The sequence below is a fragment of the Trichoplusia ni genome, chromosome 7 (genome assembly GCF_003590095.1).
Source record: "Trichoplusia ni isolate ovarian cell line Hi5 chromosome 7, tn1, whole genome shotgun sequence".
NCBI lineage: Eukaryota > Metazoa > Arthropoda > Insecta > Lepidoptera > Noctuidae > Trichoplusia > Trichoplusia ni.
Window position 1 is genome coordinate 15,237,890 of NC_039484.1, and position 275,742 is coordinate 15,513,631.

At 35.4% G+C, this 275,742-nt stretch overlaps 15 protein-coding genes and 1 long non-coding RNA gene across 26 annotated transcripts; 8 read left to right on the forward strand and 8 right to left on the reverse strand.

The window, feature by feature from the left end:
* The first annotated feature begins 1,359 nt into the window (after nucleotides 1-1,359).
* On the forward strand, nucleotides 1,360-11,617 carry LOC113495555 (ER degradation-enhancing alpha-mannosidase-like protein 3). Its single transcript, XM_026874313.1, has 10 exons — nucleotides 1,360-1,691; nucleotides 4,514-4,660; nucleotides 5,437-5,589; nucleotides 6,458-6,611; nucleotides 7,575-7,744; nucleotides 8,093-8,314; nucleotides 8,953-9,118; nucleotides 9,335-9,723; nucleotides 9,792-9,993; nucleotides 10,069-11,617. Exons 1-10 carry the CDS (start codon nucleotides 1,579-1,581, stop codon nucleotides 11,095-11,097), a joined length of 2,745 nt encoding a protein of 914 aa, XP_026730114.1. The 5' UTR covers nucleotides 1,360-1,578; the 3' UTR covers nucleotides 11,098-11,617.
* Nucleotides 11,618-12,028: 411 nt separating this feature from the next.
* Nucleotides 12,029-16,531, reverse strand: LOC113495556. The gene is made up of 9 exons (XM_026874314.1): nucleotides 16,397-16,531; nucleotides 16,035-16,170; nucleotides 15,634-15,774; nucleotides 14,551-14,687; nucleotides 13,714-13,890; nucleotides 13,346-13,383; nucleotides 13,190-13,258; nucleotides 12,555-12,638; nucleotides 12,029-12,355 (listed from the first exon to the last, which is right to left on the reverse strand). The coding sequence occupies exons 1-9, from the start codon at nucleotides 16,463-16,465 to the stop codon at nucleotides 12,118-12,120; spliced, it is 1,089 nt and encodes a 362-aa protein (XP_026730115.1). The 5' UTR covers nucleotides 16,466-16,531; the 3' UTR covers nucleotides 12,029-12,117.
* A 2,783-nt stretch (nucleotides 16,532-19,314) lies between these two features.
* Nucleotides 19,315-31,750, reverse strand: LOC113495646. Of its 5 annotated transcripts, none has more exons than XM_026874491.1 (11): nucleotides 31,555-31,749; nucleotides 26,523-26,640; nucleotides 25,895-26,068; nucleotides 24,736-24,860; nucleotides 24,224-24,421; nucleotides 23,822-24,141; nucleotides 23,262-23,486; nucleotides 22,290-22,327; nucleotides 21,655-21,809; nucleotides 21,161-21,235; nucleotides 19,315-20,660 (listed from the first exon to the last, which is right to left on the reverse strand). In XM_026874491.1, the coding sequence occupies exons 1-10, from the start codon at nucleotides 31,597-31,599 to the stop codon at nucleotides 21,209-21,211; spliced, it is 1,425 nt and encodes a 474-aa protein (XP_026730292.1). In that variant the 5' UTR covers nucleotides 31,600-31,749; the 3' UTR covers nucleotides 19,315-20,660; nucleotides 21,161-21,208. The 5 variants fall into 5 exon arrangements, with proteins under 5 accessions (XP_026730292.1, XP_026730291.1, XP_026730290.1 ...); XM_026874490.1 differs by having other exon boundaries at nucleotides 19,315-20,663; XM_026874489.1 differs by lacking the exon at nucleotides 22,290-22,327 and having other exon boundaries at nucleotides 19,315-20,663; nucleotides 21,101-21,235; nucleotides 31,555-31,750.
* On the forward strand, nucleotides 26,092-35,156 carry LOC113495648. The gene is made up of 6 exons (XM_026874492.1): nucleotides 26,092-26,387; nucleotides 31,894-32,036; nucleotides 32,297-32,400; nucleotides 33,614-33,694; nucleotides 34,179-34,384; nucleotides 34,831-35,156. The coding sequence occupies exons 2-6, from the start codon at nucleotides 32,025-32,027 to the stop codon at nucleotides 35,115-35,117; spliced, it is 690 nt and encodes a 229-aa protein (XP_026730293.1). The 5' UTR covers nucleotides 26,092-26,387; nucleotides 31,894-32,024; the 3' UTR covers nucleotides 35,118-35,156.
* A 361-nt stretch (nucleotides 35,157-35,517) lies between these two features.
* On the forward strand, nucleotides 35,518-38,707 carry LOC113495649. Its single transcript, XM_026874493.1, has 3 exons — nucleotides 35,518-35,905; nucleotides 36,402-36,536; nucleotides 36,874-38,707. The coding sequence occupies exons 1-3, from the start codon at nucleotides 35,807-35,809 to the stop codon at nucleotides 38,509-38,511; spliced, it is 1,872 nt and encodes a 623-aa protein (XP_026730294.1). The 5' UTR covers nucleotides 35,518-35,806; the 3' UTR covers nucleotides 38,512-38,707.
* Nucleotides 38,708-39,597: 890 nt separating this feature from the next.
* On the forward strand, nucleotides 39,598-48,300 carry LOC113495926 (uncharacterized PE-PGRS family protein PE_PGRS54-like). Its single transcript, XM_026874926.1, has 6 exons — nucleotides 39,598-39,939; nucleotides 40,090-40,251; nucleotides 41,432-41,693; nucleotides 41,919-42,036; nucleotides 42,165-45,805; nucleotides 46,203-48,300. The coding sequence occupies exons 1-6, from the start codon at nucleotides 39,760-39,762 to the stop codon at nucleotides 47,951-47,953; spliced, it is 6,114 nt and encodes a 2,037-aa protein (XP_026730727.1). The 5' UTR covers nucleotides 39,598-39,759; the 3' UTR covers nucleotides 47,954-48,300.
* A 2,444-nt stretch (nucleotides 48,301-50,744) lies between these two features.
* Nucleotides 50,745-56,726, reverse strand: LOC113495650 (ras-GEF domain-containing family member 1B-like). Its single transcript, XM_026874494.1, has 12 exons — nucleotides 56,555-56,726; nucleotides 55,481-55,737; nucleotides 55,086-55,205; nucleotides 54,743-55,000; nucleotides 54,511-54,656; nucleotides 54,110-54,254; nucleotides 52,788-53,048; nucleotides 52,562-52,705; nucleotides 52,179-52,258; nucleotides 51,948-52,049; nucleotides 51,435-51,607; nucleotides 50,745-51,192 (listed from the first exon to the last, which is right to left on the reverse strand). Exons 2-12 carry the CDS (start codon nucleotides 55,652-55,654, stop codon nucleotides 51,107-51,109), a joined length of 1,689 nt encoding a protein of 562 aa, XP_026730295.1. The 5' UTR covers nucleotides 55,655-55,737; nucleotides 56,555-56,726; the 3' UTR covers nucleotides 50,745-51,106.
* A 3,440-nt stretch (nucleotides 56,727-60,166) lies between these two features.
* LOC113495978 (dynein heavy chain 6, axonemal) lies at nucleotides 60,167-119,096 on the forward strand. The gene is made up of 67 exons (XM_026875006.1): nucleotides 60,167-60,359; nucleotides 61,365-61,449; nucleotides 61,879-61,963; nucleotides 62,442-62,655; nucleotides 62,804-62,945; nucleotides 63,025-63,264; nucleotides 63,376-63,593; nucleotides 64,527-64,710; nucleotides 64,826-65,397; nucleotides 65,515-65,747; nucleotides 66,265-66,413; nucleotides 66,830-66,958; nucleotides 67,422-67,528; nucleotides 67,779-67,929; nucleotides 68,008-68,217; nucleotides 68,468-68,680; nucleotides 68,773-68,919; nucleotides 69,103-69,279; nucleotides 69,358-69,612; nucleotides 69,824-69,970; nucleotides 70,130-70,383; nucleotides 70,717-70,835; nucleotides 71,263-71,436; nucleotides 73,429-73,588; nucleotides 75,114-75,259; nucleotides 75,786-75,937; nucleotides 76,279-76,471; nucleotides 76,677-76,816; nucleotides 77,089-77,274; nucleotides 78,145-78,300; nucleotides 79,058-79,285; nucleotides 79,550-79,770; nucleotides 80,068-80,279; nucleotides 80,530-80,642; nucleotides 81,131-81,273; nucleotides 81,367-81,559; nucleotides 82,020-82,243; nucleotides 82,448-82,703; nucleotides 83,099-83,289; nucleotides 85,821-85,993; nucleotides 88,531-88,714; nucleotides 91,406-91,571; nucleotides 92,134-92,295; nucleotides 94,877-95,053; nucleotides 95,365-95,561; nucleotides 96,266-96,428; nucleotides 96,754-96,836; nucleotides 99,642-99,753; nucleotides 100,226-100,351; nucleotides 101,553-101,713; nucleotides 104,202-104,343; nucleotides 104,650-104,835; nucleotides 105,144-105,316; nucleotides 105,561-105,741; nucleotides 106,015-106,194; nucleotides 107,992-108,225; nucleotides 109,547-109,693; nucleotides 110,522-110,712; nucleotides 115,124-115,325; nucleotides 115,411-115,651; nucleotides 115,770-115,970; nucleotides 116,098-116,339; nucleotides 116,418-116,708; nucleotides 116,924-117,076; nucleotides 117,356-117,550; nucleotides 118,061-118,190; nucleotides 118,591-119,096. The coding sequence occupies exons 1-67, from the start codon at nucleotides 60,250-60,252 to the stop codon at nucleotides 118,818-118,820; spliced, it is 12,252 nt and encodes a 4,083-aa protein (XP_026730807.1). The 5' UTR covers nucleotides 60,167-60,249; the 3' UTR covers nucleotides 118,821-119,096.
* Nucleotides 111,260-114,542, reverse strand: LOC113495977 (uncharacterized oxidoreductase YtbE-like). Its single transcript, XM_026875005.1, has 5 exons — nucleotides 114,278-114,542; nucleotides 113,788-113,868; nucleotides 113,608-113,715; nucleotides 113,229-113,515; nucleotides 111,260-113,152 (listed from the first exon to the last, which is right to left on the reverse strand). Exons 1-5 carry the CDS (start codon nucleotides 114,354-114,356, stop codon nucleotides 112,799-112,801), a joined length of 909 nt encoding a protein of 302 aa, XP_026730806.1. The 5' UTR covers nucleotides 114,357-114,542; the 3' UTR covers nucleotides 111,260-112,798.
* Nucleotides 119,097-119,926: 830 nt separating the features above from the next.
* On the reverse strand, nucleotides 119,927-134,261 carry LOC113495976 (WW domain-containing adapter protein with coiled-coil homolog). Of its 2 annotated transcripts, none has more exons than XM_026875003.1 (10): nucleotides 134,059-134,261; nucleotides 133,915-133,948; nucleotides 133,034-133,295; nucleotides 131,382-131,693; nucleotides 123,302-123,463; nucleotides 123,074-123,231; nucleotides 122,724-122,949; nucleotides 122,368-122,513; nucleotides 122,130-122,263; nucleotides 119,927-121,979 (listed from the first exon to the last, which is right to left on the reverse strand). In XM_026875003.1, exons 1-10 carry the CDS (start codon nucleotides 134,097-134,099, stop codon nucleotides 121,904-121,906), a joined length of 1,551 nt encoding a protein of 516 aa, XP_026730804.1. In that variant the 5' UTR covers nucleotides 134,100-134,261; the 3' UTR covers nucleotides 119,927-121,903. The 2 variants fall into 2 exon arrangements, with proteins under 2 accessions (XP_026730804.1, XP_026730805.1); XM_026875004.1 differs by having other exon boundaries at nucleotides 122,130-122,257; nucleotides 134,059-134,260.
* Nucleotides 134,262-135,078: 817 nt separating this feature from the next.
* On the forward strand, nucleotides 135,079-145,664 carry LOC113495975 (microtubule-associated protein futsch-like). Of its 3 annotated transcripts, none has more exons than XM_026875001.1 (10): nucleotides 135,079-135,269; nucleotides 135,566-135,747; nucleotides 135,835-135,960; nucleotides 136,035-136,240; nucleotides 136,548-136,883; nucleotides 138,944-139,111; nucleotides 139,297-139,563; nucleotides 139,638-139,900; nucleotides 140,026-140,223; nucleotides 140,308-145,664. In XM_026875001.1, the coding sequence occupies exons 2-10, from the start codon at nucleotides 135,637-135,639 to the stop codon at nucleotides 144,723-144,725; spliced, it is 6,093 nt and encodes a 2,030-aa protein (XP_026730802.1). In that variant the 5' UTR covers nucleotides 135,079-135,269; nucleotides 135,566-135,636; the 3' UTR covers nucleotides 144,726-145,664. The 3 variants fall into 3 exon arrangements, with proteins under 3 accessions (XP_026730802.1, XP_026730803.1, XP_026730801.1); XM_026875002.1 differs by having other exon boundaries at nucleotides 135,659-135,747; XM_026875000.1 differs by lacking the exon at nucleotides 135,079-135,269 and adding an exon at nucleotides 135,304-135,565 and having other exon boundaries at nucleotides 135,659-135,747.
* Nucleotides 145,665-147,234: 1,570 nt separating this feature from the next.
* On the reverse strand, nucleotides 147,235-147,821 carry LOC113495979 (prefoldin subunit 1). The gene has a single exon (XM_026875008.1). The coding sequence runs from the start codon at nucleotides 147,735-147,737 to the stop codon at nucleotides 147,360-147,362; it is 378 nt and encodes a 125-aa protein (XP_026730809.1). The 5' UTR covers nucleotides 147,738-147,821; the 3' UTR covers nucleotides 147,235-147,359.
* A 747-nt stretch (nucleotides 147,822-148,568) lies between these two features.
* LOC113495587 (ras-specific guanine nucleotide-releasing factor RalGPS2) lies at nucleotides 148,569-177,764 on the forward strand. Its single transcript, XM_026874375.1, has 12 exons — nucleotides 148,569-148,714; nucleotides 149,139-149,215; nucleotides 150,112-150,245; nucleotides 151,222-151,498; nucleotides 151,897-152,060; nucleotides 152,288-152,430; nucleotides 154,506-154,716; nucleotides 156,220-156,429; nucleotides 169,704-169,841; nucleotides 171,790-171,954; nucleotides 172,502-172,639; nucleotides 173,677-177,764. The coding sequence occupies exons 2-12, from the start codon at nucleotides 149,165-149,167 to the stop codon at nucleotides 173,777-173,779; spliced, it is 1,734 nt and encodes a 577-aa protein (XP_026730176.1). The 5' UTR covers nucleotides 148,569-148,714; nucleotides 149,139-149,164; the 3' UTR covers nucleotides 173,780-177,764.
* Nucleotides 177,765-177,843: 79 nt separating this feature from the next.
* LOC113495589 (G-protein coupled receptor 52) lies at nucleotides 177,844-200,507 on the forward strand. Of its 3 annotated transcripts, none has more exons than XM_026874376.1 (5): nucleotides 177,844-178,532; nucleotides 194,410-194,479; nucleotides 195,925-196,104; nucleotides 196,670-196,926; nucleotides 197,319-200,507. In XM_026874376.1, the coding sequence occupies exons 3-5, from the start codon at nucleotides 195,927-195,929 to the stop codon at nucleotides 197,913-197,915; spliced, it is 1,032 nt and encodes a 343-aa protein (XP_026730177.1). In that variant the 5' UTR covers nucleotides 177,844-178,532; nucleotides 194,410-194,479; nucleotides 195,925-195,926; the 3' UTR covers nucleotides 197,916-200,507. The 3 variants fall into 3 exon arrangements, with proteins under 3 accessions (XP_026730177.1, XP_026730179.1, XP_026730178.1); XM_026874378.1 differs by having other exon boundaries at nucleotides 196,670-196,914; XM_026874377.1 differs by lacking the exon at nucleotides 177,844-178,532 and adding an exon at nucleotides 188,437-189,006.
* Nucleotides 200,508-238,412: 37,905 nt separating this feature from the next.
* LOC113496033 lies at nucleotides 238,413-241,960 on the reverse strand. The gene is made up of 3 exons (XR_003400774.1): nucleotides 241,904-241,960; nucleotides 239,195-239,488; nucleotides 238,413-238,841 (listed from the first exon to the last, which is right to left on the reverse strand). It is a non-coding gene; the product is annotated as an uncharacterized LOC113496033 (long non-coding RNA).
* A 3,481-nt stretch (nucleotides 241,961-245,441) lies between these two features.
* Nucleotides 245,442-267,353, reverse strand: LOC113495950. 2 transcript variants are annotated; one of them, XM_026874955.1, is made up of 9 exons: nucleotides 267,095-267,353; nucleotides 261,139-261,317; nucleotides 255,895-256,267; nucleotides 255,307-255,442; nucleotides 253,326-253,418; nucleotides 250,403-250,558; nucleotides 250,165-250,320; nucleotides 249,625-249,727; nucleotides 245,442-248,358 (listed from the first exon to the last, which is right to left on the reverse strand). In XM_026874955.1, exons 1-9 carry the CDS (start codon nucleotides 267,156-267,158, stop codon nucleotides 248,260-248,262), a joined length of 1,359 nt encoding a protein of 452 aa, XP_026730756.1. In that variant the 5' UTR covers nucleotides 267,159-267,353; the 3' UTR covers nucleotides 245,442-248,259. The 2 variants fall into 2 exon arrangements, with proteins under 2 accessions (XP_026730756.1, XP_026730757.1); XM_026874956.1 differs by lacking the exon at nucleotides 253,326-253,418.
* Nucleotides 267,354-275,742: the final 8,389 nt, after the last annotated feature.

Below are 275,742 nucleotides of genomic sequence, written 5' to 3' on the forward strand. Positions count from 1 at the left end.
ATAAGATCATACCGTTTCTACAGAAAAACTGTAACGAATAACTAGATCGACGGATACCTTTTGCGTCACATTAAAGAGCCATTGGGCCAGCTGCGATCCGTAGTAACGTCGAAAAAAATCAGAGTGTACAATGTGCGACCATATGCAGCGAGGAAAAGATAGTCACCATTAAAAGAACACGCGATTCCGACGATCTACATGCTAAGTTCCAAAGACTAAGGACTACGCTTACATAAACCAGGTGTTTACAAGATGGATAGCAGCTGTATAAAAACTGACAAACAAGGAAAAAATCTCCTGCAAATAAATCGTTGGATTAAATTTTACGTCCGCCACTTTTATTAGAGAGCACTGCAAAAGCAAAATATATTACTTTTAACGGAGCTATAAATTGTCAGCTGCATGGTGACCAGTGATTCGAATAAACGGCCTCGGTATTCTACAGTTGTTAACTACCATAATAAGCACACTGTTGTTTAATGAGCAGGTACCTAGTAGGTACCAGAACTGAGGTTAGAAGAAAAAGCAACGCCTTCGTGCATGGAGTTGTGATACCGCCTCTCCATTCTGCCTGCGACTACGGCCATTAGCCATTGTCATTTGGTTTAAAACGTTAAACGATTTAAGGTAGATGCATTCTTATTTCTTGAGATAACACCCAATTGGGTTGGTTACATTTTGCACAATTTAATTTCAACTAAGTTATTTGCCTTAGTTCAAAGCTTTCATTAGCCGTAATTAAAGGGATTTCGTATATTTTTACAGAGAAGCCTTTTAGAATAAAAAATAAACGGCTGAGGGAGTACCTAGACATTCTAAATTAATTTAAGACAGACTTATTTTAATAATTAGAAGTTGGTGACTTTTATTTCTGATCAGCAGACAAAGTTAAGATTTCATATTCTACTGCTATTCGTGGGAAACATAAAAAGTAGCTTAATGTAGTTTCCAGGAGTTAGAGCTATTGACTGAGATTTCAATTTCATTTATTTAATACAAGATATAATATAATAGATACAAGATATAATACAGTACGATACAAGATTATAGTAGGTAGTATTGCGTTTGCGATTACGTGGTGTTTTCCAAAGAGTAGAAAACCACAGTCAAGAGTTGGGAGATAACGATAGCGTTCCATTACTTCATATTTTAAATGATTAAAAAGGTTTTAACTATTGTTCTGTACTTCTGTACAAGACTACTGTATGCGTGATCTTTAATGATTGAATTACATCTATTAAATATATTCAATTACGTTAATACATCTATCAAAATTATATTTTTCATAAATTAGTTCTCTTACTTAGCGCTAAAAATGTCGAGACTTGCTTAAATGTGACCTGGACCGCACATCCCTGACAATTTATTGTCATGGACGATTGTAGACTAAAGTAGTAGCTCCTTACAAAGATTACAATTGTTTTTCCTTTTTTAATTTAAAACCTTAAATTAATTAGTATGTTCTACAGTTCTTTCCCTGACAATACAATTGTGTTTATGCTCGTACTTTAATACTGTTACTTAGGTACTTTAATATTAGTTAAATAAGAGTACTAGTCATTTGAAAATATTGTGATTATGGTGATAATGGCATATCGTGTTTTATTAGTTTTTATTTTAGCAATAATATGTGTAAAAACAGAAGATGAAGCTGCATCGCGTATGTCAAGATCAGAAAGGCTGAGTTTAAGGTAAATAAAATAAATTATAACAGCTGGCGCAGGTACCATCTATTACATTAAATTCTACTGATTGATATTGCCATGAAAAGAAAACGAATTTATTCAAAACAATCTTGAATGATGTTGAAAGTGTATCTACATACTAAAATACAGTTTCCCCAATGCCTTATTCGAAACTAATTGGATGGATCGAAAAAGCTGGTGGAATTTTACTTATCAAGATAATAATAAGGCCAGTTTATTATGTCATCTAGCATTTAATTTCACTTTCATATCGTGTTTATAATTGCCTGAAAAGCCATAATATTGAGTGGGTTATTTTTCGTGTTGCTTATAGTTATTAGAGGGAAGGGCTAAACAGAGACCAATGATGATAAACCAGTGAGGTTGATTGACACACTTTAGTAAACTATTTGTTTTATTGTTATAATCATTACATTTGTCATCGCCCTTTTTTATCCCACAGCTGGGCATTGTCTGCTTTGTTTTGTGTTCGGTAGATATTTATTATTGACAAATATACACTTGTTTGTTCACAAAAAAGTTTGAAGGAATACATTTTCTTCATCTGAGTTCATTGATGTAATGTTGGCATGATCAATTAAATGTCCTGCAAGCAAGTGTTTGTTCTAGCTCGTTAATGATTAAGAAACCCAATGGAACTTGGATTAAAACTTGCATAGGTGGCATGCACTACATGTGATTGTTGACATCGGTATAGGCGTTTCCAAGGTGGTCAATTATATCTTTAGTACAACAAGGCTAGGCTAACTAGGCTTAAGTGCTAGGTGGTATATAATTATCATAGTAGCTTCTAGCTTATGATATATTAGATGTGCTGTCATTCGGAGCATACACATGCAATCCCGTGGTCCAGGCAGATAGTAACCTGGATGTTTTAGTTGCTGCTGCATACTGATAAAAAAGGGTTGTGATTAAAAAGGACTTTATGTACCAGTCATTCAAATTTTATTTTATTTTTTTACCAGTTTATTGATTGATACTTTTCTAACAGCAAGATTGAATGGTACATATTAGAGTCAAACTTCCCCGTGCCTCTCCGCCTTTCTTAATTGACCAGTTGCTTTTCCATTAAGCTATTGAATCCATATTATGTATTAATAACTAGTTTGATGTCTCTTTCATATCAATGTCCAGATCATTGTGCTTTACAAAATTAGTTCAGCTCATCTATGCATGTTGTATTACTATTGACAGCAATTGCTTATTTTGGAAGCTTAATTTGTTCCTTTCCTGTGGCAGTAACACACAGATAAAAGCTGTACATATATATAATGTTGTACATGATTGTACAATGGGACCCACACATGATACACACAAAACTTCACTGTTTGATGTGATAGTTTCTTTTTAGCTCAATTAATGTTGTGCTATGAAACAAAGTGTTATATGAATAATTACCTTTTTGTTTACTCAAATGGTTTATGCCTGTTTATGCATACATTTACAACAAATTTCCATTGAACATTCAGTGTCATGTACTTTATTTGTATTATGAAATGACCAAATAATGTTTATAATAGAATTGTAGCAAGGGCACTGTGTTAAAAGTAAAACTGTAGTTAGCATTTGTAATAGATTTATGTAATTATCCAGGTTGGTTACATTGATTGCTTTATTGGACTAGGTCAAATAGGGTAGTAAATCTTTTGTGTAACTAAGTGCATGTTCATGATACTTTTTATCAGTATTATTGTTTAATGAAATTAAACAATTGTAAAGCAATGCTTTTTTTAAGTAAAGGTACACCTGCATGGGTTATGCATGCTAAAAACATAGTTTAAATCCGGAAAAAGAAGAAGAAATTTCTTAGGCTCATTTTCATAAAACTATAACATACCTGACTTTTATTAGACAATGGATTTAAGGAAGACAATAAATTGAGGGCAACATAAAGTAATCTATTTATTCAAACTGAAAAAGTAACATGAAATATCTTTCTGACTTAGATAATGTTATATTCTTGTGTTGTCATCCAGATGCTAAGCATAAAGATAATACTCAGATAACAAAATATATATTTTGAATCGGGTGTTCTTTGCTGGTGTATTATGTATATCTATCAAACATATATTATATGTATGTTTTACTTATGATACTAGACCACTTATGATAAATACTGCCCATGAATCAGTCATTAATAAGATAAGAACAATAATGAGTTTGGATAGTGAAAAGTATACATAAAATATTCATGAAGGCAGCTTGATGTTGATGTGGCACTAATCTGCCACATCTTATACCTTCTAATATATAAAATTCCCGTGTCACGATGTTAGTTACCGTACTCTTCCGAAACAGCTTAATCGATTTTTATATGCGTATTCAGTAGGTCTGAGAATCGACTAACATCTATTTTTCATACCCCTAACTTTTAAGGGTTGCCTACACTAAAAAAAAAAAAAAATTTTTTTGGACGAAATTTTTGAAATGAAAAAAAATATCTACAACTAGAAAAAATATTTTTTCGGCAAAACAACGTTTGCTGGGTCAACTAGTTATTATATAAATTTGTTGATTTGAAAATCTCTTGATTGTTGTTAAGAGATTCTGTTGAAGGTTCCTCTCTCTCGTATTAGGGGAGATGACTGTTAGGAGGCAGGTCATTATTTTAAAGTCAATATTGTGGGGTCAAAACCAAAATTCATTGTTAAGTTTATAATTGACAATAATTAGTTTAAGGTTACAGAGTATATTTTTGATTCTGCCTATTATTGTGAATTAAAAAGGCAACTTCGAATTTTCAAGTCTCAAAGAGTTAGAAACTGTACAAATTTCAGTCTTTGTTAACTATTTGTGTGACTTTTTAGGGAGGAGGCACGCAAAATGTTTTATCACGCGTACAACGCGTATATGGACAATGCGTATCCTGCCGATGAACTGATGCCACTGAGTTGTAAGGGCCGATGGAAAGGCATTACGCCGAGCCGCGGTGACATGGACGACGCCCTCGGAAAGTAAGTGATCATTTGTCTTTGCTGCGCTTACTGTGCGAAGTGCCAAGTGATACTGTAGGTTGTACTTTTAGGAGCGAATATGTATGCAATCAATACATTGGGCTTTATAATGTGAGTGAGCGTCTTAGTTTAAAAAATTGGCATGTGCGATATTTTTCTGATTGGACAATAATTTCAGTTATTAATTGTATTCAAAATAGTTTCTTGCACATTGACAATAGATTGATTAAATTATAAAATTAAAAGTATAATTACTGTAAAAACTTTCCATGTTTATGATAAGAAAGCAAAATAAATATTTCTAACATTCTTTTAACGTTTTATGGTTTGTTAAATATTCGTTTACATAAAAAACAATTTTTTAAGCAGCGGTTTTAAACGTACATAACAGAAATACTTTAAAATGCAAAGCATAATATGAGTTTTGATATCGATTTTCTCAAGGCCAAAGTAATCGCGACTGACAGAAAACGTATTGATTTCCTTCAATTATGTAAGACAAGGAAAGGAAATTATGCAGACAGACAACAAAATCAATAATCAATATAATTTCTATTCAATTTTTTTTTACTATCAAGCAGAGAAGCATGAAACGTCGTTTACCAAGGCGAATTGAAAAAAAAATATAATTGCTAAACCAGCAAAAAGCTAAAGCAAAAAAAACTATTATCCAAGCAATGTTTTAAATACTTAATACTCATGAACCAGCAGAGTTCCTATCAACCAAGCGTTTTCCTGCTGTTACATAGTTATACTAACAGTAGTATGTTTTGCAGCTTCTCCCTAACCCTAGTGGACAGTTTGGACACGCTGGCGGTCATGGGAGACTTCTCCGAGTTCAGCCGGGCCATCAAACTTGTCATACAGGATGTCACCTTCGACCATGACATCGTCGTCTCGGTGTTCGAGACCAATATAAGAATGCTCGGGTAAGACTTTTTGGACATAATGAGTATTTTCCCACTTCTTTATATACTCACTTTTCTTGTTTGTTTGTCGTTCCGGTTGTGTTTTTGCAACTCAATTTTGAGGCATTTCCCGATAAACTAGCAGGCAGCCTTTCCAGGGTGACATTGCAATTTTGATAAAATTTAAATTAAGTGACATGTAAAAACGTGGGAATGTGTTTTAGATATTTTAAATCTATTAATTTTACCAATATTAGTCACATGCTCGCCATCGCCCGCGTAAGTGTCAGTTCTAATTAAAAAAGAATTATATGTATTTGTTACCCTATTTAGTTAGTTAGTTAACCTATTTGTTAATCCAGCGTTTCAGCTACGTTTATCAAAATTAGTCTAGCCGTGCAAATCTGGACAGGCCCCCAATTCTGCTATTTATAATGGCCGATGAATGAATGGCATTGTGAATAGCAGAATCGGGACCCAGGTAACAAACACTATTATTATATTTTTTTTACTGCAATCAGATTATTAATCCGAATAATTCGTAGCGTGTAATTGTAATATAAGGTTATTTATTATTGCTAAAATGTACAATTATTATTACTTGTTCTTGCTTGCGTTTACGTGGAGTTTGGTTACATTAACTTATGAAACGATTTTTTAGACATACAATTTTAATTTGTTACTTAGGTAAATACATTGAATTCCGATTTTATAAATTAAGATTAACGAGATTAGAACGTATAGTTAAAAAAATATTCTTAAATCGTAAAAATAGGTACTTAAACTTACAAAAGCTATAAGATAGGGAATTTAGGGATGACATCACACAACCCGTACCGCAATAGGGTTTCTCAATTTTGCAAGTATTATAAATGAGTGTTTCTTGCAGAGGACTATTATCGGCGCACGTTTTGGCGTCAACTCTGAAGCATGAGGTGCCGTGCCTCCACTGGTATAACGGCGAACTGCTCGCAATGGCCGAGGATCTAGGAAAGAGGCTGTTACCATCGTTCAACACCTCCACAGGGATACCACATGGAAAAGTAAGATTAAGTCATATACATTAGTACTAATCATAGGACAATCAGAAATAAAAGTCGGTTCATTCAGACTTTTGAAACATATTTATATTTGTGTTTTACATTTATTTTAGGTAGCAAAATATTTGTAAGAACTATAAGGTATTGCTAAAAAATTGCTTGTAACATCAATTTCATACTCACACTGAGGAATTTGTTCATCTGGTTAATTTACTTTTATTGATAACTACACACTACCTTTCAATAATTACTCTATAGTTTTGGCACGAAGCAACTTTACTAAAACTTTTTAGAGGAGGAAAATTGCCTATTTGAATTAAAAGTTTTGATTACGACATTTCTGGTTAATTTTGCGATTACATACTACATTTTGATGACTTTATAGGTTATTAATTAATAATTATATTTGCATAACAGTTTTGTATATTCACAGTTACATGACTTGACTGCGACTTGGTTTTATATGTTCTTAATGTACTTATCACTCGAGAGTTCGTTGCATAAATATGAAACTTATGTATTTTCCTCTTGAGTCAATGTGTCATTCATATTTTTGTACTTACCTACTTAGACATAAGACAATGTCTATGACGGTTTTCGTCATGTCTAATTAGTTACCTAATTACCTTATTGATTTTGTACATATTACCTACTTTTCTGCTTACAGCGCAGTGGCAATGCAAATGCAAATACAGAGCCAATGTCTCGTTTTCTAGGATTAACCATCTTTTTTCGACTCGATCGCAAATTCTTGCCACAATTTTTTTTAATATTGAATTGAAAAATTGTTGATAGATTTTCCATCGATGACGCAAATTGTGTTTGCCATAGTAAAGGAAACAGACAATAACCGCCAACTTTTTCTTACAATATCTTTCCTCTCATATAACTTTGTGCCTTAACATATTTAAACTAAGACCATTTCAATAAACAACTAATGTACCTACTTTCCACTTAACTCTTCAGATAAACTTACGACACGGCATGCGCGGGATGTCGGAGTCCCGTGAGACGTGTACAGCCTGCGCCGGCACAATGATACTCGAGATGGCAGCACTGTCACGCTTGACCGGCAACCCCGTGTACGAGCAGAAGGCGCACAAGGCCATGGATAGGCTTTGGAAGATTAGACATAGGTAAATAATCTTTTTGACTTAGAGAAGGACATATTTTTTAAAATTAACTTGCTGTCAGAAGAGCATAAAGCAAATGGGGACGAATTTCTCCAAGGAGTCAAACGGCTAAGAGTTATTAGAAAAGTCTTTTTTCGTAGTGTTATCAAGGAAACCTTACAGCATGTGCTGTGAAAATATTCAAGTTATAATAACAGGTTTTTTTTACACTTAACTAAATGTGACTTTCTGATTTGATGGATATCCCATTCTCTTCGTCTTGCTTACTTTAACTTATACCCTCTTTTTGTAAACATGCATTACATAATTAATATATAGATTTGTTATAAATTACATTTCATGTTGTTCTAGAACATCCGACTTAATGGGCACAGTTATAAATATACATTCCGGCGACTGGGTGCGCAAGGATGCCAGTGTCGGCGCTGGCATCGATTCCTACTACGAGTACTGCCTCAAAGCTTACATCCTCCTCGGCGACGAGAAGTACTTGGCCAGGTTCAACAGACACTACAACGCCGTCATGAAGTACATAAGCAGAGGTCCAGTCATGTTAGCCGTTCATATGCACAGGTAAGTTTATAAACTGATCACTTAATGTTTACGAACCACATTCTTTTACGCTTCCGTCAGTTCTGCGGTATCTGTTTTTAATAATAACCGCTGTTATTTAATTGCAAATACAGTTCCTGGCGTTCATGTTTACGTTAATTGCTATTTAAAGTAGTTTGTTTTACGTCCTTCGTGTACACTTTTTCTTTTTTCGGGTACACAAAAAGCGGTTTATTAAATAAAGTATAGATCAAAGTTACGCAGTACAACAAATGGTAACGACCAATGAAAATGAAAAACGTTCGAGCCCAAGCTTACTTAGATGTAATTACTTATTTTTTATTTGTATAGTTTGCGATAATATTTTTTGTTACTCACTGACGCATTACACACACATTCGGACTTAAATAAGTATAAGTATAAAAGATTAAAAAAAAACTTAATATTGGCTGTTTTACCAATTTTTAATAAAAAATACACTTTAAAGTTAAGAAAGTGGTGAAACAAGAAGAAAGAAAAAAAAAATATTTAAAAATATCCAGTCGGCCAGGGCCAAATAAATTAGGGCTGAGTAAGTAGCAGATGACCCACCTATCCACCATTTTCGTATGTTCAACGTTCTGCCAAACACCCTGTAGAATTATGTTTTTCTATTTTAGGCCGCATTTGCAATCCCGCAATTTCATGGACGCCTTGTTGGCGTTCTGGCCCGGGCTTCAAGTGTTGCTGGGCGATGTTCGGCCGGCGGTTGAGACTCACGAAATGCTTTACCAAGTCATGCAGAGGCATACGTTCATTCCAGAGGCTTTCACATCTGATTTCCAGGTGAGGATTTTTTATTTAACATCGTATCTGTAATTGATTCTATGATCAATAGTGCTGCCAATGTAACTTGCCATGTTGGAAAAGTGCCACAAAATACCGCCAACTCATGTACAACACATTTCCAAACCGCAACGTGACATCTGCCGTACCGTAATGTGTAGATTGTAAACAAAAATATGAACTACTTTTTTGTGTTACTATCATTTTTGTTCGTAGGTACACTGGGGTCAGCATCCACTTAGGCCAGAGTTCTTAGAATCTACTTATTTCTTACATCGCGCAACTGAAGACGATCACTACCTCCAAGTAGGCAAAACAGTACTTAAAGCATTGCAGCAGTACACTAAAGTACCCTGCGGCTATGCTGCCGTCAACGACGTCCGGACACGCATACACGAGGACAGGATGGACTCGTTCGTCCTCGCCGAGACCTTCAAGTACCTGTACATGCTCTTCGGTGAAGATAAGGATGTTCCTGTCAAGCTAGAAGACTACGTGTTAACAACCGAAGCGCATTTCTTGCCACTCTCTTTGGCTACAGACGGCAAGAACACCACATACTTCAGTCTCAAAATTGACGATGAAGACGAAGATAAATACAGAAAGTAAGTATTTAGCTAATCGTAACATTCATAGTAGTTGCGGGGTCTAATCGTTATGTTTTCGATTTTAGGACATGCCCGAACACAGCGTCCTTGGAAGCGGAGAAAGTTCGGCGGCCGATGCGACAGCTGTTGGGGACGACGGCGGCCAGACCCGCGGCCCGCCTGCGCCCGCTCAACGACCCGCGCCAGATACACGCGCTCTCGGACATGGGCATATCAGTACTGACGCTCCCTGATGGAAGGGTCCAGCTGCTGTACACTACCTCTACGGTAAGCAATATTATTTAGATTGTATATAAATATATCTTTCGAATACAAGCAATCATTGTTTCTTTTCTTGTTCAGGCGAAATCTGCAAAAGATGCTGCTGAAGGCCTTACATTCATGCGAGAAATGTCAAAATGGAACTCGATGAGCGACATGGAAAACGGTGTGGTTCCCGCCGGCGTCAAGATCAACGATAAGATTTTCCCAGCGGGCCCGGGACACTTCGGCAAGGAGATCTCTTCCCAAGACCATTATGTCAACAATGTGGCTTACGTCACTCCTATTGACGCTTGCTCGCCGATAGAAAACAAGAATGAAGTCGAAGGCAAGTTCGGAATAGCAAAACGTGGTCAGTGCACCTTTGCCCAAAAAGTTCGCAACATGCAAACTGCTGGAGTTACTTTAGCGATCATACTCGACAATGTGCCAGACTCCACACACGAAAGTACGGCCTTGTTTGCGATGTCCGGCGACGGAAAGGATGAAATTGACATTCCCGCTGTATTCCTGTTTTCACAAGAGGGTCGTTACTTAACAGAGGCTTATGAAGAAAAGCCTGATTTGATAGTGACAGTGAGCGAACTAAAAGCTCTTAAATCGAATTATGAGAATAGTTGTGATGATGGTAAATGTGAAACTGTCCTGCAAACTCCAGGTGTAGCTAACGATAAGGAATCATTCGATCATCTTAAGAAGGTACTCAGTCAGTTAGCAGCGCAGTTCGAGTTGTCTCTTTCCAGTGACGATCAGAAAACATGCGGTGAAGAATCTGAAGACGTTTTTTCGAAGACCAAAGACTCTAGTGAGGATAAAAATACAGAAGAAGCTGCAGGTGTATGTGAGACTACTGCTAAACCCAAGGGACCATCGAAAGTTGAAAAAAGCACTGGAAAGGTAACTACAGAGGGGTCCGCAACCCTAGGTCAAGGGGAAACAATAGGGACTGCCATTCCTGTGAATTTAGACACGGAAAGGTTCACAGCGAGTGATCAAGTTATTGCAGAAGACGCCACAGCCCCCGTAGAAGTAATCACGGACACCATTGACGCTGTGGAGCAAGATATAGAAATTATCAAAATGGAAACAGATGTACATGACGGTTTTTGACCAACGCGCGTACGAAGAAGACTGTGACTTAGATTAAATTAAGGACTAGTTTTGAAGATTGAGTGGTAAAAACTTATTGGTACGAAGTGAAACGAACGTAATGGAGGCTTAGACTTGTACTTGTGATTAGACATTGTATTTGAGAAGGCCCGTCAGAACCTAATCGTAAATATTAAAGTCGAAAGTGTTCAACAAATAACTAATGTATTTAAGTGTAGCGAATTACTTAAATAGTCTTAATCGAAAAATTAGAGTCTTACTCTTAAATTTAATGCCAATTGTATACTCCTTTTGGATTAAAACTTATTCTTAATAGGCAAGTAACACTGACTGGCGATTTCGGCAGTACTTTGCACAAGTTACGTACTTGGGCGATGTTGTAAATAATCACAGGAACAAAATAAGACTAAGAATTTAGCCACTGCCACATCAGTAATGACAATGCATGAATGTGTAAATATTTACTGAAATAAACTTGTAAAATAAATTTGAACGTTATTAATGCGTGAACAATTGTAAATAAGGAATAAAATTGTGCTAAATGTATAAAACTCCTGTACATATTGTTTTTAAGATATAAAATAATATGGAAGAATTTTCGTGCCTTTTCAATATCTGCCACAAGTTTTACTTTTTTATGTTTTAGCCTATTTAATATTTTATCTTATGGTGAAAACAAATTTTATATTATAATTTTTTTATTTTAGTTTATCAGATTATTGATTGTTATAAGACGAATAAAATATGACATCAAATTTATTTATAACAGTTTACTTCATTTTTAAAGAGTGTAAATAAATAAATGTTACATAAATCAATATGGTTTTATTTATTCATTGCTATTACATTAGTCTGAGCGACTAGGTAAAGACATTTTTTTGCTGTAACTGCAACACATTTCCAAGTCTGTGGCGAGAAATGAAAGGCATAATATATTTAAAACCGATAATTTATTAAAATATAAAAGTCAACTTACAGTTGTATAAAATGTAGGAAGGTGTATGCTAAATAGCTCGCATTTTACATGTAAGCGGGTTTAAGTGCGGACTTGAGGCGTCGCGCGGCCTGCGGGCTGTAGTCGGGGGCTGGCACGAAGGGCGCGGGCCACTGGTCGCGGTTCCAAGGCTCCACTGAGGGCGAGGCCGGAGGCCTAGAGGGCATCGGGCGCTTCACATCTTCGAGATAAGTGAAGGGTCGAGCAGTTTGCGACGCACTCGGCTGACTATGGTGCCAGGAGTCCGAGCGGTCGTAAGGAGCGCTGGGAATCGAAATGAATAATTAGTTTGATCTCTGCAAGTAGTCACCTACAAGTTTGGGTCGGCTGCCAGCCTGACGCGGATAGACTATTCGGTTACGTACTCGCCAAACCCACTGGAAATCCCATTTTCGTAGGTATCTAGCTACTGTTCAATTGATCCGAGTATTTAATAAATCATATTTAATTTAATTTAACTTACTTGGAGTAATTTCGAGACGGTTCCCGCCGTGGGGTTCGAGGAGGAGAGTCATCATCGTGAATAAATCCAGGATTCATTTGTGAGCTGCAAAAGAAAGTAATTATAATCGCAAACCAAAATAGATGAACTATATTGTATATTGTAAGGTTATCAACTCAGCCTATCGCAATTCACTGTTTAGTGTTTGTCAGAATACATTCCAAAACATATGCTCATGTTCTGTAAAGTATAGTTACTTTCATAAAGCAAATTAATAATTAGGCATTTCTGAATGTGATACTATGGCACGCACCGTGCTCGGCGTCGTTTTTTCGTTTTGAGGTCTGTTGAGTAGGAAACTAGTGGAACGACCGGGAGAATAATTATGTGCGAATGTTTATTCCTAACTAAATTAGTAACCGAGTAGTCAACCAGAATTTTTAATTAGATAACCACCACCATCTTTTTCTGTAATCTAGTCTGTATCTACAGTTCCTAATGCATTTTTCAAAGTCCCTATTTATTGATCCGAAATGTTATCTAAATCTATCCGTAGATATTTTTTTTTAGTTGCGAAAGGAAAGAATTCGCCGAAGATGGCATAAAATAAGGGAGGTGTAGGCCCAGCTGTGGGTGATGATGATTAAGATATTTACCCTCTTGCAAATGGTGATAACATTTCAGGTTGCGGTGGCCAATTATTATCATCCGGTTTCCGTGGCTGGCTGAAATAAAAATAAGTGCTTTAATGAGGACCACGCATAACTACCAAATATTATAAATTGTTCAATAAGGATTTAACGAGTACTTACTCGAACGCTGTCAACGCTCCCAACTTGTGGATTGAATGCTGGAAATAAAATAGCCCATGAAATAGCACAACATAGCACAATTCGAGTCGGAGTCAGGACACCGAGAGTTCCGTACTAGACGATAGACTAAAAGTCACCCATGAAATTTGTAACCGTAACACTTCCCCGATTTTGATATCGATTTGTTTTTTTTTAAGAAACATAATACGTCATCAGCTGTAACTATTTCACCAACTTATTTTCCAGGTTTAATGAGACACTGCTTGGTAATAGATAGAAGGAAGATAAGGACAGACAGCAAAGCTTAGTTAATACCTAAGGTTTTGTTTTACGTAACCTTAACAATGAAACGAAATCCAAAATCTCACCTCATTAATTTTCTGTGCATTTTTATGTTCGGTGATGTAAACGATCAGTAGAATGATCAGTATGATGTTGAGGAGAGGGGCCACGAAGCCCTTCAGAGCTATTGCCATCAGAAGGAAGGCTCCATGACGCAGAACCTCGATCCTGTAGCTAGATGGTGCACCAGCTATCCAGTCATCCTGAGAATTACAAATCATTTGGCTGGTGAAACATTAGGTAGGATTTTCGAATGATGAATCCATAATACCTACTGAAAAACCAAAATAACTGCAAACTATCTTAAGTTTTAAACTTATAAATGTTGTCTCTCTCATAGATAATCGCTTGAACGCTGTTGAGTATAACCGCTAGGTTATTAAAAAAACCTATTAAAAAGTCCATATTTCAGGCAGGAAAAGTGTTGAGCCACAAATATTTTTATTCATTTATTAGGTATATAATAATGCCGATGAATTAATGGAAATTGTATTAAAATAACACTTCGAATTCTACTACAATTAAGCATTTTGTGAACACAGTACCTAATTAGAAATTCAGTACAGAACACTCACGATCCATATAATGAATTTTCCATTCGGCCATTGAACCTAATTAGTGGAATTATGTAGTATGTAAAATACAATATTCTCGTTGATCTTATGAAAATAACAACAAAATAAACATAAAGAAGCAAAGCACTGGAACTTACTGAACAAATAACAACGATTTATTTTAAATTATGGTTCCTCATCAAAAGCATTAGCCCTTAGTACACTCGAGAAACTCGTTACATTTTACGACACATTGTACATGGTGTCCTTATAATGTTATATAGGTATGCTGACAAAAGTTAAACTCACCAGCCTCGCTGATAAATATCCGTGATCAATACCAAAGTGTATCCCGGTAGTCAAGTCCACGACTAGGCCGGCGACGCAGGTGGCGATGTACGCAAATAGAACCAAGTTGATGTACCGAGCCGCGTCGTCTTGTACGGCTGCGATAAACAAACAATGTATTCAGTTATCAATTAATACAATCACTTTTATTGATCGTGATAACATACCGATGTGGCTGTACTCACTAAAGTTAGATTTACCTGTAGATTTATTCGTGTAGAATTTGTTTTGGCGGTGAGTCAGAGGTATTTATTATTTGCTCTACAAGCGAGGTTTCGGGAAGATGTTTTTAATGTTGTTCAGGGGTGTTTTAGAATCAATTTAGGCGAAAATAAAGCAGTACATGCCTCATGGTGATTTTGTTGATCAACATTGATTTTAGTGTTGCATAAAAGACTATCTCAAATTTTGAATTGTAGCCATAAAGACGATTGAAATCGTGTTTTATCTAGTGAGTATCATACAAGCCAGATTCCAACGGTTTTAAGTCAAATTCAAATAAACGTTACAACCACAATAACATACTCAGTGAATCACACATACTTATTACTTATTGCGCAAGTTTTTATCGTCTTGTGCCAATTTAGATTCGCGAAGAACATTCATTCATCGTCACTCGGAATATGGGTTAAGAGGAGTTTTATGCCGCGAAATAAGTGCTAGATGTATTTCTTTTTCATTCATACACGTACGCAGTTGAGTATTGCGCACTTTGTCCGTCTAATCAATAAGGTCAGAGAAGTACGTATGATATTCACTCGTATTATTAGAATAAATCCTCTTTTTATGAAACAGTTACTACCCCTCTAATTATAGCTTCGGAATACGTGCAGGTAATGATACGAACAGAGTAGTAGAACGAGTTGATAACTTTAAAAAGCACCTTTTAAATATGATTGTTTTAACACCTTAGGTAAAAAACCGTTTTAACGATACCATAACAGATCCCGTACCGCCTTGATTAATCGGTGGAGTTGGATTATGCTTTAACGCATATTCCTTACTGAACATACATAGATTAATATAACAATAATTGATATTTACTTGTAATGAGGGCAATAGATGTCACAATGCTCAGGATCGCGATAGTCAACGTGATCGCAGTTAACACGTAAACAGTGTATTCTCCTGTGATATCGTTTTGTAACGTCTCTCGGGCAGACAAAGAAGCTTCGCAGTCGCCCCCTAAAAATAGAACAATTAATTAGCATACGATATATGATAGATACATTATCGCCTTCCGAGAAATATATTTAGGACTGTAGGCCTTTAATTAGGTCGTGGTGTCGTGTGAGTTTCACGCTTAGCTCGTCGGTTCTGAACTAGCGTCAAATCATAACAATTGTATCATTTTAGTATGTAAAACTGTGATAATTATAAAATTGAAAAGCTCTTGATGTAAAAAGACATACGTCACAATATTAAGTAACAAGAAAAATATTTACTTAGTATAAAGGCGCTGAAAACGGTTTTCCAAAAGTAATCCCCTCCTGTTGTCTTTTCTAATATCATTCCATTATCGCAATTGGTTCTTAATATTAGGGTTACTATGGCAAGTAATATGTATATTAAGGAGAGGCCCTGAAAATAATGTTAATTCACTGATTAGAACACAATAGTAAAATAATTAAGCGGAAATTGCACGAAGTTTGACAGATTAGGAAATTCGCAGTGTATTAATTGAAGTCGCAATAGCCAATCAAATATAGTGTGGCATTATGTGGCAAACAGAGGAAAATTGAGCATGAGTCACACGGATTACGCAGGCATCGATCACATTCAACAATAAGCTTTAGGTTGTACTTACAATGGTTAAAGCGCCGGATAAGGTCGCAGTTAGAACTAGGTGCGAGGAGAATTTCGTCTGTTTATGCATTTTTTTTATTTTTGTTTCTATTTATTTATTGAGCACGCGTCATGTCGAGTTAGTGTTCGTTTATGAAGGAACTCGACAAGATATCAGAGTGTTAATCGCGCCATGATAATTGTTATCGGCATTAATACCCGCTATCTACATATGGAGGAGCTCCCTCCGCACTTCTAAATTTGACTAATCGCTCCTACGCCCGTGGACAATGGTCATAGTGAACTAACTGACACGGTCTCAATGAAAGGTCTCGGCGACAGCATTTACAGCTATGTATATAAAATATACATGAAAGAAATTCGTAAACAATAACAATACGGTCACCGATCGAAGCACCTACGACCAGACTATGACGTTAATGTTTGTTCAAAATGTGAATATTATTATTCTCGACATCTTTTCGTGTTGGCGTCAGAACAAAGGTCGAACGTTCTTAACGCCATCCTTTTGTACTAAGACCTTAATAAGGCTAAAAGCTAATGGATTTACGTAATCTGAAAGCATTATTCTCTATAGACTGTCATTTGATGGACACTAAGTATACAGGGACTTTCCATCCAAGAAATAGGTCGGTAGACTCGTAAGGCGCCGGTCGGGTCGGCCTACAGACCAAGTTTCCCACATGCATTATTAAATAGACAGGTCATTTATTCGAATGACATTGTTTCCTACTACTATTCTCGACCTTCTTATTTACTCGATATAATTAAACCTATAAGAACCGAACTGTTTCAGTATTTTGGCAGGATTCAGTGACACCGCTCTGTCAACATTCTAGTCAATAGCCCAGCCTGCCCAAAACCACCCAAATATCTGAGCAAAAATGTAAAGAAACTACATTATGTGAATAAGTGTGCGATTAAAATAACCTTATCCAATACTCTGATGTCGATCTCAGAAGCACAATATGTCGGATTTCGAAAAGATCTTAACCGCTGCGTTCTACCTGTTCTGGACATGGCGCGTGTGTAGTTTCTTTTCTTCTTCTTAGTCGTAGAAGCAGTCAAACAATCTATCCCTAAGATGGTTCTCTGGCACCTGAAAGAATACTCCACACGTCTTCCCCTCAGACCTGATCACTTGCAGACATCTGGGCACACATACTACCCTTCATCAGTCTGAAGAGGTTTTACTCGATGCCTTGTTTCATCCACCAACGGACAAGTCCAAAGTATTTTAAAATACGACAGCCGCAAAGCAGAGAAGGACTCCCCGATGCGTAATTCTTTGAAGATGCCTATGCCCGTGCCTTCACATCAAAACATATTCTAAAGTAAGAAAATATGATAGTAACAGTTCACGTTTAAAATAAACACCGTGAAAACAAAAAGATGTAGAGTTTTAATCATGATTAGTTAAAAAATCTTACGAGCTGAAATTTATGCATCTAATTTAACACGAGATAAAGTTGAAGCATAGACATAACAGTATGCTCGAAGCAACAATAACAGGTCTTCAACACATCAAACATAATAACGTGTACTTATAATAGATGCATTCGTTATATTGAATATAGTAGTTACTAATTAATTTATGTGAATGGTATTGCACCTATATTGCATCTACTTTTACGTGTGGGCGTCAGAACAATTGTCGAATCCTCTTTACGCCATCCTTTTGTACTAAGAACCTATGCATTCTACCGACCCTCACAGTTGAGCAATTATGAGCTAAGGAGTCTCCATACAAACCATCAATATTCATCGGCCTAGCCTTTTCCCAACTATGTTGGGGTCGGCTACCAGTCCAACCGGTTTCAGCTAAGTACCAGTGTTTTACAAGGAGCGACTGCCTATCTGACCTCCTCAACCCAGTTACCTGGGCAACACGATACCCCTTGGTTAGACTGGCTGTCAGACTTTTTTCAGCTTCTGACTATCTGTAACGACTGTCAAAGATGTAGGAATAACAGCCGGGACCCACAATTTAACGTGCCTTCCGAAACACGGAGGAACTCGTTATGACAAAGATGGTCACCCATCCACGGACCAACCGCGTCAAGCATAGCTTAACCTGTGATCGAATCACTTATGCGGTTATAGCTTAGCCACGAGCTCCTCCACCATCAATATTCATGCAAGAATATCGAAACTTCTTCATAGTATTTTAGACCATCAAGTAACGGCAGTTTAGAAGGTTTTTCGACGTACATTGTTAAATGTTTAAAACTACTTTGTTTCCGACTTTTTGGTCCATCATTGTGATATAAATAAAACTTTAAGAACCAAACTGTTTTAACAACACGTTACATGACACCACTCTGTCAATGATGCATCAAAATAAACTGTCAAACAACCAGCCCAAAGCTCATTGAACAAACATTGCAAATTGCTGAGTAAATATGTAGTACAACTTTACATTTAGAAAAAAAACTTCATCCACTTCAACTTCATTCACTGAAGATCACATTTTTTAATATGTTATGTCAGATATTGAAAAATACTTCACAGTAGCCTTCTATCTGTTTTGGACATGGCGTATCTTAAGCTTCTTATACACGACTTACAAAGTGTACGTGAGTGCTACTCCGACGAATACCGGATACAAGGTTCGAAGCTTTATAACGGTGTCTGTGATGCTCCTTCCCTTGTTGGTAAGAGCTCTGCCGTGGCAGAAGTCGCCGCACCTCAGCCTGATTAACACAATATGGAGTATTCCATCGCAGGTGTTTTCCATTCTATTCCTGAACCGGTATATAGCGCGCCCTCTCGACAGCAGACGGATCAATATCCTCGTTTACACAATCTCATTTATATTCGTAATTGAAACTCTGTATCTAATACACGTCGACTTGGCAAGAATGAAGTAGCCAAATAGTAATATAAAGTACAAGTTATGTTTAAAATAAAAATCGTAAATATTCTTGAAATATAAAATTTTATTGTTATAATAATTATTGGTTAAAAAATCTTACGAACTAAGACCAGTAATTGCTGCCTCAAAATTATACAAGTTGCTTGTGTTCATCTTACATTACATGTAGAGGAAAAAGCACTTGACCGAGTCTTCACTTCACTTTATATCAAAGTGCATCCAATTTGACTGAATTGTGATAAAGTTGAGACTTTTAAACAACTCCCGAAGCAACAATTACAGGTTTCCCACTCATCAAATATATTAAATACATTTAGTAAACCTAATACAGTAGTTATTCATTTCCATTAATGTATAAATTGTCTTGCCTTATCTAGAAAATAAATTAGTCAAATTTTAAAGTACTTAAAAATCAAGACCTTACTTAAGGCATCGTTTAGGCTTTATTGAATTAAATGCAGGGAAGGGCTGTACCCGTTGTTCGAGGGAGATAGCTCTAAGCTGTTATATTAGCCCTTCTATATAAATGGTACTCCAAATGTCACATGCAAACAACAAAATCGAATAGAGTAAATAATTTCCTATCCACAAAAGAAATTAATAGTATTTTACAAACGAAACATACATAAGTACAATAAAACTAAATAAATGAACTCACAAACATTGAGAAATGACTTAAATTAATGGTGTTAAAGTAATATACGAGTAGATAGAGCTAAGTTAGGTATCTGATAGTTAAATATGTAAGTGAGAGCGTGACCCGATTTGCACATTATCAGAACATAAAGTAAGATGCAAATAGTAGTTAGCTAAAGCGATGCCGGGCACTGACCTCTGTTATACGGCTATTCTTTGAAAGATGACAGCTATTCTATGTATTATGTAACAAAAGAGATGAGAGCGGAAAGAAAAAGAGAAAAAGAAGTCGGAATTTGAAACCTTTTTACAAAACTGGACTGAAAGACTAGGGTTATAAGAGGAAGTGTAAGAAGTGTGAAGAAAGAGTTTTTCCGCAGTAGTAGGAATAAAAAACTAGGTTGCACCGACATCTAGGTTACCAAGATAGAAAAAACATTATTTTTAATATAAGTTCCGAGTACACTATTCGCTTAGACCACTATCAGCGCTAAAATTTTCGATTTTCCAATGGGGTGAACATTCCGTAATAACTCTTAGCTCATCAAAATAGAGTTCAAAGTTGTCCAAGAATATAATGTACTATCTAGTCCTGATTCAGTTCATATCACATAGAAACGATTGAATTAGTCCAGTTTGCTAACATTGATATGGATACATCACAATGAGATTGTTGTTGCACTGTTGACTGTCTATTTCCGAAAATGTTGTAGCTCTGTCTTATCTTAGTACAAAACGTCGGACTGATTTAACGCTGCTGAAAGAAAACAATATTAATTATTCACGAAAGGGAATTTTCGTATTAAATGTAGGTATGTTCTATTGGAGCTAGTAAATTTTGTAGTTTAATTTTTAGAAATGATTAATTCGATAACATTTAATAAAATACAACAAGCAGTCTAGGGTTGTTCGCCAAAAAATATTTACAGTTCTTTTCATTAACAGATTAAAAAATATATAAAATCCCACTTTTTTAAATGTCACTCCATTAAAATTTTATCAAAATTGATCCAGACTTTTATAGTAGACTTAAAATTGAGTTGCAAAAATCCAACCGGATCGACAAACAACTCGTTTGTTTGAACGTGAGAAGTGAATGTATAAAAACGTGGGCAAAAGTGATAAATTATTAGCAATCGAGTGAATCATAGAAAAATTGTAAATTAAATTTTCTAAATGTGATTTTATGCTTACTTTTCATTTAATTTTATTTGTACTGATCGTGCTAAGCCTTCTTATATGTGTAATACTCACAAGGCACAGATCGTGATGTCACGTAATCTTTTTTTTGGGTCAATGAGCTCAGACTGGATGCGGCTCGATGGACGGCTGAAATAAATGGAATTTTCCTTAAAGAATACTTAAAAAACTCTTTAAGTAGACATTTTATCCTCATCATCATTTTCAGTTCTGTAAAAACCTCCTTTGGGCATGAGCCTCCTTATATTAAGAATAGATATTCACAACTGGCTCTTGTCAATCGTACCATTTAGCAGTAAGTTGTTATGATATTTATGATTATATATATTATATCTTCAGAAGATGAATCTCATAAGCTTGATACAACATACAACGATGTGAGAGAGTTGTTTCTTTTCCTAAGAGTCAGAACGTAGTTCAAGGCTTAGAAAGTGAGGAAAGGAGACTTTTTATGATATTTTTTTCTAGTCACCCGAGAATAATTCGAGAAATGGACATCTAAAACCGGCACTATGCAAAGTTTGTGAATACGGCTGAAGATAACTCACATGCTTTTCTGACGGACTGGAAGGCGGTGTAATCTGGGAGGGGTACCGGTGGAAGATCCTCGTCCGGAGGGAGCTGGTCCCGCATGCGGTGCGCGGGCGCCGGTATATACGCCCAGGGAAGCTGTCCCTGGAGTTCGACCGTTGTTCCACGCCGCCTTAACAAGCAAACCAACTCCATTTACTATCTATACTAAAGGCATACCAGAGTTGGTATGCTCTTAAAGTGAAACTGTAGCAGCAGTGAATCATGCCTTTGCCATGCACTGCATCTTCTTTAAGAGAAAGGCCCTTTATTACCACTCTTTACTAGGTTCACCCAACACACCGGCACCAAATGTAAAAATCGATTTGCATGTGACAGAAACGAACCACGAAGTGTGAATACAGAACTGATTTTGAATACTCGATATTTAGGAATGAGCAATTTAATGCGAAGAAAAAAGCTGTCGAATGACAAATGAAGGTGAGATGAGACTGGGCCACGATCTCCTGAAGTAAGACAGCAGCAGTTGTTAAAAGAGACATCGCTCTACATCGCATACTGCCGTCTCTTTCCACAATTGCATACAGTTTTACTTAAGGAGTTCATATTATGGTAGTCCCCCTGATGTTACTACTAAGTTAAATATTCTTACCAAAGAAGTCTCGAAGCGAGACAGAAGACTCATTGAGACTGAAATGTAATGAACAACCATTGATATACTCATAATTAGAAAAGAAGAATTTTCTACTGTGACCTTATAAACGTTCTTTCATTAAGTACTTAATTTTAACATTTTTATTCGTTAGTATTGTGTGGCCATTCTCCAATCGATAGGATTCATAGAAAACGCTCAAATGTATGGAAATTACAGTTCTAAAGAACTGTAATCTGTAATTAGCCGATACTGTCAACTTTGATTATTTTCTATCGACACTTGGTTCAAAATATGGTAAATGGTAAACAAGGTTTTTAACCACTACGCAAAAAATAAAAAAACTATTTGATTAAAGTTTCAAAATACTGTTCAAACAATACAACCATCTTGCTACTTACAGACGACCAATTAAAATGATAATGCGTAAATAAAACTTTTATATATTGAAATTATCAAAACTACACGTGCATAAATTATAATACAATCAGTCACAAATAATAATAATCTAGATACAGTTAGTCGCTTATAATGTTCGGCATAAATATTTCAAGACCGCCAACGCTACGTCATTTTAATAACCGAAGAATCAAACAGTCTTAAAACCCGTCATTATGCTTTCTCTGTCATTACAAGGCGTGAAGTAGAGACAGGTAGAGTGAAAACTATAGGGTTGAGATTTTACGAAATGACGACAAACTAAGGTATTTTAATAATTAAAATCCATTTGATGAAATGAATACTACTGGACTAGAAGTTGCTAGTAATATTTTGTTCAAAACAATACTGAAGTGCGGCCTATGACAAACGGGAGTTATAAAAGAAAAATTGTTCATGTTTAGATTTACTGGCGGTGAAAAAACACAAGGATATTGATAACTGAAGGTTATGGTAACTGATCATTTAAGAATACTTGGGTCTTGAGGTAGCTTAGGTATTAGCAAATGTATTGAAATTAATTTATCAACTCACCCCTTTGCATCGGTATGAGTGGATGTGGTCGCAAGTTGTGGCATGGACTGTGAGATGCGCGGCGGGCTGGTGCGGCCCGACGTGTCGATGACAGCCCGGTCCAGCCTCCTCTGCTGCTCAGCGATGATGTTCTCCAGCCGCTGCGGCAACGATAGCAGTGTCTCCGGGAAGTTTACTGTCCTTTTCTTATCTGAATCCACGTCGATGCGCTGTGTCCTCGGTGATCTGACAAAATGTACTCTTTAAAAGTTTGTTTAAACGTTCCATTGAAGAAATTAATTTCGGTATAAAAAAACCAGTGCACATCGCAAATGCCTAAATTGAAGTACTAGATGTTGCCACTTCGACCACTACAAATTGAAAATGATCCCATAGTAATATAAATAGGGATAAAATATTTATCTTTATGTTTTATCATACGTATATACGTACCAAGTTTCGTCTTATATCGTTTAGTGTTTTTTTGCGTGAAAGGGGAACAAACATCCATACATAAAATATTTCGTGTTTATTATATTACTTACTAGGGTTCGAGATTCTAAGATAGTAAAGGAAATAACCTTTCAGGTGATGCTTGTATAGATTCACCAATAGATTTATTATGAACATCAGGCGATGGAGTCTTTCTAAACAGGAAAGTTTTCATCCGTCGGAAGGACCGACTTAGTCCAGCGCGTGGTATTCTCGTGGTGATCCTGCTCTCACTGGGCAGGCTGCCGATTTCCTCATCCCTATCGCTTTGGTCTTCGGTATTTACTTCAGGCGGGGGAGGCGGATCTTGGGGAGGTGTTGCCTGAACTGATGTAGATGTTACTTGAACTGGGACCGGAACTTGAGGAACGGCTTCTACTCTTGCAACTGTTGTTGGAGCTTCTAGGTTCTGGAAATAAGCATTCAGTTATTCCCGAGTGCCATAAAACTTTTCAAAAAGGTAAATTTCAGATTATTTCAATGATACTTACATCTATTTCAGTCTTCGGCTCTCTCTTGACGTTACAGTCTACTATCACGATGACCACGAGGAAAACATTGAGCATGAACAAGAGCACGAAGCGAGAGTAGATGATGACCATAACCCACGCCGTCCAGGACGTGTCTAACGGAGTGTTGCTGACGCCACTGACTGTGCCGTCGATGTAGTCCATCATATCACTTATGGACTGGAGAAAGTGTTTTAATACAGTTTTCATTTTTCCCCTCGGCCAGTTTACGGTTTGCCATTGGAAATTTAGGGAAGGAATATACAGAATTTAAATTTAAAAAAATCTAATTAGATTTCATCAGACACAAAGTCAATATTTACACACGCAGAAGAATAGGTGTTGTGGTTATGAAAGATAAACTCTATGCTATGTAGGGCATCGTTTGGCTCTCACAAAATCATTTTTCTTACTTCAAGAGCCTATGATAGGGCTAAAGGTTACAAGCGAGTTTTTATCAGAAAATATGGATCATCACGGAAGGCGGAACTCACCCTCGTGTGGAAGGAGTCGTTGGCATAAGTTACAGTAGCCACCAAGTCCACGCCACAAGCCGCTACGGTAGTCATTATCCATGGCCAACGAATACACTTGGACTGCTTGTCTTTAGCGCCACCCACTGTAAGGACAAAAACTGTGTAGTACAATATGTTTGGCTACATCGCCAGTACGATTTTTAGTTATTCGACCCGATATACTATTTTCTCTCACATTTAATTTAGTTGTAGGTTTATTACTAAACTAGGTGTTGCCCGCCACCTCGTCTGCGGGATTTACAAGATGTGAAAAACTATAAAGTTTAATAATAACGATGAGCTTGCTTTGTTCATTTGGTGGGTTCTGATTTTCGAGCACGTCTGTACTTTGGCTCGCCCTACACCTCAAATTGCTAGACGGATTATGACAGTTCTGGTAGCATTGAAATTTATTAATTTTCGATATATATACTATTATATACTATATACTATTGCTCTGTCAAAAGTCTTAAGATAAATAGTGTGTTGTTTTTTATATAAATTGATGACCGTACTGCCTACTACTAAATGGGTTGAAAATAAACCTCATAATTGTATTATACGATGTTACAGATGGGTCCAAAAATTTAAAACGTTACTGCTCATGGCCACCGTACAGCAGCGTAATGGTTTTTGTATATATTTTGTATCAAGCGTTCGGCAATGTTTATGCAAAATTTGAATAAAATATATTCAGTAGTTCATGAGATAATTTGACATTTGTTTATAGATATGAAAGTCTCCTGCTCATCCCCTGTCATGAATAGCGAGATAATAAGTAAAAAGTATGTTGACTGGACCTCTTGTTGATATTCTCAGAAAATTTGAATCAAATATATCCAGTACTTTCCAAGATCTTTCCGGAAATACATACAGACAAACAGATAAACAGACAAAAATTCTAAAACTCATATTTTCGGCTTCGGTTCGGCCGACAAGTTGACCGTTGAGTTTCGGCTGCGCCTATTATTTAAAAAAATATTCAATGTACAGTTTTCAATTTTATTAAATGTATAGATACAACTACTTAACTAAATTAATTGAAAAAATTAGTCTTTCTTCATTATTTCATGTTTCAACGTTCAACATATTTCATGTTTCCTATTTCGTGCCTTCAGTAATCTTTTCCAGTACTTACTTATAATAATAACGCTGTTTATAATCCATAGCGCACTGAGGCCGAGGCTCGTGGTGTTTACTATAAACGTCCGGAACACGGTGAATGGTTCTCGAGTGAGCAACACGAACGCAGTGTCAGACACTCCATCTATATCTTGTCCAATGTTGACCCTACTCCCGCAACTGTTGGGGTCTGAAACAACCAACCTACAATAATAGATTTCTTATGATCTGTTTCATATTTATTTATTTATTTTGTTATATTTATGTGTCATACATTCTATTATCGAAGAAGGTTCTCAATTAGATGATGTTAGATCGCTGTAGATAATAAAAAAGCATGGAAATGATATTCGCTTTTATATACATTTAGGTTATACAGTTAATGCTTGGTATGTGCTTCACGCTGAACCTGACTAGATATGGCCAAGGATTGGGTAAAGTGGCACTCTCTCCTCTGATACAATATTAGAGGCCAAGACACAATTTGGGTCGCAGAGGCAACGGAGCAGGTAAGTTAATGTATAATAAAACTTGTCTTTAGAAAAGGAACCGAAGATTTAAAAAACATGGACTCAAATGTAATGTTAGCTTTATCGGTTAACAAGTAATTTAAATCAAACGAAAAAGTAAATAGTCAAACTTACTGTGGAAATAAAGGACTTTGATGTAAAGAAGAATTGGCAGTCCCCTCAAGAAGTCGATGACACAGAAATACTGTGCTACTCCAATTGATGTGAAGATCAACTGGCCCGCTGCTTGGAGCTGAAGCAAATTAATTTACATCAGAATAGCGGTTAACTACCATTATTGTAGTTTTGGAAGAGAGACGCCGAATTCTTCTACAACTGTAATTTTAATTTAAGACGCGGCGGTGGACTCCCTAACCCATTAGTCATAGTCATAACTTAATAATTGAAATGGATAGGGAAACAATGACGATAAAGAATTGCAGAAGGTTAATGATTAAAGTGGATGAAATGGTTTTTGCTTTTCTACGCGAATCTACAAGAAAGGCGGTTGTGGTTCTTTAGTGGGACACCTTAGTATTTTGCGTTCATCTATTACAAACAATATTTTAGTCTGTTGAATCAATCAACATTTTAAAATCATCATATTTCAGTGGATGCTAAACGATTCAATATTCATTTTTTATTGAAAGGTGTCTAATTTAAACTAATGTTTAAAAAATAATTCGTCTCTGATCTGCTAAAGAAATATTTCTTAAAACTATCTCAGTGCGTATTTAGGCGTTTGGCTGATAACAGTTGAGGATATCCGCGCTATGCTATGACGACGACGTCGATAAGATATCAAATATCGAAATATTTTTATATCTAATGATATTATTAAGTATGAGTACTTAAATTCGTGGAATGTAGACGATTTGTATAAATTTTTGTCAGATTAATACTGGAATGTTGAATGGCATATGAGAGCAGTTACGGTTGTGGGGTATTAGATAGATTTACAAGCGAAAACACATCAAACCTCCTTGGTAAGATCAGACTGTTCTAGGTTTAATAGGTTATACTAGAAGACGAGGTACCTATTTATTACACGAAGCCACTCACGTATCAGTACGATAATCATTGGATAAACCAATCGTGATAATAGTAGTGAAAATTATCCTTATTAAAATATTATTTAACGCCATTATATAAATTTTATAAATGAGATGGGAACCTTTGAAACGGTGCTGTGATGTTAATAACTTCTATATGAATAATGTTGTACTGCTCCTGATTTCATAAATCTGACTTACGTAGTAGGAAAGGCCAGGGCCCCGTCGCCCCAATAGGGATGACGACAATTTTTTTTTGCAGTTCCGTCTTGTAGTTTTTTGTATAATAATGCATACGTATTTTTTAATTTGTCCCGCAAACATAAATTGACCAAATTACAGTGAATGAAACTTACGCGTGACGTCACGATTGAGTATAAATTTTACTCTATCGTTACGTCACAAGCCCCCTCTCCTAAACTTTAAAGCAGCTAATCTTTGTCAATTCTAGTTTTTCTGAAAAAGGAAAATATACGTGTCTCATACTTTTCAATTATCTTACTGAGGGACTAATGAGATTTTTTCTTTTTATACCCAGTCATCATCCCTATTGTGCTATTTACAACGGCCGATGAATTAATGAAATTTGGCTTAAAATGACAATTTTCGTATTCTCTTAAACAATTTTCTACACAATAATTGTATATTCAGTACCTACAGGACGGTACACTCAAGGTCAGTTGTCAAGCAAAATGCTTAAGAGAATAGGAATAATTTTAAATTTAATCCAATTTCCATTCATTCATCGGCCATTGTAAAATAGCAGAACCGGGGCTCTGGGTCACTGGGTTGTTGTTAATCGAGGGCACTATGACATCCCGAAAACGTGACCTTTGCGTGGGTTTCAGTCATTAGCGTTTCACTCCGTATGAATTAGACGTTTTTCTAACTAAGTATCATAGTTGAAGAATGACGTAAAGGGAAAAAGGGATGGAAAACATTTTATCATATTCAAAAACTACTAATACTTTCATCAATTATTTTTTTATACTTTGAAACCAGCTGCTAACTTTTCTAGATACGATAACTTTATAAAAATATAGGTAGTAGATACTGATAATTACGTCGGATGCCGGTGCATAGCAAGGCGATGATTCAAATTCTTTACGCGTAAAATCTATCAATGTCTATCTGATTTCGAAATACATGATTTCATTTCTTTGTTTACCAACAGTAATAAAATGTACTGCAATCAAAAAAATACGTGGAATGCGTCGTAGTCTTGTGTTGTAAAATTGAAGTTTGCATTTATATTTTACTAGCTTTTCGCCCGCGTCTTCACCCGCGTCGAGGTCGGTTATATCGCAGTCCGGGATAAAAACCATCCTATTTTCTTTCTCAAGGTCAACTCTATCTCTGTACCAAATTTCATTAAAATCAGTTCAGTGGTTTAGACGTGAAAGCGTAACAGACAGACAGAGTTACTTTCGCATTTATAATATTAGTAGGGATTAGAGAGATCTCTTTGTTTTATGAGTAATTTAAATAAGATAATTAGGATCGTCATTAATTCTGGGAATTTATCGATGAACTTAAAACTACATTTTCATAATTTGTTTTACTTAGTTATTGAGGTCGCGTGATAGTGGTATATTCTTGTTGTAATTCAAGATTATAATGTCGTTAAGTTTTAGGTAGCGTATTCTCGTATTATACATAATCAAAATAAATGCGAAAGTTTGCATGTTCTTTAATAGTTCACACTCAAAAGGATTGACCAATTTTAATGAAATTTATAATGTATGGTGTTAACTGACGTCTTTCGACAGGCAACATCTTTACCGACTGCAAAAGTGCGACGATGCTGTCGCTGCTATAGGCAAAATGAAAACTCACGACACGAGCCAAGTCGCGGGAAAAAGGTACCTACTTAGTAATTTATATAACAGAGTAAGGGAGAAATGAAAGAATGGCTATGGGCATGTTTGAGGGGCCAACATGGTTATACCCTTAGTGACTCATAGAAGTAAACATAAAAATATAATCCTGCGTTACGTGAATAAATAATATTGTTTTAGCAACATAAACATAAAAACTTCAAATAAAAAAACTACTGAGCCATTGATGAAATTTGGGACCAAATGACAGCTATTTCACGTTAAATAATTTACGAAATGGATTCATCCAGTCCGAAGTAATGAAGGATCAAGCTAAAAAAAATCCGTCCGTCGAAAAGTGGTTATTCGTTACATAAGTTGCGAAGATGCGTCTGGTTAGCAAATATATAGCGTTCAGGTAACACGTTACTGATACGGCTTATACGTGTATATCAGGTGTATTAGATACCTATTGTATCTTAGATGCAAAGTGGATAATGTCGGTCAAGCGCGATCAGCGTGCATATTATGTATTATCTAAAGGTATGACACGAATGAAGGACGTTTGCTTGCATGTTACGAGTACCTAAGAATTTTTTGAACTGAAACAATTGAACAGTTCTTTGTTTTAATATTTTTCTCCCTTTAGGTTTACATAGAGTTTAGGTGTAGGTGCAGTTTAAGGTGACTATTGTAGTTTGCTTCTTCTCCTTTGTGCTGTTTGTTTGTTTTAGCTTCAGAATTGGGCCGCCGTGCTACGTCATCCGCGTTTTTGTGTCGGTTTATGGCAATGCGTTGCAATCGATACTACTAATATATGTTTTATAATGATGGCCAATCCTATTATAAAGACTTTTATTTTTGATTGTTGATGCATTATGCATATTCATAACATAATAATATACGCGGGGTGCACGTGGCTATCAGTCGCGAAAGACAAAGAGGTTTGGAAGAAAAAGGGTAGACATTGGGCAGCAGTGGGTTTTTATGGACTCTTTAAAATCCATATAATATCCATACAATCTTATTGGATGTGTAGTATATGCAAAGTGTAACAGAATAGGTATACGCTGGAACTCAAAAAGGGTGAATTTTAGTCATCATTATGAGTAACTTTTATAAAAGCGAAAACAAGATTGCCTTTCAGTAAATTATGTCGACTTGTAGAAATGTCAGCGTATACGTAAACATAACAACAATTACAAGTGTAGTATCTGGCAACCGCGGTATCTTTCTCTCATGGCGTCTTGTCGAAATGTATCCTTATCTGACAGACTCTCGACTGATAAACTAACTGATATTCTTACTAACATCTGAAGCTTGTTGCGATGAAATTATACTTGTCCTACTTCCTATTAGAAATGGGAAAGTATTCGAATGTATTTAAAATGGATTCATAAGTTTTTGTACGGATTAAATATTGTGGGATAGAAATAAAGGCTTTATATGCTTTATTTAACTGTTGAAGAATCTCTGATCAAAAAGACAAAATGATGATATATATCATCAAATCAAGTTAAAAGAAGTGCATTTAAAATTATATTTGGAGCTGATTGTTTAGAAAGAAAAAAGCTTCTTAGATGTGACGTATAAAATTAAAAGTATTTTAAAGAATAGCAGTAGCTTTGTGTTCAATTCGGCGCTCCACTGAATCCGGTGAACAAGAAGTCGACCCAAACGGCTAGGCAAGAGATAGGCATTTCCTGATACTATTACCTACACGTACTTGCATCTCAGCTTCTCTCACTAGTAATAAAAACGTGTTAATAACACAATTGACACACTACTTAACGAGAATCTTAATTTGCTGTTCCTAATAAATAAAATGCAGCTTATGTGCAGAAATAGCAGTTGAAAGATGTTGAGTTGTCATACAGGCAAAGCTAGGCAATCATCTGTTGTTAGATATGACTAGGGAGTTAAGAAGAATGAATATATTATACACTAGTAACAATTTTCTTATGTGTTTTAATTAAGTTTTAATGGGTTAGCACACTTTAATAAAATTAATTAGGTGAGATCATCTGGTAAGTAGCGTCTGAATGAAGAAAGTACACATTACTTAAAAGGTGATTGAGAGGTAAAAGTCAGATATTTAAGATCTTTTGACAGGTCTTGCATTATATGCATGATATTTTCTGCTACCCTACAGAGCAGCACTGGAACCAATCGTAGACCCTCTTTAATTTTCATAACATCGCTCAGCTCTTAATGAATTTAAGCTTAGTTTAAAACACGTTCACAGACTACAATATTCCTAAGAAAATCGCCAGCAATTAAAAATAGTGAAAAACTTACCAACGTTGAGATGCCTGCAAAAACCATGATTTTGTTGATTCCCATGGTGAAGGTCCTTAACCAGGTTCTAGACTCTAAGAGTGTGTTGTCTCCGTCGGTATCGACGCCTCACGTACCTCGGTGTTCACCGTGTCGGCCCAGCATCACACTGATAGGCCACAGACTCCGTGCCTTGCCCGCAGATAACGGAAAAACGTATCGTATCTAGATACAAAACATTTCATTGATATAGATTGATGCCACTGACACCAAATATCTGAAATTACACAATAACGAAATACTTTCAAGCGTTCTGATATTTCTATAGGTATGTTTACTTTCAGTTGGATATATTTCCAGGCTCTCGTGTTTCCGCTAATTAAGATTACTATAATTAACACTCAGGCGATCTGGTGTTAATTGGGAGCCGCTATTTATAAAGGATACAATAACGATGTCCAATAGTTATCGTGTTGCATTTCTTGGAGAAAATGGAGAGGCTTGTAAGTAGTTCTTCTATTTCCGTTGAGTCTTTGCGTAGTTTCGTTTTTGTGTGTACTTATTCTGTATAACCGACTTATGTCAGCATAGTCGAGCTATAGAAGAATAAGTTTAAAACCGAGGTTCTCCCTAATCTGGTCGGATACCTGGTAAAATCTAAATTCCACTTCATATAACATTCAAACGGTTCGAAGTGCCATGATGTTTTGCTACTAAGTAAAGCTTTATTGAGAAAGTAAATTATAGTACTAGTATTGTACAGATCCTGATATTATTGCTCGCGCCATGGTTAGCAGTTGCGGCTGGCTTAGAAAATGTTAACGAAACGGACTTGGCAGACAACTCAACGGATCCTAATAAAGACATGTGAGTATGATGCGCACACGCGTGAAATATTGCTGTTGAATATAAATCATTGTTTATAAATATCTTATGTCTAACTATAATACATGTTTTAACGCGACCCTAATTAAATATTTTTTTTTTCTTGAGTGAAATTTCTAAATGAGGACTCTCACCTCTTGCGCTATTTTTCTGGCTAGCTGGTATATTTCCTTTTAATGAATGCGAATGTTTATTTGCATTCACATGCAACAAAGATAATTAAAGAATCAAATATTAGTAAAATAGTTGCAAAATGAGTGCTAGAACTTTTTGGTGGTAAAAGTATTGGCAAGAACGAACGAACGACGAAAAAAAGAGATTTTATACAGCTAAATCTCTGCCGCCATCGCTTGTAACTTAGACAATATCTTTTCTCGCTTTTACGAATATCTAGACGGAAATTTTGCAAAGTTACGACAAAGAAAGATCTTGAGCCTCTTGAGACATAAAGGCGTCTGAGAGTTGCTGGAGAGGCACAGACACCTACTTACATCAAAAAGATCGATCTCATTAGCATGGAATAGGAGCGTGCTCGTTCCATAAAACTTTACTTACTTAAGCACTTCTTATATATTGTGGGGTCTGTATAATAATCGTTATGATTTTCACCGTCACAATTTTTTATTGTATCCTACTGATCCTACTGATATTATATACTTGTATTCCATGCTACATGTTGTAGCATATGTATACTAATAATTATAACCAACTCTTTTAATTGATTTAGCATTGATTTGATGTCTATGTAATTAAGTACAATGTCAACCAAAGTTCGAACTTTGTGGAATAGAGAAAATATCAACTAAAACTTATGTGGTATCACTTCGCGGTCTGTAGTTGCGACTAGAGTAAACTATTGACATTAAATTGCGATTTAATATTCGCGAACATAAGTCCGTTGCGAATACTAAATCGCAATTGATGTTTTCAAGGGAATAAATTAAGTATCAAACGCTTGTAATTTAGATTAGCACTTACTTCATCGAACTTCTAAAAGCAGAGGTTCTCAATTCGATACTCATTGATACATGTATGAACACCGATTACGCCGAGAGTCGTCCGATTTGGTATATTCTTTGTTTTCGATGCGCAATTTGGTCCATTAAAGCATAGTTATACTTGGCACATTTTTTACCCTCAATATAGAACATATGTACACTAATGCTTGTGACTATACATAGTTTACTATTTATAGGTACGTTATACACGCAATGGTATACCAAGTGGGCATAGTAACAAATAGGACTGATAATGAAACAGCCAACTTAAACAGCACGTAAGTAAAGTTGTGTGTTGTTGTATGTATATATGTCTACACGTATATCGTTATATAGGATCACTTGGCTTACTTAAGATATATAAATAGAGCTGAAGGCACGAAGCCACTGAAGTACGACACGCTTGACAATCAAAGGTTTCTAACATTTATATAACACTTGCAGACATTTATTCATTTTTTTATTTAGTAACGAAAATAACCCATATCCATGGTAAGTAATACCAGGTAATAAATTTATTACCTGGGCACAAGTATATTTTCGTATGGGAAGGGTTGAGTACTCGTCATCACACACGATAAAAAAGACATTGATATATTGTAAAATTCCCAATTTATTTCTATTTATCCCTTCAGTTAAATTGCTAAAAATGTGAAAACGGCAGAAATCCTTCTCTAAGTTCCTTTTAACGCACAGGTTATGTGTGTAAAGGTTCAACTAGTTTATAAGAATTTTTCACTTTTATCAGAAACTTATTTACAGGGGCAACCAAGAAGCCGTAACGTTTTATAACACTAACGGCTCACATGTCGATTTGAGTAAGATAGCAAACCCTCTGCTAACTAACGTGACAGCCCAGAGTATGGTCGGGGTGGCGCCGGTACCGGCTGCAGAGGCTGGCCCCAGTCAGCTGCCTTGGGGTACTCTGAACCATCTGGCCAATATAGCCCCTTCGACGGCCTCCAAAGGTAAATTTAACATCAGATTTACAAACATGAATTTAGTTATAAATCGATGCTTTGGTATATTCGCCTCCCTATACACGGCTATTCGGTGGTTTATGCATAAAAATGAATGTGGTTCAAATCATTTCTCTTAAAATATTTTGTTGGAGTAGGTACTATGATTTGATTGTTAGCAATGATGCCATCTACACTTCGTAAATGATCCCACGGGAACATAAAAAAACTATCCCATATGTTAATCCAGGTTATAAATTATCTGGGTACCACAAATTTTGTTTAAATCCGTTCAGTGGTTTTTGCGTGAAACTGTAACAAACATCCATCCACACTTACAAAATTCCGCGTTTAAAATTCTTATTACGAGAACAATAAAAAAAGTACAAAAGTAAGTAGAACAAGAATCGTTCAATGGTAAGCGAAAATATTCATGGAATGTGTGTCGTTTTCAGACTCAAGTCAAATAAAAGCAGCGAAGAGGTCTATTAAAAGCGTCGACGTCTTAGCGCCAGAGATGTTGAATACTTTCTATAGGAGTTTATTCAAAAGGGATGCTCCGGGCACGCCGGTCGCGGTGCACAGCGGTGCCGCGCTGATCCCCGCGGATGCCGGCGTGCAGTCCCTCGCCCTGCCGCCCCTCCTGTCACTCAACCGTAACATGTCAGACATCCCCGTACCCATACCCAACACATCAGTCGTGCATTACGCTAAAATTAACACACTTGTGTCCAAAACCTAGATGATTATGATGAGTCGATAAATATTTATACTTTTAATTGTTGTAAATGAAATTGGAAAAAGATTGACTAATATCTAAGTTCTCTATAAATTCTATTTTTTATATCATAAATCCTATAGTGTTATATTCTCAGTTATCCTATAGTTCATAAAAGGTATAAAAGAAGTAATAGCTACATTGTAAATTCATAGATAGTACCTAGCAATTACAGCACAACCTTGAATTCAAACCCACAACTTTTGTAGCCTTGAGTACAAAAGTATGATATAAATCGTCAAACTTTATGCTTTGTTTCATTCTAACAATACTCATCTTGTATTAAAATATTATTTTTAACTGTTTAACAATTTAATATTAAAATATAGCTTACTTCTAAAAACATGCATAAAGGTTCAGTCCACCATATTATATATTCAATAGGTAAATTGAACGTATTCCATTGAACCCTATGTTTTAAACATGTTTGGTAGGAGCTTAGTAAGGTGTTGTCCTGGCGAAATACGCACGCGCGAATATTACGCATGCGCGGCTATGCGTTAATGATTTGTCGCATCTCAACGAAACACTCCGCCACTAGCTAGGTAAAAGAAAACTTAAATGTTTCATTATGGCTGTTAGGATATGTAAGTTTTTACATTTATAACATAAACGTTGTGAATCCGGAGCCGGGGAGTCAAACGGTCGGAGGCATGAGCTCGCCCAAGTTGAATGAACGATGTCCCAGTACTATGAGCAATGGAAAAAAACTTCTCAACAATGACTCGAAAGAAGATTCCCTAGACAACTCTGTAAGTACTTTACAAATATTAAAGTTTAATATACAGGTACCGATAATAGAAGTCCGTATAGTCGTTTGTTGTGATGAGTAGTAATGCTTTGTGTCAGAATTTAAACAAAGAGATCTTAGTTAGGATTAAAAAAACATACTGCGTTCTTAGTTGAAAAGTGAATATTAAATAAAATTGTGACTTGAACACAATTTATTTTTCGGTGCAAGTGTTAGAGAAAGTTAATATTGAGAAACATATAATAATATTTGTATGTAGAAATGTTTGCTGCTAATATAAGATAATGAGGTGCTAGTTATGATAGATTACGCCACGTGGTTAACGCCCACTGACCAGACCACGTGCAACGGAACTTTCAGAAATAATAAATTGTGAACATTTTGTTCTAAACAACATTGGCCGTATTTTGAAGTCACCTCTAGTGTTCTCATAGTTTTTGTAACTGCTTTAGATGGGTTAAATACTAACTAATTTTGTTTTCCTTTTTAATTTCCAGATTAGGGAATCTATTAAATCGGAGAGGCAAGGAAGCAAAAATGAGGAAGATTGGAGAAGACGTACCATCATAATTGAAAAGAAAAATGGAAGTTACGGGTTCACGTTACAAAGCTACGGCATACATTACAAAAAGGTAACGTATATTCAACTTTTGAGTAATGTTTACTGTATTATCTTATTAATTTTGCAAAAATAAACTTTGGTTATAAATTTAGCTGTGCGAAATTATATTCCGTCAAGTTAAGCAACAGTGATGCGACTTTAAAGATGTTGATCAGCGAAACATTTTTTTCATGTAGAATTAGACAAAAAAACGTCTCTTGCGATTTATACAAGTAGTTTGTTATTGCGTGCGACATAAAATATACTTTATTATAGAAGCTTTAGTAAAGCTTCTATAATAACTAAAAGTAAACTTAGTTGTTAAGGAAGTTCAGAAAACTATACTGAAATTGTTAATAATTTTACAGGAGCAGGAGATTGAAGTGATCACTTACGTGGACCATGTGGAGGGCGACGGGCCGGCAGCTGCAGCGGGCATGAGAGAGGGCGACGTCATCCTGTCCATAAACGGCACAGACGTGGAGCGCGCCGACCACGCCGCCATCGTCGACGCCATCAACTGCTGTGACTCCAGAATGAGAATGGTCGTCATTTTCGAAGACTGCGTGCGCAAAGTCGAACTTCATTTGAAATACATCAACTTGCAACGAGCATTGCAATCTAAGATGAGGGAATTAGAACAACTCACTCTCCGTGAAAGGCAGCTCTTTGATTCGAACTGGAAGACACATAGTTTGCCATCACAAAAGAAGAAAACATCGCCAACAGATGTTAATTCAGATAGCGAGGAGAATATCGTTAGTGATAATATCAATAACACATACTGCAGGCCTACACTTTCGAGTGAAAACGTGACCGCAGCTAAACCTCCGCAACCCAATGTATTTATGTATCAGTATCTAGATCCGCGTTATGGAACCTGTTTGATACAACCCAACTTGCGCACAGGCAGTTTCGTTATAACTGTCGGCTCCCCAAGAAACAGGCGAGAATGTCACCACTACATAGTGAAGACACCGGGCCAGGAGTGCCACAGGGCTTCCGAAAATTACAAAACATCTAGTGGTAAACATAACAAAGTTCATCGGAACAGCCACAGCCACCAAGGATGCACTCCATGTATGCCAGCTTATAACAACCAGGACGCTAACAGTCTGGAGGCCTATGATCTTGCTAGTCCCTGTTGCGATCCTCACTGCGTTCCCAATACAAGAAAGAAAATGCGGCGAAAGAGAGAATGCTCTAAAGAACATAAAAGAAAAGAAAAATGTCAGCAAGTTGACAAATCTACTCAAAAGCCTGACAGTGGATCACATATGCGAACTAAGAAGGTATGCCAGTCAGGGCATTGTTCCAACCGCTATCGATATTTAACAACGGAGTCTACCCAAACCAGTCAGTGTAGCCTCCAGTCTTATGCAACGAGCAATGCTACCGTACCATGTGATAACTCAGCATCTAGCTACAGTACTTCGTTGAGCAGCGATACCCTGTTTTGGGATAATGACAGGGGAGAAAATAAATCTTCGCCGAAAATCCAGTATCAAAGTAGTCACCAACATGTCAAACCAAAGTCATGGGATAACTTAACGACCAAAGCCTTTGGAGGTTATGGATTTGGATACGGGTATTTGGATACTACAACAAAACAATCAAACCGTTCGAAAAGTCATGGACGTAACCATAGCAGTCGCAGTACGCAGAGTCACCACGAATACCAGCATCACGCACAAGAGAAGCATTCGCACCGGCAGAGTGCGCCGCACCACTATTCCGTGTACACCAGGAGCCACAGCCACTGCGCCGCGCCCACTAAGTCCACCGAGAGCCTCATCATGGTGCCCAAGTACCAATTGGAAAGTAGCGGCTCCGAGAGCAGACTAGCCTGCGACTGTGTCGAATCCATTGATTACTATCGCAGAGTCAGTACTAAAAGCCCTGGGGAGAACCACTCGGCTGCTTACTATACTCAACACTTTATTTACCCCACACATTCTTACAAAAAGAAGGACTCTAATATAAGTTCAGAAATAACAAGGCTTTAAGAAAAATGTGAGATTTTAGAAGCAATATCGTATCGTAACCATCACTGCTCAATCATAGGCCTATTATAAACGAAATTAAGAACATCCAATTGTCATTTTATTGTAGACGCTATTTGTATTTTTACCAAATCTGCCATTAATCGCTTTTTACGTAACAATTCTTAGTCTTTTTATAATAAATTGAATACCAACGAAATGCTATTTTCTTTTCTTTCTGTATTTAGAAGAACCCATTTTTGGCATAATAGTTACTCACCCATTATGCATTATAATACGAACTTTGGTACACAGTAACAGTTTTAGTGTCTGTTTATTCTGCAGCTACGTTATTTTGCTGTTCCGAACAGCAAAAAAAAAACAGATTATATATTATTATGTAGACGGTCTCATATCGGAACAGAGAATGAAATAAAACATTTTAGAAGTTTTCGAGTGACTTAAAAATCCATTTGCTACAAAACATTTATAAGATGGTTCAATACTATGTGGCTTCACTGTTTTCTTAATAAGTTGATATTTCTGACTGGCTTTGGAACAGATATAAAATAAAGACTGGTTAACTTTACTTGCTTCAAACTTTAAAGTTTTGTAGCTTATTATAACGTAATTTTGAGGGTTTTAAGATGACATTAAATATGCATGTTACCTATGATTCCTAATGAAATAATTGATCATAAGTCTTCATTAGAGTAACCATGATTACTTAGTTATTTATGTTTAAGTTACGGATACGATCACGTTACAAATTTGTTGTAGTATCCGTTAATTAAGAAGAAGTAACATATTAAGTTTCTACATCATTACAAGAAACTTGTTAGGAATATACAAATAAAACGAGTATAATCATTGACGCTGATTAACTAAATTAATTGCGTCAGAACTGATAAAAAATGTATCCGCAAGTTGAGATTTGTTTCAAGGGGTAAGAAGTACATACCTATATAAGGGAAGATATATGCAACTACAGAAAACGGTATCCACTTTTCAACAAACTTTTTTATTCTTTTGTGGACTAGGTATATCAGATTTCGATACTTGGATAGCACGCACAGAATGTGCGCAAACGTGAAAAAAATGATGTACGCGCTTGATTGTAATTGGGTTGTATAATATCATTATCTCTCTTTCAAGATTCGTACTTCCTCAATGTTGAATTTTAAGTGTGGCAAATCGCTATCGTCAGCTATCGCCGAAATTAGGTGGGTGAACTTATATCTAGTGCGGGTTGTGAGTTGGGGCAAGGGTCAGATGGCGGACAGTGCGCCTGCGACGGCGGCTCAGCGGCAGAGAGTCGGCGCGCACCACCGCATCGGCATGCGTCGAGTCGCGCTGCTAGCCCTACCGCGGCCCGCGGCCGCTACCGCTGTCGTTGCCGCTTTTCTTCTGTTTGCGTTCTTTATTTCAACATCTGCCGCAGTGTCGGCACAAGTAAGATACAATTTTACTTATATTTTACTAACCAGTGTTTTATATCTTATACAATTTTGAAGGCAAAACAACGACCCATAATTTTGACTCTTATTCGTGATTTTTTAAATCTTTAAATTAAGCCATTTTAAAATAAAACGTTTTTTGCAGCAGTACATTGTGTGTAAAGATTTTAAATCCCACCGGTGTCTAATTTTGAAAACTGAGTTCAAAAAAGATGTTGGCGCCGCGAGAAAGCTTAATTTGGATCTTGACAACCGTTGCTTCTTCAGTAGCTCGAAGCCGCATCCAGGAAAGGGGAGGAATATTACGGTAACATATACGCACATTCTATTTATTGGTACTTGTTTCGGTTCATTTCAAATCTAGTTGATATCCTTAACATGCTTTGCGAATATCAATATGCATAAAAATCCCTTTTACATTCGAGTCAACGCTATGCGATATTTCCTTGTTTATTTGCGATCCATTCTTATAATTTTGATGTTTGAATATCTAAAGTATGAGTAGTGTCTGCTCTGTCTGTTTAGATAATAAATCTTATTGTAATTGATGTCATTAATATAAATAATAGCTACAGGCGACGAAAGTGATCGATGCCCCACTGTGACCCAGTTAATATTTAAACGGTGTTTGTTTATATTATAGGAACTGTAACAAACAATTAACTATCTACATATATTCTACCCAAACGGGAAATAATAATTTAGATTAATAAAAGAAGGTTCAATAGGATCAAGGTTCGGTCGTCTGCGTAGCAAAGCGAAATGTAATTTTTCAGACATTCAGGATTTCTACTTTTTACCAAGTTGATTAAATTGATATAGGTCAATAAAATGACAAAAAGCACGGTGATAAGGAATGACAGACCTAAATGACGCTATGTTTGAATTGCGCCCCTGATTCCCGTGTAATAGCTACTTACTACCAAATTAAAAAAGTATGCTCTAGTGCATAATAAAATATGGTATTAGCGTTTAAGCTGATCATTCCGAGAATTAATAGAAGATATTAATATAATTATATTAATATTAATAGAATATAATTATATTAATATTAACCGATATTAATAGAAATTGTAATTTGGTATAACTACCATTTTTTTTGCTGCACGCCGTGAACAATTTCATTGTTTTTAACCCTTGCTCAATAATTCAAATTTAGTATAAAAGGGATGTAGATGGTCGACAATAGTTTTACTAAAAGTGTTTGACTGTAACGTTCAAATTCTTTGCCAGGCTTTATTCTTATTCTCAAGTTAAAATATAGTAAATGATATGACTGTTAATTTATTATTAAAATTAGATTTGTGTTCTCAGTAGGTATTTTTTATCACGCATGTATTAGGAGATAAGTTCTTTTGTCAAGGTTGCCCATGTTTCCTTGGCCTATGTTTCACAATTACATTATCGTAATTGGAACAAAGAAAACGTTATAATATGTCAAGGCAATCTTACATTCAATGAGTTGTAAATATGTTTTTTTTTATCAGGTTACCTCTCTTGGTGACAAATCTAAGAGGAATATATTCTGTAAGTCCCTTAACACGGTGAATGTACGGGCAATAAATGAGACTACACTAGAAAAGATTTTGGAAGGGTTCTATCGTGTGCGTCGCGATGCGTCTTACTCTCCTCGCGGTCGATACAGGGGGCAGACTCAGTCGCAATATTTAGCCATAGACCGTGGAACTGGCAAAGATGAAGGGAAAGCTGAAGCTCATTCCGCTGCCGATTCATCTAGAGCCACCGTTAGTAAGTGAATAATCTTAGATATTTTTTATTTAACTTTAAAGTGCGTGTAACAAAATTGAAACATTAAAATGATATTGTTGATGAGCGAGCCAAATCACTTACTCTCGCATTTCAAATACGTGCCGCTTTCGACCTGTCTCCGTCACCGTGGAAGACTTTTTCTTTTCATGTAGTTTTCCAAGTGGATAACTTAACTTAAGAAATAATGGTTTGATTTATTTTTAGCTGGCAACAGCGGCATGGGACAAGCCCAGAGTCAGTCAATGTATGACCCGAACTGTGACGACTGTCTAGGTCGATCTGATTTAGGAGCAGAAAGCTTAAAACGCCCACCAGGTGCAATGTATGTACTTAAAGAACATTAATATAAATATATGACATTACCGAAAAAAATCTAATCACAACAAATATTGGAAATAAACATCAGAAAGATTTCATTTCATTTTGTTCATCAATTAAAATTCATTTCAGATCGCATCAAGGCGGTTTACCAGGAAGTAATGGTTATTCAAATGTACCGGGTGTAATTGGTGGTGTTGATGGTCCTGGTCAGTTAAACGATAACAAAAATGGAGGCTACGCAGATCCTAACCAGCGAGGGCAAGCTGGAAATGATTACGGTGGTCGTTTTGGCCAACCTGGTGTCAACGGCGTTTATGGACCAGGTAGGGACGGGACTCAAGGAGGTACACAGTTTTCCGTTCCATCGCAAGTTGGAAAAAATGGAGCGACCGGACCCAACGGAATGAGCCCTCCATACAATTATAACCAGTACGGAGGGCCTAATGGTGATAATAAAGGCGGACAAGGAGGCACCAATAACATGGGTGCTTATCCGGGAAATCAAGGAAATGGATACAATTTAGGCCCAGGTGGAACTAACGCAGGCGGTAACGTACCGGGAAATCAAGGAAGTGGATATAATCTAGGCCCAGGGGGAACTAACGGAGGTGGTAACGTACCGGGAAATCAAGGAAGTGGATACAATTTAAGCCCAGGTGGAACCCACGGCGGTGGTAACGTACCGGGAAGTCAAGGAAATGGATACAATTTAGGCCCAGGTGGAACTAACGCAGGCGGTAACGTACCGGGAAGTGGATACAATTTAGGCCCAGGTGGAACCCACGGAGGTGGTAACGTACCGGGAAGTCAAGGAAATGGATACAATTTAGGCCCAGGTGGAACTAACGCAGGCGGTAACGTACCGGGAAGTGGATACAATTTAGGCCCAGGTGGAACCCACGGAGGTGGTAACGTACCGGGAAGTCAAGGAAATGGATACAATATAGGCCCAGGTGGAACCCACGGAGGTGGTAACGTACCGGGAAGTCAAGGAAATGGATACAATTTAGGCCCAGGTGGAACCCACGGAGGTGGTAACGTACCGGGGAGTCAAGGAAATGGATACAATATAGGCCCAGGTGGAACCCACGGAGGTGGTAACGTACCGGGAAGTCAAGGAAATGGATACAATTTAGGCCCGGGTGGAACCCACGGAGGTGGTAAAGTACCAGGAAATCAAGGAAATGGATACAATTTAGGCCCAGGTGGAACTAGCGCAGGCGGTAACGTACCGGGAAATCAAGGAAGTGGATATAATCTAGGCCCAGGGGGAACTAACGGAGGTGGTAACTTACCGGGAAATCAAGGAAGTGGATACAATTTAGGTCCAGGTGGAACCCACGGAGGTGGTAACGTACCGGGAAGTCAAGGAAATGGATACAATTTAGGCCCAGGTGGAACCCACGGAGGTGGTAACGTACCGGGAAATCAAGGAAATGGATACAATTTAGGACCCGGTGGAACTAACGCAGGCGGTAACGTACCGGGAAGTCAAGGAAATGGATATAATCCAAGCCCAGGGGGAACGACTGGTGGCGGCAATATGCCACCTGGTTCTCTAAGACAACCCCAAAATGGAGGAGGGCAGTACGGTGAAAATAGTAATCCTGTAAGCACAGGAATATATCCCAATCAGGGTGGCAATCAATTCGGATTTCCAGGTGGTTCAAATTGGCCTATAATGTCAGGTTCATTTAGAGGAGCTGATGGTCTGAACTACTACTGCTGTGTAGCTAGTCCAACGAATGGTTACAGGCCACCTGGAACGCTAGCAAACCAAAACGTTCCGGGCCATACTGGCAGTTCAGACGCGGGCCAATATGGCCCTGGAGTTGGCGTCCAAGGTCCAGGAACAGGCACTAGTGGTAAATATGGTCCTGGAACATCAGGTGGCCAGGGACCTGGAGGGCAATTTGCTGCCGGAGGAGGAACAGGTGCGAATTATGGCCCCGGACAATCAGGCGGTCAAGGCACAGGAGGGCAATATAGTCCTGGAATTAGTGGTGGTCCCATTACTGGGGTACAATACGGCCCAGGTACAGTAGGAGGCCAGGGCCCTGGAGGACAATACGCTCCCGGAGTTGGAGGCGGACCCGGCGGTTTGGGACAATATGGCCCGGGAACAGACGGTGGTCAAGCACCTGGAGGGCAATATGCGCCTGGTGTTGGAGGCGGGTCAGGCGGTGGAGGTGGAACCGTTCCTAGAGGACAATATAGTCCCGGAGTTGGTGGCGGCCCCGGTTCTGTAGGGCAATTTGTCCCAGGAGTAAGTGGTTCAGGTACCGGAGGACAATATGTACCGGGAGGTGGAGGCGGAACTGGCTCTGGCTCTCAATACGATCCCGGAACAACTGGTGGTCCAGGTTCTGGAGGACAATACGGACCTGGAGGTGGAGGCGGAAGCGGCCCTGGAGGTCAATTTGGTCCTGGAACAACTGGCGGGCACGGCCCAGGAGGACAGTACGGCCCGGGAGTTGGAGAACAATATGGTCCTGGCGGCGTCGTAGGTGGAACTGGCCCCGGAGTCGGGGGCACAACTGGTCCTCGAGTACCCCTCGGTACTGGGGGACAATACGGGCCGGGAACAGTGGGCGGCCAGGGACCCGGAGGACAATATACCCCCGGTGTTGTTGGAGGACCCGGTACTGGCGGGCAATATGGACATGGCGTTGGGGCTGGAGTCGGACCTGGAGCGCAATATGGCCCTGGAGTTGGCGGCGGACCTGGTACTGGCGGGCAATATGGACAACATGGCACTGGAGGTGGGATCGGTCCTGAAGGACAATATGGCTCTGGAGGTGGAGGCGGGACCGGACCTGGGGCTACAGGAGGATTAAGTCCTGGAGCTCAATATGGCCCTGGAGTTGGCGGCGGCCCTGGTACAGGCGGGCCATTTGGAAATGGCGTTGGTGGTGGGACTGGTCCTGGTGGACAATATGGCCCTGGAGGTGGAGGCGGTACTGGTCCTGGAGCTACAGGTGGATCAGGTGTTGGAGGGCAATATGGCCCAGGAACTGGAACCGGACCCGGTACTGGCGGTCAATATGGTGGCCCTGGCGTTGGAGGTGTGGTCGGTCCTGGGGGGCAATATGGCCCTGGAGCCACAGGAGGACAATATGTTCCTGGGGCTAGTGGTGGACCTGGTACAGGCGGACTATATGGCCCCGGAGTAGGTGGTGGGACTGGTCCTGGAGCAACGGGTGGAGCAGGACCTGGAGGGCAATATGGCCCCGGAGTGGGTGGTGGTACCGGCCCTGGAGCAACGGGAGGAGCAGGTCCTGGAGGGCAATATAGCCCCGGAGTTGGAGGTGGAACCGGTCCTGGAGCAACGGGTGGAGCAGGTCCTGGAGGGCAATATGGCCCCGGACTTGGTGGTGGTAGCGGCCCTGGAGCAACGGGAGGAGCAGGTCCTGGAGGACAATATGGCCCCGGAGTTGGAGGTGGAACCGGTCCTGGAACAACGGGAGGAGCAGGTCCTGGAGGGATATATGGCCCCGGAGTTGGAGGTGCAACCGGTCCTGGAGTAACGGGAGGAGCAGGTCCTGGAGGGCAATATGGCCCTGGAGTTGGAGGACAGTATCCTGGCGGAGTAGGCGGGCCCAGTACTGGGGGCCAGGGACCTGGAGGACAGTTTGGTCCAAATCAAGGAATTGGGGCACAGTATCCGAATGGATACAATCCCTATGGTGAACAAATGGGTCCGGGAGGAACGGATAATTTAGCGGTGAGTCTAAGCAGTAGTTTTTACTTATGTAAACCATGTTATACAAGCTAGAACAAGTAATTATCGAAAAAAGTTTTTAGGTGTTGAAAAGAAAAAAACTAGCAAAAACTAAACAAATCATTGTTTTCACGAATAAGGAGAAAAAAAACAAAAACTGATAAGGTTTTCTTTTAAAATTTCAGGGCCCAGGAGGTAATCAGAATGGTAAGTAAGCTCTTATCCCTTCATCACTTAACCTAATGTTTTGAAATTCTTATTTACCCATTTCCCTATTAGAACATAATGAACAAATTTTATTCAATCAAAAACAATGCATAACATGAATCCTCATTCTTCAAGATTCTTTTTGAATTGATCTAAGTTGTTACCCTGTAGGCTGACCGCTTTATCAGACTATTTTCAACAATTATTTTATTCTGACTGCAACCTTAAGTAATGTTTTTTTCTAGGTGTACCCCAAAATGTCATAGATCCTAATTCAATTGCCGATGGCGATGACTCTGAAGCTGAAGCAAGTGTAAACCAAGCTGCTAATGGAACAGTGGCCTCGGCATCATCTAAAGGCGGAAATGACAAAGGTCGTGCTCAAACTCATGTGCACGGAACATACACCGGTAGTGGATCATTTTCAGCGCAGGCTGAAATCACTGGTGAAAACAAAGCAGCAAACAGCGAGGTAACTGGAGACAAAAAAGGCGCGTCTAGTACCGCTCAAGGCAGTGGAAGAAACAACAAATCGCAAGCTAATGTTAAACTGGGCTCAGAGACTGGATCAGTTTTAACAGGATCACAGAGTGAAGGAACCCTACACTCGTCCAATTCACAAGTACAAGGCAGTGTCAAAGGAGGTATGGCTGATGCACAAGCCCGGGGACCTGGGAGCACTTCTTCCCAAGCTCAAATAGGCTTTACACCTTATAAAGAAGGGGATAAATCACATGATTCACAGAAAACTCCATTTGTTGGTGGTGGCGTTGCTTCAGCTCAGTCTAGCGGCCGAACCGGTATGTCACAGTCCCAACTACACGGCACATTTAAATATGGAATAACATACAATGGCGCTGCGCAGGCTGGAGCCAGTTTAGACAAAGATGCAGTATTCCCTAATAGATTATCTTTTGACAAAATCGATGTTTATGATGAAAACAATAAAAATGTAAATGTTGAAGAAGATAATAATTACACTACGGAAAAATTTAATGATTTCCCCGCACTATCTCAAACGGAATCCCCAACGACTGAGGTCCCATTCGAAGCTGACGTTGTGACAGAATTAAACAAAGACGAAACAATTGACGTTCCGTACGGTATTCATAAGCATTCTGATCATCATACAGAAGCAAACGATCCATCATTAGTTCCAACTCGTTCTCCACCTGTAGAAAGTAGGCGGTCATTCCAAACCACATACAACAACAATAACGAAGAATACGAATACGCGACAGACAAAGATGATAACCCACCTGATGATTATGACGTTGACGATGGCTTTGGACCTGAAGGAAATGATCCAACTGAAACCGAGCAAGGCTATATTAATTCGAACTATCATGAATTCTCGCGCGATTCTGAAGCAACCCACCAGTCCCTTCAGAGCCAAAAACGGAAGGGCCTGGAAGTAAGGCAGACCACTGGTGGCAATACACAACATATTGTATTAGGTTCATTGACAGACCACGATGCAGAGATAACCCAAAGAAATTCTGAACGCCCGGATGAAAGTAAAATCTATCAACCTGGAGAACGAGTACCTGGTACAGGTGGCTATACAATTCCAATAGGATTTACTGGCAGTGTTAAATCCGTTGCGTCTAAAGATAAAACATATGTTGTGGGCTCTAAGGAATCACCTTCGCAAGCTCAAACCGTATCGCTTACACCGGGAAGTGGTAGAGTGAAATATAAATATCCCACGTACGGTAGAAACGTAAACCCTAAAAATTTAAGATCTCTGTATAATGCTAAACCCGATGACAATAATAGGTATGTGTCAGTATCCAAGTCGGTCACGCGAGCCCTCGATGGTGAAAATAATATCCGAAAACAATACTCACACACTTATTTCACAAAATCCTCATCTTGTGGTTATTTTACATTTACATGCACTATGGTTAGCAGCGCAGAGGGAAAGAAGAAAGTCTGCAAACCCAAGATGCCGACTAATCCGGATGGAACGCCCATGAGGTGTAATTAGTCATGATAACGAAAATCTGTTAAATACTTTCATTTGTAAACTAATAGTTATAATTGTACAGAAAATGATTGTGTACGACGTTTCCCGATTTCAGGCATAATCAAGTTTTTCCTAGATTTAAAGACTGTTTTATGCTTCGAGGATAGAAATTGAATATGATGGTCTTTAGTTGTAATCGGTTTATGCTGGTAACATGTGAAATCAGTGTGGAGTTTAGTGGTATTGTATGGATGTAACGAATATAGCAACTTATACATAATACATAAATTAATATTAATTTTTTATAGTATTGTACTTTGATAATTAATAATAGACTAATGGAAAATAAACCTGATCAAAGTATCGTAGTCGCTGTTTAAATCATAACCAAAGCAATTTTGGATTAAGCTACCACGGTTGATGGTCCTTACTCCAACCAGTTTCCTTTAAAGATCTAATAATATAAGCTTAACAAGTGGTGAACTTTCCCCTTCACATGTATTGGCACAGATTACTTATGTTTAGGTAAGTGTAATTAAACCACATTGTGCTTTATTACAATGATGACATTTTATTTCTTAAATACTTTTATCTTACGGTTTAATTTATAATTTTAGAATTTGTGACATTTAGATAATTTACGATAGTAACAAGTATATTTTAAACAGATAACTTGAAAACTACATACATTTCTATAAGTATTAAATATTATTAGTATTATAACCTGCTCATACATGTATTTAGTACAAGTATGTATGTGTAGATTACAATGAATCATGTTACGCTGAATATAAATTAAAGGAATGTAAAATACAGGTATGATAAGATCACGTATCACAGGGTAAATATATTTTATGTATTGAATGACAGTTCAAAAATACCAAAAATAGAGATTTACGTAATAACAACAATTTACTATGGGGACAAAAATAAATAACCAGGACAGTTTAAAAACTAACTATGATATAATATAGTTTACCTAAAAAAAAATCAGTTTTACACATGCAGTACTAGAAAAACAAATAGCAGCTCAAAAAAAGGTATATAATAACTAAATAATGCACAATCAGACTTGTCAAAAAGTTGTACTGAGATATTTTCACTATGAGTTTCGATCATGATACTGTTTAAAATAGAAGCTAAAAACATAAAAATGAGCGACACTCAGCGACACTCTATTTGAACTACTTAAAGTGAAAGGCTGTTGCAGCAAACGAACGAAGAAAAATATATGCTTTTGAATCGCTTGAGGAAGAACTTTTGATAAATATTAAATGCCATATTGTTTGCACAATATAATTTTGTTCGTTATAACGTAGTTGTTTTGTTTTGATCGCTGACTGTAAAAATTGGACCGAATGTTGAAGTATAAATATAATTAAAGCAAAAGCCAATACTGATGTTTGATCGCTTCCAAATCACAAAGGTCGATCTAAAAAGGTCATAACATAATTATGCAACCACAGTAAGGTAAAAGTTATTCTAAAGAAAAATAAATAGGAATATTTTAATAAGTTATTTTAAAAAATAGTTTCTTTTTTCCTTAGTAGTGAACGAATTGAATTTATAATCTATTTATTTAGTATATCTATAATCAGTGAAAATTAGAATTAAGTTTGAACTTACGGGTAAAACTTCATGCTATTAAGAAGAATACGCAAAGGGCTGTAAAAAGAATCAAAAGCTAGTTCTAACACTAACATGGCAACTAATGTTTGTACATAATCAAATGCTGAAAAGGTCTAGGAAATACAAATAATATTTTAAATGAGTATTACATAACGATTTAAGTACAAATGTTACTTAAAGGTGTAACCATGAACACATTTGTTTTCATAAATTATAACTAAGGATTATGATTATTGTGTCGTAATACTAATGCTATATATGCGAAATAACACATACATTTAATAAGGTATATATTCACTACATACGTAACACATAGATGCGTAATAGAATATTTTTGTTTCAAATATTTTTATTAGAGCTATACCCTTGCTGACTATATAATTCAGTTAACTTGGGATCAAGACTTTAAGTAGACATTTATTTAATTATAACGGACAAGTAAACATTTATTTATAGTTAAACACCAAAACTAATGCTTTAGAATATAATGTAATTATTATCCTAAATAATCAAGTAAACATAAATAATATGCTACTGTCAGTTTGTTCCTTTATTGATAGACAATAAAAAGGAACAAGTGCAAATACAAAAAAGATCTAATAATGCACAATAAATGCATAGTTCTACGCCATAAATTTAAATATTATCCGTCACACATATACACATTCGAATACACGTTTAAACACTGGAACACAAATTACACACAATATAAATTCAATCACAAATGAGATCAATTTTCAGAATGCAAATAGTAAAAAATAAATATTAAGTACTTACATTACGAGATTCATCATAATGGCGAGATTTAACAGGTAGCTAAATACTGATGCGTAAGGAACTTGGATTTTAATGGCCTCATCAATCAAGATAAAACGTCATGGAAATGATTTGAAAATCACACGTATTTCAATATTTAAAGTCAATAATATAGTAAATTCCATAGTTACATTTACAACATTTTTTCCACGAGTGATATACACTTAATGCATTAACATGAATGACGATTATCCAAACTCGTATAATCACACATAATACACTCAATACAAGTCAGGAATTAATATTAAGAGTTAACCAGAATACTTTCAAGGCAGCTAACCGTAAAATTAAAATGGATTAAAAAAATTGAGCAGTTTGTTGATATGACTATCGTTGGTCGGTTATTTAATAAATAATAATACAAGTCTAAAATGTGTCTTACATATATTAATGTCGCTTAGCTTTAATTAATATTGTTATAGCTGCTACTTTACTGTTTAATTAAACCAGGTTGTGTAAAGACAATCCCGTGTCAATTGTGTGTAGAAAAAGATAAATAATACTTTAGTTGCCTGACTTACTTGTATGCAAAGATTTTAGAGTTGTGTTCTTTAAGTACGTGAAAAAAGGTACAAACCTACCTTGTTCTTCGAGTTTAGAGATTTTGTACAATGCAATTAAAGAGTTTTAGATAAGAACACATCACAACGCCGGATGGGCGTCACCATCACTGGTTAGAATGTAGCGGGGATCTTGAACCGCAGAGACGAGATGGTAGTCGTTTACAATTTAACTTGCGCCTCGCAAACGTTTTAGACGTTCCTTCTCCTGGTGGTCGACGGGAGGTTCTCTTTCAAACGATATGATCTCCAGAGCTGAAAGAATAATTATTTTATTATTGAACTTAATACAAGAAAAATAGATATATTATGTAGAAATAGTATTTTGTTTCAAAAGATCTTCACAATTATTCTAAAAAGTTGGTAAGCACATTGAAAAGGAGCACATTAGTACTTTTTGACATGCCCGGTCGTCTGATTTACTGATTTTGAAGCTTATTTCGAACGTATAAGCTTTGAAATTGAACTGCATATTACTTCATTTGTTGTTTACGTACCGATCTCAGTGAGAGTGGGTCTGTCATTGAGAAACCGCCACACAAGCAGATGCGGCGTCGGGTGGGAGTTAGACGGACTTTCTTCGCTTGTGAGACGGCGACTGGCGAGCTGGTTGCTAACGTGACGACTTAGAAGCGTACATTTCTCGAAATTCACGCGATTTCCCGGTAACCTATAAATACGATAATTATATTTAAAACTATCAGCAATTACCACGTATCATGTAAGAAATAATTACTTTTGTGAGAAAATGTTTTGTGTAAACAGTTTTATTTAGAAATTGTAATTATACAATGACAAGAAATACATGTGAAACAATTATTCAACATCTTCTCTGCTTCATACAACAGCAGATTGAAGTGCACTGATGCGTCTTTTTTCCAATTTACAGGTCGCGCATACGCGAGAGCTTTTTTTATATATCAGAAATATTGAGATGATTATTATATTAAGAAGACTACGACAGCTCCTAATATTTAAAAGTACCTGATATACATTTTTTGTACACTTACTTTGACGGAGAGCCTTGATTGGCGAAGTGAAGATCCCGGCAGGTGACAGAAAGCAATGGTACAGCTGTTTCGGTGGGGGCGGCTGCCAACGCTGCACGGTATCTGCATGCAAAGAGTAATAGATTCATTACAATGATAGATTTATACTTTAATTTAGAGGTAACATCACATATTCAATAAGAAACAACTGTCTATCAAACGAACTTCTTCTGTTAATGAATAACTCTGTACCTTGCATGATTTCCACTTGGTTCTACGCAAAGTTCCAGCTGCCGCAATTGTTGGCCACAGACAGCTGAAGTTCGACTCCACTGCAAAGAGTTAATAATACATGTAATAGTATTAGCACCAGGGTGATTCTCAGGAAAAAAGTAACACAAATTGCGGATGTCATTATCCTCACCACTATTTTAACACTGCAAATTGTTTAATCAAGTCGTCGTAAAGCACGACGGCTATTAATAGATTAAGTAAGAATAAATACAATTAAACACCACAGTTACTTAAATGGTTAACATTTAGTGAGGATAAGAACGTTTTTAACTTATGTTTTTTTTTCCTGAGAATCACCCAACCACAAAACATATTTCTGTCACTTTGCAAATAATATTTACCGTCTTCTTAAGTCTCGACACTGGCGACATGTTCAATGCGCTGATGATAGCCATAAGTGAGTTGAAGTTTCCGAGGTTGAAGCATTCTCTGGCTGTCATCACCCATTGTTCAATGACACGAGCGCGGTATTTGCTTTTCGCAGCCTGTAGAATATACACAAGATATTTGAGAAACCTTGAACATACTTTTATGATATTTTTAAAATAAAAAAATGTCAGACTTTACCTTCAGAATGTCGGTGGCCACTAAATAGCTGAGTCTATTGAACCAATCGGCATATGCTTCCAAATTCCGCGTGCTTTTAGTGTCTATGTGATGTAAATTAATGGAAGGTTTGCCGCAAGATGAGCTTGATTGCTGCGGTTGAGTTGGCGCAAATGTTTGCACAAATTCTTCGGGGCCAACAAACGAAAGTCTATGCAGCTCCACAATAGTCAACTGGTTCGCCAATTCGACAGGCGTTAGACCAAGAGTTAGTATATCTCCCTAAAAACACAAACAAAATTATTATTAACATTGCATTTCATTTTCAAGCAAACAAATTTTTTTAGTTAATAACGGAACAAAGCTACTTTTGTAATTCGTTATCATGCGTATTACAAAAATAAATTCAGTCACGTACTAGAGCAAAGTAAACGGTTTTTTTACACAACAGTAAAACGTGATAGCTAGACGTTTCTTTTTTATTTGTGAAGTCGCTCATGCACAAAACTTATTCTCGCAATGCCTATTTAATGTCACTTATATATCAAAGTCCAATCAAATCGCACAGCATGTCATATTGATCGCCAATCGCTTCAGCTAGGCTAGTCCGACATCGATAGTTTTAACAATTCATCATACATATTCGCATTAGGTGCATAATAACATCAGAATAGAAGTCTCTAGTTGGAAGGTTATGTAGACCTTTTAATCAGCTACTACATTAAATATGTTACGAAAAGAGAACGAAAACGAAAACGAGATTAAAAAGAAAACATCACGCTTTGGCCAAAGTAAGCACAAAAAGGGCTTTAAGGCTTTATTTGCGTTCGCTGCGTAGCGGTTAAAGTTACGCAAAAATCTCTTTCGAAAAAATACTATGGAAGTATCTTAAAAAGTCAAGCAAAAAGTCCGCGTCAGCGGATATAATCAACTATCCTTTATATTTAATTCACTAAAACGTTTTCATGATAACTAATTAATATTGCAATTAGTTATTCGCTAAGTATTTTAAAATTTGATCGCGTCAGTTGTTTAATTTTTTAACAACTTAATTTTAAGTTGCCAATAGTTGCAATTGCCTTTTTCATAAAACCGTTTCAAAGGATGTCTTAAAATTTATCAGTTTTCAAATTAAAACAGAATACTGATAAGGCGGAAGGGGATAGCGATGCAGGGTGGTGTGACACAATTTATATAAATATAGCAGAAACCTCTAAGCTATAATGATATAAAAAAAAATTTGGAGCATTTGCTGATATCCACGCAGGCAGAGTCGCGAGCAATAGCTAGTCATAAATAACAACCAAGAGCTGATAGAAAATAAGTAAAAACATGTCATTTACCTGAGCCAACTGATCCACAGAAGCAACTTGCGGTGGTTCAACCAAAGTCTCCTCATATTGTTCAAGTGCCGTTAGTTTATCAAGTAGTTTCTCTAATGTGGTTGACATTTCAACTCTTACCGAAGCCATGTGGTCTGCAGCACATCTATGGATTACAAGAATTTTTTTTCATCATGTACTGCTTTCAGATTTTATGCTGAACAATAAATTATTTAGAATGCTATTACTAGCTATCTTTTACTCAATTTGTCAGCGATATCTAGAGGTCATGAAGAATAAGATGAAGAAAGAATAGTCAAAGATCAAGTTCACCATTGGCTTATGAGGTATTTAACTAAATGGCAGTAGTGTCTAACTGTAAACTACGTAAATGAACTCTGGAGATGCTGCAACAAGCTTACCTCTGAGTTATACTGCGGACAAGTGCCATGACTCTATCATCACGGAAGTCATATGGAAACATTCCAGTCCACTGACTTAGGACTCTTACTAATGCAACCATGTCATTGAGTTCTTTATCCACTAAATCCTTTACTTCATTTTTCCCCTAAAAAGATAGGTAAAACCAATATCACAACTGATAAAAGTTATAATCTAAGATTTTTTGCATTTCTATGATACACAATCACTTACAATTTTTTCATAGCTTTTGAAGTAGCGTTTGCAGAGCTTGTTCAGTAATTCATGTGGTTTGACAAATAGTCGTGAACACAGTAGGAATGTGAATGTAAATGACTTGCTAGCTCCCGGTCGGAGCATGTCAACCAGCGTTTCCAATGCTGCACTTACTATTTGGCCCTCCCTGTACTCAACATCTGGCTTATCTGTTGTACAGCCTACATACGGAAGACCTGTTATTGTCTTTACTCCAGATGGCAGTACTGTTGAAATCTAAAACATTACACAAAGAGATTTAATGCTATATGGTAAAATATACAATATTATCCATTACAATTACGATGCAGTTAATATATACCTGTGGTCCATCTGTCTTTTGAGATCCAACAAAGTTAATACCACCATTCATCACAATATGTTTGCAGGTGTTTTCAGACATGAACTTGTTACCTCTCACCATTGAATAGTAATCATCATTCTGTAACATAACCATGCATTAACTAAAACAATACTGGAAACCTAGTAATTTTAAAACACAGTTATTAATTATTTTGAAATATTTGTGTCAATTCATTTAAAAATTGACAGAGATTTGTCAAATTAAAATGATCCAAGTACATATATTACTACAAGCAGGCACTATCAAAAATATATGCCTAATATTTAAAGAAAGCTGAAGGCACTATCATCAATTGGATGTGAATGATCTTTAATGAAACCTGAACAATATAACTACAAGGCAATAGAACTTACATCATAATAAGAAAGCCCGGAGCCATGCAGAAGTGCCGGGTCAGGAGGTAGTGGAGCAAGATCGGTGGGTGGCGGTGGCACAGGGGCCGGCTCTTTGGGCGCAGGGGGAACTTTAATGTTACACCCACTACATGAAGCTTCATTCAATTTACTTGCGTAATAATACATAGCCATTCAATTCCTCAATAACAACTAACACTAATGGCTTCAAGTGAAGCTTTCTGGCAGGTTTTATATTAAGGAACCCATTGAACAATCTGTAAATAAAACAAATTTAAAAATAGTTGTCAGTTACTATTGTTACACAATAAATTACAAATTAAGAACAAGGGCTTTGTAGTGCATTACAATGCCTGCAAACCTATGCTTTAATGAAAACCTAGCTATAGTACTTGTGTTTTGATTCATGTACAATACCAGTCTTACGGGTAAATGTCCAATGCGACAATGTTAATAAATATGAGGGATAACAACTATTAAAGATTTAAATTGAAAATAAATTATACATTTGAATGATCTATTCAAATGTTGATGTTGTTTTGTAGTCTTATAAGATCAAATAGAGATTGTATTGTGAGAAACATTATGTAAAAATAACATGTTCAAACAACATAAGTTGAATGTTGACATCTAGAATTTCGTAATATTTATTTTATTTTTTCCAATTAATAGCTACAAATAAAAGCACTTAAAAAAAAACTATTATCATAAATATACTATTCGTACATTTGATGTAGTTGACGTAGTTGTAACAATTTATACACATTTTATGTCATGAACATTAAAATTCAAAATATTATTTTCAATTACGTTAAGATTACCTGCGTTACCCATGTCGTGCAGGTTTATCACCCTAGCAATTCCAATATTTTTATTTTATTGTACGATTTCGGTATAGATAATACTGATTTAAAATCAGAAAATTATAATTATGCATGAGGTTGATCATAATTATATATTATATCAAATGAGGGTTTGGATTCTTCACATCCCATGAAAATCATATCGACAAAATTGACAGCAGCGAAAGGAGAAAGTTGCTTTCTAAACGCTACAAAATAATATGTTACGTACCTTGTTTGAGGCTTCGGTTGCACACAAGACACACTTAATAAACTAGGACCAAGCTAGTACCACATACATGACACAATATATATTGTTTCATTTATTATATTATAAAAGTAAAACGCAAAATAGCGCCAATCACACAATCACAATCAAATCATAGACCAACTGTTTTTTTTTGGTAAATCGAAACGGATGCGATCAAGTCGCGATCACTCGTTTTGTAATATTTTTGGTCGCTTTTAAGTATAATTTAAAATATAATAATTATACATGATTTATTTAAATAAACCAGACACACACTCCTTTGAATCAAAGTAGTGTACCTACAGTAGAAATATAAAAAAGCGGACATAGACTTGAACACTATGGCATACCAAAATCGATAATATCTTCGCGGGCGTTTTTAAAACTGATCACATTTGCTTGAAATCCTGAAATAATAAATATTCTTATGTTACAATGTTACAGAATGTGGTTTTTCTTCAAATGTAACTTTAATGTAAATTGCCGTACTCTTAAATAGGATAGATATAAAAAAAGTACTTGGATTACAATTTTTCGTAAGAGGTTGACAGTTACTGTTGTATAAATTACATTATTGAATGTGCATAAAATATTAATTTTGCTTATGTTACATAAATTGCTTTAAAATAAAGTGCAGTATTTTCGTTTTTTTTGGCAAATGTTTGTGAGATGAGCACAATCATTTGTTGTGTTTCGTGGTGTAATTTATCTGTAAATTTTATGTAGATATTTAGAATTATATAAATAAGTTTATCAGCCTTCTGGTACTTGTAATGAGCTAAGCTATGTTGAGTTTGAAACTAGATGGCGCTGAGTGAAAGTTGTGGAACGTTATAATTTTCTGTAACATAACATACATGTATTTAGATATAGATGTAGACTGTTTATCAATGTATTGTCTGTCTAGTATTCATAAAACAAGTGTTGCTTACTTTGAGGCTAGGTCGTTAGTTGTCGAATATATTATATAGGCTTTATTTTAAGAGCGAATAAACAAATGAAAATTTCATTTGGATATTATAAAAATGCATTTCAAAATGTATTAATGGTATCACACATTCAAGCTTAAGTTTGATTAAAATGAACAATCCTAAACGATCGCTGACATACAGGCAGGGCGCCAGATGAGTAGTACTATCATATCAGTGTCTCATTTTTAAATACCTAATTATAATTAGCCTACCTATATACCTTCTTGAACATCCTACCTCAAATTGAGAAACCCTATTTTTTCGCCAAGCTGAAGTACGTAGAGTCCTTTGATATCAATAAATCAAGTCCTACTTTGTTGATTAATGATAGTTGGCCATTATTTTAATTAACTGTAACTTACTGCCGTATTACAGGATCCTACGTGTTTCCTGAAATAATTAACAATAATGAAAATGGCGCGAACACCATTGTGCGCGCCATTTGCTTTTCTTCGACTGAATTTGAAGGTACCCATAAATAAAATAAAAAAAAACGGTTTATCATTACTTACGTAGACTATGGTTATAATTGTTTTAGTCTTTCGTGGTAGCCTTCGTTTTGGAATACCATTGTAAGTAAATCCTATTTACCAAATGGGTTTTAACTTTTAAGACCACTGACAAGTGATTCACACACTAGTCATTAGACCAACAGGCTAGTCTCTTAGGTTGGGCATAGCATAGCAGTGAGGGCTACCAATCGTAAGACTAGTAGTTAGTTCCCACCCAAGACAAATGTTTGTGTGTTATCACACTAATATTATAAATGAGTGAGCATATGAGTAAGTATGTGTTTATGATTGTTTGTTCATCGCACCCAAACGGATAGAACAATTTCTATGAAAGGTATGGTAGCAGCTGCGCCCTTGATTTATCCTGTTAGGCTAGTTGTATCCGATTTCGTTAAAGGAAAGTAATGATTTTGCAGGTATAACCAACATATAAGACGGGCCTGTTGGTCTAGTGGTTAGTGAACCTGACTGCTATACCAGAGGTCGTGGGTTCGATTCCCGCCCAGGACAAATGTTGTAAATAAATCACTATTTATATAGGCACATCAACAACTTAAACACAAACATAAACATAAACATTACACGAATCTTAAAACTAGTGTTTACATCAATTATAGACGTGTACAACAATTACAAAAAAAAAGTCTTCACAGTATTCACAGGTATAATACTGCTATATAAAAAGGAGTAAAATTAAACAACTTTGAAAAGTAGAAGATATTAAGTAGTAATAATAATAAAAAAAGTACAGTAATAATAATAAACATAATAAAACATCATCGGAAACAATTACTTATCACTATCAAATCATGTAACTTTAGCCAGAGTTGCGCGGGGTGGTCGTGAAAGATATCTAAGTCGAGGTTTCTCCAAATGCCATTGTATGTTGACATCAGCCTTGCTATTGGAGAGTTCAAGTGATGAGCATGATCATTTGTTCTGGTGTCTGGGTGTAATTTATCTATAATATGTATGTATTTAGAAATATATAAGTAAGTTTATCAGTTGTCTGGTTACCATAACATAAGCTCTGCTTAGCTTGGGATCAGATAACCGTGTGTGAGTTGTCCCAGGATATATTATTATATTATCCATGTCTTCAAAGCTGCGAGATGCAGCAACATTAAGTTTTTATTTGTGAAAATTAGGTAACTATTTACTTATAAATATTGTAAGTTTATCAGTTGTTAAATATTGTTCTATTTACGCTGTTTTTGCAGACATTCTTATTAATGTAAAATGCTACTGTAAAATTTTATTTTGAAAAGAGTAACTTATGGAGTTTCTTGCCGGTTATTCTCCATAAGAATGAAACTTTGGAACCGTGCAACTAGAGTCAGTAATATAACTTTTTAAAAGTGCCTGAGATACGGCCTATTTGAAATAAAAACTTTTTGATTTGATTTGATTTATCTTGTACCTACTGGTAATACAAGCTTTGCTTAGTTTGAGACTAGATGGCGTAGTACGTAAGGTTTTGATAAAATCTTTGAATTTTTATATACGCAGATGTTAATGCGTCGACTTCCAGTTCATACTTGACTACAGTATTCATTGCACAAACTGACTTTGTCTGATTATATGACATGCATTTTACATTTCAGCAGTACACGCAAATCTTTAAATCTGCCTACCTCCGTGGTGCCATGGGCTGCCATGCCCAAGCAAAACTGTCATCAAGATAGCACGTGCGGTAGGCGCATAATATGGTATTACCAATATAGAATAACTAAGTAAATAGAGTATTGATTTTATAACACGGGTCAAAACTCATCAAAAGCTTATTTTTTTCATGGTTTTTATCAATACTTGCTCTTTTTTGCGGAATATAACTAAATACTCTTTTCAAAGCATTTTTATTTGTGTCGATACTTATTACATATTGTCACATATATTATTTATGTAACATATTATACTAATCATCCTCCTTTTAACAGATATAAGCCTTTGTATGTTTACTTCCCATTGTTCAGTGACGGAAATAACCTAAAACCTTAACCTTCTCGAATTTCACGAACTTACAGAGGTAACTCTATCCAACCATTTGTCACCGAAAAATAAAAAATCGGTTTCGTTTCCATAGAAATAAACAAAATGTTGACGACCGTTGTTGACTAACGGCACGACGCGGTACGTGCTAAAGTACATTTTAATTAATTTTCTATAAAGAAGTCATATTTTATAGCTTTCAGTCATGGCTGAAATAGATGAGACTTATATGAGGCGTAGAACGGTATCTACAACGTTGGCAGCGATAGAAACGCTGCAGAGAAATACAAAGCCAGTACCCATAAATATTGTAAGGTAATATTCCACATTTTTTTCTCACAATATATTCAAGCAGCTTGTTAACAACGTCTACAGCAAGTTGACTCTTCATAAACATTACAAAAGTAATTACGGGCTAAGCTAATGCAAGCAAATTAATACCTTAATAATTTTTAGATAGGGGTGAGACAGGTAAATCTATTCATCATACAATCATATAACTATAGGTAACCGAGAATGAAAATGTATTGCGTAACGGCACGGCCGCTCATAGACTTGATGAAATGCCGATCATCGTAATGATGTTAATGGTGATTGGCTTTTCAGTTACCGTGGGTATATAGTAATAGAGCTAACAAAGTTTAACGTTAGTCTAAATTCTTAATTATTGGAAGTCTAACAGCCGTTTGAAAGAAGGACGCATTGTTGAACGTCGCGCGTCGGCCTTAAGGGTCCTGCTCTTGATCATGCCAACAGCCAGGAGTAACGTGATGACTCCCAGCCAGCGGAGGCGCGAGCTTACGGACGGTGTGGGGGTGATGGGTAGCTCACTGTCCGATCAGGACCAGGTCTGTGCCAGACAGCATGTCCGACAAGCTCCGTGGAGACCATTAGATTGGGATGTCTACCGGGGCAGCGGGACTGTCCGAAAATTTTGCATTTAAGTCATTAAAAGCCTTACGCTACCCTCCGCTCAACACAAAAAGGAGTCATCCCCACCATCATTCCCATACCAAAGAAAAGAATTTTAGATCGTTACGTTGATAAATATTTCTTAGGCAATGAAATTTAAAGAATTTGAGTTATTATATTTTTCCTGAACATTCTTTCACAATCCGGTCCTTTAGCGATTCGGTAGCTTAGTCGTTTTCGATCGATTGTGATACGTATTAATTCATCGGTTGAATAATAAAAATATCAACGTTGTTAATGTTTTGTATTAAAAGTTGTAACTATAGATTCGTATGTGAATAAAAGAAACGTTTTCACATCACATTAAATAAAGATTCGTAGCTTGAAAAATAATTTTTCCAATTTCAGGAAACAGAAAGACATACCCTTTCATTTACCTCACAAGAAGTTGTTGGAAAAGATTGAATACGTGAAAAAAGAACCGGAACCATTGGTGACTATTTTTACAATAGTATAATACTAAGGAGTAAGGCCATACCGCCATTACTTACAGCCCTAGACATAATTCTGGTTTACCTCGTCTATCGTGCAGTTTCGCGTCCTCAAGCACAACCGTCACTTCTTTACTTTAAGAAGTGGCGGTAGGCCCCTATACTCCTTTGTTTTAATAGTACAACTTAAAAAAGGTAAACGATCTTTGTGAGCCTCTTTATAGAAACAAATACAAAATAAATAAACAGCTGATTTTTAGAGCGTTTTAGTAATGTTGTTATTCTACATCGGTCTTTAGTAGTGATCTATTTTTTAATACATAAAGACACACCGATATTGTTTACCTTTTATTTTAGTACCTACCGAATGGATTATAATTATACTTAGGTACAGAAGTGATCACTTTAATAGTTTGTTTTTATTATTTTAGACTGGTTTTGCTGCTGCTCAAGAAAATAGATTTAAAAAGGAAAGAAAGCCAGGCACCTTAGAGCCCATAGAACAGGAAGTTGTTTGTAAGTTCTTTAGACACTTTTTAGTAAAATACCTTTTCTTACTTCAGGCGAATAATCAATTCAGCTAATGGAGGCCCACTAGAATCTTAAGTTTAGATCCTACTTAAAAAGGTTAATTAGTGAGGTAAAATACGAGCACAGTATTCATTTTTTTTTAATCGGATTATGATTCGGTCGTAATGGTTAGTGTCCCTGACTGTTATATCAGAGGTCGTGGGTCCGATTCCTATAAGACAATCGTTGGGTGATGATTAAGAAGAGTAATGGTATAAGTATGATTATCAGTTGTCTGGTATTCATAACGCAAGTTTTACTAAATTTGAGATTAGAAGGCGATGTGTGAATTATTGCATAAGATCGAAAGATTCCATAGCAAAATATGCTAACTTCTTTGCTCTTCGCTCATCGGAAGGTAGTTCAAGTTTGTGGAAATGTTCTTTATGGAAGAAAACAATCGTATGTCGCTCCTTGTCCCTAGGTCCAAAAAAGAAACGAAAACTTCATATACAAGAGTCTAAAGTAAGCTTGGAAGTCAAAGAGTACGTAACGACAGACCCTCTGAAAATAAAACCAGAGGTAGCATCACAAAAAGATGTAATTAACTCCGTAAGAGCAGACCCATCGTGTGGATTCCTCTACATGATTTATGCTGTCCATCCTCAGAATGTTTATTTCACTCCGTATTATCTCCAGTAAGTATGACATCAATTCTGTTTAATATTATAACCACAGATAACGGTTTTGTAAGTTTTCAGTGGGAAATTAGGTACCATGTAACACAAAAAAAATGACAAATATTTTCCACACATTTTTGAATACACTTCTTCTTATTTTATTTAGAGTCGTACCGTATGAGAACATCGACAAGAGAAACTTTTTCACTATCAGCCCCTGCGGCGTCACTCACTACTCAAACGAAATGGTCTTCACTAAACTTCCAGCTTGGGAACAGGAATACACCATCTTTGTTAAACTAACTGATGTAAGTATACGGCATTTCTCTAAAAAATATATAATTGTCATATTATCTCGACTTAAAAACTGTAAATAATTGTTTCCAGATTAAATTTTTCAAGCTATATAGATATTGGAAAGCTTTTTATGTCTGGAAGAAATCTATAATGTTTAGGAAATACACTAAACTACGTAATAAGCTGGCTAAGAACCTGTTTATTTTGACACCAGTCCTGGGGAAAGCTTTGCTTAGTATGCAGGCGATGTGCTGCGAAATGTACATGAAAACATTTGCCGATCTGAGCCGAGATATGGATACAGCATTCTTTTACTTCATCGAAGTTCAGGTACGCAAAATATTTCTTAAACGAAGATACAGACCCTGTATATCTACGTGTATTAGATATCTAAGGGAGGTTAATGATCTGCCTAAAAAATAAGACATGGGTGTATTTCAGATGAAACGTGTCGAGTATGTAAGGGAGAAACTGATTGAATATCGCACGGTAGTACTTGACGTGATTACCCAAGCTTGTCACAGCGCTCTGTACCAACAAGGCTTTGTGTACGACGACAGGAATATACCACCGTTTCAAATTATTAGAGGTAAACCCACTGGTGGTATGTCTTACACGGAGAAAGCAAACAAGAGGAAGTATTGTGAACGATTGGCGTGGTAAGTTAAACGTGGTCAACAGACTATTTTGTTCTTCAATGAAAAACAAAAGCTTTTCAGAAAATGAGTCATTTTTGGTGTATGTGCTGTCGCGGTGGCCTTGTATTTCTATGTATGTATCTGTATAGACGAGATGCAGGTTCGAACCCAAGTCAGGCAAAGTACATTAGTACATTGCCTATTTTGGGTCACGTTTTCAAAAAAAAATCCTTTTCATTCTCTAAGACACTGATAATCAGTGACATAAACATCGTGAGGAATCCAGAATTCCAAATATTGGCATCTGATACTGAACAAATCCCCCAAAATCTTCGCTTTACGAGAAAACTCCTGTGCCCAACCCTGTGTATAAAATATTTTGCAGTTCAAATTTGTAACGTGTTTTTCCGATCGATACGTGACCAATGAAATAATAATGCCGTTGCTAAGCACCATTACCGCCCTTCGCTCGGCCAAATAAGTAATAGGAAAAAGTTACACTTGACTTACGGATAACAATAATACCAACTGACAACTATCTATTCTAGTTCATCCCACGATAGTCATACCGATTTATGGTGGGAAAAGGGAAGGAAACGTTGAAGATATACATAAAAATATAAATAATATACATATACTTCGCATGTTTAACATTGAAGAAAAAACTAATTTATTATATTGTCAAATGAGTGAATGCAATGAAGAAACATACGTCTCTTTTTTTCTTCCACCTACATGTACATATTTGTATGATAATTTTAACAAAAAAAAGCAGGAATGTCATATGAAAATCACAATATAACAAAATTAGTTAAAAATAAGAGGAAACATGTATTTACTACAACAACGATTACATTATTACATGATTATGATCCGACTATTTTCCTTTGGCCCACATTAACCTCTATATTTTTCTAAAGTCTTAGTTCTTAGTATACTTTACTGAATCCACAGCTTCATCAAACTTGGGGATTATATGACGAACTACATGTTGTATCGATTGACAAAGCGGTCTAACAGTATGATGGCAAACATGCTGCGGATTCACATCGGTTACACTCCTCCCCCTGAAGAGCTCGACGATTCAGTAGTGGATGAGATTCTTGAGCATGTACCGAGACCTATTGACACATGCAAGGTACTAACTTATCCAATTACTTTAATTGATATTGGCACAGTATTTTTTATTCGAAGTCAGTTCTGTTTTTGCCGTATTAAAAATAATAAAACCGAATGTCAATTTTTTACTACAGTGGCCATTATTCCAAGTCGACGTTTACGTTAAGGTATCTGGTCAAATGACACTTAATCCTAGTGAGAAAGTAATATCCAGCTACTTGGAAAAAATAACCAACTATTGGGAGGAGTACGTACGGACATTCCACAACTTCTTGAACGATGAAACGCTACAAATATTTGTGCAGCCTACTATAATGGGCAAACCTGTTGACTGGTCCGCTGGCGTATCGCCAAACCTTTATTTCCTAATGAACCAAGACAAGCAAATGCTAGATGACATAGTATACATACCCTATGCAATCAAATTTGGTTACGAGTCCGTTCGGCGATTCTTGCATCGTTACCAAGACTTTGCTGATAATTTCCGAGATTCCTGTGCGATGGACATAAATCTAATTAAAGATGAACGAGACGTGATTGCTTTTAAGAAGATGTGTGAGACGTTTGTAAAACAAATGGAATCGATTGAAGAAGTCGTGAGCTATCAACCTTTGGGTTTGATGTTCTTGTGCTTGAGTCCATTCCAAGAGATCTTTAGACCGCAACCGAGGAAACTTTTCGATGTCGTGGCTAGTGTTACTCCCGAGTAAGTTTCACACGTTTCAAGTTTCAAGTAGAATATTGATATTATAGTAGAATATGATACTTATAAAAATAATGTCATCCAATGGGTAAATCTAAATTAACATTATCAATTCCGCAGAATCGGACACAACTGTATTGAAGAAATCGTCAACGGAATTGAGAATATTAATGATGATATCGTCAGGGAACCAGAGACGGCCGCTGAACTGGTCGCGTATAATTTCATGATGGACGGGCTCGAGGCCCGAGTGGCGTTCCTTGAGGAGAGATTAGAGTATCTTCGAGAGCTTTATGATCTTATGGGAGAATATAACATCCCGATATCGCCTGACGATATGACTGACTATTTAGGTATGTGGGTACTGGGTAGTAGTGATAGTACCTATGTATTACAGGGGCCCTTGATTTACGTAATCTAAAGTCTAAATTAAGGCGACGTTTTTCACGTATACTGTTGCTAAATGATAACTTTATATAATTTGTACATTTCGTACAAAATGCTTCAAATGATATGGATCAAGGGCTACGAGTATCACCTGCAGGAACTAAGTTTTTACGTTAAACATATTTTATGCTTTTCTTTAAGTTTATACTGCTTTGAATGAGGTTTTATATAAATTTTTAAGAAAATTCATGGATTGCAAAACAGAAAAGGTAAAAATAAATACTGAACTTATGATTGTACCAACTGAAAAATCTAGTTTTGTTAAATTAACTTTACTGAAGTCTCGAGGGTCACAGCCCTTTGCTTTCATAACATTTATTGTTTCGACCTACATTTTTAAGCCAATACAATCTACTTTGTACAATTCTCTACCGTATATTGACCTGAATTGAATTATTGAGTCAACATTTGTCATCCCGCTAGGATTGAGCGTGGCGTTGGGAACTCTACGAACAAATGTCGATGCGAGACTAGAAACGCGAAGCAAACTCGCCGGACTGTTTGCGAGCCAGATTGGCAAAGATATTATGGGACTCATGTTGGATGTCAACAAGCTAAGGGACGAAGTCGCAGTATGTATAATACCTAAGAAACGTTATTCTCAAATATGAAAATGCAACCCTTATGATACCGCAATGGATATTAAGAAAAAAAACTAAATAATATAAGAGAATTTAACATTACAATATGACGTGACTAAAATCGTAGTTGTGTGTATGGGAGACTTCTACATTTTTTTTATACAAATGACGAAATTAAAAAAGTAATCTTTTACAACGCCTAAGGACTAGTCCTCGGCTAATCGAGTCATTTAAATTTTCCCTATTAATATTTAAATTGGTATCGTGATAAACGGTACCTAAACGCTTCATGGAACAAACCTAGTTGTAGTCCAAACTTTTCACACTATCGAAGTAAGAAGAAAACTTAACTTAAAGCTACGTTAATTTAACCTTAAAACTTAATAAAAATATACTTTCGATTTAAGCAACCCTGGCTTTATGATGAAAAGTCGGATATGGACAAAGTATTAGAAGCATTGGCAGAATTGCAGGAGAAACTCCATGCTTGTTCTCTAAGGGAGAAACAAATACGAGAATGGCAGAAAATATTTAAGGTGAGCTTAGATAGATTAAATTTTTGAGGTTAAATACAAGGATGTTTATGCACGATCGTAAGTTCAAGCTTAATAGAGAAAAGTATGAATAAGACTTTTCTCCACCTAATCGTGAAGGAAATCTATTTTTAAACCCAGATTGAGTTATAATCCGAAATTGACATACCGCAAGCAAACGTTCCTCATGATCCCAAAATGTCTCAATATGTGACATTTCAACCTACTTCCAAAAGAACGAGGTCTTTTTTTTTTTTTTTACTTCCGAACTTCGGACTGTATGAACCGATTTTGATGATTCTATTTTCATTTAACGTATTAAAGCTGTAAATTGGTTTCAGCAGTTTTTTGTGTAAGAATAAACATTCGCTCAACAGTTGCACTCCGATACTATTTACTTATGAAGTTGAAATCTGAGCAAGCGAAACTTTGCGACCTACTAAATACCTACTAATACATATTTCAGATACCGCCCGCGAGGCTGGAACAATTGGATGAAGCTGTTAATGATGTGAAACTCAGACAAATGCTTTGGAAATCGTCTAAAGAATGGAGCGATTTATTCCACTCATGGTAATCTGTTTATCATCAAAATTATTGACGCCAACTTCTACTACTACGGCTGTGTTCGCTTCAATGTTTATTATTTATAGGCAAAAGTAGAGCAAGCCTTTTTCTAGGAATAAAAAAAAATACCCAACTATTTTTGTACAGTCCTAATAATAGTAAATCGGGAATTTAGATATGAATAATATCAAAATTAGAAATCATGCATGCACCGTGGTCGTACTAAAACGTCTGTTAAATAAATTATTCGTTCAAGGTTCGAAGCACCCTTCAATACACTGGACGTTGAAGAGATACAGACAACAACTATCAACTATGGCAAGATTTTCAATCAACTTGACAAGGGTATACCTGCCAACAAGATTGTACCCAAATGTAAAGCAACTATCGATATTATTAAAGAAAAGGTAATGAAAATGAAAATCATCTTTCAATATCTAGACAAGGCAAAAATGGTTGTACTGATCACAAGTCTTTGATTTCAGCTACCTGTGATGTCGTATCTTAGGAATCCAGCTTTGAAACCCCGCCACTGGGTTAAGATTGAAGATATACTGCACACGCGGTTCACACCAGAAACTGAGCTGACTTTGCGTGTTTTCGAAGAGCTACATGCATTCCAACATGCTGAGGAGCTGATGGAGGTGGCGGGTCAAGCCAGCTCCGAAGCTGGGCTTGAAGCCTTATTGAAGAAAGTAAGCATGCTTTTGTACTGACTAAGCTTCTAAATTTACGATAAATGCCATCATTTATCAGTTTGATCACTTTACTCAAAATTAGTGAAAGGTGTATGACAGAATAAAGTATTTAGTTTCTCTTTCTTTCCCTATTTTCGAAATAATTATGAAACAAGACGTTTTAGAATATAAAAGGTAAGACCTCAGCTCATTTATGACTTTCTTATACCGCGTTAGCACGATCTACTCATAGTCATCTATTTTTTAGGTTGAGGAAATGTGGGCTTCTCTGGAATTCCCGGTGGTACACCACAAGGATGCAAAGGACGTATACGTGATGGGTGGATTAGATGAAATTCAAACATGTGTCGATGAGAGTAATATACATATTAGCACAATCTTAAGCTCTAGGAATTGTGGACCCATCAAGAGCAGAGTTGAAGAGTGGGCAAAGAACTTGGATCTGTTTTCTAAAACTTTGGTAAATAACATCTTTTATTGTAGATGATATTGATACGATATGTTACGATGTTACAAAATTTTAACAGACTACAAATTTTCTTAATTTTACAGGAAGAATGGCATGCTTGTCAACAAACATGGATATATTTAGAGGTTATTTTCAGTGCACCTGATATTCAGAGGCAATTGCCGAATGAAACTAGACTTTTCTCGATTGTTGACAAGTCTTGGAAGGATATTATGCGCAAATTAGCTAAGGTAAGTTTGCGAATATAAATGATGTTGAAACGATTTCTGAAGATTTCGGTGTTTCAGAAAAAGAAATCTAAGATTGTTATGTTACTTGATATATATGATTGCCGTTGCGTTTGGAACAGTCTTTTCGTTTTTATTCCAAAGCGATGTCGACTAGCTTTCTAATATATAAACTGATCTCGAAAGGTACCTTTGGCAATGCCAGCTGCAACGCAACCGAAATTATACGAGGAGTTTGTAAGAAACAATGAAATGCTTGATCAAATCATGAAGTGTCTTGAAGCTTATTTAGAAACTAAGCGAGTAGCATTCCCACGCTTTTTCTTCTTATCCAATGACGAACTTTTGGAGATCTTGGCCCAGGTATGTAACCAGACACAAATATGGAATAAAAGATTTGATATGATATTGATTATATTCCTTTAATATCTTCAATTTTAGACACGTAATCCTCACGCCGTCCAACCCCACTTGCGCAAATGTTTCGATGCGATTGCAAAATTGGAGTTTGGCGTGAAATTGCCTGAAACTGAAATGGAAATGACTGATGAAGGCTATCTGGTTGAACGGGAGATGTCTTTTCATACGAGAGATATGTTGCAAGCAAAACTGGCGAAGGAGGCGAAGCCAGAGGACTTGACAACGGATATTGTTGCCATGCTGTCACCTGAAGGCGAGAGAGTTAATTTAGGCAAGGTACAATTCACGATGACTTTTTGTACTTGGCATCAATATTTTTTTACCTAAAAGTCCTCACCTCTTAAATAAACCACTTTAGAAATAGGTTTAATTATTAAATCCTCTTATCCGGTAAAACTTTAATTTGTCCGGAAATTTTAAAAGTTCGCCTTTCCTATGTTAGACTTTCGCAGTTTCTAGGTTTAAACTTAAAGCTTAAATTTAACAGGGGCTAAAGGCTCGTGGAAACGTTGAGGACTGGCTCGGGAAAGTGGAGGAAGCCATGTTTGCGTCTGTTAAAAGATGCATGAAACATGCGCTAAAAGACTTTATGGTGCGTCCCAGAGTGGAATGGGTTCAACTGCACCCTAACCAGGTAAGTTTTGAAGAGTTCCACAGTTAAACATGAACCGATTCTTTGGGGCTGTTAGACTTCAAATTAACTTATTACAGCTGGGTTCTATTGAAGTTATCGTAAGCTTACATAATGTAAGCTTTTTTCATCATTTAATTACATTGCTAATGCGATTTACAGATAGTTTTGTCAGTTTCCCAAATAATGTGGGCTAAAGGTGTTCACGAAATATTTGACCTTGGGATACCTCTACGCATTGACACTGGTCTCATGGATTATGAGAAGAAATGTATTTCTGACTTGAATGATCTAGCTGCACTGACTCGGCAAGACCTCAACCCTTTGTTTAGGAAAGTTCTTTGCGCCCTTATCACTGTAGACGTCCACGCTAGAGATACTATTACGCATATGGTGGAAAAGCATGTGCAACGACCGTAAGTAATTATAATAATTTGTAACAACAAGAACATATACAGAAAAGCCCGTAAATAAAAAAAGATTAAAAAAAACCACAAGAACATGCAACTGACATCAAATAAAAATGATTGAGCCAAACTCTATTTTTATGGAACAAAATGACAGCTGTTTATAATAAAGCTAAAAAAGAATCAACAAAATCGATTACGAGTTAGTTCTGAGGTAACAAACATAAAAAGACGAATTGAAAACTTCCTCCTTTGAGCAGACGGTTGACAAAGTCTTTTAATTGGAACTCGAACAGTTGAATTTTCTTTTTGTGATGAATGTAATATTTCCTTTTCTGATAGAAACGACTTTGAATGGTTGAAGATGATTCGTTATTATTGGGAGGAAGATATTGATAACTGCGTAGCGAGGATGTCAAGCGCCTATTACGTGTACGGCCATGAATATTTGGGTGCAGCTGGTAATTATTACACTTTACTAAAACGTTTTATAGACCTAAGAGTAAGTAAATGCTTGAAACATAGTACAATTAATCACTTCACTGGGTACAAATTAATTCAGGAAATTGCTAAAAAGGGCTTATTGGAATTTCTTATTTGGCAAAAACATGAGTCCGTCAGACAGATTTTCATTTCCAAATAATATCAAACACGTTTTTTTTTCTTTTAAAAACAAAAAATTCAGATGATTGTAAAGATGATGATGATCCAAGTTTAACAGACGAGTGACGTTAGTAGCCCCCACTGTCATTCAGTTCACCATCTTCGATTTTTTAAATCTAGTGGATTTAATAATTTGAGTTTAGTAAAAAATCCAAATATTTAAGTAAAGCATTCAATATCCATAGACCATATCCAAAAAGTTCAAGAAGCCAATTTGCCGTATAGGTGTGCTGGTGATAACTCCGCTGACGGACAGATGCTACCTCTGCCTCATGGGTGCGCTGCAGCTGGACCTGGGCGGCGCGCCGGCGGGGCCCGCGGGGACCGGCAAGACCGAGACCACCAAAGACATGGCCAAGTCTCTGGCTATACAGTGCGTCGTGTTTAACTGCTCAGAAGGCATGTATTCACTCTTGTTTAATTAAGGCCCGATTTTTTCAATCGTCAGATAACTTTTATCTGAGGAATTAATATGGCCGTTTGACATATTTTCTATACTAAAGCTGTCAATACGTCAAATATATTCATCGAATAAAGTTATCTGGCGATTGAAAAATCGGCCCTAAATTAAATTAAATTAAAATACATAGTGGTTTCTTAGGTTTACGCGAATGTTAGACATTGAAATGAAACGACTTTTACGGATTTTATCGCGGTTTAATTTTTGGTTTTAGTTCCCGACGTTTCGACACCTTTGCAGGTATCATGGTCACGGGCAGACTGAGATGGTGTTCGTCTTGACAGAAGATGTTGCTCGTTCTACCTTCATATTTTTAATTAATTATTTATGGTCCGACCTACGCAGTATGAGCTCACTGTGTCGTGATGTCTTGCAGCGCTGCTCTTGGGTTTAGCCTTGAGTTTTTGTATTATTGGGTCCCAAGTAGGTGATATCTTCCAGCCATCTTCTCTATTGAAATTAGGGTGTTTTTTTTAATCTCAATAGCCTCGCGAAACATCCTTGGTAGGAATTTGGATTCTTTAGCGAGGATCTGTGGTTGATCAAATCTAATAATTAATTAAAAATATGAAGGTAGAACGAGCAACATCTTCTGTCAAGACGAACACCATCTCAGTCTGCCCGTGACCATGATACCTGCAAAGGTGTCGAAACGTCGGGAACTAAAACCAAAAATTAAACCGCGATAAAATCCGTAAAAGTCGTTTCATTTCAATAAATTAAAATACGTTTATTTTCAGGTATACACAACAACTTTTATAACTAAACTATTTTTATAGATATTTATTTAATGTTTTTAAACACAGTACAGTCTTATAAAGGACTTCTACCAAGGTGTTGTTTAATGTTTATAATCTTTACTTAATATTATAGAGCTGTCTGTGTGAAGTTTCCTCAAAAAATAGTTTTGTGAGGGATAGAGGGAGGCTATAAGATATGTATCGAAATCATCCCGCTATAATTAATAGGAGCAAAACAGTAATGAAATGAGTTTGGAATGGGAAGAAGTTACCGTGAAATCTAAACTCATTTATTTATTTATTTAATAGATAAAAAAAACTAATTTTCCCAAGTTTAAAAAATCATCAGGTTTAAATGAAGGCCCGCAACAGACAGCAATTGATGTGCAAATTCGTAAAATGTTGATATTTTTTATTCTAATGTTTGGTACGATTGGTGAATATTTATTTTCACTTCTAATTGGAAATAGTTTCTACTTTATGAAGATTAGTAAACGAGCTTAGCTCGTAAGTCTTGTATCAAGGGACAAATCTATACCCCCGCGAAGTAATATAGGTTTAGGTTCTATGGAAACTTACATTCAATAACATAACCCAACCATCTCAAACGTCTCATCAATCTCATCAACCACGTCAATCAATACTGTCATGGATCCACTAAGATATTAACTTTTCCGCACTAATGGCCTCCCACACAATTATTTATTACTTACTAACTTGAAGTCGCCACTCCTTTCTCGTATGAAGACAATGAGTAAGAACTCACTCCGTTGTAGTTTCTTAAAGTTCAAAGTAACTCTGTCCGAAGTTTAGAGGAAGACACTCTTTTTCTTATTTTATCGGACTTGATAAATTTTGTTAAAACAAAAAATAAAAGTACCTTCAAATGGTTTACAAACACCTAGTCATGCCTTTTCTTTGCGTCTGAACACTAATAAATCGGTATAGGACTTTTAAAGTTGCCGCTCATTATAATTAGCAAGTGTCATAACCTTTAAAAGTTGCTTGAACTGGTAGCATAGTGCATTTTACAGTACCCTACACTCTGTTAAAGTTCAGTAAGAAATCCTCTAATTTTATTGAAACCAGAGGATGTCGATGTATTTATGTTTTAATTTCGAACAGAAGTGGAATAGAGGGTTTAGTAGCAGTTCAATAAATGTCATTGATTTTAGTTAATGATCTAATCAGGTCTGGACTACAAAATGATGGGCCGTTTCTTCTCCGGCCTGGCGACGTCCGGGGCTTGGTGTTGCTTCGACGAGTTCAACCGTATCGACATCGAAGTGTTGTCTGTCATCGCGCAGCAACTCATCACTATCAGAAACGCTAAGGTCGCCAGACTCAGCAGGTGAACGAAATAAAGACTTTATTAAACTTAGATTTTGACATATTCTTTCTTGGCTTAATAGAACTCCATAAAATGGGGTTGACAGAAAATAAAAAATTACAAAATTTTAAAAATACCTCTGATTCAAAACTATGTACGAATACAAAAAATATTTATTCAATTGCTTTGCCAACCAACCCCAACGAGGTAAGTAACATTTGTTGCAAAAATTGCTAATGTGTTATTTTTAGCTCAGTGCATTATTGCGTGTTTCGTACAATTTTATTTTTTCCGTCAATTTCAAAGAAAGTCCTTTTACTACCGCATCTAAAACCATATCATTGTCACTTAAAATACCCTAGCAAACTGAAGCTATGTTTGTTACTCGTAGATTTGCCTTCGTTTACTCTCTTTAATGGAGTCAGCGTTTAGCAGCAATTCAAATAATACTTATTCCTTTCAGTTATTCTCTATAAAATTCCATTGCTGGGCAAAATAGTCGAACAAAATAGTCACATCTTAATTAAAAGACAAAACTATAATACGTAATGATTATAAAATGTTTTAAATTGCAAAACAAATGGCAACAATTAGAATTGCCACAGTTACTTATATAATGTTGAATCATAACCACAGGACTAAGGCAGCAGGTGCAGGCAAATACTAATTTCCCAGAGTAAGTAATTACTATGGGGATAGAGCACTCGAAAAAATTGGCCATGTACAATTTAGGTTCGAAGGGTTCCGGGTCATCATCTATGGATCGGAAAAAATAATTTCTAGGTATAATTAATACGAATTATAAAACTAAATTTTGCAATTAATAAAAACACTAAAGCTGGACAAGTTTATTTAAGTAACTCTTTACCATTAATATACCTACATATATATTTACGTCAGTTTATCCGCCCGAATATGTATTAATCTTTCTTGCAAATCATCCACACACAAAAACTGTGCAAACAGTTAACAGTAACTAAGAACTAATGTAAACATCCTTAATAAGTCTAAAAATGTGATAAAATCGTACAAAAAAATCTAATGAATTAAATAAAAATTAAAGATGAAAAATAAAATGCTTGCTGCACGGGATCACTTAACGTTTGGTATGTTTCTCTTCTTACTTATTCTCTTATTATCTTCTATTCTTATTTTGAAAATCGCGCTGAAAGGTAATAATTGCAGAAAGTTCTACCGATTGCAAGTTAATGCGTTTATCGTACAAGTTCTACAAGCTTGTTAAACTGACTTAACTGTTGTAAGTGTTACTTAACATATAGTTCAATGATGTAGAAATATTATAACGAGGTGCTTCCTAGAAACTTTAAATACACAAAATTACTTATAAACTGTCTGACTATCAATTTAATGATGTTGATTTGCTCGGTTGGGTTTGACACTTGCCCATACTCCATAGTCACTATTAAACGCCAACGAAGCCGCTGGCTTAGCCAAAATAGCTGACATAGTTACCGTGCCGCCAGATAATAATAGTTATTGATTTCGTTCCAAGTTTTAAGTAACAACAATCATAACATTTTAACAGATTTATGTTTGAGGGCCGAGAAATCAAGTTAGTCCGCAGTTGTGCAGCTTTCATCACCATGAACCCTGGCTACGCGGGGAGGACCGAACTGCCAGATAACCTGAAGGCCTTGTTCCGTCCTATAGCTATGATGGTGCCGGATTACGGTAAGGAGATCAGTTTAGACTGTTTGTCTGGCGGCTAGGCACCCAACTTCCATAACATAGGTCACGGGTTCGACTCCCGCCCAGGACTGATTGTGGGATGAGCACGGATATATTTGTATTGCTTCTTGGTGTAATTTATCTATACTAAGATTATTTTTAAATGCTCGTGTATAAGTATTTTTATCAGTTACTGGTGTATAGTACTCGTAACATGTTTTGCTTAATTTGAGACTATATGGCGTAGTGTGATAGCTGTGGGAATATAAACATTCAGTTGTTTAATAAGGCAAAGATTTAATGTTGAAAGTTGTTTACTATTGTGAACGATATTTGCTTTCAATATGTAACTCCAGGTATATTTTGAATATAGCTTCAACAATTCTGTTGGCTAAAGAAATATTCATAAACTTTCTGTTACTGTACTAAACTTACTATTCTTGTCACATATTCAAATTTTATTGTATTAATGTGTCTTAAGTTAGTGAGAAACACAGTGTCACCTTCATATTGATCAATTGTTTTATAGCTTTGATCGCCGAAGTAATCCTGTATTCGGAAGGATTTGAATCCTCAAAGGGTTTGGCGAAAAAGATGGTACAGATGTACAAGTTATCCAGTGAACAACTGTCCAAACAGGACCACTACGACTTCGGCATGAGAGCCGTGAAGAGCGTGTTGGTATGTAAACTTTTTAATACCTTATGATACTCAAGATAGAACCAAAGTCTCATGATTCAAAGTTGTTCAATGCCTTTTGCTTCCTCTTATTTACGACATAATTGATAATCGTCGGTAGTCTTTTTGGAGATCCTTCAATAGTTGATGCGAAGGTACATGCAATATCTTATGAAAGAACGTCTGCCTGCCTAGAAAATATGTTTGGAATGGTTTTGAAATTGAGAGAGTCTCTATATTTCCAAAACTATTCTCTTTATCTACTTAATTCTCTCCGCACAGAATATAGAAAATATTTTGTACTCTATTCTGAATTCATCTGTCAAAATTGTGAACGTGTTTAGGTGATGGCTGGAGCATTAAAACGCGCAAGTCCTGACCAACACGAAGAGATGACCCTTATGTGCGCTCTCAACGACAGCAACCTTCCAAAGTTCTTAGCAGCGGATGCAATACTGTTTGCTGGGATATTGTCAGATCTGTTCCCAGGTGTTGAACTACCCGAAAGAGACTATGGTGTTATGGAGGAAGTCATCAGTAAGTGACACTATTATGTCAACTTTCATCCCGGCCCTTGAAATGACCAATTACAAAACTTTACTTTTTTTGGCGGCATCCTATTATTGCCTTGACGATGTTACAAAAAGAGCCGAATCGAGAGTAATAGGAAGTAGGGGTGAATGGAAAATATAATATATTTAATTGGGAAAAACTTTTTTTCATACAAAGTATATAATTTTAGGAGTCGTTATCCTAGAGAAGAAACTTCAAATTGAAGAATGTCAAATTCGTAAAGTTATTCAATTACATGAGACTATGATTGTACGGTGGGGTGTCATGCTGGTCGGCCCAACCGGTGGTGGGAAGACCGTCATTTTGCATGTAAGTTAACAACTAAATACTCACTGCACGCATTTTTTTAATAGTTTTCTACGAACATATTTATAAACATACAATATATTTGACTACTCGGATACCCGAGTGGTTCAGTCACCACCCAAACCCACTGAATGCGACATGTTACGTGATTTATCTCCGTGTAGAACAAGCATTTGATTGATCCACAAATCCTTGTCCTAAGTCTGAGTGTACATATTTAACATTAACAACCCATGCTTTGGTTCACCTTACTACATTCTGCAAACCTATTCTAGGTACTAGGAGGCACTTACACGAGGCTCTGGGAGAACGGAGTCCCTGGAGCTCAATATCAGAAAGTACATAAGTACATAATGAACCCCAAGAGTCTTACGATAGGCGAACTGTACGGGGAAGTCAATTTGCAAACACTCGAATGGCACGATGGAATCCTGCCTCTTAGTCTACGTACAGCTGTCCAAGTAAGAATTCACACAATCCTCCGAGGGATTGTTCATATTTTTTAATTCCGTCAGGAGAGACAGATAATGGCTTATAATATTATATCTACTGAGACTTAGATTAATATTACCAATATCTTAGTTTGTCATGCATGCGGTACCTATTACTTTATTTGCCTCTTAAAAAAACGGTGAGTAGATTTCGTTTTACTTTATTTAGAATTACTTTTTCGTATTTTCTGTCGATTATAATGATCATGATGATGTAATAAAAATATTAATCAACTGCTCTACAAGTAGCTTTAAAATTACCTTGAAAATTTTAATCATGATTCATTTTAATAAATATTTATTTAAAAAAAACACTGGAACCTCTAAATTAGTTCAAGTTTCTGAGACTTTTTAAATATTTCAAGAACCAATTTCAAGTTTTAATATTTTTACAATTAAGTACTTACTAGAGAAATAACACGTTTATTACATTGTTTGTGGCTAATACACTTCTGCATGGTATTGTAAATCGAACACGATCAATATAAAATCAGCTTTAAATAGATATGTGTGACACGTATATGGTGTACATTATTAATTGTTGTACACGATACAATGATATCAGTGAAATTAAGAACTTATAATGTAAGGGTACAATGGCGGTCTGATCGCTAACTGCGACATATATGAGATATAAATATATAGGTAGGCAAACAGTGTTTTTTTTTCTCACAATCTTTCACAAAGACTTTTGCTTTTGTTTATAAATAATATCTAAGTAACCAGTAGCTGTCTCTCTAGCCAATTGGATTAACATGGACTTAGAACTTAGTATTTTTTTAAGAAACCCCTTTTACGCAATATTCAGAATGGAAATCTCTAATGCTCTGATTATTTTAGTGTACCAAGCCCGACCACCAGTGGTTGATATGCGACGGCCCCGTCGACGCGGTTTGGATCGAAAACATGAATACTGTATTAGACGACAACAAAATGTTATGTTTATCCAACTCTGAGAGGATCAAACTTACGCCCTACGTTCACATGCTGTTTGAGGTAACGTTATCGAACATACGTAGAGGTACCTATGTCAACATGTCTGGCAACTTTCGTTTACGGATGTCTGCCTAGTATTGATCATAAATGCACACATGTTAAAATGCACGCAGACATGGGGACCGAGGGGGTTTCAATATGAAAATAGACATCACTCAGGGTCGGTGTGAGGGGTGAGAGAGGGGGGGTTAAGGGTGACCGTCCGGGGGTACCAAATTTGGAGGGGGGGTCCAGCCATGGTCTGGGGTGTCCTGTCTCCCATGCTACAGTGCGGTAGGTATGTAGCTTATGCACTATACACCCCGTCAATACTATGTTTTATGGGTATCGTTTGAGTAGGTCCTCGAAAATTGTTTGTAACCGGCTGGATGCTTTCAAATAAAAGCAAGGAGCAACACTTTGTACGGCCATGGTTAGCCATTCGGAAGGCCATGACAAAGGGAGTGTGATTTTTTATTAAAAGAATAGGTTTAGTTATTTTTCAATATGGCTCCGCAACTAATAACATTCACTGAACTGATATTTGACATTCTCAACGGTTAACATACTTCAGAAAAATCTAATTTCACACATTATTGTTGTCATTAGACTAAAAGCCTCAACTAAGCTCAAAATTTGACATGATTTAATCTTGCCAAAGAACCTGTTTGTAAATGTTTAATTCTTTATTTATTTTCATATATTTACTACATAAGTACCTACTGCTATATCTACATAAGTGTATTGAAATTTTTAAATTGATTTCTTTGACTCAAAGGTAGCTGATTTGGCTCAAGCGTCACCGGCTACAGTGTCCCGATGCGGCATGGTATACATCGATCCTAATGAAATGGGCTACTTGCCTTTTGTGCGATCCTGGCTAGACGAGAGCGTTGAAAAGAACCTCTTTACACAGGAAAACTCTGAATTCCTTTACGAACTGTATCAGATGCTCGACGTTGGATTTGGATATGTTAATACTAAATGCAAAGTGGGAATAAAACAGGTACTACATGCTTGGCTTGATTTTTAAACTTCAGTTCTGTTAAGAAATTCCAAATTTTACAAACCTTAGACCATAGATTCAGGCTTTTAATAATTTATCGGCAGTCTTTTGTCTAGACCTTGCCTATACTTTGTTTTAAAAGAAGTATTAAGTAGTTGGTACATTAACTCACGCGGTGGCGTGTTGAGCCAAGTTCAAGTAATAAATAGCGAGCATCACCGTATGTAATATATTACACGACAGAATAAACAATGTTACATATAGGTGGACATCAGCAAGGTATCGGCTCTCTGCTATCTCTTGGGCGCTTTGCTTTCGGAGCCAGGCGAACGTTTCCCGGACAAGGCCGCCATAAAAGTGTACATCGCCCACTGTTTTATATTCTGCTATATTTGGTGCATCGGCGGGAACATTCTCGAAGGGAACAGGAAAACGTACGAAGAGCTAATTAAACGACAGTTCGAACTCTACGAGGAGGCCGAATAGTAAGTTCTTTTTACTATTCATATAGGGGAAATTAACATCAAAAAAATATATTTCAAGTAGGCCGTTTTCCAGGCTATTTGCTACAAATCGAAATTATGCCTCGATATAAAATTACCATAAAAACTATCCTATATGCTACTGCATAAAGCTATGTTCTAAATTCCTTTCACATTCGTTCTGTGACTTTTACGTGAAAAAGTAACAAACATCCGACGTTACTTACAAACTTTGGATTGACAATATTAGTAGGATTCCATTGATGTCTAAATATCTAACGACCCTGATGTTTTATCCAGCATGCCATCTGGCTTCAATTTCTTCGACATGTACATGGATACGAAACAACGCAGACTCAAAGTGTGGGCAGAAATCATTCCTGAGTTTCTGTATGATTGCAACAAACCATTTTTCGAAACTCTCGTGCCCACTATTGATACAGTACGTTATGGATATCTTTTCGAGAAACTTCTTTCTTGTGGAAAACCTGTCATGTTTACTGGGAACACAGGTATTAACGTTTTTCATTATTAATCATAACTTATTTTTTGTGTATTTAGGGATTTCGGTTCGAGATCGAAATTATCAGAATTTCCTTACTCTAATAGTTTAATTTAATATCTTATCTTTTTTGGACCACTATTAGTGTTTAATTTTACTTCTAATTAAATTTTAAAGTAGGGTTGAGAAATAATGTAAGCCTTTATAGTTGCTAAGCAATTTAATTTCTACCTTTTTAAATAGCTTTCGACGTCTTCCAGGTGTGGGTAAGACGGTCATCGCGATTGAGATGCTGAACAAAATGTCTGTAGGGGGCTACTACATACCATGTATCCTTAATTTCTCGGCACAAACCAGCAGTGGTCGAACTCAAGTAAGAGCAATATGTTACATTAGGAATTTGAAACCTGAACCACTTCATCTTTAAGTAAGACTATATCACCCCATGTAGCCAAGTGACATAATAAGTTTTGCTCACGTAAATAATGTATGGAAATTACATTCCGTTTCTATAGCCTATTTTTTAAACGATTCCCGCACTAAGGAATTTAGTCCTTGAGACGTGGGTGTTTTTACAAACTTACAATTCACATGCATAAATGCTTGTCCTACGCGGGGATCGAAACCGCAACACGTCGCGCAAAGTGCGTTTGGTGTGATGACCTCAACCACTCGACTATCCGTGCAGTCATCTTGTGACTTTGACATGTCATTGCCATCCATACGAGCGGTTTCGTTGACAAGGGGCAGTTGTGAAAATGTGATTAACTCCACAACTACAAATCTTACTCGAAGACGTGGTGAAAAGCCCTCTGTTGGTCTGTTCCATCGATCGCTTATTATTTATACGTTTTTGAACAGGAAGTAATTGAATCTCGATTAGACAAAAGACCACGGAAGGCTATTGGAGCTCCTCTAGGAAAGAAAGTCATAATATTCATTGATGATGTCAATATGCCAAAATTAGATGTTTACGGCGCTCAGCCGACTATAGAACTTTTGCGGTAAGTTATTAGCACGGAAGCTTTTGTATTTAGAAATTGATTACAGGTTCTTTAAAATAGAATTACTAACTTGTATTCGATTGTTTTAAACAGACAATTCTTAGACTTTGGTGGTGTTTACGATCGGGATAAGTTGTATTGGAAGGATATTATTGACGTGGTGCTGTCGTGTGCGTGCGCGCCTCCCGGCGGTGGTCGAAACCCACTCACCGGACGATTTGTCAGACATTTCGCTATGTTCTACATATCTGCACCCAACTCTGAAGCTATGAAAACTATATTCAAGGTTTGTCGTCTAATATTTCAAGGTTTAAGAAGATTATTAAATTTACGTTCTTAGGAAATCAGTCTATAGACTGCATTACATGTAAAAACGCCAAAGTGAGTTTTCCAGCCCAAAGAAGGTAACGCGTAAACAAAAAAACGCAACATAAAATAATATTAGGGCATCGTTGTTAATTTGACTTGTACATTATTCCGATTCGATGAAAGACGTTGAAAAATAGACTTAAAAAAAAAAATCATCAACATCATCATTATCATCATCACCTTTACCCTCCCACTGCTGATCATGGGTTTCACCTCAACCAGAGCTATCTATTAAATAAAATAAAATATAATATTAATAAATAAATGTACCATAAATCCATATAATATATAACATGCCAAACATACTTAATTATTCTTGCCAATGGTTTAATATAAAATCCTAGAAGCCTGTAAGTTATAAACTTCTTCATCACCAGGCAATCTTGAGAGGTCACTTGGAGGACTTCGTAGCCGAAGTGTCGATTCTCGGCGGTCCAATAGTTGATGCAGCTGTGGAGCTGTACCTTAAGATATGCGCTGAACTGTTACCGACGCCTGCTAAGTCCCACTACGTGTTCAACTTGCGAGACTTATCGAAGTGCATGCAGGGAGTGTTGCAGGCTGATGCTTCGTATATGAGGGCACCACAAGGAATGCTCAGGTATTAAAATTTGTTGATTCTGTGTTCAAAATTCTAACTTTAACACAATTAGTACCTTAGATTTGATGAAGATACTATAAACTTCCTTCGGTTAACACAACTACAGTGCTCCATCGATCCTCATTATCTGGTACCGAGCAAAAAAGCTTTCGCAGACAACCGCGACAACAATGTACTGAACCTAAACTATGCGAACGTTTTTAGATTATTCTACCACGAGTGTCTACGTGTATTCCACGACCGGTTGATCAATGTCCAAGACAAGAGTTACTTCTACCACTTGATGAGCGTTGTGTGCCAGAAGAACTTCCAAACGGCTATACTAGACGTTCCCGATGATCCGATTATTGAACACCCTCCCTTGTTATTGTTCGGAGACTTTATCAACTCGGCTGTCCCAAAAGAGAACAGAAATTATGCTGAAATACCAGATTTAGCTAAGCTTATGACTGTTCTAAAGGTGAGTGTCTCTTCTATATTATGATGGCATTAGAAAATGTGCTCAAGAGAGAAAAAGATTACAACAGAATATTATATGTATAATGATTGGGTCAGAATTAAACTTAGCCTTATAATATTACTTTTCATAATATAGCGTTTACTTGTGAACATTTGCCAAAGCTAAATACTTTTAATCCTTGCGATTGCCATAATTTATACACAACACTTAACGTAGCACAGAATAACTTAAAAGTATGTTTACAGATTACAATAACTTAAAAGTATGTGACTCATCCCTCACAACGTTATTCAAACCATTTTCTCATCAGTTTTATTTGTCATGAACAGATTTGTAGCTGACAAGTATTTAAATTATGCCGAAATAAAAGTAAAAACTTCTTTATTTTTTTACAGGAATATCTAGAAGAATACAACTCGACGGCTCGTGCCGAGATGCACCTCGTGTTGTTCCAGGATGCTGTAGAGCATATCGTCCGAACTGCCCGAGTGTTGCGAGCTGAGAGGGGCCACTGCCTCATGGTCGGGCCCGGAGGGTCTGGCCGCAGGAGCGTTGCCACTCTCGCCGGACATGTCAACGAATGCAAGTACGTTACGTGAATACATGTTATTCATTACCTCAACTCAGTTTGTTGAAAGGACGAGTAATCAAATGACTATGAGGATACTACAAATTCCCTGATAAATCTGAAATGGTATGCTTTGATTTCTTAAAAAGAATAAAGCCGGATATTTTCCCTTTCTAATTGATGGCAACAAATTTCAAATTATTTGTTCATGAGATCAACTAAAATATGTAGCTTATATGGCTAACTACCACGCCTTAAAATAAAACATTTGAGGAAGATAGACCAACCTACGATGTTTGAGAAAGAAGAAAGAAAAGCAAAGAATTCCAATTACATATTTACATATAAAGGACAAAGTTAGACTCTTCTTGATATCTCCAGTCACTAAAAAACCCATTAGTTGATGTATGTAGAGATACATTATAATTTCGATATTGTATATGAACACAAAAACGTATTGCAAATTGCCTGATTAAAAGTCAAACCCGGCTACAATATTTACAAACATTTTTTCCTCTTCGGAAATATTGAGCGGCCATTGCTGTTAAATTAATTATATCTTTTTCGAAATAGGTCTGTACCAAAATAAACTATTCGCTAAACAGCACTTGCCATCTCATTACCAAAGCAATTACCTGCGACAAAAAGCGCAATCCCTTTGCGATGGTTTGGTCTGCGGCTGCATTATGGCAACGACGTGTAGCAATCAGCTCTCTGTGGTTGGCAAACAACATTTTGGTCGTACAATATAAACACAGGGATTTAATCAAATGGGTAGTTTGTAGGTTCGCTAGTCCATATGTATTTTAGTCCCCTAGGCGTCCGCGTTTCAATTGAAAAACTAATTAAGCTCCCGACTTAGTAAATACCGTTTTTCAAACGTTTCGCTTAAGTTGTATGCAATCTAGTCAGAATTTTGATATTCATACTATGACGGGCAATCATATCGACGATATGGAGCATAAACAATTTTTTTTTCAATACTCGTCCTTAAAACATCAATTTAAAAACACGTTCGATAGTACCTGTGTAGTGTTTCATACCGTGTCTATCGCTTCAGTGCTACGCTATCATAACTACGGTACTAACTAAGGCTTTGATCAATAGTAACTTAATCCGTCTACCTCGCTGCATTGAGCTATCCGCCGTTTATTCCCAGCCGTTCGTGACTGTACGCCTATATATTTGTTAACCGGGTTTGCTTCACAAACTGATACTCTAATCCAACAGACGTGCCTAATCTGATATTCGGGAATTGCCTTGGTGTATGCTCTTGTGTCTGCAGGGTACACGGATATACATACAAGAGGATTAGTATGCCGTCTGATAGTTACAGAATCTTGAATTCTCGACATGGAAGCTTTAGGTTCATGAAGTTTCAGTAAACATCAACCACGTTTAGGGAAAAGGCGATTATTAGATAGACGAAAGTTGCCTGAATTATAAATTCCTCTGTTTTCCCTTTTAAAAAAGCTCTTTTTTTGTACCCTTATAACATTTTTCAGCTGACCCCTCTGAAACAAATATGTAGGGTAAGATGAGCTTGTTTTGATCGCTCATTCTTAATAGTACTCAAGCTAAGTGGCTAATTATATCAATTTTTTTTTTATTCTTAACCCAGAGGAAATAAGGAACTTTTGTAAGATCAGTTTATTATTAGTTTTCGTGTTTCGTCACAGGGATTTGTAGAAATATAAAATTGAAAATTATTCCAAAAAGCGATCTACAGTCTTTCCAATCTATGGGCAATCTATAACCAAAGACGGTCGATTATGACGCATTTTCTTAACCGCACGTATTAAAAACCTTTAGAGCACTTCCTTTAATCTATTATCATTAAAACTGGCCCAAGCTACATCTTGAGCCACAAGTTTCAATAGATAAAATGTAGTGACAATACAAAAAAAGGTATGATATTTCAGTATTTCCTGGGTATTTGTTCCAGCGAGCAGTGGGCAGATGTATAAAATTCCCTAATGATCTTGTTATTGTAATCGGAATCCGACCCTGTTTATTTATAGAGTGTTCAGCGGAAGATCCCAATATTTTCTTTGAAATATTTTTTTTTATTGTTAGAAAGCAATTATATCGTAAATGAGGAGGGTATTGCGTCTTCGTGATATGTTAATAAATTAGCAATTTATATATATTTTTGTGCTATATCATTAATTTTCTTTATCGTGACAATTTTCTTTGTTCGACTGTGCTCCGAAACGTTATTACACGTTTCCGCGTAAAGAACAATACAGCATCACAAGATAAAGGAATTTCAGTTTCAGGAAATTTACTTTTCAACTCCACTTCTTCCTTGCCTTATTGCAAAACATTGTGAAAACATTTTAAATAAGGGTAATTGTAAAAGGTGTTTAATTGCCATGAAAATAGCCTTTTTATAGATTGTTCAGAAAATTAAAATAAGTATCTCGTCTCATAAAAAAATACAATTCATAAAAAGAATATCTCTATCCTCCACGAATATGTATAAACCTATACAACCTCTTTTACCCGGCACGTTAGGAAATATCATTCAATACAATTTTGACATACAGGTGTATGGGGATGGAACTGAAGAGAAACTATGACACACCAGAATTCCACGAGGACCTTCGGAAGATGTATTTGAGAGCTGGACTCCATGTTGAAGATACGGTGTTCCTGTTCACAGACACGCAGATCACAAAAGAAGAATTTCTAGAGGATATCAATAATATGCTCAATTCTGGTAAGTTGTAAGAAGAACATGATTTTCCCACGTTTTCATACATTCACTTTTCGTTAATTATGAGGCACTCTCCGATGATCTAGCTGACTCAAACCCGATGACAATGCAATTTACAGCGACAGAAACGGCTGCACCGATTTTGAAAAAAAAAATAGTTTTTTAAAAGTACGGTTTTTAGATTATTTAAATGTACTACTTATTTATTTAAGCTATTTTCACATTGACTTCAAGAAAAAAAGTAATTGTACGGCAATTGAACTCATATATACGCTCAGCGACATTCCGTCATTCTTTTAACTCTTGCAAAGATACAATAACGTTTTGCAATTAAACATCTTTCATTTATTTGTCACTGACACACAAGCTAAATCTTCTGTAATAAGCAATCTCTGTCAACTGCACTATAACAGAGCCGCGCATACAGGTGAATGAAACTATCTGTAATTAACTTTACAACTAGGAATATTTAGGTATAATTTATATTGTACGGGGTCCAATCTAATGCAAAAGTTTTAGAGACAAGCGACGGTGCGTATCAGACGTAATAATAGAATTTATCAAAAGTAGTAAAAAGAGTTATAAACTTTTAGTTTTTTAGGTAGTCTGTCTACATAACTTTAATATTACTCTTTTACTTAGAAAATATTCCGATATTTTGCAAATATTTGTATAACTAAAAATTTTCATATTCAGGCAGCGCTGTAAAATGAATTCTATGTAAGCATCTAAATGCGATAGGTTTCAAACTTTTAAAAATGATATTAATAGGGGCTAAAGTAATATAAAAATTTAGATAGTTTTTAAGATTTCATTAGTTTTATAACACTCGTAGGTACATCATTTAACAACTTATAATCACTATCATCATATTATAACTTATAATCATATAACTTATAAAACGTCTCATAATAGCTGTAGCCCGGCTCTGCCGGCTACAAATCTAAAATGGGGATTTCACTGTTGATCCAGGTTGAAACTATCTGTGTACTAAATTTCGTCTAATTTCGTCCTGTGGTTTTCACGTAAAAGAGTAGCAAATATCCATCCATACACCAACTTGAACACTTATAACGAACGAGCCTATATAATACCTCAAAAACAACCAAAACTCGCAATCCAAAACTTTCATAGGGGCATTTATGGTACCTCTCAGTCACTACACACCCTCGCGCTCCCTCGTGGACTAACAATATACCAATGAGTATATCTGTAGGTAATAGAGACAGATTCATACACCATTATATGAGTACTAGCTGTTGCTAGCGGGCCCGCTCGCTGCGAATCGAAAATGATCACATGGGAACAAGAAATATGTATTCAAACAATTCTATGTGTTGATTCGGGTTATATATAAAACTTAATCAAGTATCTGTTTATTAAATTTCGTCTCAATCCGTGCTTCTAGTCTTTGAGTGAAAGTGTAACAAACATCCAGAATCCAGACATACAAACTATCGCGTTTATAATATTCCGTTATATACATATATCCTATATCCTTCAGTTAGAGTCTATCAATATTAAGTTACTGATTAACAATCTCCGTGTCTATTGAGTTTGGTTCCTGTTTGTACAGCCGATATATCAATGTGGGGAGCCATGAAAGTTACAAATTGCCGTCTCTAGTTCCGAGACAAATGTGTTCAGCCTGATATGAGGTTCAATATGAAGGAGTTTATACTACCTATAGGTCCTGTATAACTTGATGACGTCACTGATCTAAATCTTAACTAAAACTTAGATTTTCATCATGAGTAGTCAACTAGTAGCATGTTACTTAAGACTCAGTTCAAATCACGACAGTCATGTACCTCTTTTTGCATTCAAATGCGTGTTAAAAAGTCAAGATTTCGTTTACTTATCCGGTTAAGGAAAAGACCGTGATCAAACCAGTACATAAAATAATTTTCCAAAGCCTCGTCAGGGGTCTACGGGCGGTTTAAAAGCTCTGACATCAGGTTGGATATCAACCATACGAAAAGAAAATAAATTATACATATACTCATATATATGCAATAAAATTATAAATAAGTAAAATTATACATATACTCACACTAAACTATAATATATAACTTAAAAAAGTATTCAGTCAAAACAAAATACAGCGGATTATCGAAAGCGGGATTCAAACTAGGTGCTAGTTTGAATCCCGCCTTCCTGCCCTATACTCGTTAGCAACTAGCTAGACGTAGCAACTCAACTGCTACGCCACTCGACTACACTTGAGACAATTGAGACATGCCGTCTAAAGGGTCTGAGTTGCGATCCATTTCCTAAAATGATCTTATTGATACAACGTCGATATATATTAAGCGTAATTTAGAACAACTTTAAACAAAAAATATTGGAGTATAGGGCAATGTCACGTGCTTATTTGTAAACGAGAAAACTTACTTAAAACTTAATCTAATTTATCCGACTACACTAAGAGCACAATTAAAAATATGTTTTTTCAGCTTTTACATAAAATAAATACTTTTAAATACAAGACTTACCTACGTTATTTAATCATACTTTAGAAAAAAAAACATTTTGTCCAGGTGAGGTCCCGAACTTATTTGACGGTGATACCTACGAGGCTGTGCAGAATGGATGCCGCAACGAAGCAGCCAAATTTGGTATCAACCCGGCGGACCGCGACGGAGTCTATTATTTCTTCATAAACCGAGTGCGAGGAAAACTGCACCTTTGTATATGTATGAGTCCCGTTGGAGAAGCATTTAGGTAAGACAACGATTCCCAAACAAAACAGAATTATGGTAACAAGTAAAGGAAAATTTATACTCATATTTTTGGCAAATAAAGTGTCGTCATCCCTATTATAACAGTATTATAACGACGATCGACGATCAAAGTATGTGTCTGAACGTCAGTCTGGGCCAGGGACCGGACAACCCCACTTTAGAGTTAAGCCGTTTGACAGGGTAACCCGTACACGGGGTAACTCATATCGCAGTGTTACCTTTTGTTCGAGTTACATCCTCGAAACCCAGCGAAATGGTTAACACCTTCATTATGGTAACCACGTGAAGGGGTTAACCCCTTCAATAACTTAACCCTTTGAAGTGGTTACCTTCACGAAAGGCTTTTATTCGTGTTACCCTGAATTACCCACTAAACTTGAGCAGCTCAAGTTGAGCTGCATACTTGCACCCTAGCGGCCCCTCATTGCTTTACTAAGACTACAGCTGATTTTCTTCTATCGCCGACGCGTCGCGCCGCGACTCGCGCCTCTCGGACAAACTACCTACGCGCGAAACGTCATATAGGTAACTAGCTGTTGCCCGCAACTTTGTCCGCGTGGTTAGAAGATATAAGTTAGGAATTTTTGAACGAAAGCCCTCGAAGATTAATATTTTTCCCCGTATTTGCCACATTTTCCATTAAATCTTCGCTCCTATTAGTTGCACCTAGCCTAAAACCTTCCTCGATTATTGGTCTATTTAACACAAAATGAGATCAAATTTTTTAGATGAAATTATTTATAATAATTTTAAAAAAAATCGAATACAAGTTTTTTTTCATTTTTTTCATTTTCTGAGAAGATTTGACGGGTGAATTTTCGATTGAAAATTTTTTTTTATATTTTTTTATATTAATTCAAAATAAGGTGAAAAAATAAATATTTTTAATCAAATAAATTACAGCGTATTTGGGACACAAAAAAGTAAGATTTCACCAAATTTCGTTACAAAAACAAATTTTTGTAAAAGATAAAAATAAAAAACCACAATCTTGGTTTTTTGGATTTTTCACATAAATTTTGAGGTTATGTGAAAAAAATGTAAACAAAAGTTTTAGATCTTTTTCTTTTAGAACTTTGCCATTTGACTTTTTTCGATACGAATTTTAGTTTTGCCGGAAATCGATAAAAACCGTTTTTTACTCTTCAAACGTCACTCCCACCCCCTTCCCGACCTCAGATCACCCGTAAATTATTTTTCTTTTCATTTTTATAATATTCCCCTCCTTTTCTAATGGGTTTCATCCTACTATTTTTTTTTTTGGTTTTAAAAATTATCGACCCTGGTCTACAAGTATAGACACGAAAAATATATATCACAACGTTTGAAAAGTGCGACAAGCAAAATTAAACTGTAAGATCATATCCACAATGATTTTTATTCCATGTTTACAAGTCGCTCGGTAAATGCAACAATGGCGCCGCTGGGCGGTAAGATGTCACGTGCGCTCGTGGTTATACTATTTTCAAACTAATGTCTATGATAAACAGTGCATATTGCATTGTCTTAGGTTGGAGTGGGTTACCCTGTTACAGTGTTACAGGGTAGTAAAGGGTAACCTGTTCGGAACAGGGTTACAGTAATCCGTTCGAAGGTGTAACATTTGTCATAGGGTTTTTTCTTGAAGCGCTTAAAAAAACCCCTTCAAAAACCCTTTCAATGAGTATCCGGCCGGTCCCTGGTCTGGGCTGATATAATGTAAAACCAATAATTCAATATTCATATAAAACACGTTACGGGTAACGCTGTTAGTGCATCAACGTTAATATTGTTTCGCATAAGTGCTCGGTACTTTGAGAAGGACGCTGTAGAGCACTTCCCGGCATGATATAATCGTGTTTCCCTGATATCCGTTCTTTTGCATCGCATCAAAGCTAACAGTTTTATTAAAGTAGACTGCTTTGATGCACAAAGCTGACTTTTATAAAGACTGCTACTTTGAAAACGTGTAGCAAGCAATTTAATTTAATTTATCAAGACATGCTTTAGTACTCGCGTAAACAATAAAACAAATTAATTGTACGAGTTCCGTACTCGCTTTAACTGTTCTTTATTGAATACTTTCTTCGCCCCTTTCCTCTTGGCGACCCCTTAACCTTAACCCTGTCCACGTGACTTGGGAGGGTGCCAACTCAAAAGTTCTGGCACGCTCTCGTTTACGGTCAGCGGAAGTTGAATAGTATCGTTATCTATACTTGACGAGAGTAAGTTGAGAAAAGTGAAATTTTTTAAATAATGACAAGGCCTATGATGGCGGTTCCAAATGCAGCCCGGCCATTTTACGAATCGATAGAGCTCGTTACGGGTCAGTTTGCAGGCGGAGCCTACGGCTGCGCCGTGCAACGCACCCCCTTAACCCCATACTCCAACCACCCTATGCAGCTCCCCACACGCACTATATTTATTATGATTGCTATGACGCAAATCAAGACCTCAATATACAAGGTTCTCCTGTATTTATTTACCTCTACGCCATATTCATAAACAATTCAAGGTATTTAAATAAGCGTGTTTGATATCGCTGAAATACCTGATATGAGCTAGATTATTTTTATATTACTTTTGGAATCCTCTATCGACAAGCTACACAAAACCAATGCATAACTCGTTAGGGAATCAGATTGTTTTTACATAGACATAAAATAATCCATCACTTTTTTATGTTCTATAGACGCCGCTGTCGAATGTTCCCGTCATTGGTCAATTGTTGCACAATAGATTGGTTCACTAAATGGCCGCCGGAAGCTTTGCTCTCCGTGGCACAGCAATGCTTACAGCCGCTCGGCAACAAGCATATTATTGAACAGATTTCTTCCATTTGCGTCACCATGCATCAGGTAAAGTGCTCTGAACAAACGTGAAAGAATTAAATTTTCCTCCTGAAAAATGCAAAGACAAACATCTTACGTTCTTAGTACGGCCTTATGAAATCTTCTTGTTAGCCGCCCACTAGCAAAGGTGCATGTTAAAAGCGTCTTCAGAATTCCTTTGAAAGTCTGGAGGTGTACTGACGCCGTTAGCAGACAATACAACCAGGGCAACGTGGGCGACCCATTAGCTGTTATGGTAAAATGATATCTTCCCTAACAAGTCTAAGAAATGAGAAATCAGAAAAATATCTACAAGATAGTCAAAACAAAAACATTAAGAGATCATTTCAGAAAAACAATTTAAATCCTCTTATGTTATTTCTCTTCGTTAATAAAATTTGGAAATAGAAAATCCTGGAAAATCCTCTCTTAAGTGTTTACGTCTTAAGGCTTTTATTCTATGTTTCAACGTATATTGTGTTTTGCAGCTCCGTTTCACATTATAATTTTGCATATTTTATTATATCAGACGGCACGTGTAAATTCGTGTCCATTATACTGTGAACAATTTGTATTTGAATGTTCTTAGGACGTGGATGTCATGACAGATCGACTTTACCAAGAGATGAGGCGATACTTCTACACAACCCCGAGCAGTTACTTGGACTTGTTGAAGCTGTACATGATGTTGTTGGACAAGAAACAGCAACAGATCATCAGGGGCAGAGACAGAATCTCCTGTGGATTACAGGTCAAAAAAAATTTGAACGTAACGTATTATAGTAGTATCGCGTTCTTGAAAAAAAGACAGTTCTCTAAAGGCGTAACCGCACACAATCGCTCGTCGCTCGTTTATAGCGACAAATCCGATCACGTGACCCCATTTTTAAATTTCCCGCGACTCGAAAAGTCGCTGCTTCATGGAGTCGATCGGCGCTCGTTTGCAGCGACAATCTGGTCGAGCGACTCCATTTTAAATTTCCCGAAAAACAAAACATTTATATCTATAATCTACTTGTGAACTGGTTATTATGTAGAAACAAGTGTGATTTAAAAAAAAAAAAAATTTTATTTTATATTTTATTTTTAAAGTTACATAGGTACATGTTAAACTTCATAAAACTGTACAATGAAGAAACAAAATTATGGTTTAAAAATACATTGTGTCCATACTTTACTAATATTTTATGAAATGTCTTAAACTATTTACCTTCTCCGACTCCATTATTTACGGGAATTAATTTAGGGACCGTTTGCAGCACCACTTTTATATAATTTACATCGACTTGTCTCGATCGCTTATTTTTTTCTTTTCTCTATTCTATAGTGTGTTAATTACCTATGATCTTTTTTACCAGCGACAAAGTTGAACATTCTGAGCTTTATCACTACATATCACATTACGAGATTTGTCGCGGCAAACGAGCGACTGCAAAGGCCGTAGCTCAACATTTTCAGCTTTTTCGCTACCATTCCTGCGACCATATTTTGTAGATTTTTCGAGACGCGGGAAATTTAAAAATGGGGTCGCGTGATCAGATCGCGAGCGACGAGCGACCGTGAGGTTACGCCTTAAGACTTTACAATTGGGACATTTTTTAAAGTTACGCGAACGTTTATATTTCCCCAAAATTTGTCTTCAAAATTCATATCATGTAGGTGTAAGTCTCACGTTAACAAAAAACAATAAAAGTCCCATTACAATAGCCTCAACACACATTGCGGGGCTAATAACTACGGAATAATGATTAAGAGGTACGCAAAACATGATCAGAGGAATGTATAACAGAGGGGTTCGTTTTTCAAGGACAAGGGTAAATCGCATGCGGTACGAAATACTACCCTCCTGTTTCGACCTACAAGCTTTCTATATGAGGAAAATAAAAGATACGTTTAGGAAACTTCGACTGAATCATCCTTAGCATTAAGTCGAAATCTCAAAATCACTATTCTGGATTAAACAACCTTTTACTTCTAATATAAAAGTATAAAGGTCGCTTGATACTATCAAATACTGCGGCGAGCTACCATTCATGTATGCAAACTAGATGACAATTGCAGCGGAATTGCAACCGAACAGTAGGCCGTAAATTGTGTATGAATGGAGGCAATTTGAGTTTGAAACTTGTCAGTCGTGTATTCGGTATGTCCCTCGAATTAATAAACGGTAGCAAAGTTTACTTATTATCTTTACGTTCCCTTTTTCCACCACCAATAGTAATTAATACACTCCAAGATATAGGCTCAGCTCTCACTTGTAACAAAACAGTTGTAAGGAAAAAGTAAAGCGATTTTTTTATGTCGGCGCTACATCTGAGATAATGCCTACGTCGTAGCACACAAAACAGTTACGTTTTAGTTGCTACTATTTTGCTGTCAGGAAGCGCCGTTAATTTTAATTTAGCTACTCGTAGATTATGGCGTTTTGTTTTGAGATCTATCTCTGTCTCCAACGATTGATATAATGCTGATAATATAATCGTACTTGTAAACAATAAATAAAATTAAAGATGAAATTAAAGATGAAGCGTGGTTTAGAAAACACCATCGCCAATATATAGATGTTACCCATTATTTAAGAACACATTTTGCTACTACAAAAGGGTTATAGCCCTGTCGCGAACTTTTCTTTTAGTCTTTTTACAAAGAGCAGACGCGCACTACTTAAGCTTTCAAGTGGGGAATTTGCGATATTTTATATTTTCTCCTCATCTTTTCGTCATAGCGAGTTATGACGTTAAGTAGCCTTTGTTCATAGCAAGTACAGTAGATATTAAAAATACTTTTAAACTGTTTATTCGAGATTCAGTACTTAGAGCCAAATAATTCAATACACATAAATAATATAACGTTTTTTCTCTTTATAGTATGCCTGTATGGCCTGTACCTACATAAATGTGCTGACTTGAATTTATCGACTTACGAGTAATAAACATGTGTAGATTTCTTTCACACAAACATTCCTCTTCAGCACCTATTGCTGATTAAATTTATATTCATTGAAAGTTTATTCCACAACTTTGACACAACACCATCCAGTTTCAAACTAAGCATAGCTTGTATTATGAGAAGTACACAATTGATAAACATACATATTTCTAAACACATACATAATTATATGTAGTTAACTTGCACTTAGCCACAGAACAAATGACCTTGCTCAGCACACTTGCATTTATCCAAGGTGGGGACCACAACCCACAGTATAGCAGTTAGAGCCACAAACCACTATACCAATAGGCCCGTCAAGAAGTCTAGGCAAATATACTGACTCTCTCTAATTATTAAAATTTAAATTTAATGACGAAGTGTATTCTTTTCAACATTTGTAGAAACTATACGAAACCTACGACGTAGTGGGAGTAATGGAAAATCAGGTTCGTGAAATGGAGCCAATCCTCGCAAAGAAAGCAGAGGAAGGTCATGCACTGGTCGCAAAACTCAAAGTAGAGCAGAAGGCAGCTGACCAAGTCAAATACGCGGTCATGAAAGACGAAGCGGCCGCGAAGGTATGTACACAAAAACTCCACGATCAATAAAATAATACATAAAAGGTACTCGATACTGATATATTCAGCCTCGTTGTTTCTATGCGATAGAAGGAAAATAACGTCCTAATTTGCCATTAAAAAAATCCATTTGATTTTACGAATTCATTTTTCTCAAGTGTTTTCAAATATTAATCCTCTTGTTCCTATTTTAACATAATTCTTGCCTCGTGCCGTAAAGTGCTACTCGAGCGGATGGCAACAGGAACGTGGGTATGAATTATTATGTCTGCCTGGAAGCAACCGTTCTTAAACTAGATGTTTATCATTAGATCAAAGCAGAGGAAGTTCGGCAAATAGCGGATGAAGCGAAGGCGGACCTGGCACAAGCGATGCCTGCGATGGACGCCGCTCAGGCTGCCCTAAAAGCTCTCAACAAGGCGGATATTAACGAATTGAAAGCCTTTCAGAAGCCGCCCACGCTGGTGCGCTTCGTTATGGAACCCATATGCATATTGTTTAATGTCAAGTTAGTATCCAACAAATCTTTTGTAACGTACTTTAAAACTTGTATGATTTGCTTAGGAAAAGAAAATACATCGTTATTGATGTAAAGTATAAATAATATCACGTTTGTAAGATAACAAGGGCCTAAAATACAAATGTATTTTACTAGCACTTTCATGTTTTCGATCCAAATTGTTAAATCGGGTAAAATTTCGCCAAAATGACGAAACGAAACTCCGGAACACTTGTTCCACCATCTTTAACCTTTAAGGTTTCCGGAAACTCATAAACGCGATTTGTTCATTTTGAATTTCATTGTAAAAAGTTGTAGGAGAAAGGCTTCTTATTAAATTACAACATACCTACTTAAGAGTGTACTCCTTTATTTTTTATACATTTTTCAATAGAAGTCAATGCAACTCATCCATGGGACATCTTGATATAAGAATTTAAAACTTGGAGGACTTGAAATCAATGACTTGTTTTTAAAACAAGCCTTGGTTCTTTGTATTAAAATGGCAAAAGCTCCGACATATGTAGGAATAACGTCAATCAAAAATCTCAATTTCAAAAGGCATTCGAAACAGACGTTTGGACAAATATCTACAATTACAATAAACGCGAAAAAGAATAAAAACTAAAATCTAACATTCTTTTGAACTCAGAACTTTCACTCTATAGCTACATTTAAGACACTGATTGACAAAATATTTATTCTTTTACTAGACCTGATTGGGATTCGACAAAGAAACTTTTAGCAGATGTCAATTTCATCGGAAAACTTGAAGAATATGACAAGGATCACATACCAGACGCGACGCTAAAGAAACTCAAAGTGTACCTCACTCACAAGGATTTCAATCCAGACACTGTCGTTAAAGTTTCAAAGGTAAGGACGATATTCACCTGGGTACATTTTTTAAGCAAAGCAAGATCAATTTGCTTTAGACACATATTTAATTTAAGTATGTTAGTGCCTTCTTTTGATAAGTTGATATGGAACTTTGACTAAGCTAGATAGTAATGCTTTTACTTGTAGATTAGATTCGATAAAAAGGTTTTTTTTAAGTATGTAAGTCGTTATTTGATTTATTTTCAGTTTAGTTTATCGTCTCACGGACGGACCCTTTATGCGATTCGAGTTCATTGAATCTTGAATATACTATATAATCCGCTTTTCTTACATGGTTACTTATATATTATTCGTTCTATAGGTGTGCAGATCGATGGTGCTGTGGGTGCAAGCCATTGACATGTACGCCAAAGTATTCAGGGTTGTAGAACCCAAAATAATAAAGTGAGTTAACTTTTCTTATTAAGTTAATCTGTTATTGTTTGTGTATTATTGGTACCGCTAATGCCATGTTATTTTAATGGACTTTTAAACATGGTTTTAATTATACGGTAGTTTTTACGGTTAAAAATATTAATTTTAGTAGAAATGTTTTTTTTTGTGTCTGCTATAGACGCCTTCTAAGGTGCAGTTTTAAAGGATTTGCGGAGGAAAGCCGTTTCCAGCTTTATGAAACATCATTGTGATTTTATTTATTTTTTATTACATCGATACACATACATTGATGAAGTACTTAATATGCGATTACAATGATTTGAGTGAATGAATGATTGAGAAACCTTAAATACTTAAATACGGAATGATTATAATTATTGATATTATGAATGAATACATTATGATTATATTACTACTAAACAATTAAACATACATTCGATCGGCTCGATCCTACGGGTTAAACATTATAAAGGTATTAATTGTAAGAATCTTACTTACTAGTACACCGAAAATTGTCACACCATACATTTTGATTTGTTTTTACTACATCGAAACACATTCATTTATTACTGAAGCACGCTGTTTACTTGATTATAATGAGTTAGATACTTAAATTGATTACATGATTGGTTAAAATTTGTTTAAATTGATATTATAGCACTAAAACATTAAGACATATTCAATCGGCTGTATCCTAGGTTTTTTTTTTGGTTTTTTTTTTCTTACTGACTAGTACAAGTGATACAAAATACCTTAAATTGATCAGAAACAGGTATTTGGCCTGAATTACACATAAGTTTATAGTTAAATAACGACATCAGTCGCGCCTTATACAATGTTATATTGTCAACCGTCTCATAACATACCTAATAAATACCTTCCCTGATCTTTTCCGTTCCCATACTAGGCCTACTTTAATTCGACCCTGTATCAAATCACATCTTCTCATATGACAATATCATAAATGTTATATAGACATGTAAAGTTTACAAAAACTAAAATACACAGACACTCTAACAGTGTCTATGCATAATAACAGACTTTGGGATCACATTAATACATAGAAAACAGTGTTTACTTGTATGACAGGTTAAGTTAACAGTAAGTGAGTACCCATAAGTATAGAGGTTATATATAATGTAAACAGCAAAATTGTGCGATGTCGGTGTACGAGGTCAGATTTACTGACGACCACCACGTTGTTTCTGAAGCTTGGCAGCGGCGGCTTTTTTCTTAGCGGCAGCACGGGCCTTGCGGTTTTGTTTACGTTTGCGGGCCGCCAACTTCTTGCCGCGCGGCCCTTCCATCAGCCTGGTCTCAATATCAGCTGCTATGTCATCCTCATGGGAGTTTGAAGAGGACCCGGCGTATGTGTAATCATTATCATCGTCTTCATTTTCTACGTCCACTGCGGGACGAGCCAAACGACCAAAAATATCGCCTTCGAAGGCTAAAGCAATGCTTGGCAAGTTAATATCGGCGAGAGTGATTGGTTCTGCGCTGCCAATCATTGTGACGACGGTCGCAGTTGGATTTTCATCAACGCTCTTGGGCGAATGTACAGTGATGAAGATTTTTGTTTCGCCTACTGCGGGCAGGGTGGGCTGCGCGGTAACAAAGTGCAGCTCAGATTTAACAGTCAGCACAGCCACTCCTGAAGTCGATGCCTCGGCTGGCGGGACTGCATCGGCGGACGCCGATTCACCGAATTGTATTGTGTCCTCCGACGATGTAGCTTCTTCGGCGGCCGGTGTAATGACAGAAGGCATTGAGTTATTGGGCGGCACAGCGACAGTCGGCGGTCTGGTTTCGGTGGATGGGCCGGCCTCGGCGTGTGGAGTCTTGACAGCGGCCGCGAAGCCGGATAGGCCCACGAGAGGTGCCAGTGATGACACTAAATCACCTCCCGGAGCGGACGAGCAGATGCTGCAAGGGCAGCGGCGCTTCCTCTGACATCTCATCTCATTATGTAGCTTAGCAATTTCCCTCCTAAGAAAAGACACCTCAGATAAAACTTTTCTTATAATTCGTTGATGGACTATCATTGCGGGTAATTTGCTCCAGTTGTTGGCCACATAAATTGGCAGATCTCCAGAATCATGGTCCCTCAAACAATCTATTATGTTCTGGAGGCTCGATTCGCCTTTTTTGTCCACAATGAAAGGCGGCACATAAGTGTCTATATGGAGATAGTCATACAGAAGGTTCCTTGCGAAAACAATCTCTTCCTTCTTAAAAAACTGAAGACAAACATCAAATATTACATATTCTTCGATTTCGTGAATTTCAGTTTGAATGAACGCTAATAACTCGTTTAGTACGAGTGGCCGATCACTTGCCATATTGAAAATGTAAAGTTACTGTTATGGTCTCACTGTTTATAACCAGAGTTAAGGATATTTATTCGTTCAAGGGCGCACGTCTGTTACCGGCCGCGCGTCGCACTGCACTGTAATACGTACGCCACCACCACGCGTCTGGGGGTCCCACCCTTTCATAAAACGAAATTTAAACTTCATTCGATAAACACCAATACATACGCAGGTTGTTTGGGCAAGTGTGGAGAGGTGTATCCGTATTATTGCGTATAAATATATAAATGTTTGTGTTAAGTAATTATTTTATTGGTACATGTCTTTCGGATTATTTTGTTACATGTTTTAGGTTACTGTTCATATCCGAACTCCTTTCAAGGCACAGATTTTTATTTTTTTAAAGAATATTTGTTAGTAGCACAGACATAGAAGTAAAACTAATTGAAGTTTATTTTAGTGTTTAAGTGAAGTTTAATTTCTTCGTATTGTTATTTGACAGGCACAAAGAAGCTGCGGCGGTATTAAAACATGTAATGCATGTACTCAGAGCAAAGCAAAAGGAAGTAGAAGCCATAGAGGCTCAACTTGCTAAAATGATGGATGAACTAAGAGTATGTAACTTACTAATAAAGTTAAAATAATCTACATAACTACAGAAACACGGGCATCGACCAACATGTGTGCTCTACTCACACATCTAGGGCTTAAACGGAACCAATTACTCAAGTAGCATATGAACACATTGAATAACAACCAATAGAGAGACGACCCATGATCGACAACAGCGTCTGTCTGCTTCACTCAAAGTTTGTCATTTATGCACGAGTGAGATGCAATGCTGCAGTATCTGTACATTTGCACACTCCCGAGATAAACTTACACACTAGCACCGGGCGGGAGGCTTAAATCAATACGGCTCCCATCCTGTCAAGGCTGATATATTAATGTTTGTACACAAATGTAAATGTTACCGGTTACTCAAAGGGCTTTTAATTTTCTAGACTCTGAATGTACTGTACTTGTACGTATTAATTATGCTATGATGAATATTGTATGGATCGTTGTGGTAATTTATTTTACTAGATTGTTGAAGAGGAAAGGACAAGATTGCAGGCTGATGTAGACTTGGCCGCTGCTCGTCTATCGCGAGCTGGAAGGCTGACGCAAGCCTTGGCTGATGAGAAAACACGCTGGGAAGACAGCGTGAAGGTAAATAAAGCTACTGGCAAACTAAAGCACGACTGTAATGCATGAGAAGAATTCTGTATTAAACATTTTTTACTGCACCTCTTACTACCATATCACCATACCACTCGGCGCTCAAGCCACATTGCGCGACGTGTCGCGGGTTCGATCTCCGCGTAGCTCAAGCATAAGTGTGAGTCACACATGAAACCCCCGTGAAATAAATTAATTAGCACGGTAGATTTTTTAAATATAAAAAGGTCCCTGCATATCCTAAACCCTATTTAATACTAATAAGTACAGATACCTACAAATGGCAAGTTATAACGTATTGCTTAACGCTTTTAAATAGACACCGACGCTTTAAAAAGAAAGAGTTAGATCCCAATCGGTTAGGTGACAAATATAATACTGCAACAATTGATACTTAACCGCGATCTTTATTTTAGGTGTTATAACGGAAATAGAAACAAATCATCGGTGAGAATTGAAAGTTTAGCTATCACGGTTCACGAGATACGGCGACGGACGGACAGACCGACAGCGTGCGTTCAAAAAGATAGTTCCGTTTTAACCCTTTTGGGTATGGAACCGTAATTAGTATAGGTTAAAATATTTCATAAGGGCAATTGAATTTGCAGGCTATATCATGCTTATGAAGGCTTCTATAAAAACTTAGAGCGCACTTGAGAATCAGGGGCACTGGGTGATGCCGACCCTCTGATATGACATAAGGGTAGGCTTTATTCCGCCCCTAGGCACTTCAGTGATATAAGCCTAGTTTTATAATTCGAACAAAAATCTTGAGAGAAATCGCACCCACAATCTTAAAAAGGGAAAATTCAAAAATATGTTTTGCATACTTGACATGACAAATTTATTTTTCAGTATGCTTAAAATGGAAACGTACTTTTTCTTTAGTCCCGCAAATAGGTATTTTACGAAACCGTTAGGTCACAAGTTAGTAAACTTTAAAGCAATTTATACAGTCAATTATTGAAATTGATCAAGAATACTCAACTGCTTTAATAACCTAATTAAGGTGCTTAGTCGATTTTTACATAAGAGGTACCCAGTCATCATCCCTAGCAACGCACGGTGCTCGCCATTTCTCTTCTAGAACTTGGCTAGACGTGTCACGTGCAAAGGCATTTTTTTTTAATTATCACTTAGGATACTCTATTTTAATCGTTGTTTAAGTTTGTGTTGTTAATTCTCTCCACAGGCCGCAACGCATCAACTGCATTGTACGACGGGTGATATTATAATTGCCTCCGGATGCATCGCTTACTTCGGCGCTTTTCCCGCGCATTACCGGCGAGAGCTTGAAGTTAAATGGATACAGCAATGTACAGAATTAGAAATTCCGGCCTCCGACACGTTTGAGTATGCATTAGTAATATGTATTTTATCTGATTCTTCTTGAAGCCTATTTTTAGTCCAGACGAAACTTTTTTGTTCCTACGATGGCTTTGCATATTAAATTTTAAAGCAAATTCTCCCTACAAAATTTATCAGTTCTTAATTTATCTGGCTTACGGAAGCCAATAACTTTGAGCTTTTCACATCTGCGTTCCTCGCACTACCTGGTTATGCATACAACGCTACTTCGTCATAATTAAAAACCAATGTACTCCGCGTATCAAATAGCACAAATAATCTGGGGACACGGAAGTACCCCGCCAAGTCAAACGCCTAGCAAACACGGCTGTACTATCATTCACGTGGACCGTTTAGTACAGTTAGGGTTTAATGGAATCTATAAAAACTATTATAATAGATGTTTTACATATACTAGATATCATTACTTTTTAGAGATAAACAAGCTGCGCCATCGAGAGTTGACTAGTTTTTTACAGAATGTTTTTGGTGGGATAAACTTCGACAGTGATAGAAACAGAAATATTAACAAACTAATACTTTCCTTTTACAATATCTCACAAGTAACATTAGACTCACACCAAGAATTGATCAAACAAAATCTCGCCTAATGGCATACAATAAAATATTTAAAATACTTTAAATCAAAACAATTATTTTTCATAATCGGCTTCGAAACAGGAAAATTTCTCCCGTATCCATGCAGAATATAATGAGGGCAGGTTAAGAAAGGTGCTACCATCCTCCAAATGGATTGCTGCCCTAGCAATATACACAGCCTTCAATCATGACATGTACAAAGATGTACATACACTGAAGAATGTGATTTTCACACCATCCAAACAAATTCCAACGTTCAAAACAGCAAAAAATTTAAACGTGGATTCTCATATGCCCGGAGGGCATATTCTCTACTCTCCACTCCCAGTCTAGAGAATTTTAAGGTCGTCGATGACCAAATGTCCTAAATATAAATCTGCTCTACACGATCCAGTGGAATATTACGTCACGGCAGTTGTGTGTGTTTACTGATATCAGTTGATATCTACGCAACACTGCCGCGCTCTCCTGAATATCGCACGTACTGGGTTCTCTTACCGCTTTTCATCACCTATCACCACGTCTGACAGTGTAGCAGTTTCATTTGGAATTTATAATTATTTTGAACTGCCTCGTTTATTTAAATATGAAATTAAAAGGGAAATTAAACATGTCCACATTAAGATAGCGCTGTCATGTCCGACAGATACCTGAATAGGTAGCTACTAGCTAGGTATATTTAATCTGAAGGTTCACAAGTTCCCCTTGATTGTGCACCCTTACGCACACGAATGCCTGTTGCCATGCAACGCTCAGCGCTCTAGTGTTGCACGCGCATGTTGTTTACGATGCCACCCTAAATGCGCATGTGGGAGTGAGCTCGGCCCGGGCCGCGAGCTGCTATAGAGTGCCTATAGTACTTATAGAAAGATCTAGCCGAACACTGAAATATTCACACAAAGCGCCGGTTCCAAAAGCCCGTAATGAACACTGAATTTCGCTCAATCAGGAGCCATTTAAGCGTTTATTACTTCAAACTACCTATTTGATTTTCTGTCTTATGACATCTTCATAATTCCAAGTAATTAAGCGAGAATATTTTATATACCCGCGGCTCCGCCCGCATGGATGTCGGTTACCGCTGCAAAAAGCCTACCCAAGAAAGACACGGTCAGCAAACAAAACGATTCCTAGGTCAATTCACAGACACCGACACTAACATCGACGAAGCAGTCACTATCCGCAGACTGAACAGATTTTCTTTCTGTGGATGTTAGTTGTTGAGTCCCAGAGTGCAACCCTTGGTACTTCGCAACGGGCCGTGCAGCAAAAATCGTAATATTTTAATTTCGCTATAACTTCAGGAAATAACGTCCAATTTTAACCATTCAAAGAACAAATATTATCTACATTAACTGTACTTAGTGATTAAATAACTTATTTTGATAAGGATTAGTAGCATGAGTAAAATAAAAGCGTTTAAATGTAGTCCAAAAAAAAATCAAGATTTTTTAATAAAAAAATGGTGATTGTACCTCACACGACATAGATAGGTATAGTGTGTAGCGGACTTTTTTGTAGATATTTATAAGATCTATAATTACTTAGAACATTTTATGGTTCTATCTTTAACAGTTTAGGCAGGGTACGCAAAATAAGTAACTTTTTTACACCTTGTGTCCGAAAAACTTTAATATCTTACGGAACCCTATTTTTGTTCAAAATTAAATATAGCCTATATTACTCGTGGATAATGTAGCTTTCGAATGGTGAAAGAATTTTTTAAATCGGTCCAGTAGTCTATGAGCCCATTCATTACAATCAAACAAACAAAGTTTTCCTCTTTATAATATTAGTGTAGATTATATTATATTATCTTTCTAACATCTAATTAAGCCTCGTCAAATATGTATTATACTCGTACCTATTCTAATGACTTCTTGCATGTTATTAGCTTGATAACAGTAATGGCCGACTCATATACTATTCGGACTTGGAACTCACAAGGACTACCTCGTGATTCCATATCTTCTGAGAACGGGATTCTGGTGACAAGGGCTGGGCGATGGCCGCTCACTATCGATCCTCAGGAACAGGTCCTTCATGCATTACTATATTTATGATACTCGTACCATACAAATCATACATACTAGTATACTATGCAATTAGAGGAACATACAACTGGAACCTAATGATAATCTGGAGCCGTATGACGTCTAATTGCAATCATGGTTCGATTGAGTAGTTGTGATGCCAATTAAGCTTCATAACTTCATCCCTATCTCGTAACTAGAGTGTAAGGAACATGCTGTATTACAAACATTCAATATAACTTGAAATCCATTTTATTTTAAATTAGGAAATTAAGATGAGTAAAATAAAAAAGTTCTTTTTAAAAACAGGCCAACAGATGGATAATAAATATGGAAAAACAGAATGGCCTAATGATTACAAAATTAAGTGAACCTGGATATTTACGAATACTTGAGAACTGTATTCGTCTGGGATGGCCAATGCTTATTGAAGACCTTGGCGAAACGCTCGATGCTACATTAGCTCCAGTTCTCCTAAAACAAACCTTCTTGCAGGTATATTGACAGTACATATTCAAACTATGAAACTGCCTTATCCACATTCCTTATTATAAGAATTTAGTCTGATAATTTTTAGAAACGTCATATCAAAGTTTGGTTAAAGCTTAATTTAACGATTAATCCAGCGAAATAGTAATCATTTAAAGTAAAAATAATATAACCCTACAAAATGCACTCGTTCCTCATTTTTCGTTTTCTTAATTTACTAGCTATGCTAGCGACTTCGCACCTACTACTGAACTACTACCTAGTGACTTAATCTTGTAGTACGTGTTGATTCTGATTTACAACACACGTTTCAGGCAGGAAGACTACTTATCCACTTGGGCGACAGCGACATAGAGTACGACACGAACTTCCGACTCTACCTCACGACCAAGCTAGCCAACCCACACTATCTGCCCGAAATCTGTATCCAAGTCACCCTCGTGAACTTCACCGTGACTTTGTCCGGCCTTGAGGACCAATTGTTGGCGTTAGTACTCTTTTGTTATCATTCTGAAGTTTATCTATTTATACCGAAAAGGTCTTACAGTAATAGTTCAGTTATTTTGATTAGCACATTTACATTTGACCCTTATAATCGAGACTAGAAGGAATTAAAATTAGAATATGCAAGAGGTATGTCCAATTTTCTGTATCTAGTGTAGTGTGTTATGTTAAGCACATGTTAAAAGAACATAACAACTTAAAACTCATCCTAAATTTACTGTTGTCAGGGATGTCGTGAGATTAGAACGCCCAGATCTAGAAGTTCAACGTACCGAGCTCATAATTCGAATCAACACCGATAAAGGTACTCTACTTGAGATTGAAGACAAGATTCTGCGCCTTTTGTACGCGTCTACAGGGAACATTCTGGATGACGAGGAACTTATCGAGACTCTTAACGAGAGTAAAGTGAGTGATTCAATAGAGTCCATAATTACTTTAATATTGTAGCACATTGCAATGTTGTGGAATCCCCCGCAGTTATAAATTTATTATTTAAAACGCCTGTGATCATTTTCACGATATTTTCTTTGCCTCCCTTTAATTTACACGTCCAATCGAAAAAAAAGTTTTAGCAAAACGAAAGTTCAACTTACGTTAATCAACCGTGGTTTTAAAACCCAATGCGTCGTTATAATAAGCATTATTTGTTTAACGAACACATTGATGTCATGTTAACAGGAAACTTCAGAAATTATAAACGCACGGTTAGAGGAAACCGAAGCAACGGAGATAAGTATATCGGCGGCAAGAGAAAAGTACCGTACTGTGGCGACGCGTGGCGCGGTCTTGTACTTCGCAGTAGCCCAACTGGCAGACATCGACCCCATGTACCAGTTCTCGTTGAAGTACTTCACCCAGGCAAGAAGTCCATTCTAGTAAACCTGTTTATAATTAGAACGGTTGCCAAACAAATTTTCTTACGTCCCGAACCTAACAATAGTCAAAGGTTGGCCAACTTTTACAAGTTTACTTTACAAGGTTTCGTCATTTTCAAGGGGAGAGTCGGCTAAAACGGGTAATAATTAAAAGTTGATTGTTTTTGTGTAGCAGGTACCACTTCCTTGATTCATTTACAGTGTATATAATAAGTGATTAATAATTTGGTCAAACTGCTAGTATTACCCCCACTTTCCAGTTTATAAATTGCTAAATCTAAAAGAAAACCGTAGTAACCGTAAATACCCTGCAGCCTCATTTTCTGCAACCTCTTCATAGCAACTATTTGGGTCAATATTGGCACGTTGGAAAATTAAAGCGGGTCATTTAAATTAAGAAGTGTTACTTTAAGATTCAGATTGTCATGGACCTAATTAATTATTGCGTAATAATAATAAAAGAAATTACTGAAACGTATTTAGCGATCGTGGTGTTAATATCATGAAAGAGTACTAGCGTGACGTTTGTTTTCTCCAGCGTTCTTTGCTGGGAGAATGTCATAAATGTCCTGACACATGAACTGCTGATATATGTATGTTTCTAAAAAGCCAAAGTGGTTATTTTGCTTTGATACTTTTAAGTTAAAACTGAAACGAATCTATCTAATCTATATCTCGTTCGATAAAAACAGCCGTTCCTAACTCTAATATTCCGGTGAGCAAGGCCAACTGGAGGTCTTTGTTAAAATAGAAGGTCTTGTCATGTGTGCATTTTATATATTTTCGTTTGCCTGTCGTATCTACTTTAGTCTATTCCGTCGATGAGATATAAATAATATTGTGAATACGAATTCCGTCACTACCAATTTGCTTTATAATAATTGTAGCGTAACGGATTTTTTACTTTTCTACTGAAAAATACGTTGTCCGCTTTAGGCCGCCTTCCCCCACGTTTTGGTAATACTTTTCTTAATCGAAGTTAGAAGTATTTTGCAATTTGAAATTTTGGTCATCATGTGTTCATTACACTGCTACAGATCGCCGTAGCAATTACTCTACAAAATTCAATTTTAGAGAGTAGGTATTATTAAATTTACTACGTCAAACGGCACAATTGAGAAGATTATAACGTCACCTCAAGCTAAAATACATCAAGATATTGAAATGAAACTACTTTTACGGATTTTATCGCGGTTTAATTTTAGATTTTAGTTCCCGACGTTTCGAAACCTTTGCAGGTATCATGGTCACGGGCAGACTGAGATGGCGTTCGTCTTGACAGGAGATGTTGCTCGTTCTACCTTCATATTTTAATTAATTATTTGTGGTCCGACCTACGCAGTATGAGCTCACTGTGTCTTGATGTCTTGCAGCGCTGCTTTTGGGTTTGGCCTTGAGTTTATTTATTATTGGATCCCAAGTAGGTGATATCTTCCAGCCATCTTCTCTATTGAAATTAGGGTGTTTTTTAATCTCAATAGCCTCGCGAAAAATCCTAGGTAGGAATTTGGATTCTTTAGCGAGGATCTGTGGTTGGTCAAATCTAATATAATGGCTAAACTCTAAAACTACAATCAATCAAACTAAACTCTAGAACTAAAATCTAAAATTAAACCGCGATAAAATCCGTAAAAGTAGTTTCATTTCAATGTCTAATATTCGCGTAAACCTAAGAAACCACTATACATCAAGATATCTAGCATACAAGGAAATAAAGCAATTTACTTACAAAAAAAACCCTCTTTTCGCTGCAGTCAGGTAATAATAACCATGCTTTCAGATTTTCAACCAAGTCATCGACAAAAGTGAAAAGAGTGATGTATTGGAAACAAGACTGGAAATTCTACGACGAGAGATCACGCTATCGGTTTACCGAAACGTTTCGAGAGGACTCTTTGAGAGGCACAAGCTAGTTTTCAGTTTCCTTCTAAACATGGCGGTTTACTTGAATGCTAACCTGGTATCGGCGTCAGAATGGAACTATATTCTACGAGGCTCTGCCGGTACCAAAGTGGTAAGTGAAAAAGAAATACCTCGATCAATACCTTACTTTTTAATTGCTAACTGCTTCTTGCCGCGACCGTTATGAAGATTTATCATCATTAGGCACTTAAAGTCCAAATACTTATAACATTTTGTTCACATACTTTAAAAATCAAAGAACTTTTATAATACCTTTGCACCCCTTTTAACAAATAAGGGATTAATATAAAAAATACACATATCTATTTCACGTCTGTCAATTAAAAACTTTCACACTGAATTTCATTCGAATGACTTAAAAAGGCACACTGGCTAGTGTGCCTTTACGCTAAAGGTAAAGTAACTATTCCCAAAAATAATTAATTATTTCTTATTAAACATAATATCAATCTGCGCAGTATACTTTTAGTGAGCTTTTTCCTGTCTAAGCCATGGCAAATACTTTTAACTTCATAACCTTATTAATAGCTATAGTCCACATCTTTAATTAACATCTCGACATTTAAATCTCAGTGCTGGCTGAGTAAGTTGCAAGCGTAAGTCTTTAAGCAGCTCAAGAAATAATTTCGCAGAAAACAATTCGCGCTCCAAGCGATAACTTGAAAGCTGAAAACTTGATGCCCAGCTGAACATTGCTTTGGCATTTATTAATAAACTTCGCAGTCAAAAGATTTAACTACTAAATGTTTCTGTGAACACTGAAACTATTTATATGCCTAAAATATTAAAAGGACTAGTAGGTACATCTTAGACCTGAATACCTACTTATTTATAGCCAGTGGCAGGTTTTATTTTTCCGACATCTAGGTAATTGAGATATCTTGAATGATAAATATAAAGCTAATAAATAACTTACTTTTTGCAACATGCATATGAATATACGGTATATACACCAAAACAACTTTTTTTTTAAATTATTGTCTTTGAAGTGGCTGGACCGATTTGGACGGGACTTTCATTGGCAGGTAGCTAATGTAATAACTAACCCACTAAGTTACTAGTTATTACATTTAGCTAGGTACTCCTTATTAAAAAAAAACCTAAATAAAATAATAAACTTTATTTTCATTGCCGAAAATTTTATTAGATATAAAATATTTCTAATTTTATTAAATTCCTCGCGGACAATGTCGCAGGTTCAGCTAGTCCATACTAATGTCACCAATACGAAACTATTGGTCTATCTCGCTTTCATGCCCAAAATCACTGAAGTGATTTTAATAAAATTTAGTGCACAGATAGCCTAGAGCCTGAGAAAGGACTTATTTGATTTTGTTCAGTTCTTCTATAATCTGAATCTGTTTTTATTGACTTTTACTGCTAACCGTGCTAACGTATATTCTGTATTGTAGATACCGCCTAAAAAGCCCCATATAGAAGCAATGACGGAGCACATGTGGCTAGCAACCTGTCACTTGGATGAGACGGACCATCGTTTCCATGGGCTAGCAGAAGACTGCTTGAAAAGAATCCCCGTCTCGATAGGAACTTTCGAACTGGTAAGCGGTATTGTTTTTGGTCTAACAATTAACCAATCCTGTAAAAGACGAAATGGCCGCAAAAAGTATTTCTTATAAGTAAGGTATGGAAGAAGAGGACATGGCCATCGTATGGTCGGGCCTGCACGTGGCGGGGAAGGCACCCTGTCACTCAATCAGCTAGCAGGCTATGAAGGAGACGGGCGCGTGGTTCTGCGCACCCGTTCTAATTTAGGAGTGAGGGGTGGCTTTTTACACCTATCCTTTGGGAAGAGTCCAAAGGACTAGAGCCAGCCAGTCGCGCAGAGCATGCGTAAGCGATCCCGTGATTCTGGCTAGAGCTGTAGGAGGAGCGCGGTGTGTTTTAAGTCGGTGGCAGTCGGTGGGTATCCCCACGCCGTGCCCTCGACTTGAGTTTCATTCATTGCAGAAATCTTCAGCAGCCCGGAAAACAAGTTAAAATGAATTACGCAATTTGATATTAGGTAATCACTTTGCTTTAGTTATTAAAGAAAGTGTATTAAGAAATTCTATGTCTGTGACCCATTACCAAGTTCTTTTTATATCTTTCAATAAATTCTTCGATTTCATTATTTTGGCTAATGCATATACATACAAGCATTGTACGAGTACCTATATTATGTAGGTACTTATACATTCTCCCTTTTTTACTGCTATTTTAAAAGGTCTATCTAAAGAAACTGCAATATAAGAACCATCTTACCCCATTTTTATAATAGAATATACATCGTTCAAGAGTCAGAGAAAATAAAATAGGATTTAGCTGAATTCCACGTAACTTTGCATGTACAAAACTATGGAATATTATCCCTTAATAAATATTTACAGATAATACACGTTGACAAACGAAATCTAAATCCACCGAAAGTTAACTGGAATGAGAGGTTAACCCCATTCGAAAAATTAATGCTGATCAAGACTTTGAGGGAGGAAAAATTAGTATTCGCCATTGCGCAGTACGTCAGCACCAGCCTTGGATCCGTATTTATAGAGAGTCCTACCGTGCAACTGAACACGCTGTATGTATACCCTGATACCTTCTGTTGTTATTGACCTCATGAGAAAGGTGGACCGTGACCAGCTTTACGGATCCTCATAGATCATGCTACAACGAGAACTAGCATGACTAGCATGTCTGTACTCCTGTTCACGTACTGAATAACCGAATACCTGATATGTAACATGTCACATTATTCTCGTAAAGTAGGTCAGGGTCCAGCTACAAAAACGCAAAAAAAAGCCTCTACATATTTTTAAATACTTTATTACATTTAGATACACATTTATTTATCCATCTATATAATAACACGATTTAAGATAAATATATATCTGGTAAACCATAGATACATTTAGGACTTTGTAAATACATAATTTCGATACTACCGCCATGTTTTAAACAAGTTACGGTAATTTATCACAATCATCTCAATATAGAAGGACTTGCTGGATAAATTCATATCAAATAGTGGACGAAAAATATCGTTATATACATTACAAAAGAAAGTAATTTCGTAGCCTACAGGTAGATAAATATAACATTTATTATTTTGAGTATATTTTCTTTTCATATATTAGCTAATTTGACGAAGCGATTTAATCAATGCCATTTAAATCTACAGAAATTATTATTATATTAAATAACACCAGTGGCGGCGGATCCAGGTTGGAGATAAACATGTTTTAAAAGTAAGGAAAGTAGGCTTTACTGTAATATCTACCCATAGGACAAGTGTCAAGCTTCCTGTCTCTTTCTAAACCACTCCTGGATGCGCTACACACACATATTTAACATGAATAACATTAATAATACAATTACTTAACTATATAAAGAAAACACAACGCCATGCTTCATCGTTTGCTTTTAAAGACCTTCGCTAACGCAACAATTTGTGCCTTATGTTTTTACATACAACTCTACCGTGAAAATATCGCAACCGACAGCTGAAAACAATTTTACGAATCAGTCCAGTGCTTGAGATACATACCTAATAATCCCCGCACATTTCTCTTAAGCTCGATTGTGGTCCTCCCTCCTAGTATGTACATTAATTTATATGTCATCAAGATTCCTCTACTAAACTTCAACCATGTGTTAACGTTTCAAGCTGTCATCCCATCCTTTAACAGTAAATCTATTAAAATGTATACATATTTTTTTATTATATTACTTCGTAAACTCTTATTTTGTATAACGTAACAATTATTATTATCTCTTTTTAATCTACAGCTTGAATAATAGACATCAAAACTATAACTCTGTGTTTTATCTGACTGCAGGTGCTTCTAGAAAACTTGCCAAATAATATTTGTAGCAACCACTAGAAATGCGTCTAGTGAAAAAGAGTAAATATATTCCTATGTCGATTTATTAATTTTAAATTTTGTTATCAGTAAACCTTTCCAAAAATGCTGTAATCGATATTATCGACAATATTCTGTAGGATTAATTATCAACAGCAGAAGCGAACACGTTACCATTCTCTATGAGATGTAGTTTAGCGCGCGATTTACTGGACCGCCCACAGCCAGATATGACGAATATTAATACTATTACTTGAAGCAATATAAAGGACATTGTTAGTATTGGACTTATAGCTTCTATTCCTTCACTGCCTTAGATATGTACACGAACTTGTAACTCTGACCATACACTAAAAATATCATTAAATAAATTCCATTCTTCAAGATCTTAATAATACAACTACTAACATGAAACATTGTAGGATTCACTGAAATATAATATCATAAACTCTGGAATGTTAACAAGACTCATAATGCATTTTATAATGCAAATGTTATGACTCTAATCAAATTTAGTTTCTTGCCAATAAATTTTGTTTTCATTAAATGTAATCATTTGTAACAAGTACCAAAGTGCTTTCCTAAAGAATCACTGAATTCAAACACTACCACAGTCACCAGTTTCTTAGAGAACATTTATCAATTGGGCTGAAAGAACAAATCAATCAGCAGTTTTTTTTTTATTACACCTCGTCACTAATCATCTTTTATTAACACTACTGAAATGATATATTAGTAGAAAAAATAGTTTTTGAGCACCGACTACTTTTTTCCGGATTTTCGCTTGGTGCGTGAGGCACGAGGTTAGACAACACCAGACGGATCCCACGCGTACTTGATCTTTTGGGATCCCAGGTCATTCAGGATGAGCATATCTTCGCTGGGTATGGTGAAATTCAGAGCGATGTTCTGGCGGATATGCTCTGGTGTGGTAGACTTTGGTATAATAGCAATGTCCTGCTGCAGTGCCCATCCCAACAGGACTTGAGCATTAGATACTTCCAGTTTACGTGCAATTTTTGTTACACACGGGTGTTTCAATAATTCATCACTGTTCATGGATGTACCTCCAAGAGAACAATACGCTTGCAAAACAATATCGTTCTTTTTGCAAAACTCAAGAAGTTCCGTTTGATAGTAAAACGGATGCCACTCCACCTTAGAAAATCAAACTCAATTAGATAAATTTCTTGAATAAATAAAACCTAAAATCATAAAAATAAAATATAAGTACCTGGTTAACAGTAGGAATGACACGATGGTTGGCTTTCATGAGCTGGGTTAAGTGATCAACTGTAAAGTTTGATACCCCAATGGAGTTGACAAGACCATTGTCATAGAGTTCCACAAGACCAGACCAGGTCAGGTGGCGAAGATCAGTATTTCTCTTATCATCATTTGTATGTTTTGGTGCTTTTGGGAAGTGTATTAGATACAAATCAGCATAATCAATGCCTAAATTGTGCAGTGATTGATTGTAAGCTTTTTTGACAGCATCTGGACCTCCATGATCGGCGGGGGCTGTAAAAAAAAATGTTTTAGTCTCTTGAATGTCCTTCCTTTTTGGCCTGAGTAAAGGTAGTAAAAATAGGTCAATAATGTTAACCACTTACAAAGTTTAGTGGTTATGAATATGTCATCACGATCCAATCCATGTTTTGGTAAAAGAGTTGTAAAAGCCTTCTGCAAGTGTCCTTCATTATGGTACACAGCTGCCGTATCTGTAAATAAATAACACTTAGTAAAAACACATTGGTACCATATTTAACTAATAAATAATAAAACTATCATACCAAACAGGCGATACCCGGCAGAGAGAGCTTCATCAACCATTTTCATTATCACCTCGGGTGATCGAACACGGTAGGTGCCCACTAAAACAAGAGGAACCTAACTTCAAACTGTTTCACAATAGACAACAAGCAAAATACATAATACGCAATGCGCAAGCTTTATTTTTATCAAATTCGCGCGCATTGTACAATTTATAGGCAAATATGCGAATGCTATTAATGTAGGTAACGAAAGAAAGTAGAATAAATAACTTATTACTGTTTTAAAATTTAAATGACCATCCATTTCAATAAACAGACCAGATATAAAATTACAGAAATTTAAACACCAATTTTAAATCATGTTATGATTCCCATTAGCATTGTTTAGTTGAACTATCTACCCTCATTTACTATGTATTACTTTCGTGTAGCTAATTAATAATTCGCTTAATGCATCATAACAAAAAACTAGTCAGTAATAATTTGTCTCTGTATTCTCGATACTTACATCCCACTGATGGCATGTTTATGCCATTATTCAATCTGCACGTGGTTGTTGTAACATCTGGATCCAAAGCCTTCGCCATGGTCAACAATTTCACGTAACTAAGATATTTCAAAACACAAAACTTTGATAATTTTAAATAACATTCACTAAAGTAACTATCAACACCGTCGGAGACGTTTGAACCGACCAATGTCTGATCGCTGCGACAAAGCCCGATACAGTGATCTGATCAGCCAGTGAGTGACTTTATGATGTGACTCGTATTGACAATTGACGTCTGTTTGACAGAAGCTAGTTTTGATGTGACAAATGACTTTGACGTATCCAGACCATAGATTAGACGAAGGGTCACGAATTTATCGATTACGAATATCTTACAAACAGTGGCAATAGCTTCATTAAACCCCATAGAATAATATTCTAAAATTAATAGGTGTGAACTATCATTAACATGTCACCACTTAATAGTAGGTCGCAAACAAATGTTTCGGAACGAACGATTTTTACAGAAAAGTTTATCCGTTTTAAGCCGTTCTTAAAAACGGCTGAATCGATCATGTTACACATGTCCAAAAATCATCCTTAACTAGTATTACCACGTGACTCTGCTCAAACTTAATCACTCCTCTTATCTTCGATTACAAGGTCTGGTCATATACATACATGACCAGTCCATATGTTAATGGGCATTATGTGTCCAGAGTATATATTTTGACTATTGTTTTCTGCAAGTCCTAGGTTTCTATTAAATCCTAAATAATAAAATCAAAAAATATAAAATAAAATATTTACTACAAACTCTTTGACCATTGTTCTGAATTTTACTTATATTTTGTTTTTACTTAGATATGCGGACACTGCAGCAGCCATCCCACTGGTGTTCGTTTTAAGCACAGGCTCGGATCCCTTCGGAGCCTTCCAAAGGTTTGCTACCGATATGGGTATGCGTGACCGCGTGCATTCGATCTCATTAGGCCAAGGACAAGGGCCTGTAGCTGAAAAGATGATCATGTCTGCAAAGCCAAAAGGCGACTGGGTCTTCCTTCAAGTACTTATGACCAATTCATTTCGAATAGTTTAATTCTTTCTATTGTACGCATTTGTATTAAACATGCGATTGTTCCTTCTTTTAGAATTGTCACTTAGCCGCCTCGTGGATGTTAAGCTTGGAATTAATAGTCGCCAACCTAAGTAGCGAATCGGGCATGCCAAATCCAGATTTCAGACTGTATCTCAGTTCAATGCCTACTCCCAAATTTCCTGTGTCAGTTTTACAGAATTCAGTAAAGGTTACAAATGAACCACCAAAAGGTTTAAAAGCAAATGTCAAAAGGGCTCTTATTGAAATGGATTTAGATTTCTTTGAAAATCATGGTAGGTTATTAGATCCCATTGCCTACTTTTAGTAGCTGAAACTTTTTACTTTGAACTTGATTTGAGCAGACTTGCTGTATAGCGCTCATGACTTATATGTTTTGAAATTTTATTTTAGTTTTGGGTCAAGATTGGCGCACAATGTTATTTGGCATTTGTATGTTTCATGCCATAATTCAAGAACGTAAAAAGTTCGGCCCTCTAGGATGGAACATAACTTATGAATTTAACAACAGCGACCGAGAATGCGCTATGATGAATCTACAGATGTTTTGTGAAGAAGGATTTATACCTTGGGACGCTTTAGAATATATTACAAGTAAGATATTGTAATCAACCTTAGCCTTAAGATCTATTCAATCATTCAAAATCACAATACTTACCATGGAGGATAATGATACAATAATTACCTACCTAGGTATAAGTTTTTTATTTCATTTGAACAGGTCTAATCACGTACGGAGGTAGAGTGACAGACATGTGGGATCAAAGATGTCTCACAACAATATTGAAGTTGTTCTTCTCGCCGCCCACCCTCGAGGATGGATATGCTTACTCGGAATCAGGCACCTATTACTGTCCCAGATCAGACAAATTAGAAGAATATCGGGACTATGTAGACTCTCTACCGGGCGTTGAAAACCCGGAGGTGTTCGGTATGCACGAGAACGCTAATATAGCATTTGAGGTAACATTCGGGCATATGGATTTTATTGATAAACATAAAACTTTTTGCTGACTCTAATAACCTGTCCGTAATTTTCAGAATAAAGAAACAACAACCTTGATTCAAACAATAGTCGACGTGCAGCCACGCACTAGCGGCGGTGGTGAAGGCGAAACACCTGACCAAATTGTTTGGCGCGTGTGTGACCAGACACGTTCCAAGATATCCCATAAAATCGACAAATCTCTGATCAACCCAGAACTAATGATACCGGATGACATGGGACAGCTTCATTCGTTGACCACTGTATTAATTCATGAAACAGATAGGTTTAATACTCTACTGGGATTAATTCATTTTTCACTTAATGAACTTCAAAAGGCTATTAAAGTAAGCCAGCAATAATCTCTTCAACATCTTTTCTTTGCCTTTTTGAACAGGTCGTAGGGATTATTAAATTAGTTTTACTACGGAACTATCGAATATCTATCTGGTTCTTTCGATGATACAACCAGGCAATTTATAAAGACTTAGTACCTTTACAAATTGCAAATTGATTAAAATCTTGGGAGTGTTGGTCCGGTAATTGAGGATTTTAATTTCAGGGTATAGTTGTGATGTCAGAAGCTTTCGAAGAAGTGTTTACGGCATTCATGAACAACAGAGTTCCTCATATGTGGCACAGAAAAGGATATAACTCTTTAAAGTCTCTTGGTAGTTGGATACATGACCTCACGCTGCGTATTGATTTTATTGAGGTATAAATTAGTATTAGCCTTATTACACATCACTGCACTGTTACTCACTATTCCTTCCTTTTTATTTTTGCTGATATCACTAAAATTGCTAGATTAGATTTGTGATTCATTGGTGAGTGAAAGGCAATCTTCAGTAGTGATCAGCATTACAGGCATGTCATGTTTTTCAACAATAATATATGGTAGTATGGTTGAAAATGTTGAAATTATTTTATTGAAGATAACGTAGCTGGCTTGGGGGCCCTATAAAAGATGTACCTCAAATTCCTTTAATTATAGAAATGGCTGGTGGAGGGAGCGCAGCCGAGTAGTTGGGTGTCAGGGCTCTTCTTCCCGCAAGGCTTGCTCACCGGGTCGCTTCAGTCCTACGCTCGCCGGTACCGTGTACCCATTGATGCACTTATGTTCGACTTCATGCCTTTGCCAATATTTCTATCACAGGACGATGTATACAAGCAAAATAAGAAAAAAAAGGTTTGTCTCAAATTTACTAAGTATAATATTTAATTGGTACCAAAATAATCTCTAATGTTTCACACAATTTATCCTTATTTAGGTACGCACGATCGACCGCCGTTCTTTTATTAACAAAAAGATACACCATCGAAGGGGTAGATTCATTTATTCATGAACTATACCCAAATCAGAAAATTGCTATCTTTTCTTTTACAGAGCGAGATAAAGGGAATTTCAATATTGTTTGTTCATTTAAAGTGATATAAGGGGGATATTAGTAGATATTTTTTTTTAAATGATAGCATGAAATAAATTTTCAATGTTTACCTACTTCCCCTTTGTGAATAATATAGAATAAAGATAGCAAAACTCTAAATTGGTTTAGTCCGTGATTCACAGTTTGGGCACTGTTTCCAAAAGAAACTTAATTAACTTAATAGACATATAGGGATGTGAAAGATGAGGATCTACTACGATTTTATATGGTCAATTTTATTACATACAATGGTTTTTATTTCTGTGTTTTAGGGAGATGCTGTCGCAGCAGATGTTTACGCATTCTTAGAAAAACCTGATGACGGTGTTAACATTCATGGTTTGTTTATTGACGCTGGCCGTTGGGATGTGAGAGAAACCATGCTTGTGGACGCATTGCCTGGTTAGTCATTGTTAATTACACATTTACAAGAAACATTTATGAAGTGACAATACAAATTACAAAGTGCAATGCAAATCGAATGAAAGCAATATTGAAATATGCATACGAGTGAAATTAATCAATCAGTTTCATAACAATTATATTTCCTTATTCTCCTAAAAATAGTTTCTTTAGCATACGTATATATTTTTACAATATTTGCTATTATAATTTACTGCTTCTAACTTAAATGAATTAAAATGCTAAAAGGCTACTTATCTATGAACTAACATATATTTTGGTTTGCATTTGCTGTTTCTTTATCCTATATTTTATTGCTTAGCATCTATCCCTTTAATAGTTATCTACAGAGATCAGATTATAAATACCGATGTGATTACAAAACTATTCGGATTGACAGGTCAAATGAATCCCCCTCTGCCGGTGGTCTGGTTCAAGCCAGTTCAGCAACTGCCTAAACCTGACCCTCGATATGAAGCACCATTGTACAAGACGTCCGAAAGAGCAGGAGTTTTGTCTACTACTGGACACAGCACTAACTTTGTACTACCCGTTTTATTACCATCGCATCGAAATCAAAGCTATTGGATCATTCGTGGCACAGCTCTTCTAACACAAATCACGGATTAAACAGCATTTAATGTATAGTACTTATATACAGCAATGCAAGCAGCATCCACAATCAGATGAAGATCCGGGAGTCATTCATTACATGAGTGGACATACATATTTATATTTCTAAATAGAACTGTAGTCATATATATGTACAGCTACAATCCAATATGACCAAATGCAAACCTATCTTCTAATACATGTAAATCTTATTACTACATGAAAACACAAAATCTAACTTTCCTACCATTGTAACTTATATTATGATAAAATGATTATAATAGTGCTCGCTAATTGTTTTTAATTAATTTCTTTTTTATTATAATTATACTTTTATAGTAGATATTATACCCGATTTTAACAGTATTGTATGTTTTTACAGTAAAATATGTAAATGGTTGTTTACAAGAAACTACATACTTATTATGTGACATTCTATCGTTTTATTTTTACGTTAAAAGGAATTATACATTGGAAATGTTTAGTAATTAATACACAAGATTATCAGAAACTGATTTATTTAATCCGGCTATAAAGTCATATTTTATGAAAAAATAATATTTCACATCATTAGGGCTCGTGAAGACACACGAGAGGCCACGCATGCTGCGGTTCGAGTTACATTCTAAACTCGCTTTTAATTAAGATTTGGAAAACTCGGTACCATGTAACACAGAATGCTTGCCCACCGGTCTGTCCACGCGGGCTCTGACACACCGTGAAAAGAAAATTCTGAAATGCAAGTCCTGCGTGGAGGCGACATACCTAGCCGCATAATATATTAACCTCAAATATTACTATCCTAGTATACGGCGGGCGATTTAACAGGTCCCTTATTAACACTAAAATACAATAAAAGACTTGAATCTGAGAACCTCTAAGTTCTTTTGAAAAATTGTTAGAGACCTGCTTCCAGTGGCCCTAAATTATATAAATTAAGTGATTTATAAACAGCGTGCACCTAATAATTAAAACTCCACGCAGGTCTTATTGAGACTATCCCCAATCAGACTTTCGTCATCCCTTGGCATCTACCACACAGTTGACAATCGGGTTGCTATGTTTAATCGCGATAAGAAATCGCGTGATCAGAATTTTAAAATTTAAATTCTTAGCGTTATGTATTTTGCGCCATTAAAATAACAAATAATATCTTATTGACATTTACTTGTCTACATCTTGTCTTGAGCAACAGGCAGTATTATTACAACTGTGGAAAGTTTTGAGGTTGGTCCTCACTAATAGCCTGTAACATAACTTCACGTTTGTCAACAGAGTTGAAGATATAAGGTTACTATTTGGAAATAATCATGTATATGTAAATTTTATGATCCACTATTATAACATGTGAGAGTGAATTATTATCACAGTATTTTCTTCTTCATTATTTTGATTTATTTATTAATAGTTACATTGGTGATTTATTTTCAGCTGTTCAGTAAATATATATTAGCCCTATAATTATTAGAAAAATAAAAAGACCTAGACCGGAGTTTGTTTTACCTAACTAATGATTCACTAAGTTACTCATGTAAGTGAACAAATTGGTTTCCCTTCACTTCTCTGTGTGTTGCAATTTTAATAAAAGCTTGCATGGTTATAACTCTATAAACATCTTTTCTATTTAAGAGTTCTTTCAATCATACCAACATCTGTACGGATTACTAAATTTTACTTTATTTTTAACAATAAAAATATTAATTGGTTCTTTAACTTTGTATTACGATTGGTCAGAATTGAATCAGCATAGACAAGTTTTCCTGCAGCAGACATATGCAAAAAGACCGATACAATATCGCCAATAGTCACTATATGCGACGTATTAATTACATAATAAACTAGAAATCATGCTTCAAAACATGCAATTACAGTAAACACATTAGAAACCGGCACAGTAAGCTACTCCTCAGAGGTAACGACTAATCACATAAACACACTGTTTAACCTCGTAACACCCATCGAGGCTACTGAAACATATTTGATTAGAATCAGAATTGCATTTAAAGGGATAGTTGAATTTTTCAAGTGTATATACATACAGATTTTAAACCTACAAGTTACAAGTAAATAATATAAATACCGAGATTTGGCGAGAGATTTAACGAATGTTGCTATTACATTATATTCAATCAAAATTGTTAAATCGTCATCATCATCATCATCATCATTTAATTATACAAACCAGTAATAAGATCCAAATTTCTTTTTTTTAATCTATTAACTAAACAAAATTTTACCATTAAGCTATCAAAAGAAAAAGGCTACAGTTAAAGAATAAATTGATATATAAAGCTGGAAGTTAGGTATTGGAATGACTTAATCAACATGATCCTTCTAGAGTATCTGATCTTACGAGGATAATGCAAGCGCCTGTTTAGATTAAATTATTACCGTTGGAGTAGCTTCGACTGTACCTTATATTGTGTGATAATCTAGTTACATCAACAGATAATAGAATACATCAATGTCTAAAATTTTGTTGCTTAAATACCTATATGCGGTTGTTTGTGACATGCGCTGCGCCGGTTTCAGACGTACCCGATTATTCCCAATGATATATTAGGAAGTTTCGAGATTAAAATTAAGCTTCTGTGTTATTTCAGTTAATTGGTTTTTACTCTAAAAAGGGTCAGAGAAATGAAGTTCTGCTGGCCAACAGTAATGAGCAAACGGGACTGTCACTCTCGATGGTCAAGAGAGTTGTAAACTGTCGGGAATAATCGGTCGTACCTACTTAACCTACCTAAATAAAAAGTGTTTCATTGAAACATACTTTTATTCGTTTTACATAATTATATTGATTAATTCACATCTTGACAAAATTGGGATTGAAGCCGAAGAAAATTTTACCTTGATTTTAAACTCCAAATGACGTGAAATTCAAATTGACCAACCCTGGCAAATCTCATGCTTAAATTTAACATCAAATCACACAACACAAGAGTAATCATTCGATCTAAATTACATAGAAAATGAACGGAATGAACAATGTTTAGCATTGACATGTGAAAGTTCCCCCGAGGGGGCGGGAAATGCAGCGCGCGGATGCGGTGGCTACGCGAGGAGGGTGGCGGGGGAACGCAGCGTCCCCGCCACGAACCCTAGTCCTCCGACATGAACGAGTTCTGCGACTTGAGCTCCTCTAGCCGGGAAATTTGCTGGCGCAGGTACATTATTCTGTGGGACGTTACAAAACATTTCTCACTAAGTAGGCTAACAAAAATATTTTATTGAGAGAGTCATTTATGTTAGTGGTTTATACCGATTGTGAAGGAATTTGGGAATAAATAAAAACTAACTACTTCCTATTAAGTACTATTTACTTACTTTTGTTCCTGTAAAGTGGCCCGTATCTCCGTATGGCGGACAAGTGACCGGGAACACTTAAGTTCAGCTGACACCCGCGTACACTGCAGGCATCCCAACTGATATGCTTCTTCCGTGAACTTATTAGCCTGGCACAGAACATAACAAACATTTTGAAAAAACCTTGAATATAAGAACAATGTATTTAAGGAGCAACTCAAAGGGTAAGAACTATTACGTAGAATATTTCTCAGCTTACCTGTTTTTCAAGAATGTCAGCAGGCCATCCTGTAACATGTGATGTCAGGTCTACACGAACATAGTTGACGAGCGAAGGCGTCAGCATCGGAGGTGCGTGATGTAGTGCGCCACCTACTACTTGTGAATAACTGCCCAGACACTCCACTGAAACGAAACAAAATTGTTAGGTTAGAAAGCCAGACACACACTTTCAACCATTCAAGTTGTGTCTTATTTTGTTTTAGACATGCGGTCAAAACACTTATGTTTAATGAAGATGAGCAAACAATATATTTGTCTGAGGCAGGGGAGCTTTTACCTATAGCTTACAGCAGTATGGTTATTTTAATCAAATGGTATTAAGGTTATACTAACTTTTCCTCGGCAGCGCCGTATCTAAGTGTAGTGGCGGTGCATGGGGGTCTGTATTCTCCGAGTGTGTAGGTGTGGGGGGACCAGCGTCTCTGTGCGGGGTGCCCGAGCCACTACCCGTGCCTTCGCCGATGGGCGAGGCGGCCGCGCCATTGTTGGCGGGAGGTATCGTCACCGGCGGCGGAGCTGCCACGATGCGCGGTAGCGCTGCCGCAAGTAACGACCCACTCTGAAACATTAGTCAGGTAATGTTTAAAACAATTATTTAATTCAGGTAATTATGATCATAGAAGTCATAATATGTTGTAAATATCGCAAAACCACAACAAAGGCATGCAAAATGTAATACGTACCGGCTGATTTGAGTTATCAAGTACAACAACAGGCGGAACAGCGTTGTTCTCTGAATGATTGCGTACTGTAGAATTGGTCTCTCTGCCTCCATAGGAATTTTCAGAAAGTGGCGTACTCCTGTCTGGCGAGATGTCCATATCTTGTAACGAATGCCCATCTATAGACAAAAAATAATGTAAGCAATAGTTTTATTTAGAAAATGCCAATTGATTAAAAGCTTTTTTCACCTTTCCCGTCATGCGGAGTCGCTGAATGTTTTGGTCTAGTTCGGTCGTGCACTTCTTCATCTCTACTACTGTTCCAATACCTTTCTGAAGCACTATTCGTTCTTTTACTAGATTTTTCTGTTTCTCTTCTCCCTGATCGGGAACTTGATCTCTTATCTCGACCTAAAGAAAAAATCACCAAACATAAAATACGCAACATAATTTTTTTGAAGAAGCGGAAAATAGGCAATTCTATTTAATTGAATAACTCTAAGTATAAAAGTATCCATCCGACAAAATTATTTATTATAAGATCGAGAACTTCAATTCGACACTATTCTTTAAAATTAACTGAACAAATAAACTTTTGAAAAAAGGGACTAAATTGTTAAAGAACTGAAATAAATAGAAATCATTTTATTGCTCTCAAATGTATCTACAAGAAACCAAATGTGCAGACACGTTTTAGAAGCAATCTGGTTCTTAGCACGAATATTAAAAAGTAACAATGAAATGAGGAAATGATTTGCTTGGTCCTGCTGATCGCACATTTGTCAACATTGACTGCACAATACACAGCACGCACGATGCTGATTATTTCTTTGTTACGTCAATCATGTAGTCTTGAAAATATATATTTTTCCTCTAAGTTTCTAAAACAAATACTTTGTCCAGTGCCATTGGACAGCTACACAAAGTCCGAGTTAAACTTAAGCATGGTTTAGCGATGAGAATAAATAAAATAGTTTTTTTTTTACCGATGCTCTAAATACGTTTTATGTCATAACCAGTCAATATTCACTTAACAATTTTGTTATTTACAGCGCCTGGAGGCAGCGTTGATCGTGCTTGACGATTGATCGGTAGTGATGCGGTGTGGAAGATGTAACTTGTGGCTTGTAGAAGTTCCGCTTGTAGGTGACACCGATGGTATATGTTTATTTTATTTATGCCCTTAATGTTGCGGCAAGTATGATCACGGCAGTGTTCAATTGAACAGAGTGAATGAAAATTCACATAAATGAACTACTTTTTAGATGAATATTTGGAAAGTATATTGCAATAAAGGAAAGTGAATTTATAACCTGTAGATTTAAGCGAGACCTAAAAGAGTAATGGCAATGATGGTCCAGGAGAGTTAATCCCATTACATATTTCAAATTACAATTTAAACTTTAAAGTAGTCAATAACAACTTGAAGAAGTTCGTGTAAATTGTCATCTAGGAATGGAGGCCTCAAAGATCTGTAAGTTCGAGCCTGTTAGAATACTAGACGTTTAAAGTGCGTGCAGTACTGACAAATGTGCGGTATGTAGAAACCATTTACGAAAACTTTCTGTCCACGACTAAAACATGAATGTTTTTCAGTTTTGTACAGGAGGTGGAACAAATTTTAATGAAACAACGAATCGAATTCAAACAAAACAAAGGTCCAACCAACCAAGAGAATAAGCATAAAGTAAGCAGCGCGCAGCAAGCAGCTGAGCGGCGTGATTTCGACAACTTAGTTATAAAAATTGAAATACAAAATATACAAATGATTTAATCAAATAATATTTTTTAGTTTTTGAAACGTAAAGAACTTAACACAATGCCTTGCCCGATAAAACTATTCAACGACATTTAAATTTATTCTTTTAAACCTAGGATATGTTTAAATTCATGACACACGTGTAGCCTTATAATTTAAAAAGAGGGCAGTGAACTAACAATATCTGATTTCGATTAGAATTATATTTACCTTATATCTTGTGTATTTATGATTTGCAATGAAGGAATGATGATGATGATGATGCTGATGCATGATCATGACTGGTACTTGATGAACGCTGAAGCTAGAACACTAGCACTACCACTTACAAGGCACTCTCGAATGCAGTACGCGATATTTCCTTTTAATTATTGAACCAAATAAACTTCAGTACTATTAGATTGAAAAACCGTCCTAAATGTTGAAATGACAATACATGGTTCAAGTCCGTATTACTCCGCGCAATTTCTTAAATTTAGTCTTTAAATCTCAAATACACAACGTTTGGAAAATTTCCACAATACGTTTTACAATCACTTTCATAAAGAAATTCGTTAATTTTTAAGCGCATTTTTTTCTGATAACGTATATCTATACATATTTACACGGCTGTTCGTGAATGTACCATCATTTTCTATGGTTAAAATCATGACACCTATGCAATGTTTACCTCACGTTTTAGGTCACCGTTCTTATATTTATTTATGATGCCTTATAATGCCAGTGAGAAGTATTTTTAGCTAGATCTGGAATACAAACATCTATTTGAATTGCAATCTCGAGAACAGTTACCTAACTAGAACGAATGAATACTGCGTCTATCACTCGAATACATTTATTAAATATTCATTGGTTCAGGGTGGTAAACAACAGATGAAATCACGCGGAATTTATTTTTTCCACCATTGATAACCATTTATTTAAATGGTAACGGTATTCTTACTTAAATATCATCTCGGAAAAACTAGAATCCCCTAAACAACCTCTATGTTTCTTTCATTCATTATTTTTATTCTAGAACTGTTCTAATAACATGCAATATAAAAAAAACGTACGCGATGCTTGAGTATCTGATGAATTTCTGAACTAGTCTAAATACTATCTAAGGCTGGATGATTACCTAAATTTTGATAAATCATTTCTTATGTAGACATAATATGAACTGAAATAAAAATCAGTTCCTTAAAAGTGTTTTAAAATAATCAGGATCTTCATAAAAAATATTATTGTGTGTATTTGATAGTGTTAAAAGAGGCTAAATCCACATCGTCTTTTTGATATCGTTAAAATTTGACGTTTCTGTAGAAAGAAGTAAAAAAAATACGATTTCAAACCATGCTATCATCCCTAGACATGCCAAACCTTTATGCTCAAGCACTTAATCCCTCACTTAAAGCCTCGAAGTATTCTATTCATGTTTGAATTAAAATAGGGGAACAATTGCCTGCAGGTTACAGGGTAAATTTCGGGCATTCTAAAACAATTTAAAGTAACTCTATTTTTTTTCAAATAACTTTAATATTTTTACAATTATTTTTTTGACATGTAAGTAGCAACCATCATTAAGAACTTATGTTTGACGTTTCTGAAATACCTTAAAAAGCTATAAGAGGGACGGACAAACAGCACACATAAAACACATTTACAAGAACATGTGTCTTGCCTTTAGATATGCAATAGTTGTGTCATTACAGCTTTATCCTATTTGAGATTTATAGTCATTTCCCTAAGATTAATTATTTGACCAACATTTTCCACAAAATAAAGGTGGAATCGAATTTCCATTACACAAGTCACAAGGAAAGTTAATTTTATTTGTTTACGTTTCATAAAAACAGGATACGAATACTTTCACAATACCTAGAAGATTTTTTTAATAAATGGTGCAAGGTTGGAAGCTAAATGCGGACAGATCTGTCTAGGTAAACAAAAGGTGGAGTTAACTACATCAGATTTTTCCTCTCATAACAGTGTCATATTGTATAGCACCAATTGTTGCAATCCAATTGGGAGGAAAGGGGTATTGGGACTTTCTACTGTACGAAAACCGTGTTAGGATTAATATTATAAAAAGTTTTCCAAATAAGCTCTTTAAAATCGCGCTTCAGCAAAGCTGCCTATAAACGTCGTGGTTCCAAACTGTTGTTTAAAATTTTGATGTCTCCTTTTTGGCGATCGGTCAAGTAAAGTAATCTATTTTTTTATATTATTCTAATCAAATTCAAAAGTTATGATATGATATTTATGCGATATGATTTAAAGGCCGAACTTGTAAGATGAAGGCGAAGAGCAATATTTTGTTCCATAGCTAAGGCAATACAAGTTTGCGTGATTCAGCAAATTAAAACTACTCGATGCTCGGGATGCATTTGGTGATAATATGAAATTATATATCTTTTAAATTTTTCATGAAAACAAACAAAAATATATTATACATTGTCGAATTTGACCCCTTCATTGCTTTGAGTATCTTTTGCAATTTTTTTTCTAGATTGTTCAACAACGCACACTTGTACGCTTTTCTCTATATTTTATATATTTAAAATTTAGTAGGTGCACCGGAACCAAGTATTGTATCAAGTAAACGAGATATACTCAGGCTAAAATTGAAAAATTGTGGTGTGTGCTCAGTAAAGAGCAACAGATCACAAAATGAAACTAACAAAACCTAAAATTATCGATATTGGATGATAAAGCTAATATTACCAATTGATAGCGGCTAATATTTAAAATTAGTTGTTTTAGATTATCTGCTAAAACTATTATTCAATTACGGCTCTTAATAATTAAGTAATACACCATATTCGTACATTATATGAAAAATTTTAAAAGGTTCTTAAAACAAATATAGTGTAGAGGACCTATTTAGGTTACCAGGACTAAATATTAAAAAAAAACGAATTATATAAACTGACTCCAAAGTCATAGTGATGAATTCAAATTAGAAACTAACGAGAAAATAGGTCAATTGGACAAAAGCTAAAGAAATATTCAAACAACCGTCGTCGTAAATTATGTATGTTTTTCATTTTGTATCGATATAGTTTTAAAAATGTAAATATTTGTTTAGTTTAATTTATTTTATTGTATAACTATCAGAAAGTATTAAATATTCACAATTTGTCTGAATCGAAGTCCTGGTGGCTTTTAATAAAAATATTTTGAGAAAAAAATTATATGGATCTAGTACCGACACATCTTGGACCTCACAAGGTTAGGAATGTAAATTTGATCAATAAACTATGTTTAAAAGAAAAACATTTTTTTCTAGTTTATTCTTAAAAAGGCAGCCCAGGGGCGTGTGCCTTCTAGATAGTAATATAAAACCATTATATAGTCTATAAATTAAATCCTAATAATCAAAACTTTTAGTAACTTCTTCGTCTTATGTTGCTTTTATATTTTCAAGAGAAATTTGGTCACAGGTATAACTTTAATTAGAGTTTCGTTTGAATATACGTGTAAGTATTTCAAACACTCATATTAAGCTTAACTGTAAATTTTTCACATCAGTATAGTCAATCACAAAAGTCTTTGAACCTAATCAGATTACCAACACAAACTGCAAGAAAGGTACAGTGATATCTACTAGATGAGTGTTCAGAACATCTGTCCACAAAAATATTGTATTTGGATTTTGTTGTATAAGAATGTTTTGTATTGCATAGTGTTCAGGGACTTTTGTTGATAACTGTACCTTACAAGACTCATTTCACAGAAAAGGGCAGTGTTTAACGACAGTCAAAATTTATTGAACTAAAGACTTGAGTAGATTAAAAGGGCGGTGCTTAAATTTTGTTGCAATATATTATAATATAATAAAAAATGTATTTAAAAAATAATATTACAATATCACTCTTAAATGAAACCATTAATTTAAATTTCTTGCAATCTTAGTTTTATAATGTTTTTGAACACATTAAAACATACTAACAAGTAACTGTCAAATTGTATTTTATTGTATGTATTTTAAGTAATAATAGGGCAAAGTACACGACTTAGCCCTGCTTTATAATGTAAAGTGAACAAAAGTTTATAAAAAGAATATAAGTATAATAAATATGTATTTTAAAAGTTTCAGTACTTTCTAACGAAAATGCTATAGTTAAATCTTACAAAGCTAAATGTGTTTTTTACTAGATGAAAGGACGAAGATGCATCCCATCAACTAATAAAGCAATGACAACACTAGTTGGCACAGAAGGTCCTCATCGCCAGTCTATCTAGCCAGACTGCAGATTGGACAAAGCAGGTTGCATTATTGTCTAAAACTATAAAGCATATTATTTTGGCATATTATAATGATAATTGCAAAATTATTTTCGTTATATTACCTATGCTTGTAAAAAGTGTTTATAAATTCATATCCCTGCTATGATCTCTAAGCAAACTGCATGTGTTTATCTAATCTATAACATTCAGTTCAATGAATTATGCAGGCATAGGCAGACAATAAACTATTTCTAGTGAACATGTCTTAGTATACCAACAAAATTAAATTATGTGTATATGTAATAACTGTTAGTTCATGATAACTTGATTTTTAAATGGTTATAGTTTGAATTGTAAAGTCGACCTTCTGTACCTTTATTTTTATGTCATAAAGATAATATTCAAATAGATTTTACGTGATTTACAGATATTGCCATACAGTTACATCATTTCATTATTTAAGTTAACAAAATCTTAAAGGTGAGGAGAATTATATACAGAGACAGTAAGAATTTAATTGTATAAAACTTTTCCATTTTTAATACAATATATTCATATATCTTCTTTTAAATATATTATAACATTGAAATTTAATAGATTTAATTAATACAATCTAAAAGGACAATTCAAAACTCTTTCTCCAAGAGAAATTCAAATTAAATAGAACTGCATGAAATGAATAATATGCATTTACATGCAGGTGCTTCATAAAGCAGATTATCTAAAACAAATAAAGCCTCAATTTACTGATGATTTTATTTAATGGCTATTTTAAATGGTCTGTATTTTAGCCAGCATAAGAAACAGTACACCCATAGTGTAGTGTATAGCCCATTTATAGATTAATAAACAAGCTTGTAACAGTTATTGGATAATGGTTGTGTGCATTACATATTTCCTCAAAGGGTTGCCAGTACAGTATGTGCATTGGACAGTTAAAGCTGCATAATAAATAAAATATTTTTGCAAATAATACAAAAAACAATACTATAAACGATTTTTAAGTTAAGGTATATTAATTAACTTGGAGTCTCAATAGTTTTATCGTTGAAGATTTTGTTGACTCTTTAATATCAAATAATATTGAGTAAAATAAATGATTTCAATAGAAAATATATTAGGTTTAGTTTTCAATGTCTTAAAATCTTTATTTGTAATCAGTTTTCATGATGTAAAAATTTAATTAACATGTAAAATAAGTATAAGTATTTTAGTATTGTGGGTGGATGTTGCATGTTTGTGGACCGATTATTAGTAAGGAAATAATTAATTTGATATGTCCATATGAATTAAATGTGTCATCCCATTCTCTGTATGAGATTATCAATGACTAATGGAATCTACATGATGAATGATGAGCTGATTTGTTGGCTTGGAATATTTCAACTCCAGTATTCCACTTGGTTTTAATGTATCTTGTTCTTTAAATTCATAATTAAGACAAAACTACATACAACTACCTATATTCATGCAAGACATAACAACAATGCATTTATTGCATACTACTAATGGTTAGATTTACCTTGCGACGCAAATAATGTTGCTAATTTGTAACAAAAAACTTAAAACTACTAATCTAAGAAAGAGTACCAGGGCAATATACTATAAAACCAGAGGGGAGGGAAATTTGTGTCATACCCCACAAAATAAAGTATAACCTAAGTTTTTAAGGCTTATTAAAGTAAACTAGCTATAACCTACCATGCAATGAGTTGACAGAGCAGCCACCTACAATGCTCTTAAATAAGAAAGATGAGGATTTGGCAGTATCTTGACACCTCATGTAAAGAGATATTTTTCAAGCAAGAATACTGAGAAGAAGACTATTATTGCATCTCAAACGTGAAGGAGAGGAATTTGCCCAAAGCAGGGTATAAAGAGAAATAATAAAATTAACTGAAAAAAATCATACACCTCTTGTGTAGGCTTTTTACATCATTTGGCATCTTATGCATATTACTGTGGTACTGGTATATTAAGTTAGTTTTCTTTAATTAAAATATTTCTTAACAGAATGATTGTCATAATACAACTGGTATATGATACTTAGCAAAAGAGAAATAACTTGAATGATTTACCTGATATGAATCTCAAATCTTAAGCAAACATCTTCCCATTATCTTGATGGAATGGAATACCAAATGAAATTTTATCAATTTAGTCATTACTATAGCTTATTCTCAATATTGATATAATTTCAGTGTAGGCAAATGAATTCTACAATACATTACCTTATGCTCCAATAAATTATTCTCTTAGAACTAGGAAAAGATATGTTGTGATTTAGACTTTGTTAAAATAATGTCATAAAACAGACGAGAAACTAAAAGGAAATCAAAATAAAAATTGTTCACTCACTGCTTCTGGATGAATATGTAGAATCTTTGGATGACGTTCTCCTGGAGTCCCATTCTCTAGGCTTTTCCCACTGTGACACTTCACTGATACAGTTATAATAATACTTCTTCCCTGATGAACTAATATGTTCTGACCATTCACGGCCAGAAGAAACGCTTGCTGAAGGCGCACATCTCTTGTCATATTTACTACTCCTACTAACACTAATGTTCATGCCACTAGTCCTACTTTTTTTGTCAGGTTCATTTCGCTCATGATTACTTCTCTCTCTTTCACTATCTTTGCAACGTTCCTTCGGTGATCTGACACTATCTGGAATTGTTAGAAACAGTATATGTTTATAAATTTTACAAAAAATAGTTTTCAAGGCTAATTAGTCAAGTTATAGTCACATAATGCTTTAATAGACATCGAGAGAAAATAATATTCGCTTAGTAACAAAAGGCTTTTTTCTGAATCAATCGCTGTTGCAATCTAACTATTAGCATTCAGCACAAAATTGTTATTTCCGTTACGAATCTAACTCAGTACACAGTGTGCAATAAAAATCTGCAATATTACTTATGATAAGATTCAATTTCAGATCTCAGCTAGCTTTTATTATCATTAAGGAGAAAGAAATAATTAAAAGTTAGTACATAATTATTTAATCTCAGAGCTCAGCTCAGTCTATATATTATTATGTGCATGCAATAAGTATATGGTTGGTTATGTTCTGTTCCTTCTACTTCTTATTTGATTCAGACTGCAATAATAATCTTAGCAACTGTTCTTTTTAATTGTATGCTATCAATACTTTGCTTTATTTGCATCACTTGTAAAAAACATGTTTGAGGTGTTCCCCCTTCCTGCTTGACCTACAATTTTCAACTCAAAATCGCCTTAAGGAAACGTCGCCATTTCTCAAGTGGCCAATCATGTTCCCCTTCTGTTATGCATGTTTTCTACATGTTGTTGTGTGTCTAAGTCTACACTACACTAGCACACTTGTTTTTCATTTAACATTAAATATTCTTTTGGTTTTTTCTGCCAAACAGTGCAAAGCCTCAAAATAATATGTGTAAATTTATTGGATATTAAATTAAAGAAAAGAAATAGTAACCAAATCATAATTATTAATTTGCTTTTAAAGCTACTAAAGCAACAAAATTATTTGCAAAAAAGAAAAATGCAACATTCTCACATGAATTTTTTTAAAGATAAATGACTAAAAATGATTTTGTGGAGATGTAACCAAAATGTTATGTAATGTACTAAAATGATGTACTGTGAAAGTTAAATTCAATGACATTACCAGTAACTGTTTACATAAACAAACAAACTTCATGAAATCATATGAGCACAGCCTTATAACTCTCATTGAAGCAACAAAACCAAATGAATTTAATAAATGAACATTGAACTATCTTAATCAAATCATAATTATATTTTTATCTTATCTAAAACTTCATAATTTGTAGCTTTACCATAAAATATTGAGTTTATTTAGGTCAACCGTCATGAATACTCTTTCATTAGTCTTACTTGTACTATGGTTTGTGGTTATTTTGAATTGAATTCCCTATAGACAGTAGAGGTTGGATTTGGCTTTCAGTATCAGGATAAGAAATTCGCATGGTAAAATAGATTGAAAGTATTATGTGTAAACATACCTGTATACTTATTTCTAGAGGATTTGTAGTCTCTATCTCTCTCCTTCTCTGAACCCTTTTGTAGGTATGCATTCCTGGATGTTGGATATCCTCTGTCATCGGCCATGTGACTGTAGTGGTGGTGCCCATGGCCCGACTGACTGGAGTGTGTGTTGAGTCCATGAGCTGACACATTACCATTGGGGGATCGAAGAGGAGTGTATCGACTTTCAGAAGAGACATATTCATTTGCTGCCCTTCTTTCACTTTTTGAATTATATTTCTGTTTGCAGAAAAACTTATTTAAAATCTAAAGCATACTAAAACATAAGTGTAAATATTTTAGAGCATGTTATTTGTGGAATGCATTGAAATAAACCAAAATAATTTAGTTACTATATGGGGACCTAAACAGTTAATATTTATAACCTAATTTTGCTGTCATAATTGAGAAAAAGTAAACATTGTCAAGAATCCATGCAAAGCTATTATACATGTGTACATGTTACTAAGTGTTCCATGAATTTGTTGATCAATAATGTTCCCAAGTTTTTATCACTAATGGATAAGTTTATAAACACATTTCCAAATGTTAAGTTAAACATTCTTTGGAAATATTTATAAATGGATAGATCCTGTTTGAAGGATGATTGTAATTTAATTAGTTACTTGATATGTATCAGTATAGAGAAAATACAATAAAACTAAAACACCCAAAGCAATAGTGGCGGTGGCAGCAATTGGAGTGTAGTTGTTCAAAAGCAGGAAAATAGACAGGAACAACCATTACGTAGAGTGGAGTACCTACATAATTCAAGCAAGGCTTAGCCATTATCATAAGAAACGTCCCTGCAAGTGCAGTAACAGTTTTTAGCACGAGAGAGCCTTTTATTTGTTCTTACCTGATACGGATGGGACTGATGCTTCTCAAAGTACCTGAAAACAGAACAAAATATTTATTACATTCACCTAAATTACAGCAAAACTCAAATCGGCGACCGCCATCTACAGACTGTAAAGCCGAAGCATTCAAAACTTTATCATACCCATCACTTATTCGCTGAGGTTTCCTTGCATGCATTACCATCAATGCAAATGTACGATTTATTGCGGCCTCAGTAATAAAATTCAAAAGGAAACTACTGTCATTAAAAACAGTTTTACAGAAGGCCGTGTTATATCTTGATGGACGCCATGTCACATTCAAGACACTCAAGCAAGAAAGAGTCGGTTGATGTGAAACGAGTGAGATAAAAAATATATCGATGATCGACGCTTTGATGATGATAGAATTTATGTGTCTATGGTTACAACACAGAAAGTATGGGTAGAGGGAAAATACCCCACAACGCATTTCAAGTGCAATCTCAAAATCTTGAGCTGTATAATATCACTATAATTTAAATGAGAGATGAGAGCATTGCTATAAACAAACTTATCAGTTTTTAGACCATGGTAACAAGACACCCGAGGGCTGGCAACTTTTACTATTTTGATAAACTGTTTTTAGTACACCAAAAGCATAAATCAAAGCTCTATTTAATTTGGTATGGTTTTCTTATTTTATTGCCTTAATGTTTGCTATAGCTCACTTTAAATTTATAATTGTACATTATATATAATTTATTTTATTTGTTTTTGATTTTCGCCCTCTAAAGATAGAAAGTGGTCAGGAGCAGATTCATAAGTGGATCGATTATGCCACTGGCCGAAGGTGATTAAATATAATGCACTCGAAATTTAACGTTATTTGGAATAGTGGCATCCTCTGTGAACTCTATCTCGTCGAATCACGCCTGTGATGTGTGCATGTGATGTGATTGTTTTTTAATTTATATTATCATATTTTACCACATGAAGGGTTGATAAACAGATAACCATGGGCTGCAAACATCTCTAACCCACGATACTCTTTCGTCTAGTACAATTTTCTTAATGTTTTCACATTTTACTTATCATTTTTTGTCCAATTATATGTTAAAAAATCCTATATCTTAAAATCCATTTTAGTATTGCCATACGGAATAATTCCTAATGGCAAAAAAAAAAAATCTATGCAATAGCAATATTGCTTATTTTTGTTCATCAATAACATCACTGGACTACAATATCAATTATTTCAGTCAAGGAAAGGAGTCAAACCACAGAGTAAAAAACATCAAACTTCCGTTAAACTTGTGAACGTTTTACTTCTATTTATTATAAGCAGTGAATTATGAACCATATTAATTTCAAACGGAAGTGAAGAAAATGGAAGGTAAATAAATACGTCACTAAAAAGCGCTTAGACCCCGGACATTGCCTCAAAAAAATCTTTATTTTATGAGTGATTCACTTGTACGACTTGTAAACTGTTATGGCGTTTGTGTCGCGATATACACAACGCATATTCATATCTCTTGCATACAGTTTGATTTAAAGTATTTTATTAATGAGCAATCATCGTTATATTATGCTTTAAACATTAAAATGAAGTTATTGATAAAATAAAGAAGCAAACAGTGAAAGCGTATCGTTTTTAGGTTATGTTTCCATCTTTTATTGGTATTTTAGGTGGGTTCAGTGAGACGGGATATCAATTGCTTGTATTTTTCGAAGACAGTATCCCTAAAAGTGATGTCTGAATGAATTTCTCACGGTTTTTAGATATTCAGTCATGGTGGGAAGTGCCCAGCATCGCGTACTTTTGTTCTTTATTCAGAACTGCATTCAACCTTTTGGATTTTGACATTGAAGTAAGTTTATAGATTTGTATTGTAAAATTGGATATTTTAGAGCAGTCTATGAACAATTAATGTTAATTTATCCAAATTTCCTCCAAGGAACTCGAAGAAGCCCTGTTAACCGATGGCACCGAAGAATCGGCTAGTTCTCTCCTGACTGAGTTAATCGTTCGTCTTCTCAATGGCTGTTTGGGCAATAATGACATCTCAGCCTTTAATTATCAGGTCAGTATAGGAAAATAGTGTCAATTTCATCACTTAGTTGTACAGATTCATGTAATTATGATTATTTCTTACAGATGTACTTGAGACGGTTGTTTAGGAGAAAATGTCAAGAATCAAGCCGATACAACCCATTCAATACTGACATTGACTTCCAGTTCTTACCCCTACGTACCAAAGTTGAGATTTTGTATGCCCTATGTGATTTTCGGTTAGACGCTGATGATGTTTTTGATTCATTTAAAAACCTTGAAGCTGAAAGTTTAAGAGTAGAGCCGCTTGGGTAAGTGTCTGTTCTTAATTTACAATTTAAAGATATCCCTTTACTGATATTGATTTATTTTACCTCATTATTGTTTTTCAAATAATAAATCAATGAACAAGTAATTCTATAAATTTATCATTTTAACAATGGTTTCATAATATATGCTCAGATTTGAATAGATATTTTTTTTAAAGATTTGTTTAATTATTGTGTTAAATTATGACAAGAAAAAATGAGTAGACGGACTGGTGTCTGTTTCCACATAGTGCAGTTCATAAGATATTCTGATTGGATTACTTACAACATTTGATTATTTTCACTACAGTTGGGATGACAACTATTCTGCATATTGGTACTTCTATGGAACAAGGTTATATCGAGAAGATGTGATAAAAAAGTCAAAAGGAAAGAACAAAAAGAAAAAAAATAAAGAAAGTAAAAAACGTGGCTGGTTTTATGGTGATGATTGGCTTGATGACGAAGAAACTGAGCGGGTTTGGCAAGTGGTATGTTTCACTGAGGAAGATTGGACCCACCTGACAGAGAAGTTTAGCAAGGCGACTAGTAAAGTTGAGAAGGAGTTATACCGTTCCCTGTCTCAAAATTTCCTGCCTGAAATACCAAGGCTCTTTCAAGAAAAGGAACGGCTCCAACGAAAAAGGTATGCTATATCTTTTTTTTTTAATTAAAAATCAATAATACATTGTTAAAATATTGCAATCTTAAGCTTCACCCACCTTTTGTCTAATTTGAAATGAAATGCTATTTAATATCAGTTTTATTGTGATATGCATACATTTACTAGATATAGACTATATTTACTAGAAAGTAAACAAAAAAAATAATTTTATTTTTCCTAAGTTTTGTAATTGAATGTAGCATGATTCTTATTTAGCTGGGCGTTTGTATCATTAATTTACTTAACAGACTAGTATATAATAATAGACAGACTAGATTTATTAAATAATTAAAATTGGCACACATGAACCAGCTGTGCGAAGCTAGCGCTCAAATGAACAAAATATAATTTTCTTTATCAACTGCTAGGAACATTTAACAGATTCTAAGTATAATAAAATTATTGTAATTGTGTTCTTTTATTTATAAATTTGAAAGTGATGCTTAGTTATACAACATCAAATTCTCTGTAAATATTGGATAACCCTATTATGCACAGCAAGATTTCAAAAAAAAATGAAATAATATTGTATAAAAGTTACAGTCTCCCTTTACTTGTCACAATTAAACTACCCAAAGAGCCACTCTCAATAATGGAGTGTGTTAAGTTAATGGCTATCCATACTTATCATTTGATTGTGAGGGATTTAAATGTAAGAAAAATAATTCAAATTATTTTCTCGCGTTTATTAATGATTATTGATGAGTAAATGCATATATGTGTAGAAAATGGCACGAGAAAGGGGAGGCCTATGCACAGCAGTGGGAGGATAAAGGCTGTGGATGATGATGATGAAATGCATATTAGAAGCACTTTTAAATCAAAGCATTTTAAAACTTAAAAAAAACCGTTTATGTGCGAATGTATTGTATTTGATTTTTATCAAATCTGATCAATAGTTTATGATAAATTATTATTTAATTGGACCAAGTTTTTAAATATATTTTAGCATTGGCGATATGAATATTAATTCTTGCGATATGTTACTGCCTAGCTGGATTACCAAAAATTAAAATATTTACTGAGCTAAAGCAACAGAAGTCAAATTTTGTTTACTTCTGCTGTTTGACTAAAACCACAGTTTAAAATAAAACGCGTCTAAAAACCAATGTAAAACAACCATATAGATGAGTAAAAGTTACTTAAAGAAATATTCTGCTGAAATATATCTGTCGTTTTATTTTTATGTATTTGTATAAATAGGCACGTCAGGACTGTTGACCTCTTAAGTACCCTCATATATAGAGCTTTCTTTCTCAATCAACAGCAAAACCAAATTATAGTAATTAGATAGATAGCCAATTATTAAAATAACTCAAAAATACTTTGCACCTGTATCAATAATAAGGAAGACAATTTTGTTTAACCATGTAGATCACTGTATGGCATCGTCAATGTAGCTTTGAGAAACGCTTTTGTGCTATAAATAGGTCTAAATATAATGAGACTCATGAATCTTAGAATTCGCCAGGCATAACGTTAACTACGTTTTGTGGAATTGAAATATATCCTTTTTAAAAATCCATATCAATCTTATCATGAATTCTAATGAGATTTTGTAGTCATTAAAGTCTGTAATATAACCCGGCGTATAATGTACACCTACGTAAGGAGAGAACAAAAACATTGCTCCATTATCTCATGGAGACACATTTGCTAATGCACCTTTTGTTTTTCTGTAACTTGATCTACAAGGCTAGACGGGATTGTTCTTTAATGGCAGGGATCCATATATTCTACAGTTGTGTAGGTGTGTCAGATAGAAAGGGGAAAAGGTCACAGGAAAAGTACTGAACTATTTTTCCTGTGATCTTGTCTGCTAACAAAGAAGCTTTGTTTCGCTGTGCCCTAAATGCGTCAATCTTAAGCAGTACTAAATGAAAGCGAATGAAATACGGCATATATAAGTTTGAAGCCATTGCGAAATTCAAATAAGATTTTAATTATTGTGTACAAAAATTTCATCTTTATTTATTGTATCTTATTAATTATCAAAAATGGTAATGTTTCTATACTAATTTAATATTTATTAAATCTTTAAGGTTGTTAGAACTAGCGCCGCGACGAACATCCAGCAGAGTATTGCAAAAGATAAAACAGAAGGAAGAGGAAACAAAACAAACCACGCATGACGCTAAAGAAGAAGAGGAAAGGAAGGAATCACCTGATCTTGCTCGGGAAAATCGAGCAAAACGGCGAAATCTATTAAGGTATATATACCCTTCTTATTAGTAAAATATGTAAAATTCCTCCATGGCTTGACAATCTAATTATAATCTAATACTGCAGAACTCATACGTTGTTATTTTCTCCAGCAGGTTTTATTTTGAGCTTTTTTAAAGATAATTTAGACACTGATTTAAACGTATAATTTAACAATAAAACATTGTTTCAGATCCAAATCGGTTTCGTCAGATTCATCAGCAAGTTCATCGAGTGATAAAGAAGAGATGCCTCAAAAAGTAGCGAAGCCGTCAAAAAGCCACGACAAGCGGTCAAAAAACTCGTCGTCTACACAAAAAGGCGAACCTCCTCCAGAACCTCTAATAAAAACAGGTAGAAAGACGAACAACTCTCTGGCGTCGGCTACAGGACAGATCCTTATACCGGAACATGACGAACCCGTCAGCAGCACAAGGAAAAAACTAAAGACATCACAAATGTATGTATCTTTATACTTTTCTTATTTACATGAACAGAGTTCCTTATACTTATTAATATGTATGCCATTTGCAGATTTAGTCAGACAGATGAAGACATACAAACTGATATGTATAAAGTACTGAAACAACTGACTACTCACGATGATGCTTGGCCCTTCATGGACCCCGTGGAAGAGGAATATGCTCCTAATTACTACGCCGTCATACGACGACCGATGGATTTACGAAAAATGGAAGAACGTCTCGACAGTGGCTATTATACTGACTTTTCTATGTTTAAAGCGGATTTCAAGCTTATAGTTAACAACTGCCGTTTATACAACGGTCAGGATAATGGTCTGTATACTAACAAATTTATTATGCTCTGAATAATATGTTTAATATGAGAAACAATAATTTCTAGTTCCGAAATCACAAAATAAGTCATGTCTCATGTTAATCAGATGTTTTTTTCTTTCCAGAGTATACTATGATGGTAGATAACTTACAGACTGCGTTTGATCGATTGACTGAAAGATATATACATAGACTATCATCGTCTGATGAAGAAATTGCTGTTGAATATCAGTTACCTACACCATCAAGGAAACATAAACTGAAATCTAGTGAATCTCTAAGCCATCACAAGAGAAAAAAGCGAAAGTCTCATTCTGAAACAGGTAAAATATTTTTTAATAACTCTGTATAATTTAAACATTTATTTTGGAATTAAAACTTATATTTCATTTTATTTCGTATCACAGGTGAACCTAAGTCAAGTTCATCCGATCATAAACAAGAAGAACAACCGGAAGAAGAAGAGGAAGAAAAAGAGGTACCTGAACCAGAAACAAAAAAGGTAAAAGAATCTCATAAAAGTAAACAAAGCAAAGGCAAGAAGAAACGTAAGGGTCATCATCGTCATGGTAAACATTCCAAAAACCATCGAAAAGATTCTCATAAATCTGAACACTCAGAGTCGTCAAAAACAAGACACAGCAAGAAGCAAAAACACGGGAAGAACAAAGATAAGGAAGGCAAGAAATCTAAACAGAAGAAGAAGAAAAGTAAACACCATGAACCAGAACCTGAGGAAACATTAAAGCGTTCTGACTCACACGAGTCCTTGGAGAGTTCTAACAGGAGCCGAAGTGCTAGCCCGTTACCTTCTATTCATACTCCAACACCTTCACCCACTGAAATGGATAGATCTGATAATGAACAACCAGATCAGCTTGCTGATCCTGACTTCGTTAAAGATAAATATGACAAGATAAAGGAGAGGAGGCGACATGCCGCTAAGGATGCTTGGGAATCGCTGTTTGACTACAAACAAAAAGCAGTGGACAAACAAAAGCAAAACCTTCATATTCCAGAAAAGGAAAAGAACCAAAAGCTAAGAGAAACCATCGAAAAACTCAAAGCTAAAAATGAAAAATATAAGGACAGCTCATTGTTTAATACATTGTTTTCGTCCAGCCAGAGTAATCTGGAGTCAGAATCGAGTAATACAAATGACTTTACAGTGAAAGATGTTGATTCTGACGACGAGTCGTTGGAGAATCAGAGGGTAAAGGCTGCCGTAAAGAAAGCAGGAAAGAAAAACTCCACTAAAAACGAATCAGCTTCTGAAGCTCTGGAACAAGCTGTTAAAGATATAAGTAAATGGCTTGATGATGCTCCGAAAGGATCTAATGTGAGCTCTCCTTGTGACAGCCCAGCCCAAACTATTTCTACCGAGGAGCACGAGAACAGCCGTCTAGATGATGAACTTTCCCAGGGAGAAAAGCCTTTACATACGAAAAAAGAGATTTCGCGTAAACGCCCATCCTCGCGCGAGCCTAAACTACTTAAACGACGAGAAATACAGAGAACTATTGAAAGGCTACAACCGGGTAAAAGCAAAGGCAACTTGCTGACTAATATGAGTAATAAGAATAATACTGAAAAGACGGAAGAAGTGTTGCCACTTGGGCCACAAAACAAAGTACGTGATACGCAAAAAGTTGAGGAATCTAGTCCTAAACTGAGCCTTGGGTCAGTTCTGCCTGCTGTTGAGTTTGCATTAGGAAACGATCACAACTTCAGTAATAACGACGAGGCCAATACTGAAGTTCAAAAAGACACCACCAAAACTACAGATATTCAAAAAGAAGAAAAGGTAGTTGATGTCCCTGTCGAGAATAAACCTGAGGAAGTGGTTGTCCAACCTAATAAAAAAGACGCAGAAGTAGAAACTGAACCGCAAATGATAACGAAACCGAATCAAGAAAAAGCTACTCCGAACTTAAGCGCTTGGTTCAAGGCTTTTGGAGCTCCTAAGAGCACTACTACAACTGTTGTCAAAAAGAAAGCTGACGAACCCGATACGGAAGCTGAAAAAGTGCCAGAAAATACTAATAATGATACCAACAATACAAGCAAGATCACTAGCCCTAAGAACCTCGTCAAGTACGATTCTCCCACTGGGCCAGACACGCCAAATCCAGAGGGTAGTGATAGTCCATTGGGCAATGTTGGTACGACGCCTAGGCAGAGAAGAACCAGCACTGGGAGTTCGGTTTCAGAGAGGTCATCATTCAGCCAAGATCTTGACTCGCCTAGACATCAAATGTCACACACTTCTCCTCTGTTACGCTCGCCTGCGTCTCCCAGAACTGATGATTTCCAAAAAATTACATATCCGATTATAAATGGTACTGTTAGAGCCGGATTTTATCAAGACACCACGTCTATGAAGAGTAGTCCCGAAAAAAGCTGCAGTCCACGTGAAGGTCCGCAATCTCCTTATTCACCGTACTCGCAGCACGTATATGCAACAAATAATGTTACGGGACCGGCAACACCAAATTATTTTGTGGACCATAGCAAAAGTCCTTTGCCTGCTTACAATCAAAACCCACCGCCATACTATGACAACACAAAAGCCCAACCAGTTGCTGCAAAGCCTACGCATGCTCGTCCTCACGAAGATTTTGCTCCTCTGCCACAGGAAGCCTATCAACAAAGTCAATATACTGGACCTTTCTCTCCGGCTTATACACCATACTCTCAGACTTCTACTAACTACTCGCAAGTACAGACACCTACATCAAATGGCTCCGTTACAACTAACCCCACGCAAATTATAACTGACCTGAAGACTGCACTTTTTCCGGTTAAAAAACGAACTTACAACGAGCCAGAACATTCTACCCCTTCTAACTTGACAACTGAAAATAAAGAAGTTGCCACTACAATATCAAACAAAAATGATTATCAAAAAATTACACCATCATTACATTCTATAACTCCAGCATCAGTGGACGATATTGCTTTGGCTTTGAGCGAAAAATCGGAACTGGCCAAAATGAATAGCTTACGAGAAAAGGCATCAATGGACTTTACGAATGAAAACAGGGAAATTAAATATGAGGTTAATGAAACATTGAAAGATAACAACAATCCTATAAACATGAATTTAGAGAAGCCAATTGGTATGCTCAAGAAAGACAATGTAGATATGGTCAATATGGGTTACTTAAATCCTGAAAATGATCGAAGACCTAGTAATGATGCACATGCCCATGCGCACGCACACGAATCTGATTATATTGCACGAGATATACCGAAATCCAACGCCAATACTCAACACAAAACATACGACGTCGATGCCATTGCTATTAACTTAGGATTAAATAGCCAGCAATTACAGAAATCAATTGCTAAAACAAATATGAACCCAAATAACATACCTCCAGCTCACAGCCAAGATAGATCACACAGTGAGTTAAACTTAAATCAAAATCTCATCCACGCTCATCACAACCAATACGAAACCATCACAGGAGGTCAAAACGTCAGTAACTTTTCATTAAGTGACATAGATTTGGCCAATAAGAAGTTGTACGCTTGTAATCCAACACCATCAACTGCTGCCCTTGATTACGGTAATTGGAAAATAACAAACCAGATGCGCAAACAAGAATTACTGCCTTCGGATTACTCGACACCGTACAGCGCCAGTAATGTAGAGAAGTTAAAGAATGAAATGAGTGCAATCAATGCAAACACAGTTGCTTATAACAAAAGCTTACAACATCAACAGTACAATGCTTATAATGTTACTCGACCCACTTTACAGCAGCAGAATCTTCCAGGTGAACTGAGAATTCCCAATCCTAGAGGACTGCTTAAAAATGATCATATGATTACAACTTCCTCTATGAGTGAAACTGATATGATTGCTAAAAATATAGACACACTTGCCAAATCACAGAAATCTGAAAAACTTGTACAAAACCATCCTTTGATAAATTCAAATCCATATAAAACACCATACAGTAATCCATCTACAATCCCCCTCGACACACTGCGAAACTTACCTAACATCCCGCAAATGCTGGAACGATACACAAACGATGAGAGATATCTATCAAGTTTCACAAGCGGTGGGTCTTCATTATACCACGAGAAACCATTTCAAATGGCGCAAATGTTCAACAAGAGCATGTCTTCAGAAGTACATCCAGTTAGTACATCTGTCAGTATATATTCTCAGCCAGCCATGTCAATAAGCAAGGACAACAGTATTTACAAAACGTCCAGTGTCGCAGTTGCCCAAAATGATATCAAAACTAAAAGCAAAAGAAAGAGAACCTCTGATGCTAAGCAGACAGCACAAATCAGCCAGGCGTATCATCAGAATGCTTGCAGCAGTGACGTTCTATCATCAGTCAAGTCGAGCATGATGCCAGGAAACGCATTTAATTTCGGATCATCGACAAACATGGCTTTAAGTAGTGGACTGTATGGAGATAATGGCAGCTTTACTATAGAAGATTTCCGCAACAGTACTGCTAATCAACTCATGGCGGCCAACTACATGGTTGCAGCGGTCGCTCATCAGCAGCGTAATACCGTCGAAGCCAATGCCGATAAACTAGTAAAACCAGCTCATCAGAACTCCAGCCACACTGCTGGCTCGTTCCCTTTTATTGGTCACTCGCAAGTTCGAGCTGGTTACCCCTTCGTCGGTACGGACCCTACTTCACCGCTGTACCAACAATACCTTCAGCGTCATCAGGAAGAACTGCTACGGCAAACCGGCGCCCAGATTATGAGCTTGTATCCCGCCGGCTATCCTGCTGCTGCACTCGGTGTCCGGCAACCATATGACATCAACCGACCATCATGGCTATAAACATGTTGACATAGCATAGCAGAATGTGGAATCCTTAATAAATAATCATAAATGTGACTATTGTTATAGGAAATTGTAATTTATATTGTTTGTAGACTTAAGGTAGCATTTTGTGAAGATATTTTATGTTTATTTCCTATTTACCTTATTGTAATGGCAATGTTTATTTTATATCATGACAAATTTATCTTTAATGAAGTATAAGTATACTTATTTTTATGATAGTATTCACAAAACCTGTGATGACTGCATGAGAGACTGCTTCTTACTGGTGTTAAGAAAGTTACAAATTCTAATAAAGGCCATGCCTTTTCTAAATGTTGAAGATTACATTGTTACTGGAAGCCCGTAGATGCGTAGGTTGAACTCAATAACATTATTGTGTTATCCTTATTTGGAATAGATAAGCTTTATTAGTACAATTGTATTGCCCATTCCATACATATTCAGATATATTATTCTATATTAGATGCCCTTCCAGAAATATTATATTATTGAAATACACTGACCTATATACTTTTCGTCATGGTATTCAGATTCACGTACCTAGAAGTGACGAAGGACGTCGATTAGATCACCGTTTAATAATAGTAGAAGTTTTACAAATCATTCGTTCTTATTTAAATGTTGTAGGAATAGTTATTACAATACAATGTCGCACGTTGTGTACAAGAGAGACTTTATGAGTGACGAAGTGGCAATTATATTATAATAAAAATGTTGCAATTATGTTATAGTACATTATATCTATGAATTATATTTATATAGTTATTAATTCTAAAGAAGCAGTCTTCTATATCACTAGGTACTTTATACTCATATGAATATTTTTACGTTGACACTATTTAATTTTTCTATAATAACAATGCTTTTAAGCTTATCTAGCTTTAATTTACTGAACATTATTACCATTTTATAAGGTCACATGAAGTAATAATATTTGTTATAAAATCAGTTTAAATTTTACGTTTTACTTATTAATTTAGATTGTTGTGTAAATATTTCACTATTTTATTTACGATCAACGTTTTTAGCAGTTTAAGTATTATTCTTTAAGAAATAATATTCAGTTTAAGTAAAATTCATGAACTTAGATTTAAGAAGTTCTTGTAAGAATTATTAAAAACAATTCTTCTTGTGTAAAAAATAAAGATTTTGAAAATAATTGACGTGTTGATCAACATAACTATAGTGTTCTTTACTCTATCCTCTTGTGAAGAAAAGCCTACGATAATGAACAGCTCACTAACAACCCAATGCAGTATCCATGTAGCTAACAAACTCATATTAGGCGTGTGATTGTCAAGTGTATGTGATTATCTTGCTTTGTTCTTAATTATTTGTGATAGGCAAAATACCCATTTTAAAACTGAGAGCTTTCTTGCTAAAGTTATACTGCTAGTGTCTTAGGTACCATCTGAGTAACTCCTATAGCACCTATTCAAGAATTCGTTGGCAATACTGTGAAGGATTTATGACTGAAGTTAGCACAAGACGTCGACAGGCATGTCTTGCAATGTACTTCTTTAGCAACATCAAAGGAAATAAGTTTTTGCAGCAGTTAAACGTAAGGCTGATACTATCTTAACATAATGAGAAATTTTACCGAAGTCTTTGTAATTGGTTAAATGGCGACCCATTTATTGGCGAACACTGCAGGTTGAATTAAATAATAAAATATAACATAAGAAACATGGCAGTCCTAGTTATGAGGCTGTTGAATAGATTGCTTAATACGGTGTTGAATGGGTCTTCGGATATCGACGGCGCAGCTGCAGTACACCAGTGTGCACCTTCCGCGCCAGCTTCGAGGTGGAAGCTTCTTTCTTTGTGCATCTAGGCCCATCTGAAGTTTTCACATTAGAAATCACCGTCATTCTATTTTCTAGTGCCTGTATGGGCTGTAGATCTCTTAGTCAGGTTGCATAAGATAAGGAAACTCACATTGTGTGGGGCACTTAATCTTAGACTAAAATAATTAATGCTACATTTCTCACTCTGATCATAAGAAGTCTAATGCTAATATGCACACTTGTCCTGTTATTATCCATACTGCAAGATATTGCCTTCTACCTCACTTTTGGAAGGTATTATGGTTAAGTGTTTTACTGATGTAATTCATTGCCCATACAGAATTTGGCTGTAATATTCATACAGAACTTTCAAGCACCAAGCTTGAATTTGCCCACCAAAAGTAGTTGATTTATATTAATTCTTACCATTTATGTAATCAACTTACTATACTAGTATGGCTCATCTACAGATCATAGGAATTAGATTTTTTATTTTGTTAGATAAAAAAATACCTAATTCCATTAAATTGGAAGGACCATGTTTTTACCATTTACTAAACAAATCAAGATTACAGTTACTATGACTGAAGACAAAGCAACAAAAAGGTAAATTTTCAACAAATAAAAGTCTATAGTGAAGTAAGTATAAAAGTTTTATTGTATTAACATCTAAATCTGAAAAAAACATTAAAATAAGCTTAAGTTAAAATCATTTGTAACATGCATTATTTATTACTGAAAAGAATTATATTCAATAAAATTATAAATAGTGATTTATGAAGAGTTTTGCTGGAGTGTGAACATAAGATAATTTAAAATGAAAAAATACTAATTCAGGCGATTAGTCAGCTTTTTGCTCCTTCTTTTGTTTTACCATTTCCCGAATATTGTCTTCACTCTCTTTCAGATTTTTTTCTAAATGCTGTTTACTCTTTTCTAATTCTGAGGTACGAGTGTTCAGCATTGATTCTCTGATCTTGAGGTTATTCTTGACTTCGCTTAAATTGGTGAGAAGGAACATTCTGCCAACGGATTCATAAGTTTTAGTAGCAGGTGGGAATGTACTAATTTCTCGCTGTGTTATATCTACATGTTGCATGACACGCTTTAGCACATCTATTTGAGAATCAATAATCTGAATTTTTTCACTGGTCTCTAGCATTTTCTGATGCAATTCAACGAATGCTTTTTTGAGTTCTAAATCAACTGGTTTAGCCATTTTTACGGTGTTTTAGTTCTCCTTTTTATTAACACCTCTTCAGTATTTCACTAATGGCGAACCGAAAGCCGTAAGGTTATGCATCTGTCAGGATAAATGTCAAACCTTTTTTTTCTCCTAGTAACCCATGAACAGGGCGTAAAAAGGTTACATCAAATTTAATACAATGCGGAGTAACACTAAGCGGCATCCTATAGCAGGATGGAGATGAAAATTTAAAAATGATAATATAGAGATTGTATAATTTATGCAAACATTGTTCGGCTTCGAAATCATTACTATTTAAAGACCAAAATGATTGATGATGGAACTAAAATACTTGGCTTTGGATTCTCGTAATAATTTGGGCTATTTCTATTATAACAGCAACGAGAAGCAATAAAAGTATTGAGTATTGAGAATTTCAACAAATACAGAAAGTCCGCGACCGTCTTGTATCAATGCGGTGGGACTCTGTTTCTAAATTAATGGAGGGACACGATCAAATAAACAAAGTTCACACTTACTCAGCTTATTCGAAATATTTTGTGTGTTAAAATAATACTGACGATACTCTCAAATATTTTGGTCTTCTATTAGTAAGTGAATTTTCAAAATAATTTTAGCAGTAACTGATATTGCTACGTACTAGACTAGCGGTACTAGTACAGATATGCAAGCAATAACTATATAGTCATTTACGGCTGGCATGCAATGTTAAGGAACAATATCCTATAATGGAACAACAAAAAAAACAAGAAATCATTTTTAAATATAAAAATTAGTAAAAAAATACCAATAAAAAAAAACCTGCTACTGAAATCTGCTCTCTGACATGACATTTAATTTATATGGTAACATTGTTGTTAAATTTGCAATTTGCATAGCTATACGATTAAATTGTTAGTACTTAACTATATTTTATTGAGTATTGAAAATTGCTGTGTAGTCTTATTACCACGGTTTAATTTATTGATTGTCAAACAGCAAATGCGATGGTAAGTTCAACAATTATTTTTTAAATACAACGTTCTTAATTTTTCTGGGTAACAAACAAAATGATAATTATAAAGGTCAGGCTCACCGTGTAAGGACCCATAATTTGATTTTAGAGCTGTTGCATTATAATGTATATTATTTTCTGGTAAAGTGACAACCAATTACCTAGAGTTTAATTACTCTATATGCTAATTATGTTATGCCTAGTTACATGTTATCTTTTGATTTTGATTGTGGATTATTGACTATTATTCGTTATTTTCGTTGTGTAATATAATATATTGTTAAACACACTGTTTATTTAACAGCTTGCGAATTCCATATTAATGTAAAATTGAGTGGGAGTGTAATATCCAGATTTCTTAATGGTATCATATGATGTTTTGTAGTCTGCTCTAAGTCATTTATATTTTTCTATTTCAGTAGGTAAATGCTGTACGAAGGCCAACATGCCGCGGGATATTTTGAGTGAAAGTTTAGCTGTCCTAAGGATAGTTGAGGTAAACATTTTATTCTATATAGTAACATATTTCATCACACTAAAAAAACCTTTTGCATTGATACAAATAACTTTGTTGTTGTTTGCCTTCATTATTTCTTATCTTAATTTTTAATGTGGGTTTTATTTACATAGTTTTCAAATTAAATATTACATCAAAAGTCTGTTTTTGCTGTCATACTGCTAATATTTTAACCCTGTAAATGTGAGACAGCGAAGCTGAGGGATTTTGTAATAAACTGTCAAAAACATTGAAAAAGTTTACCTACCATATTGCCCAAAGTACGATAAGCATCGTCTACATATCATATTGTTACTTCCTTTTTGGTGCCCAAAGGTATAATGTTAAAAAAGAAATTCCTTGATTTGCTATTAAGCTTTGATATACAACTACTATTAGTTACAGAGGTTTTAATGGACAATTATTATGATACTAGTGTTCCTGCTTTATTGAGATCACAAAGGCCAATGTGTAAAGGCAAACAGTTTATTCGTATCATCTTACATATTATTTATAAACAGCCTGATTGTTGCCCCACTACATCATGATTATAATACACACTGCTTATTCAAAATACTGTTTCTTGTTCATCTCTTGTGATATTTTTTGGACTTGACTTTGTATTAAACCTTACATACCTCTGAAATAAATAATTTTTAATTAATTTCAGCTGTTTGTGTGATGTAGGAATGAATGCAAACATACTCACTAAATATAATGTGAACACTTACTCATGATTTACAGATTATTTTATGAAACTTAGTATATCCAAAAAGAGATATCAAAGATTTTCCATGAATGCTTGTTATGATTTAGGATGTCTTGTACATGTCATGCTTGTGACTTGAATGTTTGTAAAATCCCTAAGTGACTTGACATATTCTGTTGTGTTTCAGCATGAAGATGAAGAGAACTGGCCACTAGAAAACAAATCATCATGTAAACAAAGCAATAAGAAGTCTGCTAACATTCCTATGAACAGTCAAAAGTCTTTTACAAAAGATGACTGTGCCTGTTACTACAACTATGGGTGAGTTATCAGATTCTTATTAAATATGAGCCTATCAATCTCGCATTTCTAGATATCTAAATTGTTTCACAGTTGAACTGTACATATTGTGTTACAGTTTTGTGATGATTCATGAATCTCTTTCCTTATAGAGAAAATGCGATCTCTTCATAAAAGCTTAAAAATTTTTGACTCAATGCAATAGCCATCAATTTATTCAAGATTGGCTCTTTAAGCAAAGTTGTATATTCAACACAGTAATAAATAAGCAATAAGCATAATGTTATAAGTATCTTTTGACATGATCTTAATGAGTAGACATCATTAATTAATGTTTTAAATGCAGTTGTTATTGTTAACAATGAGATAATAGTCAGTTATGTTCATAATACATAATTAACTTCTTTTTATTTATTATTTATACTTAATAGTTTTCGAGATTAGTTATTCTGATATCTTTCTTCATAATTGTAATAGTGGCAATAAGCACACAATACTTGTATTCTTATTTGCTCATTGCCATAATAAATCATTATTTGATGAGTATCTATTTATAGACTGTTATTAAATGAGATGTATTCATGCAGCTGTGTGTGGAAAATTGTTACATGTAAGCCTACATATAATCAATGATTGTTTGCTACTCTATATTCAGATCAGAATACATACACTTAGATTGATGTTTATTGGTCTTTATATTACCAACTTTATCAGATTTACTATACAGTAAAGGGTATTTTATAGGCATGTGTTGTGTATCTGAACATTTTTTATGTTTAGATTATTGACATGTAATAAGCAGTAAACGTCTAGTATTGTGTTTAGTTCTCTTATAGTCTTGTTCATACATAGTTGAGGTGGGTGAAACAGCTGCCTGCAACATAAATAACAATGCCTTGATTGCTGACTGGAGTAATAAGCTCCAATACCTTTCATATTTAGGGAATAGATAGAGGGCTGCTTGATGACTTTGTCTAAAATAGTATATTTTTTACAGTCATGGTGATAATGGGAATGCGCGGCAACACGACCCCGTCTACCAGTATAAGACGAGTAGCCTGCCGCCGGCATCATCCATCAACCAGTCCTGGGATGACATAGTGTGCTCAGCCCTTCGGATAACTCCGGAAGACATCGCTAACCAACTCACGCTACTTGATTTGCCTTGCTTTAAAGCTATACAACCAGACGAGTTGACTACCTGTGGATGGAACAAACTAAATAAGTTAACTGTTGCGCCCAATGTCGTAGCATTTACTAAAAGGTTTAACAGGGTAAGTTGGTTTCTTTTATACCTACAAAATAGTATTTATTTGTTTTCCTGTTAATTTATCGTAAACTGATTAAGAATGTACTGTGTATCTATCCTTAAATGATTTGTTTAAAATTTATCTGAAAACCATCTATTGGCTATAATATCAACGTAAATAATTCTGTATTCCTTATTCCCGAAGCGAATTACATATAAGGCCATGTTGATATATTTTGTATGACATTTTCGGTGACATAATGTAGATATAGTACATTCGTATAAAAGGATCATCTAAGCATGGTAAATATGTAGCAAACATGCAATAAGGACAAAAAAATATATGAACAGATAGTAAATTTTATCCATTCATGAGTGTGTGTAAGGAACTGTTTTTAAATACTGTTATTGTTTAATTTGCAGGTCAGTTTTTGGACGGTGCAAGAAATTTTAAATGGACAGTCGCCTAAAGTCCGAGCAGAAACATTGGCACATTTTATAAAAGTAGGGAAAAAGTTGCACGAGTTGAACAATTTACATTCTCTTTTCGCTGTTATCTCTGCATTGCACAGTGCTAGTATTTATAGGTAAGCAACAAAAATAATTTAAAATACATATCTGCAACCTGATTTAATTTTAAAACTTAATAAAAATGATGAAAACTGTGCAGATTATTCTTTTTTCTACAATAAAGATGTCTGCTAGTGTAAATCCAATTATATTCAATGAAATGTTTGTGAATATTTGCCGTTTAAAAAACTTTTTCGTTTTATAATGTTATCATAGTACAACATAATGTTTTATTTGGTTACAGGCTGACCAAAACATGGGCGTGCTTATCTAAAAAGGATAAACAACAATTTGATAAACTTGCGGAACTCTTTGGTGAAAAGGATAATTGGACTGCGTTGCGGGAATATTTGAAATGTATTCAATTGCCTTGTATACCATATCTCGGTAAGTTGGTATACGTTTTACTTTAAGATTTCTTCACTGTTTCTCTGTCTGTCACCAGACTGTATCTCATGAAGCATAATAGTAACACAACTAAACATTTCTAACACAAATTGTGTTGCTGCTGCTAAATAGATACAAAGCGAATAAGATGAATATTTAATGGCGCTCTCAAATAGCGAACAGGGTTTTTGCCGGTTTTTATTTAATGGTACCTTTACTTACTTTTGCCTTATGCCTAAGTCCGACTGGTTTTGTTAATATCCATGAGACATGGGTCAATCGTGTAAATATTACATTATGTTTATAATAGCAAATGCCATGCTCCTACATCAGCTGTTACATGGAAGGCGACACACTGTACCTTTAGCTGTACCGTTGCACCCATACCCAGCCGAGCTAACCCAGTTCTAATGACTCTTAGTCTTGAATTTGCTTCTGTAGTCCCTGACTGGCTCAGTATTCTCTGCAACTAAGACCATTGTTTGTTCTATTGTAATCAGATTCTGTAATGAATAAACCTTTGTAATTGCTAATAGTAACTATGGTTTATTGATAGATTTGGCATATTATTATGTAGGATAGTATTTTACAATATGTAATCAAAAACGTTGTAGGTTTTCCCCTATCTATCTCACCCAGTAAGTAAGTACTCGAAGGTTTTTAAAACATGAATATTAGTTAGTTTTATCTGTAAGTTCCTTTAGATGACTCGTCGATCGCTTATCTGAGAGCAATGGTCAACATGTACATTGTCAGTTCTGTTTGATAAAGAATACATTGTTCCTATTGAATTAGACCAGTTATTTTAGTAATAACTAATGTTATAATAATATTAATCGATAATATTGGTTTTGATTTCTTTCTAAAGAAGTAATGTTCTCCATGATTGTTCATTCGCCATTTTTCTAATCTGCATATCCTTATGATGGTCTCTTTTACGTCGGTGATGGAATAATAACAATATACAGAAAACCGGCTTTGAGGTTGAGGACTGTATGTTAGTTCAATATGTTGATAGAGTCAACAATAAAACCATCACCGGTGATAAGACAGACACCGTATTACGCTTTGGGTATGGTACCTTAAAAATAATCTTAAGAACCATGACATCGAAAATATCGAATTGAAAAACTCCAAGGCACTTTCATTGCTATTATCTCTTACAAGACTTCACTCTTGTGGCATTGTTTGAATTATGTATTTCAGTTGCATTTTGATTGTACCGTCAAAAATGTTTGTTATATGGGAGACCCACTTCAATATTTATTGCTTCTTGGTTTGTGTTGTCATAGCAACAGAAACAGGAATCAGGTTTATGAGCCTGTGACTGATAGACAATCATACAGACAGCAGAGTCTCAGTTTTTGTATTGAATCCTATATATCTTAACATGAATGGGATCTTTCATACCCTTACAATATAATACATTATTGTGGTACTATAATTTCTCTGGTGTGCAGTAAATAATATTTTGTACTCTCCACGGTTTAGTACAGAGGAAGTTATTTGACACAAGATAGGAGTTATCATTATTCTTGAAGTCAGTTCGCTGCATACAATGCATGCTCTCCTTGTGCTAGTTTTCGCTAACAGGCGTGGCGTGATATCTCTAATGGTCACACAATAGATGCAAAGGATGTCCAGGGTCTTGCACGTAGCAACGACCTCACACAATGAGATGTGAATACGTAACTCTTGGGATATGAACACACTCTACAACTACCAAAAAAAGCTGTATATTTTTGAACATAGAAAATTAAAATGATTTTTTTTAGATTTGTCTTTTCAAGTTTTGTAACAATCTGCTTAATTATGAGTGATTTGGCAGTAATAACAGTAACAACAATACAAACGTTATTAACTTTATTTGTGTATGTATGTGATGAAGCATCTCTTCTTTTAAAGTATGGCTAGTAGGCTATAACTGAGCATTTTTAGGTGTTACGTTAAAATATAAATGTGTTAACTTAGCCAACTAGCCAAATGCGAGAGTTGCCTAACAATGGTACAAAAAATAAGTTTTATACAAACACTAACCAGAGCATCATATATCATAATTATTTTGTTTGTTCCAGGTATATTTTTGACGGACTTAGTATACATTGATATTGCGCACCCAGCGGGCTCACCTCACCGCGTCACGAAGATGGCTGTAGTACTAAAGGCTCTGGAGAAATACCAAACGTCAGAGTATGACATCGTCCCTGTACCTCATGTGGCCAACTTCTTGAACAGCGTGCGCTATATAGAAGAACTACAGAAGTTTCTCGAAGATGATCAGTACAAGTAAGTATTATTTACATACTTTGTGATTATAGTAGTATTAGTGTCAGTCTGTGCTTTCCCTCTGCTAAGCAAACGCCTCTACACAAATATATTGAGTAATGTGAAATTGCCACTAATGTCTTACTTTAAAGAGTGGTCTTTGTAGTAGAAAGCAGTCATGCATATGAGCTGTTGGCTGGAATATTATACTTCTTTGCAAGCTTTCAATATCACCTGTTGTTTTATAAAGGTTGTTTCCTGATTTCTTCTTCAATCTTTTAATGATTGAGTTAATTCTTGAGTGTTTTGTTAAGTGTATTTTTCCAAATGAACGAATCACAATTCCGCAGTTGAGGGATACGAGCTGATGATACTAACTACAATAATCGAGTTTATCACTAATAAACAGGCACATATATGACCAAAACATTCATAATTTAAAATCTCTGATTTGTTTTGCAATAATTTGCACTGCGAAATTATTTAAACAACCATATGTTGCCAAGACGAAGATGTAGAACATGTTTCGTATAATAAATCTATTGAGTGTACCACAAATAGCTTTAAAATGCACATAAACGATTCAATCTCGTCCAACAAAGCCCGCTACGTAACCCCCTGGCCAATTATTGCTATTGTCACGTAGCCCGATGCATCCGTCAATCTTCATATCATAGAACTACGCACTTGAACGTAATTTTGTTAACTGAGGCTGACTCCAACGGTAGTCAGGGCCGGTCTGTCCTATCTGCATCAGTAACTGGTCGTGCCTGAGCGAGTTAAGTTATTTGCGCGCCGTTTCTAACTCTCATAGGGTAAGCAAAGCGTTGCGAATATTTTGATTGTATTGTAAGCTGTTGCGAATTTATTTCGGTGTAGCATTCTTATATCCTTAGAAATTCTATTCTTATTTTGTCACGTACAAAACTATACTGTCATATACTGAATGATGTCATTGAAATTAATTTACAAAGAAATATTAAATTGATTTTTTGCATAAAAAAAAAAACAGATTTATCATCTGTTCATGGGAGATGAGGTCTTTGCTATATTTTTTGGATAGAAAGGTGCTAGTTTTATATTTTGCATTTTGATTACTTTTCTGAGGAGCGAATTTTGTTGTTATATGTTGCGTCTAATGTCACAACTTTACTGTAAAAATATTGTACAAATCAGACATGTTTTTAACTTTTTCAAAAGTAAATAAATTCTCTTGATCCAGAAAGTTATGTAACAGTTGTTGAGTGTTGCTAAAAGTTGGGAAGTTTATTTTTAAAACTTCTTGAAATAACTAAACCAAAATATCTTTAATATTTACCAGCTTTATAATACCAGCTGATTTTATTCATTTGAGAATATATTTTTGCAAGTGAAGGTTTTTAATTTTTAAAAAAGCTTGCTAAACTCACATAAAAGTGTCTGTATCACATTAATACAAATATTTTTGTATCCAATGCGAAATTATATTTACCAATATATTATTTCTGTTGTGTTGGCGTGTTTTAAATGAAAATGTATTTTCAGATTATCGCTTAAATTGGAGCCGCCGTCACCGGTCGGGAGCTGCGCTGGTTCCAAGGAGTCTGTCAAGGAGGTCATCACTCAGGGCTCTTCGGCTGCTGCCACCGTCTCACCGTCCCACAAGCTCGGTACCGGGTCGCTCCGCCTGCAAGGCTCCTGCCACCAGGGCAAGTTCATACCCACCCATAGGAAGTGCCGGTCACTCGGTTCCAAGTAAGTCAACTCCACTGCGATCATCATCGTAATAATTTTGTGTCGTCTAATATTTCATATTACAATAAACACTCATGCTACCTTGTAGAAATCTAATTTTAACTTGGATATGCTGAAAAATTAATTTAATATTGCATTAAAACATTATATTCGGTATTTTTTATAAGGTATATTTTTGTTTTCGTTTTTGCTTTTTGCTATCAGGTTTCTCATGAAAATCTTATTGTTTATAACTACACTACACTGGCTAGTTTTCGAATTTCGACGTTATCCATCTTTCCACAGTACACTCCTTACATGACTTTTGTATGGTTTCGAGTAATTTGGGTCTGTCACATATCTTCGTATTTTAGGCGTAAGAGCGCTGAAGTGTCATTTATGTTATTTTTACTTTTCGGTTATGCTATTTTTGAATCTAAGAATATTTATAATATTTTACAAGATACTGATGAATTAGGATGTATTCTGATTCGGTTGCAAGTAGAATATATCTTTTGAGGCTTGTATAACACATGATAAATAATCCGTAAGTATAACATGACATATAAAGTTCGGATAATGAAAACGACATAAAATGAAAATACCGTTGAAATGAAATTCTTGATTTTAAGCTATTTTCCTTAGTTTTAAATGAAATTTTATCGCACCTATGAATTGAATCGTAGCTACCCATATTGTAAAAAAAATAAGAAAAAATAAAGACCTGAACGTTTTAGTATTTTTTCGTTACTTACAAGTAGTAAAGCCCACAACCATGTCAAATAGAATAGAAAAAAAAAAACTTGTGACCAAAAGCAAAAGTACAATATATAATTATTCGGCAAAGAATTGTAGTTGTGGCAGATATATAATATCATTAGGTATTATTTCCTATACCTAAAAACCAAATACATACTTAACTTGTTAGGTGTATTAGTCATGGACCTAAATCACAAAAACACCCAAAGTGCTTTACACTTAGCACAATACACATTAAAAAAATACATATAGGCAAAGCTACTGAAGCTTCTAATATTTTCACGCCAGCGTTTTAATTAAGCTGATGCTATGGCGTTCAAACCTACCATTTCATGTTTTCACTAATGTTACATGTTTATTAATAATTTTGTGCTAATATGCTTCATCACAAGCCATCTTTAGCATTTAATAAAATTCTAAGCAGTAAAATTCTAAGATTAAAATCGTATTTTGCAATTGTGCTTCACCGCGTATATTCAAACTTTGATATTTTAGTCGGCCTTTCGCTCGTTAAATCCCCTATCGACCTGAAAAAATATGGGCTTATTTTAAACTCCTTTGTGACCGTACTGATAGCTAATCTAGCCATAGGACATGGATACATCGTTTTGTTTTTGAAAAATGCTTTACGTAGGCTGCAATTAGAGCATTCCAGAAAATAGTCTCTAGGAGGCGGCACCAGTCTGTGATACTTCAAGAATTTTGTAAACAAAAAAAAAAACAGGGTAACTGCGAGCTGGTAATGCATTCGTATGATACTCCTAACAGCCATCCATGAATGTACTATCTAAGTAAAAAGGAGTATTAAAGAGACTCCCCCCTATAAATTAACATTTGAAAAGCTACTGGACATAAATACCCCTACTGTTCTAAAGCCTCACCACTCCATTCAGCTTTTGAAGTTTTTACTACACAATTATTTTATGTGCATCTGAATACTCATGGGAAGAAAGTACAAGTAAAAAATTGTTGTGTGACATAAAATGAAAAACATAAAATCGAGATTGAAGATAAGAAGTTTTAGTAAAGTCGCACTTTTCAATATTCAAAGCTTAAATCCAGTGAACAAAATAATACTCTTAGTTTTGTACGTGGGTATGAAGATGCTTCTATAATTTAAGTTAGCGACGGATACGTAAACAACTGGCGTATACTTCTCAAGCCTTTGTACATATAATTAAAAGTTTCCTTAAAAGGGAACTGGTATTTAAAAGTTTTAATTGCAACATATCCTCCTCACGGCGCTTCCAGGTTTTTAACTAAGCTGAGCTACTTATGTTTAGTCGAATTCATGATAGATACAGAGATAGTTAAAACGCGAAATAAAACTTGAATACAACAATTTGGAGTAGTTTGTGAGCTTTCATTCTATTGTTGTGAATGTAAGACGTTTTATGAATGCCTGTCCTTTAGAATTTAGACTAGGTTGAGTGTTCCTGCACTCATTCCCGTCTGATCCCCCTTGTAGCTGAAGAACAGAACGACTTGGTTAGTTTCATCGGCAAAAGATCGACATACTGCAACGAGGGCGTAAATGGTCCTAGATTTTTCCAACGACTTAAAAATAGTAGAAGTTATCAATGAATGCACCGTCGTTTAAACCTGCTCTATACATGGCGACAACGAAAAAAAAACTATTTCCCACTGCCCTTTTATTTTTGCCAATACGTTAGACACAGACGGACGTAGTTTCGAGAATCAGGTCACTTCGTTTTGTGATCGGAAACCAATCAAATTGGCACAGAAATTGGTTCTCACACGTGTGTGAAATAGGAGCTTGATTTTACTATAGGGGAGCATCGATAATAAATTGTGAAATTATACAGTTTTGATGGAGACCAAATCGTGGAAATGTATGTAATGGAAATGTGAAATTTTGCATCTACGTAAGCTAAAACTGCAATATTTATGTAAATATTTATCCTGTTTTATAAAAGGTTTACTCATATAATATCGATATTAGTAGTGCAGTTCTAAGTCTTCAAGTAAGCTGCTTTAAAAGTCTTTGTGATAAAATAGTACTTAAAGGATTTTATTGGTAATTTAGTGATACACGCCGATAGACTGCTAAGCTAGCTCGTACTGAGATTCAATCGGTTTAATAAATCTAGCGGAAATGAGTATTTGCAAAGTGCGTAGGGGAGCTGCAGTGTCTCATAAAAGAGTATTTACACAGCTAGGTACTCCGCAACTCGTGAAGTGTTTTGTTATTTCCTGATGACGCTCTGGTTTGTTCTGGAATATTAACACGACAAAAGCGGCTACGAATTGCATAACATTTTAGATATCAATATGAGACTGGTTGTTCTATGTAATTCGTGGTCTTTTTTATTTTATCTACTATTAAAGTATTGCAGACTTATAAGGTGGTCAATCAATGATTAGAATAATAAACAGACATGCAGTATTACCTAATTCAGTATATTAAAGAAAATTATGTTTTTTGTTGCGTGTGCTTTTTTTTTTAATACCCTGTTCGACATTAAATAAGTCATTATTACCAATTAATTAGAAATTACCGAAATATAATGTTTTAGTTTTTTGTACCTACTTGCAATAATTTTTCAGTATGTGATTAATTTATTTAATTTTAAATGTTACTTTCTACACCTTCCACTTTTTATTTTTACTTTAGATACTTGGAAGAAACGACCTGGAACATAAATTGACAGAAAAGTTACGAAATCGATTAAATTACGACACTGTATCCCTGAGACATAATCATGTTTTATCTAATATAGAATTAAGTGATAATTATAGTTGTAAACAATGTATTTTTTCTCACGATTGGTACATAGGTTTCGTAGCGCGAGCTTGCCAAGAAATTTTCACAAGGTCAATTTCGGTATTGGGTGAGTCTTTTCCTAGTCAATGGACACAAAGGCTTGCGTTGTAATGTTATGTAGACGACGACTGTTAATGATAATATGTATATTTATTAATATAACTAGAAATAAGAAGTCGTTTTAAAGCATGTTTTCTGTTCGTTCTTTCTTGTGTTTCTCCGGCACAAAGTCTTAAATAAGGCGGTATTGCGTAGGCACACATAAGTAAGCTTCACATTATAGCAATGTGCTATGAATGCCTAGACGTTATGTAAAGCAGTAACGTTATATCCTATATTTTACGAGCTTTGCTGAATTAATATGTAAATGAAGAGATTCGTAGCTTTTGAAGGTATTTTAGAGGCCATTTAGTTTTTAATCTTAATTGTTTTGATGCTTTGTATTATAATGCAACAAAGGGTTGCGTCGTGAAATAGTGAACATCTTAAATACAACATTTGTGTCTTTAACTTATTACTAGGAGGAAATGACTAAAGTAGCAGGGTAAACGTAATTGCTTAATTCATTAATATCTAATAATCGATGAAAATAAAACCCAAATTATAGCTGCGTTTGTTAATGGAATAAATAATTTTCTGCATCGTATGTTTGTGCATGTTCTGCAAAAGAGTTTGCGTTTCTCACATAGACTTGAATGCACACTATAACATCCTAGTATTTCTTCACGGTCCCCAGCTTTTGTACTAAGACGAAATTTTTGAATCTGTCACCGTGTTTACTACTAATATTTCAAATACTTTTCAAGGAAAATGCTTACCAGCACCGAGTGTTTCCAAAATTAACTAACGATTCGAAAAAAGGCAATAATGAATCACCCTGTAGAAAGAAGTACCTTCAGATAATATTCAGAGTTGAAAAATGAACAGTTAAGTTGTTGCAGAGAACAGACCGTAAAGTTCACAAAAAATAAATAAATTGTAGTTAATAACTTCATTGTACGCAAAGTGATAAACATGTTAGAAAACGCGGAAAACTAATAACGGCAAGTTATTTAGTTACCATCATAAAACCTACTTTCTGTCTAGAACGTTGAATAAACTTGCCATAGTAAATTGAAAATACTATGCATGTATAATATTTAATGGTAAATAGGAAATCATTTTCATAGCAAACCAATAATTGAGGTTTACCAACAGCAAAGCCGGCAGGAGTGGCGGGCGGCTACGTAACGTGAACTTAAACCGCAATTTCGACGCGTTTCACTGTTTCATTTAACGAAGATTTCAATACTATTACTAAAATTTTAATTGTACCTAAATATTCACTGTATACATAAATTTATGTTTAGTCAATCTTTCCTTCTTTATATAGAAAGAGAGTTAGGTGATGTGGAAAATCTACCGGTTGGTATTATTATTGTAAGCAGAAGAAGGGTCATGTGTACAATGGTTTATTTATAATTGATTGAGTGAAAAATATTATTATCGACTTGTTTAGCCTAAGTAGCGTGTAACAACATATCAGTAGGAAGTAATTACTTTTTGATGTGTTTTTCGTGTAAAAAGTTGAAAGTTGTTGCATACACTACCGAATAAATAACAACGAGAGCGTCGCTTCGCGATTAATGTTCCCGCAATATTGCTGCACTATAACCGGGAACAAGGAAAGGAAGAAGTAACAAAAATCGCGAACATTTTTACTGGCCGTATATGTACATAGGAAACGATTCAGTGTGTGGAATCTAATAAGAACAGGAAAACAACTAGGACTTTTATGAAATGCGTCAAGACTCCTTACACGCAAACGAATCTTCTACCTTGACTTGAGCTGGGTATTTCGTAAACTAATCTAATCCTTATTCAGTCTGCATATATATAACTCTTGAAACTTGATAATTTAAAAGAACCAAAATTGAAGTTTGATTTTGGCTCTTTATGAATTAGTCCGCGTGGCGTCTGGCGTGGGATGGTACTCCTTTTTAGCTTTTTCTCAAAGCGACTCCGAGGTAGCTTCCTAAACACATGTGATACATTAGAAATTACAAAATTTCTCATTTGAAATCAGGGCTTGGAAACCTACTAACCAGCTCTTTATAAACTAAAAAAAGATATTTTCCTTTTGATTTCTATATAACGGAATGGTTATTTCGGTCCTGATCATAAAGCAAAACCGACGTCTTTTGGAGATATCGGTTAGTTTCATTCGCTAGTTGTTTGCTCTACCCACAAAGACTCTTCTCTAGTGCCTTCTTACTTGACTTCAGATTCATTTAAATTTGCTCAGCTAGGAATTAAACATAGACATATTTATAAAGCCAGGCCTCCAAAAACTACTACTTCTAAATACTAATTATTATGTTTCGTAGCCGAACTAATCCCCGCCCAATTACTGTTTCAAATTAACCCACTGGTCATATTGACCGAGAATCAATTCTGCTACGAACGAGCGTGTCACAAAGAACCTGGTTAAGAGCCATATTTAACCAGTATATTTTGAAAGGTTCCCAAGCCCTGTTTCTGTCAATCGTTTTTCGCTCACAAAATGTGTCTCTAAATCCCGAAACTTATTTTTCTAAAGTGTCAAAACGGTTCGAATAAAATACTTTTCCGGACGATGTTCAATGATCCGATAAATTTCCTGCACCGGCACGGCTGGGAATCGATCTAACGACACCCTTTGGGTGCAGAAAACTGCGACACGAAGATACGTTATTTTCTTTTACAGCGCAGATATTTTTTTGCTTTTAGATTTTTCCATGTGAGTGGGCTTTGGTATCAAAACATTGGTACCTGCAAAAACGATCCCATTCAAGCCTTTACGTGACAGCTTTTTACAAAAAAATCTTGATAGTCAGAGGATAGAGAGGTTTTATGAATTTCATAACCAACTCGTCCGTTCCTGTTGACCTTTTTGACATAAGTTCGGCGTGGAGTGCGATTCTCGTATCCTTTTTCTTTTACATCACAATGTAAACTATTTTCGGCAAAATACTTTTTCATTATATGACAGAATAAAAACTCATGGAATATCGTTTTCTTTATTTAACCTCAAGTAAGAAAAAAAAAGTGTTTGGAGGATGAAAAACCAAGGATAGTCACGTATTTCATTTAAAACCCACAGAAATATAGCGACACGTGCCATGACTTAGATTTGGGTTCATTTGATATCAAATTATTATTTAATCGTTTCGGAACATGACGTATATTTGGCATCTGGAGTTTTAAATCCTTTCTCGACGATATCCCCTACATTCACGTAGGAGCGTATATTTTAGATCGCGTAACGCTATTCAAGCGGGTTTCTTTGCTGCACGCTCACCCGCGACCGTTCAAAGCATGTTCGATATTAGTAACTTGTAAGGCATTAAGCTGTTTTATTAGGCCAACGTTCTTTGCATCGAGATTTGTGTCACCGATCAGGTTTATTTATTGCGAATAAAGTTAAGCTAGCTGGCCTCACTGCTGTATAAGTTAAGGTTTAAGTTTCAATACGGATTTTAGACTAGAGATTTTTTAGTTTATTTCTTAAGCTGGGGGTACTTAAAATGTGTCTCAGTAGATTTTTGTTTGTTTGGTTATTAAAGAGCCAAAGCATTCGCGTGAATGGAAACTTCTGATTTATCAAAACAACGGTGCCGATGCGACCAACTGGAATGACCTAGTTGTTACCTTCAGATCAGTCGAAATGTGTAAACAGAGGGAAAAAACCTACGTACCTCACACGTAAACACAACGTGAAAAAAGGATGTCAGTGTATTCGCCACTCCACTCGCCCGTGATTTTGCTACGGATACTGTTTCTAAAGGTGTATGAAGTGTACACGGACTAACTTGCAATTGTTACGTTTTTTCTGTTATAAGAAACCGAAATGTAAGACGTGCCGCCAATTTTGTCATTGATCTTGCTACATACCTAATACCGCTTTTTGTTAGCCGATTATTTATTAAAATCATTTTAATAGATCGCGCATTTAAAAAGAACAAATACGGAAAGCGCTCTTTGCTATGTAGAACTATATTTGACAAAAATATCAACTTAGCGCGGCAAGATAACGCTGTATTTAACTTTGTACGAATGGGTATGGTAAAGCAAACTTTTACTTTATTTAGGTATAAACTTTTTACGCGATAAACCTCTTTTGACTCATATTTACTCCACCAACAAGAGTTCTCTTTGAATCAAGAAGATAAATAGACGACTCGAATATGCGACCATGATTCTAACAACATTGCATAAAATAAGCTGAGTTACGATAAAAATACAAACTCTGATTTCAAGAAAGATATTTGAGTAACTGAAAACGAAGTCCTAGAACTGAGAAAAGTCACGTATATTTTCGGTTTCTTAAAAAAAAGGATATCGAAAAATGAATCTTAAAGCAGCGTGAATTGAATGTTCGTATTTTTCGACGGTCGGAAAAAAGTGATGATAAAGAAACTCAAACCTTTTAACTCTTGGAAACCAAGCTAGTCAATTAGATCAGTTTGTAATAAAATTAAATAAAGCACTATTTGTTATCAACTTGCTTGCGACAAATCAATTTTAATAAAGTATTTATTTTTCAGATTGTAATAATATTTATTTTGAAGTCAAGAACTGTAATTTAATAGATTAAGTTGGCAAAAAATATGTAATCCCACATTTTGTGACTATAGCCATATAAGACAGATTTTTATCAAACATAGCTAAGGACGCTCACAACTAATCCAAATTTTAAGTAAAATCATTTAAATCACTCTAGGTACGTTTTGAGTGCTACGATGGCATGTACAAACGTGAGTTTGTGTGAGTCTGTGTGTGAACACAGACATGTCAAACTTATAACACCCCATCGTCCTTGCGTCGGGGGTCAAAAAGGCAAGTTAAATTTAGCTCCATCTCTGACTGAAATATCAGATGAAAGTTGGTACAGACTTTTTCTGTTTGTGGTTGACAGTTTAACGAAGATAATAAACGTACAAGGTTAGTTATAACTTCGACCATTTAGCGTTTAAAGGCGGTCTAACCGACCCTCCCCCCCAAGTATGCAAGTAATAAGACCGAGGCCACATGCTGTGGTAACGGTGTGGTGCCGCACCGCAATTCATTAGATCTACGGCTATCCGTCACGAGGTGGGGCGGCAAAGTTCAAACTCATAAAAAAAGAAAACCACAATAGGGTATTTTGACAAAAAAATAGTAGATAAATAATGAAATACGTACATAATTTTAATTTTATCAAATTAAAATAAAATCCCTAGCTATAAATGTGTAAGTGTGACCAGTGACGTCACATGTCGGTAAAAGTGTACCGATGTGTACAGATCGTACTGTGTTATTTGCACTCTTTGTTGACACGATAAAATAAAAGAATATTGTAGTTTAATATATTTCTTTAAATCTATGGGAATGATGTGAGCTTGACTTGTCACTTTAAAACGTTGGATCAATATAATAACGTTAGCGCTTTTTTAAATATGACTTATGCATAGGCCTCGATTAATTTTTTTTATGTAGAATTTAACAATAGAGACACACTTATCTTACACAACATGTGATTGTTTTGATGCCAATAAGTGTACGGTGTCCTCTTTGTCAAATAACAAATAAAGCACGCAAATTTACGCTTGAGATATTAGATCGCGATTCGATTACGAGTGCAAGTTACGCACTCGACTAATGAGTTCGGTGTATGTGGACAGCTGACTGGAGCTCAAAGTACTTACGCGTCGCAACCCTTCGTGCGAGTACTTACTGACCAACTAGGTCACCTGTTTCGCCTATCTGAAGGATAGAAACAGTTGACGACAGTTTTATCGTCATGTGCCCGCAGTTTCATCGGGAAGACTCGAAGCTATATAAAATTAAATGACGCAGTAAACATTTATTTTCCAGTAAATCTTAAACCACGTCATTTTTATTTAATCCGAGATAAAACTCTGTAAGCTGTTTTAAGCCATAAATCTTTCGTTCAATACAAGGACAAGTTGTGTTGCCTGTTACGACTGAAATTGGTATCATGACACAAAGCCTAGATTAGAACGCTCCAGTTCTGAAAGTATGGTCTCTTGCTGAAAAATCTCAAATAATATTTTTTTACCTTTTTTTAAACACAGCACTAGTGTGTGATAATGTTGAACCCAACATAAAAGGCGATCATTATACATTTAGTCAACCAATTTCAAACTCGTGACTTCGCGTGTCATGCGCTGGAATGCGCTCTCTAGTAATAGAATAATAAATACTAAACAGTTGTTTACTGGAAGCCTATACAAACACGTCGTACAGTCAGCATAATTAAACACCTGAACTCAATAATGTCCTACAGGTTGGTTTTTTGTAGAGTTAGCTCTTTAGTTCCTCATCGTTCTGCACTTCATTGGGTTTCGAAGTTTTGTAAATCTGATCGGGTTTACCAACTTTTGTTGCTGACTGCACTAACTAAACTTCACTACAATTATCGTGGTTGCAAACTTTGTCCGATCACTTCAATAGGAACTATTCCGACGAACATTAAAAACTATTCCAATTGAAATTCTATCTAACTGCCAGTCAGTTATCCTTATCTTGGGAAAGAAAAGACTTATAAGTTCAAAGTTTGTAATTAGTATTATACCGATATCTGATATTATACTGAAAAAACTAAAAGAAATGAAAAGAGATTTAAAACTGATTGCATTTGTTCGGCTGCTTGATTAAATATCAGCGATTATTGAAGACACTTCTTATTATTTTAAATACTAACGTTTAGTATGTGCATAAGTAATGTGTATTTTTGTTACACTACCAAATCGGAACCTAAAGATTTGAAATGAATTCGCTTACATTTTGTCTATTTCCGGTAGAAATCGTACTTTTCCGGCGGGCTTCGCACGTTTCCGAAAGCATTTGTGTGGTTCCGACAGTTTTCATTTATTACCTACAGCGTACAGCGTTTAGATGAGTTCAGCGGCGGCCTCGTTTTGCCGCGCGGCCCAACAATACTTAGACGCCCCTTCGCGAACTTCAATGGGGCGCAAGATAAATTGGTCGCGCCGTAACACCATTTCATTTCTTTGTGTTATCTTCGCAAGCAATTTATCCCTGAGATAAAACTTTCTCGCCTCCAGCTAAATGCGAGCTATACAATTCCTTATAGCCACAAATGATATAGTGATAGTAACGCATCTAAATTACAAAGCTGAAGATTTTTGCCAAACTGAATATTTGATGAAAGTCTGCCCCATTCTGATTAATAGTTCTATCTTTCGTAACATCCAGTTCATGTGTGACCTTCCTGTGAAATTGCATCTGAAATGAAAACATGGCGGCACGCGGTGCTTCATATCGGTTGTTGCAGATTGCGTCAGTGTTATGACTGAATTGAAAATTTTATTTTGTCATACTTTCAGTGACGTATGTTCACACTTGGCAAAGAATATTGATACAAAACACCAGCATTTTCATTTCCGATGGGCCAAAGGTCTCTTCCGTAAAGAGATGGGTTGAGACCGATCTATTTTTGCAGCTTTAATCACCGCTCATTGCGTGCCTTGCTCATATTTGCATTGCATTGGGTTCAAACCAGTTACTTTCTGCCTGCAAACATGTCCAAAAAAACGTAAAGGCACGACGGCGTTTAAAACATTGAATAAATATAAAACTTATACAGTTAATCATCCGAAAAACTTAATAATTTCATCTGGACATATCTCGCTTAGTTACCGATTTATATAACAATACCTGCCTGGCCCGGTTACCGGGCTTTTGGTTTGTAACACTGACCTGTCCAATTTTACATGTTATCCAATGAAGTAACTTCCCTGTTATTACGCAGTTCGAGTAACATAATATGTAGCCGTTAATCTCACCTGTAATAGACTTGCAGCGTATTTTAGAGCAATATGTAGAACATATTTAATGATTATTAGAAAAGCATATTTAGCAAAACAATGCAGTTGAAACTTTCCTACATCACGTTCGTTCTATTCATGGCTTTTTTTACAAATGAATCGACGTTTGTACAAACGATTATGGATTTTGAAGAATGCCCACTACATTCTTAATGTTACCTAGAACTTAAAAGTTCGTGTGCTATTTTTTCAAGTGTATATTCGGTCTAGTTTTTATGAGTTGTTTAAAGCGAGTGTGTATATTTGTAACTATACTATAAGGAAATGTTTTATGTGAGACTGTTAGGCATATTTTATTTAAGTCGTAGTATTTATAAAATATGTTTATAGGATTAAATTTATTGGGATTGTCCGACTAGTTACGGATGGGTAGCCTTAATCGGTGGCGGCGAAGTTGGGAGCTCGGATGCCGATACTAACCAGTAGACTCGCAAACCCGTCGTCGCCTCAGGTCATGATTATGGAGCCCAGTTGGGTCCAAAACTAGTCGGGCGATCCCGATAAATAAGCGTGAGTAAAACTTTGCATCATTCAAATATCTGTTAAGTATAAACAAATGATGATGATGTTTGTTAGAAAGATGAAAACAGGAAATTAAAAAGAAAATACGGTGCCTTACTTTGTTCTGTGTAGGAATAGCCAGCTTTTCACCGAATCTCAACCGATTATTTGTAAAAACCGACGGTTAAACGCACATTAAAAATACTTCATACTTTTTTTTCCGTTCTAATAGTGGTGTAATTTTAAGGTACACACAATTAGTAAACTATAAGTAAACGTAGAAATATAGTTAGTTAGGCAATTATGACATAAGTACTTCGAGTATATATTTATTTAGGCTAGAATTAAGACACCATAGCAGTTCTTGTAAAGATGATTATGTCTGTTGGACGCTGGCAGAAAATAGTGTTGACCTATTATATTATTTTAAGACTTGCATGTCTAAGCTTTTGTACTAAACACTCCATTTCCACTTTGCTTGGTTCGTGTTTCAGCATAACTGTTTGTTAAAGTGAATTAATGTTGTGACGTTTGCTTGAATGTTGCGCTTAATACTTGATTAGATCGCTGACTTGAAGCTAGGACTTAATTCGCTCTGCTGCGGAATTCGGAATAGCATTTGTGCGCACTGAATAATACACTTTATGTGCATTCTTTAAAGTGCTAAAGCATGAAATATCGATCATTCTGGTTAGTTCTCTTGGATCCGAGGAATTCGACGGAAGTAGTGCAGCCGCATTCCTACGATTCGCTTCGCGTACAAAGTGTATTCCGTTCTGTTCCGGTCTGCCGCGATGCGAGTCGAGCCTAAAATACTTAGCATCTGTTTCTCTCTGCCTACTTATGTGGATTGAAATTCTATAAAACATCTCTATTTTCTTCTCTATCGTGTATTGTATTTACTACACCTGAACAGTGATAAGTAGATTTTGCACATTAGTAAGATATTAATATGTCCTCCTTGTATTTTCTTCTTTGGTTTAGAACCTATGTGAAAATTCAATGTTTTTTCTACGAATTCCTTCCTTCTTATATATGATTTTTGCAGTGTATATACTCTGACGCTGTGTTTCTCGTTATATACTTCCTAATGACATAATATATAGGATGTCAGCTTTCGTGCCCGATAAGTAGAAATTCATGAAGGCATAATCTGATACTTGTCATTTGAAAAATACACTTCATTTAATTTTACCAGTATTAGGATTCCCAAAGACTAGACGAGAAGCTATTAACATCATTTCATAAACTAACAATCACTCCACTAATTATAATTACTTTAACAGTTTTGCTTGTATGTTCGAGTATGTTCAACTTATAGATTCTTGCTTAAGTATACCTGATAAATAACATGTATTAAGTCATTGATTATCTTTCAGTATATTTGGAAAAAGTCATACAGACGACAAAATGGAAAACAAGACGCCCGCCGGATCTGTTAACTTGCTTGACGACACTTTGTTGGAGTCGCCTAGCTCCGTGTCTGGAAGCAAAATGTCACAATCGCTGCCTCACAGGTATGAGTATGTTTCAATCCGGAGAAAATGATTGAGAAGGGATATGACTAGTCAACGACGATCACGGACATACATCTATTAAAGTTACGTTTCTCAATCAACACTAACGCTTGTAAAATTGTCACCTATACCCGTACATATTGTCTGTGGCCGTCAGCGCTTCTGACCTGTCACTAATATCTGATCATGGTACCCGGACCCAACAATAGTATATCTTAGTATTTCAGCTTTCTATCTATATATCAGAGCCTATGAAGAGGCATTGATCAATGGAAACCCGAGTGTTCCTACTACTAGTGCTTCTCTCAATAAGACCCGTACTGGTATTATCTCGTGAATACAAAGCGACCGTGATTGATATCTATAGTTTGAGAATTATTCCCATCCAGTTTCTAATATGTTTAGCGTTGTTCAGTAGTTCGTTTCTGATTTTGTTGCCAATTACACAGGTTTTTTTGGCTCTTGCTGCATAAGTAATACCTACATCGGACCAGGGTATAACTTTGATCATATCCACAGAATTAGAATTGAATAGATCAAAGCATAGAGTTCACGTCGTAAAGCCGCTTTTGCACCTGTGCGTATTGAATGATATATTCCTACATTGGACTCAGATATCAATGTACGACTTGTAAGGGGGCTTCCCTCCCTACCAAGTTTGATTCAACCTGGAATAGGAATTACTACTTTAATGTCCGTGCATGTCTCCAGTTATAGGTGCCTAGAGGATTTGCTTTTAAGTACAAAGAGCTATATGGATATTGATGATTCGTCAGTTTGTTTGACAAAGCAAATAATAATGAAAGCCAAAATGAGAATGGAATAAAACTTTTATTTTGTTAACGTTTTAATACCGAAAACATAAGTTTTAACAAAAACAAAAGCTGAAAATTTTAATATTTATGAAGTTGTCTTGTTAAATGGCTGTGAATTGTAAAATTGATGAATGTTCCAATAAAATATTCATAGGGCATCAAACTATTTCCAATAACTTATTAATTGAACTCGGAACCGACTGTTATATTCTGAGTTAGAATATTCAAAAGAGGCGATGAAAACTTATGGTTGGGTAATATAACCTGACGATAAAGACGGTTCTCTATAACTTTGAAAAATCAGATCTTTAGAAATTTCTTTATGTTTGAACATTGGCTAGATTAAAGTAAACTTTATATAATACTGGCTGCGTCCCGCGTTCTGAGCTGGTCCTTTGGGAGAAAGAGGATTAAATATAGCCAATATTAGTAAGACAATTTTAAAATCGGTTCCGTAATTTGTCCGTAAAATGTGTATTAGAAATATACATTAATGTTATTTTATATAATGATACGCTTTCACGAATTGCTTCATTTCAATAATTTGAATAGAGGTTCATTTTTCATGTAGTGCAACGTTCATGCGAATGTTCACTTGGCGTTTTCTCTTTCTTGGAGCTTCATCTTTACAGCTTCACGTAATCCGATCATGAAAGGGTGATAAAATGGAACATATCATAAAGCTACTCGCTGTTCTGTTACAAGTACATAAATCCTCTAGTCACCTTCACAAACACGCATTCACATTTTATTGGTATTTATGACGGCTTTTAACTGTCTCCTTGGGATTTCCTCGTTAAAGTCTTCCTTACTTAAATTCAAATATTCAGGTACAATTTAGCGGTCCTGAAAACAATTTCTCGACCTACTTAAAATATCGTGAAACGAATATTCAGTCCTTAGCAATCTGCTTGGGTATTTATAGTCTGCTCTTAAAGTAAACACTTGGACCTTTAAGCCTGTATTCCTTCAGAGAAAAGCTGTACTCAGGAACGGAAAAATATTAACCAACAGAATTGCATAAAATCTCCGCTCCTCCCATGAAACCCTATTGGTAAATATTTCTCCATTTCTCCTCGCCGCAGCCTTGCCCCAGATAGCAGACTTAAACTATAATATAATATTTGTTTTAGTGATCTATCGAAAGCTGAAGTCATCCAGTGTGACTTCCAGGGTTTCGTAAGAAGGAAGACAATACTAAAGGATGGCAGGAAAATCTCGTTATCGTCGTGGCAACGTTATTGGCTGCAAATTACTGGAAATATCCTCGTTTTCTATGCCTCGAAATCTTTTAAAGGGTAAGTTATTATTATTATTTTTTTAAGGATACAAGATAGATAGAAATTATTTTCGTTGTTTCATTTACTCCTTGCAAATGAAACGTAAAACAAGTTGTTAAAAACTTTATTCCAAGGTTCATCAGCTCCTGCAATTTTGAAACGAGCTAAAAACTTTGTTTTTGCAAGTTCTTGTCTTGAATTTGCAGCGTGAATTTCAATTTACTTAATTACATTTATCTGATAGTAGACGTGTAATTTTGCTATCAAATTTCCGTGAAAATTTACCCATGACTAGTATTTTGTTAATTATAAATTAGGTACATTGGAAAACAGGTCGGACGTTAATATTTGACTACAATGCCCGTATACAGCGCAGTCAATTCATTATTAATATTTATGCTTCCATAAACATTCATTAAATTCATTAAGAATGTCACACTGTTCATTTTGAATTTCATTGGCGGCTAGGTTTAGGGTCTGTGTATTTAATAGGGACCATGGATATTATCCACGCTTTACCGAAATAGCTTCGAATGCAGTGATAACGAGTGCTATTGTTGTACAGGACTAATCGAAGCGATTTCCGTGAAGAAAAATGTAAGGTGCTCTGTTTGAATGGGTGGTACGGCAAGCTAGTCGACGGCGATAATTCTGACGCCTTCCAATTGATCAATCACCGCACTGGCACGCTCTACAAGTTCAAGTAAGTCATATTTGTAATAGTAAAGATTTTTTTTTTTTAACTATAAGAATGTGATTTTCTATTCGACTGTAGGTTTTTGAGGTTCTTTATGTTCTTGGTTTAAAAAATTTCAGATCTGACAATTAAGCCGTGCAAATTGATTAAAATCGTAGTAGGTAGTAGTAGGTAGTAGTAGTTAGGAGTCCACGTTGGATAAGGACAGTATCGCGTAATTTTATGCATTACGTTAAGACGTTAAGATATGAAGATGATAGATATATTTTCGTTGTCCATTTCATACTAGTTCAATAAATTATTTTAGGTAATTTTAATACATTGACACTCATTTTAGATATTTCGGAATAAAATCAAATCCAACTATACAGTCGATTAAACACGTCAGTTATGGTTAGCGAAATGAACACGACATTTCTGCTATGAAATTTTGCAGTGAAATGAACATAAATTTACACAATTTAGTGCACCGATCACAGCTCATTCAGCCTGCAATTCGTCGATAGTTCCGACTGCGGCCGGCCTCCGACGCGACTCGTGAACCCTTTCAAAGAATTTGAACTTTTGACCGCATTTTTCCGAAGCACTTAATCTGTAATTTAAAAAACATTCATGAAAATGCTGGCTTGTTTGAATTTTCTTTTAAAGATATTTCGAGTATATCGTAAAATAAGAAATTGTTCATTTCATAATTTAATGATTTTTTATATCGAGAGTCAATTTTTAACAGGAATAAAATAATACAGACCGAACATGCGATTGCCTTGCCAGCATAAAGGTTGAAGTTGTGAGTTTCTAACCTCACGTTTACACTTCACTATAGCCTGTAATCCTAGATTAAAACCTTGACCTACTTTCTGTCGTAGACGGCTTGTCTGTATACCTCTTATCATAGATATATTTATGTATAACATAAAACTTTACGCTCGTCGTTTGTTACTAGTAAAATTGTTTTAGGTTTTATGTGATAAATTGAATTTTAGGACATTGATTTAAAGCTGTTTCAGTAAAGTATTTGTTGTTAATTATGGTTTTTATTCTAGGGCCGCATCGAAAACAGCTGCGAAGATGTGGGTAAGAGTTATTGAAGATGTTACAACCAAAATTGTGAAGCCACTTCCGGCTAATCTCATGTCTTTCGAATAACGTCGCGCAATGTACCTTTGTACTCGCGCTCACACTATTTCATGTTTTTTATTGTATTATCTTTATAAGCAATAACGCCTTTTTAAGAACAAACATGTATTTTAGTTATAAAAGCTTAATGTGTGCATAATTAAGCTTTAGCTATCTATGGAATTTATGTACTCATCTATACATGACACTATGTTATATTTAAATATCGTGTAACCGTATCGTGTATCGCGTAACACTAATTCGACGTTACTAAATATATGTTCAGGTTTTTACGTCCTCTATATATAAAAACGGACGTAGCAGGTTTATGAATTAGGCTGACATCTTATTACAATATTTCTAAATATTTGTCCAAGTGCCCATTTTCATTTGCCTTTGCCAGTGGGTGCGACTTTGTTAGTCAGAGATCTGGAGACAACTCATTCTTTAAGTACTGCGACGCGACTCCTACCTAATACTCCGGTTTGGCACCGGTGATACATACTGAGCTGTTTGCTTTCATTTTCTAGGTACAGATCCTAAATATTTATATATTGCAATGTTACATACAAAAGTCATGTCTTACTAATTTCATTATATTGAAAAAAAAAAATGCCGATGAATGGCCTTTTCCGATGTGTTCCGTTGCCTATCCAGGTTCTAAAGTTTTGTGAATATTCTACCTTATTTTATAGTTTCAAGATCTTCCATACTTTAAATTGATTAGATTGTGTTCCGATTCCGTATGGCAGCTGTGTTGTCCGCGTGATGAATTAGATCAAATTAGGTAAAACGCTAAATTATTTGGTCTATTTTAATTAAAAGTACTAATCAATTAAAAAACATACCTACTTCTTCACTACGTGCTAAAATAATGTCGTATTGACGTTGCTAAAGTCTTAACTTGCCAATAAATATAGCTAGCAATATTAGTTCTTTAAAAGTGTACGTAGTAGCAATATGGGCTTAAGTAATATAAACACGCTCAAAAATTGGAATTTTTATAACGTGGATGTTGTAACAACGAGTTTTAATTAGGTACTTTTATACACCATGTGCTAGTTTGCTTTGTATGTCTTTGTAGCTATTGTTCCATTCAATCAAAATTTATTATAATCTCGCACCGAAACATCGTTTCTCCTGCTCACTGATCCGTGTTGCTCAAATATGAATGAAGCGCAATTTTATCGTAGCCGTTCACTGTTGGGCCACAAGAGTTATGCAAACTTGTTGTTATATTAAACTTGTTAGACACAAGGTTGGGTCTAACTTGGAAAGGGTGGTTATCCTAAAAATATCATACCCATAATATTATGGAGTTTAGAAATGCTTACGTTATCTGATTTAGGCGTTCACTGAATGTTGTTTTTAGCTTGGTGCTATAACGTAGTTATTAGTCCGTAACTTTATAGTAATTGGACGTTTTAATAAAGTACACTCTAATATAAAATATCAATAATGAAATATTCTAAAATACATATTTTTAATCACACGAACACGCTAAAGAACAAAAAATATAAATAATAGTTTTAAATAAAAAAAAATATTTTATTACGAAATACAAATAGATACGCTGTAAAAATAGTCTATATCGTTAGTTACACAGATTTTGTGCCATTATTATCGGATATTTATATTTTATTAAACATTCTGCACTATCTGATCATTGATGGCGATTCAATAAAATGGTTTGAATTCCGCCCGTCTCGCACGTAAGTTACAAATTTTCAACGATATTTTTCAATTATTCATTACTGCCTTTTACGACTAAGAACAATGAGGATCATAGCGATCAAGACAGAAGTTTTAATGAGCGAATTTCCACATGAAACACCATTAATGTGCTAACCTCATTTAACCGCGAGAGCGAGATTCGTCAATGAATGAAATAACCATTTTTAAATCGAGAATCATCTCTAGAGCAATTATCGGCTAAAGCTCGCCCCGTGCGGCCGCGATTTCTACATAAAGGTAGTTCATACAGTTTTTAAAAGGTCTCAGCTTTTTGTGTTTTATAGCTAACTTGTTGAAATCTAGGTGCTAGTTATAGGTCTGTTGTGGTATCACCATGACACACTTGACAATACAGATATACCGCTACCAGCTAAATGCCTCATATAATTAATAATAATGTATAATTACTACTAGATAAGAAATGTTAAAATTCAGCTTTACACAATTACAACACCAATATTTTAAATTTAATCATAATTGAGTTTAAGTGATGGTTAATATAGTGAGTTAAAGTTGTCTTGTGACGTCCGATTTATCAAGGTTTTGAACGAAGTTTGTGATATGCATAGACACACATTGCCAGTGTTTTGTAGGTACATTATAATCATTCTGGTGTCTCACTCATTGTTAGTCGTTTTTATTAGAATTCGAGATTTAGGCCTACCGAATCCTAGTCACACAGTAGCTAAAATATTGTCACGTGAATTTTATGTAGATTTGTTACGCTAGGCCTCAAAATTATTTGTTAAATTGCGCTGTTATGCACTTTCGAATCTCATAGCAATAGAGAATGTCGACAATGAATGTGTTTGAGCGATATTCTCATAATTTTCACTCGTTGCGGTACGTTTTGAATGACGGGCGGCAGCCATCGGCGTACATTTATGCGGCTATTTGACGTGTAAAACGGTGTACCAATAAATACGATCAGGGTGTTGAAAATCGGCGATAAATGAAATTAACTTTAAAATTCCTTTAAAACGCATACAATTATCCAGTTAATTGGTAACCTCATTTGTTTAAGCCTCAGTGATAAACCGCAGTTGTTCGAAATTTACCGTAACGATAGGGGTTAGGTTACAAATTAACTACACTTTATTAGAAAAAACACAAAAATTTAAAATTATTGAAAATTCACGAGGCAGGACTTCACAACATAATCTCAAATAGAATTTGATTAGTTCCTAAATTACACTATAGTTAGCAGTTAGGGAAACAGTCCGCGTTTTTAATTCTGGTGATAGTCGACACGCCGCGTGGTGCCTAGTACGTAAATATTTAAGCTAATGGATTCAAATCTGATATTAAAGCAATAAATATTACCAATATATGTATGTTTAAATGTTATACACGATGTTTTAAACATTATCTTTATAAATTAGCCATTAAAATAAACCGAATACGTATATTATGAAGCCTGTAATTAAAAGTAGACCTCTTGTACTTTGGGGGAAAAAAATACCGAAACATTTTACGTGTAGAACTTACGTTGTAGAAAAATTTCTTGGTTGCAAGTTGCAGTTTGAATAGCGCTCACTGGAGCTGAATAGTCATACATTGTAGTGGGAAAATAGGTCGCCGTGTCCTCTCTGTGCCAGTACCATGCCGCTGCTTCGTATACCTAGGTACGGTCGGCAGCGCTGCCGGCCCCAGACGACGATATCAACTCTTTCATGAGACTGCACTCGCAATACATTCACTCCATATACAAAATTATCTTTAAATCATACTATATTTATCCAATCGTATCCTAAAATTTCGCGTAAAAGGTTCGAGTAGAAACCAATGTTTTCGAATATAAATTTATGCACAATGATAAAAATATTTTGTAATAAAATACAAAATATTCTTTCTTTATATTACCAAAGCTATGTAAATCTATCTTTTGTATCGTAGTTTAAGTATAGTTATAGTGAGGCTATGATATTTGACTGATACCGAAAGTGTTGAATTATTTTTTCTCGAGATAACTTTTTGAGCATGAATTTAAAAGTGTAAAATTGTAAACATTTGTGAGAGATTTTCTAAAATAATTTAAGAGATACATTTTTTTTGTTATTTACTATTTGAACAGTTATCGTTGACACCTGTCTGGCGTCTTCTTTCATATTTGTGTTGATTTGCATTTCTGTTATATTGTATCACTAATTGTAACTATTATTATTGCTACTTCAACTCGAGGAACGAATATCATTGTAATTAAGCTTTTTACGATATTACTTTTAAGTGTATTTTACAGCACTTGTGTGCTCTTGTGTTCAATAAAATTCCTATAAAAATATTCGTTAGTTTTGTGTTATTTATTCTCCCTATTTTTCTAGCTCACTGTACCTTCTAGGCCGCTGGAACTTGTTTCGTCTAGACCTTAACTAGTAATAAGTTAAAAAATATGTAAGTATAAAATAGAATAAGTTTATGTAAATCTTTAGAAGCAGACAAGTTTACTATAAGTTAACCAGTTAATCTGTACTTATACCATCATATGATTTAAGCAGATACAAAATAAAATTAATATAACAAGTTTTAAAAACTTTTCCCAGCAATTTAAACGACGTCGCGAGCATCAGTCAGTATACGTAATGCATACAAAATACGTTGGTAGTAGTAAGAGTAGTAGCACGCAGAGTCGGCGAAGTTGATGCGATGCGTTCCTGCAGTGCGACGCGCGCCGCCGCGCCGCGCCTCTCACGCTGCTGCCCACCAGTCTAGGGACTGTTGGGCGACTTATGAATCTTAAGTAACCCAATTCAAAGACAGCTTTGGTTTTGGTAATAAAAAGTGGCTAAACGTTGAATCGATGGTAAAGAGGTTGGTTAGGGGATGTGCCGGGGAGCGCGGGGTCGCGGCGTGCGCGCGCCGTCCTCGCCGCAGTGTGCGAGTGTTACAGTCGTCCGAGAGTTGCCGCGCGTGTCACAAGCGACAGAGGCGCGATCGCAAGCTATCGCGCGATCTAACAAGTCGCTCGTGTTGCCGGGAACACGCACGCGGCTAATATTTTGCCGTACGGACGCAACAAACACGCCGGCGATCACGATGCGACCCATTTGAAGTAAGTTTCATTCACTTTAAATAGTTTTAAAAAGTTTACAAAAGTATTGATTTGTTTGACAACTTTTTGGAAAAAGTACTTCTGAACCATTTTTAGTCAAGTAAACAACTTATTGTTGTTTATTTTGAAATATGACTTTGAAAATAAGGGTTCACTTAAAAGTGGCGAAAGAAATTATTATAGTATTATTTTTGTCTTACGGAGTTTTTTTTTGTGGCACCCTTTCTAGAACGTATCGATAAATACAGGCTTCAGTCACGAGATTATGGCAAAAAGAAACGCTTGCGTGTTTTGTTTTCTTACAATGGAAATATCTGGTTGTTGAACCTTTTTGTTAATACACAAAAATGCGAAATAATATTTTTGAGTAAACACGCTGAGAACACAACTTGTATAAAGGTTGAATTGTGAGTTCAATTATAATTTTATATTTTTTATTTAATTATTCTGAAAATATTTGATTAAAAACTTTTTATTAACATTATTTAATGCGGTATTGTTCATTGTTGTATATTCAACATAAAAAGTAAAAGGATAAAATTTTTTAATAGTTTAATATTTGAATAAACTAGCTTATTAAATAATAGAAGCACAAAACAAAACTTTAAATATTGCTACATAATATTTTGTAAACACAAGATATGAAACAACTGAATGTAGGTTACGAACCGCGTGTCCTTATTATAAGTAAATTATTAAGGACACGCGTATCGCTTGTCTCACGTCTTCACACGTACGCAACGTGGGTGGGAAAGAGACGGATATATTCACGAAATTCCCTAAATAGCCATGTTTCACGAATTTGGTGCCATGGCTTCTGTACAGAAATCCGATGTTAGCGTGTGCTTGCTTGCACGTTCAATGCTTGCTCTGGGGAAAATGCGAAGACAGTTGATAAAAAATTAAGAATGAAATTAACTAGAGTGTTCCTGCTTTCTACAATAACTTTCTACAATGGCTATCACTGAACAATTCTACTTAGGATAAAACTACAGATTTGGTAAGTATGGGTGTGTGAGTCATCCGCCATATTTGGTATTGTTTACCCCTGTGAAAGACGGCGACAAAGTCCACACGAAACAAAATGGTTCATAGTTCTCATAAGTGGTCAGAGACTTCAACGAGTATTTGTAATATATAGATGTTATAGCTGATTAAAATGTACACCTATGCTTTCATCTAGCTTTGTAAGTATAGGACTTTGTACTTTTGGAGTCTCTCCAATTTCAAGTATATGGTTTGGGCACGGATAGGCGTTTCTCTCTCGTATAGCTGGCGAAATCTGTGTAACTTAGGGAAGAAATCAATGAAAACAACGGAACACTCTTCTTTTGTAAATAGATGTTTGTATTTAAGCTGAGTTTTAGTCATAATGAGTTCGAAAACTTGGATTTTGTAACAGATGTTGGTATATTACTATCTGCTTGCGAAATCTTTACTCCTTGAAAAACAGTTGACAATGTTTGTATTGGTTAAATCAAAAACAGCACGTATATAAGTATGCAAATATGAACGATATGATTAGGTAGTTTACCAATATCTCTGTCATAACACATTTATACCTTTAGTAATTTGAAACATATTTGCTACCATTGCGGTACGATACTCAATTTACTTTGATAAGTTAAAATTCTCTTTAAAATTTTCATGCAGAATGCCAGAACGTGGATTCTAGTAAAATATATTTGTGTAAACCGAGTTCTGTTGCTGACAGTACCTGTGTTTTGGGCACTACTGTAATTACAGCCATCAATCAATGACCTCGACTCATTCTGACCACATCGATCACGTCATGTTTTCGTGTCCCACTGCGAGCCAAAGCTATGCTATAAGTATATGTAAAGGTGAACGCAGACTTGGCCGCATAGCACGGTGGCTATCCCCGTCGTCATCGCTTTTGTATTGTAATTGCGGAGACTGCACCGCGAGCGGCGGGGTTACATAGAATTTCATACAAAGAATTTAAATGCGGCGACTTGGGTCGTGCCGTGCGGCTTAAGTCTGCGGTCACCTTTATACCTACTTAATATGATAATTTAATTGGGTTTCCATTGATCAAGAGCAAAACATAATGGAGCGATGGAACTCCAGTGGAAATATTATACATAGCGGTTAATAACTCAAGCGGTAGTTACTGGGTAAGAAAATTCGTAGGTTCTGTACGAGTACAACCTAAGTCTCATCAGGAAACAATTAAGCTGTTGTAGATATAGTCGGTTTTTATTTATCTGGGTCTACAAATTATTGCTTTTTCGCTAACATCCACAGTGACAGTAATAGTCAATAGCTTGAATAAGATTGCCTTCTTAAGAGCTCGATGATTTTGTTTAACGTTAGTTAACGCAATCAGTCTTCTAAAAATAATAAAACAATGTCCGCTCGAATATTTTAAGTATCTTCGATTAGAAAAGATTTGAAAATAAGCTTAAGTATTGTCAATATGTTTTTTCAAGGATTATGCCACGTTGCAATCTATAAAGTTAGAGAATTCGAAAAAACTCACGTGAGTTTTCGGTAAAAGATATTTTGCTTAAGTATATATTTCAGTCGTCTTACGAAGCCGCTTAAGGCGCCCGTCGTTCATAATTTTCGTGTTCACGCCTCCAGTTTTCTCGCTGTTTTTTTCACCAGCATTTTATAGGCGCCATTAAAGCGATATAGACTATATATCTACGGTGCAAAATAGAAAACAAAAGAAAGCGGGTGAGCGTTCTTACAAACGTTGTGGTTTTGTTTTTGTTTTCATCGATCAACATCATAAAAAGCAGCTTAGCTATAACACTAAAGCTTCGGTGAACTGCGGCTCGGGCAAGAACTTAATGGAAGGATTATGTGCTTACGGATTACCTCTTGCAAAGGATTACGGTTAGGAGCAGAAAAATATTTACGATTTCCTGGAAATTTTAAACCTGGTCGCTTTACCTACCTTATTGTTAGTACGTAGTATGAGAGAAAGAAGAGCTTCAAGAAAATGAATTTATATCTATGTATTGAATATTTAAATACCGTATTAATGTGAGACTGTGCATTTAGAACGAGAGATCTATTGGTACCATACTCAAATACGAAGACTTCAATAACTTCAACTAGCTTGTTTAAAAATAAATGATTTTTTAGAAGTAAAACTCTTTCACCGATTGAAATGCCACGTTTGCTCTTCTCGCTGTATGTTTATACATCGAGAGTCCGTGTGAGAACTCGAGGGTTTGCAGAGGGGCTTATATACACTACAGATATAAAAAGAGCTGCAGCGTACAGTCGCGAACTTAGTGCCCTACTTTAGTGTATCTAGGAGAGTCCTATGATTTTTTAGTTCATCTCCATTGACATGTCATTTAAGAACTGAGTTAATAGTTTTTGCGGTAGCTTAAGCCCAAAATCTCGTAAATTTCACGCTTTTTTGTCTCCATGGTTTGAGAAGACTTGCAAAAATATACATTTTAAAAATTCAAGTGTCTCTCTCTTATAATTTAGTCAACATTGACGGCCAAGTGCATTGCACCCTCGCCGAACGTAAAAATGTAGTAATCAACGATTGTCTGGCGCAGCACTGAGTTTGAGTCGACCCGCTGAATAGAGTCGGGCTTCCATCTCCCCGACATTCATAAAACAACGCGAAAGTATAAAATCTCTATCCTTTATGCAGATGGCATAACCGGAGATTACCTTTGGATTCGTGATGAGTTTGTTTATAGCAGTACGGTTCGGACTAATCTGATCCCTATTCTACCATTTTTGGCTAATTGCTCCATCTCAAAAGAAAGTAAAATTCATGGGATAATACATCTGTACACAAATCAAAAGGATGTCACCTAACATTGCCGTAACAACGTATTAAAAACCAAAAAGTAAAAGTTGACCAAACCAAGTTAAAACACCTCTTTGTGTTGGATGCAAAAAATAAGTTTAAATAACGAAACATCACAGTTACAACGCTTTTTTTGTAATAAAATGCGAACAAGCATTATTTAAGCTGCGACAATACTGCGACGGATATCTACAAGAGGACACATATTTCAACAATTTTTTTTTATATTTTATGGGAATTTCACTGTAATGTACGAAATATAGTTTGATCTCGAAGCCTCTAAATGATTGATATTATTTATTGATCGATAACGCACTCTACTGACGATTCTCTAATTGACAGATTGCATCATTGAGTTGGGTATATAAAAAATAACTTTTCTAATGCTTATAAAACTGTCCGCGTAAGTGCATAAAATAATTTAATTGATGATCCTTACTTTCGTTTATATAACTTACCTAACACAATATAAGTACCTATTTCAATTTCATAGAATAATTGGTTAATTGCTTAGCTTTGACACGAATAAACGTATTTCGTTAAATAAATAAAACTACATTACCATTAGGAGAGCTAATATTTTTCTTTCGCTAAATATTATTGGAAACACGTTCGTTTTGCCTCCGAAATTGCAATTTATCTGACTACGTTCAATTTGATGTTGAGTACTTAATTTCATTTTATTGTGTTTCATTTGTCCCGCTGTCTGTTGGTGGGTAATCAAATCTTACAAGTTAAATTTGACCTACTTCCCGTTGTTGGGTAGAGCGAAAATTTGCATACATATCTACCTAAAACAGAGAACAATTTTGTCATAGACCCCTCTTGTATTTTTAAAAGTTTTAACAGCGGACGCAAAAACCAAAAGGTTTTTATAGATAAGAGTTTCGAGTGTTTGTGTACCGATTACGATTTCATTTTGTAGGTGAATCTGTCTGGTATTTCCTTTGCTTTGTTTGATGAAAATCAGTTCAAGATGGCCGCTCCGGCAAAATGGCCGGATTATAATTCTTAAATATTTTGTCAGAACTCCCTAAATATTTGACGAGTATAACATTACTCCGACACATCTACTTAGGTTTTTATATTATTTTGTACCAACTAATTTGTGCTTATCGTAGAAAAGTTATGATAGGAGTAGGTATATTATATTTAAACTTCGTAAAGACATTACAGAATTCAGCCTTTACGGGGCAGGTTCCACAAGTCGGCAGGTGTAAGGTGTGTGTGTCCAAGATGAAGTTGGCAATTTTACTGTTCCCTTTTTTGTGAGGTATCAGGTATTTGACCGTATTTAAAAATAAATATTGGTCATTGCGGTGCCGATTAAAATAATTGAGCCGAGATTTAATACTATACTTGTATAATGTTTATAAAATTAGCTACATCTTCTCTTTCTTCTAATATATAAAATTCCCGTGTCACGATGTTAGTTACCGTACTCCTCCGGAACTGTTCGACCGATTTTTATGAAATTTTGTATACATATTGGGTAGGTCTGAGAATAGAACAACATCTATTTTTCATACGCCCAAAGAGATAAGGCTCACACTAAAAAAAAAAATATTTATTGGACGAAATGGTTTGTTTTTATTTTTATTATAAGTGGCATTAAAAATACATACAACTAAAAAAAAATATTCGGCAAAACAACGTTTGCTGAGTCAGCTAGTATTACATAAAAAAACAACGTGAGGAAGACAAGAATTAAATATTTTTTTACAAATTAATTTGAATCGGTTTATTATTATACGTTCCCGATAATTTGTTTAAATTATTGTAATGTTATTACAATATTAAAAATCTTTACACATTAAATCAGGTAACTGAATACTTACATATTTAATAGGCACACATCAAGAGGGTCCCAAGGTAGGGACCAACTCGTCCGTAACATTGACAGGGGTAGGTTCATGACAGTCGAGGTCGATACCAAAGGGTCGCATCGATTTTCTACCTACCCTCCCGATCCCTCGGCAAATCTACATAATATTGAAATTAATTTAATGGCTAATTCGCTCAGACAACATGTTTTATTTTAGTTAAGGAAGTTGCAAATGAATTTAATTTATAGTGGGGATCTTTGCTCATTTGTGGGACATAGTGGGCTAGATAAAAAAAATTGGTTACGTACTACTGATTTTTAAAAGGCATCAAATTATTTATTTCCTTTTTTTTCCCCTTATTCTCATTTTCCAGAAAGAAGACAGACGTACTGCTCGGTATAAAAATAGAATGGAATTTTCTTTATAACAATGGTGCCACAAGGCGCGGTCGTAAAGCTTGATCCTTCTCCAAAAACTCCGATTTAAGTAAGTAAGGTCGCTTTAAAAATACTCCGAGGGCTTGCAAAAGTATAACAATTCGTTATTTTCTTTAATTTGAATAGATATTGTTAAATCTCAAAGGGAAATGTCGTTTTTACTATAGTTAAAAACTTTATGAGATAGTAAATTTCGTGTAACACCAAGAGATGGCGCTACATACCTCGAAATTAGAAGTTTGCACGAACTTTCCTGTTATCGAAAACTCGACACTAACACCTAACGTTAAGGTACTAGGGCCTATGTGTACCACTTGTGAGACATGTGGATTTCACTATAATAAAAAAAGAATAAATCACTTATTCATAAAATAAGAACAAAAAAACATTCATAAAATTAAAAATCATTGAAGCCTCTCGGAATTAAGTCCGCCTTATATACCACAATTGTACATGAAAGTTTAAACAAATAAATCTTTAAGCCTTGATTTGCCACTTTGATCAATTGAAACCTTAAACAGTTTGTTAACAATAATTAAGCTAAATTGATTAAGTAAATTAATAAGATGACCTAAAACAAGCTACACTAAAACTTAGATTCTGGGGGTATAATTGCGTAGAACGAACAAATTAACTGCTAAAAACCTCCAGTTCAATTCTTCCTGATGTCCCTAAAAACACATTAGTTTCATATTGAGACACACTTATCTTAAAACACGTTGTAAATTAATTTTGCTTCCGAAAGAGATCAATCAACCTATAAAAATAAAAGAAGACGATAAAATAATACGTAAATCCAGCAAAGAGTTCTCACTTCCTCCCTCTACTTTGTCACTAAACACCAATTGAACTAATACTAAAACTTTGAAGTCTAGGCAGTTTAAAAACGAACCTCTTCAGTTCTCATACCTCCCACGGACAAACTATTGCAATGACTTTAATGTATTGTAGTCGTTTTAACCACTGTTCCAATAAGCCAAGCGCCTCGGTCTCAAGAAGTTATACGAGTTTCATTACTTGCCTTGCCTTGAAACCTCTTGTAACGTAACGTATTGGATAGAGTAGGCAATCGAATCTAAACTTAAAGACTGGCAGAAGTTATACCTCGTGGAATTCTATTACTACATGGCCATTGTACCACGGCAGCGTGGGACTTAAATAGTCACAGGTTCACGTGACAAAATAATCCGACTTAAAAACGAACTTACAAAGTTATAAACGAAAGAGAAACAGTAAGTTCAGAAAATAAACAAAACGAAAAAAAAAACAGCCATCTAAAAAGGTATCCGGGAAAAAGGTTTCATTTTAGCATCCCTCAAACGTATTCAAGCTCAGAACGTTCACAAAATGTCGTTAATCTTTGTCCTCGCGTAAGCATGTTCGCTATTCGAATACAAATTAAGTGAATGCTTTGTGAAACTGACCGTCGTCGTCGTTAAAATTAAACCTGACCTCGTCGGAAACTGCACACGGGTTTGTGGAATGCCACGTCAACACTAGCATGCATACTGTACACAGTTCACCATACACAAGGACAAAAGTAGTTTGTTTATCAGAACGACACGAAGTGAGGTCATGACAATGGATTTGAATCGATAGAAGTACTTCTTCATTTTTCTTGTGGCCTGAATTCAATGCCGAAGTAGGGATCGTAAGTAGTCATAGTATACACAAATGTATTTACTACTTTAGTATTTTTTTTGATACCGAAAGCTTTTTCTGATTCCGGTTTACAAAGTTTTACATACGGCCTTCTTTATTTAAAGAGGCAAAAATATTATTTAAAAGTGGACCATGTTATATTTAATTGTTGCTAGTAGTGTCTTACTTAAGATACCATTGAAGTCAATTTGAATTGATACCAATTTTCTGGTCAATTTCTAATCCCTGCACATATTCAATGATCGCTGGTCAGCTACACTGCAAGCATTAGAGCATAGTGACAACACATTGTTCAAGTGGAACGAGCCATATAATGCGACATTTCAATCAATTTGTATTAATTAAAACAGATCCATCACCGATGTATCATTAATTCCGTGGAACAGGTCAATCTGTTAATACCCATTCATCTCAATTGGAAACATGACACCTGAAATGGTATTGCTCATTTAGATTGATTAAAATGGAAATCATGAATGATACAGAGTGATTAAATAGTATGAATGGTTAAAATTTGTTGAAATTGGACTTCTTTGTCCAATTCTAAATGTAAAATAGAATATCAAGATAGCTATGATAAAAAGTAATATTGCAAGATATAAAAGCAAGACAATAATAAAAACAGCTATTTTTTTACGAAAGAACTGTAGTCGAGCTAATACTTTACTATCGGAAACGAACAAAAGTATCAGATTCACTAGTTTTAAACAAACTCGTAAGATAAACCTTAAAACCGGCGAATATATATCTAAAAATAAATCGCAGGCTTACTCTTTTGTTTTCCGCTGAAAAATAGATTTACAAATACACAGCGAAATTCTATGCTCAATATTTGCTACAGTACAAAACTGGACCATACATTTTAAATATTTATTTATGAAAACGCAGCATTTATTTATTTTTTCCAGACGCTATATTCGCAGGTGAAAATTTAAAGTTTCAGGGTAGTCGCGTTTTTTTTTCTGGGAACCTGTTTGACCGTACTAAGCAAACTGAAAAACAACGAATTTATGTTACAGTTTATTCACCAAATAACTTAAACTACTAATTTTAAAGTTAAACAACTGCAACATGAAAATCTCGTCTCTTTTAAATAACCGGCAGAATAAAATGTATTTTCATTTTGTTTTTACGATAGGCCAATTCCTTTTGTACATATAAAATGAAAATATGTTTTTGTGTATCCGGATATTAAATAGGATTTAAAGTTGGAATTCATTCAATTAATACAAAATGTTGTACTAACATAATTAAATCGTTAATTCAAGTTTTCAAACTCAATAACTTAATAAAAGGAGCAAAGAGTTTTACAGACACCGTTATGAAAGTGGAAAAGAAAATCATTCTCAGTTTGCTTTGTTGTCTTGTCTGGTTGTTGTATAAGTTTTCTCTTAGCAATGTCACCGTATAGCAACGGAAGTAATGCAGCCTTCGTAAACAAGAGTACAAGCGTACTCTTAAACTAAAACTAGCAGCTGTAGAAGAGCTGGCGGCACTACACGACGCAGGGCGGCATCTCGTTTCTACAATTGGAACGACAACAGAAATGTCTGCAATTTATGGAAATTATACGTCACGTGACTTGAGAATTATAGTGAAGCTTTTACGAAAGATATAAAATCCCTAATATGAATGACGTTCAATAACATATTTTGGTATCCAACGCATCTTAACCGCAAATTAGGTTAAAGTCGATTTGTCAACAAATACCAATATTCGTCGCGAAATTATTGCCGGGTGTTGACCTCCATAACAATATTTAACATTCACGTCATTGCAGAAAACCTTCGAAAACAACACACGTTTGCATGTGACATTGTCAAATCGAAGGCAAAGCTGTCAGTCATTCAGGCAGTGTTTTACAAATACATGTGTCAATTGGACTCTCTGACATAAAAACCCCAGTGAAGTTTAAACATAAATGTGATGAACTAGATCTCGCGTAGTGAATATAATTACATGAATAAGGACAGAACCAAAAAGATCAACGCATCCGCTTCACTTTATAAGAAAACCATTTCAGTATATACCCTCCATTTCATTAACTGTTGAGCTGCGAACGTAAACGTTTACCCAGAAACATTAACACATTTCCTGGAATAGCATGAGCTCGGTATTGCACTAGAAACTCTCCAACAACTTTAGGTCTGATCAGAACCGGACTCTTTCATTTCGCGGGCGAATCTACTTGAACATAAAGTCTGAACTTGTCAACTCATGTTTACAAGGATAGCTTTAAGCTCCGCCAGTAGACATTACAACGTTACTGGAAAATAGCGTTTCAGTTTCAAACGTAGGAATGAAAAATTTCTTATTTTTTTATGAAATATAATACAAGTTTAACAAGTATATCGCTTTCTTTGAACACCTGGCTTTAAAGAGAGTCCTGTTGCAGAGTGTATCGCCTGTATAATTTAGTATCGATTGCGGCGGGGGGCGGCGCGCGGCGCGGGTGCCAGGCGACCTTGGAGCGCCCGGCCGCCAGAGGAGCTCCCACGAGTCGACCTTGACTTCTAAATGCCGCGTGCGCCTCACGCTTCCCTCCCGAACAATAATATCGCCCTTACTCGTCGCTCCGTAGCGGTGCGTCAGTTTTCCACGATATCGGCTGCTTCATACCAGAGTTTTTGTGTAAAAATACTCCATTTTGGCGAATTCTAGTGATTTGTGCTGAAGCTTTGCGAAATTATAAACGGAATATATTGGAGTTCAAAGTCACGCATTTGTATTTACCAAATTACGTAAGTGCATAATGTTACATAAGCTGTTGTTGTATCGAGTGCTCTGACCTTGCACCCCGGGCTCGCCGCCGGCCAGACTGTTTGGTCACTGCATTACATCGCGTTCCTCTCTCACGTTGTATTTTGTTTAAGGTGCGTTGGAAATTCCTTCAAATTGTTTTATGTAGAAACTAGACAGTGAAAATTACGTCTAGACCAGTGTCTGTGTTTACCAATATGTTGTTGCGCAATACTGAAAAAATCTTCCTATACGCAAATAAATATTATAATTTTGTGTATTTCGGCAAATACAATAGTAACGATGTTGGCTCGGAGCCAATAGAAATTGTGATTCGTGATGTTTTAATGTAAAAACAGCTGAAATGCCGTCCCACGCATTTTGATGTAAAATATGTGTGTCGATGCCAATATAAATTTGATATAATTACGCGGCATGTCAATATAAGTGTTGTGTAGTCATTTACTACAATATTACAGTAGCGACCGTGTTGCGATATCTAAAGACCTTTGCTCATGACCTTGTGTTTCGGTACTCAATAGGTACATGACCTTCAACCTCTGTAGCGCGCGCCTGTCTCGCGGTGCATTCAGTGCGGGTGGTAAGCTGTTCTGACGTAGCGCTACGTTGCCATCATGGCTGCGCTTCGTAGCGCTTCGTAGCACTTCGATATTACGGGTTGGCATTGGCTACGAAGGTTTATGAATTAACGATAATCGTGTACATATTTTTAATGCTCTTTGTGATCGAATTGAATTAAAGTATTTTATCGTTTTGTGTTGTTGAAATTCGTGGTTGGCCACCGCGACCGGCGTAAAATAATTGAAACGATTTATGTCCTAGTTTTATAAAATTTATTTCATGCCGTTCGTAACATTTGTGATTTAAAATCTGACTTTATATGAATTTATGGGTTAACGTTTCAGCTGTAGATATTCAGAGTTATTCGTAAAATATTCGTGTGTCGGCCATGACACTTCGTTACGTGAAATATTCGTGCGTGGGTTACGGTGCAAAATGGGCGTGGATTCACGTTGAACAGAGGCTGCTGCGCAATAATAGTATTAAACATTCTAGTATTGTAAGATTGGCGTGTTCTGCAACATTTATTGCATAGAATGGAACGCAACTGCGAACTTATTGCAGGGGTTTATGGCTTGGAAATGTTTTACTCGCTTAATTCATTTGTAATATCTGACCTCATTTGCTATGAAATCTAAATTTAAAATGCATGGTAATTAAATATTAATATCGTACATAAAATATAAAATAAAGAATGTAACGTGTGCAGGAAATAAAGAATTATTAAAAGTTCTGATATAAATATTATAAAAGTTCATATTTTTTATTAAAGGACGGTCAGTTAAAAATTACTCTTATTAAAAGAGCCGTTTGTAGTAAGTAGTTAATTGACAACGGGCTAATGAGGATATTCTCTTTATTAATATACAAAAGGCTGTTATACAAGCAACGAAGCGTGATACTAATATTGTATTATTGTGATTAAAACATTTTTCCGAGAAAAATGTGGTGTCGCGAATGCTTTCTCTCAGAATAAGCGTTATATGTCAAAGGCAGCTCGAAACTTGGAGGATGACTTAACTTTGTTAAAACTACCATTATGGAAAACATAGTGAGATTTAAAGCGGCTTACTGATAGCTTATTTTATCGTACAGCCATTTAATAAATCTTAAGCATTCGGTTCGGTTTGAATATTTACCTAAATTATATATTTTAATCTAATTTGGAACGACATTTTTTGTTATGGATTTTTATTTTATTTTACAATGTAATCTTAAAAGTAGAATTTGACCCAGTTCCCAGTATCCGATACAGCTAAAATTTTCCACGCATATTGATATTGCGTGTAAGCGTAATATTTATGACATGGAGCTGATCTGATGCTGGAGCTGGAAGGTGAAAGGAACCAAACCGAGTTTGGGCTCGTTTGATTTGTAATGACAAGCACTTGGATGCTAAAGGCAGAAATCAAGCTAAAAATTTAGCTCTAATTTTATTTTTTGCTTATATTTTTTGTCGATTCGCTTTTGTATTGTTCAGTGAACGTATTGTGCTTTCGCGTTGGCCTGATCAAAGGGTTAGAAGTTCAGAAGGGAACTTGGTAACGAAATGCTTGAAACAGTCGACTTGTTTTAATTGTCGTCAGAAGTACTATCTAAATGTATTAGAGATCGTATTTATTCGCGTGATACATTTTATTTTTTATAAAAGCATATATTCTGCTTTGTGGTTTTAAAACATAGTTTTTATTTATCCAAATATCGTTCTTCGTTTAGCTTACCCGTTTAACATAGGTCCGATTTTTCCCGATAAAACGCAGTTTACTTTTGTCGTCAAATATCGTTGTTTATGTTTGCAGAGTGTAAAACATTTTGCTCTCATTAATACCGTTTATGGAGCATTCAAAGTGGTTGGCATTTAGTTGCTAGTTATTTTCCTAGTTTATTTTGCTACACTAAATATTGACAGTGGTCTGTTGTGGTAAGCCTTTTCAGAGTAAGTGCAGGAAATTATGTAGCTATTTCAAAATTGTTGTACTGCCAGCATCCAGCTTTTAGTAATTAATAACAAGATAAATTGTGCTTATTTTAAAGCTTTGCGAATAAAAAATTCAAAGTTTGGAGAGCTTTAAATAGTTTGTTTAGTTATTCTGGTTTCTGGATTGTTGCGCAGTTGCTTGGTTCATACTTTTTGACAGGAATTTAGGTTTTCAACAAAGTATGTAGTTTTAAAGGGTACTAAATGTTAAAATGGGGGCTGGAGCAATGACTGCTTTATTTCCGTTTGGCAAAAGTCTGTTTCTCATCAACTGTGATAGGTAGGCAGTGAAGTTGATGAGGGGAAACTAGGATTCCGTAAATTGAAATTTGCCATCTGCCATGAGCTAGGGTGCCTAATGCCTAAACCTTCCGTACACGTATAGGAAGTTGCCCAGCGTTGGGACGTTTATTGGCTGGCACAGTTTTATTCATGACATTTTATTTTCTAACAATCATCATCGGCCTAGCCTTTTCCCAACTATGTTGGTGTCGGCTACCAGTCCAACCGGTTTCAGCTAAGTACCAGTGTTTTACAAGGAGCGACTGCCTATCTGACCTCCTCAACACAGTTACCTGGGCAACACGATACCCCTTGGTTAGACTGGCTGTCAGACTTTTCAAGCTTCTGACTACTTGTAACGACTGTCAAAGATGTAGGAATAACAGCCGGGACCCACAATTTAACGTGCCTTCCGAAACACGGAGGAACTCGTTATGACAAAGATGGTCACCCATCTACGGACCAACCGCGTCTAGCATAGCTTAACCTGTGATCGAATCACTTATGCGGTTATAGCTTAGCCACGAGCTCCACCTTAGCCACGAGCTCCACTTTATTTTCAATTTTATTTTCTAACAATATTAAAGTAAAATTATTAAAGCGATACCTAATTAATTTAAACAAATTGATTTAAAAAATAACTAAACCTTTTTGCTAACATTTTATGACACATTATTATATTATATCAAAACTTCTTTAAGGTTTTGACTACACGTTTCACTTGTTCTTGAAATTGTAAAAGTCTTGTCGACGACAGTGAAAGTTCTGCCTTCCACTGGTTTCTGAGCCGGTCAAAGGTGAGTCGATGACCGCTCGAAAATAGGCCGAATATTGCTCCCACCTGAGTTCATCTAAAAGTATTTTGTTTCTTCCTAATATAGATGGCTAGATACGCCCCCGTCCCGATATAGCCGATTCGAGTAGCTCGAAAACTTTTGAGTGGTCTGTCGAAAGATCGAGTTGATTAATTAATAACTGCAATTCTAAACTGTTTGAATCATTAATTTGTTTTGTATTCTTTGTTTTGTTGACTGATTTATTAATTAAAGTTGTAGATGTTTGCACGTAAATATTAAAAATTGAGCTTCTTACTTTGACTGCTGTCGATGTCAGTTTGTGCGTCTATAACTAGGCTGTGGCTCATGAACTGTTCAGTTTGGTGTATTTATGATGCCGCTATGTCAGAAATAGTACACTAATATATATTATTTAATAGTTATTGTAGCTGAGCACGGAACCCACTGTGCGCGACTTCAACATGCAATTGGCGATTTTTAGTTTTGTTTTATATGTTACTATATTTATTTTGTTATAAAATGCCTTTATTTTATTACTAAACTTGTGTTATTATGGTTTTTTTTGCGTATTATTTTGCAACTTGCATTCGATACTTATTATTTTACTTATACCGATTTTCTTTTTTTATTATCTAATCATTTGAATGCCTAAAAAAAAACTTACCATCAAAAATCAATCATTGAACTGACTGGAAAACCTGACTATCAAAAAACATAAACTTAATTTCACTTAAATTTAAAACAATATTTTTTAATATTCTCTTAATTATTATTTAGAACAATGAAAAAACTAATATAACTAGTTAGATTTATACTTACAAAGTTATTTAGTTCAAGAAGTAGACACGAAATAGATTTGTCAGAGGCATTCGCGTCAAATGTGTCGTGTGAGTTTGATGTGGAAATCGATCAAATGTCACTAAAATGTACCAGTGTTCGTGACTGGCCGGGTTACCGCGATAACCACTGCAGACTAGTTTCAAGACACAAGTGTGTCAAAGTCTATTGTCGTCTTCAACAAAACTAGTCTTAGTGCCTTAGTGACGCTTGTTCATTCTGATAAAAAGCCTTGCATTCGGTCCGTCGATAAGTTAGCTGAAGCTGATAAGATCGGTCTATTTTCATTTATATCTATACTTGGAATGAAAATGATAATCTTATTCGCAGAACCCCGTGACTGATATATCATTTCAATAAATTTGAGTGATTATGAGTAACGTCTAAGCGAAAATTACACGTGTCTTAGTTCTGGGGTTCTTTATGATTTGGTCTCCCAGTTAAATTTCAGGATTTTGAAAAAAAATACTCGTCGAAAGCTGAGCTCAGAGAAGCATTTGTTTTGCAATAGAAAGTTAATAAAATAAAGCATACTCACATTATAGAAGATGAACCTACACTGATTACGTTGACCACTCCATGGTTTCATTTTAGGATACTCGTATATATGTCTTTTCACTATACGCGTAGACTTCGAGCCGATCGGAAATACACAGACAAAATTATGAAAAACAAAAAATATATCGTTACGAGTTATCTTTTTAAGTTTGAATATCCTTGAGATTCTAATTGATCACTGGAGTATGTTAAATCTAACATGGCTGACGGTACACTTTCACTTTATAGATGAGAACAAACAGTTTACCTCGCTCGCTTAGTTTTACTTTTCGAACAGCCAGCCAAGGCGTTAATCAAACGATTATTAAATTAAAAGTTACACTTGACGCTATACAGTGACTGTATTCTTAAATTACTTTTTTCTTTCACAGATTGAGAGTACAAAGCAATGGCCGTTTCGGCCAAATTCGCCTTCGGTATTTCTTTCGCACGACGTTAATGGTAAGTATATTTCACTTATTAATATGATCTTTTGCAGAAAAATTATAGACAAAAGTTTTATGAGAATAAGGTTCTTATAATACCATAGTTATGACAAATGCAATAGACCGTACAGAGTGGAAAATCTAAGGGAGGCTTTTGCCCTACAGTAAGTCAGTAATGGTTGAAAAAAAGTTCTAAACATTCATACTCTTTTAAGTATCCATATGTTCTTGTATTCAGTTAAGTCAGGCAAAGTAAACAAAGACCACGTCATCTTTCATGTCTCATACATTTTAAGGAAAATTTTAATTAAACGGAGTAATTTGAAGTTTGAACATTCAGACAGCTGACTCACATATTTCATTCTTTACAATTCATTCAATGGCAGCTCGTCATTTCAGCCGGCATCCGTAGCTGGAACCAAGTTAAATTTAAAATGGAGCTCAAAGTTTGCCTCCTCTTTTATAACCTACATATCTCACTCTGATATGAATCTATATTAAAATGACGCTGACCTGAATTCAAAAAAATTTACGAAGACGATTGAATTCTATATCCAAATTTGGTTTTATTGAGGAGTTTGTCTGCACTACATAAAAAACTGTCATAATAAAAAAAAAAAACAAGTATTCAATTACAGAAACGCAGAACTAACACTCGATTACCAATAGCAGTTTAACTACCACTAAGTAGTGGTATTTACCGCGTGAGTGTAGCACTAATGAATCGTTAGTAATTACCGATGAAGTTCGAATGCATTTTGTTTAGTATTGAATATTATTTGCTTCGTGTGCGATAATCACCGGGTGTTCGAGTTAACTTGCCATTAGTTAATGAAAGATTCGAGCGATAAGTAAATAGGTTATCTAATTTAACGTTTTAGCTTTTTTAAGCATTATTAAAATTTTAAAGAACTAAGCACTTTGCTGAAGTAAGTTGTGGTGTAGATTTTACGTAAAAAGTTTGGCTTGTGGTGTAAATATTTGGCTAACCTGTCCGTAATGTGTGGAAAGATAACTTTCTGGGTGCGCCACCGGTCTACCATGTAGTGTCGGTTATTTTGATGAATCCTTAGCACGAAAGAGGTTTTATAGTTTTACGAGTAGACGTGTCTACGTGCGTAATAGGGTATGCCTGTGAGTAAAATACGATGGATCTTCCAAAAACATTCCTTTTCGTTGTATTAAATACAGGTGAAGATCCGTTCTTTTTACGTTACTTTATTTTTTATTGTTTCCTTATACTTTTGTGTTTGTGGTTAGGGTCAAACTCGTCACACACACAAAATACTGAACTAGAATTTACAATGATAATTGCTAAATACGAGTCAGCGCTTAAGTTCAGTGTGTTTCAGGGAAACAATCAATTGACTATCTCGGAACCCGCAACGAAAGTAATCTAAAGTACGAGGAGTAGGTACTAAAGATAGTGGTTGTGTAATAATCCAGTGTTGTTGTTTCTAGGTATGCCTGCCAAGATGATGAGCGCGCGGGGCGGCGCAGCGGCCGCCGCCGAAGTCAGTGTGGCTGACAGTCCCCTCGCCTCCTTCGAGACTCTGACACAAGCCGCTGTCATCGCAGTCATGGGCATTGCCATTGTCGTCTCTAACCTACTTATTATTGCTTCTTTTCTTAACTTCAAAGGTAAGCAATTTAAATTTAAAATATTAAGATTATTTAATGGGCGAACAATTATTATGTTTTTATTTTTAGAAATTGTTACAATGATGTAGTCAAAATTCTTACCGTCTTATTTCAAAACAATATTCGTGCGTTTAGGTTCATAGTTTGCGCCCTTGCACTAAATAGCAAAAAAGGTAGAATGCCGATTCGTAATCGCTTTTATTTTCTTTATCCGATGGAAATTTAATCCGTGCTGAAGTGGATAATCTAGTGAACTGTTCAGGTTTCCTCTAAACGGTACAAAATAGCACACTGTTAATATCTAGGTTATAGATATATTAAGAAAATAACCTAGTTTCTTAATAGAATTCCGATTGAGAACATTACGATGTACTACAACTTTGTCGTATGCAAGTGGGGTCGCGTTTGGTTAAGCTGTTTGAGAAACTAAGTCTGCGATGAGAGGCAATGGGTTCCGAACTGGTATTAGTTCTGAAGTTATCACACGTTATCAGAACTTGGAGGGCTGGAACGGTTGAAGTTGAAGTAGTTTGAAAACATCACCCATGTTGGTTGTATTGTGCAGGGCTGTCCAACGAGGTGATCAACTATTACCTGCTGTCGCTGGCTGTGGCGGACCTGCTGATCGGGCTGCTGGTGGTGCCGCTGTCCGTGTACCCGGCGCTCACGGGCCGCTGGATGTTCGGCGACCTCATGTGCCGCCTTGCCGGCTACGTCGAAGTCACGCTCTGGTCCGTCTCAGTCTACACCTTTATGTGGATCTCCGTTGACCGTTATCTCGCCGTCAGGAAGCCTCTCCGATATGAGACGGTTAGTGCGACGGTAGTTATCCCTTTCAATATTTTTATTTCTTAGCTAGCTAGCTTGCATTTAAAAAACATTTGCATATAGAAATTGATCATTCTCGATTATACGATTACGAAGCTACTTTTTCCTATAAAAGAATCAATTCTTCTTTTGACTTTTATATACATAAATACATTTTAGTAGATTTGAATTTTGTTTCGAGTCGTTTTCTTTAGATGGTAGCTAAATGAACAACTTTTTACATCTCACTAGACAATTTTAATATGAGCATGAAAAGTTTATTGTAAATAATTTATTTCTTTCCTATTAATGAATAATTAAGAAATCAAATAAAATCCCAATGAAGTTAGAATAGTGTAGGCCGCAACGTGTGTGACTTATTATTAATAACCATGTCCGCGGACCAGGTACAAACCCGCACTAGGAGCCAATGTTGGATGGTTTTTACTTGGATCTCTGCCGCAATGCTCTGCTGTCCCCCATTACTCGGTTATAAAAAGGAGGCAAACTTCGACAAGGAGACGTTCATCTGCATGTTGGACTGGGGCACGACGTACGCGTACACGGCCACGCTGGGCATCCTGGTGCTGGGCCCCAGCGTCATCTCCATCGTGTACAACTACTACTACATCTTCTCGATGAAGCGCCGGCTCAACAGCGGCGTGCCCATCCACGACAAGGAGTACGCCACCGCGCTGGCCGAGAACCTCTCCAACCCGAGCCACTGGATGAGCTTCGTCATGGTTTGCGCCTTCTGGTTGAGTTGGACCCCCTACGTCGTCGTCAAGCTCTATGAATATTTCACTGATCAAGAGATAAAGGTTCCTATGTTGCATTTCGGAGTAGTGTGGATGGGAATTCTCAACTCGTTTTGGAAGATCGTGATTCTGATCTCGTTAAGTCCTCAGTTCCGGCTCGCTCTCAGGATACTCTGCCTGACGGCTTGCTGCCGCACCAAGGGGCGCCTGCAAGCCGAGTTGATTGGCATGGACAACGATGACTGAGTCCACCTCTTGGCGGGTATGTAAATCCTCTGTGAACTGATAGCCCGAAGACATACACGGTAGAGTGTGAGTAGCCGGAACTGTGGATTTAGATACCTGGCCTGGCAATACTCTTGTCCACACTGGTCTGAATGTCCTAGACTTTAGAACCGCTGTGGTTTATTAACACATATTGACGTCTTGATGTCGTGATGTTGCTGTGAATTAGAATGTCGTAAAGTTTCTTGACAAATATATATGTATGTATATAATTCAACAATCACTACTGATCATTCCTGTAATCTTAGGCTTGACACGATTATAAAGGCGACTTCAATCTAACTTGCATTTGTTTGTAAAACAACGGGTAGTTGTTGTATTGTAGACTGTCATAATAACTTTTGGTCTATCTATTTCTATAGATCATAATTTTCGACAATAATGTGTTTCAGTTAAAAGTAAACACTTTGCCGTGTGCAATAAAGTTCATATCATTTTCTCAATGATTATTCGTTAGCTATAAGCATTATGTAGTATTTAATATATTCTAAACTTAGTACGGTAGAAATCGTCAAACTAGTTTATGATTGGGAAGTATGGTTATGAGTAAGAATCACTATATTTACGATGAATTCGAGTATGATCAGTTGTTAAAGTGGAGTGCCGCGTTCAATAATATTTTGGCACCTGCAGTAACTGCGTACGGCAATTTAGTAAATATAATGAGTTACCTGCACGCAGTCGCTTCTCGAGAAGCAATACCTGATATTCTAAATATTCTAAAATATGAACAGTAGGTAGGTTCCTATTAGTGTTCCGTACAAAAATAGGCAAATCCGAGTACGTAGAAAAAAGTATATGATGAAAACGCCCGCAGTAGCGCTACTTAAAAATGCCGTTTGCAGCGGGTCGTGTCATGTAGTTTTGCATACGTAAAGAAGTAGTTTATTTTTATAGTCACCGAGTTGTATCGACATAGTAGTTCTAAAAATAGAATATAAAATACAAAAAAATGGTAAAGGAAACGTGGACACGGCTCGCATGTCATTAACTGTGCCTCATTGCTCGACCGCGAATGGGGACTTAAAAGTGCTAATCTGTTAGCACAAGCAATAATCTGTTTGAAAAGTGTGACGATAAAATTGACTACTGCGTAATACACGCAGATCGATTTTAATAATTCGATTAAACTTCCATCACGCGAGTACGGAGCACTAATTTCGTAAAATTCGATATTATCGTAATTTTAAACATTGATATCGAATGCGTTATACAACATCGGCGGATTACTATAACTGTTAATATTGATTTGTTATCCAGTCATACAGCTGTATTTAACTGGAGCAGTGCAATTGTTGAAGTGACGGACGGTCGGGCACACGTCTGGGCACCTCCGCTGGGGAGTGTGGCCACATGTGGGCCGCTGTTGTTACAGTCGGTACCCACGATTCTAAATACCAATTCTAAATGATTATCTGTAATTCAACGTTCATAGATGTCGTCGATATTTTACAAATTCAATAATTTTTATATACGTACTTTGCTGCGAGATTATTACAATAAGTATTTTTACTGTTTGCATTAAGTTACAATAGTACTGAATGACTTGCTATTCGTGTTGTAAATGAATAGTGCAATTGGTGGGCGAGTGCCAGGTGCTATGTAGGTGTGGGGCGGAACCGCGCAGCGCATCACTAGCTTTGCAATTCAAATAGAGGTCCGTAGTGTCGCGCTGGTCCCAACAAAGATTGTTATCGTACACCAAGTTACATGCTGAGCGCTTACCAAAACGTGTGCAAAACTCGCCCAAAGAATAATAAAGTTAACAATTTCTCAAATTAAAGGCTGTGCTTAGACTATCTTTGAGTTTTAGTTTCAGGTTAGATATTTAGTTGTAATGTTAGTTGTTTTTATTATCTACTGTTTACTTGTTATCACTGCCTGTTCTAATGTTTTTTTCTATGTAACTATTACTAATTTGTTATGGCTGTGCGTTGATCGAGTCAGCAATTTACCGTAGTCCGTTTGTTATTAGGTTTCTAAAAATGTGTTGTATTTTGTTTGTGCCTCGCCTTAATTGCTGATTCGACGTCAGCAGCAATAGTTGTAGGTAGGTCATCAAGCTCGTTAGATATCTGATGGTCTCGGTTAACGTTGATTGTTTAATTGAGCCTGTAGCGTGCGCCGGGGTGTGCACCTACATACATAGTGATGATGTTGTTCTAATGCTTGCTGCCAATTATATGTTGGGCACAGCGCCGCCGGACGCCGAGGCTACTCAAGTGTACAACAATGTTTTACGCTTACTGTATTGTGACAATACCTTAAAAAGTAGTTTCTTTTATTGTTATATGATATTTACATTTGTAACGTACGAGCCATTAGTGTTCCGTTGTATTTTGCTGCCGGTTTTTATAAAACTGCGTTGGTATTTGATCAATTCGTTCTCTGTTTGGAATGCGATGTGTAAACTGCTAACAAACAGCATAACGAGTGTGTTGTTTCAAAACTAATAGTCGTAGCTCTGGTATGTTCACGTTCCGTTCAAACATGTTGAACATCATAGCAATTAGTTTGGTTTATGACATGTCTATAGAAACAGTGCTAAACGTCTCGTGAAGCCATACAAAAGTGACATTTCTACAATCGCTAAGTACGATGAATCGTGATAGACTTGTTATATCCATATATTAGAGCGATTCAATCCGTATTGATGACTTTTGAAATGTCTTCTGCTATAGACTGATATATAAAGCAAAGGGAAATCAAATGTAAATGCTAACGTCAATATTTGTTATGTATCAGAAAATTTCATTGTGTTTTAACGAGACGTTTGCAAATCAAAACCCGAACATTACCAAGTTGCAATTACAGTGACGTGTTAATTGCAAGTAATGACTATACGGAACGGAACACTTTTGGTCGTTACGATCACGAAAATGGTATTTTAAATATAACACCATTGTTAAATGTCTACCTTAATAGTCCATAGATTTAATAGTAAGAGTGTACCTTAATTATACAATTTATTAGCAAAATTAATTAACAAATTAATTTAAAATATTAAATTTGAAGATTGTTATGAAATTACCTGCTGTTAAAGATCACCTGTCATGGCCGTTAATGTTGAATATATTCGTATCCATTATTTTCATGTCCATTACCATTATTCGTCCATTATTTAATTTTCAGCGAGTAACCAATTACTTTGTTCTCTTTACTGCGAATGCTTGAGGCGAGGTACACGATATGTTTACCGAATGGCAAAAACTTTTTTGGCCCAATATAGCTCTTTGTACCTTTGACTTTTACGCTGTATTGTGCAACGCCGAAAATATGTACCTATCGGTTTTATTTCATGTCACATTACAATACCTTTTTTTCGAATGGGTAATTTTCATATGACTCCTTACGCTTGGGGTTGAGCGGAAGACCGTGTCAGTTTTCCACTGGCTAATACACACATATGCAACCCTTTCGGACATTCAAATGGGCCCACAGAGACATAACAATACTGTGACATGAACTTCAGAGTATTTATGAAACGATGATAAAAAATCGCTCCTACCTTCAAGCATTCATCCCGATATCAATCGACTCTCAACGCTTATTCTAAAACGATGCGACGCATCGACGTCCCGCTTCCCAAATTACATCTGTCTCATTTTGAAAGGCATCTATCCCACAAAGATAATTAAATAAGCAGCTAATACCTCATAAAGGAGTATTGTTAATTAGTGTAATATTCTTATGAACATTTTAAATGTAACTGAAGTTATGCAAAATAGTTTTGGAACTTTGTGCCTGATTCTACATGTCGTATTTATAAGCATGGTAATGACTTTTTAAATACGCTTGAGTATAGATACATTATAGCTCAATATTAAAAAATGATATTATATAAATACTTTTTCATTAATATTTGGCCTCTAAGTATTTGATCGCGAATATTTACCACAACGTATGTACAAAGAATTTAAAAATTGTTAAATCTGATGAAAATTCATAGACACTAGTCGTCATTTTTAATCTACCGTAATGTTTATTAAGTCCTTAGTGAGCGTGAGGGGCTAGGTAATTAAATGGCATTTAATATTCTAAGCGCTGCGATACTTAAACTAAAAATATAGGTCGTTCTTATGATGTCGCTTGAGATTAACATTGACGTATTAAAAAGAGTACATTGCACCACACGCTTAATGAAAATCGGTTTTGCGATGAAAGTCCATAATTACGATCCAACGTGTACGTAACTTCGTAAACGTACTAACACGCTAAAGCACTCTTATGAAACACTAGCGGTAACCCACGATTTCTTCCAAATGTTTATACATTTATAGCACACAATTCTTCCACGTGTTCAAGTGTATTTTTATCGAAAATAGAATTAGACACAAAATGAAATTCCAAAACGAAAGCTATACAATACCGTTACCAATAACTAAAGCTAGATTCTAATGACACTCTTATAAAAGAAAGGGTTTTACAGAAATTAGCCCGTATACCAAACAAAAAGTCTTCCGCTTAATTATATTAGTATAGATATACTATTAATTCTGCTTCGAACTTATAGAGGGCACTTCAAGTGAATGGGTTGCAAATCTCCATTATGCTAATGTATTGCATTACATTCGTTTATACTAGGCTACTTACCTACTAGTACTGTATGTGGTACAGTCAGCAATATAAAGTTAAAAAGAACGCGTATTTTTCAGTGGGAACACAATTTGGTAAAATAATTTGGGTGTCATGCTTATTTCATTACTTAAAAGCACAACAGCATTGAATTCCTCTTTTTTATGGTTTCTCTACAACTTGGTGTAAAAGCCTAAGCATCTGACATATTTTAAAAGTACAGTTATTTTAAAAATATGTTCTTGGTTATCGACTTATGTTGCTGACTGTACTATATAGTCGCAGCATACGTTATTCACCGCTGAATTCATACTTAAGTGCTTTAAGCTCGAAATTAATAACCTGTCTAGCTGTTTCTGTATGTGCTAGACCATAACCGCGTCTTAATGTAAGACTGCAGATGTGGAAGAGAGACGACGCTTTACACGTCTAATCGTCTTCTCATTCCCACTTTATGAAACTATAGAGCTGGGGTATTCATCACTGCTTAAAAGTGTTCTAGTGAAGTAATGTTGAAATGATTAATCAGTTTCTTCTTTTCGCTAAGGAAAGCTGCTCTTTCCAGCAATAGTCTATCCCGTATTGATATTTAGGACCTCCCATATGAAAATTAATCAGCTAAAATGTTGTATGTTAAACACGGCCTATTTGGAAAAAAGTTGTTGCAGTCTCCAAGCAGTAGTGAGCCGAATACATACTATAGCCACAAATTCTCGTGACACCTTGCAATCAAATACAAGCTTTATGTAGCCTTCTATAACACACATTTTACTAGACGAAGCATTGCAATTTTAAAGCACATTTAAATAATAACGATCGAGCGAGTAGCGACTAACTGCTCTCGCAAATGATAGTCCTCAGGCGCGTCGCCATAATTGAAAATGCATTAATCATTCACCTACATCTGAGCGACGGGTATCGATAGAAGATTAATAACTAGCTGCTTAATAATTTATCTTCTGCTATTGATACCCTGAAGATATATAATTCATATTCGATATCAAAGCTGCATAGTAATTTAGTCTTCTAGAAAGAAAGCTGTCGATAAAGTTTTCGAAACGAATTTTCATTTGTTTTTGTGTCGTTTAAAAAATAGTAAGACCACTTTGGACAAAGATCGCACTTCGCACTCTCAATGATCATGTCTGCTGAGACAAAGACACATTAAAAAAAGTAGATCACAAAACATAATTAACACATAATGCTTGTAATTTGCCTTTTGACGTATGTTATATTGCACGAAACCAATTTTAATAATGAACAATCCAATTTTGTATTCTGCAGGTGTATTAATTTAACTAGCCTGCACAGAACACACTAGACATGCCTACTTCATTAAAATACAAATTGATTTCGTACCGCGATTGTAATCGTATATCGTTGAGCTGCGCTCGCAACAATATGCTTTTCCCCACAAATTCAGAATGAATTTTGGTTACTATTTGCAATACTACGCTTCGGGAAACGAGATCGGATTTTCCGGCATGAAACGCAAATTTCAAACACACTCGAAACAAAAACATATTTGTTGAACATTTGAAACCAAGAATTTTCATATGTGAAAGAATGAATGGAAAACGAAAAGTTTTCAACAATAATTGTCGATATATTTTATTCAAAGGCAATGTTTTTGGAACGATTCAATTTCACAGTCATTGTTCAAATAGAATTGAACTTTTGAAGTCGAAAAAGAGGTTGTTGTTTTGGGGTACGTTATTGAATAAAATTGGAAGTCCAACCCACTCATATTGTTACTAGATATAACTGCTTGTTAATATTTCCATGTTAATCTTAAAGCGATAGAATAGATTTTACAGTCAATAAAGATAAATAACAGCATTCGAGTTATGTGCTTTATCATAGTCGTAACTTTGTTTTACATAATCATTAAGCTTCATGTATTCGAGAATGGTAGAGTATCATTTGGTATGAGAGATTCGGTTCTGAGATGACGATGTGCCACAGCATTCGAACTTATGATTATAAATAGTTCATTACTTTCTGAGGTTGTTGAAAAAGTATTTAATTAAAGTACAGGTTCAGCCCTTCTGCCAAGTGACATTCCTACAATAGTTACGTCAATAAAATAATAACTATGTGGCTTGTCGAAAGGAAATAATTTAGATACAATTTAAATTTCTTTACCTCAAAGATAGAGAAGTTTCACTTGGCTAGAGGGGCAGGGATAGGTGATGCTGAATAGGAATCAAGCCAAAACTGACATTTACAGGGAGGAATATTATTTGAAAAGAAAATGAAAGCGACGCTTGAAATGTTCTAGTCCACCTCCGTATAGGACGGAAACGTTTAATGACTCCAGCAAACACCTCGATGAAAAGTTTGCTTTTACGAAAGTCCATTGAAAATGGGTTACGCTAAATTAGTAGCTATTGGCAACGGGAATAAGGTTCCGAATTCAACAACATGACGGCGTGGTCCCGTCCTAGGTGACTGCAGAAAAGCTGAAGTCAAATGTTTTGAAATGTTTAAAATTTTAGACCTTTATTGAAGTTTTTAGATAGGTAGTTCAATAAAAAAGTTTTCCGTGAATTAAAGCACCTGTGTGCATTAGGAATTAATTGTTTTATAACTTTATGCTTCCTTTAATATATGTTTCATAAAATATGTTTGAGTTTATTAGTTCTACCGAATATTATAAGGATTCATTTGTCATTTCATTTTTGAGGTTTAATTTATATTGTGTAAAAATGACAATTAAATGTAATGTATTGAAAATAAAAAAAGATGTAAAATATAATATTTATATTTCGAATTCTTACTTACTTGTTATTTGGAAAACATTATAAAATATTAGTTTTGTCGTAACAGTACTCGTATAGTTCAATAGGCAGTTGTTTAAACTATCATTGTCATAAATTCTATGGCTGGGACTAATTCGGACACAAATGTTATTATATAATCGTTGATTTCCATTAAATATTAAGAGAAACAACTATGTAAATTATTCATAACATTATTTATATTAAACAATTCGTCCAAAGATGCTGCCAAGATTAATTTTAAAGTATGAAAGCTTTCTTTAACTATAAGATATTTGTTTACTTAAGTACTATTAATGTAGGACGACCTAGTTTTAACAATTCTCGTGTGTCGATGTGTAATGGATGGCATAGTGGTTGTGAATAAACTACCGTTATACCATAATTTTATCGTCAAAGCCTGTCAACTTCAAGGGCCTTTACTGGCTCTTCAATTGTTTTGTTCCAATTACCATTTGTTATCATTGTTAGTTATTTATGAAACAAAAGTGTATCATAAATGTTTTTCCTAATTATTTATTCACACAAAACAGCATTAGCTTAGCAAGAGGTGTTTTTATCACTTAATGCAGTTCATCCGTAGTTATCACTTAGTGGATGGCATAATGTAGAAATAACGTACGTAATTGGTATTCCACCCATCGCCTAAGTGGCGAGCGTGGGTAGCCATTTCGCTGTTTCACACGTCAGTTATTCTAATTAATCTATTAGGGAACCATGCTACAGGCCCGAATATATTGCTTAAACACACCGTAGACACGCTGTGACCCAATTTTAACGTTGTTTGCGATTCTGCTTTATAATTGTAAAACTCCTTTGTACTTGACTAAAGTGATTGCGGCGGCACGAGCTATGAAGAGTATTTCTGTTTTGAGTCTCATGTGTGTACTACAAAGTGCTTTTGCACTCGGGAAACACACTAATACTAGCGTCTGTTGTTTCATGCAAGACCCTTGTTTAGAGAGGTAGGAAGGTAGGTAAGACCGGGTAGGTCTTAGGCAACTCCCGAAAACGTGCGACTAGGAATAAAAGACTTTAACACCCTTGGCGATGGTTCAAATAAATCAAATGAAGTAGGTACCAGAGAAAATCACTTTTCAAAACGTTTTCGGTATGTGATTTGTCGTGAATCATATCTATTAATTCCTAGTACGGCTAAATCAAAAGGATTATACGTGAATATCTCTACAAGCTGATAAACAAACAGCTTTACGTTAAATTATATATTAATGATCAAATTTCATATTCATAGCCGATTTGTATTTGTATCATTTAATATTACGATATCAGATAATGTATTTGTAAATTTCAAATAATATAGTTTTCTAGGAATGAATTGAAAGCTTTTGGCATAAATTGTAATTTATATGGATATAATAAAATGTTGTCATTTGGATATTGGACAGGTATAAAGCTATTATGTTGAGGATTGGCTTTTGCAATAAAAATACATATGAGCTAGTAGTAAATATTTAATGTTTAAATGTAGAAAGGTTTTAAAAGATGGAGGTGAACAATTCGCTTTAAAATAACTATGTAACGGTTTTTTCTGAACTTAGATATTTTGGAGAAATTGTAATTTATTTGCGATGAAAGCGTTATTTCTGAAATACGTTATGTACAAAAGTTTGTAACACTATTTATTTAGTTTTAATTTAGAAGTATAAAGTTTGAAACACATTAATGTGGGAAATCAAACGTCTTAATAGTGTTTTAGCTTCTTTTATTTTTGTAAAATCAATTATAAAACAGTTTCTTTAGTTGTTCATGCGTCTTCTCTCTTATCGTCTTCCGCCATTACTCCCATTTACCCTTCTCTTTCACACTATCCCGCTCTCACTCAGTTTACCAGCTTGACACCTTGCCCTTTCATCCCCACATTAATGTTAAATAATATTTGTTTTTTTGATAAAATGTTACATTGTATCATTTGCTGGATATATGAGATTATAGTTTCGAATTACTATTGTATCATAGCTACAATACCAGTTCAGCTTTCGCTCTTCGGAATAGCTTAGCTTCATGTAATTAATATAGGTAATATATTAGTTGCTATCTGACTAATGATCTTGGGGCCTACCGCGACCTTTCAACTTAAGGCTATTAATGAGAGTGAGATGAGATGGCGAGCTAGAAGCTGTATATCGGTGTCTCTTTCACAAGTGCAATAGTTACTGCTGTAAGTTAAGGGGTGGAGGAAGGTCCCTTAGAGCGTAGACGACACAGTACAAAACTATAGGTACTACGTTAATTGGTAAAGCTTTAACGCGCAGATATTCAGAACAGTCTAGACGTCTGCTAGGTATACACTATAACTACACAATGGAAGCACTTTGGATGTTCTCTTTGTTAGTCTTGTGTTCAATTTCAGTTTTAATTAAAGCACAAATTTCGTATCAATTTAAGTGTCCTGTCCGGATTAGCCCAGCTGTCTAGCTGTCTCTCATTTTGGTAACTAGACATTAAACAGACTATAGCATTTATTTTAATATGATAAAATGAAGGGTTTAATAAACATTTATAATAGGAATATAAGTAATAAAACTATGAATTTGTTATTAGATAGACTATTTTTTGTACTAGTTATAAGTTATGTTAGTGATAACGAGATGGAGATCGCTTTATAAATGATTGTTTATTAATGTATAGTGCTGTTGAAGTCATGAATATTGGTCATTAAGAGAGTATCTACAATGGACTTATAAGTTATGATGTCGACTGTAAAGCTGTTAATTGCCGTTTGTAACCGAATGCCTACAGATAAAGTATATCATTCTAAATATGATTATTGTTCAATAGTTTTGTCTCAAGATTCTCGTTCGTGTTCGTCACTATTAAAGATTTTAGCTCAACTGACGTTGTTTTATTAAAGGATTTGATATTAACGCGGTTGGGCCACGATTGCGGTGACAGTGCGGCTTGCATTGGAGACGTTTGCTTTTCAGAGAGAATTTCTACTAAATTGTACGTTATATTCAGTCGTAACTTCAACAAGCGATCGTGGCCTCGCTAACCTACCCTTAACCCATAATCCTTTCATTTCCAAATAAATTAGATGACCGTGTAGTTGGTAGACATCACTCTAAGTCTTTTTCTTGTCGTATGGTTGACGTTCAACCTTTTCGGATCCAATGGGGTAAAAGATAATCTCCCCAGTGTCACATTATAGTAAAAGAAATTTAGTGGACTAAACAATTGCTGTAATTGTCATTTACGAACAAGAAAGGATCTCGAGGTTGTTGGATGGAATGTTTGTGTCTCTACCGCCGTATATATTATAGTTTTTAATAAAAAAGGTTTCTTTTTATCACGATTTATTTTTATAACGATTCATTTTTGAGGTCAATCGTCAATCAAACAAAGGCGCGCTTGGTTCATTGTGAGGCTGAGGTACCAGGGGAGAAGGTAACAAAGATGAGGGTGATGACTGAGAACTTGGGAGTAGCAGTACTTAAGAGTTATATCAGAATGTCAAGTCTTGTAGACATGCGACCGATATAGATGGTTTTTTTTTTGTTTTACCAATGTTGGAGATGCAAAGATCACCACATTATTATTTCTACTTATTTTCAAATAAGTATGTTTGGCAAATTAAATGTCAAATTGACAAGATACATATTACGACCGCCAGACGGATCAGGTCACATGGTTAAAAGGTCGAAAAACCCTCATTTATAGAATTAATTGATGTGTATTCAAATGGGCAAATATTTGTTTTTAATTAACACCTCCCGGTCTATTTGATACTTCATTAACTTTAATCATATTTTTGATGGCAATATTTATATAAGTGAATTACGGAAAGTCGGTAAATAGAGATGAAATTGTTGGTTTTAATATACTAAGTTGTAGTTGATCGCGATATCGGCCGGTTCAATAGTTAGCTAGAAGAAACCTATGTTCTATATTACAAGTCGTTAGCAGGTTATAAACATACACATGCAAACAAACTTATATACTTTCGCATTAATAATGTTAATGCAAAAAATAATAAGATTCGATCACACGTTGCTATATTTTCCATACTTATATATAAGGGGAACAATAATAACAGCCTACAATAGGCTGACTTAGAGCCTACGTGCGGAAAAGTGAGCTCATCACGAGTAACCACTTACCGGCTTACATGTGGCCACAGCTGGGCCGACAAGATCAATTCCTATTACTTTACAAACATAGGTATTTTACCTATTACAGTTTAAACTAATATAAACAATGCTACATCTTAATAAACTATGGTAAGTAGGTTCGAAATGACAAAAAATATTTCAACGGCCTTAATTAGATCGACAAGCCTTATTCCCCATGTATAGAAGGTTTTAGTTACCATCACTATTTAGATTCCAATAATTTCAATCCACGTTTACCTTTAATTAATCGTACAAAGAAAAGAACTCCGCAATATATTTGATTTAATTGTTCAGCCACTAGTTTATTGGAGCTGACCAAGTTTGACGGTAAGGTTTGAAGGCTGCTTTATAGAAACAATTTTGAACACTACTTCCAGTTTCCATTAGTTTCTCTTAGTTACAGTTGGAACTGTTTTCAGTTTGACAGTTAATAACAACTCAAGCAACAATTTCCCCGAATGTTACATTACATAATTTGTTTTCAACAAGGTAACGTTTAAAGGTCGTGTTTTCTACGCAAATGTCAAATCTATACTAATATTATAAAGCTGAAGAGTTTGTTTGTTTGTTTGAAGGCGTTTTTTCTTTAAAAAAGCTATAGGCTATATAAACTAAACGGAGCGAAGATACAATGGAAAATGTGGCATAAACGGGGAAAATTTTTCAAATTTGAGGGCTTCCGTTGCGTGCGCTGAGAAAACGGTTCAAGATCTTCTAAGCACGTTAACGAAGTCGCGGGCAACAGCTAGTTCTATAATATGTGATATTTTATAGTGAGCACAATAGGTATATCTGAAAAGATTTTTATATCTATGTCGTAACACACTATTAGCACAATAGGTATACAATGTATAACGAAAAGATTTTCATTATTACAAATAAAACAATTTACAAATAATTTTCGGATTTTTTATTACAATGATGATTCCAATAGAAAACAAATATATAATATATTCTGGGACAACTCACACACGGTTATCTGATCCCAAGCTAAGCAGAGCTTGTGTTATGGTAACCAGACAACTGATAAACTTACATATATATTTCTAAATACATACAAATTATAGATAAAATTCCATAAACATAAGCTTTTAAATCAAGTATAAACGAAGCATTAGATAGAAGTAAGTACCTTCTTTACCGGGTATTTATATTCTCTTGGCTGTATCGTCAGGCAACGCGTAAGTACATTCACATTGTATGTGCATTTAAATTATCAGTTTATTAGTATGCCAAATCTAAAAGATTAAAGGCGAACTCTTTTATTAAGGACTAGGTAAGCTATCCACGAATTTATATATCAACGATTGATTTACATTTAAACCTATTTTTATGGCACTCGCAGCCCGACCTCTGATTATTAAAGTTCATCTGACTATCAATAAGTGAGTGATATTTTACGAATGTGTTCGATGTGTTGCAGGTTCGATCCTCACATATTATGAATACGACTACCAAAAACAGGTACGTACCAATCCGACCTAACCTAATGTTCGAATCATACCTATTTTGTACCTACATGAATTATAAGTTTAAGAAAAGCTCTAAAAAACGCTCAAACCATACAGCAGCAATGTAAGATATGCTTAAAGTTCATGTTGCTTAAGAAAGGATAGACAGATTACAGATGTATCCTTAAGACAAAGTTATAATATTCGGTCAATTTGCTCTATTTAACCGTTACGTAGATATCTATATACACATGAGGTTTCCATACGGATGTCGGCTTGCGGAATATTAATTATTTCCCTGACGACATTTTCCATTTTTTTAATCAAAGCTATACCGCTAGAAATCGTCAAGAAAAAACGCTTAAAAGAAAATTGAAATTGCTTCGTAAGGCGATCATTTTTTTACTATGAGGACTCTCCAAAGCGCGGGGTATTACGAGAAAATAATGTTTTTAAAATCGAGCAATATTTTTCCTTATTTACAAATGTTTTATTAATTGGATTCAATGTTTGGCGCTGCACGACGTTCACCGCATACACTTCATAAAATAGTATTTAAACTTATTAATATGGTTTTTTGTTTCTATTACATAGGTACGGAAAGTACAGACTGAAATGAGTTTCAAATTATATTTTACTTCTTCTTTTATAGATCCTTAATAAATCCCCCAACATATGCATATGACGTGAAAAGGAAGAATTTCGAATTTCTCGTGCTAAATCCTCTATAGGAAAAATTTCAATAAATCTTTGGACAGCTAAAGCGTAAATTTTATTTTGTACAAGAAAATGTATCCGATTTAGAAATGCAGTCAAAGATTTCCTTTTGATATTTCTTCGAGGAAATCGAATAAGTATTCAATAAATAGATGGTATTTCCATCTTCAATGGTATAATAGATGAAATACGAAATAGTTTCGATTTTCAAGGGAAATTCAATAAGTTATCTTGGAAAATGTTAAAAGTGTGTATTTATGATTTTAAATCACACCATTTATTTACAACCTCTAAACAAGCTTCTGTTTACTTTGAAATGTCTGTTTAAAAAATAAATGTATTGCTGTAGAGAACATTATATTGAGTCAACCTTTTAATAGAAGTGCTATTACAGATTTCTTTAACTTCCGTTATAAATAATTTTATTCGTTTGTTTCATCCGATGTTAGCTCAAGAAACCTGTAAGTATTTAGCGGTTTAAGTACAAATTTCGTTTTGTGACGTTAGGAAATGGTTTTTCCTTATGTAACTAGAAAAGTAATAAATGTCATGTGTGTGTGTCGTGTGTGTCGTGCTTTCCAACCGCCGTATTAGATATTTAACTTATGTGTCCAGGCCTACACATCACACGCCGCATTAGTTTTTTTTTGTAGATTCGAAATAGTAGGTTAAAGGCGTAATATGGAAAAATATTTGCAAGAAATGTCGCAGTTATGTAAAATGACTGAAAATAATAAATATGCTTAAATACGCGCCTTGCAACCATAAACCGAATGAAACCGAAAAATAAATAGGTAAAAACGAATGAAAAGCCATTTTTAGGTATCAAAGTTGTTACAGATTTAAAATAATATGAAAATCATATAACAACAAAGCATATATTTCTCGTGTCACATTTGAACAAAGACTGCAGTGGACAGTATTATGTTCGGCAAAAACGACATTTGCACAAAGGTAACTTTATCTCGCGTTCTTCATAAAAAATATGGAGAGAATTGAAGGATTATTTCAATGAAGTTTATTCTGAAGCTTATGTGGCGGATAACCTAAGTTTCTACATTACGTATGGTGGTAATACTCTGATTTTATAATTAGATTATCAGAGTATTTAAACTGCATCAGAAATGGGTAAAAAATAAAACTTTTTGAAACTTGATTGCTTTATTTTATTAAGAACGAATTGCTTGACAAGACAATCTCCATTATCCCAAACTCAATGAGATTACAAAGAGCTGCTAGAGTACCTTTCAGCTCCAGCATCAGATCAGCTCACTCTTATTTAAACATTGCAATGTCACGGAATATACTGCATGCATAATTCTAGCTCAAACAGAAACTGGTAAGTGGGTCAAATTGACTTATAAGATTTGGATAAAGAATTAGGGAGGTTTAAATAAATAAAACCTTGTTTCAATACGTCTCTATGTGTGTTCAAATATACGACCGACTTGATTCCCTTTACGGTGAGTGCGACGACTATGACGACCATAAAGCCGGAAATAACAAATATTATCCTGTAATAACAATTTTTATGGTCAGCGGGTTCGCAATCCGACTCCAAGCGCGTATTGAGGGCTTATTGTCAATTGTGTAATGTGTACGTTTCTCGAGGAAAGTATAATGGAGGTTTGCGGACTACCTGCGAGCAAAAACCAAGTTTTAAAGAAAAATTGCCGTTGTGAAAAAGAGATGCCGCTTTATGATGTTCTACCGCCTTCCCTTTTCCGCGGGTGTGATCGTTTCGCTTTGGGAGGTGGTAGTATGCTACCTGAAGTAAGCAAATAGCCTGTCTCCACCGAGAGTTATTGCTTTTCTTTGTCACGAGTTCTGTGGAGCTAATGGCACAGTTTTTCTGCCCTGCATTTCTCTGCAGTCATTTTTCTTTGCGATTTCTAATTAGTGCCGTCATTACGCTGAAATGGTTGTGTATGTCATATTGACATGGCTATGGTTATTTAACAACGTATCATTTATTTTTGATTTAAGTAAAAGAGGTATACTCATTAATATTGATGGATATATAAAAAAAAATAAAGGCGCACAAAAGATTGAGTATATTATGTAATTAATAATAATACATCATACTGTGATAAATCATTTTGTTAGTTATCACCTTATTTGTAAAATGTTTAGAACATCAACTTAGATATATGTGCAGAGCAGTACAAAAAAAAACTGCAAGCAATTACACGTATACCATTTCAATCAATTTGTCAAAGAGAAACAGCAATGGTAAAGCAATTGTTAACTGAAGTAAAAACTTGAAAGTCGCTTACAATTCTAGGAAATAACAAAGGACGGAAAACGGTACGACGAACGGAGTAAACAGATATCCGTTAACGATGACTATGCAATCGTATAACCAATAGGTGAACGGTTTACTGAAAAACATTATTTTGTTAGTTATTTCATCAAGAAGGCTGTCGTAAACTATTTTATTGTAGAACCTTAATTACGCTGATTGTTTAACGATCTGCTTTCACTTGTATAACATTTTCTTACTCTCATTCTGAATTTACTCGATTCTTTAAAATTTAATCTTTAGTCATAAAAGTATACCCTATGTAAATAATTTTCTTAATAGTTAACGCTAATCTGTTGACATTTTTTTGGAAGTGACATGTCTTAGTCATTTCCATAGTCAACCATGTGAACTTTAAGTGGCAGAAAAGGATTGTAGTCCACATACGAATTAAGAAATTAACTGGATTATGGGCGGATTATGGATACTTGATTTGTTTATCTTCATCAAGTACCGTGACTATGAAACCTGCGAGGAGGCATACCGGACACTATAAACGAAAACCGCAAATGAATCCATTTTCAAAGACTGTACATGTAGATGGTATGAAAAACTTTTCCACATCAACAGGATGTAACATTTTATATTAACATCCAGATAGCGGTGGGTTTATCACACACCGGTCCTTACTTCGATTCGTAGAAGTAATCTTGCAATTTATCAGTTGCATCCAATTACGGAGGGGATCGTGGCCGCTCGGCTCCATTGACAATTCCAGCTAGTTGCTGTGGGCTCGCAATCAATTGAGTGTGGAACGTTTTACGGACCCCCGCGTTGATAAACATGAGAATTATTTGCAGGATATGATTTATGGAGTGCTTGTCACGTGTAAGAACAAGGTCGCATTGAGAAATGTAGATTCTATATGCGAGGTGACTTTGAGAAAAGCTGTTTTATTTTACCACGACCATAGTAGAAGTCCTATTCTGAAAAGGGAAGTGTGTTGAAAAACTAAAGAATAATAACCGAAGCGTCAGTTGTGAGATTTTTCTTACAAATCTATAGTAAACTCTTATGTAAAATAATGCAAATGGTGTAAAATAGTTTTACTTTGAATTTTTGTGAACGTAATTTTTATGAAGACGTTTTATAAGATTTACTTATAGAAGAGTAGTTAGAACTATTTGGGAACATTCATTTCAAGATATTTTAGTTTTAATTGCAACGTATAATGCTATGGTTTTTTACCGTCTTCCTAAAAAAAGGTTTTTTGATGCAAAAATATTAACTTGAAAATAATAAAAGTCATGTAAAAGTTGCAGGATGTAACAAAATCCAGTTAAATAAAAATCGTATAGGTAATTTCGTATAGGTACGCAAACACGCAATTAATTGATTTATTTTTAATACACCAAACGTTTTAGCCATTCTAAAATCAAAGCATGCAACAATGAAAAGATACAAATCAATTTCTGACAACTACTTAAACTTATTACTTAAACACAAAAAAAAAATGCAAGCTACTATTGAATCCGTCAAACTATCAGCAAATGCGTCGCATCTTGGGATGACAACAACAGTTATGTATCAAAAACGATACAACCCATTTTTATTCTACTGTTTATTTCTCTGAGGCGATAAAATACAGCACATAGATAGATCCTTACCAAACCAAATACTAAAGTAGTGCACACACACATTTACGCACACTCACAGAACGTGTAAAACCACGAACCCCCAGTTTTGTAAGTGGGTCACCAACACGTTCTTTTGGCTGCAACGCTTACTCGGGACGTTAGTTCATGGTTCGTTGAAACTTATTTACGGTACACATTTTCGTCGCTCATAGAGTATACGCAAAACTAGGTTCCAGCTTTAGCAAATGTAAGGGCTGTTGTTGGCTTAGCGAACGGTAATTCTTGGTAATTTCCTAATAGTACAGCATCGATTTTTTTGTTGATTGGTGTTTTTATTCCAGTGTGAAACATAATTTTTTAAGATGTAGACGTACAAAAACCCCGGCCCAGACTATAGTCCTCTTCGTAGCTGGCATTTCTTACCTGACCGCATAATGGTGCCACTATGCTTAATAATAATATACCCCATCACATTATAGATTAAAGTTCTCAATAAGGCCTCTACATGTTGGACCTGTGTCCCTGTGCAAGCCTTTAAAAAGGACCGGGTCTCTTCACATGTAGTGATCCCGTGACTTAAAGGAGATACAAATAATAATATAATATTCCACAACTTTCACACAACGCCATCTAGTCTCAAACTAAGCAGAGCTTGTATTATGAGTACTAGAAAACTGATAAACATACTTATATATTTCTAAATACATACATAATATAGATGAATAAATAATATAATTTTCCTACAATACAATAGGACGTTATCACTGCCACCTTAAATTGCAGATTTGAATCCCTTCACGCCCCAGTCAAAGTCATGGGCTTATTACGAAGTTATATCACTTAAAAATAGAGAATTAAAAAAAGCTAAGGAACCGGCACACCCTATCTTTCAACTGTGTGGAAAGCCACATCAAAAACCTAGAGGCGGTATTAACTCTTATACCAGGTTTTACATCAACCACTGGATATAAATACCACAAATACTTTTTGTTGAACAACGGTTCTAGTTTCCGGTAGTTAGTGTATTTTCTTGGTATGTTGAAGATTGTAATCTCATATAATCGCGTGACATTCTATTGTTGCAAAACAATTATAACTGCTTGGAGGCAAATAAATGACACTTCCATCTAATTGTCCATGTTCCACGGTGCTAACCGCAAGGCTTAGCCGATTGTAGCAACATTTAATAGCGCACATACAGCGTTGATTAATCCCCCGTGCTCTGAGGAGGCTGTATTACGGGCCCTCGTTATACGGCCTCCAATCTATACTGTTTACCGTCACGGTTATTTACACAGATATCAGATCGGTTATGTGTTTAGCACGCGTCGAAAACCTGCGGCACGACCGATGAAAAACAAACTAGTTTATTATTTAAACAAAAACCCGCCTTTCTTAATGTGTGTATAAAAAAAAAGCTGATCTTTAGTTAGTATTACGAGTGTGTGTGGTAATGATAATATAGGTACCTTTTTGATGTACTAATATTAGTCACCTGGTCTATCTAAAAACTCTTGAGCTGTTAAAATGTAATTTATTTAACTGTTATAAATAATTTTATGAACATTACTACTATTTGAATATACCATACTCAAAAACATAACCTTTCTTACGAAGTAACTAAATTAGTGAAGATATCAGGGGATTAATAAAATTATGCTTAACACCGACCTCATTCATGTTTGTGGTTTTCTGATTTAATGCCTTTTTTTATTTATTTTATTATTTTAACATATTTTTTAAGTCTGCAGTTTGATTCTATCAAAAATTATTCTACTTTTTTTATTAAGTCACTTTTAATGTGAATGAACCTACCTAATGTTTTGTTTTAAATATGAAAAGACTAGCTGACCCAGCAAACGTTGCTGAATATTTTTATTTTTTATAATGCCCAATATGTATACAAAATTTCATAATAATCGCTCGAACGGTTTCGGAGGAGTACGGTAACTAACATCGTGACACGGGAATTTTATATATTAGAGAAGAGATAGATGATAGTGCTTCGCGTCGATGCTCAACGATCGGTTGTTATATCATGTTGCTTGTGCCGATATTAAGTAACACTGGTAATTATTTTAATCCGATAATAATTGGGAAAAAAGAGAGCAAGGCGAGTGTTTACCAAGTTCCTTATATGTTAAATTCGAAAGTATTTGAGTATGTGTCTATGTAACGATTTGAATGAATTTCATGTGTGTATTACAAACTTAATATCACTTGTTAAAAACGGTGTTGGAAAATATTGTGAGAAGACCAGCGCTCTTGAGATTTTTAAGGGTGTGTTCCGGTACGTCCAATGCCTGCTAGTGGTTAAAAAAAATAATATAATAATAATATAATATATCCTGGGACAGCTCACACACGGTTATCTGATCCCAAGCTAAGCAGAGCTTGTGTTATGGTAACCAGACAACTGATAAACTTACTTATATATTTCTAAATATATACATATTATAGATAAATTACACCCAGACACCAGAACAAATGATCATGTTCATCACACAACATTTTGTCCTGGGCGGGAATCGAACCCACAACCTCCGGTATAGCAGTCAGGGTCACTAACCACTACACCAACAGACCCTTCATAAGTCGTCAGTTAAAAAAAATTGCCACCATATAAAAAGAAGAGTGAGATTATTTTTAATAAATCCTACCTGTAACTGCCTAATCAGGCCTCTGAGGTAAAGATTAAGCTTTTTATATCTAATATATAAACGGTATGACTTTAAGTTAAATACCAACAGAAATAGAAAAATAACAAATGCAAAATTACAACAATTGTGAATGGTGCAACCGTGGTTTCATTTAAACCCACATTCCCCGAAATTCCATTCGGTTGCCTTATCCATCAGACTACATGATCAGTTTTACAAACTTGAAATTACCAACCGTATTCAGGCAGCATTGCGTGAGTGCGATGCAAATAGCCATACGAGGTAAGTGAGACAGAGATGCTTGTATAGTTTTCCGTTCAGGCCAGGCACGTTACATCAGCTGTACTTGCATTCAGTTTAATCCGTACCTTGACGGGTTTATGAGCTTCAGCCCATAACATTGTACAACATAGATTGTGAGCTATTGTTTCGCATCGTCCTTTGTGTTGAAGCTGCTTGTAAGCGTGTGATCTGACCATGTAGCTGTGAATAGATAACGTAAGGTAGTTACGCATTGTTGTCTTTAATTAATCATATGAATGTCAAATAAACTCTGTTTATTAGGCTGTCAAGGGACAACACAACGTACGGCGTCCATTTCTTATTTATCTGAAGACTTAACTATTAATATAAAAGATAAATAGTATACATACCCTCTTTGTTCATTTAAATGATCAGTTATAATAGAACAACATTAGCTAGCAGTTAGGTAAAGGCTAGGATGATGATTATGAATTATAAAAATAGATCTATAAAATTTCTTGGTTTTTTTTTATTGTATACCAGTAATATCCAGCCTTCTAAAGACTATAGTTCGGTGGCTGTTGTTCATTAGCACTACAATAAACTCACACAGGCACACGTGTCCAGCACATTTCATTTCGCATTGGCAGGTTTTTTAATGACATCGGAAATGTTCGTTTGGCAACAGATTGATATATCTCTTTTATCTTACTTGTTTTGTTAAATACAGGCTATTTCATCGACGTTGTCGGCGTGCTCTATAACAGAAATGACTTTATTTTTTAAAAGGATTTAATATTCGGAAGTCAATTTAGCCTTAGTTACTCCTTATTAAATCAGCTTCTGATAAGTTCTTGCAGCTTATTGCATCTGCCAATAAAAGTCCCTTAAAAAACAGTCAAGGCATTGCAGAGATTAGCGGGATTAAGCAGATTATATGGTGTACATACCGTAAATATATTCAAACGTATGTAGTAAATAACGGCTTCGTCAATATTACAAAAAAAAACAATTAAATCTATACTTATATATCTATACTAATATATAAAGCTGAAAATTTGTTTGAACGCGCTAATCTCAGAAACTACTGGTCCAAATTGAAAAATTATTTTTGTGTTGAATAGACCATTCATTGAGGAAGGCTTTAGGCTATAAATCATCACGCTGCAACTAATAGGAGCGAAGATATAATGGAAAATGTGAAAAAAACAGGGCAGGTATAAATCATAACTTATATCTTCTAACCACGGGGACGAAGTCGCAGGCAACAGCTAGTTTTATAATATATGTAGTACGAGATAGATTGATTACCTATTAACATGTCTTGGTTGTCAGGCAACAATTCAACTTGTATTCTCGTCACTACTTACTGTAATAGACAGTTCCGGTACTTAACGTTAGCGAAAAAGAAATATAATTTATAACTTTTTATTTAAAGAAATATACCGCTACACCAAGGATAAAGGTGGGTGTAAAAACAAACACTCAAATATAATTCATAACTTTTTAATATTACGCGTTGATCTTTTAACATTGTAAATAATGCACATATTATGGTTATGTTTGGATTAAATAAATTAATTATAAAACTACACGGGTGTTACAGTTTCACAGCGTTAAATTAAACTTGCTTGCCAGTAATAAATACCAATTTACTTAATCTTATTTAGACGGCTCCGGATTTAAGCCGACTAGTATACGGTTTTAAACTCTTGGCTGCATCCATTATGACCCTTATTTATTTTTAGGTTAGGTTCAGTTTCTTTTGTTACCATATTGATCTGAATATCGTGTGTTATCTGGAGTGACTGCGTATTTCCTCTCACCTCTGCTACCCTTGCTTTTCAATACGTTCCAAATGACAATATTTTAACTAAATCAAAATCAACAGTTTTACAAATTAGCTCATATACATATGAAGGGCTTTTTCATGTTCTTTTTAAATTTTTGTATGAATGTCTCAAGTTGCGCTGCTTGCTACAGCTGGATGCGGTTTCCTTATGTAACAAGAAAACACTTAATAAAAAAATTACTGAACAAATTGAAGCAGTCATAGTGTCTTATTTAAGGCCTTGTGTTTTTACATACTAAATGTTATATACCCTGAAAACATTTCTCTTATTTTTTTGGTCCAACATGTATAAACAGAAAACATGCTGACTGGTAAACAGCGAGCGAACTTTTAAGCCTGTTGGTAAAAAGTGCACTCTGGAATTAATCTTAAAATGTTGATACACTCATCTGATTACGTAACCGTATAGTTAACTTTTAAAATTACAAACTAAATGCTTCTAAAAGTGATGTTCTACCTTACCTAGTGCTTCTATCTCAACGCTGTTTCTCTACTTAATTTAAATGTCTATTTTGGGTAATTACCTTTCGGATGGAGGATGCGAGATCGCAAAGCAATTACCACTGGCAATTTGTCTTGTTAAGCCTTGCAGTGCACTGAAAATTACGCTAAAGGAAACTAGGTACAATAGACGTGGTATGCTGCGATTGAAAGACTTCTTCTGTTCCTCACGCTTTGATATCTTGATGTTAAGTTAGTTCTTGCTAAGCTTATAAAATAAACCGATTATGGAAAGAAAAGGAATGAGTAATATGAAGAAAATCTTTGATTGTATGCTTTGTGCTCACGTACTTCTTAAATTCTTATTAACACTAAAAACTATGTATTTGATAAATAAATCAATTTTTATTTATTAATAGTATGGACAAAACAAAAGAGCTTATTATTTTAGTGTTTCTTTGTTACTGATTGCACAGAAAGCCGAGTACTAGGTCACCAAGACAAACTCTCTGTGTGCGATATCTTGTGCGTTAGAGATGCATTTCTTTAATTCATGAACTCTTGTTATGAGTCTGAGTTTTTTTTTTGCATATGACTTGAATGTTTGTTACACAAGGACATACGATAAAAACTCCTTGGTAAGGGAGGCGATAAAAAAAAGGAACAACGAAAAATTAAACCCGAAGAAAACGGCAGCTCAGCGAAATTCTTATCCTTTGCTTGCGCCAAACGAAACATTTCATCAATGTTACCAACACATGTTACTGACACTTTAGTAGATTTAAACTAAAAGGACTGTCAAATAAAAACATTGATTCGCTCGTTTAATAACCGAGCTATTCAACCTTATAAGTGTAGATATCGAAATTAGAACTTAAGCTAATAAAAGATTCATCATTCTTTTCCCATCTATATTGGGCACGGCTTCTAGCCAAGATAGTCAAGTCTATATTGTGAATAAGTCTTCAAGGTGCTATTGGTTTAGTAGTTAGTGGCAATGACGGCTATACCTGAGGTCGCGGGTTCGATTACCACCGAAAACAAATGGTTTTGTGTTAAGCAACATCGTTTGCACTTTATCTGGGTGTACCTAATTTAATAAGAAGTTTAAGAAATTTGATAATTTATACGCACAATTCATTTATCTATATCTATGTAGTGAATGTTTTTAGAAATGTATAAGTATGTTTAATTGCCTAGCACTCATAATACAAGCTTTACTCAGTTTGAGACTGGATGGCGTTGAGTGAGAGTTGAGGAATATTATTTTTATATAGGCTCACATAATACAAATTTCGGCACATACATTCCAGTGTATTCAATACGTACAGGACCTATTGTCTGTCATTTTACTTTGAAGTGTTCAATACCGGTTTGTACTGAAATTGAAGTCAAAGACTCGCTTCACTCGCTTGTACCACGAAATATGTTTGTTCAGCATTTCGATTGACAAACGCAGTTGTTTTAACCTCGTTAGTCAGGCACTCCATGCTTCCAAATACCTTTCAGATTGATGGTATGTTACAGAGACCCATCCCAAAGGTAAACCAATTACACGGTTTTGTGGGGCTTTATTGGTTTTAGAAACAATACTGTAAAAACGTTTCTTTCAGATTGAAGCTTTGGTATGTTTTGAATTGACTGCAGTTTAAATTTTACCATTTTGCGTTGGAATGTAGTAAGAGGGGAAACTGTTCACGTAAACAAAACCTAGTTTTATATTGGCACTAGTTGTTGCTTGCGGCTTCACCCACCTGGATTACGGGAATATTACATTTTAACGATGTCTCATTATTGTTTATTGTTATCCGACAAGCCGTTTGGGCGTGAACAGGTTAAAAACGTACACATGGTTGAGGTCACCACACTAAACCCACTATTCGATCCCCGCGTAGGACAAGCATTTGTGTTATCCACGAATGCTTGTTCTGAGTCTGGGTGTCTTTGTGTATGTGATTTGTATGTTTGTGAAACCTACCGCGACACAAGGATTCAATTCCTTACTGCAGGAGTCATTTAAAAAAAAACCATCCTTTGACATTTGTAATATTCGTGTATAATATTGTGATATTCGTTAAAAAACATAAAAGAACAAAAATGTGATAATGGGCCGCCAATCGCCAATTAATTCGCGGAACAATGCCGCGCTCCAAACAATCCAATCACAGTTAAAATAAAACAATGATGTCAAATAAATTTTATATTTGTAAGTTTATGAACAGCATGTATGTATTCATCAATGTAAAGGTAATATTGTATTTATGCGTTGTCTGTGTTCAGGTTGAACTACGGATGCTCTAGTATTTTAATAGTTTGTCAGTTTCTTATATTGTTTAGATGTATATTCACTGCTGGTTTATAGAATATCGCATCATTAGTAAATCTATCTATAAGATATTACTAAAATCTGGATAGTTAATACCCTCGCGGTGGTTTGCATCGTGTTCTCGTGGTAACTATTACAAGGGAAAGGGCGAAGTGAATCGGTGGTTTCAGCCGGTAAGAGTCCGGCGTCCGGTATACCTCTCCCTTAAGCTTCCACAAGGAGGTGAACGTCCATGAGGATTTCTCCGGGGTCAGTAGGCACGTAGATTTCTAATAATGATTGGATAAGTATTTAAGTAATAAAACGATGAAAATGAATGATGATGAAACGTATACAAGTGCCCGCTAATTAAGTCACTTGTTGTTTAAAGTTACATATATATTAATTGGAGAGACATATTTTTTTATTAGATAAAAGAAAAAAAAAACGTTCCCGATATTTATTGGAAATCTATTCGACGGACTAATTGGATTTTTTTACCATATACCCAATAGTAGCTGTCAGGTGGCGTTGAAAAGCCATTTTACTATTGTTGTGTAAAACCCATTGTATACGATAGCTAACTATTGTTTAAAATCAGATCGTTAAAGTTGTTAAAGGATTACTGTTAGTAAACGTAAACAAAGTGGACGAAGCGCGGTTTGCGGTCGCTACCAATTTAGTGTTTGGGTTTGTTACAGCCTTTGTGCATGATGTCAATCATATTTAACCGTTTAAATATTGATTTCATAATCCATCCTATATTTAATAGAAACATTCGTTGCAATTTGTTTCGATTTGTACTTGTAAAACCTCTTTAACGAAGCAAATTACTTAGTCTCGGAAACAAAGAAAAATATGCAACGCTCATTGTGAAATCGGAGTGGCACTAGAAGCGGAAGGAAACTATAAATGTGAAAGCATTGTGAACGCCTTTATCACAATGCAGTGAGATTAACTTTGTCATTCGTTTGTCACTGCTGTTATCCGACCGAATTAAAAGAAACTCGCACAATCCGATGCAAAGAAAATTAGACTCAGATATTATTCTGTTAAGTTACATTTTAACTTAACATCTCTCTGAGAAACAATATAAATTTGAATGAATTAAGTTCAAGCTTCGTTATCCCAATACACAAAGGTAGTGCTATATCAGGAAACAACCCAATTATCTCGAGGACGATACCGACTAAGTCTGTTACGCTAGTTCTGAATTGTTGGATTTTCCGACGTTGAATTACAATGAAACCATACAAGGCGTTGCACACAGGCCGACGGCTGACCGACTTGTATTAGGCATGGTGGACCTTGTTATGTTTGGCACGGCGGTCACCTCACACACGGGCGCAATACATGTGTACGGTACGCAAGGTAAATCAATTTAATCTAATACAAAGCACTAGGTATAGAATTTATCTGGAACAAGAGCTCCTTTGTCGTTCTAGCTGGAAAGACGTGTCAGCTTGCTTGTTACATTGTATGGAAATAAATGATTGGAGGGAAATGTTGTTTTGAATGCGCGTCAAGAATAAAGTTACTGTAATAGCATGAGAATCTTAGAGAAAGGTAGAGGAAAATTGATCCGTTTGTCTGCTGTTATTTATTTATTCAAGTCGACCTTTTTAAATATACATTGTAATTTAATGATTTATATTCTTTCCATTTTCCATATTTTAAAGGGGTATTTTCTAATATGATTATTCAAAGCCTCTACATGGTAACGGGTGTCTTGTTATAACATTTCCTCAAGCGGTTGCGAGAGCGTAGTATCCGATCCGATATTTCAATAAAATCAGCAAAATGTCATAAGCGGAGTGTTATGTACATCACGTCGAACCGATCGCAGAGTAATCACACAGACGTTATATAACAGAAAAAAAGCTTTAGATTATGAAACTATCGGCTGAATTCCCAGTATCAAAATAAGTATATCAAGTGAATCAATCATTAACTAATTCTATTACTATCGCTAATATCGCGTATGAGGGATTAATATTAATTACGCTCGCATGCATTGTGCTGTGAACTAGACCAAAGATAATTAATCTCCCTAATGGCATAGTTGGTGTAACTGTTATCGGCAGAAGGTTTGAACGTGTATTGTTAATTGTGCAATAACCATATATTGTTGCGACGAAATCCAGTAATGTTTATATTGCTTTACTTGGTACTAAGGGTACAATAGAAATTACTTACGAAATTCTTTTAACACTCAACGAGTGCCATGCCGCTAGCAGATTATAATCTAGAAAGAAGAATAGAATTAATAGTGCAATATTTATCAGTTTCTTCTCTGTTCATCCATTGGTTAGTCAGTAAAGTAAATTGACAGTGTACCGTACCTCTGAAAACTACAATCAGAGAGAAAAGGAGATAGAGCTATGGAGGGTGTATATCCATCCCTTTTCCTCCATAGTACGTCATGTCAAGCTCTCTGCAATGAGTAAAGAGTCATTACAGTCGAAAAATATAACACTTGCAATGCCCAAATACAAATATAATAAGTGAGAAGTAAACAACGCCATACTAAAAAGGTTTTAGAACAAACATGGCAATCCGCTTAAAACGCTTTGAAATTTAAAGTGTCTTTATGTTGTTGTGTAGCAAAGAGGCGCCAGTTCTGCTCACAGTGGCGCTTCACAAGTTACGCAGAAAGTGTTCATATTCAGCCTTTTATATCTTAAGTTACATAGTTGTCTGTTAAGTTCAATAGTGTGTTTTGTGACTATCAGTTGAGATTCTTTTTACTAGAACTTTCTGAGATGTGCTTAGTGCACGAGGCATACGACTGCATGGGTTTGTTGTTCTCAAGTTAAGCTACGCTTGATACGGTCGGTCCGTGGATGGGTGTTTATCTATGTAACAAGATAAAAATCCCTGACCATGAAGGCTACTGGCCCTTGTCTCTTTTCTTTCTTCCTTTTTCAATTAAGCATTAAACTAATTTGCTCTTGAAGCTATAGCAAAATAATGTTTCAATCAATTATTAAATCTACAGTCAGATTTTCAGTAGGTGGGATAATACGTATATTGTCGAATTATTAGTACTGAGATATGATTATTGGATAGGTGTCGGCTTCATTTTACTTTTTAATAATGAGGAGTAAAATGAAAGAATCTTGAAGATTCCATTTTTTTAGACAGCTTACAAGAACTTGAAACTTTAATTTCAGTAAAAGTTACAAAAAATCACATTCTGGATATCCAATAGTTTCGATCACAACCCCAATACTTCCCTGGCCAGAATTGTTATTGTGGGATTAAGTTCGAATTAAAATTGAATGTGCTTTTCAATCGGACGAAACAAAAGCAAATACAACTGCAAATAAAGGTAAATAGGTATTATTTGCGGCAGAGCGATTACAATTGCTTTATAGTATTAACTATTATTGGTGCGAATAAAATAAAGCTTTATTTTTATTCAACACCTGGCTTTTCCTTGCGGTTTGACCTGTGTGTATATTGGTTAGCTGTAAAAAAGTTATTGTTTTTCAGATACATGTATTTATTTTGTAAAGAATAAATGCCATTTCCTATATTTTTTCATATTTTCGGGATTATTGTATGCTCATAGAATATAATATTCACGGTGTATTTCGGTTTACCTCTTTATAATATAAAAATCCGGGTATTTAACATGACCTACTAAGGGGTGCTTTTGGAAGTTAAAAAAAAGACAAATAAACATCACCTTTTTTCGTGTTAATCAAATTAAAAAAGTTTGCTCTTCGTGACATCCTTTCCCAACTTTCAAATTCAATTAAAGTGCTAAGTCGCTTTTGTCAGCGAATGTAAACGGTTTTTCTCCAACTCATGAGACTAATATAATAATGTGGAGCTAACTCTACAACTCCGTGCACAAATTGCATGGGTAGGGGTCGTTAATAAAGTTATAGTTCCCCCCAGTTACTTGGCTAAGACTTGCATACATTACGGGTTAACATTGCATCGCAGTTTAAACTTGGTGTATAGTTAACATATCATGCAAATACTTATTTCCAGTGTTTCGAGTTTACACGAGCTGATGATAAGAGAAGGAGAGTAAACCTGTAGTTGTATGCCATTAGAAATAGGAGTGAAGTTAAAAAAAATATCAATACATTCATTTACAGTTTACACCTTCATTAAACTATTTTCATTGTCTTTGTATCGGTGAGGAAGATATACCACCAAAAGCATGTAAATATGAAAAGGAGGGAGAAAGGAGTAGATGGTGTGTAACTTTAAGTACATCCCAACATATCTTAGCTCTTGTTCTTGTCTTCTTCTTGTTATGTCTCCGTAGCCATACGGTCGACGAGTAGACAATGCCACAGATATTGCCCGCTCGGATAGTCAATTGGTTGAGGTAACGCCAAAACCAGGTTGCGCAACTTGACAAGCGGTTATGCGATCCAAGATTTTGTGCAAGTGGTTAGAATGTTTTGAAACCCCCGAGACACAGGGATTACCTTAACTTACTTTAGAAATCTACCTTAGTACGAGAGGTTTTTTTAAGATAAATATACAGATATTTAGAACACTCTTGTTTTTTTTTTTTTCCTGCTTTCGTTATTATTTACAGAAGCGGAATACTAAATATATACTTTTGGTGGGGTTTTCTCGCTCGGTCTCGAGCCTAACAAATAGGTAGTCTGAAAAATAAATACAAAAGAGAAAGTAAAACAACAATTAACAAGCAGTTATTTTAAGGTTAATTATAACAAAATATGTGATGAGAAGTGTACATAAGAGTTTCAGCTTATTACAATGTCCTTACAACTGGAATATAATGTTTAATGTGCAAAATAAAGAATAATAGAAAAGGGTTTTTATATGCTTTTATATATTTTGAAACGCTGTAGTAAGTCTAAAATATCAACATTGAACGAGCTTTTTCATTTTATTTTTAGAATATAATATAGCACTAAATATAGCAGTCTATTGATGCGACGCAAGAAAAATATGAAAAACGTAAACTGACGACCATTATTTCTACATTTACTGAATCATTACAAACAAGCTCTACATTTTCCTAATTGCATACAAAATGATGAACAATTTCAGAAACAGCCATAAACGGTCTTAAAATCATGATTGTCCTAATACCATCTTATAGAAAATTCCCACCCAATTCGAGGGACAAACGCTAAATGTCATTACGCCTGTGTTTACGTTAGTTTAAAAAGTTTATAATGCCAACTTAGAGTAGTTCATGAACGTCTAACATACTATAATATCATAAAATCCAATAATTTATGAACGGCCGAAGTTATATATGACGCTGACGACCTTCATGCCGCCACCGCCACTTCTAAACTGTAACTAAAACTGAAACTTCACACCGGTAAGTAAATGCAAATGGCGCCGCTAGATGGCGTTGATCGTTCCTGAATTGCTATAAAAGTGGAGCAAGATACAAGCGGCGAGGGATAAAATACTTTGCTTATATTCCCGCTTAAAGTTTTAAAACCCGATGGAGGTGCAGCGAGTCTGGAGTGGCGATTAAGTATCATAATTTGTATCGGGCTATCGGCGTATAAATGACGGCAAGTTTTTATTACCTCAACTCGAAGACTTGGGTAAACTTAAGAATTTTTTATTAAATTATTTAAACCTGCTGCTCGACTACATTGCATTACTTTAAACTGTTAATAACTGTGTTAGACGTTTTTACAAAACTAGTTGGATAGTTTTATAACGAATTAAAAGTTACAATGATTCTTTTTTATAACTTCTATTGAAAAAGTGTTGAGATACTATAAAACTTTTGTAATAATCATAAAAGCAAGCAAACAATATTTCCATTTACGTCGATTTGAACAGTCGATGGCCCGAAGCGTTAATTAAAAGTTAGCAATACCTTTATAAAAATGTTATTTCAATTGAAATTGTTTAATTAAAGAATTTATTGTGAAATGAACTGTTAGACAAATAAACTGTTTTATTCAAGAATAGAAATACAGGCGGTCAGAACAATACAAGACTGATTATTTCTGTTTGCATTCAATATTTCATTGTTTGTTCTTTATGATAAGGTTTCTTTTTCTTTAAATTGAATTTAGGTTTGATTTTTTGGTTGGAAGTTTTTTAACTTCAAATTCGTGGTACGCGTAATACGTGGTATTGTTTCTGTATAGAATCTGATATCGGAAAAGAGTTTTGTAAACTGCGTCCGTTTACATACCTGTGGAGATGGTATGATGTTTTTAGAAACTATAACTTTTCGGAATTGAGATATTCGAAACCAGTTCTTTTAGAGGTTCTATTTCACATCTAATAACTAGTTCTTTTTACGTATTTGAGACGTTCAAAATTAGATAATACCTCAACATCTATTTTTGAAAGCATTCTATGGCAAGTTGTCAATTAAATGTAAGATCCTTTTAATTATTTCGTTTTAGCATTAATAGTTATTTTTAAAACACCATGTATTATTTGCAGTAATAGTAGAAACTATTTACTGAGAAACCCACCACGTAACGAGTGTTATAAATATCGCCCCAGTTATGCAAAGATTTGCTGACCAATACAAAATAATGTCGCGACTAAATTCACACATAGGTACCTTTACAAGGTAGGTAGGTACCTAACAAATTTCCAGGCAGCAGTGCGTCATGTAAAATGCACAAACATTGGTAACAGTGGTACCATAACTATTTACTATTTCAAAACCTTCGGTACACAGTTGATTAAAAATGTACACAGCTCGTGTTTGTGTTTGTTGCCATATTCATGCGAAATCTTTGTTTTGATATACGCGATTTGATATTAAAAATATTTGTGTCGCAATGAAAATGAATGTTAGATGTTTTTGTAGCCATTTCACAGATGATATATTTGTTTTGGTTTCGAATCAGTTTACAGATTTATAGTTAGCTTCAGGAGAACTAGGTAAATGATTGCAGCTATACATCGTATGACTTCGGTATACATCCGATACCTGAAGGCATTGACGTAACATTCTGGTCGCGTTCAAACCAAAACATTAGACAGTCCGGTCTAGTTGGCAGTATGCAGTAATTGTATTTCCATACATTCGCTTTTTCGTAGGGACCTAGGAGACAACCCGGTAAAAATAGCGTATTCTAGTATTTCGTTTCATGCTAAGAGTATTGATTGCTGTAATTCTGCTTACAATAGGGTATTTGATTAATGTAATAATATAAATCAGACAGATATAAAAAAATATTGAATACGATTAAAAGCCCATAAGACGCTGAAATGTATGTACACTTGCTAGTGTAGCGTACTAGTGAGTGACGTCACATGAGATTTAAAATCATTGTATTCCAAACATTTTTCTTTAAGAGTTAAGAGAAACTACGTATCCGATACATTTTAAAAATCTTTCTGACGGACTAATTACCCTAACACTGTATGTTTTATTTATTTATTTATTTATTTATTTATTTATTGACACACCAACGACTTATTCACTAACTCATTACATTAAATATTAGAATTAAACAGCGATGCGGTGAATTTGTCACTTATAGGTGTGCACAGCACTTGCATAAACATTAATAAAAACAAAATAAAATGATTAAAAGAAATTAAATTGCAAATATGAAAACCATTGATTGAATTGCAATAGGAAAATAATTATAAATATGATTATAAAGTAACAAAAAACAATTAGGACATAGTACATAATTCCCAAAAAGATTAAAGTAGATTTAAGTTTGAGTTAAAAATTTAAATAAAATTAACATAACCACTAGTTCAATTAAATTAAAATACATACATTTATAATTTAGTTAGAATAGAATTTTTTTTCTTTAATTTATTTATAATTTATAAATCGGATATTGATTTAAGCTACAAAAATTACAGATTACAATTAAAATAAAAATAAAAATTAAATTTTTAAAAATTAAAAATTAATAATTAAAGTGGAAAGCAATAAATGGGTTGAGTTAAAATACAAATTAGTATGTTCAATGTAAAAGACTTATCAAATCAAATCAACAAAGAAATCGATCAAGCACCGAGGACGTTACGGATGAATTCATTTAGACTGTTTGAAAATATGTCCAAGCTGTTAGAGCGCGTGCTCAGTTTGTTGTAGCTAGACAAAAACCGGTATAAAGGAGCTGAACGACCAAGATTAGTTCTGTTTTTGTGATTAGGCATTTTGAATGTTTCCAATTTTAAATTGGATCGGTATGAGGTACGGCGAGGCACAATTAGACCGACTTCCGAAACCAACTCCGGTACGATCGCCAAATGGTTTAGGGTCTTATAAAGGAAAATCAAGTCTGAGCAGTTTCTTCGTTGCTCCAAAGAGCTCATCTTAAAATGGCAGAGCCTTTGAGGATAATCAGCTTCGCGATCACAAGTTTGTGATCTGAACCGGAGGTATCTCGTAAACTTTTTTTGTATTTTTTCTATTCTGTCAATGTGAACACGATACGCGGGATTCTATACAGGAGATGCATATTCCAGTATACTCCTCACCAGACAGTTATAGAGGACCTTTAGTGTACCACATGACCGGAATTCCTTGCAAGTTCTCTTAACAAATCCCAACATTTTATTTGCTTTGGCGACAATAGTGTCATAGTGATTTATAAAGGATAGTTTGCTATCAAGTTGGACTCCCAAATCACGAATGGTATCGACTTTTTTAAGAGTAATGCCATTTAAGTGATATGCATAATAAGGATGAATCAACTTCTTTCGTGTAAATGTTATATGATAACACTTCACGGCATTAAGAGTCATCATGTTACTTTGACACCACTCGTGAATGGCGTCCAAGTCCTTCTGAAGCAAAGCAACGTCAGTACTTGACTTAATTTCCTTGTATAGTTTTAGATCATCTGCAAACATAGAGCATTTTGAGTATTTAATAGAGTGCATGATGTCGTTCACAAATACCAGGAAAAGGATAGGACCAAGATGCGATCCTTGTGGCACCCCAGATGTAGAGTAATAAAGAGGCGACTGATAACCCCTTATAATAACCCTCTGTTGTCTTTCTGAAAGATATGAGTCAAACCAGCGTAGCAATTGACCATGTATACCATAGTTCTCAAGTTTTTGATGTAGAAGAATGTGATTTACCTTATCGAACGCACTACTGAAGTCAGTGTACACTGAGTCCACTTGGACACCGGAGTCCACAGATCTGCTGATTTCATTAATGTAGTGAACTAAGTTGGTGGTAGTGGACCTATTGTTTCGGAAACCATGCTGTTGTGGAGCCAATTGAGTTTTAATGAGCGAAGTTAGTATGGGACAAACTAATGATTCGAACAGTTTCGAGAAAATTGAAAGAAGAGATATAGGCCGGTAGTTCTTAACATCATTAGGCTCCCCCTTTTTAAATATCGGAACAACGTGTGCGACTTTCCACTGCTTGGGAAACCTGGAAGACATAAGGGACTTATTGAAAATAAGTTTGAGCGGTTGTGATAAATATTTGGCACATTGCTTTATGAAGATCGGCGGCAAGCCATCAGGCCCTGGACCCTTGCAGGTATTTAGTTTTTTTAAACCTTTGAGTACATCTCGCTCCGTAAAATAATGGCTTCCAAGCCCTAGCTGAGGGTACTCTTTTGACTTTGTTTGTGCCGCAACTGTACCGACCGGAGTTGCAAAGGTGGCAGAAAAATGTGAAGCAAACAATTTACCCACTTCTTCCCCAGAAGTTGCCACCTTCCCGTTCCAATACATCTCAGATGGGATGTCATTAGATTTGACTTTTTTGGCCTTAACGAACGACCAAAATGCCTTCGGATTCAGTCTGATGTTATTTTCAGTGTTATTGACGTACGTGCTGTAGCAATTTTTGATCATATTTTTAGAACGCTCGTCCAGTATACGATATTCATATTTGTCCCTGGGATTTTGGTATTTTTTAAAACGAAGTCTTAATTTTTCTTTTTCGTTGAGGAGTCTGATCAAAGATTTTGAAAACCAAATCGGAAATTTGTTATTGCGTCTAATATGTCTAGGAACACATTCATCCACTATTCGCCCTAATCGCTCGTAAAATGCTTCCACCATTAAGTCCACATCCGCCAGACCCGAAAACACACGCGCCCAATCGATGCCCCTCAACCTTTCCTTTGCAAGAACATAGTTGGCCTTCCAGAAATTGTATTTGAGGGAATTCTTACTTTTTAATATTGCTGGTGGAATATTCTTAATGGTGATATCTAGAGGAGGGTGATGAACATCGACCAGCGACATTGGATTCTTACATTCTCTTACAGATCCACCGTGGAAGTTACATAAAATAAGGTCTAAAGTTCTGTTGTTACAGTTTTTAACAGTGTTGATTTGCCTAATGCTATTTGACGACATAAAATCAACCAGTGTGTAGCCCAACCTATTCGCATAATTAATAGCAGTTGCACACGGTGAATTGGAGAAATCATTATTCGTGCTCCAGTCGATGAAACCGAGATTGAAGTCACCAGCAACTATTACGTCTCCACCCGTTGATTCAATAACTGCATCTATGTTGTCCAGGATCGGCTCAAGTAGGCCTTGTTGCACAGGGGGTGGTAAATAGGCGGCACAGAGGTGTAGATCGCCACCACCTTGGGTTCTCAGCTTGACCCACAGATCTTCAGCCTCTGATTCCCATTTTGTTACCCGTGCTGAGTCGATCGCCCTAGAAACAGCGATCAGTACACCCCCGCCTTTTTTGCTGCCAAGAGGTGTAGAAGATCTGTCTCTACGATATACTATGTATCGGGAATCAAATAATTCGCCATCATACACGCTGTCATCAAGCCATGTCTCTGTTCCAATAATCACATCATAGTTATTAAGTTGTGCGGCTAGCTGGAGATTATTTAATTTAGTTTTAAGGCCTCTAAAGTTCTGATAGTACATGCTGAATTCTGACGGCGAGATCACAGGTTTTGTGCGTCTTTGATCCCTTTATAGTAAAGAGACAGCCTCTATGCTTTTTATTTGCTTAGCTTGGTGTCCGTCCTCCTTCCTTATTAATATTTTGCCATCTCGAACCCAGACATATTTGTATCCTTTTTCTTTTGCGGCTTTTCTGGTAGCAGCATGAATTTTTTTGTTCAGGGGTGACAGGTGCTCGGATACGAAGACAGGCTTCACTAAGTTGAAGTTTTATGAATCACTATGGTAATTCCATGGTGTAGGTACAATAAATAATATTATAATCTAATCTAAATAGTTTTATTTTATCAAATACTCTATTAGACTATACGTTTAGTCTGAACGCGGCCTCAATGACAATTGACAAACGATTTCAGGCCTCGTATCATGACGCAGACAAGCGAGCATCGCTCCACACGTCACACAACACCGTGTGGCGATGTCGTCAATAATCTATTAGATAGCCAAAGTAAATATTAGCAAATGTAGCTTGTATTTACACATACATGATTGGAGCTTTGAGTTCGCGTTTGTACACAATTAGTATTCATATCTCGTTCAAAGTATCATGGATGAGGAACATCTATTTATTTGAAAACCTATTTTCAGAATAATCAGCAATGTATTTAAGCAAAGACAAAAAAACAATACCTACTTGCACCAACATGCAAAAATACACATAATTCTTTAAGGAAACTATTATCAACTGCATTTCACAAAAATCGAATATCATGATCAATTACTTACCTCAAAATAAAGCCACCTTTAAAATTGTGTCGAATTTGATCAAAATTTGAAATGTTGCTTCATTTTAATACACGAACGGACTCCATTTTTATAGGTTGTGATAAGTAATATATTACGATAGTATGGTCGGTATGACCTGGTAAGCCCCGTCTCTTAAGCTTCAGTGGGGTAAATGTATATAAACGACCCGTGACGCGGCTTTCCGCACGTACGAGTAACATTGAAATATTATATTTCAAAGAGAATGTATTTCTAGGAGAGTTTTAATGTTCGCCGGATTATTTTTCTGAACATATGAAAGCATGAACATGTTACTGCAAGAAGATATGTTGACTTAAAAATATTATTTCATTTGTTCAACCAACTGTAACTTTTAATGTGAAGGATGTTTATAATTCACATTTGCTCTATAACTCTACTATCTCTATTTTTGTGTCAAAAAACGAGAAATTTTCTCTATTATGCAAAAGTTGTTACATATTATAAACAGACAGTATCTCTTAACTTTTTGAGAATAGCCACTTCTAGTATTTCTACAATATTCACAGTATTATTGCCATTGTATAAATTTAAAAGCAAAAAAAAAGAGATTCATTTTAAAACCAGGCGAAAGTCAGAACTATAAAATTATAGTCATTAAGTAATTCTGCTCGAACAAAACAGTGAGCCGTTGAGAGGCGTGGGAGGTGTTATTTACCAGGTGGCAGCTGGTGCGGGGTCTCTGTTTATCTACTTAAACCGACGCTTTAGGTAAACTATACCTTCTACGGTGCTACGGTGCTACGGAGCTACGGGTTTTGGTGCTACGGAACACGGCACGCTAAATCTAGAACCAGTTGAAATATATGGATGGCAGTATCTTGTTGGTTTTAATGTCCTATTCGTGCCTATTAGTTATAATAGATATTTATTACTAAAAGAGTTTAACATAATGATAATATAATTAATTGTTTTTTGGTTAAAAATTTTGTGTTGAAAAGATAGTCAGTTAAATAAAGAGGTGTGATGGCTTAATTAAGATTTCCCGGCAATTTAAAGCACAAAGTTAGTTCAATTTTGGGCCTCTAATTTCTTGTTCATACACAATGTAATGCAGTAACCTTATATACAAACACCCGTCGTAGGCAACGTAGCTCGTAGCCAGAAACCGCAAATTCTGTTTATTTGTTCGCGGGTCCGTAGCGACTAATTATATGTCGTCAGGCGTTCACTGTTTATGGATTGTCGAAATTAAACTTATGTTCAATGAAATGAACTTTAAGCCAATGAGTGGATAAAAGAAAATTGCGATACATGAAGTGTCAGTGTATAGCTTTTTCATTTACTGACGCACACTTTTGTTTTATCGATGCGTATGACGTTCTACGAGGAATAAAAAATGTAATTAAAAGTCACTTTGTTGCGAAGACGTAATTTAACTATAGAAATAAATAATTACCGCAAAATAGTTTTTTGATTTTTCGTGTGCTCCCTAGTTTTTGAGGAAAAAAGTAGTATTTATATAGGCCAAGACACTTAATTTGTACTCAAATATTATTAAATGGTGACGTAAACATCACATTAAACTGTCGCCTTACTTATTTCACATTTGTTTAAAGTTTTGACTCACTATTATTACTTATTCCGCTGTAAAAAGTCTCAAAGAAATATACCTCGATAAACCCCATTCCGGTTCTTCATACAATAAACACTTAAATATAATAATACGTACGTGATCATTTCAATTCTGCTTCATTATAGCAATGTACTATAACTCCGGTAACAGTCCTCAGTTCGGTAACACAAAAATGTATCTAGATTCTATTTCCCCGCTCTCGAAGTCCGATGGGACGGCAATCCGACTCAACCGGAGAGATCAGTACGGCTTTACGTGGTTTCCGCTGCGATGGCGGCATACCGCAAAGTTTCTATCGTTGTTACAGATATTTTTATTTTATAGAGTCTTGAGCGCACGCAAATCAGATAAGTGCATTTCTCTGACTGATTCAGGAAGCGGGTTCGTCTGCGAGCCTTCTTATAGGTCTGTAATATTAAACCATTTCCCTGTCCTTTGAGTTATATGAACATTTCTATTGTGTGACAATGAAGTCATGAATCCTGATTAAAATATAGGACAGATGTGAGTCAGAGTCACGCATTGAGGGGCCATATGGAAAATGAAGAAAGTAATACTAGTAGCTTGTGAACGTCTCGCTGCTGGACACAGGCCTCTGTTCTTATAGGGAAGATTTGAGCACTGATAAAGATTAGAAAATAGTAGAAGATTATTTTAAGGTTCTTGGATTATTTCCTATACTTGTTTTAGGTTAGAGACAGTATTTTATTCATTTTATAAGAAATTGGAAAACCTACAGTTTTAACGGGTAACAAAAACAACAGGCCGTATGCTGTAGGTTTTGACTAGCTTTGCAAATGGGACATGTGATTAAAAAGCGTTAGTAAAGTAAATGTAAGTAAATTTGGGATTTTCCTCAGTATTTGATAAATTAAATTCAACTTTATACCTATAAACGTTCGCAAATAAAAGATTTTGACGGACGGATCGAACTACAAACTGTTCTTATATGGGTTTGTTCCTTGAAATACATACCTAGGTATTTCGAAATAAAAAAAATATTTTATGGAAAACATACGTTTTTTAATTTACTGCGTCATACATATAAAAGTCCTACACACCGTTTATTGTCCACTGACCGAAAATCATTCATGAAATTAAGTCAATTAATCATTTTCGTACAACAGTCGCAGGTCGCTCGTTAAGCTATTTCTCGGGCGTCAGGTCGCCAATTAAACGGTTGTAGTTGACTTCACATTTTTAAAATACATTTAAAAAACACGTTCGAAAATAAAGCCGTTCTTGCGATCAGGAATGCTTTATTAAATTTTTCGTTTAAATATTCGGCAAACGAACGACATACAAAGAAATGCTTCAATCAGACAAAAGCGAAAGAGACAATAATGATGAAAGAGAATCGTAGATATTTTATCATATGCTAAGACTAGGTCGACATTTTCGACGAAATTGAGTTCTTTTAAACGACTCTCGCATTAATGAATTTAATCCATATCTCCTGCGGGTTTCAGAAACAGTCAGATACATGAACGAAGACATCCAGTTTGATTTTCGATTACTTATTTAATAAGAACAACAAGAAAACAAGCAGTCATATTAAGATTATATCCTAACAAAGACTTCATAAGTTCTTATACCTCTAACATATAACTTAATATTTATAATAAACACATAAATTGAAGACTATTGAAATTTGTCGTTGTCTAGCCTATGTTATAAGAGCACACAACGGTCAACATGTCAGATAATTATTAAACAAACACAGCGCCCTTGTTATTTTGTTCAAAGAAAAAAAAACAGATAACTTCAAAGTACGTGAATGTCATTTATTTTCGACTAGTGACGTAACTTGTCATTTAATTCTAGGCGCTCGGTGAAATGTACATTTCTACTGATTCTCTTAAAGACAAAGGCTCTTGAAACTCTTTGTCGTCAAAGTACGTCAAGTAGTCAAGTACTTAAACAATAGAAGTGGGACATCTGTCAAATTGTTTGCTTGAACTAATAGGGTTGATTGTTTGTTCCTAATAGTGACACACGCGAGACATTTTTTTGTTCAAGTTGAAATAGATTTGATGTGTACCGCATTATTTGTTCTGACAAAGGTTTATATTACTTATTTACTCCGTACCTAATTGACTGCATGGAAAGCCAATCGGTTGAGGTGAGCCAAAACCAGTGCGCGACGCGTCGTGGTTCGATCCCCGCTTAGACCAAACGTCTGTGCGTTCCACGAATGTTTGTCCTGAGTCGGAACGTCTTTGTGCATATGATTTGAATTCTAGTGAACCCCCGCGACAAAATAATTCTTAGTATGGTTGTCGGTTTTAAAAAACAACGTACGTCGAATATAAAATGTAATCAAACCTGAAAGCCTGACCTAATTTGCAACTGTGATTCTTAATTTCGAACAAAAATAACTTTCAGCACTCGGAATTTTTTACATATACCTACATTCACCATTGACCCAAATTCATTTCACATTTTAATTCAAAGTTAATTTCTTCCATGCCATATCTGTAGTGGAATACCTCGAATCGGTTAAAACGAGGAAAATTTGGGATGTATGGAGCTCAACCTTGTTGCGTTATCTTCCCAATTTCATTTACTGCTTCTGGCATGTCTGATTGGCATCTGACTGGCACTGGTCTGATTGGAAATGGTGGAATAAGTACAAGCGGTTACGCTGGAAACAACTTTTGACGTTATTTTGTAAAATGATAATCTATTTTGCCAATTATCTAGCCCTGGCGCAATTTAGAGATGTCATGTTTGTAACCGCTCATGTTCGTGATATCGATGCCGCAACATTTTGGATGCTGCCTTACACCAGCACCTGATATTACGAAATTGATGATGCTAGACAAATATGTAAATGACTTTAAGCCAATGGGGCTTAAAGTCATTTGGGGCCACAATTAAAAAAAAGACAGTTAATTTATATGACAATCTGATTATGGTTTAGCCATTTTCGTCACAGAATATGGAAGGTAAATCTTTCATTAATTTTTAAAGTCGTTCCTCAAATTAATTATTTACCCAACAGTTTTGAATTTCCACATCTATATTTTCTATTCAAAAAGCATTCCACTGTTCTGATTTTATCTAATCAAGTATTTATGAGAAATCCGCTTTCTGTAATGTAGGAATTTGGTAAAGGCTGACCAAAAACCGCAATCCCGTCATTTCTTAGATTGGATAATGGAGAAGTGTCACACGGCATTAACGTGTAACATTTTCAGTCATTATCAGCTGATTGTGACTGACAATATTGGATGGTCGTACTGCATATTCGGTATTGAGTCACGTGTCCTTACGTAGAGACAAATTGTTCTGAAATACATAATGTTTGCAGCGTAAACGTTCTGAACGCAAGCAGGTATTCATGCAAAAAAAACACTTTTTAGGCCGAAAGCCCTTTATGTTAATTATTATTTAATTAATTAAAGCATTTATTGTTTTCAAAACGTATACACAAACCAAACTGTGTGTCAGTTTGTCGGCGGGTAAACCCGAAGCCTCCAAGCTCGTACTTAGCCTGTTTTTCCACCTCTCCATAATTGTTTTATCATGTATAATTGTAACATACATAGTTACCTAATAATCTACGAAGGTTTTGAAGCTTTAATTTTCATAGAATAATTTCTCTTTCAACATTGTTAATAATTACTAACAAAGAATATTCGCAAACATTGTGTTTAATTATTTAAAACCCGTACGTAAGTTAGCTTCTTTATTTATTTACGTTAATGAGTGTTTGATTTGAATAAAAAATGTTCTGCAGATACTTCAATATGCACAGTGGCTAGTTTTTTTCTAGTTAGTGGAGGTTGTGAGCGCTTTATTTGAAAAATCTACATTTACTACGCTTTCTGGCCAGTTGATTACTTTGTTATGTTATCTAAATACAAAATAAAACCTTTTTAGAGAAAACTGTGAATGAAGGTACTTTTAGAAACAATTAGATTCTCGTTTTTTATTATTCTGATCATTTTAAGAGTAATTGATTTAGTTTGATGAATTTTATTTTACATAAATATATATACGAGTAGATACATTTATTAATCTGATTCAACAGATCTTAATTTTATTTCTAAATCAGACACTTATCGTATCTTGGGCCAGAAAATTATATAAAACGATCGATTGATAAAATTAATACTTGTCATTGTATTTTGTTTTTATTTATCCATACCCAAGTGATCAACAAGGTACCCCGTCATTACGACACCACTGTCTATCCGTCTGTTATATCCACACCTGAAAATACTAACAGCGGCAAATGACGGTAACTAAAAATGTTTTAAAACCTCTTTGTCCTATTTGTACGGAACCCTGACATTTCAGAGTCCGACCCACGCTTGACCAGTTTTATTTTTTGTCTTCAGAAAGTTAACTATCATAAACATTCAGTTGGCTCATCTGAATTGGTATCACTTCGTATATAAATAAACATTCTAATTATATTATTACTCTAATTTCTGTATAATTTAACCTCGGCATTTATTCTCGATATACTGATTAGTCATCAAAACAAAAGAAAACAGCACATAAATAAATAAATGCGGACAACATCACATACATTGTTCTGACCCAAAGTAAGTTGCTAAAGCACTTGTGTTATGGAATTCAGATACAACGAAGGTACCACAAACACCCAGACCCGAGACCATGTAGAAATCTGAATTTTACATTGACCTAACCGGGGATCGAACCCGGGAACTCAGAGCTAGCAACACCTTGAAACCGGTGCGTACGCCACTTGACCACAGAGGTCGTCAAATCGTCGTCGCACATCATGGCGAATTTTGTTAGTATCCGTAGCACGCAAAGCAAAGCCATTTTTTTAAATTTAGTTTAAATATTTAAATGCTTTGGTAATTCATCCTTTCAGTTAAGTAATTTGAAATCATTACTTCTTGCGTTTTTTACACAAAGAAAACTTGTGGCTTTTACAAAAGATTGTGGCCCATTGCGTATCTTCCCACTATTAAAGTAATTGTCTGGGTCGATACATCAGTGATTGCCTGTAATTTAAATGCCACATGATTATTACAAAAGAAAAATCGTACATGGTTTGCAAAAGCTATCGAGTTTCTAATAACTTATTTATTTTTTAAAGTCTTTTAACAGCTGGTACTTAAAAAGTTGTGATCGAGCGATACGAAATTGGGATAATTGTTATATTATTAAATGTCGGGATGTCAAATTGATGTGAAAGTAAGAAAGAAAGATTTATTTTAGTTTTTTTTTTTATTTTTCATGATTTCGACCCCAGACTTTGATAACTATTAACTACGCGAAAATAATGACAAGACCAGATAGGCCCTGATTGTATACCTGATCAATCTAAACTATACCTTTCTTTCTACTTCATCATCATCATCATCAGCCCATCGCAGTCCACTGCTGGACATAGGCCTCTCCAAGTGCACTCCACTTCATAATATATACTATACTTAATTATAATAACGAAAAAAATATTTTATGAGACGTGTTTCTGTGAGTTTCTTGGCTATGGTTTTAGTTTGTATATGGTTGACATTTTATTTGAATCTCCCTCAAAGAAACTACCAGTAAATCAAATAAAATGCACATTTTAACCAAGTAAGTGTACTCCTTCAATTATAGGAGACTACAGCAATTCAAAGCATGCACAATAATATCATCTATTACAGCATAAGCAAAGGATAGCTAACATCAGAATAATTTATTCAATTACAAACCTGATCATATAAAGCTCATTACCGTTTATTCCTTGCGGAATCATCGCTTTGTACATTTCCAAACAACAATTAACAACTACAATCATTCATTACTGTTTAATCGGGCATCTCGTTTGACATTTACCTACAATGTCCAATGCCAATATTGAAACGGAAAATAACTAAATAGGTTTCATAAATGAGGTTGCAAACTTTTTATCACCAATGAGGTTTTAAATTACTCAGAATAAGAAACTTATTCTCATGACATTCTTCAAGAGATTCATAAGTTACCGATTCAATGACATTTAGGTTATTTTCACACGTTTTTTTTTCTCACTTTTCTTGTTAGTTTGTTGGACGTTCCGGTTGGATTTTTGAAACTCAATTTTGAGGCACTTCCCGATAAGCTAACAGGCTGAAATTTTCAGGGTAGGGTCAAACCTGATGACAATGCAATTTGCAACTATAAAAACCACTGAACCGATTTTTATAATATTTGAAAAAACGTGAGTATTTAGATTTTATAAATCTATTTTTTTTTTGTTTAAATTTGCACTTAATAACAGTTTCAATATCAGAGATTACATAATATATAATTATCTAAACTTTCAAAAGGTCGTTAATTATAAAGTATTTTACTTTGTGCTTCATTAGTGTTTTCAAGCTTCGAAACTTTATAAGAACCTCATCATGAAGACTTAAAACTACTGAAGGAGGAATATTCCTTCTATCTTGTCGATAGCTAATTACTTACTTAAATTAATTAATAACAAGCTGTTAGACGTATACTTATCATTTAACATAAAAAGAAGTTAAGTGCGGATCCGACGCGACTCTTTACATATCCGAACAGACACAGATAACAAATTTAGAAATAAGCTTTGCTGCAATTAAAAATGATTGGTGTAAAAAGATCCATACTTAATTTGTTAAGGTACTTGAAAAGTAAACAATTTTATAATAGAGAATCTTAAACTTGGTTCGTCTTTTATTTTTATAATAACTATCGTGAGACTGATTCATTATTGAATGATGTAACGGTTTACTCACGCATATTTTTCATGCTGATGCGGCGGGATCGAACCGCGTCCGTCCATGATTAAGGACTCCGGTTGGATCCGAAACTAGTCGGGCTATTCGGACTAGTCGATAAATACGCGTGAGTAAACCGTTAGATCATTTAATATTGGTTCGTTTTTCATACAAACAACATAGGTATATATTAAACAAATAAGTAAACGGATAATAATTTTTTTGAGTAGTATATTTAATTTAGTCATCTTGGAGTCGCGATTTATTTAAACATCAAGATTGTTTAACCGCGATTTATTTAACCTAAACAAGTGGAGAATAGCTATCACGGTTAATGAGATACATACATATGGCAGATGGAAATCCATTTTTACGCTTTTTATTAGATCCGGTGCAAAAATTTGGTTGAGAAGCTTGATCTTAATCTTCTCACTATACGGCCGAAGTACAACCTAGGGTCAGAGTTAAAACCATCCTTACGTTTCTGACATGGCTAAACACACCCTTGAAAAATTCTTAGATTTCCTTACGATGCTTTTCTTCACCGTTTCCAGCAAGTAATAATTACTTTTTAAAGCGCTCATGAACGCGGAAATACATTATTCATGAAGGGATTCAAACCTATTACCTCTGTCCAACGGTCATAACAACTAGGCTATAGCCGCTTTTTATTAACGGGTCGATTGTTATCTCATTTATTGATGTTTAAATAAAACAGTATTATCGAGTTCGGAGGCTCGGGCGAGCTCGTGGCTAAGCTTTAACCGCATAAGTGAATCGATGACAGGTTAAGCTACGCTTGACGCGGTTGGTCCGTAGATGGCTGAACATCTTTTTCATAACGAGTTCCTTCGTATTTCAGAAGGCACGTTAAATTGTGGGTCCCGACTGTTCTTCCTACATCTCTGACAGTCGTTACAGGTATGTAGTCAGAAGCTTGAAAAAGTCAGACAACCAGTCTAACCAACGGGTATCGTGTTGCCCAAGTTACTGGATTGAGGAGGTCAGATAGGCAGTCGCTCCTTGTAAAACACTGGTACTTAGCTGAATCCGGTTAGACTGGAAGCCGACTCCAACATAGTCGGGAAAAGGCTAGGTCGATGATGATGTCGAGTTCGTAGGCCAATTTTGAATTACAACAGGACAGGTACAGTAGACAATGTTTGTGGTGTAATTACCGAATTTGACTAAATATTGTACGACTGCGATTTAAACCTTATTGTAAATAATACATGACTTGGGTAGTCCGTAGCATGAAAGCGGGGCTTTCACAAACATTGAAGTCACTTGCACAAGGACATACAGACTTAGGACAAGCATTCGTGGATCTCACGACCACTAGTCCTTCGCGGGGATTGAACCAGCGACACGTTGCGTACACTAGGTTTTGCATGGTTGCCTCAACCACTCGGCTTATCGTGCAGTTAACAGTACGTTTTTGTCAAGACGAATCAAATGACCCAAACTCGATTAGGTTGTGTATTCTTATTTTATCTCCCTTCAAATAGCAGCATTAAAATAATCATCTTCATGCCACTTTCCAACTCATCGAAAATCGAGTGTTTCAAATTGAACTTGTCAAATTCGATAACAAAGGGGCAGTTGAAACTAAAAATAAAACCTTTTAAAATCGAAACAGATGCGGCCGAAAGTTTCCCTACCTAAAAACGTTTTTCATTAAACAATTGATAAAAAACAAATGGAGATAAATGTTTTATTGAGGAGAGAAGCTACCTTCACGTAACCTTTTAAACTTCGTGACACTTTAATTAAAGCATGACATGTCAACCGTTCGCCTCTCATCAAAGAAGATTTGTAGCGCTGTCTGTACGTTTGAAGTGGAAAAGTGACGTCACACACACGCTACATGCACGTGTGAGTGAGGCCTCTTTTCCCACTGTGACACGTGGACCGTACGTTAAGAGGCTTTCGCTCGTGTTCTTAATTTTTTCGACGAAAAACGAAATTCAAGGACTTGAATTTCGCCTTTAATGTACTTGTATTTTTTGTGTTTCTCTCTTTTTATATATATTAGTAGATCATTACCAACGTGGAGAAAACAGACCGCCAAACTTTTATCTTCAGTATAAAGGGATATTTGACCACGAACTATTCAACCTTTTCTTCGTTTCTGCCCTTGTTCCGTTTCATTTGGGGATTTCCACACCATGTCTGTTCTTTAATTCAGTCCTGTCACTCGTCGCGCTCTCACTAACTCCCTTTTCTTTCATATCACTTGTTACACAATTCATTCATCTTTGTTTTGACCACAATCTCCATTCATCCACAAGTAAACTTATGCCCCTTTTAGGAACATGCGAGAACATAATATTCTTTGGTATTTTAGAAGTAAAAGTGTATTGCCTTAGCAGATTTTAAAATGTCGTGTTGGCCTTGTGACGCCCACGACGTTGGAGGTTCGAACCCAATTTAGCGATGTATCAACAGGTGGCAACAGTATAGGATAACCTGTCGGCTGATCTTAAATAACATTTTGTAGTTTTATTTTTGGAAAACGGGAGGAATAGTGAAATGAATAACAACGCTTGCATTGTATACATATAATGTAATGTAATATATCACATTAATCCATTTATAACTAAATATATTCTCGAAACTAATTTGAATACACATAAATAGATACACCAATATAATTTCTGATATATTTCTTGTTATATAACTTACGTTTTAATTATATATCTATTGTTAAACAGTGGTTAACATTGTGCTACTACGAATAGATGAAACGAGTGAACATGTTCATTGATATTTGATAAGTACTTCAATAAAATAAACATATTATATAGTTACAACAATACCTTTCCAAGGAATATATATCAGTTCTTCACTACTTACTCAAATTGTAACTGTGCATGCAATTAAACTGTTGAAATTCAGCTAAAACCTGGCTTAGTCCGAAATACTGAAACGTGTAGAATCTTAAACCGTTTGGTTCGTACTATGGATACTCAGCCCTAATTAATCTAATCAGTAAACATAAACTTTAAATATTAAAGAAATATTTTTTTGGGAACGTGCTCTTGCTAACAACAAAGAAAATGGTAAAAAAATAATTGAATTAATTTCATTAAAATTAATTTAGGTACAAGACGCATGGCACGGTGAGACATTCAGTCAAATACAATTGACAGAAAGATAAGTTGGTACATAAAACATTCGAAAAATAATTTAATACGTTCAGGTCGTACCCGCTACATATAATAATTATTTTATTAAATATATAACATCTGACACGCTACAAGAGTTAGGTTATATTATGTTGGTTAATACAACGACAGTTAATTTAACACCATATACGATATTATATTTTGCGTACATCTAGTAAATATAGGTTCCCGTAAAGAAAATAAATTAGATCATCTCTCTCAAATTCTAACAAAAAATAACTAATATAATAAGTTTTTAAGCTGAAGATATGCAATTAAATGTGTCCGATAGTTACGTAGTTTCTTAATTCCAATAATCCGGGCTAATTTAATTTCCTATCTATTTCAAGTCACATACTCCGAACCGTAAAATTTTACTTCATTTGATTATCTACATCTTCAATTCCTCTAACGAAACACGAAATATATTGATGTCGAATATCGAATATAGATTAAGCATTACACAGACAGACAGCCGACAAATAAAGTAACTACAGCGTACATCTCGATATAGTAATAACACTGAGCAGGGAAAATACGTCGGAGTCTACATGACAGACATCGGATTGGCTTGTTTCACTCCCCGAGCTATCCCGAGCTCCTCGTTACCCCGTCATACAAATACACAAGTAGCTATCTTCCACTTGCGCGGACCCCGACTAAGTTACCATCACCCCTTCAGTTTAAACCAGACTATTCTCCATTTGACACCAATAGAAGACTGAACCATTCCTACTACAGATAACATACATTAAATAGTGACATCTCAATAAATATTTTCTCTTACAATTAAAAACTGTTACATTAAGAACAGTGTACAAGTACTACGGTGAGGTTTTCGTGTTGTATGACGTCATATGCATATGAAACATATAATTATTAGTAAATACTTATGTCATATTGTGATAAACATTTAGGAAAAGTACAAAGGTAAGTTGTAGAAGATATGTAGGTATGTAACTTGTTAGGTATTTGCAAATGTGCGCCTTCGAATAAAATATAGATACCTATACGCCAGCGATGTCTTTCCATATAATAAAGACATTTAGATACTACTAAATACTGATTTATCTATAATTATAAATACCATTAGGTACAACAAGTAGGGTTATGCCTCACTAAAAGAAGACGTTAAATAATTTTGACGACAAATAAAGCAATTGACGTTATTTACAATGCACAGGGGTTTATAATAATGACTCTAGGTTAAGTACAATTCCTGTATCAAGTTCAGTTATAGTTAGGCGCGGCTTCGAACTTGTCTCCATTCAACTGTCATTACCACAATCTACGAGTAAGCACTTCATCCGGACGAGAATGTCGTCAAAGGATTTGACCTCGTTCAAGAGAAATAGACCGCTTTAATATTCATTTAAAAACAATTAATTTTCCGTGGCATATACAAAGTCTAAGCTCCAATAATTTCTTAGGGATACAATATGTAGGCATCGATTCGGTACCGTGCACAGGTTCTCTTACAAAATGTCCTTTCCTAAAACCCTACGCGTTGATAACTTTGGATAAAATTTTGTATAATCGATAAAAACTTATTTCTTACTTAGGCCGAATAAAGGTAAAATTTGGTTAAAATCAATAGTTTAAAAACATTTAAAACGTGATATTTTACGAAGGGGTTTCGATATTCCAACGTTAGAAGTTCGCTAGTTATTACCTTGTATTTATAATGTAAATATTGAGTACAGTATATTTTTATAGAAAAGAATAAATTCGCTTCATGATAGGTAAAATACGGTTTTTGTGAATTGCACTTAAACACTATAGCTATTTTTTGTGTGTCAGTAAGTGTGCGAATTTTAAACCTTTCAGATTTATCTTACTGTGCTGTACTGTACCTACATACGCTGTCTAGACAAAACCTTGATTAAATTGAAAAGCAATCTTTTTGCACTACGATCTCAGATATGCATGTATAAAGTTAGTTCTTGCACTTTATCAGTGAAGGCAAGGAAATTAATTAAACGATTTCAGATCCTGTTGCGACTTTATATATGCTTATGTAAGAGCGTGTTAATATTAGTTTGTATACAAATGTGTCTCTGTGGCAGTTGGTGACATGTGTGTTGTTGCGTACATAACAGTATGTTTGAAGTTAAACAGATAAAAAGAGAAGTGGAACAGTAGGATGAGATCGTTCGCCATGCTGTGTGTGTGTGTGCGTATCGGGCGCTTCAGCCATTTAATCTTTGGGCTGGGGCTTGACTAGCTCACACTTGCCAGGGGTAGCCGGGGTGGGTTGCTCGGTGAACAGAGGGTTCTTCACTTCCATATCACCCGTCTGTGGACACGTAGCCCGATACTTCAGTGAAAGATGTAGGGATTGCGAAGTATGTTGATAAGATTCAAACAATATACTCGTACATTAAAATGAAAACTTCCTAAAAAGAAAGAGAGAGCGCGTTATTTTCTACGATGTGTCTCTTTCTATTAGGTCGTCCTCTACTCAGCCTCTCGCAGTAAAGTTGGAATACGTGCTTCACCCAGACCAGCCGATTGGTGACTCCATTCTGCTATATCGTATTTAAAAGACATACCAACCATGTTTGAATTCCGGGGAAAAGGCCAAAAGTGGTTAGATAGATTGTTTCACTAGTATTCATTAAGGATGTGTAATCGAAAACCTTGGTGTGACCAGGTATTTGAAGTTGAGACCTCGTTCACAGTATTCACGGTAGCGACCGCGATTTATTAGGTTTTCAATATCGTTAAGTTTCACCACTGAGTACCGAAACTTTGGCCGTCGATTCACAGTTTATCGAGGACATTATTTATAGTATTCGACGGGTTACTCGCTGAATATTGTTGAACTTCTTGACGAAGATGCTAACTTAAACTCTTTACGTTGAGTCTTCACTTTGAGTGCTTGCTGTTTACGAGTATTTTGCTGCAAAATCACTAATTTAATATTCTGTAACAGATCACTGCCAATTTTTGAAATATCTTACAGTTGCTAACTAAATTTTAGTTTGATAGAAGAATAAAATATTATAAATATCACAATCATTTTTGACAAGTCTCACTTAATGAGTACATAGGTAACATCCAATTTATCCACCTATAACAATAATTATCAATGCTCTAAAAGTGGTAACTATTGCTTGTAAAAGGCTGTAATTCTGTAGTACATTTTAGTATGTACAATATTTATAAAGATACCACTTTTAAGAGCGAAATTAAAAGCACATTGCTTTTATTTAACTTTATACCTGACCTCTGTCGTGTGTAGTATGTAAGTACCTACTTGGGGCCGTTCTGCCACTCTACGCTAAGAGCCATTTTCCCTTTCAGGAAAAAATAAAGCGTCAGGTATATTGTTAACTCTATAACACAGAACTATACTATATAGATTGTCCATAGTAAATATCAAGAGCCAAAGGAGCGAAGTAATTTCAATACTCAGTGATGCGGGGTTAGTTTAGGTACTTAATGAGTATACTTATTCATAATCCTGTTGGCACATCGCCTGTGCTTGCTGAGTCCTAGTTGCCGCGCTGAGGTCGTCGTGGGGAATGGGTATTTATTTAAGCTGTAGACGCGGACCCACCGTTGCGAATCCGGGGCACTCATACACGGTGTAGTCGCCTTCTTCGTTCTCTTCCTCGGACTCCGGGTCGGACACGGATCCGTTACGGTGTTCTAAACCGTTCCTGAAATTTCATAAACCAATATCAAAACGTATTAATAGAAAGTATGAAGCAATACTATTAATGCACTAAAGTTCGTATCCCGCTGTTAACCCTAGCGAAGAGCGCAGTATTTTTGTAACAATACCGAAGTATTTAATAACAGACCGTTCGGTTTAACAACGTTACTACTCCAATTAATTGTTTGTTCCATTTAAAGCTCTGTAAAAACATGGCTGTTGTTATTTGTAGGGATCCAACTGTTCAAATCAAACTTGCTGAAACAGCGGGCTTTCCATTCCACTGCTACGTTGTTGTGGATCGCACCATTTGTTTGAGCTCTGACTGTGTTTCAGAAGGCTGTTGGACGAGCAAAATTTTTACTTTCATAGTTTTCAATTGTTCCAATTTTTATCAAATTGGCTGAAACAGAATAGGCTTGCGTTGCTTTGTTAACTGACCTTTCCATAGCAATGATTTGTTGTTTCTGGTGTTGGTAGTGGTACATATGGGCCGAGTGAGCGAGCTTCCTGTCGCCAGACGAGTCAATAGTCGGACCAGTGACTCCGTAGGCAGGGTAGTCGACGTCCGCTGCTGCTTTAGCCTTCTTGCTCAGGCTGGACAATGTATGTTAGCTTAAATATCGGCGAAAAGACACTCTTACTAAAATGCACATTTATGATTGCTGCAAATACTCACGTGTACCAGCCAAATGCAAATCCGATGATGGCCATAGCGAGCGCAGTTCCCACGGCGGCGATGAGAGCTATTCCGTAGATTGAGTCGGCGGGGTCCGCCGCGGACTCCAAAACGTGGATGTGGCGCGGCTTATCCGTACTCTCGGGATCATGGGTACTACATATTGGCACTCAGATTTAATTATTCTCATTTTAAGCATTTCTCAATATTGTATACACTCAATGACCACATCAGATGCAGCCGTGTCAGGTGCATGAGGCACTACTACTACTCGTAATCTACAGTAGGTACTCTAACACACACATCTAAAATATGAAACTATTCAGGATTCTGTAAACAAACTTTTTGCTGTCGTGTCTAATATAAGCGTACATGGGATATCATGCTGGTTCTGGCTTAAAACAACGAAACAATATGAGTAGGCGGAATGTCATGCGCGGTTCATGGATTTGGCCTTGATATTTTTTAATATTTCAGCAGCATACGGGGTCGCACATAAGTACGACAAAAAATGGATGTATGAAGAAAGCAGGCTTAATAAATTCCATTTCGTTTTGCTGATTCGTCAAATTGTATGAAGTGTTTAGCATATACTCAATTTATTGTATTCATGTTTTCAACACGCTGTGTATACAAAATATTTCTAGTAACTTGTTTATAAAACCTCTCGAAAGGTAACCATGCACGAAATGTGCTTGTAGTTGACGCCTTTGTAATATAATCGATGTCAACATTAGAGGTCTCGAAGGAGTAAAGTATAGTCAGCAACAAAAGTTAATAACGAAACGAGATTAACAATGTTTCTGAATAAAATGACTTAATATTGGGGATGGGAAACAAAGTACTCAGAATTTTCATTCTCAACTTTCATTTTCAAACTCGAATTGCTGAAAAAGGAAATTTGAAGTTTTAATAAGAGTCCAAATCTATTTTCGTTGTTGACTGTACACTCGAATGGCTGGAAGGCAATCGCTTACAGCGCACATTTTAAAATTCAATTCAATTTCGATAAACAGACTTTTCTGTTATAGTGTAAGGAAAGTGCCCGTCACCTACTAAATATGCAAGCGGTGAGACTCGGGGACAAATTGACGAACAGAAAATCGTAGATCGCTTTTTGTCTTCTTCAAATAATTCAGAAGATGACTTACACTTGCGCGAAAACCGTACTCTATTCATACATCCAAAATATGCTGCATTGTTCTCAAGTAGACCCTAAGATATGCAAATTGTAGAAATTATTTTATAATGAAAATGATAATAGAGTTGGGTACCGGTAATGCCAATCACACGCGGGGCGACGAGAGAAGTTTGTTCATTAAACTTTACTATGCAAAACACTAACGGTCGGGTGAAATAACGAAACAGCGAAATATCGCCTTCGGCTGTCTTCGAAATGTGGATACGACAGACAAAACGTCACTGAGCTAAGTATCGTTTTTGCGTGTGACTGAAAAACACAAAAGGAATTTAACTTTTTAATTGTTCTCTTGAAGACTATTAAAAAAAATGCCGTAAGTATGTTATTGCATTTCAGAACGACATTATGCAATGCAAGTCGCGTATTAGTGTGAGAATTAAAAAGTAATTTGCATAGTTTTAATATGAATGTCATACGATCTTCTTTTGTTTTGTGGTTTATTATAATCCCCGAGAAATAGCATAAAACAATATAGTCATGTTACTTGCAATATATTTGAGTAACATATTACTAAGTTCAGTGTAAACATAACCTAAGTACGTACTCCTAATTGCTGTTAGGTACTCGGCGTAAATGTGATTAAGTGAATTACGTTCAAACAGCGCCTCCTAATTCAATTGTAATAATAAATGTACGTAACAAATGGTCGTCTGGTTATTGAACGTACGTAATACTTTCCCTAACCGAAATTTAAAATAGACCAATCACCAATCACCGGTTTCTGGAAGGCTGATCAAGGTTATTTGTTGCCAATTCACGAGATCTCCGCTGTGATTGGTTGTTGAAAAGATTTCGACTTCAACCAACCAATCACGGCAGATAAAATAAAATTGTTATAAGACCGAAAATTTTGTGATTTGTGAATAACTGGTAATTGAAAACATTCAATAAGTACTTGTGTTAAGTATCTAAAAGTAAGAGTCTTAAAACGAATATTATTAACTTCTCTCGTTTTCGCCGGCTTAATATAAAACTGAAATAAAATATAATTCAGGACAAAAAGGTCGCAAGTCTCTTTAACGGCCGTTTTCAGTCTTATTTGAAGCAACAATCGATCAATTCGTAACTAAACTTTTCTTTTAATTGTCCCTAATTATAATTACAAAGCACTTACCTACCATTCGCTTCTAGTATATGATTATTGAAATCGATACTTTTTGAATAAAGATTTCTACATTTATTTTTGATAGACATATTTTTACTGAAAGATTTTATGAGCTAAAGTAGATAATTAAGAAAAGAGTAGCAAAAATAAATGTAAGATTTACGTAAATGTAACCTTAGCCGTTGATTACACCGTCATACCTGAGACCGAGATACTTATTTTTAACTTGGACGTCAGAGCATTATTGAAAGGACCAAAATAGGATTAATGGCTGGAGGTTACAAAACGGCCATTAGCAGGACTGCCCTTTGTGTCAACTTAACAATAACGACGTATCAATTTTGATGCGAAATCCCTCTTCAGAAATAAAAATATAATAACAAAACTGCCAATCTTAGAGACTAAGAGCCATTCTAATTACTGTGACTATTGAGTGCCAATGTCGACTCACACGTGTACACAACAATTGTTTTTCTCAAATACTAAAACAAGTGAATGCTGCGTTTAACAAAAGTGTTGACTTTTTGAACGAGTTTAATATCCATGCGCAACTAAGGACGTTTTCAGGAGTGGCGGGTTGGGAACTCTCTAAGTGTTTAGTATGTATTTGACTTCACCTTGTCTCCGGCACATCAGAAGGGTGATTTACTCTCAACCAGCGCAGGTTGGTTGGCAGTAAGGAGACAGGTATACGGTAGTCCTTATTTGCCCTAAAAAAACGCTTTATTGTCGATTGTGTAAAAGTTATTGCTACGTAATCGCAGAGTCGTTAAATTATATTACATAATCTATTTTTTTTTTCGGTAGCTTTACCTGCCCTACACAACCGAAAGATAATTCTTCATCTATTCAATATACTCGTAAATGAGAGATAAAAGGCGATGTAGTTACATTGCAACAATAAATATAATATAATAACTACATAGGTCGTGTTAGCAGTGATTACGAACTAAATACGTCGTGTTGTATAAGATAAATACATATGATAATTATACATTTAGATAATTATACATACATATATGTAGATATACGGCTTCACTACATTCACTACAACTACTCATTCTATAACCCAAGTTCTATATCGCTATGAGTACCAAAAAAGCGTGACCAAAAAAACATTTTCATTAAACAACATTTTAAGTCACATGTACATTGTTTTAAGTCTATATTTTGAAATAGGTACTTAATATTTCTTTGCTAAGACTGTTAACAACTTCGCAACTATGAAATAAAAGCTTTTCGTTAGGTGACGTGGGTCGTACTGGAAAGTTTTAAACGTGATAAAGTGTATTGTTTTATTTTAGTTAAACTTTTATTTCAGTGGCACTGGTGAGTTTGAGGCGCAGATAAAGTTTGTAAAACATTTCTTGCGCTGGATGTTTCGCTTCTACTACAATTCCGTTCGTAATAAAAAGGGTTTGTCTGGCTGACAGTTCGGGAGCGCTGAGTTACGACCCCGAAGGGCACAGAGTTCTCTGCACCCCGGGAGACGGGTCATAACCCGTCGTGTCTCAGCCACTTAGCAACTCCAATACACGATACTTAATCTCGATTCAAAAGGCATTAGTTAGTTTGTTTACCATTCATAGACTATTCACATCAAATTGTATTCCTGGGACTCGAGTTGTTGTGTTAACATGCTCATAAAATATTCTTTGTTGGAGACTATTCGTCGTCCATGGCGGTATTAGACAAACTTTTCATTAATTTTTCCTTTAAAACGTTTGGCCTCGCCGCTTGCTTTAATATTAACCGTCGAGGTTAGTTTGTAACTGCAGTTTCAGTCACAGTAGTTGTTTATTTACATAAATGCTGTGAACTTATGCACATGATACATCCGTATTGTGACTAACTAACACACTCAATTAAAATATTTATGGTCTATTGTAACGGCGAAATTTTTCATAGGACTTATGACGATTGAAATGTATCACAGAAATGAAAATGTGTGACCAATTTTAAGTCGTTTGTTACTGAGAGCAAATATGTATTTTACACTTGCAGTCGACAGCTTTCACAATTATTCTTTACAGCGGAACTACGTCCACTCTCTATTGTGAAACCACGGGCTACTTTAAACACACATTGAAATCTCCGAAAACCGCTCTTGTTTCAAATAAATTATCCTATATTTACCTTAAGAAAACTTAGAATTCTCAGTAGCTGTACTTAAGTAGTTGATAACAGAAATTCCGAACGGGAAACTAAAAATGGAATCCCAAAAAACGTGTTTGATTATAGATTGGAAATAATTAGAAATAAAGTCTTTCTCTGCAAAAACATGCTCAAAGATACCTTCCAACGACGTCGTCCAGTTTGATAAGTTTGTCATAACTAAGGCGGTCAGATCACGTAGTTATCTCAATTAAATCAGCATCGAAGACGAAGTTGAACTAAAGTAACTGGTAACTGGGGTAACACAGTTCGTCGACAAGTGACAATTTGGCAAGCATTGGCTCAAATGTATAGAAAAGACAATCCTTTTTTCGAATCGTATTGATTTTCTCTTGTCATTCCAATACATTTGGCGGTTCGATCCCCGTTAGCGAATGTCTTGACGATTTTTTTGTTAAATAAATATCGAAATCGAATACTTACAGTCCGGCCCTCAAACGGTCGAGGTTTTCAGCAACCAAGTTCTTCGTCCTACCTAGATTGGGGTTCTGCCGTATTTGGCGCTGCGGCTGCAGTACAACAGCTTTCGACTCACCACCCTCGTGCTGGCCGTCAGATCCTGAAATATTTGTCTTATTAGTAACAGAAAAAAGAAAAAAAATCTGAAGAAATTATTTTCTCTTCTCTATTTAAGATCTTTTAAGATAATTTTCAGTAACTTGCTTAGGCTAAGCCAGCAACTCAAGTAAATAAACATGTAAGGTTATGTTTAGTTAAAGAACCTGTCTAATTATCATGTTAATCATGTTCCTTTATCACCTAGGTCTATTAAGTTCAATGGGTGATGTAATGAATGACTGTAAATCCTGCTCCGGTTTCAGAGTGCCTTCGAATAAGTGACCGACCGAAGAAGATTACAAAAAATGACTACATTGCGCTCCGCTTAATTAGACTTGTAGCCTTATGTGGAAAAGAAAATTTAAGTTTACACGAATACCTACAGAAATAATATTTTAAAATTTTAGAGGAATCAAAATCGATTATCTATGTATAGTTAGAAAAATTGCTTACGTTGCGTGATAATATTGTCCGCGGGCTCATAGTACTCCTTGTCAAGCGGTGTCAGTGCGAAAGTTTTCTTCTTTTCTTTTTCAGTGATAACTTTAGTTGGCTCCGGTGTCGGCAACTCCTGCTCGCGTGACGGCAATACTTTCGGTTCGGGAATGGTCTCCGGCTGGACGAGCTCCCTCGGCGGCGGAAGAGGCTGGACCTCTTCAGGTGTGGGGCCAACAGAGTCCGGTGTGTACTGGATTGGCTTATCATTCGACATCTCTAGTCCGTATGGACGAGCCACGTAAGAATCTTGAGCCATCCAACGCGTAAACTCCTCTTCGAGAGGTATTACAACCTCATCTTCATCCATTCGATTGATACGATCAATCTCCTGTACCAAAATAAAACGGACATAAGCTTCTTTTCTTTAAAAAGCAAAATAAATCGTCCAGTTATCTGTATTTTATAATGCAAAACTCTCAGCTGGTTCGGAATGCAAGAAACATCTAGTTGAACAGTTCTGCCGAGATAAATATTCTCGACGAGTCGCCGCTTGAAATACTTTCAGAGATTCGCGCGCTTTGATACGTGTGTTCGAGTTTTAGAATTTATTTTTAATACATTGCCTATCGATAGGAAGTTTTACTGAATTCAGGTTGCATCTCGATGCATGAATATTTATGAAGTAAGTTGTTGAAAAATGTTGTACCATTTAATACATTTTTGGGAACTTTGAAACCTTTGAGAGATGAAACTAAATTATCTATGATAGCTAAATTGAATTTCTACCGATAAAGCATTTCATAATTAAAATGAATCAGCAATATTCGAACATATAAAAATTGCTCAAAATGTGACCTACTTGGATTTTTAAAAGGAAAGGAGGATACATTTTTGGAACAGTGTCAATAACGCACGTAAGCTTTCGTTTTGCGGTCACGTAAAGTTCTGTTTCGGTGTTTCGAAGGCCAGAGGTGAATGTATGCAGTACATGCTCTCCATAACCAAACATGGTCGAAATTATATTCAAAGAAGAAAAAGAAAACTTTAGCTACCTGCGAACTACAATTATGTCCGTATGTCAGTCGCATGTACCAAGAAAGCCGCTTAGGTATTTATTAGCTGTAATGACAGAATGTGGACAAGTTCGATCATGATTGCAGCTATCAAAGGTCATTTCGAAGCATTAAAAATTCACGATAAATACCGGTTTGTTTTAAAATGCAGCAATTTCGAGTGACCCTTTACATTTTTAATCAACTTACTTCGTTTCATATGTATATACAAGGGCTAAACATTTAGTGTCACGACGTATATCTAAATTGCTACTCTGTTAGTGGGTCATTATGAAAATTTTCTAGAACACATATGACATTTTTGTCCCGTAATTATTACGTTCCATTGCAATGTTAGTATCGTTTCTTTGAAGTGTTGATTACTTGATTGGTAGTTTCAAATACATTGTAGTTTAGTGAATAGGACAAAATACACGAGTGAATTAGAAATGCATTTTTAGGAAGGTAATAAATTACTCATGTATATGAAGTGTGTTGCTTGGCTATATTTAAATAAATTACTTATATTATTTTAATTTAAAATTAATTATATTGTTGTAATAATCCTAAGATGTTTTCTTCCACCGTCGCTTGCAAAATTTCTTAAACTGAGAACATTTGCCAAAATTTACCGATTTTTAATTTGGCAATATTTAAGTCAGTAGAGCAGAATTAAATGTTGCTCAATACTTGTCGCAGGTTTAGTTTTACGACTGTTTACAAAGCAAGCAACCGTGATGTCCTATCACTTACTACGTTAATACAGTCAGAGCTGATTTCAATCTTGTTCTAGATGCGAGTCAACAAGAAACTGGTCTGGCCTCGGTTTTGATTAAGTAAACGCGATAGATAACTATTTACAGTCTTTCCAAGGCGACTCGGCGACGACTGAAATTTACATATATTATTTATTATTTTGTTGTAAATGCCCTTATCACAAACTGCTAAAAATCAGTTTTAAAGAGCAATCAAAAATTAAAATAATGGTAGATTAAAAAAACTTACAGGCTGCTAAAAGTTTTTAAGTTCTAAATTACTGTAGACGACAATTTCGCGAAGCAATTAAATAAAAAATATAGCGTCCAAACGGTATCCATTAAAACGACCGCCCTTTTGATAATACCGAGGTATTTGTTCCATTTCAAACTTTCAAACTGGAAGAGAGAGAAAAACATTTTTCGTAAATGCATCGTAGCACCTCCGTAGCGGTGACTACGCTGCAATCAAGATCGTCGTAGCAAAAAGCTTTTAGTGCCAACATACGTGTATGGATACACAGTAGGGTTTAAAAATAAAGTGGATGTTATGGAAATGTCCGAATCCACCATTCATTCAATGAAAGTGGTTCCTATTCGTATTTGAATTCATCGTTATACTATATGCGTTATGAAATTTAAGCTTGGTCAAAGAAATAAAACATTTTTACGGAATTCGCACGTAGCGTATCAACGCAACAGTAGAGGCAGATCCGCAGGATAAAAATGCGTATTTGCTTTTAAAAGTGCCGCTGGATTTACTTCAACAAATATTGCAAAAATGGACCACGAGCACGTTTCGTCCTAGTTTACAAATGCTCTACATTTTAAAGTTTAATTAAAACTCAGTGATAACGAAAAACTTTTCACAAATTCATTATTATCATTTAAAAAACGGTTTGTATCGCACAAATGTCAATCGAATGTCTTAAGAATTTCGTAGCACTCTCGTAGCAGCGTCTACGAATATTTGCTGTCGTAGCACTACGTCTTGGGGGTGCCAATTTTATAGGTCATATCATAATTACCTTTTAGATAAGTCATCACAATATGTTTAATTACAACTCACGTATATCATATTAAATAAAATAGGTAATTAGCCGTTGAGGTAAGTATGCTTTTTCCGAAATTTTAGGGGCAGGTGCTCAAAACTTCTTCTTGGACTCATAATTATTAATTAAGCAACTGTTATTGAAATCTAAGATAAATTGTTTTGTTATCTTATCTATCCTTTGAAGGATGGGGTTATGAAAGTGTTGCTTATGCAAAAAAATGCATTCGTGTTATCATCTCTGATCTTATTACAACAAATAGTTTTATGGTACTCAGAAAACTAGTATTTTTTTTTAGTTTATTTAGATATAATTTTCTGATATCGGAACCTTATCATTAAGTATTTCTATTTTTATTTAATATCTCGATTCCTTTTAATTGTTTTTACATCGTTCTTTGTGGAAAGTTATATTAATATCTAAGACCTACAAGAGAACGGCGAAGGTTAAAAACGGAAAAACACAGATAAAGTTCAAACAAAGAACTTCTGAAGAAGCATTTTAAAGAAAACTATGAATTTATAAACACCCATTTGTTCAAGGAATTATTCAAGAAATCTGACAATCGTTTATCAAGAATGCTGTTATTTATAACAAGTAAGAGAAAAACGTGGATCTATTGATAAAATCCTGGTTTTAAAAGTCGTCAGTTAAGTAAGAACAAAGCGAATTAGTATGATTTTAAACTCATTAGTAAGCTTACTATTGATATACTATTAAAGAAAAAGCCTTAAAGCCATAATACCGAGATTTTAATCTTTAACGTAGAACCACAATCTTTTTACATAAAACCTTTCTAATCACTAATTTCTAGGCGGATATAAAGACAAGAAAAAGAAATTTCTATACAGTTTATCGCCTTAATAAAATTAATTCTACATTCTACCCCATATTTTGAATTGGCAATATTGCATGCGCAATTTTATAGTAGGACGGGGTTGTTTTCAGTGCAACACTGTATTTTAGTGCTTCGGGTGGTAGCTCTGATTCGAAACCTAACTCTATCTCTCTATGATTTATCTATATTGCCATGTCAATATCAGTTTAATAGGTTTATTTCATTTTAAGTGCTTGCAATGTAAAATTACACCTAATATGTGATTGCCTTTACGATTTTATCTTTGAACTATAATTTTTATGGAGTTAAAGTTTCAATGATAGGCATGGCATGACTGTATTGCTACTATTGCTATATTTTACATTTAATATCAATGTGAGCTGTAATTATGGAACGGTTGCTACACTAAAATGATTTTACTAATACTTTTATGGACTTTTTCTGCTTTGTTTATTTTATTTTATGGAACAAAACAGAAATATATATTTCATAGTCTACCAAAATGATTCTGACTATGCCCCTCTGAATGTAGTCTTAGATATTGCTTTCTATGTTGTGCTTAACAGATCAACAATTTGTTTAAATTTAATAAAAGGTTATAGAATCGAGATATTAATACTTCAATTTCAAATAAACATCTGAGAGTTGCAAGTCACTCGACCGAGTAGTCTCGACATAAAATATTGCAATGTAACGCTTTCCACCGAGAATATAAGTCTGCCGAGCGATCACAGTATCTTCCAATATTCCTACACAGACCTGACGTTGCATTATATCGCAGGTTACGCCTTCGAGATCTTTATCTAAAGAAATATTCTACTCTCTAACTGCAAACTAATTCAGTTTAGTTTTTAGTAGGTAATATTATTTAGTCTGTGTGCAGGCTGTATTCAAGTTACCTGTGTATTTTAAATTACCTTTTTTAGTCTGGCAACTATCGTGCCTGAGAGGGCGCGGGGTGAGAGAGCGTTGCATAACCTATACTTACTAACCCTACTCTAGATTTCAGTACTTTGTTCTATATTTTAGGCTTTCTTATCTAACCTATCGCTCTCTCATTGCATTGATAGCTTACAAGAATCTAGCAAAGCGGTTAAATAGTTACTGCCGTTGCCAAAATATGTGTTTATGATATGGCATAGCAGCAAAGCACGTGTTTTATACCGGCTGTCACTTCGTTTGACAACATCCTTTACCGGCAGAGGTTATAAATCGAGTCTACCACGCCGGTATAAACAGCAGACACATCACGTGTAGTTTCCTTTGTTGTAACTACGACGTGAAGCCGCCGTAGTGCGCGCGGGTTTCCCCACCCCCTGCGTATGCATACGCCATGTTGTCCTACAGGACGGAGCCAGACACACGCACACATGTAAAATGCTGAAATGTGAGACAGACAGGTATATTCGTCGCAACTCGCAACGCCACGCGCGCTCTTTGATTGCTTATAATTTAATGAATGAGTGAACACTACACTACAACCGTCTGCATTATTTGTGTCGAGACTTAGTCGCGTACTCTAAACTCTATTTTAGTATGTGGTAACTTACTGATTTACGTACCTTGTTTAACCAATCATGATTTATTGGTTCTGCGGGGGCCATCACACGAGGGCTGTCTTCGTACCCGAATATTGGGCTGGGCATCAGCAGCCGCGGCATCAAGTAGTCCCTGAGGAAGGGCCTCGGTTGTCGACCCATGCGGTGTGGCAGCTGCGACAATGCCGGCGCAGCTGACGGGCCTAAAAACCTCTACTATCAAAGATTGTTCTACCTTCGGGCCTTATATAAGCCTCGAAAGTAATACTAATTGGTGTTGTGCAGATACAGACTTAAAAAATAAGCTTTTATCAACTTTTGAATCGCCCATCTACTAAGCTAAACTTTTTTTACCACCAAGTAAGGTCTTCAGTGCATTTCGACTCTTTACACTGCTTGACCATTATATTTTATGAAAAAAAAACAGCTTCATCAAAGTCACTGGTATTAAAAATGTTAACCACGTTCCATAATAGAAACTAAGTGCAGACTAGGACAAAAAACGAACAAAACGAATGAGGTTGGTTTCAAATCCCCCAGTTTTTTTTTTAACTTTAAAAACTGAATATTTTTTACAGTCATAGACCAAATTATAATATTAGAAATTATCGGTTTCACAAGCTTTATTTCTGCTAAACTGACTCTTGAATGACTGTGTTATGTTACCTATTTCAATTTTATGATAACAATTATGATTGACCAACCAAAAGACTGACAACTAATCACAGCACGTGACATGAAACTTTGGAAGTGACGGAATATTTTTTTTTTGCTGCATTCAACCTTTTTGAAACAATTTTCAGTGTATTTACGATCATTATTGTTGCGATAATGGTCACTAGAGGCTTATTACATTATTCTCAGTAACAGCCATTATTTTTATTGCTTTAGTAATAACGGAAACATTATAATTATTTTTCTAGTTAAACCTACTGCTTTTTTTCAACGAACTCAGCATTTGCTTTAATAATTTTCCTGAAATGTGAAATGTAAATATTCTGGCTGTAAAATATGATTTAAGTTAACTGACAAATACGTTGAAGTCTTGGAAAGAATTGTCTATAATAACTGAGACCTCTATAATTCTCAATAAAGTGAGTAACAAGGCGACATTCCAAAGTTGTGGTATTGTGAAAGAAGCGCCTTTGTCCCAGAGCTATGAGGCATTTTCAGAACACAATGTTGACGGAGCCAACATCCAAGGAATTTTATAAAGGCATCTCTCCTTCGCTGTCAAGTATTTAGCCCACAAAATAAGACAATATTCAAGCAAGTTTGTAAAATTTGCGTCGTTACAATATTCTAGCTTTAAAGGTGAATTTCCTCGTTATTGTGCTGCATATTGCTGAAGTTGGTCTTTGTATTTTAATAAAATTCTCGTACAATCTCGAGTCGTCTTATATCAAAATATTACTGTTTTCATTTCAGTACAATATGGTAAGATATTTTATAACGATGTTCCTCTGTGGCTTTAACATGAAATGAATGCGTTATTAAGTTTTATTTGATACCATGTTTATATTTTAGACCTTGCCTCCGTTTATCATTGAATAGGCAAAGTTGAGAGCCGGACGGAACTGCGTCTGGCGCTGAGATAGCATTGTGGACCGCTCACCTTGTCCACCGCAGAAACACATTTCCGTCTTCTGCCACTGCTATATTGCAAACCTCAGGCTCTTGTAACCAGGTCCAGAGACCACAAACTAATGTACGTACGAACAACACAATTACAGTCACATAATATCATCCCAATTGGAACCTATTTAAACTGAACATTCGAAGCAAAGCTAAATATCCAAACTATTAATTTCTACTACTCGTGTAAATCTGTCCGACGCAATTTAATCGCCTGTCAAATCCAGCCATTGAGTCGTACATTGAAATAGAATTTGGCATCTAAATGTCGAGATGAATATTTTATTTAAACATGTTGGTTTCAAACTTAAATGCATTCGATGCTGAAAGGTCAGACATTAGTATTATGTTGTCCGTTTGAGACAGCATAGCTGATACTTTGGATTGACCTTTTGAGCCGTCACTCATAATGGATGTATATGTGATGGATGGTAGGTAACATACCAATTGATACCTATTGTAAAACAATGTGTGTAGAATGAATTTAATTTCCTGCCTCCCTTCGTTAGGCTGAACTTCTTAGATAAAGATATAAATTCTTAGTAAATCTTTGAGACCCCAAAATTTGACTTTTCAAGTGACTGTCACAATACGCGCTCACGTGTATATTTTTAAATGGACACGTGTCGCTGTAAACTTATATTATTAACTATTAAAGACTTTGCCCTTTGCATGAATGGTCTTCTCTGTATTAGTAATAAATGAAATGTGTTTTGCGTTTTACATTGTCGATAACCATTTTTCTACCAGCAACAATGTGAACGGAAATCACATTTGTGTTCAAGACTCTTCCTCCTGAAAACACATTTATGTAACAATATTACAAACAGTTTATTCAATAGGTACCGGATTATATTTGCTTAAAAACTATTTTAAAGTTTTTTTTTTTATTAAATCTAAGCATAGGCACAAGTTTAATGATTCGCTAGATACTAAATGCAGTTTGATCGCCAGCTTTCGGGGCCCGTTACCCGTAATGAAAAGAAATCTTTTTTTAAATTAAGCACTTCTGCAATTTTATTACTGCTTTGCTTTGCGTAGTTTTATTGATTTTTTTTTTATGTACAATGCACAGCGTTTTAATTTGATCAATTAAATTTTATGTAATAATTTGTAATCAGAGGCCAATAAAATATTTTGTATAGTTTTAATTAGATATAATCCAGTACCTAAAGTAGGGATCCTTAACGATTAAACTAGTGTTAGCAAGCTTAATTTTTCAATCACAAGTTAATGTTTGTCTAGCTACCTTAGACTAGACGTGTAAATGATCTCTTCGTTGCCAGACACGGTACTCCTACACATAATCAATAAGTTATATGATTAATTATCAAGTATTATTAAGGCAAGGCAAGGCAAATTAACGCCAATTTAAGTTTCGTCATAGTAACAAAGAGATCATTTTAAACTTAGTTACCGGACGTGCTTCATATACTTATTTATACCTGCCTACCTATACCTATAATTGTATACAAATATTTTATTCATTAAACCTCCTTTCTAGTTTTCACAATACAGTTTAGGTTTTTCTAACTACTGCGACTTCTTACCTATTTATAGACGGATAATATAATTTATTAATGTTACTGCTTATACGTGTACCAAGAACTTATTTATCTTCAAATTGTTGAAAGAAAAGAGGATTATACTTTATAAATAGTCGTGCTTCATCAACACAATGCAGGAAATATTGTATTTTATTTTTTATACCTAATTAAAATTATAATAAATTTATAACAATATTATAATCATATAGTCGATTAGTTCTGACTACCTAAATACTTAATACTAAAATATGATTCAAAAATTAAGCTTGCTGCTTCGAATATTGATAGCTGTTTTATGGTTTTGAGTAAAGCGTAAAGGCACCGTAAGGGGTAATTTATTACGCGGCGTTTATGATAGCTATCACGTACACAATGGAATATTATTACATAATCGCAACGACACATGTATTCTATGTAATCCTCGATAATTATTTTCCATAGAAATATATGTATTGAAATTGAAACAAAGGAGTAAGGAGGACCATTTGTCCCCGACGGACAATCGTCTCTTCATTATCAGAGCACATATGTCGTTGTATAGGTGTTGCCGTTAAAAAATACTATGGAATTTATCATAAAATAAAAGATCTTTAGTGTGGGAACAAATACATATATAATTCGATATAAAAATATATTTATTTAACAAAAATGTTCAACAGATTAACGATTAAAAACAAAATATTATTTTGCCTACTCATATATCCTGAACAGTATTCAATTAAATGTATATTTATTATATTTTTATACATATAATATGTACATATTAATAATAACAACCAACTGTCATGTCGATTATAATTATCTGTCTTATATCTTAACATAATATACGAGTACATATGATACTGATATAATATATATTCATATATATTTTGTTCTATTATTGATAACCAAATTCTGGCTGGTTTCCAATAATAGGTAAAGGACACTTGATTTAGGATTGATGGAAAATCAGGAGCATAGTTTGGAAACTGTTTGACTTCAGCATTTTTAATACTAAAAGTCATTTTTCAGCTATTTACAACGGGTCCCTTGACGGAACAAGTTGGATCGTTGGTAGCTCCCATTCATTGCAGATAATAACTATAAAAGTTATGCGTCCATAGGAACTTCGTGACGCATCTGATAAGCGCCTATTATTGTATGAATCCCAAAATAAATAAACGACGGCGTGCTTGTTAATGTGAAGTTATCTCGAACCAATCACAGTGTCCGTCTAATAGAAAAATGTAGCTCTCTGACTTTAATCATGGTCAGAGTTAGCCTAATATAATTTATCCCATCAAAATTAATGGGGACCAGGAACAGCCACTTCTACAGCTAAAAGCGTTCTGGTGAGCGCAAATTGTATTTGGTGATTTATCTCCGGTGTAAAGTGCTTCCATTTCAACCAATCACGGTAATAATTTACTGCGCGCACTGCTTATACTTAAACATGTAGTGGTGAAACCACTTTCATGATGAGTCTGCATCAATCAATCTCGTTATTAACATTTTATAGACCGCAATAATGAGCTCAGTGCGTTTACCGTCATGTGTATGTGTGTGTGGAAACGACTGGCCATGGGAGGACATGATAATACTATAGGTACCACAGAAATCAGTCACAGATATTCCTTACTAGTTGAGGAATTCTGAGCGTGCCTTTGTTAATTTTATTTGGCCGGACGAATTTTATTTGGAACGAAAACTAACCACAAAAAAGAAAGAACACGCTTTAAATCAATATCCGATTCAACTGTTTTTAGTTTTATATTTAACAGTTTTTTATAATCCTGACCAGTTAGTATGTTGAGTAAAATCTCTGGCAACATTTAAGATAAAGTTACGTTAATGCCAGTTACTAATATGTTACTATTAAGAACTTTATTAAAGTTAAAATATCGAAATAGTATGAATTTAAATAATTCTGTGAACACAACATAAAATATAACAAGGTACATAATTTCCTTGATAGTTGAAAACAAAAACTTATCACACGGTTAAGCGAATGTGTAAACTTTTCTGATTACAAATTCGCTGGTGTGCATTTATATGAAAGAAACATAAAAACGATAACATAAAAATAAATTGAACGAACAACACAAAGCTACACACTCAACTAACGCCTAATAATTTGGAGTGGAGTGTTAGGTTAGGAGTGCTCAAGCCCCGTCTCCTTCCACTCATAACCTCCAGATTACTAGCGAGCCTACATTACCCTCCTAAAATAAAGGAAGGTCAATTCAATGCTTGACCTTCCTTTATTTTAACGAAAACTACTTATCTACACACCACACACTTGATAACTAACTACGGGACATGAAGTATCTGCAAAACTAATATTTAACTTTTGCAAACACTTTAAACTACTTTTGCACAGTTTTTACACATCACAAAGTCCACTAAACTAAACTATTTTATCACACTAAATTCTAAGAAGGTTCATTCATTTTCTAAGTGATCTAATTTAACACAACCATTTACACAAACTACTTGATGCCGGCGGCGGCGGCGCGTACTTACTATTTGCCTAAAAACTCTATTAGTAATACGAAGTATGCTACACAGAAAGCTAAACATGTAACAGGTGTTTATCAGACAAATAATTAAAGCGTCTAACTATATTTTTTTACACATAAACACAATTGTTTTTTACAGTTTGCAGAGCAAGTAAGAATTACAATTTCGCAAGTTACAAGGTTAAATTGGAGGCAGGAAATATTTATCCGCTTTATAAAATACATAATATTATTGCATATATATTTAAAAAAAATATTTTATGAAGTTAATATAAGTTGTAGTAAAGTTAGTGAACTTACCGAGTGGGCGAGGTACAGCGCACGCCACGGCGGCAGCTAGACACAACACGTTCAGCGTGTGCATTCCGCGACGCCGCTCGACTGATAGCACTGATGAGAGCGTGCTTTCTGTTTACTGCCAGGACCACGAGTCGCGCACTCGCTCGGCGCCGATCGATACCCCGCCCACATCGAAACTTCTTATCAGCGGCAACGAAACGCCCTAACTTCCACGTCTGGCTCAAATACTTACTCCCTTTTGGAATACATAAATGTGAGAGTGTGCACCCCATCTCACGGAGTCCTTTCAATTATAATTCGTGTGCTGTTCAGAATAGAGTTCATTTCTAATACTCTGCGGCTGCCAGTACGAATCTCTGTAGCTATAGTTTAAATTGAAAATGGTTTGTCGCCATCAGATGACGCTCATGACGCGAACGAACGTAGACCTACCTATAATCACCACCATAATTAATTTTACTGACTCGGAATAAAGCTTAGCTATGAAGGCTTTAGTAAAAAAATTAAGTACTAATTAGCTGTGTACACCTTTTAAAGTTTCAAAGTATAACCTATAAAATGACAACGCAAACTTCGTATAACAAACTTTTGTCAGATGGCATGTTTATAAACTTTTGTGTAAACTGCATTTTTATAATATATTTTAACTTTTGTTTAAACAGTTCTTAGAACTGACCAGTCAACAGGTGGGTTCATAGAATACAATGCGATATTTTCATATATTACAAAATCTTGATAGAAAATACCGGAGAACCTTTCTGGGCTAGACTGTCTTTTAAATATAAGCCTTTTGTAGGCACGTTTGACTCTTTTGTTGCCTTTTGTATGGCGTGGTCACAATGAGAAGCCGTTATATAACTTTCTTTATACATTGTATTAGAAAATATTAGCATCACTACTTGAGTAGACTCTTTGATAGGTTTTTCCCGAAATAGACCTTAAATTGACCTACAATTATAGTGCTAGACGTCGTTTATTTTAACTTGTACCATGTCATTCAATCTGTGACGCCGAAACAATGTTCATCGCATTGTGTCAAATTTTATAACCTTTGGGTAAATATTAACAGATCACTGAGTATTCCTAAGTATTGGTATATATTATCCAGTGAATGAACACGTTATTTAAATTTATAATTTAGTATTTATTACGAGACCTATCCAAGTCGATCGTAATGATCAAAGAATTATTTAAATTAATCGCTTCGTTTGTTATCCAATACATTTCAACTTTCCTATCTGTTGTCTGTTTTTATCTTCAGTTAGTCTTTCCAGTTCATGAGCCGGACTAACTATGCCGCGCCAGTGGACTTTGATTTTCCGTTTGAATTTTCTTTTGCAATTTGCTGTTGCAGATGTCCTGGATAGCTGCAGAACTACAGTTTTATGTTTCAATGGCTTCATAATAATTGCGTTGTTAGTAGTTTCTAGAGGAAGATTGTTAGACAGAACTTTATAATGTTAGAAGAAGATGGTAGTTTGTATATAGTGTATCTCTCCGCTTTTGTCATATCTGACTACAAAATACTAAGAAATTGTATATTTGCTTTTAGCTTATATTAGTCTTTGTCTAGAACTATCCCAGTTGGTCACCAGCACGACAATATATGGCGTTATTAATAACTATATTTGTCACCTCAAAAGTCGGGTAATATGTCAACTGAAGATGGCCATTACTCCTGCAGAGCCATTTAATATACGGACGAAGGAATACACGTGAGTGCACGACTCTACTTTAATATTTACTTGCTACATGTGGACACTAGAGAGGGTCAAAGAAATTAAAAAGAACGAAGTTGTGTCTTTGTGTTGTGGCCCAAGTAAGAAGAGGCCTATACTCTCGGATTAAGAGACTCTTGAAAAGATGACGGGGAGAGTACGTAAGTATCGGTATATGTAGAAAGCAGTAATACGACGAAATAGTCTTGTTTTTCGCAAAGCGGGTGTTGTTGAAGCTCTCAGGCCTTTGTAATGTATATTTTGTATCAACAAATGTGTGATTGTGTGTGTTAATTAACTGTTAATTAAGTCCTGTAAGTTGACACGCGTTGTTTACTGATTTCCGCAACATTTGGGTTTTATTATTAGATCCAATGGTTTTTTTGTTGCTTTCGTTAGAAAATTGATACGATTACGTAAATATTATGATACCTTTCTGTTTTGTTTGTCGTATAGATTGATAACGCACTAAAATGTTTCCTCATAGCTGACCCGGTTGACGCTCCTGTCCCAATTTCAACAGAATAGTTCCGATGTTTTGTAAATTTACATTGAAATTTTTGAGCAAGTATTTGGATTTTCGTATAATATTCTTAGCTTGTTTTTCAAACGACTTTAAAAAGAAAAGGTTTCTTATATCGTCTGTATTTTTTCTTATGTTTGTTATCTCAGAACTTTGGACTGGATAAACCGATTTCGTTTATTCTTTCTTCATTTAACGTGAAATAGCTGTCATTTGGTCTAATTTCATCAAGTTTGGCACAGTAGTTTCTCATATGAAGTCGGTTTTGTGTTGTTGTTTAAAACAATAAATGATTAACCTAACAAGGCATGATTGTACATCGAGTTGAAAATATTCTAATGGAAAAATGAAGTCTCAAGTGCCGCGTTGGCTACCGAACATTCAATCTTTTAGTCTAGTTACTTTTAGTTGTTCCAGCGGGATGTTTCAAACTTGAAGTAGTCTGCGAGTCTGTTCAGAGGAACTCGTATCGACACCGTTCAGAAGCAGACTGCTGTCTAACTTGTTTGAAGTGTACGATTAGTGCAGTTACACATTCGCAGCAAATTACAAACTTCTTGTGAGTAGGCAGTGAACTGTCAATTCTGGAAATTTATGTTCCCATTCTACTGTTGTAAGTTTTCCATTACATCACTAGAAAGCAATAAGAGGCTGGTATAGACAGTATCTGTACTAATATTATAAAGCAGAAGATTTTGTTTGTTTGAACGCGCTAATCTCAGGAACTACTGGTCCGAATTGAAAAGTTCTTGTTGAATAGATCATTTATCAAAGAAGAATAGGAGCGAAGATACAATGGAAATAGTAGAAAAAACGAGGAAAATGATTCATCTTTGAGGGCTTCCGTTGAAAACCGAAATCGCGGGCAACAGCTAGAATGAAATAAATCTTTTAATAATCTTTGAAATGAATTATGAAGCTTCATGATTGATTATTTCATAATTTAAATTGTCATTTTTGTTATCCTCAGGGCCCTTGAAACTATAAGCGGGTTGGTTTTTCCTTATTGGAAAGGGCGAACGGTTCACGTGTATCTCTCTGGCATCGTAATTGATTTGTATTTGCTGGAAAAGTTAAATAAAAATATAAATAAGGTAAGTTGCTTTTGGCGTTTCTTCTTTAGCCGTAGGGGTTTGTATGCGATGACAATTATGAACTCTTCTTGTAGTCTTTTTACTATTTTCTTGAACTGCTATTTAACCTACAACTACACCTCCGCCGTGACGAAAATGTGATGAAATAATGACGATGAGTGTTCAACCGTGGTTTGATTAAATAGGTACTATAATCTTATCTGCAAGCTTTATCTTATCTCTACCTAATCGACCCGTGTGAATATTCTGACGTATAAATAATTGTATTACCCGTGCTTTTAAGCTTTGTAAAGGGAGACTGGACACTGATATACCTACAGTTCACAGACACTATTCAGAGAATTATAATAGGAACTGTATCAAAACATGACAACAAAAAGCACGAGTAGGTACAGACTCACAACCCTTGTTCGTTGCATCTGCAACGCAGATGTGCCCATTTGTGAGTATCAGACCCCTTTAAAACAGTTAATCCGTTGAATATTTAAATACGAAATCGAATTTCGTCTTTTATCTGGACCGGCCGCTAAATAGCATCGGCCCCTCCAAGCCTCGACCAGCAGCAAGGTCGAAGCTCGGCTTAACTTGGACAAGGTAACAATTAAGAAGAGGGCTAGTTCAGGAGATTAACTCCGATAGCATGCACTTACCTTAATGTTCTACTAAAAGATTGATTCTTGTGCATGTTTTTTGTAGGTGAGATTAAAAACTAGTTTTTGATACAAAACATTTCACACAGTTCATTGTTTGACTTTTTGTTCGGTAATAATAAAATGAAAGATTTTTTTTATTTGTATACAAATAAAAGGAAACGAGTCAGACCATATAAAGATCTTTGAGGTTTATAAAAGTCCCTTTCTGTTCTTAGCGAAGAAAATATGCCTGTTAAGCACGTATCACGAGGAGCTAGTTCATTATAAAGTACCGAGTACTTGAGCGATGAGCAAACAAATCTATTGTACGTCTCCATTGTAATGCTTCTATCAAGGAAAACGGCTTTCAATTTCAGCCCAGAGAAGTCGTAATTGGACCGTAATTTAATGGGAAAGATAAAACGATCAATGTCATTTACTAGTTGTTTGGCATGAAATAGCTCAGTCGGGAGAAAACAGTAAATGCTTATGTTTTATAGCAGTTTGAGAGAAGATGGTTTTTTTAATATTTATTAGATACAAGTGAGTAATATCTTTGCAATGGCCTTGGAGCTCGTTTATCACTAGATATTTTACAGATATTTTACTGTATTTGTATCCCCAAAATGGTACGAACAAAACCTGAATTAATTGAAATGTAGAAACGACAGATTCGTATAAAAAGTAGCCTTTGATGTTATCCACATTCGGGAGACTTACCCCCCTATGAACTACAATTACTTACATTATTAAAAAGCGCTCAGCTTGCAAGGGTCCTTTCGACTTAACCCTACTTGTGTGAGCAAATTATAAAAGCCCCTGTTTGCTAAACGGGTACAGTGAATGGTCAAAGGGGTCGATACTTTAATCCTGCTGTTGATTTTACCGAATAATGATTATAGTGTAGGTAAAACGAATACTGAGGAAAAATGTATCTAATATTACGAATGCTACACTTAAAAGTGGATCTGAATTTCAATGTCCAATATTTCAATTCAAATATCTGGGTACAGGCAAAGACTCCGCCAACACGATTTTTAGAATACGCCTACTCAGTGATACTTAGAGGTGCCATAAAAGGAGATTTCATATTTTACATAAATAGATAGATACTTAAACTCTTTTGGGTTACTTATTCAATGGGCATAAACAGTACCCTATTACTAAGGGGCTATGGTTTTTGTCTGACTCCTGGTTGTATCTCGTGAGCCGTTACTTATTTCAAAGATGCTGTATTTCGGTTGTCAAATAAAAATCAAAATATTGTTCCAATTAAATACGGATACGCACATGGTCCTTTTAATTAAAAATACTTATAATTTGACAAACTTGAATAAGTTCTATTTGAAATCAAAATATTACTACAACTGCAACGTAGTTAATAAATGATCTAACAAGAATACGAAGCTAACCTCGACGAACATGTGTCAGCATTTTCCTGTTGGAAAACTTAACCTTCAAATAACGTAGCAAACACTACTGAAATTCAACATACTTCCTACATAAACAACCGCGATCATTAAAATTAATATCGAAGCTAAAAGCTTATTGCTAAACGAACGTAACAATTTCTAGTACGTAGGTACTTTAGTCCTAAAATCACGTGGCGCCATAACGAGTTTCATAGTATCGATCGCCGGTTATAGAGATTGGATGCTGAATGACCCCTGCATCTATTAGAAAGCTTGTTTACGCGGTCGGCTTTTAATTACAGCGAAATGCTGTGTTAACCACCTATTCATAAAGAGTGCTCTTTCAAATTGTCCTATTTAAGCTTGTGTTGAAACGATTAGTGAACAAAAAAAATATTGTATAAAAAACATAGAATGATTAAAAAAATAATAGTCCACAAAATAATTCAATAAATCTTAATGAAATAATCAAATGTCTAATTTGTAACTGAGAAAGTGGTGATATTTAATACATGCCAATTTCCTTTTCATTCTTTGTAACATGAAAACCTTTGTCCAGAATTGGCAGAATAACAAATCACATTTCTAAACAATACCGTACCTTGACAATATTAATAGAGAAAATAATAGAAAACTCAATACATAATTGAAACAACGAATCGTGAACTGTTTAATGGGGTTATTACAAGATTTTTTTTTATGAAACATGTTTTAGAACACTCGCACATAATTCAGCTTTAATATCAAACTAAAATGGTTCGTAAGCTATTAATGCTACTGCCAGAGAGACACGTAAAACTTATAACATTAACACTAATACTAAAACTCTTTTTGGTTGTAATTAAAAGCAAAATCAGTAATGTTTAAATGCTAAGCAGTCATCTACAAAGTTTGTATTCAGTAGATGTAAACTACCCCTACACCATTCGTAAGGTTTCATCGTGCTGAAGTGTAGTTTGCAAGCCTTCAGCGTAAATATATTATAACTTTGCATTGCGTTTAGACTAACTTAAATATAGTTAAGTTACACGAGCTTCCAAATGCATCTTATTAGCAATCATTTTAATATCTTAGAAACCAGCCTTACTTGTTCTTGGCTGAATTATTCACAGCGCGTATTTATTTTTGCTATCAGGGACATGGCTGCTAAAAATATATCGATGTTGACCGAAGTATTAAAAAACGTTGTTCAAAATAAGCTTCGTCTAGACAGTCGTAAGCATGTTACCTTTACCTGCGCCGTTATAAAGTTTGTTAAAGGGAGGGAGGAGATAGACACAAAGTTATATGTGTAAACGAAGTGAAGTGTAAAACTGCTTTTAGTTTGAATGAAACATGAAGTTTGCGATTGTTCGTTTATCAAGAAATAAAATAAAATGTGTACTTATTTGTGTCCTCTTAGGACATTATTTTGAATCTTATTTGTATTTTTTTACCTTTAGGCTGATTGACTCTGATTGCCACATATTATTTTGGTAATAGGATTTTTGCTAATGTTTAGTTTTTTCTAGACCTTATAGCCTATTAGCAGTATATTTAGATAAGTATAAACTAGAGTTGTGACGTATTAACTTTTATTTACAATTTTACCGAGTTAAATATTTACAGTACAATCATTTGCTATTTACAAAAAAAAACATAATCAATAATTAAATCAATGACCCTTTGTCGATATATTACTCTAATCATACGAACCAGCGAGTGTCTTTGTCTTAGCGATGGACGGTATTGTGAGGGCCTACAAAAGCACTAAATATTATGCTCACCGAACGAAAATTCTCGCATATATCCAGCATTAGAAACAAAGAAAGATATGCCTTCAGTCAAACCTAGAAACGACGTAAATATCATCCCCCATTCTTGAAGGGTCATAAGCCTTCCGCATTTCCAAATAATAATCAATAAAGCCACCTTTTGAACTCCCCATTGTATCTTCGGCCATTTAAGAAATTAAATCTCAAAAATTGTGTTTCAGGCTTTGTTGAGCTTTATATTCTTTCAAAGTTAAGGAAAAGTCGTATTTGACCTCGTAACTTAATAATTTCGATGAATTTTATAAGGTTTCTATGAATACTAATTAATGTTCGTGATGAAGAAATATTTTGGTTCTATTTTTTTCATTTTATCTTATATGTCAAGCTGGTAAAGTGACGACTGCACGGATAGCCGAGTGGTTGAGGTCACTGCGCCAAAACCACAGACCGCGGCGTGTCGAGGGTTCGATCCCCGCATATGACATCGGCGATTTTGTTATTCAAGAATGTTTACCCAGACTTTGTGCATGTTATTTGAATATTTGTGTGACTAAGTGCAACACAAGGATAAATATAGTGAGGGAGTCGTTTTCAAAAATAGAAAAATAAAGAGAATTAGGCTGAAATATACTTGCAAAATGTAATGAGACTTAAAAATCTCATTATCTATAACGATTTACATATTTTCAACACAAAACAACATACAAGGTGTTGACAAACCCTGTGAAATTTAAAGAACCGCTTTTGTAGATACCTATATGAAAGTAAACAACTCTCTTCCATCACACAGCCTAAGTATATCTTTAAATAGAATTAATCGGTCATTCCAATTAGGAAAATAATGTACCTTCGATAACTTGGTACTAAAATAGGTTGTCAAAAGGAGGTGGTAAACAGAGACTCATTTAAATAGAAATGCCGGCGACATGACATTAGTATGATTTGTGACTACTACGAAACGATCAATAACGTAGCTAATGGGACATAATCTTTAAGAGTAGCTTCAGTACAATACTAGCGATCACCCACGGCTCTGCTTCCTTGGCGTATCGCTGTGAAGCATAATACATTTATTTAAGTCGAATATAGCGTACAGTATGCTACTTCTACTACCTCAAATAAAATGTCTACAAAGTTTCATGATAATCGGTTAAGTATTTTTCGCTTTAAAGTGTAACAAATCTAACTTACTTTCACATTTATAATACTACAAATAGGGATTTTTAACAAAAAGTAAGGTTTGTGTTCAGTCAACTCAAAACTTAGAAGAGGGGTTCTCCCAAAAGACAAACATTTAAAAAGATAGTTTAAGTTTATATCATTCTTTTATTCATAGTTTCTAATATTCATATCTTAGACATATTAGCTACCTCATACATTATAAGCAAGGCAGTATAACAATTTTAAGCTTTGAATTAATTTTGCCCAACATTCTTTTACCCTTATAAATAATTTATATCCCTTCTTGTTAGATAAAAAAGAAACGATATTTTCATCGAAGTCTTATAAAAGGTG

What these genes read in the sequence shown, in the direction of transcription:
- LOC113495555 (XM_026874313.1), top strand. Translation starts at nt 1,579, where the DNA reads ATGGTGATAATGGCATATCGTGTTTTATTAGTTTTTATTTTAGCAATA. An exon ending in TTAGCCGTTCATATGCACAG is followed by an intron (nt 8,315 to 8,952) that starts GTAAGTTTATAA and finishes TTTCTATTTTAG; the next exon opens with GCCGCATTTGCAATCCCGCA. An exon ending in GACGAAGATAAATACAGAAA is followed by an intron (nt 9,724 to 9,791) that starts GTAAGTATTTAG and finishes TTTCGATTTTAG; the next exon opens with GACATGCCCGAACACAGCGT.
- LOC113495556 (XM_026874314.1), bottom strand. Translation starts at nt 16,465, where the DNA reads ATGCATAAACAGACGAAATTCTCCTCGCACCTAGTTCTAACTGCGACC. An exon ending in ATGCACAGAAAATTAATGAG is followed by an intron (nt 13,384 to 13,713) that starts GTGAGATTTTGG and finishes TTTTATTTCCAG; the next exon opens with CATTCAATCCACAAGTTGGG. An exon ending in CCGTCTCGAAATTACTCCAA is followed by an intron (nt 12,356 to 12,554) that starts GTAAGTTAAATT and finishes TTCGATTCCCAG; the next exon opens with CGCTCCTTACGACCGCTCGG.
- LOC113495646 (XM_026874487.1), bottom strand. Translation starts at nt 31,599, where the DNA reads ATGGGAATCAACAAAATCATGGTTTTTGCAGGCATCTCAACGTTG. An exon ending in CAAAGTCCTTTATTTCCACA is followed by an intron (nt 26,069 to 26,522) that starts GTAAGTTTGACT and finishes TGGTTGTTTCAG; the next exon opens with ACCCCAACAGTTGCGGGAGT. An exon ending in CCAGTCCGTCAGAAAAGCAT is followed by an intron (nt 21,236 to 21,654) that starts GTGAGTTATCTT and finishes CATTTATTTCAG; the next exon opens with CCGTCCATCGAGCCGCATCC.
- LOC113495648 (XM_026874492.1), top strand. An exon ending in ACGGATCCTAATAAAGACAT is followed by an intron (nt 32,401 to 33,613) that starts GTGAGTATGATG and finishes TACTATTTATAG; the next exon opens with GTACGTTATACACGCAATGG. An exon ending in CCCTTCGACGGCCTCCAAAG is followed by an intron (nt 34,385 to 34,830) that starts GTAAATTTAACA and finishes TGTCGTTTTCAG; the next exon opens with ACTCAAGTCAAATAAAAGCA.
- LOC113495649 (XM_026874493.1), top strand. Translation starts at nt 35,807, where the DNA reads ATGAGCTCGCCCAAGTTGAATGAACGATGTCCCAGTACTATGAGCAAT. An exon ending in AAGATTCCCTAGACAACTCT is followed by an intron (nt 35,906 to 36,401) that starts GTAAGTACTTTA and finishes TTTAATTTCCAG; the next exon opens with ATTAGGGAATCTATTAAATC. An exon ending in ACGGCATACATTACAAAAAG is followed by an intron (nt 36,537 to 36,873) that starts GTAACGTATATT and finishes ATAATTTTACAG; the next exon opens with GAGCAGGAGATTGAAGTGAT.
- LOC113495926 (XM_026874926.1), top strand. Translation starts at nt 39,760, where the DNA reads ATGGCGGACAGTGCGCCTGCGACGGCGGCTCAGCGGCAGAGAGTCGGC. An exon ending in CTGCCGCAGTGTCGGCACAA is followed by an intron (nt 39,940 to 40,089) that starts GTAAGATACAAT and finishes CGTTTTTTGCAG; the next exon opens with CAGTACATTGTGTGTAAAGA. An exon ending in GAAAGGGGAGGAATATTACG is followed by an intron (nt 40,252 to 41,431) that starts GTAACATATACG and finishes TTTTTTTATCAG; the next exon opens with GTTACCTCTCTTGGTGACAA.
- LOC113495650 (XM_026874494.1), bottom strand. Translation starts at nt 55,654, where the DNA reads ATGGCTATGTATTATTACGCAAGTAAATTGAATGAAGCTTCATGTAGT. An exon ending in AAAAGACAGATGGACCACAG is followed by an intron (nt 55,001 to 55,085) that starts GTATATATTAAC and finishes GTAATGTTTTAG; the next exon opens with ATTTCAACAGTACTGCCATC. An exon ending in GTCCGCAGTATAACTCAGAG is followed by an intron (nt 54,255 to 54,510) that starts GTAAGCTTGTTG and finishes TGTAATCCATAG; the next exon opens with ATGTGCTGCAGACCACATGG.
- LOC113495978 (XM_026875006.1), top strand. Translation starts at nt 60,250, where the DNA reads ATGGCTGAAATAGATGAGACTTATATGAGGCGTAGAACGGTATCTACA. An exon ending in AGCGATTTATTCCACTCATG is followed by an intron (nt 67,529 to 67,778) that starts GTAATCTGTTTA and finishes TATTCGTTCAAG; the next exon opens with GTTCGAAGCACCCTTCAATA. An exon ending in CAATAATATGCTCAATTCTG is followed by an intron (nt 85,994 to 88,530) that starts GTAAGTTGTAAG and finishes CATTTTGTCCAG; the next exon opens with GTGAGGTCCCGAACTTATTT.
- LOC113495977 (XM_026875005.1), bottom strand. Translation starts at nt 114,356, where the DNA reads ATGGCGAAGGCTTTGGATCCAGATGTTACAACAACCACGTGCAGATTG. An exon ending in AAACATGCCATCAGTGGGAT is followed by an intron (nt 113,869 to 114,277) that starts GTAAGTATCGAG and finishes CTCTTGTTTTAG; the next exon opens with TGGGCACCTACCGTGTTCGA. An exon ending in TGCCGGGTATCGCCTGTTTG is followed by an intron (nt 113,716 to 113,787) that starts GTATGATAGTTT and finishes ATTTATTTACAG; the next exon opens with ATACGGCAGCTGTGTACCAT.
- LOC113495976 (XM_026875003.1), bottom strand. Translation starts at nt 134,099, where the DNA reads ATGGTAATGCATGCAAGGAAACCTCAGCGAATAAGTGATGG. An exon ending in CTCTAGAAATAAGTATACAG is followed by an intron (nt 131,694 to 133,033) that starts GTATGTTTACAC and finishes TAACAATTCCAG; the next exon opens with ATAGTGTCAGATCACCGAAG. An exon ending in TACGGCGCTGCCGAGGAAAA is followed by an intron (nt 122,514 to 122,723) that starts GTTAGTATAACC and finishes GTTTCGTTTCAG; the next exon opens with TGGAGTGTCTGGGCAGTTAT.
- LOC113495975 (XM_026875000.1), top strand. Translation starts at nt 135,538, where the DNA reads ATGTTTCCATCTTTTATTGGTATTTTAG. An exon ending in TCTCAGCCTTTAATTATCAG is followed by an intron (nt 135,961 to 136,034) that starts GTCAGTATAGGA and finishes TATTTCTTACAG; the next exon opens with ATGTACTTGAGACGGTTGTT. An exon ending in TTAAGAGTAGAGCCGCTTGG is followed by an intron (nt 136,241 to 136,547) that starts GTAAGTGTCTGT and finishes TTTTCACTACAG; the next exon opens with TTGGGATGACAACTATTCTG.
- LOC113495979 (XM_026875008.1), bottom strand. Translation starts at nt 147,737, where the DNA reads ATGGCTAAACCAGTTGATTTAGAACTCAAAAAAGCATTCGTTGAATTG.
- LOC113495587 (XM_026874375.1), top strand. Translation starts at nt 149,165, where the DNA reads ATGCCGCGGGATATTTTGAGTGAAAGTTTAGCTGTCCTAAGGATAGTT. An exon ending in GCCTGTTACTACAACTATGG is followed by an intron (nt 150,246 to 151,221) that starts GTGAGTTATCAG and finishes TATTTTTTACAG; the next exon opens with TCATGGTGATAATGGGAATG. An exon ending in GCCTTGTATACCATATCTCG is followed by an intron (nt 152,431 to 154,505) that starts GTAAGTTGGTAT and finishes TGTTTGTTCCAG; the next exon opens with GTATATTTTTGACGGACTTA.
- LOC113495589 (XM_026874376.1), top strand. Translation starts at nt 195,927, where the DNA reads ATGCCTGCCAAGATGATGAGCGCGCGGGGCGGCGCAGCGGCCGCCGCC. An exon ending in TTCTTTTCTTAACTTCAAAG is followed by an intron (nt 196,105 to 196,669) that starts GTAAGCAATTTA and finishes TGTATTGTGCAG; the next exon opens with GGCTGTCCAACGAGGTGATC. An exon ending in ATGAGACGGTTAGTGCGACG is followed by an intron (nt 196,927 to 197,318) that starts GTAGTTATCCCT and finishes TCCGCGGACCAG; the next exon opens with GTACAAACCCGCACTAGGAG.
- LOC113495950 (XM_026874955.1), bottom strand. Translation starts at nt 267,158, where the DNA reads ATGCACACGCTGAACGTGTTGTGTCTAGCTGCCGCCGTGGCGTGCGCT. An exon ending in TCTGATGTGCCGGAGACAAG is followed by an intron (nt 250,559 to 253,325) that starts GTGAAGTCAAAT and finishes GCCAATATGTAG; the next exon opens with TACCCATGATCCCGAGAGTA. An exon ending in TTTGCATTTGGCTGGTACAC is followed by an intron (nt 250,321 to 250,402) that starts GTGAGTATTTGC and finishes TACATTGTCCAG; the next exon opens with CCTGAGCAAGAAGGCTAAAG.